The following is a 250,454-nucleotide window of genomic DNA, read 5'->3' on the forward strand; positions in this document are numbered from 1 at the left end:
CTAAAGCTCTCTCAAGTGTATGTAGTCCCGCAAGTTGGTTCAAACAATGTGCAGTGCCTCGCAAAAACATTCATAACCTTTAAACCTTTTTCACTTCTATGGATTAAATTTAAATTTTCTGTTATGGATCAGCATGAGAGGAACGAAAGTGACGCAGCATTTCAAACAGTTTTAATTCAATTCAGTTCATGTCTACATATGGCAGGTCTCTTCTGGAGGGGCTTTACAAACAAGTCATTTCAGTTCAACCACACATACAGTCCAGTTGATCTAGTTATCAAACAGTGGATTAAATTAAATTTTCAAACTGGTTTGAAAAAAGTTGTCCGTCTAAGGAAACCCAGCAGATTGCAACGAGCCATTCCAGCGTTCCCTCCTCTTGGACGAGCATATGGCGACAACAGACAATCACTTGCCTTGTGTCACTGACTTCACAGTACTGATCATGCATGTAACAACAGCGGAGCAGAAAACGTCCCTGAAACAGGAAGGAATTACCAGCAGAACCTGGTTCAGCATGAGCAGTGCACCTCGACCGATGGGGGTTTGAGAGGAAGCACACCAAAGGAACTGATATACATTTTAAGTAGAAAGGAATAGCAGGAGAGGGACAATGTTTAGATGTTCACGGCATTCAGTCAATGTCTCCAGGAAGGCAGCACGGCTAAAGAAAAGCGCAGCACACGCTAAATTTAAGACGTATAAAACTGTCTGCATGCATGTGGCTGAGCATCTTTTCTTCATACGTCACAAGTTGGGTGAAATAGGGAGCAGCTTCCCCCTCTCATTAATACATATGTAAATTAGTTTAAATACCTGAACACTCAATAACCCTGGCAATTGTCCCTTCTTCTAGTGGTAGAAGTAGTTTTAATAATCATAATACATTTTATTTAAAAGGCATCTTTCAGGGTAGAGTTTGGATTTATGAGCCAAGCCTGAGCCGAAATTCAGCAAAATTAACTGCGTGATAGTCAATTATCAACTTGTGGTACACTTGTACATTACATATTATGTGCTACTTTGTTTTGTTCTGTCACATTAATTCCCCCCCCCAAAAAAATAAAGAAATAAATTACGGTGTAAAATATGGCGGTGACAGAATGATGGTATATGATCCAAGCTTAGATTTTACGTAAGCCTGGAGGGAAAAAAACTGGAATGGAAGTTCTCCTTCCAACAGGACAAAGACTTCAAAGGGTGGCTGTTCTGCCAAACATATGGAAAATTGTTCACGTGTTATGTGTGACACTGATACTTAACAGACTTCTACAAGTATTGACGGAGGCAGCTGTGTCCTAAGACATACCACAATTTACACACCATTAGTTTTAACATATCATTTGACTTTAAAAGGCAAATAATCACACTGGAATTTATTTAAGGGCATCATAACAAAGTGGGCTTGGTATTATTAAATGTATGGTTTCCTAAATGTCCGAATCCGCATGAAAACCTGAAGTTGCTCATGGTTGTAACATCATGAAATGTAAAAGAGTTAATATACTTGCAAAGCACTGTGTGTGCGCTCCTGTTTGGCCACTCTGTCCCACCGATTGCTTTCCTCTCCTCTGTGTTTGTGGACCATATGGCCATTGTGACAGAGGGTAAAAAGAAATGACAAGCCATTTGAAGATGCTCTAGTCCCGGACTCATGAATAATGCAGGAGGTGCAGTGAGCTGGTTCTTAGCGTAAGCTTCAAAGTTTATCGGCCGCCCTTCGTCTTCCCCGGGAGTGAGACTACAGCGCCGCGAGGAGATTAGACGGACAGCGAGCAGGGACCTGGTCAAACTCAATTAAATACAACCGGGATAATTCCATCATCTCATTGTTCCGTCTGGTTTTATTGGTAAAATAAACCCCGCATGCCTGCACCTCGGCAGCAGAAAGGGAAGTCTGCTCGTGAATTATTGAGCAGAGGGCTGAGTGTTTGCTTAGTTTATCTGTGTTAAACAATGCAATTTGGCAGAGAGAAGAAGACATGATGGGCGATAATTTTTCTCAATTATGTCGGACAAACAATCGTGGAATCGCTATGGAGGAGAATACCAAAGTAGAAACATCACCTAACATCATTATCAAGCTAATGGACTTAGCTTGATAAATGCAAACACTGACGCTCCTACAACGCTCAGTAGTCGTATTAAATTTGCGTCTGATGGGCTGTGATTGTTTGTTAATCTGAATATTTAATTGAACTAAAAGAATAACCAAGTAACCTCTTCCAAACACAGCTTCTTTAAATATGTACGTTTGCTTTCACACTTACTTTCCTGATTCTTCTTGAGATCTAATTAGCCCCGAGGCCCCTGCTGATGGGAACTGTGGGCCTAGAGGAACGCGTCTCCACTGAGGCACTTGTAGCATGTAACTATTTTCCATGTCTACATGATAAACAAACATTTATTCTCCCTCACATTTCCAGTTCTTACGTCAAGCCAGGCATGGCTAATGATGATAAACCTGCCTAAAAGTACAAAGCGCCACTAATTAGGCCTCTGTCGATTATGGCTCATTAATGCTGGTGTTGCCCTGACATGTTTTTGCCAATCATCGCTGGAGAGGGCTTCGGTGCATCATTTTCTAATTACAATAATTCATCTGTGTGTAGATCGGTCACACAGTCACACATGTAAATGGGAACAGAAGAGGATAGATCCCTAAATGTACTGTGGACATCAAAGCACAAAAACTGGATCTCTCCCAGATCCCTGAGGATTGTTGTTTTTTGTGTGTGTGTTTTTATTTTTATGCTTCCATATCTGTAACTTTGTTGATGGAAATAGCGTAAAATCTGGTAAATGTATGTAGGTTGGGCTAACCTTTAATTTTGGAGCAAAGTTTTGGCATTTCTGTGAATTAGATCCTAAAATTTAAAGCATGTTTTGTGAAATCTTTTTCCAGGGAGACATTTTTACTCTCTTCTGAATTGTAGCATTCAAAGTGGGACTTCTGAGGGTCTTCCATATTTTCATTTGGTTTGATCAAACAGCAAACAGACAAGAAAAGAAAAGCAAAACAGTTTACTTTACAAAACGACACAATAAGATTCTCACCTCGACAAGCAGGTAACAAATCATAATGATTTGTTAATACAGGTTGTATTAAGCGATTGAGTTTTTGTCACACCTTGAGAGAGATCTACCTCGGGCCAAATGCAGATTAAACGTGTTCTCTTACCAAATCGCCATAGCGACGATTCTTACGTGTTCTCTGAGAAAATGCTAAAGAAACCCGGCGGAATAAATCACGCAGGTTGTAATTTCACCGAAAAGAAACAGCTGGAATTATAAAGACGGATGATCCCGTTGTTGTCACTGATATCTTTTTGTGTTTGACCTTTGGAAAACAAACACATTGATTGTTGATCACATTCCATCTCTCTTCCCCTCACCTCTCTGCACAGCCTGCCCAGTTATTGCAGACTTACCCTGACGTCTTCATCATACAGCAACTTTGACTCATCATCCAGCAATTTTCTTGCATTTCTCTTCTTTTACATTTTATTACCATAATCTTGCCAGTGTGACCCCCTCCCCCCGCCTCCCCCGTAACTCCCGCCTTGCTCCCCAGGCTCTATCTGAGCAAGTTGTTGCACTCCCACTCACACCAAACCTCTCAAGAGAATTATTTATATTGCCCAGGTCTGGGACCGGTCTAATTTTAGAGGAACTTTAGAGTACACAAACCTGAGGTCTGACATTTCTCTCGCTGAAGGCGGGCAAGCAAGCCGTGAGCGCTGGCTGCCGAGAGAGACAGAGAATAAAACATGGTGTTGCAACGGCCTTTGATCTTCTTTTCCTCCCTTTGCTCATTTTCAAAGGACCTCTGAGTCGTCATCCAGCTGATGGCGGCGCACGAAACACAAACAGGTACCCGCGATGGACGCGGAGCAGATTATGTTGCTTTAATATTGCTCAACATCCGAGCGCACCCACGTAGGCCGATTTCTATTTTTGCTTTGTTTTGTTTCGTGCTGCTTAATCACAGAAACGAATATTCACCCATACATATAAATATGCATGACCCTTGTTCCCCTTTGGCTTACATATAAGCCCCATACATCAACTGATCTCTCAGTCCATGTGCAACAAGGGAGCATGTTGAATTTTTTATCTCCCTGAAATCATGACTTTTGTGTTTTTATGTGATCTTAACTACTTTCTTACAGCTTATGAAATCAGATGTCATTGTTTATGAAAATCTACATTTGCTTTGAGTCAGCATGCTTATATCTTTGGGGGGGGAGGAGAGAAAAAGCAGATTGCAATTTATTTCTGCTCTTTTCATTCTAGATTTATTCAGGGAAAACTGCTCTCTTTCAAAGTGGAATTAAAAACCACAATTTGCAAAACTTTTATCAGCATAAAGCGCTGCTGTTGAAGAACAGAGAAGCTGAAAGAGAAATCATCTCAAAAGTCTGTGTAGCACATGAAGTGAGAAAGGCAACCACAGCATCTGATTTTTTTTTTTTTATATTATTATGCCAGGAGGTCAAACTCTATTAGTGATGTTCCAGCAGACAATCTGAGGGGAAGCGTGTTCCTCATCTCGCTGAGAGTCTCTGAAAATGGCCACCTCTTTGTCAGGGCAATTTGTTGATGATCTACGGTTATGATAAGAATGGAGCGAAGTGCTTGCAGGCGGCAGGGGCCTCAGCAGCCAAGGCACCGGGGCCAACACAAGCAATCAGCCGAGGTCCCGATCGAACGCCTGATAACTGAATGTTCCTGATTGCTTATAAGTATTGCAGGCGGCGGACAGCTAAAGACACTTTCCTGCTGATTTTGATCGACAGCGACGGGTCATTCAAAATCAACAACTGTTAGCCGCTGCTATCAACACCAGAGTTTACATTAAAAGTTTGAGATCCAATCATCTAGCAGCTCTATACCACTGCAGGTGCATTCAAGTCTTTACTGGAATTGGGGTTTTTTTCATGTTGCATCAACAGATGAAAGAATGCCCAGCTTAAAAAAAGACACAAACAGCATCAGCTACACTCATTAGCAAAGGTGTTTCAGTAGATTTGGAAAAGCTATTCTTTCATTTTAGCACAAAAAATACAATATTAAATTTGTATTTTTATTAAAGCCACATATGACTTGGAATATATGTGTCTGTTGATGATGTGGTCATGTCATTACCGTTAAAATTCCTATCAAAAGATTCAATAAAGACAATTGATCAGTTATTTAGGAGAAGTTTCCTTTTTTAAATTAAAAAAAAATCCAGATATTTCAAATAATCCAGTGTGAAAAACACTTGAGGTTCCCAGGATCAATACAGGAGAAAAACACCCAGAGCATCACAGATCCTCTGGGTGATGCTCAGTTATGTAGGATGCATCCAGTTATGCGTCCTACATAACTATGCATGTAGGATGCATCCTATGCATGTAGGATGCATCCTACATGCATAGGATACATCCCATCATGCATCCTACATGCATAACTGCATGTAGGATGCATCCAGTTATGCATCCTACATAACTGGATGCATGATACGATTTTCCACGTAACTCATCCTTTTATTTACACCTGACCTACCAGGACTGATTCTTTTTCTTTTTTGTTTTTTTGAGAATCTCAGTCGCATCTGACCTAACCACCTAGTAACAGTTAAATATTTTACAGGGTTGGACAAAACAGATATTTTCTGGCCTGCTAACTAAACAACTGGCCGACATGTAGATCATGTTTAATGGGTGCTGTGGGAACTTGATGATCCCAAAAACCCAGTTTTTGATGCAGCTTTCTAAACATACGCTTTGGAGGATTTTTGCTAAATGTTTCAGCTTTCTGATAACATCACTGCTGCTATTTGCGCATATGTGTTTTTCTTTTATTACTGCCTGTAAACAGTCTGTTATTTTCCTTGTGCATACTTAAACCTGCACATTTTGTACATTACATTATCCTTTCACATTCCTTTGACTCTGAGCATGCTATTTTTTTTACTAACTACACTGTCTTTTTGTCTTATTCTTTAAGTTTGACCTTACTGTATAGTCTGTTATTTTTACTCTGTTTTTATATTCTTATATTAGTGTGAATCTACATACTTCATCTTTCCTCACTGATGGACAATGGAAGTTATTTTGTTTTAAAAAGTGAGGTATAAACTTTAAGAAAATACTTCAGTGGCCTTTGTTTTCTATGGCTTAGTTGGGGTCTCAACAGTTGGGGATTTTGTTAAAGCATTCGATTTTTATTTTCTGACTGAATAAAACGTTAAAGGACGGAGTGTCCTAAAATTTTCAGTGATATATTTGCAGTTTTAAGTAATGTATTATGATATTAATACGTCTTCACCAGGGGTGATAATAAATCCAAAAGTTGCTGCATAACCAATCCCTTACCAAGGTGCTTTTGCTCCGTTCCACTAATTTTCAAGGTTGATCAGAGGGATGCCTCTTTCACATCATTTTTTCACTTACCTATAAAGTGCAAGTTAGTTGAGAGTAATCTTGTATTCTTGTTTTATTAGAATTTTATAAGATTTGCTTAGATAAATCAATTTATCCTGTTTGATCAAGTCAAGGTTTGATTTCTGAGACAAAATAAATTGATGACATAAAAAAAATCTGATTATTGCATAAACATAAGCTTGTGTTCTTGCTCTGCTGTCACAGGGTCTTTTATTGAAGTATTATGAGGAAATTAACCAATAATGTCGACATAAAAGTGGATTACATTATCATCATGCACAGATGAAAGAGCCTCTTATAAATGATCATTATTTCAAACAGGCTTTGAAGGGAGTTGTAATTATAGTTGTTGAATACATAAAAATGAGTGAAGAATAAGATTTGATTGAACAATAATGCTCACACACAGTAACTATAGTAACTCTGAAGCCACACTGACAAAATCCTGTCTTTTCCAGGTTCAAAGCTTTGCAAAAATGTGTCAATACCTGTAAGAAGACGACATATTTACCAAGGAAAAAAAAACACCTAACAAGTCCATTGCAATCTCTTGCATCATCACTATGAATTATACCGTCAGTTGTATTCATGGAGCTCTGACTACTTGAAACGGCTCGGGACACAAGCTGTTTTCGCTTTGATTTAAATCTGGAATGAGCAAGCCAGGGGAAAAAAAAAAAAAATCTAATGTTAGGGGGGGTAAAAAAATGACAAAATGGAATTACAAACATCAAGGTTATTCATTTTGTGCATCCGTTAGCGGAGCTGAGGACTGTTCAAAGCTTGGAAAAGAAGATCCCTTCAAAATGTGTCAGACATTTTTTGTTGATAATTAATGGTTCAGTTAGAGGATTTTTTTTAAGGCACAAATGTTCCAAGTTTTTATTTAATTTTTTTAATGAACAGCTAATCTGTGCATTTAGCCCATCTCTGTTTGTCTTTTTCATGTGATCCCACACCGAGTTTGTGATGCTGAGATCAAGGCCACGCCATATGTTGCAGCCCCCTTTGTTCTCCCTGAGCCTAAATTTAGTCTTAAATTACTCTAAACATAGAGCAGCAGTATGGCTGGAGCTTTTAACAACTATTCTCAGTTGTTAGTAAGATAACTGAGAATAGGTTTGGTTGCATCATTTTGGTTGAGATTCAAAATAATGCATGTCATTTGAATTAAGAAATACCCTCAGGTTGAAATTAAAATATTTTTTAAATGAAAAGAATCTCAGTAAGGTAAGAATGTGAGTCACGCAAGCATGTCTAACATTCAGACGTTTTCTGAACCTTCTAATGACTCTTTCAGAAAAGCAACAGATCTAGCAAATTTTTAGACGCTATTAGAGACTTTTCAAGACTTTGACTTAAACATAAGTAAGAGAGGTCAGATAAAGTGGCAGGATAAGCTTTTCTGGGTAGCTCAGCACTTCCCCCTGTCACACCTGTTGTAGCCCATTGCTGATCAGCTGACTGAAAAAACAGGGAGAGCAGGCTTGTACCACTTTGCGTGTGGAAACTAAAGCAGCGTTTAATTAAATCCAGTATATTGTTCATGATTCGTTTAATTTGTTTATTGACTCTTACATTCCTAAATTAGGGGAGTCAATTAACATTTTTTTTTTTTTTTGGTCGCTTGAGATGCAGCGTTTAAACAACAAAACACGTGGATTTTATTTGGCTGCGTCAAAATGAGCATGAAACATTTGCACCAAGCTCCCCAAATGAGCGTCGGTGAGCCTCAGAGGCATCACAACAGCCTCCGCGGAGCATTAAAGCCTCGTCAGCCGCAGCAGCCGCACAGAGAAAGCTTCTTCCCCTCCTGAGCCCTTCTCTGGTTTTTATGAGGTCCCTAATGATGGCAACAGGTTCAGAGTCGTTGGTTATTACTGCCACTGTATGGTGTCTGTAGTTTCTAGCCAGAGATGACCTTTATGTTCAGATAACCTGAAATAAATCCCTTAAGCCTTTTAAGGAACTGAATATCAATTTTATTTTCAGCAAAAAGATAAAAACATCATTTGCACAGTTCTGCCTCTTTGAAATAAATAATACACAGCGGTTGCACATGTGCACACCCAGTTGTAACATAACTCGTTTAAGCTGGGGAAAGGAGAAAAGAAATAAACTAAAATCGCCACAATATGATTATCATACAGTGTGTCCGTTCACCATCGATGTTCAAACCGTACATTGTTTAAAATTCGATTTTAAAATGACAATAAATGCTGGACTTTGCAAACTACAGAAGCTAAATTAATTTACTTACAAACCAGACCTCTGTGAGGTCAACCACTTTAAAAACAAGTACTTGATTTCCCCCAATCCCACCCTAAAGTCTAGGTGTTGTGAATCTCTAGCACAGCACGGACAAATCCATCATCAAGGCTCACTGATCTGACGCTGCCACCTTGTAGAAAAGCAGAACTAAACCCCGACTTCATAGCTGAGAAATGATACTGTTGGTAATAGAAAGGCAGGAGTAGAAACAGACCGAGACACACACTACATCGCGACATCTGCAAAATGTACCTTCAGGAGAAGAAGAGTTTGTGTTTCTCTGTCACCCTGCTGATATATAAAACTGATGGATGTCGTTCTTTTTATGATTCACACAACTTCCTTAGCACATCGACTACTGTACTTGGTTATACTGTATTATAGGTATGAATCTGTGTGTCACGTAGTGTTAAAGATACTAGCCAGAGGTGTATTTTTCTTCAGAAATAACTGTACAACACTGAAGACGCGGTCATGAAGTATGGATTATTACTGTGGAATACAACGTTTCTAATAAGCAGACATTCAACAAAAACCCTCCAATAGTCCTAGTGTGTCTGTATTTGAGCTGATGACATCACATGAGCCAGCAGGAACAAAACATATAGACTGAATAGTGATGTCATCAGTGGGACCTCCAGAAGAAACTCAACAATACAATACAATGACATCAGACAGAGGAAGAGTTCCAGTTGTGACCGATTCAGTCTTGATCAGCTCTGCTGTGGATGCTAAAGATGAGGAGGACATTGATTGATTGGCCTTTGAAAATAAACTGGTTTAATTATATGTACAGTGACTTGCAGAAGTAACCATTCTGCTTGAACTTCTTAACAACTTGTCAATTTACAACCCCACACTTCAATGGATTCTCTTCAGTGGAAACTATCACAACTTAGAAAATAACTTATAAAAGAAGAAGAAAAAAAAAGAGTAGTTGGTATTGAAATTTTTATACAAAATAATATACTGAAATGTAAGATGTTAATTTGTATTCAGTACTTTGGAGAACCACCTTTAGCTACAATTACAGCGTAGAAGTCCTTTTGGAAATGTCTCTGCCAGCGTTGCACATCTTGGGTGCGTTCACACTGCAGCCTGAAGTGACCCAATTCCAATTTTTTTGCCAGGGCCGTTAACACTGCCAGTAAATGCGACCTGTATGTGTTCTGCAGTCTGAACAGGCAAACGACCTGAAAGTGTCCCGCATGAGCAGTAGAGGGCGCAATAGCGTCAGTGTTCTGCCAACCGCCATAAAAAGAAGAAGTGCTCAGTGTTTGCGGAAGTAAACATGGAGGCTAACGGTGGAGCTTAGCTTACATATTTGAAGTTGTTATCCGGCCGGAGCAACATATTAACAACTTCATCCTCATATAGTCCGTCATGGTTGTTGTTTTTCTTCCCACTTGCGTGTATCAGGACACAGAATAGTGAGATTTGTTGAGAATCAGCGACGTTCAGTTCGGATGAATGAGACCTGGACGTTAGGTGGCATTTGAATCTGATACGTATCGGATATGGGTCACATTGGAAATGGAATCCGACCTGTGCTGTTCATAGTGTCATGAAAAGATCGGATTCAGGTCGCATTACGTCAAAAAAAATCAGAATTGGGTCACTTCAGGCTGCAGTGTAAACGCACCCCTTGAGACTTTTCTATGCTACATAACTGGAGCTCAGTCAGAAGGAACATTGTGCATCTTGGTTTGAACGTTGACTGGGTCATTTTGAATCAAAGACACGCTTTGATCTAAACTATTCAACTGTAGCTCTGGTTATCTGTTGAGGGCTACCATTCAGCCGGAAGGCGAACCCAAATCTCAAATCTGTTGCCGATTCCAACAGTTTTCCTCTGTGTTTGTCCTGTATTTACCTCCACCAACCTCCCGTTCCCTACTGCCCATATAAACTAAAACCAGTATTCCAAAACACTCTGTAATTTTAACAAAATTCAAGGGAGTTCAGAGATTTTGAGTACTTGTTTTTTTCTTTAACAAGAGTCTGTATGTTCCAGATGTTTTCCGTCTGACTGGCTCCCATCCATGTTCATCACTTTTCAATTCTGTCATACGTGTTTGGCCGCAGTGTAGTGGGAGTGGCAGGGAATGCCTGTTTACTGGTACATACCAATCAAATGTGTTATACTGAACGGACAAATTCCCCCATACACCTTCACTCCATCTGGCTGCAGAGCAACTGGAAAGACGATGGCGGCAAAGGATGTTTGGCAGGAGCAGGTGTAGTAGAGCTAACAGGTAGGATTTGGCTCATCATAAGTGGATGTGCCTGGCAACCGTAGTTGGTGGTAGTGGTGGGTGATGCAGCAGCTGTGCAGCTACCGGCAGGAAACATTTTCTTCTTTCCGTTCCAACTTAAAGTGAAACAATAAGCAGTTTGTTTTTCCAAGAACTGATCTGCAATTCCTCGAGGGCGAAATTCTGGTCATCTTCAACAACTTCGGTGTTTGTTGGAACATCACTCAGAATTTACGCAGCACTTTTATGTGCGACCGACTTAAGGAGCCAAACTCTGCCTCCAGTCTTGAACCCGTTGAACACTTGTGGGATCACATTAGGTGTGTCGAACATGCCAGAGTGACCAACAGAACCAGACTGGCTGATGGATTCAATGCTGGTTGAAAAATAAGATGCCATCCAACAAAAGTGTATATGCAAGGAGGTCATCAGAAGGATAATTTGGTCCGAGGCTGCTGTGGTCTTCTATGGATCACCTTTACATTACTGAGCCTCTGTTGCGCTAAAGAAACTCATTGCTATATTGTCGATGTGTCTTGTTTCTTTAAACTTGGATCATTAAATTCAATAAACCACACCAAACAGGAGTCAACAGTCAATAATGTTTTGGGGATTGGGGGACAGAATTTGCTGCCCAAATACTCAACTCTGCTGCTTAACCTACAAATCTATTTTCCTCACAAATGTGCCACAATTTAAGGAGAAACAAGCCGGTTTTCTAAATATACGTTTCATATAAATGCAAATATATAGTGAGCCAAACTAAGATGTCCTTACTTGTTGTACTAACTACAACAGCAGGTACAGGTCATTCACCTGCTTTGCCTATTTTACCCAATTTTTCAGGTACAAAAATATCTACTTTGTGATATATTATATATCTGTTACATTTTGTCAGCTGCTTGCAGAAATTCCTAAAAGGAAATGGGAATTGGTTGCAATCGGTTGATCAAAGTTTTACAAAAACTAGAGAGCAGACTTGTGACATCAGCAGAAGTGTGGCCATGTTTACAGACTGTGTGTTTCTAGGATTTACAACTGGGATTTGCCATAAAATGATACCACCCAGCCCAACCCTCCCGGGATAACGCGTGGAGACAACGGATGGATGAATTTATGACAAAATACCAAAACAAAGAGAAGACCTGATAAAAAAAAATATTGCAGGTGGCAATATCTAAAGTGAGTTTGGTCAGATTTTACAGAAAAGTCTGGCTAGTAACTTTAAGAATTATGACTGAGTCCATGACTAATGTGGCTCTGGGTGTAAAGGTTTATAAAATACAGCCCATTTTCAACCGTCTTCTGCAAAAAGACGGTAATAAGAAACATAAATTGTTCTCATATTTCATCTGAGCAGTCCAGAGACTGCTGATTAGCTGCCAGGGGGCCAGCCTTTCATGAGAAACTTTTTGTTTTTTAGCACAGAGATAGCAAAGGAATGCATCAAAGCCGGAGTGTTGGGACTGTGCCCATCACTGGAATGAAAGGACAGGTTTCTCCCCGTAAAAAAAAAAAAAAAAAAAAAAAAGCTTCCACATGTAATGCATTTTGCAGTCAGCGGTTGGACTCAGGCCCAAAATGAGAAACCTTTAATGTCTTTTGCACACAAGGCTTCCTCCTCAGTCAAGCCACTTTTGAAGTCAGTGTCAAAACTCACCATGGCACGCTTTTGAAAGCCCATACTAGGAGGTAAACAAACCAAAAAAACCTTTGAAGTCAAAGTGTTTCTCCTTCAATCACTTATGTTGTCTTTGAATCTTTTCCTCGGCTGCACCAAGGCGGACAAAACCACTTGCTCTGACAATATATTACTCGCACGTTTCAAAGTTCCAGGACTGCTAAGAGAGACATTTGGGGGCTACGAGAACACGCCGTCACTGTTGCCGTACAGGTCGGCCAGCTTTTTAAAGCGCGGCCCCCAGTTGCTGAGGTAGTCGTAGTTCTGGTCCGAGTCTGTACTTAGTGACTCGAGCGAGCTCAGCGACTCGGCTACAGACCCGCTGCCCTCGAAGGCGTACGTCTGCAGGGAGTCGTACGGGGGAGCCGTGGGGTCCACGTCGGCGTCCTTCAGCCGCTCCCAGATGAACTCTCGAAACACCACGTTGTCGGGCAGCGACTTGTAGGACGGGCGAGAAGCAGAGGTGTACTGGTAAAAGGTGGGCGTGTCCGGCGTGACGTCTCGCCGCGCGGCGGGGTCTCTGATGATGTTGAGGTTGCGCAGGGTGACCATGTCGAAGGCCTCCGTGTCTTCCTCTCCCCCTCCTTCGTCGTCGTAGCGGACGATGTTCTCCCTGATGTCCCTCTCCTCCTCCAGGATCAAGGGCTGCTTCCTTCTCCGGCGCATTGTCACAATCAACAGAACCATCACTGCAAAGGGGAGAGGAGGAGAGATCCTGGAGTGAGAAATTGTGGGATGATGTGTATTATCTGTGTGCTGATAATCACTTCACACTGACTTAAGACAACCGGGGAGGAGCAGTGTGCCATTTTTTTCCCCTTTGATACGTCAACTGAGAGAAAAATTGTACAGTCCTTCCAATTTTTTTAAATGAGATTCATAGGAAGCGTATGAGGAAAAGTAGAAGTATGTCTCCAATAAATATATTGTTCACAGTTATCACTGGGACTTCAAGTTCCATGTGTTTTCAAGTATAATGTTAGGTAAGATCGCCACGTCTCCTTACGAGATCAAAAACAGCAATTTTGTTTATCCGTGAAAAAAAAAAATGTTTTCAAAACAGTAATTAGATTTGGTTTAGGACACTAAAATACTAAAATATCATATTTGTTCTAACATGGCATACAGTGTCCACCACGTTTTTAGTATCCCAGGTGGAAAAATCCCCAAAATAAATTCACATTTATTTCAAAACACAAATCTTATTTCATCCTTCAGTTTGAACACATGTATTCAGTAGGAACATATAAATGTGTAATTGAATATAGCTTTATTTTTCTAAGTTGGTTTTCAACATGGGGAAGCCAAGCAAGGCAGATTTATTAAAATGGCTACAAAAGCTAAGCTGGCCTGAAAATACGAACAATACAATAAGGAGGAATTTCAAGTAAAAACCATTAGACACATTTCAAATGCCAATCTCTGGAAGCCATGTTGGGGAAAAAAAACATATTTTACTTTGACATGATGAAGAAGGAATATGAGATAAAAAAAACATCTCCCCTTAACCTCGTTTAAAAATCAAATGGGTTCCAAGGAAACGAAACCACAAAATCAACCTTCTTTCATGACCGTGTGAAACGAGAGAAGAGTCAGAGCGGTGCAACTGACAAAGAGAGTCAGGACAAAGTATTAATAATCTCAGTATTGAACAATATATGCGCTGTCAAAAGTAAAAGACGAAGCTGGAAGTACTAAACTGAAATTAAATTATCAAAATGATTGGACTAGACGACAGGAGATTAATGGCGGAAAACGAGGCTGAGAGTCATAAATAAACAGTTCAAATATTAAGCTGAGAAGGCAAAGCTAAACCTTTGATGTAATTCATTTTTGTGTTTTCCGCCGCCCACGTTACGCTTCCAGACTCGTTCACAGCTCCGCCATGCTGAATGCACGATACCTCTGAGATCATATAGCAGAAGCTCTCCTTCAACCCCTGCTCCCTCTTCCCATACATTATTGCTGAAAATAACTCCACGCCCAAGCAAACTGGCAAACGTCTAATGATCCTCGATCCATCAATGTCAGGCCGGTGCCAGTGAAATATTGTTCCACTGGTCCATATTTCTTTTCCTGCCCGGCATCGAGCTGCTGCTGCTGGCGGCAGAGAAAGAGGCCCAGGAACCAAATTCAAAGACCACTTCACACCTTCTAATAAAGGAGCAAACAGAGGGGATGGGAAGGAGGGAGGGAGGTGTCACACCGAAGGACTGGGGAGATGAATGGGCAGCGTTCTGTTAGCTGTTTGGCAACCGCATGCATCCACGGTACCTTAGTGGTCTGGAAAAGTCCAACATTTGATTTCCATTTGTCCAAATAAGGATAACTGTGCAAAAATAATCATCTTAGAATAGAATTTGATCTAGAAAAATGTTATACTTCCTTTATCCTTTGTGTCTTTCCTTGTTGACTAACTTCCTTCTGCCTTGAATCCCTCCTTGCTTCCTTCATCTATCCCTTGTGTTGTCCTTCATTCCTTTTCCTTTCAGCTTTATGCTCCTCTTCGTCTTTCTTGCTTTGTGACTTAACATACTTGATTCATTCAACAAAACTTAAAAGCATGTCTGCTGTATAAATATTTCTGAACACATGGTGAACTGTTGTATTTTATATTGTAAAATGAACATGAAGGACTGAGAAGTAAAAAAAAAAAACCTGAGTGTGGAATTTTTACATGACAAAAAGTGTAGGAATCCTGTGTAAAATGCAGAATATTGCAGCTCACCGGGACTTTGAGTGGTCCCTTTCTTTTCCAATTACCCTCCTTAGATCCAGGACACATTTTAGTGCTTCCAAACATTTCCAAGGGAGATTGTTTCTTCTGTTTTTAGAGCCCCGAGTCATTCTAAATTCCATTCAATTCAGCAAGGCTCCGCTAAAATGAATTACAAAGTGGCACATCCAAATAGAATATTCCAAGTGCTTTCCAGCAAAGCTCTTTAGGGTTTAATGCCTAGAAGGCAGACACAATGCTTCATGGACTGGAAACAGGCCAACATCCAGTTACTGCCTTCTAGGTGGAGCTGGTTGATGGCCGGGAATACAGATGGTTTGTTCCGAGGCTCTTTTGAGAGACGCGGTTTGCAGCCTGGACGGTTTAGCAAACGCAGCCACGGTACGACAGGTACCCACTCTTCACTTTGGAGAACAGATGTAAACTAAGTGAACAACAGAGGGAAAAAAAAAAAAAAAAAAAAAGGAGATCAATTCCGCGCTACAAAGGCTTTTGCTGTAATTGAATTGTTTAAATGATCTACCCCACGCAATCGATAGTGAACAAGGTGAATTTTCTCTGCTGCCCTTTTCTTACCAGCAGGCATCGCTTTCTCATTAGAGTATTTCTATATGTGTGATTCAGGTGAACACGTAACAGGTTATTTACTCACTGCCTCACCCACACAGTCCGTGTCTCTGCGCTGCTGTTTAATAAAGACGAATTAATCAACGACTTTGACACAGACATGTAAGAAGAACGTAGACACGAAGCTTGCATTGCTCAATTAATTCCTCACGGCTTTCCTGTTGCTGAAATGCTGCATGTCGTCTTTGCAAAACAATTACTGTACATACAGTATGACATGCACTTCTAACCAAGTGAGTGATATTATTAGGAGGTATTGCTACAGAAGTAACATTTCTGACTACTCCACCCACTTCACTGATTGGGGAACAGGGTTGTTTTAACTAAACCAGATAGAGATTTACACTTTATGTTAAAGTGAAGCTTATTGTTTGAACAGCGCATACATGAACTTATTGTTAATTTATGACACATAAACATAGCCTATTGCAAGTTTTGGTTTCATAAGTTTGATTTTTAGGAAAGAGTTCCTTCAGCTATAATTGAATTTACTTCTAAACACTTTTTAAAAAACTTCATGTTGCCTAGTTACGTCATTTTTGAATATTAAATCACATTATATAATAGGTAATGCAGTACTTAAGCACCCTTTTATTCAATTTAAACCCAAAATTATTTATTTATTTATTTTAAGGAAATCATTTATAATGTGTAAAATGTTAACCCAAAAACACAAACTATGTTCCAAGAACGCTGAAGCATTCGTTTAGCCAAATCATCTGCTGAAAAGTTGAGTTTTATGAAATGTTCCTATTATTTAGTATTTTGGCATGTTTTTATGTTCACCTTTTACAGGACTTGACAAATCTTTTATTTACCTTGTATTACATTTTACAAAGCTCGTTTCTCTCCAGAAAGAGCCTCAGTTCCCCTTATGCTGACTTTGCTATATTGAAATACTTTGCCATATTTCCAAATATTCAACTGTATATGTTTTCTGCTAGGTTTTCATTCATTCTTGTTCACGTCAGTCAGACTTTGTTTGCCTCACTGTCTTGCTTGTGCTTTCTGCAGGGAGCCTTAACTGGTGCATTTGTTTCCTCTTTGCCCATTGATTGTTTCTCAAATAAAGCCAGTGGTTCTATGATATACTTGCTTCTGAACTTTTTGAACTTCTGAACTTTTTTGGGTCTTCCTTCATTATAGAATAGGAAATAGTTATTTGTTGCCCCCGGAAGGGCCTGTGCAGAAATGCTTAGATTTACGTATACAGATGGAATGACTAACTCGCCCCTTCCAGCATGGTAATAAGCTACAAGAGAAATAACAGCAATGCTCAAACATTTATACTACAGGAACTAGAGGGAAAGTCTGATTGATCTAATCAAATGTGAAGGTTTCGATCCCCCTACTGCCTTACACCCACCCACACATTGAGCTTTGTTTACTGTGAATTCAACCTGGGTAAAACAATCTTTCCGAAAGAGCGAATGCATTTGCAACAAGAGCAACACACACTGAAAAGAGCGAATGGAAAATCTGTGTCTGGTCACATAAAGAGGTGTCTTTCTCCTTCAGGGATGCGACTGCCTGCTGCTGCGAATGTACAAAGTGATGAATGACGACAGACAGCAGCCATCACAACAGTTATGCAGGACTTCCTCTGTTCTCCAGCAATGCTTCTCGAAGCTTTCTGCATACCTGTGGATGCAAAGTGTCACACACACGCCTGTGGTCCTTTTGCAGTTCTTTGGCCACTAAACGGCTTTTGCACACTTTGTGCTATTTCGACCATTAAACTTTAGCAGCTAATTCAGCAGATGTGTGTGCTGCCTTCCAGTTTGAACAACTTTTATACTTGTTGAAATATGCATGATACCTTGGACGAAGGAAAACTGCTTAACCTACTTCTAGTTGGAAAAACAAATTTTCAACAGGTCATAATATTAGGCTAATATAAGTGATTCCTCATTTGGAATAACTTTTGCCATTTTCTAAAATCACACTTTTAAGTTTCATGAAGCTTTTGGACAGATCCTCTATTTTCCCAGCCTAAAGCTGATGATCAAACCCCTTTTATAGGCTTATTTCCTAGGCTACACATTTTTTAAACATGGTCTGAGATGACAAGATGTGTGTTCTTTACTTAGAGTTGAGCACATTTAAAACAACCAGTGTTGCATGACGCATGATGCATAATGAAGCTGTAACTCTCCCTCATGTCTGAATGATAGCCCGGCAACATTATGATTGAACACAAAAATGTACATTACATACACTGTCAGATCTACTCATGCTTTGGTGACCATCTGATCAGTTCACTAATTAATCATTTTTACTAAGACTGCTTCCTTGTTTTGACAGTTTTTCTTCTTGCAACATCTGTGTTGTTTTCAGTTATTTCATTTTTCATGCTAGCTCAGGAAAACTATTTGCCCTAATTAGTGATATAAGGCAGTGAACTATTAACAGTAATTAATTGTATAGTGACATTCCTTCTTGAAACAATCCCCATATGGAGTAGAAAATCCAAGATGGCAGAAAATGTTTTGGTACCTTAAGATTTTTTCACACTTCCAAAAATTTATTAAAAATAAATGTCTTATTTTCTTCATTTTAGGTGAAAGATAATGCCAGGGCCATAAAATATTTCATTTTTTGTTTTTTGTCATTACCAGGGGTCCCTCCAAATTGGTCCACATCTGTGGGTTTGTCAGACTGCACAGTACAGGCTTCAGACTCGGTATTTGTTTTCTCCTCCATAAACTTTTGTGTTTGTATTTTCCTCTATGGATCCTTTTAGGAAGCTCTGAGCCATTTCCTCCCAGTTCTCCCATGTGAGGCATTTTCAGCTTTTTCCATGTGTAACAAGAGTTAAATCGGCTGGTAATGGGCTTGTTCAAGCAAAGAAAAGGCCGACTTCCAACAAAGCAGCTTGAACATAAAATATCTCTGACTGCTTTGGAGATGTCGAAACAGAGACAAACACACACGACTTCCACAGGGGACAGCCAGAGCAGCCAGAGACACACAAACAGATACAGAGATTAATGAAATAGATCTGATAAGCAAGTCAGACGTCCAGATAGAAATAAATGCCTGGAGATTTGGAGTGCTACGTAATATCCTAATTGGCTCTCAGGAGGGCTGAGCCATACCTGACCTGCACTGGGGGAAAAACGGCCCAGGATCTTAACGAGATAATGATCGTCTCAGTAGTTTAGACATATCTTCCAAAGTGGCTGGATCAGAAAAAAATGGGTTTGAAATGACATTTTTCAAAAGTGCAGTTGTATTCAGGCATTTTCGGAGCTATTAATGCAAGAAGCACAAGCCCGGTAATTAAATCTAAAAATATCAAGCCATGATTGATGACCACTCAGCTCATGAGCATGTAGAGTTAATGTAAATGCAAACACAGCTCTTAGTGGTTTTTAGCTTGGCAGGTGAAAACTGCCTGTTTTCTATCATCTGTCCTGGCTGAAGCTCTCAAAGTAAGCGATGCATTCTGGGAAAAGCAGCTCGCTACATGTAACATATGTTGTAGGTATTATTATGATGACATATCACTGGAAACAATATTACTGGTGGTCACCTGATGAGAAACGGAGAGTGGAAAAGGCAACGGGGAAGAAAGAAAAGGCGACGCAAGAGTGACAAGACCTGAGCGTGACAGCGGTGGGATGCAGTCAAGCTCGATTGTCATCCCCAACAACACAATCACACGCAATCACGGCCTCAATAGCAACCTACAGATTGAAAAGGTTCCTGAGGAAGACCATCAACGGAGATAAGAATAAAGGATCCGTCAGAGCGGTCATGCGTGGGCTGGTTAATGCCAGCCAAGGACAAAGTTCCACTACAGAGGGAGAGCTGGGACCAATATTCACAAGGAGGAAGATGAGGAAACATGCTCATCTAATTGTGCTAAATAGATAGATGATGACAGAGCATCACGCACAATTAAATTCACATGCAAAGGAGACTTAGACTGGAACACTTAGGCATTAACACTAGGCCAAGAAATGGCTATACCAGTGTTTTAAAAAGTTAATAACATGCAAAACCCTCCCATAATTAAACTCCTCTGTAAATAAGTCAAGAGATGGTGTCATGTGCCAAGCTAAGCATTGTGCCGCATGCTACAGCTAGGCTAAATCTAGCCTAAAGATGCAAGTTCAGCAGAATTCCAAATCAAGTTTAGGACATTACAGAAAAAAACATGGTCCAATGCTTTACAAATCTATCAATAACCATTCAATTTTTAATGTGATATACCAACACAAAGCTATGGATTCTTGTAAAGATTTCAGAAAGTTTTCAGAACGTCCTCCAAATAAAAATCTGAAAGGTTTGGTTTGCACATAGACCCCCTCACACCTACCACACACCCCCTGCAGCCCACTCAAGTAAATATCCAATAAAGGCTGCAAGTCTTTTGAGTGTGTGAGGTTGTCACAATTAGAATATCCCATCAGGTAAGGCCTTGTTCCAAAGTCTTGGTTTTGGGTTGTTCTGACATGTTGCCTCATTTAAAATGTCAATTCAGCACAGTAGGCACTCTCTGTTGAACTGATGGTGAGAAAAACTACCAGGGGATTAGAAAAAAGAAAGAAAAGTTTGACCTTATCACAGATTTTATCTCGGTTACTGTATGCACTGTTTGGATCCTCCTTCTTGTCTATGAATGAAGATCAGCTAAAAGCTAGACTGTGTCTGTGGGTATATAGTAGTAATAATGCTGCCTGGAGGTGACAGCTCAGAGCTGCGTCATCTGTGCAAGCGTGGTAATGAATGCTAATTTACCAGTGTCTTTACTGGCATCCTTACATATGGTGTTACACAAAAACGGAAGCAGAGCATCCTTCAAACGCACTAGCACTTATTTCAATAATCCCTCGGATTCATTTGAAGCTTAAGAAATGAATCTGAGAATTTCTTTAGAAAATATCATTCCAACGCAGACGAGAAAATTAATGGGATATTGTTGCATTAATGATTTATGATCCGTTATGGCACAACACTTCACAACCTAACAATGGACAATGTTATTACAACAGTGAAACAGGGATGCTTTTACCATCATCATTTCAGTGATAACTTATACCTAAACTACTATTCTGGGTTCATAGACAACTCTATGACAAGATAGAAGTTCACAGTCTCATTGGAAAAAGGGACAATTGCTGAAAACTTTGAGAAAATATATTTTTTACTGAACAAGCTTGACAAAATCTGGCTTGTAAAAGCTTTGATCTGCACACCTTCCCAGACACAGTCTACTTGTTGACAGTTGACGATGGGGGTGAAGTTAACGTAAAGTTATTTAAATCAACAGCCTTTTTTAACACCCCAGGCTGCTGATCAGGTTTTGGGACAACCTTTGAAACTTTGAGGGCTGTTTTCTCAGTGATCATGTTTGCTGCATGCCAGCATTCAGATCGCCAGATTTACTTAATGTAATTCCAGGTGTTTGCCATTAATGGAAATCTTATCATCCACACATTCAGAATCTGTAAAGAACTAAAAACATCCTCAGGGACACTGGATTTGTTGTAGCCAGTCACATATTTGGTTTATTTGACACCAAAAGCCAAAGGTTGAGCTTTCACCTCCAATGTTTTTTTTAACTAAAATTCAAAACCTCCTCTTCCAGTAACATTCACTGTACATAATTGATCTTATTGGATTTTCTTGGTGTTCAAGTTGCAAACATCAGAGCGGCTACTCAGAGCTGCCTCACCAAGGTCACTATATTTTCCGGTTATGGAAATTTAACGGAACATTTCTCCCTCCAGGTTTGACCTGTGCGAGAATGTCAGACGTCGATGCTCTTCAACCGCCTTCAGATAGATCAGGACTGGCTGCAAACTCCATGGCTTCTCTTTGGTTCCAAGTACTGGACCGAATGGCTGCTCTACCTTCACTTACATCTGAACTACTCTCTGAACTGCAGGGGTTGTTATTTTAAATAAATTCCCAGTGCAACTCAACAGCCAAACGGAGCGGAGTTTGCAAAGTGGAAGTTCAGGCAGATTATGAGGGAGCGCAGCAGTGCCAATGTAGGGTGTATAAGCTGTCAATGCACTGCCCACTCCCTAGATTTGCTAAGGGACTGAATTTTAATGGGAGCACCGGGGTGAGAAAAGAGGAACAGTTTGTATTTTCCTTTTGCTAAAAGGAAATCAGGTTTTGTAGTTATATTTTCCAAATCCTTTTCTGTCAAATTTCTCCGCAAGCGAGAATATTTTAAAAGAATGAAAGAGGACCAAACTATAGAGTGTCGAGCGCTACTTTCACTCAGATACCAACGTTTCACAGTCGTGTTTGTAGAATAAACAGAACTGAACAAAATACAAACCAAATAGGAAAATGTTGCATCCGTCTTCCTTGCTAACATACTCAATGAGACCACAAAACAAATACGACATATGGAACAGAATATGATCTACAAGCTCGAGGTAGGAAAATGAAAAATGCACGAGGACAAGGCAGATGGTAAAGTCTGGAAGCCCTGAGTGTGCATCGTTTAATTTTTGCTTCAGAAAAATAACGAAGCATTTCAGCTACCTTTAAACTGCAACTAATTTCAGTTAATCACACAAAAGACCTTAAGAATAATAGACACCTTTCTCAGTTCAAATATGTGTGGCATACTAGACACATGTATGAATAAACCCCAACCCAGCAGATGGCAGTAATGCAATTAAGGTTTGTTTGCCAGATGAGAAGAAGATGCATCGAGCGATGATGAATTTTAATGAGCAGTAAGAATAGATGAGACAGCATGTCATCACAACAAGGCACAACAAGGGAGCTGATTATACTATCTGCTCCCAATAACAATCTGACTGAGAAGCGGATGCCCAGTTCCACCGGGTGTTTTCTAATTGCTGCTGCTGCCGCTAGTCTGAAGGAGCAGACCAGGGAAGGTGTGGGGTGGAGGGGCTTTGTGGAAATAGGTGGATTTCAGCTATTTGTAGGGGTAAGGAGACCACAACGCAACCCAGATATGAGGTCATTTCAACCATTGGTCATTTTGTTTCTTCTCTGAAATGAAATGACAAATACTGAATGATTTCTTTCAGCTAAAAAATTTTTGTGTTTCGTTCTACATCTCCCTCACAATTGGCACATGCCATTACAGCATTTCATAACTGCCTTGGCAACCATCAACCTAAAGGGATTTTATGGATTCAACTATGAGAAAATGTGATTAAATATCCAACACAGCAGGAGGTCGCTAAGACCTGCTTTAGTTCTGTCAGGCATATAACTATTAGAATATATTTCATAAGTCAGCTGTGCATCGTAACCAAAATAAATGGAAGCAGGAGATGAAACAAAGTTTTCAGAAAATAATATATTATGCAACTATATGTGATAAAAGGCCAGTTTTCTAACTAACTTCATATGTATTGAAAACACAATGGAAGATTTTAGGCAGGAAAAAACCTTCTGTTGTTTCAGCAAATCAGATTTGAACTCATGGGTGCATTTAACTAAAATAGGAAATATTAGTTATTTGTATATATGGCCATGTTGGGTGGGATACATTTTAGTTTCTTAATAAATAAAATCATAATTTGAAAACTTTTTGAATGTACTTGTCAGATACAAAAAGATGTAGCAGAAAAGAAGAGGAGAAAACACTTTTTGAATAACATTTGGTTTCTACTTTAAAAAGAAAAATGGCAAAATTCACCAGGTCTAGAAATGACAAATTTTTACTTTTTTCCACCACCTGTGAATAAACTTTTGTACATCACTGCACATCATTTGAATATTGTTTTAATAATGTTTCAATATTCCTAGAAATGTTTTAATAGCGCTTTTAATACTTGAGCTGAAGACCCACATAACAGAAACAAAGAAATTCGAGCTAAGAGCCAGTATCTGTAACCTTCCTCTGATATTAAAAGCTGCCCACTCCGACCTTTACGCTGAATAGACCAGCCAAGAGAAAAACAAACAGCTGGAACAAGGCTTTATGTTTCTGACACTGAGGTCATCCGGTTCTTACCCAGAAGTGTAATGATGCAGCCCAGAATAGCCAGAAGGGCGCCGGTGCTGAGGCCAGTTGCCGTGTAGGCCACGGCTCCACAAGACAGGGCCACGCCGTCCGAGTCACAGTCACACACGCGCACCGAAAGCGTGTTGGTGCTGCTGAGGGCGGGCTTTCCGTTGTCTGTAACCAGCACGGGCAGTCGATACACGGCCTGCTCCCGTCTCCTGAAGCCGCCTCGTTTCGTCACTATGGAGGCAGTGTTGTCTGCAAGAGAGAGAAAAAAACACAAGCTTAATGGTGCATCCATCCAATGTAGATATTAACAGCAGGTAGCGTAACACCTTCTTTGCTTTGTTCATGAATTTTGAAATGACTTCACCAGTAGGGCTAACAGATGGCATCATTAACACAGTTTATTATATGACACACAGTGGGGCCTTTCTGGGGTCTTGACCACCTGTTGGCTAATAACAGCTTTGGTTTCATAGTAAAATTTTATGTCAAATCTCAGTATGAAAGCCAGCGTCAGGAAAACAAAGGGCCATTATATGGCAGCTAAAGAGAAGGGAAAGCATTTCATGACGGCTGTATCAATAGAATGAAATCCACTCTCAAACTGAGCCGCCATGATTGAAATGTAGATTTCACCATAAAAGAAGCTTCCTTTGTCTTTGTTTGCTTTCAGATGTCTGAGAAAAAAGTGAAATTTATTACAAAGAGCCCTATTGTAAAGAAAACATGATCACCTAGGAATAAAAAGAACAGCTGGTTTACATAAGAGACGTTTAAAAAAATCCCTTAAAATATGAGGTGGATATTTTCCCTTGAGTAAAAATAAAATGCACAAATCAGTCAAAAAGATTAAATTAGATGGATGGTATGGTAAACATTTCCTCCAAGCTGCAGCAGGTAGTGTTTATAAAAATGTGTTCTTTACATACTTGTTAAAATCATCATTATGGACGTGACGGTAGAAGGTGAGACAGATAATGTGTGAATATCCGAGCTCCTCTGCCTCCTCGCTGTGGCCCTACTGCCATCTGCAGAAACACACTGCTCCCAGTCAGAAACCACCAATCAAACCAATGCTGCCTATGTGATTATGTGGAAAGACTTCAGATGCATTCCCACTTTAAGCCACAGGAGCATCAGTAAGATCAGAGTTCAGGAAACATGTTAGGGTTTGGAGTTAAAGATGTAGTGTGTTCCTTTACCTAGCAGCTCAACTCGCACCTTTAAAATGGTCTTAGTTCACCCTTTGCATCAAAAACAGGTTAAATGCTTCTGTGAAGGCTTTCCACCATCAGGTTGAGGTGGCAACTACAACCTGTCCTCACAGTCAGGAGAATGAAATTGTCCGTTTCTGTTTTGCACTCCACAGTATGTGAAGTTCATTCCACTGTAACTTAGAAAAAGACCACGACCCGTTTAAAACAACAAAACACTATTATCATCCCTCCACTAAACTTTCCACTTTGCAATACAGATAGAAAAGTAGTGGTGTCGTGGCGATTGCCAAACCCAGATTCATCCCTTTGACCAGTCAGAAATGCCTGATTACTCACTCATCTCCGCTGCTCCACTCCAACTTTACATAAGTGTAAAGTTGATAAAGAAAAGCTTCTCGACAGCCGCCGGATGATGCTGCCACCACCACCGTGTTTCACAGAGGGGGTGGCATGTTGAGAGGGAAGTCTAGTGTCAGTTATCTTCTTACATGCAGGCCCAAAAGTTTATTTCTTAGTATCTTTTTTAACGGCTTTGTTGCTTTATCTACATGGCATGGTGCAAACTAAAAACAGGACATTTTAGCTTCCTGTTAACAGTCTAGTTCCTCTTGTTAAAAGGCTAGATGTTTTGAGTTCCCTCTGTTCATTTAGCTCCACATTCACCTACATTCTGGGTCAGTTGGAAAACTCTGAAAGATTTTAATATCCTAAAAAAAAATACTTCAAATTTAAACGCATAAAACCAATATTTCCTGAAACTATATATGCTATGCATCTACTATGCAAGTATAAAAATCCACATACAAAAATAGTCAGTCAAGGCTCTGCTGGACTGATTGCTACTCCCTCAAAAATGGATTTGCCTCCGTACCGGTACGAAACAGGTCATCCAATGCAGACTAGATAATCCCTCGTCTGCTACCTGAATTACCTTGAACATACACTTCAGTGTCTAACGTGTTCACACTCATGTGGATTACTCTGGCGCACAGCATGACGGCTGCTGCGCCTTGAGAAAAGGTATGGAGACAGCCTCAACTCATCTCCCACACAGGTGAGCGCACCACTCAACACAGGGCATCGCCTCAGAGAGTCTATCAGCCCTGAACATGCTTCTTTTTCTTTTCAAAGCAGCAGGGATTTGTGAAAGCACATAATCATAGAGTCAAGTACAACTCTCTCGAGTCTATACGTCTAACATAGAAATTACAATGAAGTTTTCCACCCACTTTTATGTGTGGGAGGGTAGCAGATTATAACGGTGTAAAGGCAGCTGCATCTTGTGTCTAAAGGTCAAAGGTACATCGTTTTGGTGGAAGAAGAATGGCGTCGCAGACTACGCGGTGTTGCAACCATATGGTTTTGTTGATTTTGCTTCATGTCTTAAGCAGACATGTGGCGTAGGTGGTGTATGCTGTGCAGAGTCCCAGTGAGGGATGGGAAGAGTCAATTGCATTGGCTGGTTGAATTAAAAAGATGCAAGTAACAACGCAAACCCCTCTTGACATACTTTCATGTGGAAAATACTCAGAATGCACTACATGGCAGTCATCGCGCTTTTCTGAAATGTTAGGACAGACCTATGTTCAATTAATCTTTGCAATAATGATACATATTCATAATAAAATAGTAATGAAAAATATTAAGAGATGCTTTGAAATGTTGTGTAGCTGAGACATTTAGCTTGAAGTGCTTTTGTTTCTGGTAAAGCGACTCAGTGTCACTTTTTCCTCTATTGTTCCTTATATCTTCCTTTATATTGTGTTTCAGAATTACAAATGGCACTGAAATGGGATGAATACGCACAAAACTTGTAAACAACTGTATGAAACAGAGATAAAATCGCTTGTCTTAGAAAAAATTATATTTTCAAAACAGATCATCTGATTGGCTCATTCAAAATTCAGTTCCTTTCAAAGAGCCGTATGTGCCATCACTAATAAAAAAAAATGTAGTTATGTAGTTAGTTGACAGTAGAACAGCTAATAAAGTGACAGAAGTTAGAGCTAAGCAAAAATAGGAAAAAATATATCAAAAGATTTAGCAATTCACTAAAAGTCACCAAAGCTGTTTAAACTAGAAATGACTAAATAAAGCCCTTAATAGCCAAACATTGTTCTGTTGCCTAATCCAAATAAAGAATTTCTACCGACTCCAATGATTTTTCTTTTTTATTCTTTTGGTGCTTTTAGCATTGAACACTCACAGGTTCTCTGTATGTGTGTGTCCGGCACTCTTCTATAAATTCACAATAAAGAGTAACCCACTATCTTTGAACAGCATCAAAGAGTGACACAGAAAGGCAGTTGCACCTTTGTTATCTCGCAGGGTGAAATTCAGGTTGCCAGCGACGGTTGCATCCAGGGCGAAATTAAAGCGATGTCCGTCCAGAGGTTCGTCCTTGTCCACCGCACTGATGGTCTGAATCACCTGAGGAAGAGAGGAACAAGAAGAAAAAAAAACACAGACGTTTCAGATCAGTTAGCTGGGTGATCTTTATCCTGTCTCACAGTCCAATTTGCTGTGAACTGAAGCTGTAAACTGCTTAATGGGTTCATGGAGTCAGAGGATGCTCAAACCCTTCCTCAGTACATCACTTCGGAGCGCATTACGGCATAATGTAATGTAAAAGTATTTGACCAAAGAATTTCCTCTCATGTTAGACAGATATAACCTGGGTAAATATGAAAAGCAGTTTCCAAATGAGGGTTTGGCCCCCTCTGAAAACACAACCCCGCCCCTTACACATTTAAAAAAAACTCCAGCAAAGTGGGCGGAGCAAAAGGGGCGTGGCCAAGTGCAGGGATGGCTGTTGTCAGAACGACAGAGGCTAACTTATAAACTCTGTCGCCACTTTCTACACCCCATTGCAACTTTTAAAATTTTTTTTTTTTTTTATCTTAAAACCAACTGGTGACAAATCTGTCAACTTTCTTTTCTGTCGTGTTGGAGATTTTTACAACGCTCTGCAGCGCTGCTGCAACCCGGCTCTGTCCTGAGCGAGTGCTGCCATGAGCTCATTCCACTTCCAAACCACTGCAGACAGTCTGACACAGTCACCAGCCTGCAGAAAACCCGTCGCCAGTGCATCACACATTTGTAAAGCTGAGTAACGCTGCTGATCAATATTTGCTGTGGCCACACTCACTACTCCAACTCCTGTCTCGCCACCGGGTGGGACTGTATGTCCGAGCTCAGAGAATAAACTTTAAAATGCTTCAGTTAGTGTACAAAACAGTGGATGGCTTCGTACCAAAATACATAAGAAATCTGATGTCATATCAGTCTTTCTGACCACTCAGATGTTCTGGTTCTAGTCTATTCTGAATCTCCAGAACCACAGCCAAACATGGAGAAGCAGCAGGCAATAATTATGCTCATCTAATCTGGGAAAAACTTCTAGAAAACTGCATAAAGTCTGAAACACTGAGTTTCTTTACACATAGGCTAAAAACACACCGGTTTAGAGTTGCCTTTGATTGATAATAACTGGAACATCTATATTTGCTTGACAATTTTGATTATGGCATTTGAGAAAAATGCAATGTTTATTGCTTGTTTGATAATTGGTTACTGTTTTGTATTTATGGTGTAAAACACTTAACTGTCTGTTGCTGAAACGCGGTAACAAATAAACTTCACTTGACTTCAACGTGTGACATGAAGCCAAGTGAAGTTTATTTTAAACAATAAGGGAATTCAGCTACTTAGAAACTATTCGACCTAAGGAGGATAGAAATGTGACAGTTTTAAGCACACTATTGGAGAATTAAGCAAATTTACATGGAAATATCAGAATTTGCAAAGAAAAAAAAAAGATACTATCCTAAATAACATATTTAGTCAAATCCCTGATGATAGCTGTTCCTATCAACAGTAGCACAAACAGTCATCAGGTTTATGGAGAGTTACTAGTTCAAATTAGGAAAAAAGTTTGTTTTATTCCTTTAATAAATCATTATGCAAAAACTGCTTTTTATATTTCCTCAGATTATCTTTGATAATAAAATATAATTATCTAAAACATTTACATGTGGGAAAAAATAAAAAAATAAATCCTTAAAATGGTAAATATTTTTTGTTCAAAGTACTGTACATCTGGTCTTCTTCACTATGACAAATTTAAACACATCAAGTGACAAATCCTGTTTGAAGGGCCGAGCGACCGAGTGAGTGGATTAGAGAAAACCAACCTAATTCCTATTGATGGAGAAGGTTTGTTTTATAACTATTGGCATGGGCTCTGTGTCATTTGTTCCCTGTAGTACAGTAAGTGCTTATTTGGCAAGAGTTTAGCAACCTCTTAGGGGTAAAAATATTTTCTTTTAGGAAGTGATTTCTCCAAAGCAAATTATTTCAAAGAGATTATTTTCTCTGTCGCAACCGTTGGCCTTTAGCACATTTCAAGTTTTTACAATAATAAAACATTGTACCATAGATGATTTAAAAGGATGACATACAAGCATCTCTATCCTATGTGAAAGGAAAAACTGGCTGTCGAGATTAAAATGTTTTCATCAATAGGCTATAAAACAGTTTATTGCTGCTGTAAAAGTTGAGTATTTTATCAAGGCGCTTCGCGAGGAGTCACTTATCTTTGGAGGCAGCTGAGAGTGACAAGAAGCTGCAATGTCTGCCTGGTAAACATGGGACACTTCAAAGCAATGTTGAAGATGGTGCATGGTGTGACATGTAAATGAGATGCTGTAGAAACTTTGGAATGCTTGGGGGATTTTCTCTCCTTGAACTGAGTGCCAGAAGACCCACCAAACGGGGCCAAGTTCGATTAACTACTTCACATCTCAAAACACGGTTCAGTGCGAAGACGATCATCAGCTTTTCCGGCAATCTAATATGATATGGTATGGCTTCATTTCACTCCAGAATACAAATGTATTCATTTTCCTGTTTGACTTGGCAAACTGTGAAGCACTTTGTTCCAAGTCAGTCTGAATCTTTGGCAATTACCTATGCATTGTAATTTTGTCCAGAGCTACTTCTATTCTGTGCCCCTGAGAAAAGACCATTAAACATCAATATGTGTCGTTAATTTTTCACTGCTGTTTTCCTACATAATGGAGAGAAAAAGCCAGAATACTTTATATTGGACTTCACTCAGAATTTGGTTCTCATTCCTGTTTGGACCAAATGTTTCTTATTAAAAAAATGACAGATTAGGACACTTGATTAAAACGAAATCATTTTAAACAACGTCTTCCTTGGAGTCACAAAACGATCCTATCCAACACAGTAGACAACAAAAAACATGTAGATAAGCACATTTACAATTGTAAATACGAAATAAAATTAAAAATCCATTTAATCCAGTCATATTTACATGCATTCCAATTTAATAATCACACAAATCTGTATCCCTCTGATGTAAAGTGTACTGAATGCTGAAGATGGGAACACGGCAAGGACCAAACAACTGACGTGTCTTTACCCATTTTGACTTCTTGCCTTTCATAACAGCTGATTGACTTTTTAAATATCTTTAATCAAAACTGATTCCCAAGGTTGTTTTTTTTTTTTGGCAAATCCATTTAGTCGATCTTAGAACAAAGCCTCGTCGGTGTTTGCAATTAGCAAGAGAAAGAAACTCCAACTCTCTCAGGGGAAGTTGACAACACACACAATCCTCTTATTCTAATATCCCGAGCAGCATCGGATCTGTTGGCCTTGAGCACCGCATGAAAAATAAATACAATGTCAGCTCAGTCCGTTGCGTGTCGTGACACTAATGCTGTCCAAAATAAATGTGTACGCTGTGCAGCCAGGCATGTTTACTTCATTATTTGGAATGAAAATGACTCACGATAAGAACTGCTTTCGCTCGAGGCGTTGCAAGACAAGAATTCATATCTGTGAGTGAAACAAGTAGACGCTGTTTGTTTTGGCCCTTTTTGTTCCGCTTCTGAACCTCGGACTAAGAGAAAGCCTTTCCTGCCTTTATTATGCAACAGAGCTGACAACTATAAAGATTGGAGGAAGTATTGCTAAATAATCCAATTTATCCACACCCAGCAGCATGTGCCATAATTATTATTTTATTCATACAAACAGACTCTCTAGAAATCGAGTTATCGCTTAAAAAATTGAGCAGCCAGCTGAAGGAAGACGGGGAGAAAACGAGCTGAAGGAGTAGATCCTCTACATGAGAGGAACATCACACACCAACATGCCATATGGACGATTAATGATAGCCACTGGGACGGTCATCAAAGTTGGAGATACTGTGGCAATGTTCACATAAATTTACATCAAGCCTCCTGAGTCTTTTGTAGCAGATCTAGCAACTCAACCCGGTGACAGCTAACACCCGTGGATGTGATCCAAGAGATTTTTAGAAGCAATTCACACATGATTATCACATCTTCCAGCCCCAAACAGCTTTTTTGTCTAACACGAGGACAAAAATAAGGAGCGGGAGACTAGAAGGGCGAGGAAGAGAAAAATGAAAGTCAATGATCCATCAGGGCAGAGACGTGGATTATCAGTTGTCAGCTGTGATTAAATGCTGCTGGTTACAAGCTGTCAGGTATTAAGTATTCGTGTAGGTGGCAAACAAAATCATGCCAATTATTAAAACTGGCTGCGAGGGAGAGGGAAAAAAAAGTTAAAACACACAGCCTTGCAAAAGTATTTGTACCCCTGAAACCTTTCCAGATTTTGGTAGAAGCACAAACTTGAAATGTTTCTTATTAGGACCTGATATGACAGATCAATGGAAAGTAGAACACAGATTTGAACAGTAAAGCTGCACAGTTTTCCGTTTTGTTTTTATGCAAATACAAATCTGAAAAGTGTGGCCAACATTTGTATTTAGTTCCCCTGGCTCAAAATTTTCTTTCAACGTCTGGCTGACAATTTAGGGTTATTCACCCGTTGAAAGGTGAACCTTCAACCAACTGATGTCTGTTGCAGCTTCTAACCTGTTCCATTCATCCATCCATCTGTTCATCCATCCATCATCAGTTTAATTTTGGTTAGAGTTGCAGAGGCAGCATAGAAGTCCATACTTACTTTTACTAGCTGAAGAGACCATGTTTCATTGGGGGAGGGGCTTGTGTGTTCAAGTTGATGAGCTTGAAAAATTGCTCATGTACTCTTTTCTTGCAACTTCAGAATGTAACGATTTTCCACTGTTCACTTCTGTGCCCTCCTTCACATTGCCCTGAATGTTGCTGTTTAATTATGTTTTATAAACTGCATCTGGAATATTGATAAAAATAACATTTTATTACTATGTAAGTAGCAAAAATGTCAAAATAAATACAATTTTGCATCCCTCTAGTTACTCAACCTGCAAATGAAAACAGAATTCATACTGAAAATAAATTACAGATGATTTCTGTTTTATTAGGTACATCTGGAAGCAGTAGCTTGCAGAGGATTTTAATTAGGGGCAATAAAGAGGAACGAACACAACTGCACACCACACTTCAGATTGAAAACATGTTATTTTTCTTCCACAACAATCATGCACCACGTTGTGTTGGTTTAGCACATAAAAATGCACTGAAGTTTCTGGTTGTCGCAGCGGAAAATGGGAAAAAGCAACAGGGGTGTGAATACTTTTGCGAGGCTCCGTCTTTGGCCGCTCAACCGAAAGCTAATAGGAAAGTACGGCCGTCTGTTTTTTACAGTTCAGTTCTGCAGAGCTGGGGGAATTTACACAGAGCGGAGATGAGAAAAAGGTTATCATCTGCGGCTCAGGAACGTTTGGAATATTTGTATAAACAGACAGAAGTGATGTTTGTGTCGGCGTCAGATCAGCGACAGGCAGAGGCAGCGATCCAGCACCCAAACATGCAGCGTATGCGAGCTCGGCCGCGTATCACCAAAGCTGCCATTGATCCCGGAAACATAATAACTCTCATGCCTCTCACTCTGTTATGGAAATTTCAGATCTGATAGAAAGCTGTTCTTGTGGTTCTTAATGCCGACAATGAATCCTATACACCATGTGAACCCTTTGATGTCCTTTGAATATCGCAGGTGGATTCTGAGCTTATCTCAGGGAAGGTTTCCATTTCTCAACGCTGAGGGGAAAGGGACTGTAAATCATCCCTAAATCAAACACTTTGTAATGTATAATGCCTTTCATTAGCGCGGCTCTTGATGGAAGGCGTTCCTGCAAAACCTTTGGTGGGGAATCCTCTAATGGGTTGAGTGGGAGATAGGAAGAGAGAGGCACGGCTTTAGACATAAATTCTCTCCTAGAGACATTAACGGCGGCAGCCGACTGGTGCCTGTCGCAAGGCTCGACCGAAGAGGCCGATGAATCACGGAATTAAAGGTTTCTTGAGTTTATGCCTGGCTGCGTGTCAGATCAAAAAAGATACAGAGGGGAAAGTTATGCAGCTATTTCTCACTTTGGAGCAGGATTCAGAGAATTTGTTTAGAACAGATACCCACTCACCACTTTATTTAGCACACCTTGTTAGGACTGGGTTGGACGTCCTTTTGGCTTCAAAACTGGCTCATTTCTTAGACGCCTGCATTTCATTAGGCTTCAAACCTTCCTAAGAGACTTCTTTCCACACTGACTTACAAGCATCGTAGAGTTGCTGCCAATTTTTTTGGTTGCACATTCATAATGCTAATCTTCCCATACACTGCACTCAAATAATCATTCCTCAATTCTTACTAAGGGGTCCAAATAGGGCAGAGGAAATATTTTCCGCTACCATTCACACAAGGCAAGATGGATCGATGTATTCATATCGATTACATCCAATTCTGAGCCAACCATTTTAATGTGAAAGCTGAAATGGAGACCCATTGGATGAGGCAATGTTTCTCCAACCATTGCCAACTTTGGCGAGTATGTTTAAAATGTAGCCCCGGTGTCTGACCCTAGCTACTTATTGCTTATTGTCTATTTCTCTAACCATTCTCCAGAGACTTCAGAAATCACTGTGTGTTAAACAGTTGCATTGAAGCAGGCACAAAGCTTTTAAAGATCGAAAAACATGTAGAAACTGTAAAAATGTTTTCTTTTTTTTTTTACCTTTAGGGTGTAATTGTTGAGTTTAGTGAGCCTTGACGAGGACCCAAATGTATGAACCCAAGAATAAGAACTTTAATAATGAAATAATAGTAAAACTTTCAGAACTCTGGAAACCACAAAGGAACCCGGGAGGCAGCAGAAGATGAGGGAGAATCCAGCAAAGAGCAATGAAAATCCATGAGCTTAAATACAGGGCAGTGTGATTGCAGACAAGAGGTGGGTGGTTGATTATTCACAAGGTGCAACTGGGTGAGAAGGCAAAAGGTAAACTGAGAGAAGATGGATAATCACACACTGGAGTCCTGTTTCAGAAAGCAGGCTTAACAAACTCTGAATAGTAAGAAGATATTCTGAATAAACCTGTTTGACTCTGTGATACTCTGAATTTTCCATTTCAAAACAATATAATCAATCGGTAACTCAATTCTGAGTCCTGTTAGTTCTGCGTGAATATATAAGAAGTTCTGAATTAACTGTATTTAATGTGAAATAGGATGGAATCTAATCTAGAATAATAGCAAACTATAAGTAAAACAGCAGTCACAAAACATCCGCATAGGCTGTACAGTAAAAGACTAAAACCCAAAGTGAATGAAAAGAAATGACATCTATTTTAGGACACACTGACATACATAGAGTAATTCAATTAGAGGCACAGCATAGCCAGGCGACAACAACAACAGGACTAATGTAATGTAAACGCTTTTTGAGCAGATGAAAAAGTATGCAATATAATACAAAACTTAACAAAAGAATCTTCTTTCTAAAGGAGCAGTGAATGTGTCTGCCACATGCAGCTAATTATGCTTTGAAACTCAAAGACGAATAGATAATAACTGAATTCTCAATCGTTATCGTGATACTGACTACATTATAACATTGCTATACCTGCAATTCTGTGGGGCTCTTTTATTAGTCATGTTGGTTTGTGACTAAGGAACACCACAAAAGATCAGGTAGTGATCAGAAACCGAACCTGAAATGCAGTTAAACGCTGCTAATCTTTACTAAACGGGCAGTAACTGTTTATACGACTAGCGTTCTTTTTGTATTTACACATTCACTCTTCTATTTAGTTATATTTGTGTGGCTCTAAAGTTAAAGTTTCGGCGTGGACTTTTTAAAACTTCCCTCTCCGGGGCAGTTTTTCGATTCCTCGTGCATCCTGCCACCCAGTGATGAAGCCGAACCTTCATAGGTAAAATCCTCACTGTTCTCTCAGCGTTTACTCGCAGTAATTCCACAAAGAGCATCCTGCCAAGTAAAACGTCTCCCTTTTTCTTTTTCTTTTATTTTCTCACCAGCATGCAGTTCAAACAGTCCGACTTTAACTCCCCCACCCCTAACCACCCACCCACCTACCCAGTTTACTTACAAACGCCCCTAAGTGTGTAAAGTGAACCACAAAGACCAAAATCCTCTGCAACTCTGACACAAAGCGCCTTTAGCGTGGCTGGAGTGGCAAATTGCAATCTCAGTGATAACAAGCGCTTATCGCACATTTTATTTTTCCATTCTCCACACGTGGCAAATAAACACTACATTTTTGATTCCCCCCCCCCCCCCCCCTCTTAAGTCTGCAGTGCTGTTATGAGCGTCAGACTGTCTGCCAAAGTGTAATTATCCGATTCTGAGCGGGGTGTGACTGGCTCTGCCGGCTAAGAGCCTCTCCCTTTAAGCTACCTTAAAACCCCCGTTCGCAGATGAGTCACACAATAAGATCAAGCCAGCCACTTCAAAGTTGAACTAAGAGTATAAATAAGCATCACAAGAAATAGGTGGCACTCGTTGCCATGGTGACGTGACAGCTGTCACCAGGGGTTGTGTTGACGAAGGAGGAGGTGGGCATGCCGTTTTCGCACCACCTCGCTCACTCCCTCAACGCGCCGCTTCCCACGACATCAACGCCCCAAACATCACCCACACACACACGCGCGACGCCTGTACCGCCTCGGACCCACCGGTTAGCAGCGCCCACTCACTTTCTGCACCCTAATGCAGGGACACACTCTCAGAGGGAAAACATAAATTGCACTTGGGATCAATATATGGAGTCCTGCAAATGACATCTGTCAATAGCTTCAATTATTTTCCCCTCCGTGAGCTCCTCTCACTTCACACCAACTCAAGTCATTTGCTCAGACTCAGCTTGTTACAAGCGCGCGTCTGTTGACTTGATCCCGACAAGCCAAAGCTGTCGGGGAAAAGTCATCTTCTGGTGAGATCTGATATTAAATTTCGCTTCTTCTTTTTATAGAACAGAAGCCACGCTTCTGGTCGCTAATGTTTTCCTTGCTCCTTGTGCCATGGTATATCTGTTTTCATCCTCCAGCGTGACGCGACACCTCTAATAAACTGATAATCTGAATTGGTGACCAGAGGTGTGAAGACGTTTTTCTGTACCGGCAGACAAGGCTTTGCTGTTATTAAGGAATGAGCAGGAAAGGTAGATTTAATCAGAGGAAGGAGGTGGAAAAAGGTGTTTCCAGTGTGAAATGAAGGGCCTGATGAGGACTTATCTGGGACCCAACTGCACTACATACAACATCCTTACAAATTTCTTCATGTGTCATTACTGTAAGAGAAAGTTGTCAGACTTTTTGAAACCAACTGATTCAATGGTTCCATGGTTGATGTTATCAAAGAAAACTCCAATAACTCTGGGAAACTCTTTAAAAGGAATTGAAACTATAGAATTGAAACTATAGAAACGTGGATTCAAAGTTTCGCTACACTTTCATACCAGTAACCAGCCTGTGCCCTGAGACGAGTACTCAAAGGCCAAAATGATCAATACCCCTGAGGTCAAATTAATTTTATCGAACCAGAAAGTTTATGATTTGATAATGAGATAAAAAAAAAAAAAAAGATAAAGATACATGCAAGATCAAGATTCAAGTTGGGAGTCTGGCTGAGCCACTCCAACAACATTAAAAATGCTTCGAGGCAGAAATAAAAACATGTTAATATGATTAAAAGATTCATTTAAATATAATGTACCAAGAGTATAACATGGCATGTAAACTATATTCCTGCATGTGAATTGGAATCTTGTACATGCATGCAATTTTTACTTTCCTAAGTAGTATATTCCCTTCAGTTAATACGGACATAAAAAACATCTCTTAAATTTAAAATGACAAATATAATCTGAGTTTGACTCTCAGTTGGCTAACTTTATAAATATGTGAACAAAAGGATCAGACACACAGGCCAAAACAGGAAGTAGATGAACAGAGGACTCTGACCACTCCATCAGAAACAGCTAAAAAAAAAATGTGACAATAATTTTGAAAAATGTGAAAAGAAACTTTGTTTGGTTTTTATCTGCAGAAATTGGGCAGTTTGGTACAATATTTAATACAATCAAGACACAAATCCTCTAATAAACTCCTCAAAGAGTTGAGCTGTTAAAAGGAAAACTGAACAAGTCCAGCTTAACCCCGTGCACAACGGTAATTAAAATGTCAAATAGTAACTTGGTGCAATCTTGCTAAGGGACAACACACTAAACACGCATATGGAACTCACATCTTCACATCATTTTTGACTAACCTCCCTGTGGGAAGCTGCAAGCAGGCTGGGGACAGCAGAATCCCAGATCCACTCATGTGTGTAATGATTACAATGAAGTGATTGTACAATGTGAATCCAGCCCTCCTCCCCGCCGTCCCCACCGCAATCCACAGAGCCTCGGCCCCTTCCACCCCCATCATGATATCAATTTATATTATGGCAGAAGACAGACGCACCAATGAACTGTAACAAGTGGCATCTCTGGAGAGAGCCAGTGCCACGAGACTGCCTTAATTAGGCCTGAAAAATGGCAGGTTGCTCCACCGCAGAACTGCCTGTTAATCTGAGCCACAGAGCCGCAGAGTCAACTCTGGCCCTAACTGGCAAATGTTATTATTTCATCTCTGCTGTGGCTCTAAATAACCCAATGGGCGCGACAACCCGTGGGCAGCTTGCGATATTTATTTATTTGTTTTTATTCATTTTATTTTATTTTTTTTCTTAAAGCTTTTGCAGGTTTAGCAAGCCCATTTAGTGCGTCCGACGTGTTCACACCGACATCCACGCATACAGTACACAACAGGAGCATTTCCATTAATTAGGAATCACGGAGCTGGTGGAGCGCGTATCAGACAGGTAATGAGTCCACCCAGTCTGTTTGGTAACAGGCAGCAGACGCCTCGTTGTAATTCAAACTGTGTTTTCACATTCAAATGTCAGCCCTTCTGCTTCCCTTTGCTCTGTATGTGTTTTTTGGGTGTAAATTTCATCACGAAATTTCCATCCCTCCCTGCCTTCATTATGCAGTCGGAAGGTGGGATCCCACCGGTGCGCCGCCAGAAGGTTGTGTCTGAATGGGATTGAGAAGAAACTGTTAAAAGTGAGAGATGAAAACAAAAAACAAGCACTTCTTGTCTGCGGCTGTGATTCGTCTTAACAAAAAGGATGAAACGGGTTAAGAGGCTTGCTGTACGGCTGTAATTGTTGCCGTCTAAAACAGCAGCGCTCTCCACACTCGCAGGCAACTCGGTAAGGACGTGTGGGGAAAAAAAACAAAAAACTAAACATTAATTTCACCGCATTTATTCAGTCAGTATTACAGATCGTACAATACATTGTCTTCTGACCCTGTGCTCTACTCTACAAGCAACTTCAGATCATAAAACTGCCCCAGGGACTTGCATAGCAGACACCAGGCAAGACGGATACATCAGCTCATCCACTGCCCTCCCTACCATAAGAAGCCATTGCTCTGGAACAGAACAAATCTGGATTCATCAGACCACATGACCTTTTTCCACTGCTCCAAAGTTCAATCTTTACGCTCCATAGCCATTTTGAAGCCACCTTTTCTTCTTCTACCCCACTGATAAATGGTTTTCTTCAGGCTACACAGCTGTTAAGTCCCAACACAGCGAGCTCTCTATGAAATGATTTTGTTAGGAGAGGCTCCTATTTGCACAGTTAAACATTATTGCCTGTTTTACAGTGGCTTTTCCTCGAAGTGATTTCGCCGTGTTTATTAAATAATCTGGAAATAACTTTCGGGGCGTGCACCAGACCATTCAGACCCGACTTCAGTGGTTTCAACATTGTCCTAAGTTATTTAATGGTGCGATGTAGATCAGTATTCTGACCTTGTTAGAACTGGTTTGAAAATGTTGCGCTCCTCTGCGTGGCTGTTAAAGTAAAGTCATGAAGTTGTTTTCAAACATGAGAGCAGTCATTAAATAAAAAAGGAGTTATATTGTGTATTCTACCTGTCTAGGGATTGGCTATGCCTGCTTATACTAATATATTAATTGACAAAAAGAAAATCTCACCAATTCTCCAGTCAGTTCTACACTTTTCATCTCTTTCGTTCTTTTTTTTTTTTTAACTTTAACGGGTATATGTTTGCTAAAGTATATTTCAGCTCCAAACTACAGCAGTTGTTTGTGCGGAATCATTTTGAGCATATCTTGGCACAATTTGAATGCATCACATCAATTCACAAGGTGGACAAACTCATAGGCTGAAGCTTCTCGCTTCACAGAGGAGCCGGTGGCTGCACCAAGGGGAGGTGGCAGCTCAGCTATCATAGGGGTTAGGTAAGCAATCTGTCGGCTCGAGCTGAGTAATTACAGATCTGCTACACCTTTTTCCTCCTGATGATGCTGTCATCTGCAATGGCAGTCCCTGTGTCCTGGAGGCTGATACCGTTGTTGACATATTACTTTGGTTAAGTTTCTCTGCTGTCATTTTTGAGGTGAACGTAAAAGAATTGCACCGAGTTGAGATTCTGAGTCAGAATCTCAAAAGTTGAGAGTCTGATGGAATGCATTTGTTATATAAATCTCAGTTCAGTTAGGTTATAAAATATCACAGCTTGCAAATAAACTAAAACATCTTGAACTTTTCCATAGTTTGTAATGTTTCAAATGCTACAGCTACCTATGTAGAATTGCTTTATTTACACTGACAAGATTAACTAGGTGATATTTTTTAAGAGAAATTGTTTATATGGATTCATTTAAAGGTATCTGAATAAAGGGAACTAAATATATTTGCCCACCAAGTATTTCAGAATAAAATAAAATAAAAAAACAAACAAAAAAACAATAATTTTCTTTCCGCTTCACAATTATCTGTTTGTATTTCGCACAAAATCCCAACAATATGCAATAAGGTCAGGTTAGTTGTAACCTGACAAAATGTCCTCCAATGCCAGCTTTCATTTTTTCTGTTTTAAGTTTCACACTGAGATTTTTATTATAACAAATAATATAAACACAAAATGCCTGAACACTTGGAGCCTGCCAGGCTGTGTGACCTCTTTAAAGTAAAACAATACTGTGGTCAGAAATTATGCCCACAGAACAACAACAAAGAAAGACATATCCAGATCTTTCATTTTTCCAAACAAACTCCTTTACTTTTTTTTTTTTGCACAGCCACCATGAGCCCAATGATAAAAGAACTACAACACATGAATGCAAATAACACATTTAAAATGGCCTAATAGCCATTTCTAATAAAAATGCATCATTCTGATCAATTGTAAGTATTCAGGCATACACGCTTTCTTTAGCCTTTGCCTCTGATTGTATTTTCCAAATGCCAAGAGCTGAAAAATGACCGCCACAAACACACAAGTCATTCAGCAACAATGGGGCCAAATGTGAAGGGGGGGGGAATGCAATGCATGGACACAGCTTACTTCCCCCGTTTTCTTTTTTAGATGAAAAAATTGCATTGGATTTCATAGCACAATACTAAGATAAACTTTCTGCTCTTGTTCACGACAGGCTTATTATCAAACTATTATAAAACACCACTCCAGCCTTCCATAAAATGACATTCAAGTGTGCAAAAAAACACCACAGGCTAACTCTAGAACAGTGGCAAGAAAGTGAATGAGAGAAAGTTCACTAATGAACAGCAACTCCTACAATTCCTATTAAATCTTGAGGTTGTGTCTCCTACTAATGATGCTGTCCACCTGGCGTAACCCTGAGCTGCAAAACAGATACAGTTTGAGCACAAAGCAGTTGTTTTAGAGGGAGGGGAGAGTTTTAATGGCTGTGAGGCTCAGCAGGCTGTCTTTGTATGTCAAACTTCAAGGGAGTTTACAGAGAGAGAGAGGGAAAGAAAAGAAGAAAGGATGCCAGACCGACAACAGAGATGTCTCTGGGTCTTACCTGCCCTGGCATTGAGTTTTCACACAGGAGCGTTTCGTAGTCTATTGCAAAGACCGGGGCGTTATCATTTACGTCCAACACCGTGATCAGAGTGATGCCTTTCCCAATCTGGTTTGGATCCACTGGGGAAAAAATACAAAGGAAAAGGAAAAGAGTCCAGGTTCACATATTTCTGCAAAATTCGTTTTTAATTCTGCTTTTCCTGGACCTTGACATTCTTGGCTGTATTACTGAGTATTTTTTGTTATTTTCTGATGCTTCATGCTTAATCGCAGTAAGCATTCACTAAATGAAATAGTATTTTCTTTTTTGTTTGGTTTGGTTTCTTGTCATACTGATCACCATGACAGCCAGGTAAGGTTGAGCCAGCAGTGTAGCAGAAGTATGACACACTGCCATACAGTGGCAATATTTTTAATGCATATTTGAGAGTATGAACTTCCTAATTATGCTTTGGCATGAAATAATGCAAGGATCTATTGATTTTGCATGAATTTCCATGATTGTGAAGTTAGAAAAAACTGAAGGAACTGATTGGCTAGCACACTGACATGTGTTTATGTTTGTTAGCTAAGATTAGCTTTTAAAAGAAACGTTAGCGTATAGTCTGCTGCTATCACTGTAGCTAGAATTAGTTGGTGTCAACTAACATGCAGGTTTTAGCCAAAATACTAACGTTAGAATATTTGCTAACTTTAGTAATTTCAGTTAAATATAGCATATAAACTGCTATTTTACATAGTATTATTTAATTTTCAATAAGATGCAAGTTATAAGCAAGCAAGTGAACATATAAGCTGCTAAAAGCATATTAGATAATTTTTACGTCTTCATGACAAAACATGTTCCCGTCGACTCATTTCTATAAGCTGACTCAAGAAACAAAAACAAATTCAAGTTTTTGAAAGGGTCTTAACCCTTGTGTCTAGAAATGGGGTCCAACCGACCCCACACATGTAAAACGTGAATCATTTTCCACAGTCCTCTACGTTTGCCCCACTGTCCTCTACGATTTGCCTCAGTCCTCTACATTTGCCTCAGTCCTCTACATTTGCCCCACTGTCCTCTACGTTTGCCCCACTGTCCTCTACGTTTGCCTCAGTCCCTCAGACCGCTACGTTTGCCACTCCTACATTTGCCAGTCCTCTACGTTTGCCAGTCCTCTACGTTTGCCACAGTCCTTCTACGTTTGCCACAGTCCTTCTACGTTTGCCACAGTCCTCTACGTTTGCCACAGTCCTCTACCCTCTACGTTTGCCACAGTCCTCTACGTTTGCCACAGTCCTCTACCCTCTACGTTTGCCTCAGTCCTCTACGTTTGCCACAGTCCTCTACGTTTGCCACAGTCCTCTACCCTCTACGTTTGCCTCAGTCCTCTACGTTTGCCACAGTCCTCTACGTTTGCCACAGTCCTCTACCCTCTACGTTTGCCTCAGTCCTCTACCCTCTACGTTTGCCACAGTCCTCTACCCTCTACGTTTGCCTCAGTCCTCTACGTGCAACAGTCCTCGCACGTGCAATGGTTAACTCTACATGTAAGTGAGATTTAGTTACCTAGGAATTACCTTTAACTCAAAAAACCCTCCAATGTGGGTGATTTCAAATCATCCTGCAAAGAAGAGTCGACTTCTTCCAAAGTCTGCCTTTTTTTGTACTTCTACAAATCTTGGGAATACATAAAAAAAAATAAAAATACACAAATTTTCATGGTACCGCACTGCAAGCTTCAAGCTACTTCAAAGAGGCGGCGATGTTAACCCGTCTGCTGTCGATCGGCGTGAGGATTAGCCTCAGTAAAGGCTTGTTGTCGGGGAAAGCCGTGTGCGTGAACCATCCTCCACAGTGGGCTTCACGGCTCTGTCTGCTTGACACACACTGATGGCCAAATGGCTGCGTCTGAGTGCGAGACGATGATTTAGTGTGGCGTCGCCATGATGCCGGCCAGAGATGATGGGCTGACATTCGGGGCGACTTATTTGATGGTGATAAAAAGGGCGCGCAGAGCCTCGGGCCACAGACTTGTTGTCATTGGCGTGGACTGGACGGAGCGCAGGGCGGATGAAATGTGAGTGACTCCGGCTCGAGTGCCCAGCAAGCCTCCACTGAAGCATACTTGCTCTCTTTTTTAGCTACACAGAACGCATTTGCTATTAATAATGTCAGAAGGCAGCGGAGGGCAGGGAATATCAGCGGCAATCCTCCAAATCAAAGATGTTTTTGAGCTGAAAACGGCGCGTGAGTATCACTGTGTGTCAGAAGTCAGTACCTCACGCATGAGGGACTGTTGTGACATTTCATATGGCTATTATTATATCCTGCCTTCTCTCTTGTGCTATATCAGGCGACACTTCTGAAATCAACCAAGAAGTACATCTGTGTGCCATGAGACGTAAATAAAAAAAAAACAGCTTTGAAGTGGGGAAGCATAAAAGGTTTGGGAAATATAAAAAAAAATAAAAAATAAATAAACCGAACAGTCTTTATACAACAGTCACTTTTAAGATATAAAAACAGAAGAAGTGCAATGCTGACAGGCTGCTAGTCTTTAACTTATACCGGTGTGACGCAGCTGTCTGAAGTGCTCAGTGGGTTGCGTGCTGATTATAGTTGGCCACTGTGTTAGCGTAATGTCAGTAAAATGATGGGACTGCAAAGCAAAGAGGAGGGGGGAAAAAAGGTGTTCACGTCCTTGTAGCATTGACAGATGACCAAAAAAAGAAAAAAAGGCATGCGGCACTTCTTCACATTGCATTAACATTGTTCACCCGTGGGTGAGACGGTCTGCCCTTAGTCAGCATCTCGTCCCCACGGCTCAGGGAGACATGGAGGTCAGAGTGACCGTCCTGCGTGTAAATTAACATTCCCTGACAGCCGTGCGTCAACCCCGTGACTATGTGCTGTAATTTCCCCTGTACTGCAGACTAATGGGCATTAGGAAGTCTGAGAGGAGCGACAATTTTTTACTGACAGGCTAAATGACACTTCTCTAAACCCTGGGGGGCATTTTTGTAGAAAGAGAAAATGGACAGAATCTTAAGTAAGTACATGGTGTAATAAATGGACGGCCACGTTTGAAGAGACTCTCTTCAAAAGAGGTAGGAAAATATATATATATAACAAAAAGACAGGGCAAGACACTGCTGCCATTTTTCTGTTAGCATTAAAGATACCCTAAAGCTGATATTTTGATATTTTAAAAAAATATAGTTGTGTGAGAAAAAATAGAAAACTCTACAACAACCTACGTGTTTTTCTAACTCATTTATGAACATTGATTATAAATTATCAAGAAAAAAAAAAGTCTGGATAATACCTTCTGATATGCTGTTTAAAATGCAAAAAAAGGGTATTTTTTTCTGAAGCAGAATGAATTTGGATAGCTCCATATATATCCACTTAAAAAGGCTAGAACCACAGGCAGGTGTCTCTCATATGTATGTGGTGCACATAATGAGAGCGTGGCTACTCGGCATTTTGTTTGGCCTGTTCAAATCCCACACATTCAGCTTGCTGTGATCTTGGCGGTTGAACTGGGGTGAGAATGAAACAGCTGTTTGAGGGGTTTAGAAAAAAAAAAAAAGCTTTTTGCAGCTTGTCAGTCTGGTAAAGAGTTCTCTAAAGATTTTTGCCTAACCTAAAAGCAGACTGTGTGGCACTAAATGAAGTCTTCAAAAACCCTAGATCACATGACCTGCTTGGCTCACCTGTTGCCATGAAGGTGAATCTCTCTACCATGAGAAAGACACTGCACAATTTTAGCTTTGATATGAGGCGTGTGTTAAGGAAACTTTGCTCTCGCTCTTAAAGGTCAGACTGAAGTCTGCCAGAGAGAACAATGATGTTCTCTGTCTAACTACACAAACCAACAGAAGAAGCTATTGCTGTGACTGTGTGTACTCTGTTCTTCATATCATTGATTTTACTACCAGCTCAAAGCTTCTATGTTTAGCTGTGTTTCTCCCTGTACTGCGGCTGCTTAAGGAGATACTGCTTCAACTGACTTTATTGTTTCATTACATGGAAAGTATACAGACTACAGTGATTCTCTGTTGGTTTGTGTGTGTGTGTGTGCGCGTGTGTGTGTATCTGCTCTGTCTTCTCAAATCCCATGTCACCCACAATGAGACACATTGTCCTTGGATAGAAAACTTTTTTTTCACCATTGAAACAATAAACTGACTGCCTATGTATTGTTTTAAAACTACAATCAAAAATGTCTTTGTAGCAGTCATTGTATTAAATGGTTTTGCAATGTATTAAAAAGTCTTACATTTATTTTTTTTATTTTAAAAAAGAAATATATGCAGGTCAATTTTTCATACTGTTTTAAAATACATTGAGCTATTTCTAAAACGCGCGCATTCATTCATTCATTCGTTTTGTGATTTTTATTTAATCCTATACCTCAACTATAGTAATAACTAATCTTTACTATAAATAAAAGTTGAATGAAATTCTGCATTTGTAACTCAGTGGAACTGAATTTTCTGATTAACCTTTTTATTTCCTGTCCCTTTCTGGAAGGGCCCTCCCACAGATTCAGCCATATCTGCAAGCACAATTACTTGAAAACTACTATTACTTAACAACAGTCACTTAATGATTTGACTAACGGTGGAGAATTTGAACAAATATAGTGGATTTCTCACTATCTCGTTGCTGTTGGTGGGTGGACTTACAGCTCTCGATGGCTAAAATGGTGAGATTGTGGACGGAGTTGGCTTCTCGGTCCAGAGACTTGGCTGTGCTGATGATCCCGCTCGAAGCGTCAACGTTGAAAAAACGCTCCAAGTCTGTGTTCCTGTCAATGGAGTACCTGGGCACAGAAACTCCTTTATATTACACGTGATATATTGCTAAAAAATGTGATTAACTCGTATTGATTTGACATTAAAGTATAGTAGTTTCTTTTACCTGAAGGAAAACATTGTTCTGTCCTTTTTCATCAGTTTGTGCGAAATTAAAATAATAAGCTCCATACTTACCTCCTTGTATTGATTTTAAACTTCATGAAATTTTTTTTTCTTCCCAATTGCTCTCTAAATGTCAAAGATAATGTCACCTTTTTCTGGAACTTATAGGACGACACAAAGGCCTATTAAATTTTGATAAAAGTGAAGACGGTCCCTCAACACACAACACTTACAGAGTCCTTTCAACACTAAAAGAAAATTACAGCTTCAATTAGCATACATCCAAGGGATATTATTGGAGTGTAATTCGACTCTTGTGGCGGCATTAGTTCCACAGTAATTTTAATTTCAACAGATGTAGAGAAATATATTGCTGATTCTGATAACAGTCACGGGGGCAAAAAAAGGCAATTTACAGCTACAATGGAGCAGTAATTAGATTTTCTGATTAAGATTACTAACAATCCTAACAGACCAAGCATGAATACCATACAATATTCATTCAATTAGAGCAGAAGGGGGGGGGGGGGGGTGCGTTGGGGGCATCTCGAGAGTGGCACTGCAAAGATTGACAATGTGAGTGCTTGTTTGGAGTCGTAAATGCCACTGCGCAAGTGTCGGGCCTTGACCCTCCTGCAGGAATGCCCTTCTCTTGTTCAAGATGGCATTTTATATTTGCAAATGCAGCACTCCTCGGCCCGCCCACCATCTGCTGCTGTCTTTGTGACAGCCACATTGGGGACTTTCAAGGCTCTGTGGAGTCTGTGTTTGTAGATAATGTTGAGAAGCAATTTGTTTGCATATTTGGGGTACTGTTTACTTTTTTTTTTTTTCCCCCTCTACGCAAAACTGTAAACTAATTGCATAACTTAAAGTTGAAAGGAAGAGAAGTGTCTGGAGGTTTTTCGTTTCCAATCAGATTTCTGGCCTGTTGTTGCGTGGCGCAGCGGAGAAGCGCGGCGCTTGTACCTGATGCCGCTGTTGGAGTTGTCTGGATCGTGGGCAGAGACTCGACCGATCGAGGTGCCCACTCTGGCGTCCTCGGAAACATTCAGTTTGGAAAGCGGCGTCGAAAAGACGGGCGGCTCGTTCACATCTGCCACGGAGACCTTCACTGACGTTATGTCGCTAAATGGGCCGAGGCTCAAGAAATTGGAGTCGATGTTCCTGTTTGTGGCCTCGATTCTTAGAGCGAAGCCGCTTCTCGTCTCAAAATCTAGAGGCTGCGGGGAAAAAAAGGGATACAAAAAATATATAACAGAAATTGGGTCACATCAAGTTTTCTACACAGTTTTGTAAAAATTCTGTCTTTCCACATTTTTGGCAAGTTTTGCTTAAGCAAACATATGAGACATGTTAAGCTTATGGGAAAAAAATGTTAAGGTGTTAAATATTAAATCCGCAGCATTCTCTAACTGGATGAAAGACGTAATAAAAAAAATAGAGAATGACTCCTGGAAGGATGGATAACAGACAGACTGACAAACAGATGGATGGATCTACTTTTTAAGGATTAAATTCTGGATGTTTATATATTTTTTCATATTGTTTTCTTTTCGAATACTCATCGAGACCTGGAAATTTCCCACAGTAAGATTAGAAATTATCTTGACTCTGGATTAACACTGCAGTAGCTACTTTTTATAAAAATGTGTTTTTGTCCCGACAGTAAAATATGAGGCAGGTAAGGGTGTGAGCTGCACGTACATAAGAATGATTGACAGTGCTAAGACGTTCCTTCTTACTCTAATTGGGAGAGACGTATGTCTGCAGATGGCAGTAGGACCACCAGAAGGAGCCGGAGAGGCTTTTTTTTTTCTTTCTACGTTTTTGTTTGTCTCATAATCTACTAGCATGACATAGTGACATGCTTAGCAAATATGTAAAAATATTTTTTCTAATCAAAGTTACCTACAGCAGCTTTAATTTGGTTATTTGTCCAACAAGAGAAGTACCTCGAAATGTTTTTTTTTAACACTGTCCTTTGCTGTACAAACATGAAATATCACCATTTTCTGTCAAGGATAAATGAACAGCTTGTGTGCAGATACGTTTATATTCATTTACCCAATCTGGTGATATTGATCACAATTAAGGTTGTGCTCTCCAGCACTCCTAAAATTTAACACACTGTCAGACAAAGTGATTTGATGATAAATTGTAGCGACTTTGTCCCCACAAATGAACCAACGGTGATTATAAAGAAAGGCACACAGGGTGGATGAAAGCGTACAAAGATAAATGCTTTTGAAACATTTTGTCTGGCTTATTAAACTCTCTGTGCAAAATGTAATATACAGAGCACGCGGATTTGACAGTTTCATTGTCAGAGACTCACTTCTTCTGCCTGGTGTTTGTCTGAGTTTTGGTGTGAAACAAACAAAGGATCAAATTGGCCAGTCTGACAAGAACTGCTTGTGGGCAACAATGGTTCTAGCACTCTGACCAAGGAGAGGCAGCGATGAGCTGTCACATTCACGAGGCCTGAAGAGACCATTTCAAGACTGAAACCTGGAAATCTGACCCATGAAGTCATGATGTACTGTACTATTTATATATTACTGAACAGATACAGAAAAAAACAACATTTTGTTATAAACAAAAAAATCCAGTGAGGTGAAGCATATGGTGTTAAATATTGGTGTTAAAATACTCTGTGCTCCATGACTGGAAACCTAACAGTAATAGGCTGAGGATGATTGTCGTCCATCGTTATTTATCAAAATAAAAACAAAGCGAATGTAGAAAAATGTACTGGATAACAGAGTAATCCATTTAGAGACCTAAAATGTAAAATGATAATAATTATCACCTTTTAGGATCCTAAAATGTTTAGTCATTGTTTTTTATTACAATTTATTGAGCTCAAATGCAACCCTTTTCAATTAATAATGCATTATTTATTTGATCGCATTTATTTCAATATAGAGGCCATATATGTCTGAGTGCAGCTTCTTGTCAGACAGGCAGAAAGACTCTGGACTATTTCATTTAACAACCCAGACCATCATTCTATCACCACCATGTTTAACTACTGTACTTTTTTTTCTAAATTGCTGTTTATTTTAATTAATGGGGCACACACGCACACACACACACAAACTTTCAAAAATGTCCCGTAATGTCCCTCTAGTCAACAAAATATTTTCCAAAAATTATGGGCATTTGTCGTAATTTTTCTTTCACTTTTTAAAATTTGACTATTTTTAATAAAAATGTTGGTTGTTTATTTTAAACACATACAATTCATGCTTATAAAATTGCTTTACAACTTTTGTGTAACTCCCATCTCACAAAAAAGTGGTATTTTTACTTAATATTATACTCTGGGAATCACATACTGACAAGTAAAATCAACAAAAAAAAATTTTTTTGTCACAAAAACATATGGTATGTAAAGATTTGTCTAAAACAAAAAAAAAGAACCTTCTAAAAGCTATATATCTGCTACGGCCATGACGAGTAAAACTGACAGCTTTTCCTTTTGTGAAAATATGTCTATTTTCCAAACTCTACCTTTTGCAGGATAATAACCCCCTCTTGTGTGTCCTCGTCTGTTGTTATATTGAACATGCCGGGCCCGTCACCGTCCATGATCCTGTAGTCCATTTCCGCGTTGGAGCCGATATCAGCATCTGCCGCTTTGATTCTGGCCACCACAGATTGCACTGGTAGCGACTCCAGCACTGTGTACTGATAGCTTTCTGCAAAGGGAAGGACAGGAGTGGCTGTTTGTAATGGATGTGCTTATTTTTTTTGCAGCCAGCACGCTTGCGTTAGACTAACAAGCAGGGGCAGTGACACATAAATCTCGGTTTTCACTCCAATTTGTGGTAAAGTCAGCAAGGAAGAAAAAAAAGGGAAATTACGCTATTGAAATAGCAAGACTAACTTTAGCTCTCAGTGTTCAAGAAGTTTCACATTTAAAAGAATGAATGTGGCAAAATGTGAAATTTCTCGTCATAGAGGCCGTCCCGGCTTTGATAAATTTTAGAAAATTGTTTATGGTCTGTTTATTGCTTAGAGAATAACCCGCCTTCATACTTATGATACTTACACAATGCTATTTTCTCCCTTCTACTTCCAAACAAACATTTCACACCCGTGTACTTCAGTCACTGTTCTTTGTTTATTTTTTATTGCATTTCAGCTTTGTAAGGAACCATGGATGTTATTTTAGAAACTTTCAATTACCCTCTGTTGACAATTATTTTTGTTACTAATTATCGTTTGGGCCAGTTGATTCTCATCAATAAATTAGTTTTGAACAATAATAATAAGAATAATCTGACAAATGTCAATTAAAAAAATAAAAATGCAAACAGAAAGAAAGCAAAACAATTGATCCAAAAGTAAGGCAATTATAGACTACATATATATATGATAGATTATTTTTTAGATTGTTGAAAAAAAACAACAGGAATAAATACAAATGAGCTTGAATCTCCAATTTGAGAAGGTAAATAGTTGCGCTGCAGTAGCAGATCCAAAAATCCACTGTAGCTCCTAAAACTGAATCACTGGATCAGTTTGACAGTTTTCAGGCAGAGAGGAGGGCAAAACAAAAAATATAGCTGGAATTGAATCTCCACATTGTTCTAATGCAGCACAGCTTGGAACCACAGGAAATTAGAAAGAAGCCAAACCTTCATAACTTTTTCAAGACCTTAAGATCTGAATGACTCGATTTGTTTACATGTTTACCGTTTTTCAAACACAGAAGAGGAGAGAAACAAAAATACAATTTACCTGAAGTGAATGCATTTGTTTATAATAAAGAGGCTAAGAAAGCCTTGAACGAAATGGTAGAATTTTGTAGAAAAGACAGCAAAGAAGGCAAAAAAATAAAAAAATATCCCATTTGAACTGCGAGACTAATTTCACTTCATAGTGTTCCACAAGTTTTACTTTTAGGAGAGTGGATGAAGCCAGTGAAACATTTCTTCACTTTGAGGCTGTCCAGGCCAGAAGAAAAGAACAACAGGAGTCGCGTTTAAATCCCTTTGTTGCATTTCACTGGATGAAATGTCCACTCGAGGATTCTATTACTCCAGAAACTCTCCATTGTGTTCTCCACGCTATTGTTTGACCCCGTGAATTTAAAGTACTCCTACAAGAATAAAGAAGGGAATCATATTCATAATCATAATCTCCCCAATCACCAAGCCAGAGCTCATTACCAGACCTTTCTGTGTTCCTCAGTGTCTCCCTCAGCCACAGTCTAAATGCTAATCTGCCTGACATTGTTTGCCACCATGTAATCTTTATAATGGCTTTTTAATTTGCCATGGAATAGCAGCTCTTTAAAAGCCCCCCAAAAATACTTTTCTCCCATCCTATTGCCCTTGCACCCACCTCCTACTCTTCCCCGTCCCGAGCCTTTTCCCCACATATCATCAGCTAAGCAGTGCTCCTGGATTCAATCTGCTCTGAAGCCCTGTAATGGCATATCGATTTTGACCCATGACCCTGTGAGCACAACAGCAGGAGCAAAACCCCCCAGAATTCTTCTAAAGTCTCTTTCTTCTCAGTGTGACAGCGCTGGGTTAAAACGACACTGATGACTTGTCGCGCAAACTTGAATCTCTCCTTCACCCCGGGGACCGGCAAATTGACTCGGCTTCACGGCAGTCCAGTGGTGACTGCGCTCCAGCCGGACCAGCGGTCGGGCTATCAGCAGTAAACCGATTGCCGGTGCTTCGGGATTATCATGAGAAGCACTGCATGCCTTTGAATCGTAAAGCTTTTCCTGGAAGCCATTAGCAGCCTGTGCAAAGGGCTGACAAAATGAAAGAAAAAGGAAAAAAAAAAAAAAAAAGAAACCTGATTGATCTTGGTGTCCAATGCAAAAGGAATGACTGTCTTTGATGAAGAATGAAGCTGGGAGGTGCAGCGTTTATAGACAGTTTTCTTATTTTTTTAGGAAAAGTCCCAAGTTCTTGCTGAAAATATAAACGCAAGGTTGTGATTTTCAGGTTTTCAGCTATTCATAACTGTTTAATTTTCTTAGTTTTTGCAATCTTAAACTCTTAAATAAAATCCAGAGGAACCATTTTCCATCCACAGAGTGATACAAGTCAGTCTTTTTCTATACAGTTTCATGGCAGTCCAGTGGTGGCTGCGCTCCAGTTGGCGCAGAGAATGGCTTAAAGGTTTGTTAGAGAGCATCAGTTGTTGAGCGATTCATTGTGGGGTTAAATTCTTAAACAACGTCCCAATCCTTGGAGATCTTACAGAGCAGAATTCAGTTCATCATCTGAAAGCAGTTCCAAGTATAGTTCAACTCCAACTACACCAAGAGGGAGCCTTCTGCCAAAACCGAGACATACCCATGAGTTAGAATGACCTAGTCAAAGTCCAGACATACAGCTAATTGAAAATCTGTTGATTGATATCTATATACATGCATTTACATTCAATTTAACTATGAAAGATCTTTGTCGCAATCACCTGGCAAAAATGTTAGTCTACATGTGCAAAGCTTGAAGAGAAGTTTGAAAAAAAAAATGTTTGCCCTAATTCCTGTTAAATTAAGTTCTACAAAATTAAAATTAAAAAAGACAGATCATATCTCTCCTACTTTAGCTTATTTTCATTGACTCCTTGTTAAATCCAAAATAGAGTTTAAGATTCTTCTTTTCACATATAATCAGCTCCATCATTATTTTTATTAATAAGAAGTTATACGTCAGCGATTTGATTATTCCACATGTTCCTAACAGAGCACTTTGCTCTCAGACTGAAGGTTTACTGTAACATGGCAAAGGGTGAGAAGAGATATTAATATTGAAAAATTAACTTCTTCATTTTCTGTGAAACTCCGTTCAACCAAAACAGCTTTTCTTTATTAAAAAGTAATATAGAAAAAGTAATTTTTAAAGCGGTTTCTTTCATCCGTGTGAGAAAAAAAAATCCCAGCATTTTTACTATGTTGATCGAGTAGCCCTGATTCGCTTCTCTTAGTTCAAGTGGTCTTGCAGTGATAGTACATCTTAAGAGCTGCATTCAAACTAGAGAACAAAACCGGTGGGAAAAAAAAAAAAAAGAAGAAAAAGATGTGGAGGTTTTCTTCTGATTGCTAAGTAGCTGCTGAACATGTAAAAACTCAATCAGCACTGTGGAGGCAGTCAGAACGAGGTCTCTTACTGTGAGCGAACCGAGGTGGGTTGTCGTTGACATCGGTGAGAGTGACCGTGACAGAGGTGGTGCCGGAGAGGCCGCCCATTTGGCCCACCATGTCTTTGGCCTGAATGACCAGCACATACTGGTCTTTCGTCTCCCGGTCCATGTTGGGCAAAGCTGTCCTTATGACACCTGCAAAGTAAGAGAGAGGAAGAGAGAGAGAGAAGACGGTGATGATAAGAGTGGCAAACTTTTGTTTTCCTCAAATCTCATCTCGGTATTCTTCCATGATTAGTGAGGGATCCGTCCTTTCTGGGACATTTAAAGTGAGTTCTAATCAATTTGAACACCATCAAAATATCCCATTCATTAAAATAAGAAACTCGTACAAAGATTACATAGAGCGGTATTATTACAAGTTTGTTCAATTTGAAAAATAGAATATTATTTACGATCAATATCATTTTTCTTTTCTTTCAGAAACGCTGCTCAGCTCATTCTTTCCTGTGTCAGTTGTCCAACAGTCATTTACACCTTCCACAATGAAGATTAGCCACAAAAAGTAATCACTAAGTGCTCTGAGTGCTGCATCCTAGCATATTAATGGGAAGTTGAGAGGAAGAAAAGTGTGATGTAAAAACAACTAAAAGGGTTCAACCCTCCATTACAGATGAGAGGAGTGTAAGCCTGTATATTATTTTTTTTACATATGGGTTTATTAGTTTGAAAAGCTTTGTCTGATATTGACCTGAATGACCAGGCTAGTATTGGAATTGGTTTGAGGACCTGAAATATTTAGGCAAGACAACAAAACAAAAACACAATAACACACAACACACTACGTGTTACTGTTATTGCATTGATGATGAAAAATGGATGATTTAAAGTGCATTTAATCACTTAACTGTTATCAAATGTAAAATGTACTGACATTTTCCCACCTGTTAATCCTTTTGGCAACTGCACCACTCAAGTCCTTGGAACGTCTAGCTGATCTGAAGATATCATTTCACACTGCTAAAGACGGTTTACATCAATCCTTCAGTAGGCAATTCTGAGGATTCTCCAAGTCAAAGTGAAAGTCTGCGTCGGCTGTTGCCTCTGTTGCTGTGATTGGTGTGAGTGCTCTCCGCTTGAAAAGTGCTGTCAATCCAAACGGTTTAGTGGTTTGATGTATGATGAGGCAAATGTTCAGACACTGTCACAAAAGTGAGCACATGCAAGGGGACAATTTGGCCGCCAGGGGAGGAATCATCTGTCTGTTCCCGCTGTCATGATTGATCTCTATCGAAGAAAGATAAGAGATGTGACAACGCTGGCATCAAATAACTGCCATTTGTCTGGTTTCACCTGAACCCCTCCAAATGCCAGCTACCGCAGCAAAGAGGTGAACATTTCAAATGACTAAAGAGGAAAATATTAGTTGTTTTTTTATTTATGGCACTTTTCTAATCTAGAGTTTATCCCTTAAATACAAAGATAATTCCAGGAAATTAACGCAGCCCATTTAAATCAAAGAAAAGCGTTGTAATCCCTCAAAAGCAATCAGGGGTGCTTTCAAAGTTAATGATTTGCCACACAACGTGTTTCATTCATTAAATGGCACTTATTAAAGATTCCCACAGAGTATGGAAGATTACTCATTAAGAACCACATAAAGCCGCGGCGCACAGTTCTTGAATAAATGAATCATATTTTCATACTTTATCAAATTCGCAGTCTGATATAGGAGATGAAAATAGGGCCTCGTTCTCAGAGCTGGAACCTAATGAATTTCTAAGTCTAATCCTTGAAATTACATAAAACATTGCATGGGATCCAATTTAATAAAAGAGTATGTGAATGCTAAAGCAGATATCCTCAGGTCCCCATATATTACAAGTTACATGTATTTTTCACTCAAAGCTTCATGTTTAAAGTGTGCATACTGACACTTTTAACCCAATGTGGCTCTTATAAAGTCTTCCACAAGAAGATTCAAATTCCTCCTGCCGCAGAAGCTGCATTTTAATGTACACTGGCACTCTAATTACAACTCAATCAGTGTTGGACTCGAGTTACATCCAATGAAAAAATGAGAAACCTTTATTTTACACTGGGACTAGGCACAATTGTGGAGTTTTAAAGTGTAAAACAATCCAAACAGTAGTTTACATCAACCACAGAAAGTGACCACCTGAGTGATTTCATGTTTGTTTTAAATAATGCCACCTGTCACAGTTCCTTCCTAAAAGCTGCTGAGGTAAGCATATCTTTGTCTGTGCAGAGAGAGAGTCTGCATGGTATACAATGAAATTAATCAATATCATCAAATTTTTTATATTTCTGTCATTTATTAATTACAAAATGCACTTTATCAAAGGAGCATTTCAAGGGGGAACAAAAGCTATTCAATCTAAACCTAATAATTGGTCATGCAGTAACTGATAGTGACTCTTGAATCTTTGTAAGGAAATTTTGGTCCAGGGTTTTTTGCCATGAACAGCAGGTTTAACCCACCCAGGAAGTCTTAAGAGACGAGGTCATTTAGACCCCACAAGATTTTTATTCTGTGTGTGGTTTGGCATGAACTTTTACAATATTTTTCCTATTTTTTTTTTATTATTTAATCAAGAACACTGAACTTATCTGGCGTAAATGAGGCCTGTAGTGCTTTAGAAGTTGTTTTGGGTTCTTTTGAGATCCCTGGTTCAGTCACCGATGAATTCTTAAGAGCAATTTGGGTAGACTGACCTCTCCTGGGAAGGTTCATTACTGTTCCATGTTTTCTCCATTTGTGGATAATGGCTTTGCTGTGGTTTTCTGGAGTCCAAAAGGCCTAGAACTGTCTTTGTAAATCTTTCCAGACAGATGGATTTCAATGAGTTTCTTTGTCGTCTGTTCAGTTTCCTTTTGCCACAGAGAGTCTCTTTTCCTTTTTTTACTTTCTTTGCAAAATGATCTTGAGTGCTATAAAAAGCCCTTCTAAATGAAATGTCTTATTGTCATAAGTTAGGATGTTTTTAAACTAAAGCAATGCAGCTTTCTCTGCTCTCGTTGGTTAACTTTGTACTGTTTTCTCTCTGAAATACTTCAAAAAATAAATGTTCAGACTGAGTCACAAGTGTACTTTTTTTTTATATATATAAAATGAGACGGCAATATTTATTTCTAGCATTATAGTTATTCGAATCTGAAATCAGTCAGCAGACTGTGACCCATGCAGGGACAGCATAATAACGTAATCTTTCTCTGATGGATGGCACTGGATAAAAAAGCCAAAACGGACAGCTTCCACGCAGCGAGACAACACTGATCTGATGAGTACAGACACATCCGATCAGTCAGCAGCACAACGACTCGGATCACAACTTTCCTGAAACAGATATACCACAACACGCCTCCGTCTTCTTCCACACACTGGTGGGTTTCCTACTGCAAAGTGGGATTTCCCTTGATACCAGTATTTTCGGCTTACGCCTCCTGAGCTGCTGTGCGTAACAGTGGACTGATATGTACACTCTTCATTTTGAAATGTATGTTTTCACAAACACTGATCTGACTTTAAAGCATCATGTTAAGGAATATTCATGTATCTTTCTTCTTCTTCTTCCTTGTCATTCTTTCCCACTTGACCCAAACTCTAATCTCTGCTCAATCATGTTTTCCCTCCAGGCAGCCAGCCCTGCTGTACATAGTAGTACGTCTAAAAAAAAAATGTAAAATTGGATGTAAGTGGAATATTTTTTGCCAGTGATCTCATAAGATAAAACTTTTTATTATATGGAATAGCCACATATAATGATGTATTTTTAGCCTTTGCTTCTTTTAATTTTGATGATAATGATTTACAGATCATGAGAACTCAAAATTAAAATACTGTTGAAAAGGTAATTACTGGAATCGAATGGCGTCCCACTATAATCAGCTCAAACGTTTCCTGAGCCTTTAAACAGGCTCTCACTCCGGGTCAGTCGGCTACACGTTCATAGGGATAAGCCATATGAGGTAACTGCTGAGGAAGCTGTTTGTTCACATATTCAAGCACATCCTAACCAGAATGCCTGGACATCAGTTTATGATCAGAATATGACCCAGCAAGTCAACCTATGAGTGGCAAATATGAAGAAAAGACAAAAAGAGAAACTTTGGAGCGGTATTAGTCACCGTCTATATTTAAATGCAACTGAGCTGCTACGGCATGACTTTATCCTGCACCATCTCTCCATTGTGACTGAACTGAATAATTCTGCAAAGAAGACTTAGAAAAAAATTCCATCACAACAAGGTGGAAAAACACATTAATAGTTTTCACAACAGCTTTTTTGGCAGTTGTTCCGACCAAGGGTGGCAACATGTAATTAGATTTAGGGTCTTGTTAGTTTGTTTCAATTACTTTGTTCCATAGAACCGGGTTGTTTTTGAAAAGCTTTTTTTCCCTTAATACATAAAATCACAGCATGAAACAGACTTTTATTGTATTTACCCAGGCTATCTTTATCTGACATACAACAAAAATGTATTTTATGATCTGATTAAGCGTGGCACAAAAAATAAAGACAAAAGAAATATGTCTACATGTGACATAGAAATGTTTAAGAATGCTCAGATCCCTGAAATGCAGCCTGCTGACAAAGGATCAAAAAGTGGAAAAATTTCTGAAACAAGGGAGGAAAATGACGCAATCAGGGAATAGTTGGAATCTGCTAGCAATCATTAGATATGAAAGCAACTAATATTAATGCAATTGACAGAAGAAGCAGCTGTGCTACATCAAGCCATCTTTAATTGATGAGCCTTTAAAGCAAAGACTTTGAATGAAGTATTTTTTTACTTTCTTCAACACGTGCTACCTTGGCATTTGATCTCTGTATCTTTCATTCTTTACTAAAAGGATGCAAAAGTATTTTCTGTTAGCTGTGTCTTTTTCTCTGTGGTATATGAGATTTATTTAGCAGCGTTGGCTCTTCAATAATACTCATAAGTTTGCTTGCCGTTTTCAGAGCAATTACTGCTAATTTCTTTGTTGTTTTTTCAGATGAAAGTGACTGGAAACTATGAAAAGAAAAAAAAAGCGGTTGCCAGTTTTCCTTGAAAGTTTATGGCTTCAAATACAATATTTTAGAAATAAGTAAACATAAAAAATATGCAACAAATATGAGAATCAACCTTTTCACTGGCTTCAAAGCATCTCATTTTACAATGCACTTTTCTAATACAGCAGGGTGGCTAAGACATTCTGAATCAACAATCACTCAGTTAACAGACTGTTTCCTTGACAATATATTTTCAATAAAAATAAATGGATGTGTTGATGTTTGTTGCAACACGGAAAAGGAAAAAAAGTAAGAACTATGTACACGGAATATCTGTGTAGGATTTGTTTCTCACTCACAAAAACTCTCCCTGTCGGAAAACAAATTCTGCCCCATGATTATTGAACATGTCAAATCACAAATGTAAGGAACACGATTACTCAAACCTGAGGGTTGAGTGCAAAATACGGTTCAGTTGCTTCAAATGATAACTCAAGATTAGAGTCAACAACCAGACCACTGAGGTGACCGTGGGAGTTGTGAGCTTATATTATATCTGGTAAGTGCTTTCGTTTTTCATTGAGTCAATGTTTTATGTCTCATGTGTCAGTATAAAAACCATGTATTGATTTCTGCAGATAGCATTAACTCATTACCGTCTCCTTCTCTTTCCAGATGATGATCCTCAGTGTTTTACCATAATAATCAGGTTAATCTGGGAATAATACTTTATTGTTGGGTCATATGAGGAAATCAGTGCACAGGATGGGTGTGAATACCACAGTCCTGACAGCAAAAGAGTCAGGGCACAACCCATTCACACACCCACCTTGATCATCACACAAACACACATAAACATAACTATAACCAAATTACTCTAGTGCAGATTTCATATGAAATAATGAGAAAAATCAGTCAATCAACAGAATGTAAGTCCAAACAACGTGCTGCTGCGAGAAAACTAACTAGAGTGTCAGAGTTCAAATTGTGTTATTAATGTCTTTGAATACTATTGAGTGCCGAAGCCAAACCCTCACAGGTAAAACACAGATTGGTAATACGGGAAAAAAATGAAACTAACAATGTCTATATGATTTCCTAATATAATATGTTCTGGTCACAGCTGTTTGGAGATATGGGAGCCACAGTATCTTAAAGAAGCAATGCTGCTTTTCTTGTAGATTATATTTCTCCCCACACTCAATTTTTACTGATCACCATAGAAATATTACATTCGGGGGTATTCAAAAAAAATGTACATTAAAAAAAATATATTAAAAATAAAATAAAATCCAGTTGTGCCACCACAGAAGCTGGTTGGTGTGAAAGAAGAAGATGTGGAACATAGGATTAGATAGAAACAGATGACTTGCTGTGGCGAAGAAGCTCTGGTTGTGCCACTGTTGGAGGCAATAGCATCTGTTGTAATAAACAGTCTTTTACATCTCTGTGGAGGGATTGGAGCTCACTCTTCTAACTAGAAAGTAGCCATATTTGTTTCAAAAACAAAAAAAATCCAAAAGCGTGTAAGTGTTTTTTTGTGGATTTTATTCCTTTTAGGGGGAGTTCTACCCACATTTCTCCCACTATGTTGTGGTATGAGAAAAGTCTCACACATTTAATTTTTGCGCAGAGGGAAGACGATCCAGAAAATGAAGCCTCCTTCTGACCATTTGGTCATGGTGAAAAAATAAAAAAGAATTCCAGTTGGTTTTTAATTTATTTTCTCTGCTATTCCTTAATAATGTCATTACAGACCAATCACCTGACAGTGGTATTGGCTTTCAAAGTAAATGGCTCAGTTTGTTAAATTATAGTGAGCTGCTCACTTCTTTTTCTGTAAAGCCACAGCTTGTGAGCTCACACTGGGATGACGCAGGTCAATAAAACAATAATCCTCTTCTTTTTATAAATCATGGCGTTTAATGAACAGTGCAACATTCGGCTGTGAGGTAAATAAATGCCTTTCTCCTCTAAACATGTTTTTTCTTTTTTTATTCTAAGCAAATGCTTTCATATTCAACCATTTGCTGTATTTATCTGTTGCATTTGTACATGCATACTTAAAATCTGTATGCAGAGTGAGCCAATTAAAGAGCACGACTCACATCATCGACCGATCCCCCTGGTGACTAAATTCCATCAGATAGCAGACTTCAATCCCACAAAGCTCCGTAAATATCAGCAAGATGCAAACAAAAGTTGTTTTTGTTTTTTTAGTTGTTGTTTTTTTCTGGTTCTGTGCTCCATAAACATCAGGCATGCATGTTTAGACTTGGATAAAACGCCGGCGTCTTTAAACATTCGGGATAACTAAATACGTAGCGGAAGCTGGGTAATGTTTTGATTATCATAAAAGCTGAGGAAATAAAAATATGTTCAGTCTGCAGAGCTGGAAATGGGAGAAATAAATGTTCCCACCAAAGCATAAAAGTAATATTGTCCCTTTAACATTTGTATATTTTTGTCACATTGCAACTACAGTGCATATCATTTGAATTTCATTTGATCCACCAACACAAGGTAGAGCTGAAACATAAAGTGGAAGGTGTGCTAAAATAAAACTGACTAAATCAAGTCCAATCTATCAAACAAAATGCAAAGCTTTAAGCATCTCTGAAAATGGAAAGAGTACGGCAGAACTGTAAATCTACCGCAACATGAGGTCCATCTGATCCAACAGCCCAGTGAGGGAGAGAATAAATCAAAGAAACAGCCAGAAGACCCAGGGTAACTCTGGAGGAGCTGGAGAGTAAAACTTTTATAACTAATTTATATCAGTAATGATTTCTAGGTTAATGTCAAGTTGTGATAACAAAGACACTTTGAATAATGTCAACAACAGTATAGTAATATTTATGAAGGCTCATTTATGTTCATGACGGGTGTTATGTCATGTTTATGACAGTGTTATGACAATCTTATTCACCCCCCCTTCAAATAAAGTGTTACCCAGAAGGAAGCTACTGTTGGGGGGAAAAATAGCAGAGATGTTGTTTGCCACAAGTTATGTAAAGAAGTCAGTAGGGAAAGAGAAGAAGGTCGTCTTCTCAGATCATTCCAGCTATAACACTGGAATGACAAAAAAATGACATCACCATTAACACACTACCCCCCATCTAACATGGTGATGGTGCCATGATGCTTTAGTTCAACCAGGACAGCCAATCAACTCAAAGTTTATTGGATGACAGATGGAGCTCAATATGGAAAAATCTGGGAGGAAAATCATTTAAAAACTATATACAGGGGAAAATATTCAATTTACAGAAGGAAAACTAAATACAGCACCCAGGATTATACTGGAGTGACTTAGATTGATACATACTGTATTTATGTGTTGCAGTGGTCCAGTCAAAGCTCAGACTTCAGTCAAATTGAAAATCTGTGGCAAAATTTGAAAACTGATGTGAACAGACACTCTCCATACAATCTGTCTGAGCTTGAGCTATTTTTTATTTTTTGAAAAGTGAGTAAAAAATTATGTCTCTACATCTGAGAAGAATTCAAAGTTATGCACTACGTTGCGTTGTTCCATCACATAAATAGTTAATGCACTTACGTTTCTGTCTGTAACCTGACAAAATGTACAAAGGTTCAAGGGCTGTAAATACATTTTGTGAGGTGCTCCACAGTTTTAATTTCGACTTAATAAACCTGAAAAACAGACCTGATGTTTAATGGTGCCAGACAATCCGTAATGCCAAAAAAAAAAAAATCTAAAGCAAAACACAATAAAAGAGTAATATGTTTCTCCTGCTGGCTTTCCAGAAGAACACGCGCTTCACACCAAGCAACAGTGCTAATCCACACAGGGATGCTACAAGCTTCTTGTTTGTCTGCTGGGTGCCAGCCGCCCTCCTCCACCCCACCCCACCTTGCTCTCTGTCTCTGTTACCCCGTGCGGCGCTGGTGTCATTCCCGGGGAGCGGTGATGATTAAAACCCTTCTGTCGTTATCGCAGCACGGCCTCCTCATTGCACCGTGACTCCTTGCCTCCGGTGCGAGCCAGACGCATTGTAGCCTCACATTCATCTAGCTGTCTCCAAACCACTGGCGGCAGACGGGTGGGCCGCGCTCCCTCCTAAAGCCTGGATACTTGACATTTGTCTTGTGACGGGAGGAAAATAAAAGCACTGGCTTTAGAGGAGCCCTCTGGCTCAGCGTGCAGCTATGAGATCTCCTGATGAAGGTGATGTACACTTAAACATGAAGGGTGCAGTATGTGATTTGCAGAGCCCTCAGGCGGTCCACTTACAAGGAATAGTTTCTTTCAACAGACACAAAAAACAGTCAGACAAACAGGGAATAAAACCTGCAGCTCTGGTACTTTATTACTGAGTGACATTCAAGCCTCCTGCTTTAATCACGAGTTACTATAGCCACCCAGGGATCCACAAGACTGAAAGAGCCATGTGATACCAGGGCTGAAAAGGCCGGGGTGGCGGACTCATGCATCACAAAGGCCAGTGTGTGAAAGAAAGAAAGCTCCAGTCAGTGTAACGCCAGAATGAGGGAAAATATAACTGTCGGTGTGCGATGCCTGCAATTACAATTAAAAGCAGTTTGATGATGTATGAAGATGCTGATGTCAAACTAAGTGGATGGAATTATAATTCATGGACAAATAGTACAAGGATGGATAGATGGACGGATGGACAGATGGGGATAAAAGGGTCAAATGTCACAAACCCAAAATAGACCCGTTTGTAAGAAATGTAGGTGTAATGTTTAAGTTGCATAAAACATTTTTAGATATTTCATTTTTCTTCCTACAAGACAAAACAATTACTTGGAGTGGGAGAAAAGTACAGCTTCACCAATAAAATTAAGGCAATACTAGATGTCAAATGTTCAAATAAATACACAAACAGCTTACCATAAATAGACACTTATTTAATAACCGTTTGAGTTTCCATATGCCAAAAACTCACTGGCTTCTGCTTAATGATGTCAGTGCAGAAACCTTAATATCCTTTTATTACTAGCTATTATTGCATTAGTTTGGTGGTTTGTGCTTCCTACTACTTTGCATATACACTTAAGCAACAATAGTATGTTGAGTGATTTTGTGCAAATGCATGAACCCTCAGTCTACTGGCATCAACAGTACATCCTGCTTCCAAAAGCTGCCTCTTCTTAAATATTGAAATATTCAAAGGAAGCAGACACAGGAAACAAAACCATAACAACAAAATAAGCAGCAACAAGGAACACCAAACTATTTACATCCATTATCAGTGACTGCTTTTTAAATCTATTTGGGACAATTGGGGCAGAAGTTGACTTCTGAGGATGGTTTCACATCCCCTGGCTTGTTTTCCGTGTACCAGAGTGGGGTCCAGACCCCACCGTTGGGAAACGATGCTCTATATTACCTGCCTGAACTGCAGGAGACAGCCAGATTTATATCTGGCCTTCAGCTATAATGTTCTTGATTTAGTTCAGTAGCCACAGCAACCAGGCAGTGTAAAGCAACATGTACTATAAAAAAAAAAAAATTTGCAAAAATTAAAAAAGGGTACATAGTGAGATTCATGTTTTAGGAAAGGGGAAATAAAGAAACACGTTAATATCCATAACTAAAGAAATCTCATCGTCTTCTGACCTCGGTGTCAAAGATTCACAGCTGTATGCGACATAAGAATTGGACATGGCTTTTTCCTTTGTGTGACCTGCTTCGGTTTTAATTAGATTCTTGGTCCGAGGGCAGACACGGCTCAGTCCGCCACGGCTCCTCTTCCACCTGAGTGCCTGTCATATTCAGATGTCATACTCGCGTCGCCTTGTCACATCTTTAAATACTCCCCTCAGGATGTAATTAATCCTCTCATTCAGGCACCTGGCATTTCCCATAACCTGAACTCTGCTCTTGTTATTGCAGCTTACTGGAGGTTTATGCGTGTGTGCATGCTTAGCAGTGCTAATGTGCGCGGATAATTGTCTCCAAAGGACTTTACCATATTGCTGAGGTGCGTGGCGTTGGAGGCAGCTGTTCAAAAACCTCCTTGAGGTCTGTCATCAATTAGAGCATAGTCCTTGGCAGTATTACCATTTCAGCTTCACCTTCAGACTGAACTACAGGTAATCAGCCAATATATATTACCAAATACAGTCCTAAGTAAGCACCTTAAAACTGTATTTTCCATTATGCGCCGCTTGGAAGTTGTTGAAGCCATTCAGGATTAGGCTCTTTTCCCAAGGGCACCTTGTGGATTCAATTTGGGATTAGGAACTTGGGTAACTTGTAAGAGACAGGATGCTACCCACTGAACACAGGGTCACATGAATTCCTCCTAAAGCCATCAGCCCTCAGCCAGTTAATCGCCAGCACAGAATTGCAGCGTAAAGCTTAGAATGTATTCCGGCTCCGGTACTTTGTCAAAGTCAGCAGGGGCCACGGTCTAGGCTTGTACTGCAAATGAGACTAATTAGAAACTTACAAAGATGGAGGCACAGCACTGATTGCAACACACTCAATCCTGGGCTGCTGACTAACAGCTAGTGTCTCATCCCCGGGGTGTGTTCTGAAAGATATATGAATCAACGGGATGTTACAGACTTTAGAGCAAGCGCACACAAAAAAAACAGGCCATTTAGCAGCCGGTATGAGCAGAGGTATTGAATACCTCTGGAAAAAAGACACAGTTTACAGTAAACTGCAAATAACAGCAATAATAGCTCTAAAGGCTCTTTAGAAAAGCTGAATACTGACTCACCCACTCAGGAGACTTTCCAACTACAGTTTTTTTTTTTAGTTTTACAAATAAAGGTGACATTTAATTTCATATTTATGATTTGAAGAGTACCTTGAAAACCTAATTTCTTTAAAAACAAAAAACAAAAAAAAAACTTCTTTAAACTAATGTTAGAAATGGTTCATTTGTTGTTTTTAATGCCACAGTTTGCAGTTCTGTTGTAGTGAACTGTAATCAGCTCATGGTATTTTGCCCCTAACACTAAGAATAATTACACTATCAATTTCTTGGCTGACTGCCTTTAATACCCACAGCTGATGTGAGCCTCATACTCCGCTGCAACAAGTGCTAATAGGCAGAAAAAGCCTGGAAGCTTAAATGGATGTGAGTCTGTAGAGTGAGAACAAAAACCCGATAAAACAAGTAAATAAACTTTGTGGGATTTTTTTGACTATTATACATTATTTGAATGTTAAAGGCACAAGTATGATGCCTGCAGGAGGCACAAAGGGATAAAGTTACTTTAAAGCAGAGTTTCTATGGAAAGTGAAAAGTCTAACTGAGCACGGAAAAAACATTTGAATATAAAGACTATATTACTTCTCGCATAATTTAAATGTTTCCCATCCATTCATCCTTCCCTCCATCCATTAAAGCTGAAGTATGTAACTTTTACAAATTTGTTTAAACTGTCACCATGTTGTAATGCGAGACTGATAATCTGTGAAAAGATCGATCGTCCCAGTTCCTCCAAGTTTTCAAAAATGCATGACTCTCAATCAAAGACGACAAATCAGCACCAGGAGGAAGGTCGTAGTGCTGCCACTCAACCTCTGGTACACGCTGCTAAATGTGCTAATGGCGCCATACTAACTAGACTGAGCATTCATGGAAGGCTCCATTGTCATAAACCAGCTGTAGCCTAGCAGAGAGAAACGGGGAGATTGTGAGGAGCGTGTACATGTGTTGATTGACAGCGCTAAGAGCCTCCTCCTGCCTCTGATTGGTTGATTCTTATGTGCAGTGTATTTCAGTAGATGACAGCAGAAGGAGAAGTCAGAGGAGCTTGATTGTTTTCACAGGTTATCGATCTCATATTATAGCATCACAATCCAATGATGGCTTTAATGTAAAAAAATAAATAAAAATTCTATTTGTAAAAGTTACATAATTGAATCCCGGCCTTGACTCTTCCTACATGGTGTTGTGTCTGAGTACTCCCATCTTTTCCCACAGTCCCAAAACACAACTGTTGTGTTAATCGATCTTTAAAAAATATTTCTGAACTGTGACTATGTGTGTGTATGTTTATTTGTCCTATTATTAAGACTGATGGCCTGTCCAGGGTGTGTCCCGCCTTTTTGCTCGACACGCGGAGACAGACACCAGCCTCCCGCCATGCTGCAAGAACAAGCTGCTGTCAACAGCAGATGGAATAGTTGTGTCTGGCAAAGAGAAGCTAAAACTGCAGGAACGGATGACAACCATCAGAGAAAAAGTGGAGGGGTTGTTAATCTGTTACACGTAGTACCTGAATCAGTTTCAGATTTTAAATGCTTTCCTTTCCTTTTCTCTATTAACTGTTGAAAGTGTTAAAGTCACCATTTAAATGTAATTTGTCAGAAGTGATACACAGAGCTCTGTGGCATGACGAATCATCCATTTGGCTTCTTTTACTTCCTTCTCGCACTGCATGCAATACTTAACCAAACCTATTCATAAGGCAGAGGACTGCCATCAGCGTAATTCTGAAAATTTAAACCATGAATAATGTCTGCATATACAACACTGCAGTACAATGCAGTTATGTGCTTGCTTTGTGTGCTCTATAAAATTACCAGTAAAATACATTGAAATTGTTGTTTCTATGTAGGCTTAACGGGTATGAGGAATTCATGACACTCTTTAGATGCACAACTTTGTATTTTTTCAAAAAAAAAAATTAGTGACTCAGAAGCCTAAATATTGTTCATCACGCCCATAATAATGTTTTACTTGGTGTCCCTTTAAGAAGGAAGGGCCGTAAACAACTATTTGGCACGGCGTCAGCTCGGTTCAGCCACACAGAAAGGTGAACATGTTCTTGTGCCTTTGCATTTCATACCGCGCGTGCTCCGATGAAAATGTACTTAATACACACTGAACCCTGGTGAGCATTGCACTTGACTGTGAAAGAACACAGACCACTCAAAGCAAGTAATTATATCCCATTAAAGCTTTCCAAATATCAACCTTGGGGATTCAAAGAATCCACTTAGCTTAATGAAACTCCTCAGCTGAGGCTGTGAAAAGTACGAGCTCTGGTCATTGAGCCGAGAGTCTAGAAAACATGATATGAGAATAATAGGAGGTTTATGGGGCAGACACGCCGTTTGAACATCATTTATGTAAATGTCTGCTCTCACTCTAATTGATATTGATCTAATGAAATCTCATTCAAGAGTCATCAATGGGCGCAAGTGTTCTCACCAACTTTGTTAGAGAGCATCGAACAGCTAGAGGCAAGTGATCGAATTTTTATCAGACCTCCTCCAGTTCAGGACATTTTTGCTGGATCACATTTCTTTTAATGGATTTAATCACTTAAGGCAGTTATCCCCAATTTTTTCTTTTAATAGCATTGTGGGCTTTTAATAGCCCACAATGCTATTAAAAGCATTGTGGGCTTTTAATAGCCCACAATGTCACAGACAGAGAGTTGGGGTTCAAACTACTGCGGGTTAAACGACAAACAATACTAATTAGCTGCCGAACAACACGGTACAAGCAGATGACAGGAGCAGCTTTAAAAACATAGTTATTACCCATTATATTCATTTACTGAAAATGTCTTTCACTTTGAGTTAATTGTAATAAAAACCTCTTAGCAATCTTGGCACCACAGCTCTTCCCCAGTGACTGTTGGAGGTAGATACCAGCTGCCCTGCAAGGATAGGAGAGGTGAAGAGGTGGGGTTCCACTTCAAAATATCCATCCATCCATCCATTTTCTCACACCCTTGTCCCTTAGTGGGGTCAGGAGGTGCTGGTGCCCATCTCCAGCTAACGTTCCGGGCGAGAGGCGGGGTCACCCTGGACAGGTCGCCAGTCTGCCGCAGGGCAACACAGAGACACGCAGGACACACAACCATGCACACACACACACTCACAACTAGGGGCAATTTAGACAGACCAGTTAACCTAACAGTCATGTTTTTGGACTGTGGGAGGAAACTGGAGTACCCGGAGAAAACCCACGCATGCACAGGGACAACATGCAAACTCCATGCAGAAAGACCAGGGCCGGGAATCGAACCCAGAGCCTTCTTGCTGCAAGGCAACAGCTCTACCAACTGCGCCACTGTGCAGCCCACTCCCAAAAAAAAAAAGTGAAAAATAAATATTTTCTTTATTTATTTAAAAAGAAAATCTGTAATTGCTGGATAGAGCATAAAACACCAGCTTTCAGTCTGCTAGAACATCCTGCTCAGATCTGGTCAGGCTAGTTTGCGTTCAGGTTGGACTGCATCGAAGAGAACCTTTAAAGATGGTGTGCTGGTACCGCAGCGAATCTTCAACAAGAACCTATTCAGTCATTTACTTCTTGGCTCACTTTGTTCCAGTTGATTGCAGGGGAGGGATGATAATTGTCCTCCAGCAGTAAGCCAGCAGCAGGAGGCGGTGTCGGCTCGTCATTGTTGATGGGTTTACATCGCCTCGGTGTAAACCCGGAGAGCAACAGCTGTGACACCGCTGACGAAGACGGAAGTATGCCATCGAAACGTCAGGTAGGTAATTTGAGCATCTAATAATAAAAGAAACTCTAGGCCTTTAATGCCTAGATTAAATTCGCTTTTTTGGAAGATGACAATTGTGTTCTGCAACTTTGTTAGCAAGAATATGAAGCTATTTAAAAGCCGTAAGTGAGGTAATCCTACACAATCACAACCCTCGAGAAAGTGCATTGAAAATATATTTTAGCAAAGCCACATGGGAACTTTCAAGTTTTCAGAGTTGAATCCGTTTTCTGATCCATCTCTCAATGACATGTGAATTTTTTTAATTGAAAAATAAATTGACTATAAACACTGTAGACTCCATGATTCCCCTTTAACACATACAGTGTTCTGTAGAAATAATCCTCCACTGTCTTTAAGTTGTTTTTTTATTTTACCCATGTAAAAAGAAAGAGTTAAGCCGACTTCCCTGAAGAGAAACACGTCACTGCATATTAACTCTTTAATTAGCCCACAGACGTATGAACTTCTCAGCTTCTTGGATGTTGACTTATATTCAGAGATTTATGAAAAGTTTTCAGAGGAACTGCAGAGATGTAAAGAGTACCAACAAAAACAATATTTATTTAGGGTATCAAAACTTTGATTGTTCAAACCAGAATATGTGGATTTCTTGGCTTCATTAGATGAAGTTCTCTTGAAAGAGGGGGAACAAAACAACATTCCCTGTGATTGTATGCAGGCTTTTTGCAGCTCATGTTAAACTTTGATGTTTGTTCCATCATGCTCTTTCTTCGACTCCAAAAGTCGTTACGCCACAAAGCCATTTTCTTTATCGTGATGCACATTATTTTTATTTCAGAATTGCTCCGTTTCTTCCCAGTGTTATGGCTTAATGAATGTTTACGGTGAAAATGATTGGTTATGGAAGAGTTCGTTTTGTGAAGCATCCCTCTGATTTCTGTGTCTGAGAGATAAAAGTGTCCCTGCATTGCAGTGCTTTTTCCAAGTCCATGATTTGGAACTACATTTATAAAGATGCAAAAACACGTGAGGACGTGTTGCTTCGAGGCAGAGGATGAAGCCTAATATTATGGAATGGCCTCTATTTTTCTGTTTCCTTGCAAGACTGCTTTGCATGAGTTTTGCAAAGCCTCGGCAGGGCAGTGGCTAATGAGCCGAATATGAAGATGTAGCAAGGACTGCAGCTGCACTTTCGCAGAGTAATACGCCCTACAAGTCAACAAACCACCTCACAAATTATGTTGCACGCTTTTCTAAACCCATTTTACAGACTTTTCTTGTTTTGAAACAGATATGTTTTCTATCCCATTTTACACTTCTTGCTAGTTATGTTTTGAATTCATTTATTTAGGCTTTAGAATTCAACGCATCATCTTAAATTGAATAAAGTAGGCATGGATTAAAATGACATTTTCAACACCAATATTTGTAAAACTGCTGTTGTTTTTTAGCTTGTTGCATACAGTATAAGCACCCATGTCTCAAACTTTTGTCAGATTGCAATTATAAATTATGTCTTTGATTGGAATTTTGGGAGACAGACCAGGAACGCATAATTGTGAAGAAGGCAGACATTTCTTGCTGGGAATTTTTGAGGTTTGTCAGTTTTGCACAGGTGGAGACTGGGCCATTCTAACAAGTAAATATACTTAAAGATACAAATACTTGAGAAAACAACTAATTTAAAGTATCTCCATTATAGCATGTAGCTCTGGCTGGTAAAAATTGCGTTCACAGCAGGTTTTGATGCTCAGTTCAGATTTTTTGCTGAATCCGTTTTTTCTGCGTGTTTTTGTTGTTTGTGTGCGTGTGTGTGTCTGTCTGTGTGTAGTTGTTCTTCATACTGCTAATTAAATGCGGCTGCAATCAGACTTCTGTGTGAACATTTTACCACCCCAAAACTACCCACATGCATAGAATAAGAACATAGACGTCACACAGCAGTGCACTGTTCACAGAAGTAATAATAGACACAGCCGTCTATGAAGTGATTATAAAGATGTCGAGCAATGGGAGGTGACAGTATCGTCACAAAAACAGAAGGAAACGAAGAAAGAAGAAAGCTGAGTGTTAGCATTGCTGGCTTCATTCATCGTTTACGTCTGAATGTAATGCAACTGGCTTCTTCAGTCCAGAATTAAAATTAATCTCTCATGCTAATAGTGTGAGAGTCTGATAAAATGTGATATGACCCTTCAGACTGCAGACGCTTTGAAAACTATCTGATACATACTGTATCTAACTTAGTACCACATACGCACATTTCTTTCAGGTGAGACAATCTGAATTTGGCTGTTCTGATGCACGATTCCATCACCATTATGCTTTACTGCGTTTTACACATCTCCAACACACATACTGTCTGGCATTAACAAAAAAAGGTTCAATTTTGTCTTCATCCGGCCTGACCATCTACTTTCAAGTGTTTGCTGTGTCGTGTAAATGGATTGTGGCAAACTGCAAACATGCTTCTTCAGGCCTTCCTTTCTACTACGGCTTTCTTCTTGCCACTCTGGCACAGAGAACCGAATTTTAGAGTGCACAACTAATGGTTTTCTTGCCCATAGATCCTCAAACCTGAGTCCTCCAGAGTTTAAATGGGCCTCTTGGCTGCTGCTCTGATTAATGCTTTCATTGCCTCGCCTGTTACTTTGGATGGAAGCCTGTGTCTTGGTAGGTCTGGAATTTCAACACGCTCTTAAAATTTTCAGATTATCAATTTCATACTTCTGTGTGCGAGGTTTGTAAAGTCGGCTTTAAATTTTTCTACAACTTTCTCCCTGCCTGCTCTTTTCTTTTGTCTTTATGATGCTGTTTGTTCTTTAATGTTCTCCAACGTCTGAGGCTGCGTTCATTCAGAGATTAAATTACAATCAAATAGGTTCAATTAATGCAAGTATTTGGCCTCTGAAAGTAACTGAGTGAACTTTATTTTATAGCAGACTTTATATAACATTGGTTATCACAATACATATTGGCTGTATCCATTTCATATTGATCAGTTCGGTGGATTTCCAGTAAAAACCTAGAAATGTGTTGCAGTAAAAAGGTTGGGCAGGTCTTCTATATTTCCTTTTTAAATATGTTGATTATTAAGCTTTGATAGAAATGTTTTTGCTTCAGCTAACAATGAAAAAAAAATCACATCACTTTTTAAGAAAAACAAGATATTGATCAATGAGGGGGTTTTTTAATAAATAATGATGGGAGCATAACAATTTTCTCAAGGTCTGCAGTATTTAAATTATTTAAATAGCATCTTAATTTTGCAGTCAAAATACAGCATCAGACAAAAGCCTGATTTTACATTAAATAGCTCATTTAAAGCTGTGCAAGTGTATAATTTCTCCCCCCTCACAGCTGTTATCACAGGTATGACAATGTGTTATTTAAACTGGCTACATTTACAGATGTTCAGGATCTAACTGCAGGGTAAAGTGTTCGCTTCCACAGCATTCAAGTTATTATTTGTAATGTATTGTAATGTCTGAAAATAAATTAAAAAAACAAACAAAAGCAATTGGTTTATGGGGGACACCGATTTTATGAAAAGTATCGACACAAAACGGGGGAAAGCAAACACTGACTGGTGAAGCTCATACTTTCTGTTTTGTTCTGGTAGTAATCAATTTTATATAAAGACAATAATCACAAAAACAATTCCAGGATACATAACACAAATCAGCATTCAGCTAAAGATGGCAGATCATTAAGTGGACACAATGCTGTCCCTTAACCTATATGTGAATGCGAAGCAGAAATCTTTGAAGTTGGGCTTTAAAGTATTTACCATGTGGACCACAAGCAGTAATGGCTTTTGCAGGAAAATAATAATCAAATGACAAATGACTTCAAAGTGCCCATAAAAACAAATATATTTTAATAATTTTATGTTGTCAGACAGGCTCTACTTGGTGTGATTCTGCAGACGTGGCAGTAATCAGAAATGAGTCACTGTTATTTAAATTGAACTCAGCTTTATAAAAAATGTGGCTAATGTGATGTAATGTATGATTTAACAAAGACAGTATTTGCATCTTCACATCTTGCTGGGTTGGTTTGGTCAGGCTTCTCCCTTTATGCACCGAATTAAGATGTAAAAACTGCTTTTTATTTTCATTTCATTTTATAATGTACATTTATTTGTAATAAAAAAAGACGTACAGTGGACCACAACTGTTTACAAATAGCTAAAACATTTGAGACCCCTCAAAAAACACTTATGACTGTGGTATTTAATAGATCAAACAGCAACTAAAACCTTTATTCACAAACATATGCGCAGTGGAAACTGTTCTAGCACAAACACAGAAGCTAATATCTACAGTGTTCAGTGGTAATTAGATATTCTGGGTGCTCAAGTAGAACAAAAGGGCATCTTATGCGGCACCCAGCTGCTTTAATAGTGTGAGATTTAAAAACAGACAGATCCTATATTATGTATATTTACCTGTTTTGAATCAGCAGCCATATGCTGTCTGATGCAGATGTTTAATAATGCTCAACGCTCTACAGGTTGGTTTCTCTAACAATCAGTATAGCAAGTGTAGCACTTTCCACTGACCTTCCGATTTGTTGAAATGTACTTCATTTGGCCTTAGTGAAAAGTGGATAAATGACCGTGAAGGAATCCAACGGTAGATTTGTGTTCTTTATTATTACACAACATAATACAGCACTTTCTTCGCCGAGCCGACTTCACAAACACAGAGATATCCGCACTGTCTGACATTTACAGCGATTGTGTGTGCTGACTGTAAGAGGGTGGGATGAAATTACACCTACCCGTCTTGGGCTCCACCGAGAAGTACGGCTGCCCGTGGATGATGCTGTAGACCACCCGGGCACTGTTCCCGTAAGTCGGGTCATCTGCATCTGTGGCTGCCACTTGCACCACCATGGTTCCTGTGGGCAGACGGCCACTCATTAGTTTCCAAGACAACATTCAAGGGCCAAGTCATGCTGGGCTAAATGTGGAAATAGTCATATCAGCTCAGTGTGTGACAAATGCGACTTGAAAAGCAAGGGAGGAGAGGGATGAAAATGTAACTTCTGAGCCACTAAATAATCTCATTAGTCATTGTCTTCACACTGTCTTCTTTCATTGAGACTGGTGATTACTCTGAATTTGTGTATTGCTTCATGCAAGTTGCTTGACTGAGTTTCAAACACTTTTTTTTTTCCACCCCAACAAGAATGAACAAATAAAACACTGTTACTGCCACAAATTCAGAGAAACCGAAACAGAATTAAACCGTTACTTCGAGCCTTTAGAGTCCACTTGAGACTTTTAGCCATTTGCTTTGCACAGATCACTAAGCAGCCCTCTATTTTGTTATTTTATTAAATCTCAGTCAACAACAACAAAGTCAATTTTTAAAAAAAAGTGCAGCTCTCTAGGGCTTTAGAAAAGTCAAATATGCCCCCTGGCAATGTTAGCAGGATGTATTTTCTTTCGTATCTTATTCCACTCTGGCTAAATAAGAATCTATTAACAGTTCCAGAAACAAATGAGAAATAAATAAACCTGTATTTACACTATAATACAAGACTTGCACAGGCAGCGACACATCCAACAGAGGTAGGATGGAAAAATTGTTCCTGGAGAGTATATTGTTCTGCAGAGGGAAAAGTGTAGCTGTGAAGTTCAAATTATATCTTAAAGCAAGTGAAAGATTGCAGCCATAGGGTGCAAACATCTGAGGTGTTTTCCTTTTGCTTGTTTAGGGTGTTCTTTCAAAATGTCATCAAATTTCTACAGAGCACAGAAGGAAGCGTTTTGTGCTTTTGGTATTTAAATGAATAAGTTGTGCCGCTGTTTGTAAAAAGGAAATGTGTTTTTGAACACTATAATTTAACTCAACTTTGTGTTTGGTTCTGGTGTAAAAAAAAAACAAACAAAAACAAAGCACAAAATTGAACTGAAAGTGTAGTTCATGATCAGAAAAGAAAAGTTGTCATTCAGAGATCTGGATGAAACATACTGGAAGAGACAAAACAAATTATAACAAACAAAAAAAAAAAAACAAGACAAGGCAGCGTAAATGGTATAATCAGTAAATGCTGCAATATTAAGGAGTTATTCCATTCCACTGCTGCTAAATATGAGATTGCTGCAGTCAATAACTCAGTGTAATATACGTGGCTTTCTTAGATAATGTTTTTTTCCAGTTTCCATTTTCAACTTAATTTACGTGTATGATCAAATTGAAGTGTAAGTAATTGAAATAAGAGCCACGTTCTGAACTGAAGAAGTTATTTGGATTCGAGGTGAAAAGCCAGAGAAGCTCTGATGGTTAGACGACGTTTCTATTCAAATGTGTCACAGTTATTATATAATTAATAAAAAATATTGATTACAAGTTCATTGAATATGCATGGAGCAAATTATTTCAAGGCAGCAGAAATATTAACTACAACCAAAAGCACAGGTGTGCTATTCACACTTTTTTTTTTAAATTAGAGTAACCTAAAGCTGACACATTAGAAAGATTAGCCGGCTTCATAATCACACACTTTAAAATTAATGTATTGTGATTTATGCATTATTCTTAGCATATTGATGCATTATTAACAGTTTCTATTCAGACAGTTGGCCGGTTATCAAGTCTATATAACCACAGAACGTGAAGCCATTTCAATTATCCAGTTCAACAAGTGAAACTCAAATAAATTATTTCCCTTAAAGTGATATGACGGATTTGTTTTTATTATTTTTGCAGATTGACGTGCAGCTAATAAAATATTTTTTTTTAAAAATGCAGTTTCTTCCAAACATCTGAATATGGTGCTAGAACACCACAGAAATATCAAACTATACCATTTAACATACACTATGCTTTTTTCCACTGGTACTCATGCTCCTTTTGTCCTTTGAACAAACGTTCCATTGTTATGCCTGGATGCATCACTCTGAATAATGTGTGGGTCATAACATAACGCAACGTTTTGACATTAATATCCTTTTTATTGGTCTTATTGATGAGCAATTATATCACAATCTTTTTTTATTAAGTTTAGATTTCACTTATTAAGACTGAACAGTAAAAAACGGTTGGAAAAAAAGAAAGCCACATTGTAGTCCTGCGAAGAAACATGGAGGAAAGGAAAGAATCATAACCTGCAGACAATCCTGGGAAAGGTAACATTAATGTCGATTGAGATTACTACCTCTAGGCCAAAGCTGACACTGTGCTCTGCTATAAAAGTCCAGATTCGTGGCCTGGTCCTGTAACGGTATCCTGCCGTTTCTTGTAAATCTCCAAACTTCCGCCAAGCTTCCAACACTGAAATCTGTCCTTAAACCCAACTCTTCACACACCCACTGACAACTGATAAATTGTGTCTGCATGCAGCACAGCATTGTCCTCTCCCACACTTCCTTTAGTACAAAATAGAGAACATAAGCCCTCTTTTTTTTTTTCTTTTCTTTTTTGCTCCTCGTTACACCTGACTCATGTGAATTATACTGACAGCTATTGGCTCAGAAAGCGAAGCATAGAAACATTTTCCAGGCAAAAGCATAATCAGCAAAAATCAGTGCCATTCAATTTCAGTAAGACATTCATTATGGTATAAATGAGCCTTTCTGTTCCAACTGGGCTCGTCTAATGTGCATGAAGAAAGCAATTTTAGGTCAAAGAATTGATATCCATCTGATAATGTGGAGGAAAAGCTATTTAATAAACTCTTACATTATCACAAACAACCGTGATGGCTCAGGGTATTTTTTTGCTGCGTTAGACTAGACGTCAGTGCGGGTCCTAAAGCTGACGCCTACAGGCAGTGTCTAGCTTGGCAGCAGTGAAATCATCAACACCAGGCGTTGCTAAAATAACCTTGAAAAAAAACAACAAAAAAAAAGACATTCTAACACAGCAAGGCTTTTTCCAGCCTAGCATGGGAATATAGTCCTCTGGAAAATTAATTACCCCTTATAGATTCTGATTTTAGCACACCTTAATGTTTCAGATCATCGATATCAGATAGTTACCGCTCCCTTATCAAATCATGACATCATCGTGAATATCGACTTATTTTGGATCATAAGTCAAAAAGAACCTGAATAGAACTACAAAGGGAAACGTCGAGCCCTCGAGCCTAGTCAAAGTTCTAACTGAAATCCATTTGACGTACTGTGGGATGTTTGGAACAGGATTTAGGATTCACAAGGAATACAGTAAAAAACAAAAGAAAAAAGAGAATGGCAACATTCCTCCACAGTGGATGTAAAGGACTCAACAAACCGGGTTGGAACAACCCTTTATTAAATTTGGGGGCGGTTACTTATTCACATGGGGATAATTTGGTTTATTTTCCTTGTAAATCCAAGTCATTTGGTGATTGTTGTACTGTATAATGAATTGAAGTGTTTTAGTGTGACAAAACAGCAAGAACAGCAGAAATACTTTTTTTTAAGAGCACAGTAACAGCCTGGTATGTTCGATATGCCACATCATCTGACACAATGGAGATACGCGACAGAAAGTGCTGTTTTTACATGCAATTTTTTTACTCAAGAGAAAAGTTTCCAATAAACGTCTCACTTCTTACATGAGGTGTGTTTTACAGGCTTTTACAGAATGAAGTGATCATGAAAATTAGAGTTCTCCATTTTGGTCATAAAGCAGAATTAACAAGCTTTGGCCCTAGATGTGAACAATATAAAGGCAAAAAAAAAAAACCTTGGGGAAGTTATCACCAGGCCAGCTGGGGAAGGACACCTAGATTATATCATCACCTCTTAGTTTTGACAGGTTATATTACTGGTAGTTTAACACACCAAGGTCAAATTGTATGACTGTATGGAAGAGAACTAAGGGAATGTCAGAATTTTTTTATTACGGGTTTATCACTTCATGTAAGGAGACCTGAGGATTTAAATTAGAATCCCATAAAGAACAGCTTTAACTTTGAACTTTTTAGCTGTTTTGGTGTCCTCTGTAACAGAAATAAATATTATGATGCCAGTGGAGTAAAATGGAGAAAAAAACCTGAAAAATCACAGACGAGCATCCAGATATCTGAACTGATTCTTTCTGCTTCACCAGGCTGTCAGCCTGTCAATGCCCCCTTTAATGTTTGTCCATCTTCATTGATGTGATGGCACCGAGCTTCGCATTTTTCATCCATTCTCCACAGTTGTATAGAAAAAAACCCCACTTTCTAATCATTTCCTTTTCTCTGGTGGAAAACTGTCATGTGTCAGTAACTAAAATAAATGCGGCGTGCCTATCATGAAGCAGAGGCAGGAATTCTTCAGGCCCTTAGATAAACAGAAAGTACGACACTTGCAGTTTGAGACTGCATTCTTCACAGCAACAAAGACAGAGTCCAGCCTAGTAACAGCTCTCTCGGGCCAACACCACAGAAACAGCAACACCACCATCCCTCCAAAACCTCTCTGTGAGCTTAAGGGGCCCCAAGGCCCACCGACACATCAAAGGTTCCGGGCCAGGGGCCTTTGGGCCCAAAACCAGGCCAACATTTACCCCACCAGAGGAGTATTACATGTTAGGAAAAGTACTTTCTCACATAAGGTTGGTTTGATATTTTTTATATTTTTAAATCAACATGATGTAAAACATCTGTTAAGTTATCAATCAGCATTTCAATCAGCATCAAGATCATGAACGTCCTCAAACGTCTGGTTGTGGCAGTATTAATAAAACTACGTATTACATTTTAAGTTTACTTATTCTTAGCATCTCTTTGTGTTGCTGTAATTAGGTTCTATACAAATGGTTGATTTGACTGAAAAATAATATCTAAGCTCACAGATGTAATCTTAAAGCTCAATTTAGGTGACCCCAAAGAGTCCAGAGGGTCACATAAATAGCTACGGCGGGCCGAATTTGGCCCACGGGCCTTCAGTTGACACTTCTATACAGTTAATATATTTTAAGCTGGCTTTGTACTTGTGTAGCAGCTTATCAAGTTCAGAGGACCACAAAGCGCTTCACACTACAGTCAGTCTCTCATTCACACACAAACGCACACCCCCCCACACACACACCCACACACACACACACACAATGATAGTGACAAGCTACTAGATAGTAGCCACAGCTGCCCTGAGGTAGTCCGACAGGACCAAGGTTGCCCTGCACCAAGATGACAGCTGTACATTAACGCCACACTTTTTATTGAACAATTCAATTTGCAGACTGAAGCCTTTGCAGAAATAAATTTTGCAGAGCTCTTTCACTGGATTGAATTAAGCCTTAAATGTCCACCCGAAATGCTCATTAATAATGAATAGCGACAAAAACTTTGCATATTTACAACAAAGGATCCTAATCAACATTCTCTTCCAATTCCAACTTTAAATAATGAAGAAGACTCCATCCTTCATCGGCGCTTTTATGAATTAGACAGGAAGTATGACAGCTGGATAAAGTTGGAGCAGTAAATTCAAGAGCTGTGGCCTTGGGTTGACATTACATTCCCCATGCTTGTAATGAGCCCTCTAACTGCTCTTTTGGCCCTTTGCGGTGCAGCAGGAGAGGGCCTGGCCTCGTGACTGTCACACCTCCGACTGTCCTCCAGCTCTCTTGTCTTTTATTTGACACCTCTCCAGTGATTAAGACAAAAGCCTTCAGAGATCCTTGGGCCGAAAGGTCTCAGTGTTTCTGGATGGGTTCTGTCTCTAATTACTTTAATTAAATTCATGATTTTCTCTAAATTGAACTCATTCATCAGTGGGGCAAAGCTGTGACCATTAATGATTTAAAGGCATCTATAAAGGAATTATTGAGGACAGGAGGTGCTTGGCCCTTCCCTCTTCTTTATCGCATTGGTGATTGCTCTGGGCAGATATTTACAAAGAGAGGTGATGCATTATTCTCCTGTTGGCTGCACAACTTGCACTGAGGACTTTCACAGGAGGTGGCAGAGTAAATAAAGTGACTCAGGTGACCCCGTTTTTCAGCACTCGAGGGTGTAAACGCGCCCTCCTCTGTAGTTCGCGCACCGACTTCCCGTCTTATCTCGGGTTGGACACGAGACTTGGAGCCCTTGTACTCTAATCCTCTGGTTCTTTAAGCCTGAGCTCTGTACCTCCCGTTGACAGTCAGCTGTGTAATCCTTTAGAGATCTCTGCGCCTGTGCTGTAAGCAAAGCGCTGCTTCCTTTGGAAGGCTTCCTGGTGTCACTGTACGCCTGGTTAAATACTCATTTTGACTTTGAAGGTTCTAAAAATGCCTCGGCTCCTTTGTTATCACGGACTTATACCTGGATGCTGCTGTCTGTGTGAGGCGCCGAGGCAAAGATAGCTTTAACTCCGTTCGTGCACTTCACGTGAAAGAGGTCGTGGTAAAGCGATTCAGTCACAGCTATCAACACATGAAACGGCTCCATTCAGCTTAGCCATTATTAGTAAAGAGTATTATTGCTAATTTTCTACATGATGTGCGCTGTTAATCGCAATGGGAAAAAAAAGAATGCAATAAGATATCAATAATTCATCAGAAGTCACGAGTTCATCCTTATTCTTTAATGTAAATAGCTTATTTACCAATATGAGCATGTCAAAGACAAAAATACCATAATGAGCAACAACAGTGTTGCGATGATTCAAGTCTCATTATTTTTGGATGTGAGGTAAAACAAACAGATCTTCTCAAAACTAAGACATTAATTATAGTAGCAGAAATTCTCAACGCATAAACTGAAATCTCTTGCAATTTTAGCTGTTCACAAGCCACAGCTTCTTACTGGCTGCACTTAGCAGTCTGGAAACATACCAGTGGCAGCAGTATTCCTCAAAAACAGAAATAAACAAACTCAAAATTGAAATCTTCCATCTCCATCCAAGTTAAATTTGATGCCTGTCCAAGTGTTGCTTTTATTTTAGATTGTGGGTTCATTACTTCACGTTTACTTTCCAAAGTGTTTCCTGCTCATGTTAAGAGGATCCATCCATCCATCCATCCATCCATCCATCCATCCATCCATCCGTGAATTTGTTTACACTTGACTTAAATTTTACACTCACCAACTGCTGGATGCAACCCCCAGCTTTAGACAGGTAAAAAAAAAATTTTTCCTCTTCGTCTTCTTCTTTTGAGCAACATTTTTTAAAGAGCGAGATGTCAGTGTGTAAGCAAACTGAAAAAGTTGGCCTCTCACCTTTTACTTTTTACCAAAATCTCAAGCTGTCATTTCTTCCTCTCAAGGCTTCGCTCAGTGGACAGAGCTCACTCACCCACATTCCTCCCAGTAACCACTTAACCACAAGCACTTACACCTCTGATGGAGTTTCACCAATGTCATCCAACTAAAATGTGCCTCTTACTATTTTCTTGGAAAAAATATTAAACGCAAGAACATTTATTTATTTTTGCAGCTTATAGGCCGTGAATTATTATGATATGGTTTCAGAGAATTTGGAGTAAAAACAATAAAGAGTGCAATGAAATACAAAAAAAAAAAAAAGAAAACATGTTTGCACTCTATGCTTCTTTATCTCTTTGCACAGGTTAAGTTGATTTTTTTTTTAAATTCTTTATTTTTGAGGTATTGAGAAGATTACAAAAGCACAGTTTCAGTCTGTGATCCGATACATTTCTTCTCCTTACATTTCCATTTACGAAAGCAAAACAAAACAAACGAAAAACAACAAAAAGCAAACAAAGTAAAACAAAAAGGGGAACAAGGGGGTATTGTTTTGGAGAGACATACCTTTATGTATATAACTAAGTATATTATATTGAAAATAGACACTTCCTGAAGGATGACGCCTTTCTTTTTAAATTCTCATCAATTTAGTGAATATTGTGTTTTGGTTGACATATGACATCCATTTGGACCACAAGATGATAAATTTATTTATTTGAAAACGAATTAGAAATGTTAATCTTTCCATCTGATAGATTTCATTAACACACACTATCCATTCTTCTACAGGTCAAGTTGATTTTATGTACAGCATCCACACTGTCCACCTTTCTGTCAAGGTTAAGACGTGCAACTTTTTGTGTTTATCGTACGTCTGAGAAAACTGGATGATTTCCAACTTCCAATCAGAATATAACTGATAAAACTCATCCTTAAAAAAAAAAAAACATTCTTCCAAAGACTTGATTCTTGTCAACAAATGCTTTGTGTGAAAAGTGGGTCATCCAAGATGAAAAGGTCCAGGCAGCTCCCTGTGCCCCAGTCTGCCCCTGGTGTCAACTCACTGCTGTCTGTGGCTGGAGAAATAAATAACTGTACACTGTTTACTAAAGTAAAGATATTTTCTTCTGCCTAAAATCAATTTATTTCGTGTTGAATAACAAGTTTTGGCCATGAAATTTATAGTGTTCACATTTTTAGTGCACAAAGATTTCAAATACACTTTTATACTTTCCAACTAAGAACTACACTACATTAATTTAGATTTTTATTTAAAATAAAAATTCCTGATTCCCGTTTCTGAAGACCACAGGTATCAGGAATCTGACTTTAATTGCTGATTTTTAATTTTAATTAAATACTTATTTAAAAAAACTGCAAATAAAGAGTTTTTATTTTTTCCACTGCTCTAATCCCTACATTTTTGGTTATATCTCACAGGTCCCAGCATCCCTCGGATCACCTCAGGAATCCCCCAGGAGAATCTGGCGCAGGTTGGGCACGTTGGGATGCTTTTGCCTACCTTGTTGTCATGGTGAAGAGGGAAGTGAATGGATGGATAGAAATGTGTTCATTAGAATTTGACATTTTCAGCAGGCAGGTACTCGAAAGCTTCAGCTAATATGAACACCAATTTGTGGAGGAAAAAAAATATTTAAAAAATGCCCATGGGTGTCGGGATGGATTTAGACCTTAAGTTAGTTTTCAAACACGTGTCACTCATCAACATTTCAAAGCCCAGAGGTGTGTGCTGGCATATTTAAAGCAATAAATATGTAAATTACTACTCATCGGGCTTCACATCACTATACAGCCGAGTGACTCGGATTTAAAAAACAACACAAAGAACCAAAAATGTGTTTGCTTCCGTGTCTTAATGTTTAAAGCCTTGTAAATATATTCCAATCATTACTTTGCAAAAGCTCTTTACTGCATTGATTTGTGTGGTTAGCTACTTAGATTAGAAGCGATGAAACAAAGTCAGTTTAGCGAGTGATTCTCTACCCCTTTGGACACGCTTCCCTTAAAAATGAACTTAAAAATCCAAATTAGCTTTGCCAAACTGGTTACAACATGTTCCGATTAAAAAGAAAACACAAGGTGACTATGTTGTGTTCTTCAACCACCTGCTCAGCTAAAAGGCCTTGGGATGTTTTTGTTACTCATTTACATGTCTTCAACAAGATAGCAGGGACTAATTCAGAACTGCGGAAGAAATTTTGACCATGAATTAATTCGATAGGAGCTCTTTCGGGGTTTGTTTCAGTGCAATACTAAATGCAGCTGTGATGAGCCTAGTGTGATGTCCTGGGACAGTCTATGGACTTGGATGGCATTCGTAAATTTAAGCCATTTTATGCTTAGTGATGTCGTCCTGTGATGGTGATCTGTTAAAGGTGTACATCACTCTGAGTCTGTAAACAACTCAATGTGCCTGGAGGAGGCTCACATAATGCCAAGAGACTTTTCCCTTTGTATAAATAATGTTTTAACCATTTGTTTTGGTCTGTTTAACAAACCTCCAAGTACACAAGGCAGGTTTTGTTATGCATGCGGGTACTGTGATAAACATAAGCTGTTAGGAGATACAAAAATAAGGAAGATACACTTAATATTCCAAGATTTTTGTGATTTTGATTATAAAATACAAACTTCTGACAAGAAAACAAAAACAACAATGAAACCCTTTACATGTGCGTGATCACATTTGTGTGCATGTCTTGCAGTCAGACAGTTCATGTCTGGGAGGTTTTTGGCCAGCCATCTCCAAAAACACCTACATTCTTATGCACTAAGCTTTAATATAGCATACTGCCTGGGGTTGTGCAACTCTGCAAAGATGTTACCATCCTGCTGCACTTCATTGTACAATAATACAACCGTCTACCATACAGTCAGTCAAGCCAGCATAGGCACTTTACCTGCCTTTCCTAAAAAATGAACAGAATTCTGGGTGAAGCTTTCACTGGGAAAAATAGGCTGCTATCCATTCGTTTTAGGAAAGATATAATGGCAACCCCAGATATTAAGAAGTCTATCGAGCTAGCATAATAATAAGATTAAGTTGTAGTTTCTCAAAGAATTCCCCAGTCGATTTTGGAACAGAATAAATCCAGCTACATGGCGAAATGCCGTATGTGACACATCAAAAATCATTTCAAATGTGAAACGTAGTCTTATTGTACAACATACATTTTTTACTGCTTGTGTTTTCAAAATTCAATTTACTTTCAGAACAACCCGTCACAACTCTGAAAAATTACACAGTTCACACCAACTGACAAAAGAAAAACAGAGCAAAAATGTTTGAAGCATGTTTGGCAATGTGCAATAACAAACCTCCAAGTAGCTACCTTATGTTGACAGCCATCTGATTATTCTCTCATGCTAATAGCTGACATGGCTTAAAAATTTTTTAGCCATTTCAGAAAAAAAAAACACAATGAAGTAGGTTAATATGTTGAAGTGAGAAGATTTTCCGTGTCTGCTACATTGCTTTAAGTGGTGTTGCAACACTATTTTCATAAGATATCGTGTTGTCTTATCTTAAAAACTGAGCCAGATGTAGCCCTTCACAGACATGGTTCAAATCAAGAATGAATTTTTCTGGAGATCTTGAATAGTTCATTATGTGGCCTTTTCAATACCGTTTGTCACACAAGTTTCACTCTTATCAAATCCCAACAAATCTTGAGCAGAAGAATGCCTCGCTTCCTATTTGCTATCATATTCGCAGGTATAGTATCTGACCATGAGAAGCGCAAATTAGTAAAAGTTTAACCTTGACCTTGATTTACACATAGCTCATGAACAAGCAGCATTTCATGTAAGTCAAATTTGATGAGCACAATCTTCAGCCTTGCAAAGCGTTGGACTCATATTAACACAGGACACGTCCCAACCCACCTGATGACCTAGAGGCAGAACTAGGAAGACGGATTCAGCGAGGTGGAAAATTATCAAACGGAGACGTTAGAGCGAGGGCGAGTCAAAGAGAAAGTGATCCGGGAGTTGAAAGAGAAACTCATCCGATCATGTTTGCAATAAAAAAACGGGAGGCTTACCTAAAGGTGACATCTCTGGCACCCCTGCCAGGTACGGCCCGTCCAGGAACTTCGGCTCATTGTCGTTGATGTCCTGCACCTTGACCACAAACTCGGACCTTGGCTCGACAGGTAAGTTGGTTATCCGGTCAATGGCTTGAGCCTGGAGGGTGTAGTAAGCCTGGGCCTCCCGATCGAGGCGCTTCGTGGCATGGATGTCTCCGGTGTTCTCGTCGATGGTGAAGATGGAGGTGGCCCCCTCGCCAGACAACACATACTTCACCTTGCCGTCTCCTTTATCCACATCAGAGTGCAGCTGTTAAAAGATAAGAGCGAGGAGCTGTTATATAAGGTACTTAATGATCTATTGGAGCAAAATTTCTTTAATATTTTAGTCAAAATGCTTGGCTTAATAAAGGATGACTTCAGGGCTTCCGTCCCACAGGATTCTCACTAAAGCAATGATTAAATTATGATTACACCAGCGAGGGTGATACCTCGCATAACCTATTCAGAGATAACGAGCCAAGTTCATTGATTTAACTGCATTAGAGTTTAAAGTACGTCGTGTTTCGGCACATTTCATGATTTTCCCATATAGCACATTTGTGTATCAAATGCAATTATGAAGTCAAGCCTAATGAAGTATTTAATATTCAAACAGTGTAATTTGTTTCCCTTTCAAGTCATTTGTAAATGTGTACAGACAACAAAATACCAGGTGTTTGTAGAACGCATTAAAATCAGATCAGGAGATCAATAATTAATTTTATTTTAAAAAAATACATTTGTTCTCAGCAACTAAATGCCGACACTCAATGCAATATTATTATAATCTATGCAATGGTCATTACTAAAGAAAAAAATCTCCATAAAGTCAAACAAAATCACATTTAAAACAGACATCAAAAGCTACTGCAATTAATTAAACAGAAGTAATGCACACTGGTTTGCATTTTCTTTTACTTAAAAAAAATATACATAAAATATTAATATAGAGATAAAGTTTTCCTCTGCAAACATCTGCATAAATAATCTCTGAAAAGCCTTTGGGTTTATGCAACCTGGCCCAAGGTTAATATTTTTTAAGGAAATTCTGAACTCAAAGTTAATGAAGCCCGGTATCAGTGCACCACACAGACATTCAGCACATCCTTGGACAATAGTTTCTCCAAAAAATCCTAATAAGCCAAGATGAAGATAGAGATTTGGAGTGATTTGCCATACTTTGAAAACGTCTGCCTACCGTCATGTTCAAAGTACCTTGTAGGGATTTGATGCGATAGATCAACGCAAACAATCAGAATTGGAATCAGCATTACTGGCCAGGACTGCATTCGCAAACAAGGAATTTAGCCTTGATTTTCAAGTGTTAACAGCATACAGACAAAAAGTATCAATGTATAAACTTGAGGAAATAAAAGTAGGGAAAAGGTACAACTCGTGCATGTATTTGAATCCATTTTTACTACTATGAAATAAGTGGAAAGTTACAAATGACGTTTTCAGTTGCAAATCTGTAAATGTGCTCATAGCCTGATGGAGGATTTCTTTCCTGATATCTTTACAGGCTTTACTATCTTGTTTATTTCAACACTCCATAAAGTGACATATTTTATGCTGGACATGTTGCGTCCAGATGTTTCTCTATTTCCTTCAGTATTTTTTATTATTATTATTTTTGCCTGGCCTTTGGATATCCTCTTGTTCCAGGTTGTGTTGTACAGCAAAGGCTGAGGCAGCTACTCCAGGTTGAACTGGATCACCCTGAAGCTCTTCACGTTCTCAGAAACGCCACTAACCTTCACGGATTTTCTTCTGCTGTGTTTCCTTTTTGAACTGCTCCCATGAAATTTTTTCAACGTTTCATGATTGTGGAACTTCCTGATACCGTTTCTGACTTTTCAGAGACCACGTTTCAAGGTCTTTGGCAGTGCAGCCTTGTGTATTCTATTCTGTGATAATGTTGTTTTTTTCCACAACCACTCTGGAAAACTGCCAACTGCCCACCAAACATAATCCCCTGAAAATAAGCGCAAGTATGATTTGTTTGTCTTTAAGTTTGTTTTAGGAATCTATTTTTTATTTGTTCTGTTTAATATGTATAAAAAAATACATGGAATAATTTGTTGTTGTCTACCGCCCAGGTGATCAACATATGCCACAATGCAAGGTTCACTTTGCCTCAGGTAAGGTCAGTGTTCATGATTCTACAATAAGAAAGAGAGAGCGAAAAATTGCATCCACTGGAGAGTCACAAGACAAAGATTACTGCTGACAAAAGAACACAAAGGCTTATCTCACATTTTCCAGAAAAAAAAAAACTGAGGATAGCCAAGATGTTTGGGAAAATGTTCTGTGCAGCTGACGAGACAAAACTTTTTTGGAAGATGTGCATCCTGTTACCTTTGGCATAAAATGACCACAGCACGTCAGAAAGAGACCATCAGCTTTCATACCAACAATCAAACATGGTGGTAGCAGAGTGGCTGTTGCTTAATTAATACAACCATTAATTCTGCAATATCCAGGCGTCATATAAGGCCAGGTTAGTTGGGACCATTATTAACTACCGTGTTTTCCGGACTATAGAGCGCACATCACTATAAGCCACACCCACAAAGTTTTTTTTTAAACTGGAAATGTACATACACAAGCCGCACCGCCGCTCTCGGTTTTCCACTTCGTCCTGAGTACAGCTGCTATTAAGGACGCAGATTAAGGACGATCTGTACTGCCAGATCGATAGCCTTCAACTTAAAAGCTGAACATCTTCATGTTGTTTCCTTGATGAGGGGGTATGAGTTTCAAAACATTTCTCCATGGTGTCTGCTGCTAGCATGTGCTTGTTCTAAATGAAAATCAGCACTTTCTTCTTTGATTTCTATTTTTGACTTCCAATGATTCACTTCCTGCTAAAGAGCCCCCTGGTGGTTGAAGAAAAACCTACAGAAAAGTCGCATGGTTCAAAACGTGGGGGGGAAAAGTAGTGTCTTATAGTCTGAAAAATACGGTATTTCTAAATCAAATTCTTATCTGCATTCTGCATTTTGTATTAACTGTGGCTATGTTTCTCTAGTCTCAAAATCAGTTTGATAATTTGAGACTTTGAAGTGTGACAAAAGCAAAAACAGAAAAGGAGGATTTTTTTTTCACAGCTCTGTGTATCAAATTTAACAACTGTATTGGAATTCATACATAACATTACATGTGATAAAAATTTTCATTTTGCTGCACCATGTTTATTCTGAATGCTGTGAAATTAATAAAGAAAAAAAAATAGTTCTTCCGACAGATGAAATCCTGGAGCATGTCAGGTCTGTAAAGTTGCCATGGACTCCAGTTTTCAAATCATGACTATGACAAAATAATCCCTGAAAAACTGAAAGAAATTGAAGTCATGATGACACAAACAAGCCTTGAATAATCATAATTGAAGACAGAATGTTTGATGGACCTTTATATATATATATATATATATATATATATATATATATATATATATATATACACACACATGAAGTGAAGGCAGCGTTTGGTGTTCGAAGATGGGCAGGCAGATTCTCTTTAGCTGTCAGCTCACTGCAGAGTGTCAATGTCTCTTTCTATCACCACAAACTGAAAAATGACCATTCAGACAATCCAGAGCACACATTTTGGGGGCATGTTTTTTCCTTATTCTTGACATTTTGTTTTAAAGTTTTATCAAATAAAGTTTCCACTTAGACCGACACAAAATGTTTAGGAAGCCCAAGTCCCAAGGCCATCGCTCTCCTGCCAAATTGCTACACAAACAGGCTGCAAATAAAAGTCTCCAGGAATCAGTAAATGGCAATGTAGAACAATGTCACAGAAACCAGGCAATAACTATGTATTGTTATACAAAACCTGATTCATGTTACTACTGAGAGCATAACAACATAATTAAAATTTACCAAATGACCTGTGTTTCACAAGTCTCCCATTTATAATGTTGTTCATTCAAGTAAAACTGACTGCAACAAAAGCTGCAGATTTTCAGTTCAGCCCACACTGAACATATTAATGTCCCAGTTGAGGCTCTATTGTTACGATTCACAAACACTTCTCTTCAGCTGTACCTTGAGATTCAGTGACTGAAAAGAACAGAATAGGTAATAATCCCCTGCCCTTGCAAATAAATTGCCTTATTTTATCCAAAGTTCTTACCTTGGCTCAGATACATTCATGCAGCTCTAAAATCCAGCAAAACTTTATCTTATGATCAATCTCAAGAAAATGGACGCCCTTAGGAAATGTCGAAAAGGAGCGAGACATATAGGAAGAAAGGTCATCTAATTCAACATCTAAGCATGGCAAAGGAGACAGTACTATTTCTATGAAGATACTTAAAAAGTTGTGTGGTATAGGTGGGTTGAAAAATAAAAAGTGGGTGAAACTTTATAGAACTATGCTGAATTGTTTACATTTTCTTTAATTAGAACTGTTTTTTGCCACTTGGCTTTTATAAATCTAAGCAAACAAATGTAATGGGCAAGACTACTTTCTCTGGTCACTTTTACTCTCCGTCTAAATTATCTTTATGTTTCCATTGCATCTGGAGATTTAAAAACATTCTTCCAAAAATGTGTCAAGAGCAAGGAACCTCTAAGCTTTTTCGTTGTTTGCAGAAATGGGGGGAAAAAATACTCTGTTCTTGCCATATAGGTCATAAGTAAACAAAGAGAGAAAAAAAAAAGGTAATGATTGACTTGCAGGCCTAAACCAAAGTGTGCAGAGCTGAATGAGTGAACATTATAAAAATGAAAGCCCTCAGCAAACAAGGTCATGCAGTGAATGAGAAAGATTCTCTGATAACAAAATTATCACAAATACAAAGAATGAATTATGTGATCCGAATTGGTTTGACTAAATGTCAATTCCAGATTCGACGCAGACCATCATAACATATTGATTGAAGGAACAACAGCTTATGATATAGTGACTAAATCTTCCTTTTCGTCACAGAGCTCCAGAGCCTCCGATAAACACTGGAAAGCTGTGGCTCTGAGTCAGCCCGCCACCTCGTCGAACTCTTGAACAAAGTTCGATCCGAGTGCAAGAACTCTTCACTTTTTCAATCTCTAACTTGGTCAGGATCTTTTAATGAACGAAGACAGGACAAAGCCTGTCCGCCTTCCTCTTCAGTTGCCTTGTGGTTTGGCGAGGCTTACTTTTTCCTCGCTGTAATTGAGCCGGAGCCAAGGAGGACAAAAAAAGCTATTGTTTTACTCCATTCAGCAAAAAACAAAAAAAAAACAAAAAGTTCTTAAAAGCATCTATTGGAGGTGTTCAATACCGCTCCTCTTCTAGAATCATAAAACGTCTGCTGCGGTTTTCAATTAGTCACTCGCTTCGGCCGTTGTTTTCCGCGTAGAGCAACGTCGGAAAACGCCTGCTGGACAACGTTTTTATTTATGTTGCCACGTACTCGCGCAATGATATTGGTGAAAGTCTTCTTTCAATTTATCTGTAAATGTCAACATCTCATTATGGGATAAATAACAGCGTTATTTCAGGTTGCAAGTCGGTGCTCCAGGGGAGGAGAATGATTAGGTCAATATTATTTTGGTGGCACTGACAGACTACATGCTGTACAGAGGATACAACACCAAAGGTCTTTTATTAATGGAATCCATCAGCTCCCAGATAGATGCTGCACTGAGGGGCCACGATGATTGCATTGGCTGTGTCCTCAAGCTTTAGCACGCACACACACACATATATACGTGGCCTCCCTTATACGGAGCCCGCCATGTTTATTCACCATCTCCTGCTGTCGGGAGCAAAGCCGAGGTAAATTGTCAGTCTTGGAGAGAGTCAACATTTAATCTGGAGGAAGCCATCCGTGGCAGTTTGTTTCCAGTGAATGCCACAGACAAGAAGGACAAAGCGGGCCGGGTCAGCGGGTCAAGCACACCATGTGGTCTTTTCAGTGAACTGTTTGGCTTGCTGTGTCTCCAACTTTCCCCTCGGTGGTAAAAGCCTCACAAAAAGAAGGGCGACTGGCTTCACCTCGCCGCTACTAAACGCTGCATGAAATATGTACAGGCGGGTGAGGCGGAGGGGGTTCTTATTAAGAATAAGACCCGAATAAATGATTTTATCTCTCCGCCTCATTTCAAAATGCCAGCTTCTCACTTTAAGGTGCTATTTGGAGACTCGATTCTTATTACTTTCACAAAAGCTGCTTCACTTGCAAAAAATAAAATAAAATAAAATCAAAATAGTAGCTTAGTGATTCTTCCCTCTTTGCTTCCCTGAGGGCGAGCCGTAAACCAGCACGGAGCATGGCGCTGCTCGGCGGCGTAGCTCAAAGGCACCCCGGGGAATTGCGAGGAAGGGTGGGATCTAAACACAGAGTCTCCTGAAATCAGTCCTGACACTTATCATCACTTTGTGTGCTGGCAGTTCTCCGGGGACCAGCCTGTTAACTTCTGGATTTGCTGGTGTACCGCTCGGCGACGGAGGAGGCAGGTCAGAAAGCATGAAAGAGCCAGTAACAGCCCAATGATTCAGAGCTTTTAAACAAGACTTTCTGCTTGATGAGATCAAACATTTGAATTGTTGATTTCCACCATCAGGTAACATGGAGAAAACGGATGCATGAATATTCAAAACTGTTTTTTTTCTTTTTTTTCTCCATGAATGTCCAAAAGGAAAACACGTTTTGATTCTGTCAGAAGTTCAAATAAATAAAGATACACAAGCTGCAGGACCGATGTTTCAAGGATCCTGAACACATCTTTTTTTTAAGAGAATAAAATGCCCTGCACTCAGCGAAGCCTCCACACCTCAAAATGGACACAAAAGCACGAGCATTACTCACTCCGAGTAGAGAAACAGCTTTTCTCCCCCACTACCTAACAACCATCAATGAAGGACTACTCTCAGATTTTTCACAAAGGAGTTCAAACAGAAACGTGCATCAGGAATTCGACAAACATGGCAGGGCAATAATGAGGGGCCCTCCTCACAAATTGGCGCCAGTGTTTAGCGAACACAAACATCAGATCTGACCTTTCACACACATTTATCATTTCCAGTGCTCTGAAAAGTTTATGTCACTTCCATGAAACAACTTGACAATATCTGAAACAGCATTTTCCCTGTTTCTCAGTTCATAAATGAGCTAAATACTAGTTATTAGTTCACTTTCACTAATGAAACCCAGGCCTGGTTAGTGCCTGACGAGGTAAATGGTGCCCATTTGACAACATAAAGTAGCTCAAACACAACACATTATGCTTCTTCTTAAAGAATGGAGAAAACAGAGCTGTTGTTAGCCTTCCCAGACTTGGCCACTTACTCTGTGAAGAAAGAAAAACATGATAATAATGACATGTAATTGCAATTAAAATGGGGTTAAGATAAAAACGTCTTATTGACATTTTTCAGCTTTACAAAAAGGAGGGCAACACTAATATGGTTTTAGGCCAAATGTTGCAAAATTATCTTGCATGACAATGTCACAATTTGCATGGTAACAAAAGACAGCACCAAGTTCGACAGCTAATCAAACTTGTGGAAGAAGCATGCAGAGAGTTAAATCTTAAAAAAAGATACCACTAAAGACAAATTTACTGTTAGATCATCCTGAGTGTAAGTCACAGACTAAATAATAATGTGTTAAAAAGCCATTTATTGAGTGCTTAACATTACTCCGTCCAACTGTACAGCAAGTACGACTAAAACGTATGCAAAAATCAAATGGAACCAAGCATTAGACAGAACAAAAGGGTCACTCCACCACAAAAAAGAGCCACATTTTGCAGAAGGAGCAGCTGTCAGTGACATCGGCTCCAGACATGCTTGGTTTTTCATCTATTCACTCGGCCATGTTCTGGTGAGCAGCCATGGAGCTGTGCTTTGAGAGCGAGGCTCAGTGGCTCTTTCATTTCCAACTGGGAGGTTGGGAATTAGTAATCATTATAGGGAGACTGTGGGTTTTCACTAAGCAGAACACAGTTGCATGGGATTTGTACACATAGGCTTGTCGCACATTTCCCCTAAAAAAAATAAATGTGTTTCACTTGCATACTTATGTTTGTGCTGTTTTTTTTTTTTTTTTGTATTTTAATTTTTATTTAACATGTTTTGATTCTGCCAGCTCATATATCCTGTAGTTTCAATAAGACAGGAGAAAATATTTTAACTGTCAGGTCGAATCAGTCACATCTGTGTATGCACCAGTTTTTACGACAGCAGACTTATGTGGATGCTGTAATTTCCTGACAGGTATGCCAGGAGAAATTGTGCTTTCTTTTATTTGTTTGTCTCTTGTCATTATCAGAGACAACTGAAGCATCTGTGGACTGAATTTCTGAGTAATTTTTTTTTTGCACGGGGTAAAAGGTGAAGTTGGATATGGAGTAAAGAAGGAAATTGTGTGTTACATTCAGTTTTAGGGAATATTTTAGTTATTCTGCCCTTTAAAGATCTTAGAATCAGGGGAATGAAAAATGACTGGACCATTTCACGAACGTGTTCTGATCTAAGCCGTCTCTCCTGAGCAGCTCTGAAATCTGCAGTTCTAACGTGAGAAAATATAAACAATGAAAGAAACGTGGAAACTTTTGCAAGTGCCACTTGATCAAGTTACTGCAGCCAACGCTGCAATAGCAGAACTTTTATTGGTTTTCTGTTGTGGGACATTTAAACGTAAAACAGCATTCAACAAAATCAAGTATTAGCAAGCAAAAGATTTAAGATAAGTTTGAGAGCGAGTCCCAAACAGCGTAGATCAACATTCAGTTTATTCTCAAGTAAAAAAAAAAAAAAAAAAACATTTTATACAGATAACATTTTTGCAAGAGAGGGACATCCAGTGAGGTCACCCTGACTTCAGGTCAGGAAACATTTGGGGAAAAAAAAACAGAACAGCTGGAGATGTTCAGCTTCTTCAAGTAAGATGTCTGGAGCACTGCACTCTGCTTCCAAACTCATTCATGTCTGTGCTGTGCAGAGGTAAAATAGCTCTGCAATGCAGTGGGATGAAACCCATGCAAGGTCGACCGCTGCCACACAGGTGAGGTTGAAATGTTTTAAATTTGGGCTTAGCTCTCGGTAATTACTCTTCGTGATTTGAATGACTTGTGCATTTGTTTGTTTTTATCAATATTGAAGATATTCTAAATGAAATATGCTTAAACTACTTGTTTGTTTCTTTATTTCTGCATTATTCCCTTCCTACAATTCATATTCTTTTAAAGGAGATGCCAATCACTCTAGTGAATATGCTGTTCTGAAAAAGATCTAATGACCTAGTTACATACGGGTTCACACCCTTTAGTAGTATAAGTTAAGGCCATTTCGGTTGAATAACCACATTCATTTTTAAACGCTCAACAATTCGACAATATTTTTCCCAACATAGGTCACACAAATGTACCAAATCTATAAGATGGTTAGCTAATCCTGCAGATAAGCTGTAAAATCTTGTTTCTGGACTTTGCGTCGATCATTCCACACCTTCAGCTTTCTTCTAGAGAGGTTATTGTATTGTTAATTTGGATGGATGTTCAGTATCACTGGGATTCAAAAAGATAAAAGCTCTATTTTTATTATTTTTCAGACATCCAAAGATTTTGAGAAATGTAGAAAAATAAAAACTTGATTCTTGATTCTTCCTGGTCGTGGAACACTGGACCAGCTCTACACCCTCAGCGGGGTCCTGGAGGGTGCATGGGAGTTCGCCCAACCAGTCTACATGTGTTTTGTGGACTTGGAGAAGGCGTTCGACCGTGTCCCTCGGGGGGCCCTGTGGGGGGTACTCCGGGAGTATGGGGTACCGGGCCCTTTGATACGGGCTGTCAGGTCCCTGTATGACCGGTGTCAGAGTCTGGTCCGCATTGCCGGCAGTAAGTCGGGCTCGTTTCCGGTGAGAGTTGGACTCCGCCAAGGCTGCCCTTTGTCACCGATTCTGTTCATTACTTTTATGGACAGAATTTCTAGGCGCAGCCGAGGTGTTGAGGGGATCCGTTTTGGTGGCCTTAGGATCGCATCTCTGCTTTTTGCGGATGATGTGGTCCTGTTGGCTTCATCGGAACGTGATCTGCAGCTCTCACTGGAGCGGTTCGCAGCCGAGTGTGAAGCGGCCGGGATGAGGCTCAGTGCCTCCAAATCCGAGGCCATGGTCTTGAGCCGGAAAAGGGTAGAGTGCCTTCTCCGGGTCAGGGGGGTCGTCCTGCCTCAAGTGGAGGAGTTTAAGTATCTGGGGATCTTGTTCACGAATGAGGGAAGAAGGGAGCGGGAGATCGACAGGCGGATTGGGGCAGCGTCTACTGTGAAGCGGGCGCTGTACCGGTCCGTCGTGGTGAAGAGAGAGCTGAGCCAAAAAGCGAAGCTCTCGATTTACCGGTCGATCTACGTTCCCACCCTCATCTATGGTCATGAGCTTTGGGTCATGACCGAAAGAACGAGATCACGGGTACAAGCGGCCGAAATGGGTTTCCTCCGCAGGGTGGCTGGGCTCTCCCTTAGAGATAGGGTGAGAAGCTCGGTCATCCGGGAGGGACTCAGAGTAGAGCCGCTGCTCCTCCACGTCGAGAGGAGCCAGTTGAGGTGGCTCGGGCATCTGGTAAGGATGCCTCCTGGACGCCTCCCTGGTGAGGTGTTCCGGGCACGTCCCACCGGGAGGAGGCCTCGGGGAAGACCCAGGACACGCTGGAGGGATTACGTCTCTCGGCTGGCCTGGGAACGCCTTGGGATTCCCCCGGAGGAGCTGGAAGAAGTGGCTGGGGAGAGGGAAGTCTGGGCCTCCCTTCTGAAGCTGCTGCCCCCGCGACCCGACCCCGGATAAGCGGAAGAAAATGGATGGATGGATGGATGATTCTTGCCAATGAAAAGCAGTCCCCAATCATGATGCTGCCATTGACTGGTTTTGACACTTTTAGAAATGTGGGCCGAAAATGTTATTTAACCATCATCACACAAGCTATATAAGGAATGTGGGATTGTTTTGGACCAAATTTATGAAGAATACAGGGGATTGCTGAATATCTGAACTCAACTGACTGTTGCTTTTGATTTCTTTGAACCATCTTTCATCATTTTCTGTCTTTTTTCCCCTCAGTCTGAGTTCATCAATTGCTTTCTTCTTGCCAGTCTAACATCAAACCCCGATTTGTGGATTGCTGAGACATGCTAATAGCTGTCCCATTAAAAGAGCTGTAAATCTCTGCAGCTTCTTCACTATGTCCTTTTTTATGTCGTTTTTTTGCCTCGCCCCATCTTCCAAACAACTCTGTTCAACTTTCCTCTCCCTGCTGAAGGAAAGCAACCCCAACACAGATCAGAATAGGACAAAAAATATACTTAAAATTATTTTTTCAGGGAAAATGTGAAGTTTTAAGGTGCATTACTTTTGTAAGGGACAGTAATTGTAGCTCCTTTCCAAAATATGCAAAATAAGAGCTGTAAATTGTTGATTTGATAAGATCTTTAAGAAGACTCCACAAAGAGCAGCAAATATTTGCTTTGTTTTCTATCTGAACGTGTCGAGACATGAAAGAAGTTCCCACAAGCAATTCTGAGAGGTTTCTTTAATGATTACGACAGCTGTTCTGCCAGATGCGAAAGAGGAAAAAATGCACCTGAAAATGTCAGTTGACGTAGATCAGTAGATGTGTCTGTACACTGGCAGGAACAGCAGTTGAAATATAAACTAAAATAATTGAAGTGTCACTATATTGTCCTCAGAGGAGCCACATACACTCTTTACGATTAGGAGAAACCGTGTCTTCTGCTGCAAATTATTGATGAAAACTCTCCGATAGGGTGAGGGTTACAACTAGTTTCAGCGCAAACAGATACAGACATGTGTCACGACTTGACAGCAGACACAAAGCAAAGTGCAGACGGTTATTTTTAGAGGATAAATATGAAAATGCTGAAGGCGCCGTTTTCAGCAGGGATGAGACCGCTGCGTCTCCGAGGCGGCAGCTGTTCACACCAGAGAGTCGGCTTTTGGTGAAAGTCGAGAAAAATGATTTTCGGCATTGTGACTGCCATTCATTCGTTTTTGTTTCCAACAGACAGCGACAGCTCATATCTGCACCTGCTGACTGAGTCATAACACCGGGGGACATAATGGCTCTGTTGCCGTATGTGGAAATTGAATCGGGATTTTCTCCCGCCTTAAAGGGTATGAGTCAAGATCCCCCATGCGAAGAAAATCGCATGGAAATTCAATACCTCATTGAGGCATATTTGGTTCTTTGTGTGAATGAGGGGAAAAAAAAAAATACTAATGTAGGTGCTAAATGTATACATTTATGCGTTCGCCACACTTTTACGAAGCACGTTACACATGACCGGTGCAAAAGAACCTTCAACCAGGATCTGGCAGGAAATAATATTCAAGACACACAAAGAAACAAGCAGTTAAAGTCCGAAAGAGGTTTTCATTACACTGTCTGGACCCGTTTTTTTTTACAGAGTCCAACTGCACTTCATGGGAAGTTTTTATTTGTAATATTTGCAAGGAGTAATTAAAAAAAAAAAAAAAAAAGGTGATATGTAAGCCAAAACAGGATCTGGATGAAAATTCAGGTTCTGTGTAATAACTTTTTATTAAAGATGGGCTTGTTACTGTTGGGTACCAGGCTGGTGGGTCTGCTGGTTTCTTTCCAGATCATCCTCCAGAGGGCGCTGGAAGACGGCAGGATCCTGGAGGGCGTGCCAACAGGTCCTAACCAGACGCACCTGTGGGGTATTGTCATCTTCTGGTGGAGTATATGAGCAACTGGCTACCTGCACACCTTCGCCAGAGTGTTTTGCCCGAACCGGTACACTGAGCCACCTAGAGACCTCATTTGAGCCCTCTTGTTGATCTCGAGCAGATTGTAATCCTGATACTCACCTGTGTGATTCTTCCTTCCAGGACGCTTGACTAAACCTCCGGAAGATCCTGAGTCTTCTCCCCCTTCCTTCGGAGGAATCCTCTCGAGGCTCCCTGGTAGTCAGCACTCCTGCTCCTCCAGTCCACTGGGAACTCCTGTCCGCCCGCCGAAAAAAAGCCGCCTCTCAGCCCAGCTTCATCCACGAACTACTCACCGCCTGGTTTTTTCCTCCCCCTGCTCGGGTCTAATCCCAACCTCCACAAGTAAGAGTTTCCGTTCCCGTTCTTTGAGTTAATCCCCTGCATCTCGCCTCGAACTCACCTCTCTCTCTCCTTCAGTGAGCGGTAGCTCCTGGACCTCCCTCCCGTGAAGAAGACCCACTCAGATTGTCAGTGGAACCGCGTTTGTTTGCTTTACAATAAACCCTTTGATCTTTACACCAGTCTCTCCCAGTGAGTGTTTCTGCATGTGGGCTAAGAATATTAAAACGAACATGACAGAACACTCTGGCCAAACGGATGTCCCAGCAGAAACGATCCGGAGAGCTCTACATGACCAACAAACGCTAATTCAGAACCACGAGGCTGCACTTCAGGAGCTGGGTAATCGGCAGACAGAGACCAATAACCGCTTGGCTGAGCTAACCAGTTTTCTCCGCAGTCACTTTCCCCAGACCTCCACTCCAGAATCCGCACCGGGACCCTCGCAGTCTCCAGACCCAGCCTCCGGGGCCCAAGTCCAGTCCACGTCTTCCGACTGGCAGCTGCCAAATCCATCCAGGTTTGACGGAGACCCACGAAAGTGCAGAGGATTTCTGATGCAATGTAATATTCAATTCAATCACTCACCTCATAGATTCGCCTTAGATTCTGCCAAGATATCTTTTGTTATTGCACATCTAACTGACCGCGCTCTAGACTGGGCTGAAGCCAAGTGTGCTTCTTCCCCTGAGTACGGCTGCTCGTTTGCGGAGTTCTTAACCGAGTTCAAACAGGCTTTCAATCAAGTGACCGATAAATCTCAGAGTTCTCGAGCGCTATTAAAGATGAAACAAGGGCAGAGATCTGCAGTTGATTTTTCTATTGATTTCCGCATCCAAGCCGCTGCCTCGGGTTGGAACACCCCAGCGCTAAAGAGTGCTTATTTGGATGCTCTAAATGATCCCCTGAAAGATGAACTGGCTACTTTAGACGAGCCCGGTTCCCTCGAGGATTTAATTAAACTGTCCATAAGAATTGACAACCGTATTCGTGCTCGGGCTAAAGAAAGAAGCAGTCGAAGCGCAGTACCCAGATCGCTTCCCGTTCCCCGCTACTCGGTGCCAGCAGAGAGAGAGCAAGGTCCTTCTGATCCAGAACCCATGCAGATTGGCCAAGCTAGATTGACTCCTGAGGAGAGACAGCGGAGAATGCGGGCCAAGCTCTGTCTATATTGCGGAGAAGCAGGGCACTTTGTGGCCGACTGCCCCGTACTGTTAAAAGCCAGGGTCCGCCAGTAACTACGAGGGAACTGGTGGACCATCAAAGTAAATCGGACTCGCCTCGTTTATTGTTGCCCGCAACCATTCAGTTTCAAGACCGCAATATCACACTGTCGGCGCTGTTAGATTCCGGCTGTGAACGGAATTTACTGGATATTAATCTTGTTCAGCAAATGGCAATAGAAACTGTTCCCCTACGCACCTCTCTTCGTGTTTCCGCCCTCGACGGGAAGGTTCTGCCTCAGATAACCCACCAGACAAGACCCCTCCAGTTAACAGTTTCTGGCAATCATTCAGAATCCATTTCTTTTTACGTTTTTCCCGCGGCCAGCTCACCTTTAGTTTTAGGGTTCGAATGGTTACAACAACATAATCCTAATATAAACTGGTCCGACAGACACATCGATTCCTGGTCAGTTCTGTGCCATTCAACTTGTCTCCGCTCAGCCGTTCCTCCAGGTCCTTCCCCTGCTAACGGCGATGAGGCGGATCCTCCTGATATTTCCGGAGTTCCAGCCGATTATCACGATCTGGCGCAGGTCTTCAGTAAATCCAAAGCCGCGTCCCTACCTCCTCACAGACCATACGACTGCGCTATTGATCTCCTTCCTGGGGCTCCGCTGCCCAATAGTCGACTTTATAGTATCTCTAGACCTGAGCGGGAAACTATGGAGAAGTACATAAAGGAATCCATAGCAGCGGGCATAATCCGACCTTCATCTTCGCCTCTGGGCGCTGGTTTTTTCTTTGTCAGTAAAAAAGATGGCTCCCTGAGACCCTGTATAGACTACAGGGGATTAAACCAGATAACCATTAAAAATAAGTATCCCTTACCTTTACTCTCCTCTGTTTTTGAACCCCTCCATGGGGCCACCGTCTTCACCAAGTTGGACCTAAGGAATGCCTATCATTTGCTCCGAATTAGAAAGGGTGATGAATGGAAGACAGCATTCAAAACCCCCTTAGGCCATTTTGAGTATTTGGTTATGCCTTTTGGCTTGAGTAACGCCCCAGCCTTTTTTCAGGCTCTTGTGAATGACGTCCTGAGAGATTACCTAAATGTCTTTGTGTTTGTCTACTTAGATGACATTCTGATCTACTCCAAGAACCTGCCGGAGCACAAGAATCATGTCCGCCAGGTCCTCCAACGCCTTTTGGAGAACAAACTGTTTGTTAAAGCGGAGAAGTGTGAGTTCCACCAACAATCAGTCACCTTTCTGGGCTATGTCCTCGAGGGTGGACAGGTGAGGCCATCTAACGAGAAGATCAGAGCAGTCCTGGAATGGCCCACCCCTGAGAACCGTAAGGAATTACAGAGGTTTCTCGGCTTTGCCAATTTCTACCGGCGGTTTATTCGTAACTACAGCCAAACCGCTCACCCGTTAACTGCCCTGACCTCCACTAAGACTCTGTTTAGCTGGTCCCCAGAAGCAGAGGCAGCCTTCACGCAGTTAAAGACCTTGTTCGCTACCGCCCCCATCCTCATACAACCAGATCCCACCAAGCAGTTTATCCTGGAGGTTGACGCCTCTGAGTTGGGGGTGGGAGCGGTTTTATCACAGTTCACAGTGACCGATCACAAGACCCATCCTTGTGCTTTTTTCTCCCGTAGACTTTCACCTGCTGAGAAAAATTATGATGTTGGGGATAGGGAGTTACTAGCCATTAAACTGGCATTGGAAGAATGGAGACACTGGTTGGAGGGCGCTGAACATCCCATCTTGGTCTGGACTGATCATAAGAATTTATCCTACCTCAAGTCTGCTAAGAGACTTAATCCCCGTCAGTCCCGATGGTCGCTGTTCTTCTCTCGCTTTAATCTGTGTATTTCCTATCGTCCAGGTTCCAGAAATATCAAGCCCGACGCACTCTCCAGGTTATACTCTCCAGCCGATTCAGAGAAACGGCCAGCCCCCATCCTGCCGTCTACCTGCTCGGTGGCCATGGTTACCTGGGAGATCGAGGATTTAGTGAAGCAAGCTCAGCAAACGGAGCCTGACCCAGGCACTGGCCCAGACAACAGGATGTACGTTCCCTCCTCTATGCGAGCACGCGTGATCACCTGGATACACACCTCTAAGTTTTCTGGCCATCCAGGTATCAGCAGGACTATAGCCCTGATCAACCGACGTTTCTGGTGGCCGTCCATTCAGAAAGATGTCAGAGAATACGTACTAGCCTGCCCAACCTGCGCGAGAAATAAAGCCTCCCATCAGCCCCCATCAGGTCTCCTGCAACCATTACCCACACCCACACGCCCCTGGTCCCATATTGCCATCGACTTTGTGACAGGCTTACCGGCTTCTAAAGGTATGACTGCTATACTGACCATAATCGACCGTTTTTCTAAAGCCTGCCACTTGATTCCTCTGAGAAGACTTCCTTCAGCCTTTGAGACAGCACAGTTACTCGTGAAACACGTTTTCAGACTACATGGGATTCCTCAGGAGATCCTCTCGGATCGAGGACCACAGTTTTCCTCACAGGTCTGGAGGCATTTTTGCTCGGCCCTTGGGGCCAAGAGTTCCCTGACCTCAGGGTATCATCCTCAGTCTAACGGCCAGGTTGAGCGTATGAATCAGGAGTTGGAGGCCACTCTTAGGTGTCTCACGTCATCCAGCCCGACTAATTGGGGCCCCTGCTTACCTTGGGTTGAATACGCGCACAACTCTCACCTCTCTTCTGCTACAGGTCTATCCCCATTTGAAGCGTCGTTGGGCTACCAGCCTCCACTGTTCCCAGCTGATGAGAGGGAGATTGCCGTTTCCTCCGTGCGACACCATATCCGCCGTTGTAAGGCCATCTGGGACAGAACGGTCTCCGCCCTCGACCGGACGGCTGAACAGAATCGTCGCTGGGCCGACCGCAAGAGGCGACCTGCCCCCTCTTTTGTTCCAGGCCAAAGGGTGTGGCTATCGACTAAAGACATCTCACTAAAGTCGGTTCCTAGAAAGCTGTCTCCCCGTTACATTGGTCCTTACGAGATTGAGAAGCTGGTCGGTCCTTCTGCCGTCCGTCTGCGTCTCCCGCCCCTTTTCCGTGTCCACCCCACCTTTCATGTTTCCCAAGTCAAACCGGTCCACTCCAGTTCCTTGTGCCCCCCCGCTGATCCTCCCCCTCCTCGTGTTATTGGGGGCCACCCCGCCTACACGGTCCGCCGGATTGTGGATTCCCGCCGGCGTGGGCGGGGTTGGCAGTACCTGGTGGACTGGGAGGGGTATGGCCCTGAGGACCGCATGTGGGTGCCTGGTTCTTTTATTTTGGATCCTTCCCTCATTGAGGACTTCCGCTCCTCCCTGCCTTCTACGTCTTCTGGACCGCCGGGTGGCGGTCGTTGAGGGGGGGGTACTGTTGGGTACCAGGCTGGTGGGTCTGCTGGTTTCTTTCCAGATCATCCTCCAGAGGGCGCTGGAAGACGGCAGGATCCTGGAGGGCGTGCCAACAGGTCCTAACCAGACGCACCTGTGGGGTATTGTCATCTTCTGGTGGAGTATATGAGCAACTGGCTACCTGCACACCTTCGCCAGAGTGTTTTGCCCGAACCGGTACACTGAGCCACCTAGAGACCTCATTTGAGCCCTCTTGTTGATCTCGAGCAGATTGTAATCCTGATACTCACCTGTGTGATTCTTCCTTCCAGGACGCTTGACTAAACCTCCGGAAGATCCTGAGTCTTCTCCCCCTTCCTTCGGAGGAATCCTCTCGAGGCTCCCTGGTAGTCAGCACTCCTGCTCCTCCAGTCCACTGGGAACTCCTGTCCGCCCGCCGAAAAAAAGCCGCCTCTCAGCCCAGCTTCATCCACGAACTACTCACCGCCTGGTTTTTTCCTCCCCCTGCTCGGGTCTAATCCCAACCTCCACAAGTAAGAGTTTCCGTTCCCGTTCTTTGAGTTAATCCCCTGCATCTCGCCTCGAACTCACCTCTCTCTCTCCTTCAGTGAGCGGTAGCTCCTGGACCTCCCTCCCGTGAAGAAGACCCACTCAGATTGTCAGTGGAACCGCGTTTGTTTGCTTTACAATAAACCCTTTGATCTTTACACCAGTCTCTCCCAGTGAGTGTTTCTGCATGTGGGCTAAGAATATTAAAACGAACATGACAGTTACTGGCATTAACATAAATCATGATTCTGAAATGTTCAAAACCTTCTAAATTATTATTTTTGCTTGTTGTTTTAACTGACCATAATACAAAATGTGTAATTTAAAAATGATAAGACTTTACCAGGAAAAAATATATATATAATTGTAGCACAAGTTTAATATATGTTGAGTGTGAAATCAATTTCAGGTGGCTCTACAGATCATCTTTGATAAGTAATTCAGTGGTGTTGACAATTCTGGAGTAATTTTAAGTCGATTTTCTTAGTAGTTACAAGTGACTGCAGCTGGTTGCTTCTATGTGCGAAAATAAGAAAAGTACCAATTAGTTTAATGCCCAGAGCGTTGCATAGCAAAAAGATTAACACGGAAAAATCTAGCAAATATTTGTAGTCTGGAAGATCATAAAATATATCTCTGCACAACACACAGATACATTTTTAAAAGAAAAGGCAGAACAAAGCAGACACATTTTAAAAATGATGATGAAGTCACATAACCAAAGATTCAAACCATTAAACCAACAACGAAACTTGTATACACTACAGTAGGAGGAGGTTCTGAAAATCCAAATATTTTTCAACATCGTTTCTCACTTGAATAAAACTCCATGCTTTTCCACGTTTTTCATTAAGCGTCTCTTCACTATGCAGTTTCTTATATTGTCATCAACTCAGGATTTGTGCAAACCTTTTTTCTTACCTTGTCATTTCGGGAACTTGTGCACCTAATTTATTTACTTATTTTTTGTTTAAAAGATTCAACGGTAAAACATCTGGTGACCAAAATCAGATGCTTTTCTCATCAACCTCGTCTCTGTGCTTTTCCTTCAGCCTCTATTGGTCAGCAGCACCTTCCCATAATGATCCTTCCACAAGTCCTGCTGTGTTTAAAATTCCCTCTGACCACATCATAACACCGCTCCTCATGTTCCACAAATGACCCAAATAAGCCATCACCACAACCTCACAGTGATAGTTTTGAGCATATTGAAATCGTTTGGGGAAACTAAATCTGGATGAGGCAGAATTGGGGATACTACTGTGCCCTAACACATCCCATTAGTCCTGACCAAGACCCTGCAAAGCTAATTCAGTTTCAGATCTTTTATGCAGCAGCAGACTTTTCTTGGCCGTCACCGACATACTTAACTCTGCTGCTGAACCTAGAGATGCATTTTCCTTATAAGTGTGGAGCGATTTAAAGGGGAATAAACAGGCTTTCTAAGATACATAAGATTTACTGCTGTGAAGCATTGCTACAACTAATAAATAATGACAAATGTAATGGTTTTGTGTATAAAACAATGCTTTTACTTAGACCACTGATTATCCACCTCATTCCTACAGCCTGGTGGTTCAGTCAGCGGGTCAATAAAACTCTTGATCAAACCAACATTTCTGTCATTATTTGCTGTGAAACAACCTTTACAGTAAACTAAGAGTAGATCAAAGAATATGAACTTAAATCATCATTTGTTAAAGTGGGTACATTTCTACCTAGTGTGTATATAAACCCCTTAACCTTCACCGCTGCAAAATACAATGGAAAAACGACACTCTGACGTTCCGCTGCAGGGTAAGGGGTTTTAAATGTTCTCAGCAAAATGGCTGCTCCTTTTGGACCTGAACAAACCAAAGATACAAAGTTAAGATATTGGTGAGCTACAGTCTTCAAGTCAAGCCTTCCCTTCTCAGCTCCTCCAGACTAGCAGCAGCAGCAGTTAGCAAACACCTGGTGGAACATCTGCTGAGCTTTTCATATGCACTACATCTCACTCCAACACTATTAAGAACAGAAATGAACGGCATAATTGAGAAATGTGATGACCTGTAGAAAGAAGCGTACCTGGGTCAAGTCAAACTTCTGTCATGTTTCATATATACACCATTTTTATAACAACTGATGGTAACCATTACTTGATTGTGCTATAAAATGCCACTATTTGCCTTGAAAATAGATATCACCACTTTATCGTTTCTTTTTTCTTTGAGTGTTTTTCACTTTGTCTGCTTTAAACTGTTTTAATCAAAATGATGGGGAAAAAATGGTTGACAAGAATAGGCATCGTTTTTAAAGCGTTGAAGAGAAAAAAAATCAAAGCTCTCTCTCATCACAAAAAACATCCTTGGATGTTATCGTCTTGTTTTTGTGTGCAAGTGAAGAAAAGCCACATCTGACAATCAAAAGGAATTTTATTTCCATATAAGGTGGTAACAGGAGGAAGGAAAACATTAATATATGACCAAGCTTTTCCACAAATAAGAAAAAAATCATTCAAAAAAGTATAAAGGCAAAAAACACTCCTGTGTCTAAATGACAGAGACGATACAGATGAGGTCGAAGCTTGTGCTGTTGTACCAATGTGTTGTGTTACTGAGACATGTTGAATCAGTCATCGTATAATCCAATTTCCCTAAGATCAACATCCGTTTTCATCGTACTGATGATTATATTTATCTGAAATCATATGATCAAATTAGACAATTTTGCATAATCAAAAAAAAAAAAAAAAATCTAAAAAACTAAACACTGAATTTTATGGTCTTAGGAAGCTGTCAAATACAGCATCCCATCCAATCTCTTCATTTAAAAGGAATCTTATCTGAACTGACTGACGGAACATGTACACAATCTGTAATTAAATCCCAGACTTTTAAAGAGCTGTCAGAGTAAAGTGTCTCCAGTAAAATTCAGACAAATTAGTTTAGGTAATATTGCTACAGGCATCCGAGTCAAACAATGACAGAACCACATACATCAAACAGGCATAAAGACCCAAATTCTACAGGTAAGGTCATCTGCAGGATATACAGTACAGTAGGAGAGGTTAAAGTGGGCTATAAATATAGCCTGGCCTGCTGTTCTCAACCTCCCCCCAGCTTTCAGACTCTAGAGCTGCTCATCCTCTTCACTGACATGTTCTAATTAAAAAAAAAAAAACTCTGCCTGTACATTATGTCATGCATGTTTTAGTTTCTACATAAAACAAGAGAGAGACTTTGTCTATTTTAACATAACATTTAAAGTGCTTAAGATGTAATCGATGTGCAATCACATTAGGATTTTGGTATTTCCTTTCAATCACAAAAACTTTGATGTGACAGTGTAGAGTAAGGGAAACTCAGATATCTGTGGGAAATTAGAGTGCAGAAATATTAACTTTCATAGCTAAATTGTGGCACAGGAGAAATTGTGGGAAAATAACGTAGGAATGAAAATCTAGAACTTTGCTCAAAGGCTACAAAAATCATTCAGAGGGCCACAAACGGCCGCAGGGTCACACCTCAGACATCCCTGCTAAGAAATCTTCTCTTTTTTTGGTCGTTGTGAATCGACCTACAGAGCATATGATTAAAAAAGTAAAATAAAATCTATTTTGCGTGAACAAGTTTGAATAAACCTGTATCCCTCCAAGTTAAAATGAATCAATACCAATAGATTTGTACAACTTTTCTCATGTCAGGAACCTGTGTAAACTTCACTGCACTGTAGACTTTTACACACACAAATGTTTTATCAAATCTGCATGTCAAAGTTTCCACAGACAACAACGGCAAAATGATTTCTGCGCAGCTCCACCTTTCAGCAGAATGTCAGACGGCTATAAGGTGAAAGTATCCAGCATGTGTGGTCACGGCTTCCATTTGGGATGAGGGGAGAAAATAAACTATCCAGCTTCATGAAGTTTGTTTTAAACAGATGAAATGGTCTTCAACATTCCAACTCTACCAACAAGGATACTATTTCCATCTGACATGCATTTCTTTCAACTGAAAAGGACTAAAAAGCCTGAAAATAAAGAACTGCATTTAAAAGATCTGCTTTCTGTGGATGCACATCATGGCTGCCGGTGGGAAGAGGCCTTGTGGTTTCTAATGGTCGGCACCTTAACAGCAATAAAATCCATTATAGGTGTTTTGGGGTAGCTGGGATCACTCGTGAGGTCACACGACACTCAGGAGAGTCGTCAGAGTCTTTGTTAATTAAACTATGAAGTGCTGACCGGCTGGGAAAGGATATTTACTCCTTTGGCTTTCTTCAGTGCAGTCATTATTTTACCATCCAATACATTTTCAAATATGAAACAGCTGATGAACACCCCCTTTTCTTTAGAAATATTTTTCTAACACCGTACCCCATCAAGTTTGACCAAATTTGTCCTATTCAAGTATAATTAAGGCAGAATGAGACATGAAAAAGTGGCCGTACACATGGCTTGTGACCCACAATTTTATAAACAATGTATGCGCAAATGAATACCCAAGTGAGTCAAACTGGGTATTGTGCAAATTTCACCCTTTTAGAAGGAGTAGCTAATGTATTAATATGTAATTTTCCTGGGAATGCAAAGCAGGAAGACGTTTGTGCTCATGAACCTTTGGCTTTTTCTTTTTTAACTGGACTGCTTGCACGTGCATGATTTGAATAGCAACATGCTCAATGTCTAAATCCAAACACATTTTAAGTCTATATGGTTGGACAGAAGATATAAAAATTATGACTGGTTTGAAGAATCTTAATATCCTTTACTTTTCATTTACCGTTCTTCAATTTGCACAGTTTGCATTTTACCTTCACGCCCTGGCTTACGCAAGATGAACAATAGGCGCATTTTGTGTTCTTATTTCATTTTATTATCAAACTGGTTGCAGTGCTTAAACAGGGCTGGATACAGAAGCAGCCGTTTCCTGGTTTGATCAAGAAGATGTTTTAGTTTTGCAGCTCTTCAATACATTGAAAATGTATTCTACAGTAAATTGTTGATCAGTTCTCAGTTGATTTCTTTGTAGACAATGTACCAGTAACCAGGTTAGTGACAAACTAGATTTATCTCAGTATTCTTGCAAACGGATTCACTGGCACTATGAGGCTAATTCATTTGCCGTGTTTGTGAGCGCTCCTGCAGTAGTAGATGACCCGATGCACCCGGCTCACAAGACAAGATGATGCACGATGTCGGTATTCATGAGAACAAGACAATGGCATTTTTGGAAAAACTCAATCACATTGTTTATTTTACAATAAAATGTTTCAGACATTTTATACAGCAAATAGTTTGCATGTTTCAAAATCTCAAACTGTGCTTTAAAAACCACCGTTTAGTTTTTTTTTTTTACGATCAGTTGAAGTTTTTATTTGTTCGCTGCTACAATGCAACTACTTCCTTTACGACTTCAGGAAAGTCGGAAGCTGACAGCAAAAAGACGAGGCTTTTCTAGTCCAACTTCACTTTCACAAGTATTAGTGTTTCACTTGTCGAGGAATCTGGTATGGGTGTGAGATCTGTCCAGGTATACGCAGAAAAATGGAATAAAGGCCTGGGAAATAACAGTATAACCCTGATTAATGATTAAAAGATGATTATAAATGTTAAGTGATTATAAGATGATGATACTCATGCCAATGAAGCAATGTGTAATAATATACAGGCCAGTGAAGAAATGTTTGTAATGAATGATCAAAACATGTATTCTGTACCTTTAATCAAGTGAGTATTATAATGATGTATGCTCTGTATTCTTAAATCCATTGATTCTACTACATTATGAAAGGCTAAAGGTTGTACTTTTGAGTTAACCAACAAATAACATGTATTATTAAAGATCATAAGAGTACTTTTCACTGAGCAGAAGGCTAGGGACAGAAGGGTGAGTCATCTAAATGGGGAAGGAAAACAAGGGTGCGGCAGAATTGGAAACAGATGGTCAACGGAAAAAACGGGAACTGCCCCGATGAAGCGAGAGGCAGGGATGAGTCATTGGAAAACTTGAGAAAGAGCCCGGTACTTTCCACAGGCAGCCCTGCCCTTCATGACATCAGGTAATGACATAATGCGATGGGCAGGTTCCATGGAAACACAAGTGCATAAATACCGATGCACGAGTCAGAACGAGCGTTCTTCGTTCGCAGCGCAGAAAGGGAGTCAGCAGAGGAAGCTGCCTAAAGATCTGCGGAGGATCACACCGAGGGACCGAGGGTAACTACTCCATGATTTCACGCTGCCTAAAAGGGACGAGTTCCACACGCCAACACCCCTGGTTCCAGATCCGACCGAATCCTCCGCCTCTACTCAACGCTCTCAACTCCGGTGCAGCTGACTTGGAAAAGAGACGGAGGTCTTTCAAAGACAAAGAGTCTGCACGTTCAATGGAAAGCGTGAGCCTTCTCTCCGCTTCTCTTCAGTAAAGAGGATTTTGCTCCGGCTGGACAAAGACTCTGACCAAGGACCGCAAAAGATTACAGCTGCCGAGATCAAAGACCATCGGGTATGAGGTGATCAGCTTCTCCCAAAGCCTCGCTCAGTGAATTTAGTGAAACAGGTTAGGAATGAGAATAAGGAAAGGAGGTGATTAATCCTAGTTGATTTCATTATATTTTTGCTTCTTTTATAACTTTTGGAAATTAATTTGTTGTTATATGCCCCTGCTAAAGCTTGCTTAATAAAATTATAATTCTAAAGATTCTAATGAGAATTGTGAACAGTGAGTTTAATTGCGTCAGTCTCGATTATTGTTGGTTCTCCTAAATATAGTAAAACAATATACATGATGCTAGAGACAGGGTGGCTTTGTGTTTTCCTCTGGTGAGTGTTAAAATAATGACCTTGGGACTTAACTCTAAGTCACTAAATTTAATCTAGCCGTTAACAAGTGCCGTTATTTTAGGAAAGGAGCTACCGTTAACAGGAGTGGTTGTAGGGGTTATGTCGTTGTGAGGGCTACTCAGCGGATTGCCCCTCAACTGTAAAAGGTCATAACTTCTGGATTGAAGGTAGTCAGAGCTAGACGAGTCCTTTCCGACCCCAGTTTAAACAGATAATTCTCCACAAACTATCGCTAAGGTAAGACCCGAGTTTCTGGGGGTTTTCCGGACCTGTTAGACAGAGAACTGGGCAGTAGTGAGTCCTAAGAGTTGTGAGGAGTGGGCGGGACTTACTATTGGTAGTAACAGACATGGCGTCCCTGGGTGGGCCCCACCCTAATGAGTAGGAGGGCCTTACTTTGACCAAGTCAGTAAAAACAGACGAGAGGGTCTGAATAGCTCACTTGGGAGACCAGCTCTTAGGGAATAGAGTTGGGAGCGACTGATGAGGCTTATCAGTCGCGACCCTTGCAGTGACTGTACAGCGTGCAGGCGAGGGAAAAGCTTCAGCTGAGGATGAACGATCGCATCCAGAAGGGAAGCCAGTAGCCAACCTAGCCTAGACCCATCCCTGCTCTAAGGTACCCTGAGAGGCCTTGGGGATAGGCGACTCGGAGACAAAGACAACCATGGATGCTGCAACTGAAGCAGCAGGGCTCACACCAACGTCGAACATGGAGCTGGATACCAGCCCCGACAGAACCGAGAGGGAAGAACGACTTCGCCTCTCCCAAAGTGGGTTACGGCAACTTCCAGTGAGGCTGATACTGCTGGGCGACGGGTACAACACCTGGACGACACCAAATCAGCAGATGCTCTGCGAGGCCCATCTTGCTGGAAACCCAAATGGATCACGAATCCTGATGGAAGTGACATTGGAGAATCAACAGATCTACTTATGCCCCAAGCTCAAACACAACCACCGGCTGATGATCGCCCGGTGCCCGGTGAAAATCGTCAAGAGGACGGAAGTTCAAGAATGGCTGGAGTGGTTCGCCGGCCTCCTGGAAGAGTGGCCTGACGGCCAACTACGGATGATGGATAGCCCGTCTGAGAGGTACGACGGCATAGTAAAGCTGGTGGCATTGGCTGCCGGTGTGGATGGGATCCTGGTGAACCATTTGGCCCGACAAACGTCCCGCCACCCCGAGTACACGGACGTCCTGCAGAAGATCGGACTATACAAGAAAAAGAGAGAAGAGTACCAAGCACGGGACCGTGTGGACTCGGAGGTGGCTGAACCTCCGTCACGGCAGGATAGCCGAAACCCGTCCCTCAGCCGGGACTCCCCTAGTAGATCTGACAGGGGACGGTGATGGAGAGATCCAGGGTGAACTCCCTGGGCCGTCGGGTAAGGGAGAGCCGAGCGGAACACCGGCTTGGGAGCACGAGATAGAGCAGTGGGATAAAATGATAAAGGAATGGTCCCTCTGGAGTGAACCAAAAAACAAGCCCCTGCCGCAGGCCCACAGCACGGAGAGAAAGGCACTAGCTTCACCGCCGCCACCATCAGGAGACAGCTCGGACGACGAGGAGAGCGACGCGGACAAGGGCAAAAGAGGGACTTATAGCCCCAAGAAAAAGACTCAGAAATCAAACACCCGGAAAAGGTCCCGAGAACTGCCCCCGCTGCCAAAAAAAGCACTCAACATCAGAATGCAGACTGGGCTCAAGGTGTATCAACTCGTCGGAGAACCTTGGGAAATCGAAGGTGATGGGCTGATCGTATTCACAGATGAGAGATACAAGGTCCACAACCGAAAGCTCAGGTCAGAACTTAAACTCCAGGCTGGGGACGATTACCAGAAGGATCTACACCGGCTGAGAACTACGGGCAGCAAAATGACGGATGGGGAAGTGGTCACATTGAATGGCTACAACCTGACCTATGGGGAGATTATCCTGGTCCCTATCGACGCTTACAAGAAGGGAAATAACCTCGAAGATTATCGGAAAAAGATGTGGCACGGCCTGGAGCGAGGCCTCATAACCGCCCACAACCGACGGATGAGAAGGGTCGTAGTGAGCGTGCAAGGACTAAGGTCACCGGATCTGCGGGGAGACACCGCTCAGTCGGTCGCGGAGAGAGGGGTGGTGTCCATAGTCGCAACTAACAGTCACTTCTTCTCTATCCATGAGGTGGTGGTAGTGGTTGACCCCTACCTACACCAACTTCAGACCGAGCAGGGCGTGCGGAAAGCGGCGGAAACGGAGAGGCAGTACCGCGCCGAACGTCAACCTGCGGAAACCAACGACCATCCCCAGGAGATCCCGAGGAGCGACCCCCGGACGATACTCCGGTTGGACCAGCTAAAGTCATCAAGGCGGCGAAAGTAAGACTGAGAGCATATCCAGTCGAACCGGCAGACAGGGCAGCAGAATACATCCGGAAGCTCTCAATTGAACCAGAAGACGAAGGACAACAAAACTATGATGTGGACCGGCCAAAGGAGGGACCGCAGGCGAACGCGGAGGACGGAGTTACAAAACCAGCAAAGATTCAGCCGTTGAATGCCCCTGGGGTACACCCCTTCGACAGTCGCAGTTCAGCGACATCAGCGACCCAGAGGAAGAGAGCGAGCACGAGAGCGCTTTCTCTGACCCAAGACTCCCCCTGGTCAACTACAAGCCACTCCGAACGGGCCAACATCGAGGAACGAAGAATGAAGTGGAGGTGTATGACATCGAGAGAACCTCCGAAAGACTGGCGAGAGACATAACCTGGGGCCCGGTTCAAGCCAAAGATGGGAGACGGGCGTATGTGCCGGAGGTCGACCAGACCGACTATCAGGTACCACCAGAATGGTCCGGCCGCCTGGAGGACCGAGTTACCCTCGGGGTCGAGGCGACCGTGGGAGAGTGGGCCAATATTCTGATGGCGCCCTCCCGCTCCACGCTGGCGGTGTACAATTCCCTGACTTCCAACTTCAGGATGAACTACATTGGGATCATGCACGACGTGATGCTGAGGCGTCTAAAGAAAGCCGCCTTCAAGCACTCCCGAGAGACCCGGCAAAGGCTGGATGAGGTGTCCGCCGACGAGGAAGAGCCACCAGAAACCTCAGTAGGGCCATCGCCACGGAGCCCTGTGGCTCCTGGGACGGAGCCGACTCCGCCGGTTGCCACCGGTGCCGGCCAGGATGCCTATGCTGAGCTCAAGAACCTCAGACTGGTGATCAGAAGAAAAATGGGAACGAAAGCAATGAGGAATATTTGAAGGATGTCTGGCCAACAGTATTGTCTACCACCACCCATGAAGGGGCTAAGAAGCTATGGCTGACTAGTGTGACTGCGGACCCGATGGTCGGATCAGAATCCGCCCAGAGTAACTACGAGCGGTTGGTGCTGGAAGACGCGGATGACGAAGAATCTCAAGTGAAAAGAGCCAGGGGGCGGCTCGACAAAGGGAGTCGGTTGGAACCCCTCTGGCACACCCTCAAGCACACCATCCCCCCGGCAAAGTATGTGAAAGTGCTGCGTGACGTGACGAGAGGCCGGAGGGGAGAAATAGTGTTTGTAAAGATGCCAATTAGAGGCACCACAGTCGCCCAGATGGATGTGGCCGTGAAAGGATTCGACCTGGAGCAGCAGTACTACGAGGAGAAGAGGAAAAAGGAGGCGAGTCAGACGGTGAAACCGACCAACAAAACCACCGCAAAGCCTCCCCCCAACTTCCAAGGAGGACCGTCACCCAGCTACCAGGGCAGGCCACCGCCCAACTTCCAGAACAGAACGTTTCAGCCAAGACCACAAGGACCGCAAGGGAGACCAAGCGGCCAGCCAGCACCCCCGCGCCAGCCGAGGGGAGGCCCCTACCTCTCGGAGGAGGAGTACAGAAAATTAAGCCCTGAGCAGAAAACGGCTCTCCGCGTTGCCCGTGAGAATGGGACCGGAGGGCCGCCACAGTAATGACGTCCAGGTCGCGGGTCACGCTAGAGAATGCCTACTGGGAGGGGGACGAGATCTACGCGAGAGTGGAAGGAGTACCCTACCTAGTGGACACTGGAGCAGAGGTGTCGATGACCCGCAAAGACCTAAAAACAACAGGACACCTAAAAGTTCAATTTGCCAACGGAAAAATAGAGAAAATGCCATATGGAACCTGGAAAGGAGTGGTATGGATCAAAGGTCCATACAACCTCCTCACCGTCAGAGACTTGGACGAAATAAGTAAGAAAAAGTGTAATCATCGTGCTCTCGAACGAAGGTTGACAAGTCTAAAAGCCAGACTGGTGAAAGTCGGCCCGACACAGACAGGACCAGAAGCGCAAGGCTGGTACAAACCAGTGGATATACCAGCAGTGACAGGGCAGAAAATCGAAGAGAGTGACTTCTCCCCGGCCGGGAAAGAGAAGTTGCTTAAGATCATCGCCTCGGCGGAGGTGGCCAGATTCAAGAATGACTGCGGAGATTTGGGCCAGAGGTTCGTGCACCAGATTGAAGGAGGGGTGCACCCCCCTGTGCGGCAATACCCCTGAATCCAGGAGCAGTCGAAGAAATGGACAAAATAGTGAAGGAGCTGAGTTCCCTGGGAATCATCAGAGAGGAACTCAACCCTATCACAAACAGCCCCATTCAGGCGGTGAAGAAACCCGAATCGGCAGGAGGGGTTGGAGGCCAGTAATCAACTTTAAGGCTCTGAATCGGAGAACGGTGGCAAATAGAGCCAGCCTGATCAACCCACAAGGCACCCTTAAGACGCTACGAGTCAAGAAATTCAAGTCCTGCATCGATCTGGCTAATGGATTTTTCTCTCTCCGCCTCGCGAGACAGTCCCAGGGTAAGACAGCATTTACCCACAAAGGCAAGAGCTATGTTTGGCAGAGATTACCCCAAGGCTATAAAAATTCACCGAACGTTTTTCAGTCAGCCGTGATGGAAGTACTGGGAGACGTGGGGGCAACTGTGTACATAGATGATGTTTTTATTGCCGATGACACCGAAGAAGAACACTTGGTGAGGTTACGGACTGTGATCGAGAACCTCACCAAGGCAGGCCTAAAACTGAACCTCAAGAAGTGCCAGTTCGGACAATTCCAAGTGAATTACTTGGGGTTCCAAGTCACGTCGGACTTGGGACTCTCGGATGGGTACAGGGACAAGTTAATGGACATTCGGCCCCCTCAGTCAGAGAATGATCTGCAGAAGATACTGGGACTGTGCAACTATGTTAGGGACCACGTACCCAACTACCAGAAGTATGCCAAACCATTGTATCACTGCCTGAGGAAAAAGGAGGAGGACGAAGACGCAGGGCAGAGGCAATGGGTTTGGACGGCAGCAAACCAACAAGATCTGGAGGAATTAAGAAAAGCAATCCAAGCTGCCGTGAGACTGGAACCGAGGAGTTTGTCAGCACGAATGGTGGCAGAAATCAGCTGTGAAAACGACGACGCTATGATCAAAGTGAGTAACGAGAATGGAGGCCTGGTTACTCTGTGGAGTTACACCCTGACTTCTGTCGAGAAAAAGTACCCACAAGAAGAGAAAGAACTAGCGGTACTGGCACGATACTGGAGTGTGCTAAAAGACCTGGCACAAGGGCAACCGATCAAAGTCATCACACAGAGCCAGGTCCACAAGTACCTACGCAAAGGCACCGTCGAAAGTACTAAAGCAACAAACACCCGATGGGGAAGATGGGAAGACATCTTGCTGGACCCAGAGCTTGAAATCGGGCCAGCACAGCCCCCAAACAAGAGACGACCGCAAGAGGCGCCTGAGACATCGGAGCAGCCAGAGTGGACACTCTACACCGATGGATCAAAGAAAGGGTCGGACCACGTGGCCTACTGGGGGTTCATCCTGAAACAAGACGGTACAGAGAGGTACAGACAGAAAGGGAAAGCCCCCGGCAGCGCCCAAGTCGGAGAAGTCACAGCAGTGTTGGAAGGGAAACTGGAGTTGACCAAAAGGAAAATCAAGAGCGCCAGGTTAGTGACGGACAGTTACTACTGTGCTCAGGCCCTGAGAGAGGACCTAGCCATTTGGGAAGAAAATGGTTTTGAAACAGCTAGGGCAAGCCGGTGGCCCATAGAGACTTATGGAAGAAGATTGCTGAACTAAAGATGCAACTAGAGCTCCAGGTGGAGCACCAGCGAGCCCACACGCATGAGGGAGCTCATTGGCGTGGAAATGATGAAGTGGACTGTTATGTCCAACAGAGAAAAATTGTCTTTGTCGGAGCCGAGAAGTGGGACACTACTCCCAGAGGACGGGAGGTCCCAGAAGAATACGTGGATGAGGTCGTGCGGAGCGTGCATGAAGCCCTTGGACATGCAGGCGTACGGCCTACCCGTAAGGAGCTGGATGAGCATGAGCTTTGGATCCCAGTGAAACAAGTCCAACGCGTGCTACGGGGCTGTGAAGTATGTGGACAATACAACGCAGGCCGCCGAGGGCAGCGGTTGGAAGGATTGACCATCAAGAGCACGATTCCCTGGGGCTCAGTCTGCATGGATGTAGCAGGCCCCTTGGGAATAACGGGAAGAAAAGGTGAGAAGTACCTTTTAGTGCTGGTGGACTCAATGTCGGGATTTGTAACTGTAAAAGCAGCCAGGAAGGCTAATGGCAACAGTGTTGTCGGCATGCTGGAACAAGTGTGCAGCGTCCTGGGAATCCCAAAGGAGCTACGTACGGACAATGGGACTCATTTCCGTAACGCGCAGGTTGACCAATGGTGCCAGAAGTTTGGCGTGATAAGAGTTTATTCACCCCCTTACACCCCTCAAGCCAACGGGGTGGTGGAGCGGACCATTGGATTAGTCAAAGGCTGGATAGCTAAGAATGCTAACGACAGCAGCTGGAGCACCGTGGCTGTGGAAATAGGGCGGGCCCTGAATGACAGAAACAGAGTCGACAGGCCCGCCCCATCCATGGAACTCAACCAACGACCGTTCGCCACGAAGGAAACGGGGCGGGGCTCCAGCGATAAAAAGGAGAAGCTGACGCCCAAAGTGCCATTCAGAGTGGGACAGCGGGTGTGGATCAAAGCAAGAGAACAACCTGTGAACGCAGCAGTAAAACCTAAGTTTGAAACAACAGACACCGTTAAGCAAGTACTGGACCGGAATACGGTACTGCTGGAGAAACGGGGGATCCAAGGAGTTGAGCAGCTCAAGCCAGTTCCTGACTAGAGAGAAATAGAAGCCGGTGAAATGGCCAGTGCATCATGTATCGTTCCACCCTATCTCGGACTGGCCACCGTGAAAGGGGTGGTTGTAATTAGGAGAACAACTTCAGGGATCTGGGCAGGACGAGCCCTGAAGAAATTGGATTGGGCCAAAAATGGAGTCCTGTCAAACGAACCTGAAATGCTGAAGTGGAGTAGCACCAAAGACCGTTGCCCAGTATGTCTAACAGTCCTCCAGCTCCCCCTCACCTGGGAAGGACCAGGCCGCGACAAACCCTGGCGGCAGGAGTCAACGGCGGACGGGCTGCGAAGCCTCCCCGTCTCCCCGGTTTCGGTTATAAGCATTACGTTTTGCGGAAATTGCCGAATAGGATACCTGCCACGAACCCGGGTGATAAATCAATGGGGATGGCGAGAAGAAGAACCAAAAAGATGCCTCTGCCAGTGGGACGGAGAAAAACTGATCTACTGTGCGACCTGCGAGGAACAAATCCGCAGGGACGAGGTGACAGCAGCGGGACAGGCTGATGGCTGGCAGGTGAGAAGATACTACAGCTCCCTAAGATTCTTCCAACCTTGCGTGGGGCCCAACCCACTTATGGGAGCCCCATACCCTCAGTATATTGGCCTCCAGGACCTTCAGCTCCCCCTAACACCCCAGAGGGACCCTCGGTCAGAGAGGACTGGATTTGGAGAAAGGCGGAAGGGCCGCATGACTTTCTTTGGGAGTCTGTCCACGCTGCATGGCCCTATGATCCTGCACGAGCAAGCCTGTCCTTCCCCCCAGTGAATAGCTCGTATTCCCCAGTCATTTTCCGAGTGCTGCGGCCTCAGACAGGCCCCAATTCTGTAGAAGAATTAAGTTGGCTCCCGGATGACACCTTAGCACAAGCGGTGAACGGAGGCTGGACGGGCCCCTGGGAACTGACTACCTGGGCATCTGATTTTGGAAACCATCAATGACTGCACTATCCCGATAGTGGATTTGCCGGACGTGCCAAGAGAGGGTGAGATACGCACGTCGGATCTGTACTATTGCACCACTGAGCTGGATGGGTGGGGCAGCAACGCAGCAAGACCCAAGGAGAAGTCGACCCTGTTCCGTGTAACAGCAGAATCAACTTTCGGACGGAGTCCTGCAGGTCCCAGGAGGCGTGGCCCATAGAGTGAAGACGCCCTCTGATCCTGACACTACCCGTTCGGTTCAACTGTCAGTGCAGATGCTCACAATCCATATAAGGGAGTCTATTCGGTAGAGCAACATCACCGTGGTTTCAGAAGACCAAGTCTACCCACTGTGTCCTGTACTGAGCCAGAGAAGCCAAGAAGAAGATCGGGGGCGCTTGGCGGTCGCTCTCCTCCACTTTTGCACGAAGGAGAAAAATTAAAAACTGATGGATACACCGGCAGAAGGGGTCAGGTCGTCAATCTACAAATCAGCAAAGATAAATATCAAATGGGAAGAGGTATTTTATAAGTAAATTATTTAAGTAGGAACAGAAGTCTGGTCCGGACTCTCGACAAAGGACCCTTTTTGAAACTCCCAATAGTTCCATCTGTTGGACACCCTCGAGGGACTTTACCGAGTCTACCCGCTTTCGGAGGCTTATTTCCTTAACCACCTCGTCTATGTTCGACCCACAAATCTACAAGAGGTGAAGTGTACGGGGAGTGAAGAGGCGACGCCACGGCCGTGGCATGACTCATACTTCTTCCTCCCTGCGGAATTCCCGATTTGGAAAGGAAGGATGTCTCCAGAGGCCATTTATCGCACAGGGAGTACGCCACCTACCAACAACGACTCCCGTGGATCTTTAATACAGTGAACCTACCATTGGGGGAAAGAAGTACAAGTGCGATGGGGACCATTATCTGAACCACTGCAAGGCCTGTACTGCGAGATATCAGTGAATGGCGTGATCATCTGGACTACGTCACCAGGTATGGCCAGAACTGTGGTGAAAATGGAAGCGGACCAGAAGATTCATTTTCAATAATACAGATCCCACTAAATGGAACTAGACCGAGTTTATCCCAACCCGCCACACCTGAAGATTATACTCCACCACCGTGGGGATACCGCACACGACTGACATTACGTGGGCAATCGTTGTGTACGTATGTGACACTGCCAGTCCGCTAGGCTACAAGCATGAGGCTGGCAGGATCAGGCACTAAGAGAAGGCACGATCCAAGGCCCATTTCCTCGGCCAGATAGTTGGAGAGTATTTCTGTGGAGTGGGTGTGGAGGGGGTTGGAACCTCAGTTGCCTACCCCTCTCCAGTATATACCTCGCTACTACAGGACGAGCCACCAGACGGCAGTACAACCGCAGGACGTCGGCGACGCCCTAGAGCCTTAGCAAGATCGGCACCGCACATGTACGACAGATCCCCGACTACCACTGACCTACGCCCTAAAGGACCCAAAATGGAAGACACCCGCTTAAGACGAGTGGGGAAAAGAGCCAGTTCGCTGGATGCCTTCACCGATTCGGATTACACCACAGACGACGAACCAGACACCCCTGAACGACCCTTGCTACGAAAAACGACTACGAGAAAGAACATACCACTTTGTATTAAAGCTTTGCTTACGCTTTGGCGCTACTAGTTACCGCTACTATTCTGATCGCAATCCTATATTTCATAGGAGTTGGGCCATGGCATCTTACGCATACAAAGGTTACCTATGGTCGCTCCAATACTTCACTTTCAATTGTTGGAATACCAGTACCACCTCTATTTTTGTGCCATGGGATAATGAGTCTTCTGTTCATAACCAAAGTCAATTATTCAAGAAAGAGAATGGAAAGAAATATGTGGAAAGCAGAGCTTACAATCTAAATGACTCCATGATTGATGACCTCCTAAACCGCACCTGGGAGATCTACAGCTACAGCCTCCTCAAAGATGGAGTGATTTGCTGGGTAAGGATCGTGCATCAGAAAGAGCGACAGACGGCCGATGCAACTGGATCCATCCAGACAACGGCGTGCCAGAATGGCATTGCAACAAAGCTTGCCGACCCCTGGCGTTGGCACTTCCCAAGGATACTGGGACACTGAGGTGATTTATTCGGCCCCACATAGGTCTCAGGCTGTAGGACTTGGCTCCCACGAAAAGAGTTCTGGGGAGATTATCACCTGAATTGTGATGAAGATGAAATCGACACCGAGACCCTGTATCAGAACCGAACTGCCAGTAACAGCACTCGGATACAACCGACAGGGCAACCACAACAGTTCGTCTGGCAAAACTTCACAGCCTTCCTAATTAGACAAGGACCCAGACAGTTCATGTATCAGAGCGACCAGCAAGAATGTTATAAGAATAAATTTGGTATCCTAAACGCATGCCTGTGGAACAAATATGTTAGTTGCACTGGGCAAAATCACATAGTTTTGGCTCTGAAAGCAGATTGGTCATTCTCGTGGACCCGAGCCAGAACCGTGCAACAGAAATAGAACCTTGGTTGAATGACTCATTTCCTGGACTGGTATAGCCACAGATCAAGTATTCTTCATAGGAGATTTCCGGAGGGGGCAGTTCGCTCCCTGCCGGGCTAAAAGGACCGCACTTTGCTGACATGCGCACGCAACCGCTTCCAACTCCAGATGACCTCCTGAATGCCCCTAAGGACCAGTTTGCACAATTGATGAGTGTGTAGCCCAACGCATTTTTGATAGCCTTAACGACACAGAATGGGTGAAGACGATGTCCTCCCCGCGATGTGACCTTTGGCAAACTAGCAACACCTTCCACGCTGCATGGAAATACCACTGCCCGAGTCCTGACACCTTCAAACAGCGAAACTCGTCCTCCGTGCCTGGTACGAGGATACCATCGTGCCTGGGATTGGGAGTGGTGGGGACTCCAACAGGAAGAACTGCAGGCTTGGGTTCTGCCTTGCCTCAATGCGTCCCACAATTATTGGATTAAATACCATATATTGCCACTGTCTACTCCAAAGATCGGATGATTTGGCAGGTATTTTTTGGAGGCCTGACAACTACGTTCTACCAGGCCCTGGCGCATGACTTGTAATAAGAACAAGACCCAATGTACATTGGACTAGCAAGAAAACCGTGTCAGACACTCCCAGGTTGGGAAGATTACTGCAAGGAACATTATGCGGAGGAGTATGACACCCATGCATCTGAAGTGGTTTGGCGAAAGATTGCAGGGACATGGCGAAGAGCGATTGTGAGGGCAAAAACCTGCACTGATGCAATTTTGGGATACAGCTACAAAAGCGCAGAAGATTGTAGATCTACCTGTCCCTGCCATCCCCGACACCCTCCTAGCCATTGCAGAAGGCCATGCATTCCGGAAAAGTCTATGCGACGGAGAAATGGACCATGGTTTTGACTGGGTAGGCCCTAACCTTCTCTATTCTAATCTCACCTGTAACAGTTCCAAGGAGTGTGGCAGAAATGTGGAACGGGTGGCCAACAACATGCGTGTTACTGGTACGAGACTTTGGGCTCTACCCTGACTTCTACTGTTATGGATGTAGTTGAGGAGGTTGGAAATGTGGTTGGAGGAGGCCTCAGTATTATCGAGCATTGGTTGCTAAATGCTTTGAGCATGTTATGGCATATTTGCTGGGCTTCCTGGGCGGAGCCATTGCCTAATCCTGGAGTGGTTGTCGTGAAGGAGTGGCTAAAAATGCTTTGCAAACGCGAGAGGAAGGACTACCGGCCCTCCCCCAGAGGAGGAGCCTGTTTCAGCATAAGAGGAGGCTGCCGGGAGCCAGCGAGCCATTCGCCGATCTTCACCACTGCAATCAAGACTGGACCTAAACCAAGAGACAAGAAGGGACGACATGGAATTCAATTCTTCAACCAACTTCTCTTCCCTCTACACTTTCGCACCCATCCAGTGAGTACCACTGAGCACTCGGATTTATCCTGGCCTGGGTTGTCTACTGCCACACTGGGTCCTGGTCCACCGGACAGCTCCTGAGGGTGCTTGTCTCGGTTCAAGGGCTCATCAAGATCATCCTACGCCCATCTTTTGGGGCGATGGGATCTCGCACCTTCCCTCTTCGCCTGCTACCTAATGGGTAGGACCCGCATCAACTGCGACGAGGCGCGGTGGCATGCTTTGGCTTTCCATTGACACCGCGGCCTTTCTATGGAATTACTCCTCGGGGGAACCATGCTACCCGAGCGGCACCACTCAAGATCCTGGCCGCTATCGTCGAGGCATTCTGGCCGTATCCATCCTCATTTACCTAGCCTACCAAGCCCTATCCATCAAAGGCAAGGGTAACGCCGCTGGCTTCGTAAGTGGGCCGCCCTAACCCTCTGGGCAACGGATGGGGAGTTTTTGTGCTTTTGTATTGGTTAGGGAAGTCGTCCCACTGCCATTGCGTATGGCTCATGACCACGGAGCCATATTCCACGATCCAACCCGATGGCTACTCCTGGGTCCCGGAATATGAGATCCTCCCCTATCATTAATTCCCTTGGCTCGCGGCTCAACGAGGCACATCAGTGTAGTACCAGCCTTGATCCTGCTCCTGCTTATGCGCACTTAGCTTCTTTTTATCCATTTATGTTTGTTGATCGATCGATACCTACTAATCATGAAAATTACCTGAGTTGCTGTTTCTCCTAGGCTCCAACTTGCTGTGTGGGATGCGGAGCATCCGTAGAATCCTTGGATTCATGTGGGTAGCATCGTCTACCCGATGGTGTAACGCTTGCGTGCACCTTGATACGTTACGGCGATCCTCTGCCTCAACGAGCAACGGGACCTGCCGTACGTCTCGGCCTCTGCATCTCGATCCCTGGAACAAGTACACAAAGTCGTGTGGACCTCTGCGTTGAACCAAGACGACGATACTCTCCGCACATCGTACTTGGGGAACGACCGGATACTACCATAGTCCAAAAGCTATGGGAGATCAGATCACTCGTCAGTGCCTACCCACGCTGCACCTTTTGGATGGCCGAGTGTTGGCGGTGGGTAACCCCGTCCATCTGTTTGTCCGGCGTCTCCTGACACGTACATCGACGTCGGGTGCCAAACAGCATTGCAACTCACGTACAGAGTACCCAAACTGAGCCTCTCAGTTCATCTCAGCAAGCATGCCAGACCGATGATATACCTGTCCATCCCCCAAGGCCAAGTAGCAACGTCAGCTCCTCTGTCGCTGCATCTGCCAGGCACAGTCTCCTTCGTTTGCTGTGACTTCGAGAACCTGCTGAAGGAATCGAGGAAAGTTGCAGTTTTCCAGCGGCTCCGCCACAGGATTTGGCGGCCGAAGTGCTTTCTCCAACCTCACCACTCAGTTGGAGCGTCAGGACCCTTTGGGCCGTCTGGGTCTACTGTGGACATGGGACTAGACCCCGACATCTGGTCTTCTCCACCTTCCCACCTGACGGAATACGAGATCGTGGACACATGGACGCCTTCGTCTTCTCCTGTGACCTGCTACGAAGAGACATTTAACTCTCCATGGTGGTGATGAACTGGACTTTTGGTAGTTGGAACTTATGTTTTCTGCGAAGCCCCGTCCGATCTCACGGAGGGGGTGTCGAGGAATCTGGTATGGGTGTGAGATCTGTCCAGGTATACGCAGAAAAATGGAATAAAGGCCTGGGAAATAACAGTATACCCTGATTAATGATTAAAGATGATTATAATGTTAAGTGATTATAAGTGATGATACTCATGCCAATGAAGCAATGTGTAATATATACAGGCCAGTGAAGAAATGTTTGTAATGAATGATCAAAATGTATTCTGTACCTTTAATCAAGTGAATATTATAATGATGTATGCTCTGTATTCTTAATCATTGATTCTACTACATTATGAAGGCTAAAGGTTGTACTTTTGAGTTAACCAACAAATACATGTATTATTAAAGATCATAAGAGTACTTTTCACTAGCAGAAGGCTAGGGACAGAAGGGTGAGTCATCTAAATGGGGAAGGAAACAAGGGTGCGGCAGAATTGGAAGATGGTCACGGAAAACGGGAACTGCCCCGATGAAGCGAGAGGCAGGGATGAGTCATTGGAAAACTTGAGAAAGAGCCCGGTACTTTCCAGGCAGCCCTGCCTTCATGACATCAGGTAATGCATAATGCGATGGGCAGGTTCCATGGAAACACAGTGCATAATACCGATGCACGAGTCAGAACGAGCGTTCTTCGTCGCAGCGCAGAAGGGAGTCAGCAGGGAGCTGCCTAAAGATCTGCGGAGGATCACACCGAGGGACCGAGGGTAACTACTCCATGATTTCACGCTGCCTAAAGGGACGAGTTCCACACGCCAACACCCCTGGTTCCAGATCCGACCGAATCCTCCGCCTCTACTCAACGCTCTCAACTCCGGTGCAGCTGACTTGGAAAAGGACGGAGGTCTTTCAAAGACAAAGAGTCTGCACGTTCAATGGAAGCGTGAGCCTTCTCTCCGTTCTCTTCAGTAAAGAGGATTTTGCTCCGGCTGGACAAGACTCTGACCAAGGACCGCAAAGATTAAGCTGCCGAGATCAAAGACATCGGGTATGAGGTGATCAGCTTCTCCCAAAGCTCGCTCAGTGAATTTAGTGAACAGGTTAGGAATGAGAATAAGGAAAGGAGGTGATTATCCTAGTTGATTTCATTATATTTTTGCTTCTTTTTAACTCTTGGAAATTAATTTGTTGTTATATGCCCCTGCTAAAGTTGCTTAATAAATTATAATTTAAGATTCTAATGAGAATTGTGAACAGTGAGTTTAATTGTGTCAGTCTCGATTATTGTTGGTTCTCCTAATATAGTAAAACAATATAATGATGCTAGAGACGGGTGGCTTTGTGTTTTCCTCTGGTGAGTGTTAAATAATGACCTTGGGATTAACTCTAAGTCACTAAATTTAATTAGCCGTTAACAAGTGCCGTTATTTTAGGAAAGGAGCTACCGTTACAGGAGTGGTTGTAGGGTTATGTCGTTGTGAGGGCTATCAGCGGATTGCCCCTCAACTGTAAAGGTCATAACTTCTGGATTGAAGGTAGTCAGAGCTAGACGAGTCCTTTCCGACCCCAGTTTAAACAGATAATTCTCCACAAACTATCGCTAAGGTAAGACCCGAGTTTCTGGGGGTTTTCCGGACCTGTTAGACAGAGAACTGGGCAGTAGTGAGTCCTAAGAGTTGTGAGGAGTGGGCGGGACTTACTATTGGTAGTAACAGACACACTGTAGCAAGATGCACTTTCATTTTTTCATATCCATATAAAGAAAAAAGCTGTGTGTGAAAAACAGGGAACTTTTCAGCTTAACGCTTCTAACCTGATGCTTTATTTTGTTCTTTGTTGCTTCATACAAAAAGCATAAGGCAAACAAGACTCAGATGTTTTATTTACCACGATGTGTTGAAAAATCATAATCCCTGCCCATTAGTACACACATAGTTCTTCTTTTCATGACTACTTCACATTGTGATGAGACGGTTGTACCTTCAGCATGATAAAAGCATAAACAGCAGTTTGCAGCACAGCAGGACAGCGTCACACCAGGGCCTTACTGCATATTATTAGATACTAAAGGTCTCAAACAGCAACTTTCCTACTTATTAATGTTTTTCTTACATTTACTCATCATGTATGTGTCCCACTTCCATATAATGAAGCCAGACCGACTATGCTGGGGTAGTTATTACATTTCCTCTCTCCAAAGCCTTCCATCTGGGTGCTTTTCTTCTCGGTATCTGCTGTATGTGCATATTTAATGGAACAGATTCAAAGCAAATCCAGTAGGTTTTACATAAATAGCTGTGAAAGAACTAAAAATGTGTGTTCGTATGCCTGAACAAATAACCTGCCTGTAAGTGAAATGTCAGGAAAAGTGTATTCAGAAGAAGGGGGGGGAAAAAAAAAACTGGCTTTAAACTGATTACATGTGGTAGCATCAAAAATGATTTAATCTCTTCTGGTTCTTTTAGCTATGCTCCCCCTCCAGGTATGGATTAGAGTCCAAAAATTTCACTCCACGTCAGAGCTTTATATTTAGTTTTTTTAAGGATAGTAATCCTTAAAAGGATAGTAAAGGATAGTAAAAAAAAAATGTACACCTTTAAATAAGAAATAATCCATTTCATAGTGAAGTTTCATATTTCACTTTCACCCTTTACTGATGCAATGCACATCTGCTATCAAACTTATTATGTCTGGGCTGAAAATTGGGAAAAAAAAAAAAAGTTTGCTGCTGATGTCAAATAAATAAAAGTGATTGAAATATAAATTCTCAGAATCTCTCATTCTTTGCAGATGTCATAAACAAAAACATTAACAATGCTCGAGCTTTATTTGCCACTGTTGACAGGCTCACAAATCCTCCAATGACGTTACCACCTGAACTTCAATCTATTGCCGCCTGCAACAAGTTTTCTAGTTTCTTTTCAGAGAAAATTCAAAAGATCAGAGGATTAATCTGCTCATCCACTCCAAAGACAGTACCAATGCTTCGCCCAAAACAAATGCAGGAAAAATGACCCAATTTCTACTACTAAATTATAAAACCCTAGAAGAATTATAAGTCAATTAAGCTCCAGTTCCTGCTGTCTGGATTCCCCACACATTTCTTTAAGAAAGTCCTGCCTGTTGTTGCTAATGATCTGATCCAAATAGTCAACTCATCGCTCTCTTCAGGTTTTTCCCCAGGCTTTGAAAACAGCAGTTATCAAACCACTTATAAAAAAAACAACCTAGACAAATCCCTACTGCAGAATTACAGGCCGATCTCCAACCTCCCATTCATCAGCAAAATTATTGAAAAAGCTGTTTTTAAGCAATTAAATAACTTCCTAACAATAACAAACTGCTTTGACTCCTTCCAGTCTGGTTTTCGTGCTCACCACAGCACGGAGTCGGCCCTTGTAAAAGTGTTCAATGACATCCATATAAATACAGACTGTGGGAGAACCACAGTGCTGGTTCTGTTGGACCTCAGTGCAGCTTTCGACACTGTTGACCACGACATTTTACTGAATCGACTGGAGAGTTGGGTCGGACTCTCCGGTCCAGTGCTCAACTGGTTTGAATCTTACATAAAGAACAGGGATTTCTTTGTATCAATTGGAAACTTCTCATCAGAGAGGTCAAAGGTCACATGTGGGGTACCCCAAGGTTCAATCCTAGGACCCCTTCTTTTCAATATTTATATGCTCCACTGGCAAAGATTATAACAGGACATAGGATTAGCTACCACAATTATGCGGATGATACACATCTCTACAGCACGATGTCACCAGGTGACTCTGAACCCATCCAATCACTGAATAGATGCTTAGAACAGATAAATGTGTGGATGAGCCAAAACTTCCTCCAGCTGAACAGAAACAAAACTGAAGTTATTATCTTTGGACCTAAAGATGAACGAACTAGAATCAATGCACAGCTTCAGTTATTACAACTAAAAACCAGCGATCAGGCCCGAAACCTGGGAGTAGTGATGGACTCTGACCTGAACCTTCAGAGCCACATTAAGACAGTCACAAAGTCGGCCTTCTATCACCTGAAGAACATCTCTAGGATTAGAGGACTTATGTCTCAGCACGATCTAGAGAAACTCATCCATGCATTTATCTTTAGCCGCATTGATTACTGCAACAGCGTCTTCACAGGTCTGACTAATAAATCAATCAACAGCTGCAGCTGATCCAGAATGCTGCTGCTCGGGTTCTCACTAAAACCAGGAAGATAGAGCACATAACACCAGTTTTAAAGTCCCTACACTGGCTCCCTGTAGCTCAGAGAATAGACTTTAAAATACTGATGTTAGTTATAAATCTCTGACGGTTTAGCACCACAATACCTTAAAGATCTGTTATTACTGTACCAACCATCTAGACCCCTCAGATCTTCTGGTTCTGGTCTGCTCTGCATCCCCAGAACCAGAACCAGACGAGGAGAAGCAGCATTCAGTTTCTACGCACCACAGATTTGGAACAAACTTCCAGAAAACTGTAAAACAGCTGAAACACTGGGTGCCTTTAAATCTCAACTTAAAACCCACCTGTTTAGAGTTGCTTATGGCTAAATTAGGGTTAGAGTGATAGGTATTTTCCTAGAACCTACATAAAAGAACCACAGACAACGTATATGAATTTATGACTAAACTTCTGCAAGCAAAAGGAGAAGACTCTGTCAACTGCTTCTCAGAGCTGTTCACAGAGCGTTCTGCTTCTCTTTGGATACAGCTTGTCTTTTATTCTCAAACTTCAAAGAGGGAGGATAGGCAAGATAGACAGCAGAGGAAAAACAGCAAAGGTCGTAAAACATTTTACCTAAACAAAGCAAAGGTCGTAAACCAATTTAACATCTGGCCCCTGATCTGAGCCCGGTTCAAATCTCGGTCAAACTGTTTCACATGAAGATAACAGGCAGCTGTGACTTCCAGGTCAGTTCACACATACAGTTTAAACAAGAGAACACTTTAACCTGAAACAAAATGATAATACCAAAAAATCTCTAACAAGAGTGCGGGTTTTGATGTCTTCCATGTTTTTATGTCTTTAATGTTTTTAATTTTTTTTTTTTTCTTCTTTCTTTTATGTATGGGGAAGAAAGTGAAAAATGAGGGTGGAAAACGATGAAAATTAAAGTGGAATGGAAATGGAATGGAACCAGTTAAAGTCCGCGGGAGGGCAGACTCCTCTAACTATAAGTTAGTTAAATTCTGTGTGGGACGGCGGCGTCCTCTGGTAAGTTAAACCCTGAGAATCCTAGCACTGTCAGGTACAATAAAAGCAGTTAAGTCCGCGGAGGGCAGACTCCCCTAACTCTAAGTTAGTTAAATTCTGTGTGGGACGGCGGTCCCCTGCTAAAGGACGGCGGAGTCCTCTATGAAATAGTTAAATTCCGCAAGGACGGCGGAGTCCTCTATTGTTAGTTAAATTCCGCAAAGGAAGTTAAACCTGAGAATCCTAGGCACTGTCAGGTACAAAAAGCAGTTAAAGTCCGCGGGAGGGCAGACCCCTAACTCTAAGTTAGTTAAATTCTGTGACGGCGGCGTCCCCTGCTAAAGGACGGCGGAGTCCTCTATGAAATAGTTAAATTCCGCAAAGGACGGCGGAGTCCTCTATAGTTAGTTAAATTCCGCAAAGGCAGGTACAATAAAGCAGTTAAGGTCCGCGGAGGGCAGACTCCCTAACTCTAAGTTTGTTAAATTCTGTGGACGGCGGCGGCTAAAGGACGGCGGAGTCCTCTATGACATAGTTAAATTCCGCAAAGGACGGCGGAGTCCTCTATAGTTAGTTAAATTCCGCAAAGGACGGCGGAGTCCTCTATAGTTAGTTAAATTCCGCAAAGGACAACGGGAGTTTGTTTTTTTTTATTTTTATTTATTTTTTAAATTTCTCTCTTTCTCACTGTTTATTTCTGTTTTTATTTTAATTATGTAAAGCACTTTGAAATGCCTTGCTGCTGAAATGTGCTATACAAATAAAATTTGATTGATTGATTGATTGATTTGTATAACAGTCAAAAAATGAATACATAAAAACAACTGTTTACATTCTCAGTGCAGATTTAAGCAGCTTTCAAGTAAAAAAAATAAAAAACACTATATCCATCATTTCGGAAAGAAAAAAAATTTTAATTTGTCCACAGTGCAAACTTCAACAACTTCGAAAGACAAACATTTAATGAATAAAGCAGAATGTCTACTCTGATTAAAAAAAAAAGTAAACCTGCCCATGGAGTACAGCCTGTGTTTTCAGGGAGGAAAGGCACTTGCTGTCATCTTGGATTGTTAAGGTTTATGTTGTGCTCCAGCGGTGCCACTGGTTGACGTCGGTGGTATTCTCTGACTTTGTTGGAACATGCGCTCAATTTGGACACTACTTTGTTTTTTTTGTCCAACTTTAAAAGCTAAATACCTCAGCTATTAGCCATTAGCACGTTGTGGCTCCTAATGCATGTTGTCTGCATCAACTTAAATCTGCATGGCTCCATTTTAGCCACATGATTGGTCCAGATCGGAGCTATTCAACTTTTCTGTACATCAAAGATCCATCAACCTATTCTCTATTGAGGAAAACTTATTTCATGATATATTGCTATCATTTTATTACCCAGCTCTAATATATTTTTAATTGTTTGGGTAGGGTTATTCTAATAAGTTGGAAATGATCCTACAGATGCATCCAGTGCTTCAGTAGAAATAATTGGAGGTGTGAAGCTCAACAATATCAGTTATATTCCTTTCTCCATTCATTGCCATAGCACAAAATCACAAAAGATACACGTTTTAACGCTCAACACTGTCCACTGAAACTGTTTTACAGTCCTTTTGGTGCATATGAATTTGATTAAAAACCAGTGAACCCGTAAAGAGCACTGATGACTCCCAGCACTCTGAGGTGACCGCTGATGACAATAACATCAATAATCTGTTCTCAGCGGCCAGCCGCTCCCGATCCTTCGGGGAAGATGACCGACAAGGACGGCGAACAATCCAAATAATACAGATCTGCATCAGGACAGATAACCACCGACTTCATTCACCATAAATCATGCAATTTCAGGAACAGTTGACTTGTATTTTTGTAAAAAAAACAAACAAAAAAAACAATGTAGTTGTCTCTATAGGTTCTGAGCCAATATGGAAAAAAACCATCAATACAAGGCAAGAATTTTACGCTAAAGATTGCTTAGGAAAAATTTGTAAGGGTAATGAGTAAACTGAAGATACATAATGGGCCATAAAAAGTTGATCCATGCAACTAAATAAAACAATTTTACCAGCTCGTCTTCCAGAAGTGCTCTATGTAGTGTGGTGAAACAACCTCTCATAAGTAATAGGCTAGGCAAGGGAGGGCTTTAACATTTGGAAAAGCAGGGACATGAAGTGAAAGGGCAGTCCTCCACAGTGGTGGGAATAAATACTGCCATCACCACAGGGAAATGCTCCATTTGTTTAATGTGCCATTTCGGAAGTGGAACCCCTGTAATCCTACAGACATGGTAACCTCATGGTGTATAACTCCCCTCTGGAATTTGATCAGAGCTAAAACTGTTTACCAATATTTGGAGCCTGACATTTATTGAAAATGGCCTTTAGTAAAAGTCATAGCGGGACCGTGAAGAGGTTTTCAGATGAGCCTGTGAAGTTTCTGCTTCGTCTGAGTCAGTAAGATGTATCAGTCACATCAGGCGAGACACAGGCAGCCTCTGAGGACACAGCCTCCAAACGCTTGTGTGCACATTTTCAAAGACATGCAAATAAGCAAAAATGCTGTTAATACAGTTTTAACTCTTAATGTTGTCCAATGCATAAAAAAAATTAGACAATTTATTTTTTTTATTAGAAAAGTTATCCAAAATTTATTGCCGATTATATGGGGCTCTACTGCAGCACTACCTGACTGCACAGTGGCGCAGTTGGCAGAGCTGTTGCCTTGCAGCAAGAAGGTTCTAGGTTTGATTCCAAGCCCCGGTCTTTCTGCATGGAGTTTGCATGTTCTCCCTGTGCATGCGTGGGTTTTCTCCGGGTACTCCGGTTTCCTCCCACAGTCCAAAAACATGACTGTTAGGTTAATTGGCCTCTCCAAATTGTTCCTAGGTGTGAGTGTGTGTGTGCCCTATGTGTCTCTGTGTTGCCCTGCGACAGACTGGCAACCTGTCCAGGGTGACCCTGCCTCTCGCCCGGAATTCTAGCTGGAGATGGGCACAAGCACCTCCCGACCCCACTGAGGGACAAGGGTGTAAAGAAAATGGATGGATGGATGGATGCAGCACTACCATGTTGGAGTTAAAGGAGTGAAATGCTTATATATGAAATGTTTATAAAACATACAATAACAGCTTAAATCAGAAATATAATCGAGAACATGCCAATTTCTTTCAACACAAGAAGTTGCGCTTAGCGTGACTCCATCTTGGATGAGCGTCAGATTTTTTCAGAGTCTGTAGATAACTGTACTATTTAAAGTTACACTGTAGTCATTCTGGCTCCTGCTCTTTGCATCTTTATTAATCTGTTAGTTTTGTCTGAATAACCTGCTATTCTACATTTTCTCAGAATTTTAATGCAGTTTGCAAGGTTTTCTTAATTATTCTATAACTTGTATGACTCAAATATATACTACGTAGAGAAGAAATGTAACTCTGAGATGACTTGATTTTATGGGAGAGAAGCTCATGTGATCACTCTGTAGATTTATTTCAAAATTGAAGAATTGTTTATCTGACTCTGTTGCACAAGTTTGATTTGATAAATTGTATTGAAAGGTGAACTGAAACTGTATGATAAGCCCTGGATTGTATGATATCAGTTTTGTTTGTTGCATTTCAATAGAAGTCATTGAAAAACATTTTCAGTAACATGTTAGTCTCACATCGAACTTGAAATGTTCTGCCATCTTTTCTTTAAGTTTCGGTTTATTCCAAACTCAAACGTATTTTCAGTTTCGCTTGTGGGATTAACCCTAGATGTCATTTGGACACAGTAGCATAACATCTGTGCAGTTTGTTTGTATTCATGTTATTTTGCATTGAAATGTTTTTGCCCATTTCTGTTTGCCTGTCATTAAGGGGAGCACAGAGACCAGAGTGGATGAGGCACCTAAAACTGCTTCATGATCATCTGCATTCGCCATCCAGATGCAGAGAGCATAATTATCGAGGGAGAGTTGGCGCTCACTTATCTAGGCAGTTTAGCCAAAGCGTGCATTTGCTCCTGCTCCTTGGTCTGACATATGCCATGCATCTCCAGTATGGCTCCAAACTTAGAAAAACTTGCAAAGTCTTTGAAAGACTTTTTGTGGGATTCGATACAATATGCCCAAAACCCAGCTCCAGGTACAAATGACTCAAAAAAAATAAAAAACACGTCTTGACTGGCAACTAACTTGAATACCGTTTCTATGCTTCTGAACATCAAGTTTATCGTATCTGTTCAATGTTATACTTTTGTCAGTGAAAGAGTGCAATTGTTCCAGATGTTGCCCTGGTAAAAGTCTTTTTATTCATATAGCACATTTTCAGCAATAAGGCAATACAAAGTGCTTACCCAAAGTGCCCTGTGACAATTTTCTACATTTTCTACTAAAATGAGAACACTGTTTCTGATGTGGAAAATGTTCTACTGTTGACTGATGACTTTTTACAGATTAAGCTGCTATATTTTAAAAGTTAAGATCAGAAATTGTGGTATGCAATACAAAATTATCAAGTATTTAACTCACATTCTAATTAGCAAGTAAGTATTTAGAATGTCATCTTTTTTAAGTAATAAACTATTATGTTTAAGCTTTAATATAATTTAGCTGACCAAATTTACAAAAATGTTTGGTAAATGTTGCTTCATTTTTTTAAAGTAATATCACAGAAACAGTGACTGGACCAGAACGTGTCGCCGACACGGCCAAATATGCAGTACCGTAATTCCGCCACACGTAGCACTATCTGAAAAAAATCCAACAGTTTCTGAAAGGGGAGTCGTTGCACTTTCCAGCCAATATCGGGTTATTACGGTAATTTCACAGCTGCAGCTGCAGAGTGTAATTAATCCAGGGGGGTTTGGGGGCACACGTTTAATAGACTGTAAATTGCGAAAATAACTTGGATATTGAAAGTTCCAGTTGTTATGGATACATGGGTAAATACATCATCTCACAGGACATTTAAAGAACTACTTACAATTAAAATAAGGAAGAAATATATAGGCAGACATTTGAAACTTAGGCGTAACGGGATTAAAAAAAATGATTTCTTCTCACTGAGATTGTGATAAACACCCATAAAAACAATGTGTCTTCAGCGAAGACCTCTGAAGACATCCACAAAGAAGAAATGTCTTCTAGTTTGCCTAAATGTGATATTATGGAAAACAGAGTCCCGTCTACTGCACACATGACACTTGGAAACTCTGCTGTCAAGAACAAGTTAGCTTTGATTCCATCTGCCACTTGTGGAAAGCCAGTGTGCCTCTGCTGCTACATGCTGTTGCCTTAAGTGGCCCAGACAGTACAAAAGTGAGTGTGACATCTCTACTGCATGAGCCACCATCTGCTGAAAGGACCCCGAGGCCAACACATGAAGAGTCAGCACAAGTTTGGGTAAAGCACGGACGTCAGACCTCCTCATGGTCTGGAATGCTGTATCAAACAAGAACTACACGACATGGTGACATTTTCAATTTTTTAACTCATTTCTTTGCCAAAAAGTTCTGGTAAAATGGTTACTTTGAGGAAGTTTTTAATTATTCCTAACAACTGTAAAATATATATATTTTGCTGCAGTTTGGCAACAAAATCTTATTAAAAATCAAAACAAATATGTGTTATTTGAAACATACGTTTAATTTAGGCGTGCACTCACTGCAGTTTTCTGGTCGATCGCAAATGACCGATCTTTAAAAAGCTTGAACTTCCGATCCTGATTTTGGCCGATACCATTTTTATTTTTATTTTTTTGTTTGTCTGAAATGTCACTAAATATATAAGTCGCTGAATTGGTAATAGTGGGATGATGTGAGCTTCTGTCACAGGAGAGCAGAAGAGGACAGTGGTTGATTTTTAGACCTTAGCTTAGGTGGATAACATCAGCTTCACATGCAAGTATCAACCAATTATCGATCTACCAAGATTAAGGAAATCACTAGTTTAATTATAAAGACACATTTTTAAAGATGAAACCAGCATTAAAAAATGTTTTATGTTACTACAGGATTTTAAGACATTTCAGCTGATTGTCAGTTATTATTCCTCTGACTGCTTTGTCTTCAGTCAACCATTGTTATTTTAATAAACGTGATCAGTAAGCCATTCAAAAAATTAACAAACCTAAAATTAAGTGATTTGTCAGCAACATACAGGTAGGAAGTCACATCAGGATAACAAACGTCATCTGAACTGTGAGTATTTTCTATTTGTTTAACTCAGAGTGTGAGATTGATCAATTTGGTTTAATGTGAGCATTAACACTATTTATATATCCTATAAGTTTATTTAAGAAAAAGGCCAGAAACGGTAATGCAGGCCTAAAGTGCACACCTTTATGCCCAGGGGCCATAATAATAATAGTTACCGCTTCCAGTGTTTATAATCTTGAAAATTTGTGATACATATGACAAAAAAAATAGTTTGGGAAAATATTTGTTTTGTCAGATACCCATCCCATCCTTAAAGTTACATCCAAGTCGTCTAATTGTTCATCTGCCTCTCTGTTCACCTTTCCAGCCATCATCTGTCCATCCATTCTTTCTTCTATTTGCCCAATATCTGGCCTTCCACCCATCCTGCCAACTATAAATCAAAACAATCCCCTCATCCTTCTGTCTGCCTTTCTATTGAACCATCCATTCATCTGTCCACCATAATCCAACCATCTGTACGTCCATCTGTCCATCCATCTATACATCTATCCATCCATTAAATTGTCCGTTATTATGACCATACATTTATTCTTCTACCCATTTCTCATCCGTTTGCCCATTATATGACTGTCCATTCATTAATCCAACCGTCCATTCAATGTACTATTGATTCATTCATCCATATTAAGAATATCCATTCTTCTATCAATCCATTATCCATCCATCTAGTTTATTTAACCTTTGCTCCATCGTTCCATTCTCATCTTCACATTTTTTTTTTTCACCATTTGTAGGTTTTGTATTAAAACCCAACTAATGTATAAGTCTATTTAAAATAAAGCTAAAGAAGACAGTTGACTATGGAAATTTGACCTTGGCAAAATATAACATTTTGACTTTGAAATTACATAGAAATCTTGTACTTCACATACTTAGGGGTCAATGTTGCGAGACACAGATTTCACTTAGACAAGAAATACTGGGGTTATTGATGTACTGGTTACCAAGAAAAAAACAAAAACACAACCTCAGGATTGACAAACATTATGAAAATCAAATCTGTTCTGTTGCTTAGATTATAGAAATGACTCAATTGCAGAGATGGACAGATGTAAAATGGAGATATTTCTAAAAAAAAAAAAAAGGCAAACTTACAACAGCGCGTGATGAACACAGAGACATGGAGTGTTGGGGACTTAATAACAGGAGAACCCAGCAAAGGATAATGAAAACCAGTTAGCTTAAATCCAGAGTGCGACTGTAGACAAGAGGCAGGCAGTTGATTAGTAACAGGGTGCAGCTGGGAGGGAAGGCAACAGGTAGACTGAGGGAAGATGGATAATTAACTCCAGGGTGTAAACTGAGTCCCTGAGACAACAAAATAAGAGAGGAAAAAAAAAACAATGCAGAGAAAAGGAAACAAAATCCAAGAAGCATAAAGAACAGAAAGAGAGAATACATAAACTGAACTCATATAAAAGGAATATATATGGCAAGACCTTTCTAGCAACAATATATACAGGACTGGAATATGGCAAGACCTAATCATATGTAATAAATATCAAGGAGTCATTAAAGACACAAACCAAATCCAAACACCCAAGAATTATAACAGAACTGAAATAAGCACAATTGTACCATTCATTTGCGTTAGATCTTGAAATGTTCACACCTTGTTACACCTTTTATTGGAGTGTCAAAGCACAGTATTTGTGCCCAGGATTATTATAATGTATGTCATGCTGGTCAAAAACATATTTTAAAACAAGACAAGTCAAACCTAATCCACCGGGTAATGAAAGAAATGTTGCTAAGCAGTCAAAGCCACGTGGGCGTATTTACAGTGTTAGTCTTTTAATGTGTTAAATTTATAAATGACCACTAATTCACCTTGTTCCAATCATCTTCATGGAGCTGCACACTTGCAGCTCACGTTTGCTCACACTAAACATGCACACTGTAAATTCAGCTGAGATTTGTTTACCCATTCCTGTCCTTTTCATCTCTACTGATGTGTTCCTCCATTTATACATAATTAATGCTAAGAGCTCTTGGTACAACATTTAATTTCAACTGACCCTGACTTCTTTTCTTATTTACCCAGTGATTTCTCAGAATGCACTAAGAGCACACCTGCAGTACTTGCGGAATTGCTGGACAGAGTTCTGCAGAAAGCAATCAGGAGTTCAGAGACCGAACTCTGAACTCTGCAATGTGTGGCCTTTAGGTAACTTAATTTAATTTTCGGTAAATGAAATACACCATTAAAGGTGGCGATTTGCATGAAAGTCCCGAAAAATTAATATCCGTTGTAATTATATGAATGGATTTTCAGCTTGATCCAATTTCTGATTACATTTGCAAACGTTTAACCTGGCATGGTAATTTGGGCTGCTAAGATAAAGAAATTCATTTACATTTAATAAAATTTAAGTAAGAATTTGAAGAGCAGGGCCAATGAAATTCAAAAAGATTTTTGTTACTATCTAAACTTACGTGGAGTAGCTGTCTAACGTGATGAAAATGATGGTTTTACATCGCAGGATATAATATAAACATAGATCTGATCATCTTAGATTAATGAACTCCAATTAACCCAGCTTACAAATGACTATAATGAAACAATGCTGCTTGAATTCAATATCAGAGTCTGCACTGCGACACTAAATAAGTGCTGGCATTGTCGCCTGTCTCCTAAATAACTGTTTGGCTCTTGCACCGCTTCACGCAGAGCTTTCTTCTTTGCACAGGTAACATCATTAGGACTGTGAAAATCAGGTAAACCTCTCCACAGTTTCTCGCAGCTGAGCAGAATTTAGTGTTGCAGACAGCTTACAGTGTATCAGCCAGCAGTCAATATAGTTAATGTCACTTTTGTTTTCCAATATAAGGGCTCCTAGTTTTGTTGCTGAAGGCTTTTGTGTTCATGATTGGATTTTAGAGCATTTTCCCAGCACATAGTGTCAGTGATGGAAAAATAAGGCATGTTTTTCTATACTATATAACTCTTTTTGCTCTGCAAAATACAACATGTCTGTCCCTCAATAGACATGGGTTGGATTCAGGTAACAGATTTTTGTTTTTTGTTTTTTTAAAGTTTTGAACATAATTTTCCACTCTTCCGTTCCTCCAATTTAAAGTTCTAAACTAAGACACAAGAAAACATACCGGAGTAACCGAAGCTTTCTCTGACTTTCTGCTCCCCCGCAGGTTGTGCACTGAAAGTGTCTAACTATTTCCTTGTTTATATGAATTTTTGGGGCTTTTTAAAAACAATTCCTCCTTACGGAACAGACACTCTGTGTGGAAACTAAAGTAGCACTTCACATCATTTACTGTGGTTAGAGTGTTTTTATAAAAACAGCTAGCAAGTCACAGTCAACATGGATTTTTTAGAAGGTACTACAGGCTAACTACCAGAGTAGACAGCCTGACTAACAAGCTATTATCAGCTTGCCAAGTTAGTATTACTCTAAACTATTTGATCATATAAAAATGTAACATTCAATTTTATCCCATTTTTTTAAAATCTGTGTATAAAACGCAAAATATCAATGAATAAATATTTCTTGACATTATGTTCACTGTAATAAATCAGGGAACAGGTGCACCTCAATAAATTAGAATATAATTAAAAAGATAATTTCCATCCTATAAACATTACATAAAATGATTTATTTAAGTGTTTATTTCTGTCTATAGTTAAGATTACAATTTACAGCTGGTACAAGCTGTAAATCGTAATTGTAAATTACAAGGACTGCAGCACAAGTCAGTGCTTCACAAGCCAACAGTCATAGATGAATCCATGGTATAGGCTACAAATGTTGCATAGCTTTTTTTAAGACACTCCTGAACCAGTAGGATGACAAGAAGTGTCTTACCTGAGCCAAAGAAAAGATAAAAAACTGGACCGTTGTTAAAATTACTATTTTCAAAAAGGAATAAAATTTGCATTCCATTTTAAAATCAAGGTCTCACAGCCTGGAGAAAGAGAGGACATCTTATTGTAATACATGTCCTTCATACATCATGTTATAATGTTTCCTCATCAAAAACATACCCAAAGTGTAGCTGTGACTTTTTCATAAATGTTTGAGAAATCCCTGAATCTCTTACAGCAGCCATTCAGAGGTCCAAATCACTTGCTCATACAAAGCGCTGCATATTTCCACAAAACTCCTCTTTGGAAAAACAGCTACAAGGCTGTGTGTGGATGTAAATCCACCTTGATATTTTATGGTGAATAGTCAGATTTTGGGGCTTGGCCACGTCCACATGCTTTGATGCAGCAAAAAGCTTTTGATAACTTTTGATCTCCAATGCCTACTCTGCTGAGGAATTCTGAAGTTTGCATATTAAAAATCTCAAAATTAGCTTTTTTTTTTTAGATATTAAGTGTTTAAAAGAGACAAAATGGCAACTTGGATCCAAAACGGTTGACTTCCTGTGGGGTTTAGACCAAGGGAGTTCTTCATAGATACTGAGAAGTTACACATGTTTCAAATTTTATGATTTGGAACATCATAAAATTTTGTTCCAAAATTTTTAGTTCTTGGATATGTTTCAACCCCCAAATTTGCGCTTTTGATTGGAAAGGAATGACAAAAAACCATTGATTACAATAGGCCTTCGCGGCGCTTTCGTTGCTTAAAACCATGAAAAACTTAGATTGCGCAGAAAGCCGGTGACCAGTGACTCATCCCAGTGCTGTAGTAACACTTTAAAAAAATGAAATGTTCAAGGACTGAAGCCATGTTACGTGAGCTTTTTCCCCTCATCCCTGCTTTCTCTATGTGGCAGCTCTCTCTATAAACAACAAGCGTGCCCACCTCTAGCATTGAAGTACACTGTGAACTCTGTGACTCAAACCTTTCTTTCTTTCTTTGAGGAGAGAATAAAAAACCCAAACTGTAACTGAAGCCCAGTGTTGAGGAGGAAAGAAAAACATGAGAATAATGCCATTTCTTTCGCACAACTGACTGCACTGCTGCTTCAATCCAAAGGGACTATAAACAACTCAAACAAGCACTACTACTTCAAACAATAAATACCTTATTAAACCCCAACATGAGAAAACCTTTGGGAGGGAAGACTTTTGATGTGTACACAATCCCTCCAGTAGTGAATATATTTAGTCTCGCACCAGGAAAAAAAAAAAAAAAGAGCAAATCACTCTCCTGACTCCATTCTTCATTCTGAGGGATATCGGGAGCCAAATTCAATAACAACCTTAGATCACAGCCCAATCCATCTCTGAATCACCCCGTAGTCTTTGCATAGCTTCATCCCCTCGGCATAATTTAGAACTGTCAGGATATGAACTCATCTCCGCTATAGCAAATGAATGGGCTGGGCTCCAAGAACAGAGTATCGTCACGGCAAATACCTCAAACTTCTGTTCAACCACAAGATTCAGCAAAATCTCAGATGTATATGTTCAAATGATATCCTTGGGTAGAATATATTCTAAAATTGAATACAATTTAGTGTGAAAAGGCTCTAAAATGACAAGAAACTAACATTTAAAAGTAAAGACAGGATGTCTGGAGCTACAGAACACGTATCTCTACTGCTGCAGAAAAAAAACAAATATTGACCTGCATTAGTGACTGGAAGAAGCTGAAAGTCAGTTGTTCTAAATATATTTTTATCTGAGAGTTTTAAGACTACACTAAGGCATTGTAGCAAAACTCATTTCATCCATCATATCCAAAAATTGCACAAGTCTGTCTACATTTGTTCTTTTTTTTTTTACTAAATGTAAAAAAAAAAGCTTACATTGATACATTGAAGATCAAACCTATTTTTCAAGAGTTGTGGTTTTCATCTTGTGGAGGATGTTACTGACTGTCTGCAGCACAGAGTCTTTCCTCTGTGTTGGCTACAAGGTGACAGTTACGTCTAATTTCTATTATATCCCAGCTTTTTGTTTGATTGTGTTATCTTGAGATGTGTTTGTCTCAAGATGGGTGAAACAACTCATTGAACTTTATTGAACGTCAGCCAATAAAAGAAAACTCACATTTAGCTGTATGCTACTTCACTCGCTAGAATTTGCTTGACGGAAAGTGGGATTTATTTTTGTTGTATAAATTGAAGAATAACATAAAGTGAAAGAAAAAGGAAAGTAGATAGCAAGAAAGACTCAAATAAATAGTATGTTTACATCAAACAAATCAGGACTTTCCCTTGTTCTCTATACCATCAGAAAAATACAGAAACAAGCACTTTTTATCTAAATGTTACCCGCAGAAGAACATCCACTTATCTCTGCTGTCCCTGAAATTGAATGAATGCTTCGGGCTAAGAAAATGAAAATCCAACTGGATTGATTCAGCCACCAGCACTTTCAATATAGTAACAGTATTTATGGTTTGATGAGCCAAGAACTCCTGAAGTCTGATCCTAAATGTATTACATTTCTAAAATGAATTACATGAAGTCAGTGAAGAGGAAGGAGGGTTAGTTTGGTTCACTGATGCATCTGGGATCTAAATCAAACACTTAAGTTTTAAGAGTCGTCCCTGTGACTCAAACAAAGCTGACACAAGAACAGTTCACTTCCTCCATTAGGATTATTTACCTTCATTCGGTTATTAAGCAGAGGCTTTGTATTAATTACACATTTCCATCTGCATGCCTTTAGTACTTCTCAACAAGTTTAGTGTGAATAACTATGGCCAGGGTTATTCACGCTTTGTACAAATCAGAAGTGGAGTGATCTTCTAAATCAGGGGTCCCCAAACTTTTTCCTGTGAGGGCCACATAACTTTTCCCTTCTCTGGTGGGGGGCCGGAGTCAGTTTGTAACAGAAGAAGTGTTACACGTTTATCACCTGCGCTGCTGGAAATTGTTGAAGGGGGTGAGGGGTGTTGTTGAAGGTAGAAACTGTTTAGGGGGGGGGGGGGCGCGTTTATCGATTGATTTTTACCCAGAAAGCACATGGGCAAAAACCGTTGGTGAAACGGTCACTGGGACTGACTAGTATATATTCCATTGAGGGAAAATAACCTTTACATAAAGGCTCGTTTTGAAGTATAAGCTGCTACTTACAGACATTGCTTTGAAGAATTCAACCTGGAATGTTCATAACAAACAACAACCATCTTGATTAAATAACATAAAAGTCAAGCAGTTCCCCAAAAGTCCAACAGATGGCAGCAATGCGCCATGCAAAACAAAACACCCCCAGTTTACAGGACACACTTCCTGCTAAAGAGCCCCCTGGTGGTTGAAGAAAAATCCACATATAAACCGGAAAATACAATATATGAAAAAAAGTCTGAATGCTCTCTGGTATTGTTCAGGGGGCCGGACCAAATGTGGAGGCGGGCCGGATCCGGCCCGTGGGCCGTAGTTTGGGGACCACTGTTCTAAATGTTTACGCCACAATGTTTTTCTTTTTAGCAAAATGTCTGACAGGGAAAATATATGTTGAAGACAGAAACCCCAAATTTTTCAAAGCAGACAAATTTTAAATGCATTTTTCTGACACAAAAGAAACCCTTGTAGACATGCCTCTTCAAAATGAAATGGATGTGACACAGAAATGACAAAACGTGACACAGAAACGACTGTCAGGCACTGCAGATACAAAAAAATGGTGAAAGACGGCAGCTGAATGTCTCACTTCTCCACTCAGTCACTGTTTTACCCATGATTTTTGACCCCCACATATGTACTCAAAAGTCCTGTTGCAAATGTCCTGCTAAGACATGTATAATAATAATAAATAATAATAATAAATCAAGCAAATTATGCAAAACTCCAACTGAACAGGATCACCAAGATATAATTCATTTCAGCTATGCTTTAAACAAACAAACAAACACAAAAAGGTTCCAACAAATCATGGTCATGCTACTGCAGTAACAGCTCCTTGACTTTTTAAATAGCTTAGTCCTTATAGAAGTTTTTGTTTTTAATTTATAATGAATAATTCATTTTTTAGCTTTTGCAAACACAATTAATGTATAGTATATTCTAGAGTTTTAATTCAGTCTTATTTCTGAGCTGGCTTTACACAATCACCTAGTTGATGAGGTGTTACTTAAATTAGGAAGATCTGTGTGAGTAATAATGACCAATGCACCACTAGCCAGAATGTCACTATGTGTCAATCCATATAAACATTAACTCACAGAGAAAAAGGGACAGCAGTGGATGGGAAAATAAGTAGTGACACGAGGACAGAAGTCTGGCTGTTGGAGGTACAGTAAATGGTAATAATATACATTTATTTGTTGTGTCTGACAGTTGAAAGCATCAACCTGAAATGGCGTCTATACAGGTTGACACATTAAGCTAAACCTCATGTAAGCCACACCGTTTTTGAAGGAGAAAAGCCAGTGGCTTCCAGAAATAGGAAGAGACGCAGTAAAGACTGAAGCAGTGAGTCACTCGACTGACAAAGACATCAGCAGGGAAACGTATTTCTGCGGAAGAGCCGAGTGTAACGGAAAACTTTAGAGTTATTTATATTGTAAAAATTGTTTCCATATATTCAGCACTGAGTTTTTATGAATTTCTTGGGTTTCTTTGTACAAACTACCAATGAATTCCCTGCAAGACTGTTCATTCAGAAAAACTATCAGATGTTCAAAAATAATTACAAAAATGACTGATCAAATCAAAATAGAATAAATAAAATCTTAAAATTGTTTGAAATTAAATGAGTATACATTTCAGATATTTTTTTCCATAATTGGAAAAACTATAACCTAGGCTTTTTGTGTTCAATTATTGTTCAAGAAAACTGTTTGTTCTCTTCTAACTGGGATCTAAAAGAGTTTTTAAAAAATCCCTGCGCTTGGAACATAACCTGAATCAAAACGTGGAAAGTTGGTTTCCACTTTAGAGAAAATCATATTTTCTTAAAGCAACTTCTGTAAATGTTCTGTTTTATTGCAATATTGTTTAGCCACCTCATTTAGCTAACAGGGTTGAGGGTTGTTAATGACTTGATTCGGATTTGTAGTTTTACATCCATCCTCAATGACAAGGAGCACTTATGTTAGACTTTTAAATTTCTGGTTTGGTTTCATTAGGTAGACACGCCCTCACCTGATTACTGATTGACATATAGAATAATTAAATCACTTCAATATATCATATCTGAGGCCAACCGATCTTAAAAAGGAACACTTTCTACAACAATCTGAAGACATTTTAGAACAGATGAAAAAAGCACAGTCAATCATCTCTTTCCATTTGTAAAGGGTTAGAAGGTATCTCTAAAGTTTTGGGGGTCAACTGAACCATATAGTGAGAACTATTATCCACAAATGGAGAAACCATGAAAAGTAGTGAACCATCCCAAAAGTGAACTGCCTGCCCAAATCGCTCCAAAAGGACATGAGCGACTCAGCCAGTAGGTCACAAAAAAAATCCAGAACAAGAGTTAGGGTAACATAATGCCTCGCTGTGAAGGTCAATGTTTATAATTTAATAATAAGAAAGATACTGGCGGAAAATTGCGTCCATGGGAGAGATCTAAGGTGATGAAAAGGGACACAAACCCCCAGCTCAAATTTCTATGATGAAGTGGGACTTCTTGGAAGTGCTGTGTCCTGTTAGATCTGACGTAAACTCACAATGAGATTTCTGAAAAAATGTCCATTTAGCTAACCGTACAAAACTGTGGTGGTAGTAAGATCATCGTTGGCTGCTGTGCTCCATCAGGACCTGGATTAACTGTCATTGCTAATGGAAAAATGGATTTTGCCTTAATCTTGAGGGAGAAGGTCTAGCCATCAGTTCGTGACTTTAAGCTCAAGTTTATTTGTGGTTTGTGACAGGATGATAACCCAAAGAACACCAGCAACTCTGGAAAACGAATTAAATGTGTAGCTTAGTCAAAGGCTGAACATAAATCTGGTTGAGATATTTAACATTCATAACCTTAAAATGTTAAAAATATTACACAGATAAAACAAATTTTGAACAATTCTGAAAAGACTCTGCCAGTTATCTCACAAGCTTGATGGTAGTTTTTACTGCCAAGTGCCCAACCAGTTCCCAGACTAATTGCAAATGAACTTTTTATTATTTTTTTGGTTTAGGTTGGTTTGATTAGTTCGCTTTTCTTTACATTTGTTCCCTTGAATAATCATTTGAAAACCGCATTTTGTATTAACTGCGATCATCCTAGTCGGTAATTAACTTTTGCTTGATGATCTGAAACATTTGAAAGTAGCAAACACAGATTGCCTTTCCTGCCAGCGCAGTCAGTGTGCCGACAATTGTCGCAGTTTCAAGTCTTTCCTCAACTCCAATGACCAAACATTAACGACGAGACTCGTGCCAACGCTGCTAACCACTACTAAACCAGCAAGAGCTCTAATCAAAATGAAAACACAATTAGGGGCTAATGAGCTTTATTCCTGCCAGGTGTTTGTGGATTAGGTGTTATTATACTGATAATGTATCCACCACATGTTACCATGAGGCATTGGAAGCTTTCAGCTCCGCTCTTTAAAAAGACTAACACACAAAAGAAAGCATAATATGTGCCAAAATAAACAGCAGTTTGACAACATTAAAATAGTCTTCTAGTGCTTCATGCTTTATACCGCATCATTATTATTTGGCAAGAACAGAAGCCGGAATTCATTCATTCAATTAATGGTTTGGGGCAATTAAATAAGTAAGACTAATGAACTGAACACAGTGATTCAAACATAAAACAGATAGAAATCGTAATTAATGGGCTTTCTTTCACAGACGCCGGGTTGATCTTTTCCTTCTCTATCTGAGGATGTTTAAAAGAGGAAAAACAAGGTTCACATTATATTTGTGTTCTCCCTGCTGCCAGCTGCAGTTTTTCTTCTTTTTTTCTAAACAATGAGTCGCTGACAGTATCTTGGGCTGCAACCAACACGGTCTGCAAATGATAAAATACAGCACAAAGAGCAAAGGTACAGCGGCACCATTGTGAATCAAAAGCATTAGCCTGCCGACTTGCTCTTACAATACCCTAATTACCTTGTGTTATATGCACGCATTCATCTCCACCAAGCAATGAGCCGTTGCGCGTTGCATTGCTATTCAAGTCACAAAACATTAGCCGAACGAGAAAAGTCTGAAGAAAGGGATGTTTGACCATGTTATTAAGAAAAACCCACACACTGCGCTGCGTTATGAGGCGCTCAAAGCTGCAGGCAGGTTTTGTAAACTACGCCCCGTGTGATCTATGTGCGGCATAATGAACAACACTGATATGGAAATAAGCGCACTGCACTCATTTACTTTTTTACACAGCTTTAAAAGGTTCGTGAGCATTTGTCTTACTTCCCAGATGGAAAGCTGAAGCAAGAAAGACTACACTGAGAGCCTTTCTAGTACATGTAGGTCATTTCCCCTCCCAGTGGAAATAGAGTCTGTTTTAGGATTATAAGGAGGGGGGTATGATTCATTACAACTGAATTTAATTACAGAGAGAGGTGGCCAATGCATCCCTGGTTTTAGGATATTAGGGTCCCTTCATCCACTGGATGGTAAATGTCTAGAAGAGGGAGGGCGGGGTGGGGATGAGTCAAGCATGTTTAAATGTGCAGCTGGAGAAGAATAGAGGCAGAGGGTTTCAGCTTCAACATGCATACCTGTGCACAAACATAAATAAAAGCTGGGCTGCTCAGTGTAATCAGGTTAATGTGACATAATGCATTTATGCACTCCATTGATTTTTTTTCCCCAAATGAAAAAGAAAGATGTTGTAAAAGGAAATCTCCAGTTTTGAAGTCAAATAAATATTTTACTGAACCCTGTTCGTTTTTTTTTTTTTTTTTACTCCCATTAGCCACTTTTTTAAGTACAACTAGCTGGTACCAGGTAAGTCATGCTTTATTTATTTATTTATTCATTTATTTTGCAGGACTGCCTTGATACTGAATGGCATTGATTCATTGAGGACAGCAAAATCATTTGGAGATTTTATGGAATATTTACTTGAAAGCATCACACACCTTCTGCAAATCTGTCAGCTGTATATTCAGGATGAAAATCTCCCATATTGCCGAAGCCAAAAAGAGTCTCTTTGGATTAAGAGACAACTGGCAACTGTGGAAACCAGACGGAAATGAGGAGATTGTGGACATTGAAGGGGGGGGGGGGAAGCCTTTTAGGTTACCAGTATCAATGTACAGTGTTGTGAAAACATTTACCATCCAACAGATTTCTGCATTTGCCTTTGTCACACAAGTTATCAAATAGAGTTTAAGATTAATACTAAACATATGGCAAATGTTTCATGTCATTTGAAATTCACATTCTTGGATGTGGACGTGTGGACAACAACAGCACATCCATAACTGGAATCAACAAAAATGTGAGAGTCTCTCTGAATATGCTCATAACTACCTGTTTTAATAGTTTTGCTTTGCCTATGCTTTACTCAGATCATGTTTGTGAGTCTATTAAAATGTGACAATCAGTTGATCTGATTCCATGAAAAGACCTTTAAAATGAAAACAAAACAAAGTTGATGGAGATGAGATTTTTCTGAATATGAACCAAACGTTAAGCAGGTCCAACATGAGACTTCGAGGATTATGTCACTCTTAGGCATCTGCAGTTATGTTTGATATTTTCACAGATTTAAAATTGGACTTTCACATCCTTATTCCAGATAACCTGTCTTAAAAAAATAAAATAAAAATAAAAACTGGAAGCTGCTCTCTGTTTTCCATAAGGACCCAGCAGAGGGCGGCGTCTAAATAAATCTACTGCATATATTAAGGACGCTGCACTCCGTTTCCAAAGCCGAACCATGGTTTCGTTCACACCGAGCTTAAATGCAGCGGCTCTATTTCCCTCCTGTAGTGCCAGATCGAGAACCCTCAACTTAAAAGCTGCATGATATGAGTTTGAAAACGTTTCTCTGTCGTGCCTGCTGCTAGCATGTGGTTGAAAATTAGCACGTTCTTCTTTTGATTTACAATTTTGACTTCTAATGATTCACTTCCTGCTAGAGAGCCCCCTGGTGGTTGAAGAAAAATACACAGCAAAGCCACATCGGGCTACAATCCGCATGGTTCAAAGCTTAGAAAAACAGTAGCAGCTTATAGTCCGAAAAATACGGTACTGTAGGTGAAATTGAATCATTTCCACGGCACACCTGACGATCACTCACGGCACACTAGTTGAAAAACACTGGATTAAATGACCCAGTTGCAAAGGGTTAATAGCTTGAGTCATGCAGAACTGATCTGACCGTTTCCATGGCAACGATGAGAAGCAAGACATTCCCCTAGAACTACAGCTCATGACCTCTTCTATGACATAGATCTATGTCATAGATCAAAGAATGTTGGAGGTTATGAATGCTTGCATCTCAAAACATCAGGTTACAAACAAACAACTCTTTGACTTGACCACTGTTATACCAAGATTTTAAAAATGGAACAGGCATTAGTCACAATGTTTTTTCCCATCAGTTTCGGCGTTGGATATATGGTAACAACGGGAGTAAAGAAGGTTTTTAACAAACTGCTTCCCAATATCAAATTTGAAAGAAGCACCTCTCAGGACGACACAGAGTACGATATTTTTGATTCGTACCTTTTCAATCCTTCCCCGGCTGGGGAAGAAGTTTTCCCTGAGAAAAACATTTGCTCACAGGACATTTGCACTGACAGCGAATACGATGTAATTGATGCCTATCTCTTCAAGCCTTCCCCAGCTGAGAAGGAAAGTTCACTGGCTGGGGAAGACAATACAGTTGAAGAGATGGCTGCATCAGAGAACGATTTATCAAATGATTCCCCTGCCGAGGAACAAACATCCTCAAGTGGGGAAAAGGCGACATCTGAAGACGGGAGCCAGGAAGAAAGATCTGACCAAAGGAATGATGTCTCTGATCTAAGAGAACAAACTTCCCCGGCTGGGGAAGTTTGCTGTAAACGTTCTCCCCCAATGTTCTCTTGGGCAGGAGTTGAGTTTGATGAAGACTCAACTCCTGCTCAGGTGAAAAAGGCATCAGAAGACTTTACCCCTGAAGAAACATCTGTCCTAGAGAACAAGATCTCTGATCTCGGAGAACAAACTTCCCCGGCTGGGGAAGTTTGCCATAGACGCTCTCCCCCAATGTTCTCTTGGGCAGGAGTTGAGTGTGATGAAGACTCAACTCCTGCTCAGACAAAAAAGACATCAGAAGACTGGACCCCAGAAAATAAATCTGTCCAAGAGAACAAAGTCTCTGATCTTGGAGAACAAACTTCCCCGGCTGGGGAAGTTTGCCGTAAACATTCTCCCCCAATGTTCTCTTGGGCAGTAGTCAAGTATGACGAAGGACAAGAAGACTCAACTCCTGCCCAGACAAAAAAGACATCAGAAGACTGGACCCCAGAAAATAAATCTGTCCAAGAGAACAAGGTCTCTGATCTGGGAGAACAAACTTCCCCGGCTGGGGAAGTTTGCCGTAAACGTTCTCCCCCAATGTTCTCTTGGGCAGTAGTAAAGTATGACGAAGGACATGACGACTCAACTCCTGCCCCGACAAACAAGGCATCAGAACAGTTTACCCATGATGAGACATCCGTCCTAGAGAACAAGGTTTCTTCCCCAGCTGGGGAAGTTTGTTCTCCCCCTATGTTCTCTTGGGCAGGAGTTGAGTATGACGGACAATATGAAGACTCAACTCCTGCTCAGACAAAAGCAGATTTAGAGGACTGGACCCAGACCCAAACAGATTGCTCTGATCTAAAAAAACAAACTTCCCCGGCTGGGAAAGTTTGTGGTAAACGTTCTCGGCAAATGCTCACGTGGGCAGGAGTTGAGTATGACGAAGACGACGAAGACTTTTTTGCCCCTGCTGTGACAAAAGAGACAATGGACGACTGCAGCCATGACGACCACAGCTATGATGTCCAGGAACACACTTTGCCGGATAAAGAAATTGACTGTGAAAATAATACAGCTGAATTTAAAGGCTCAATTATTATCCTACCAAAAGCGCAATTGGAAGATTGGACATACGAGGCAAGATGCTTGCTAACAGTTCCTGAACATAAAAAGAAGACTAAACCCAAACCACAAGCTAGAAAATCTTCTTTTTGGCCATTTTAACAGACAGTTAAAATGGCCATATATATATATATATATATATATATATATATATATATATATATTTTTTTTTTTTTTTTTTTTTTTTTTTTTTCTCCTAATATTTAGAATGGCAGAAGTAATTACCACTGGTAAAAGTATTTACCAGTGGTAAATATACATTTTCTGTTTCAATTCACTTCAAAAATACTTTGTTAATCCCAAAGGGAAATTACATGCTGTCACTCATCAAGATTCTTCAAAGAGCCATTGAAGAGCCATCCCAAGACAGTCTCGTCAAAGAGGATGGTCAGGACTGTCCCTAATTTTCTAGATCCTACGAAGAATCCTTCTTTGCATTAACATCTCCAGCAGTTGCACAGTCGTTTCCAGAACAGAACCAGCCTTCTCTATCTATTTTTAGGTCCCTGGCTCTGATGCTGCTGCCCCAACAGATGACAGCAGAAAAGATGGCGCTCTAAACAACAGATCTGCAGCATCTTGCTGCAAACCTTGAAGGATCTTAGCTTCTGTCTGCTCTGTCCCTTCTTATAGACGCTTCACTGTTGCGTCTCCAGTCCAGTCTGTTGTGTTGGGTTTGAATCCCGGCCGGCCTGGGTTCTTTAAGCATGGGGTTTGCATGGTCTCCATGAGCATGAGTGGGTTCTCTCCGGGTGCTCCGGCTTCCTCCCACAGTGCAAAACGATTTTGTGCACATTAGATAATAAATGATGGAAGAAAATGTTATAATTTTATAATATAACAATTATTATAAAATAATAATAATTAATATAATAATTTGTATATTAATATTCATTATTATTATTATTGCTATTATTATTACAAATTCCATCCATCCATTTTCTTCCGACCCCGGATAAGCGGAAGAAAATGGATGGATGGAATTTGCAATAATAGCAATAAAAATAATAATATTAATATATTAGCATATTAATCAATACACAATGAATTATACACTGTATAATATGATACTTAGTGATATAGTAATTATTATATTACTATATTACATCATAGTAATATAATAATTACTAATTATATTAGTAATAATTTACTAATATAATTAGTATATTATATTAATACAAATATAATATACTATATATATATATAGTCACAATATAATATATATATTGTGATAATATAGTAAATAATACTATAGTACAGTATTATACTATAGCATAATACTATAATACTGTAGTATTATAATATTTTATAGTATTATAAAATTATGATCATTTTATAATACTAAAATGATTATAATTAATCACACTAATTATTAACAATAATAATTAATTAATAAACGTTTGCTGGAGATGGGCACCAGCACCCCTCCTGGTGTTAGAAAATGGATGGATTGATTATTTATGTTGGTAATTATAATTATTACTATTGATAACAATAGTAGTAATAATATAATAACATACATTTATTATAATTTAATATTATTGCAGTTATTTTTTAATAATAATAATTTTCCTACACAGAAATCAGAATATTCAGTATGTTAAAGTTTTCATGGCTTGATGTTTATTTTGCGATTATTAATAAGTGATCGCTGTGGTAGTTTAGCTACCGCTGCTATTAGATAATCACACACCTGCTCAGCTGATGATCAGTCAGAGTTGGTGTTTAAGTCGCCTTTTTTATTTTCTGACGGAACTGAAACACAGAATTTCTCACCATATCTACATGTTAAGGTTGTCAAAGCATAACTAGCATAACTGAACTGTTTTCCTTTCCCTTGATATTTTTCTGAATTAACTTTTTTCCTGACCTGTTCATCTAGTTGTCAGAGTAGCAAAGCACTGCATCCCTTTTTCTTTTATCAGGCGTACATTTATTGACAACCTTTAGCCAAGTACTTCATTAAAGCTTTGTATTTTACATATTTTATAATATGTTTGGTAAAACACTGAGTTATTTTGTCCTCTAGTTTTAAATAAGCAGTTTAATAAATGAACTAAAGGTTTATAATAGTTGTCGCGCTACAAGTGCAATTATCTCTGTTATAGATCCAGATACGCACCTCACATCAGGACAAATAGATCAGTTCTTCTTCTTCTACAGAAATGAATAATTAATCCCAGGTCTTTAGTCAAAACTCCTAGAGATACTTATTTTCCTGGGTAATTTAAAACTTTTTAAATCTAACTCAGTTTTGTCCGTCCCTGACAGGGTAGAAGAAAAGTACAGGTGGAGGCTCAATCTTACCCTCTTAATACAAACTGAATTCTGTACTTATTAGGGAACAAATTCATTTTCTCATTTTAACAAATAGATCATCCGCTCCAAACATTTTTATTTCTTAGGAAACATTAAAAGCATTTCTGAGGGGCCAAATTATATCATATACTAACAGAATAAAGAATAAGTATAACTTTGAGCTTAATACTTTAGAAAGACAAATTTCTGACCTGGAGAAAACAAACCAAATTGCCCCAACTAAGGACATGAACAGAGAACTGGTGAATCTGAAACTAAAACACAACACTATGAATACATATCAAGCAGAGAGAGCAATAATCAGGTCCAAACAACAATTTTATGAACCTGGAGAAAAGGCAGAAAGTATTGGCATGGCAACTTAAAACTGAGGAAACCAAACAAACAATTAACGCTACTGAAAACCCCCAAAAAGTTACAACGTTTAATCCCGGAGGAATCAATGAGGCCTTTAAAAAGTACTATTCAGATCTTTATACATCACAATCTCAGGGGGATTTATATGAAATCAAGTCCTTTTTACCCTGCATTGGTTTGCCTTGCTTATCAGAGGAGGGCAGGATAACTTAGACAAAACCTTTCTTAGGGGGGAATTACTCCATGTTATCAAGTCACTCCCAGGAAATAAATCCCCTGGTGAGGATAGTTTTCCATCCGAGTTTTACAAAGAATCCCTAGACCTTCTAGCACCACTTTTGATGGATGTTCTCGAGCAAGGTAGAAGAGAAGGGGGTTTTCCAGACTCCTTTGCTCAAGCTGCTATAACAGTCATCTATAACAAGGGGAACGATCCTCTAAAATGTTCTTCTTATAGACCAATCTCACTCCTCAATACCGATTATAAATTAGTTACAAAAATGATAGCAAAAGAATTGGAAAGGTATCTACCCTTACTGATCAACCCCGATCAAACTGGGTTTATTCTAAATACATTTTCCTCTAATAATTTGAGACGATTGTTTAACATGATACATATTGCTGACAAACAAAGATACCAAGTATAGCTGCATCATTTGATGCCGAAAAGGCTTTTGATATGGTTGTTAGGCAACATTTCTTAAGGCCCCAATTTCTTAAGGAAATGTGGGCTTGGTGTTGTCTTTGTCAATTTGATACAATCTCTTTATAGATCTCCTCTAGCTAGAGTTGTCACCAATGGGATCACCTCTGATTCATTCTGGCTGTATAGAGGCAACAGACGGGGAGATCCAGTTAGTCCTGCCCTCTTTGTGCTCGCCATCAAACCCCTGGCTGAGGCCATTAGAATACATTCTAATACTAGTGGTTTTGAGATTGGTACACAACATTTCGCTTTTTGCGGACGACATGATTTTATTTTTAACATTTTAACCTCACCAACATAAAACGTATTATGAGATAATATATTAGCATGCTAAGGTTAGTCAGAGAATTTCGGAAATATACTGTGAAGTCACAACAGGTTTCAGCTTAAATTCAACCTGTTAGTTGTTAACGTTTTAGAGAAAACAGCTAATTAACACATTGAAACTTCAGTTTTTAACATTGAACTGAAAACTTGGAACATTGTTGTCATTTTCATTCAATGTTTGCATGCAATCATGCTAACCTCAATCCCAGCAAACAACAATGCTTGTTCAACAATATGGCAGCTATTAATTTGAGCAATTTCTTTTATAAAATTGTAATCACAAACATTGCTTTCCATGTCACCACCTGGGATACACGTATTCCTGGTTGGTTCTCTAATGGAGCATCTGTCATTGATTCAAGAAATAATAGTGCACTGAAGAAGGAAAACTAATACATTTGTTTAACCCATAATTTCTTCCTCTCTTAACCTGAAAAGAGGAAACTTACTTTGCCAGTCATACGTTCCTGAAATTAAAATACATCTTGAAGTGGAAGGCAATCAAATTAGGAGGCAGCCTGGAAGTCTTGGTCAAAATCAAATCTCTGGGAGTTTTGATAGACTTTAAACCCAGGGTCCCACCAGCAACAGCAGGTTATACAAAACAAATCAATTTCAAACCATACTTGGCATAATGAGCATCTACCTAAGGGAAGCTGGAATGACACGGGCATCATAAAGATGGGAAATTCAATATCTTAGCTTTTATATTCAAGGAGTAATATGTGACTGCCTTTGTTTCCAGTTCACTGCCGTATCAGGCACATTGACAATCTACAAATTTACCGAGATGGAAATGACATCAGTTAGAACTGATATTATTGTAAAATGTCTAGCCGTGAAAAATGTGCATCTTAAAATCTCATTGCATCTTGAGCAGAAGTAGCTTCAGTGCCCATCTAAAGATTATTTCTCTCCCTCTCAGATTATATCATGTCCATTTAGGGTCTTCCATCTGCACAAATATATCCAAGCATTTCACAAAAACAGTAAACAGACTCCCAAACCATCTCTTTTTAAACTTATCATACCCATCTATGGGGATCGGGAAAGGCAAAAGTTTATCAAACTTGCATGAACTGCCTATTGAAACGTGCTAACTTTATTCAAAGCAGAGAGAAATGCTTGATAATTCCATCAGACCAAATGCAATAGTCTCCAGGCCACTTGTTATCCACTTTGTTGAGGAAGAATACGGAGATTTGAAAACTTAACTTTTGTGTGTATTCATAATACATCTATACTCTCTGCACAGGCGGAGGACCTCTCCTGAATTATTCAAGATCTGACCTGTTGGGGATGCTGAGAAGTCGATATATCAGCACTTCAGGAAACTTCAGTAAAGGCATATTCAGATAAAAGTATGCTCTTAAAAGAACATCTACACACTCCATAAAAGATCAAATACAGCAGCTTCTACGCAAAACTATTTCTACTGCCCACAATATCACTTAATCCTATGCAGGTAAAACCATAAGAGTATTTATTGTATACGCCACACAAAGACGATCGATGATGCATTTCTACTTCAAATTTGTTGCTAGCAGATGAGACTGCTGCAGAAATAACAATTACAAGTGTACAGCATGTTTTATCCGACTAAAATAATGTAAGTGATCAGCATTAATTTGCAAAATGTTTCCCAAAGATGGGATTTACAGCAAACTGGTTCAAGCGCGAAAGCAAACTTAGTTTTAGTCCCTTTAAGGCAAAAGAAGCGAACAAGTTTTAGCATTAGCATTTCAATAGCATTGGAATAACACAATAATAACCTTGAGTCTCTTGTTATCATGAACACTTATTAGTGAAAGGTGGCGGCACCAGTGGAATTATCAAATGAATGTGTGTTATTTTGCTCTTATTCATCGTTACTTATGCGTCTTAATTAATAAAAGACCAAACAGGAAGCTTGATTAATGTGTTTTTATATAGAAAAAGCGCAAACATCCATAGCCAACATGACTAGCTCTGCATACGAGATAACATCAGTTTGGAAGAAAGAAAAACAAAATGACAATTTTTGCCAGTTTGAGAATTACCATATTTCAACGACTAAGAAAACCATGGAAGAATTTCTCCACAACAAATTTTATGTGATTCTTCTTGTATATTTTCATTGTGGTTAATCCTCTTTGATTTGTCAAAGGAAGGCAGTGACGTCCAGGAGAATCCTCCGGTTGCCCAGAAACAGGCCTGAACGCAACCAACTAAAATAGTTCATTAGAGAGACTTAAAGGTGCTGGTTGGAGGATTCTGTTACTCGAGAGCTGTGTCCTATTGTTTCCACTCTCTATCCTGGATTTAGTTTTCCAATCAACTGATGGATATCAGAATTGATCGATCCTACCGTCTCAAAGAAGACAGAACAATATTTAATCTTCTTTGCAATCAGAAAGGGCTAGCTTGGTTTCGGTTATTGTCCAGATTTTGCCATCTTGATATTGACTGGCGGATTTGAAGAAGAGCAGCTTCATTTTCCCTGCCAGTCCAATCTATGCACCGAATTTGAATGCCGGTTTTAAGGAGCCAGAATTAGGAGTCATTGTTGAGTCGAGTCTGCAGCCTGTTTTGGTTTTAACTAGACCTCCGTCTGAAGTGCAGTGTCTTGATTGTGCCTTGATCGCCCTGTGGACTTCAAATTTCACATCTAAAAGTCACCAGTGCAGTGTTGACTCCAGCCCCCCCCCCCATAGCACATATGAGAGAGACTGAGTGTAAACAATGTTCCTCTCCCTTGCCCTGCTGATAACCACCCTCTTGTCGGCTTTTTTGCTGCTGTTTTTTATCCTCTTTGAATCCCAGGCTCAGATAAAGGCTTCTCCCACCATCCCCACCGGCCTCGAGGATGCCTTACAAGCTCCCCGCAATGTGAGCTCCTGTCCCTGGGTGACGGTGTATGATGTCCCCCCCTCCCTCTGTCAGTTTGAATTAGCCTCTTTCCTCTCTGGCTCACAAAGCTGCTCTCACTCCCCAGCTGCTGCTCTGGTGTGTTTGCAGCACCGGCGAGTGTGAGGAGATGCCATTGAGCCTGACCTTTGCAGCAGCACCCTGTGCTCTATGAGTCTAACCCATTTGACAGTAAACGCCAAGTAGAATGCTAATGAAGCAGCCTGCATCATATTGTGCTCAGTTCAATGTAATTATCTGTGGGATTACCCTGTCCCCCCCTGAATATTGAATAAACTGCTATCTTTCAGTCCCCTAAATTCTCCCCATGCGGTCAAAAAAGGCTCATCGTGAACAATCGTTGTAGCTAATGTGCTAATGCTGCGCAATAAAAGGAAGCATGATAAAAGACCCATCCAGAGATTTTAGTGCAAATTATGGCTAATCTTTATGTGCCCTTCTCACTGGAATAAAACTGCCCCACAGTCACCGAGATCTCCAAGACTGTCCTAACGTCACTGGACAGAGACGCATAAAGAAAGCTTGATTTTAGAGGTGAAGTCAAATAAGGCTCTATCGCTTTGTGACAAAATGTTCCATTTTGCTTTCTTTGGTCATCCTTTCTGAAAGGTTTTCTTTCCGTCTATGAAATTTCCAAAAATTATGAGGAATATCTGGACCTCAACCTTCAGCTAAGCCTGATCGCTTAAGAGAGAACATCCCATTTTCATCCGCTTTTAGCAACATGTAGTGTGTGCTGCCATTTATAATGCAATAATTTCAACCTTGAGCAATCTTCTGAGCAAATTTATTTTTGTGTGCTGAAAATATTTATAGTCTTTTTCATTAAAATGTATCACGACGAGGCTCGTTTGTCAGCTTTTCGGTATTAAAACAGGTTTTTTTTTTATTAGTTTGATGTAATATTCTGACCTTAAATTATGTGTTTTCATGAGCTGTAAGTGAAAAATCATCAACTTGTGTAATTAATCTATATAAATTGTTATATTTATGATTCAGTCAGTGAAATAAATAACTTTAATGATATTCTAAATTATCAAATATGAATGTAAATAACCACCAGGGGGCTTTTTTTTCCAGCTCATCCATCTTCATTGGTAAACACGATCCCAGGGCTTCTCTTTAATAGTTTACATAATTACAAAATAGCTGAAGAACTCAACATTTCCATTGATCTTCCAGCTACCTGCCTATATGGCGCAATTTGGAGGTGTGTGTACTTCTCACAAGCTTGGAGCTACATTCCGTAGGTAGCATAGTGCACCATGATCTATATATGTACGTACGTTTGTCAGGCTGTGAGATGAGATCATTTTAATTACAGCCATATCAACAGCAAGATGCCACACAGAGTAGTATTTGACCAAAAGGATAAGAATACATGACTTGGAGCACTGCCAGCTTAATGCGTGTGATGAAGTTGTGTTTGGCGTTCAGAAAGTTGTGTGCAGACCACACATCATGGATACCTTGGCTACTGCCAGGCTCCTCCCCTCAGCATGGATATGATGAGACACCATTTGGGAGCTACTGAGCTCTATAACATGTAATATGGATTGTGCTGCTTTCTTGATTCACCATCAAGGTGAATTTATTTCCTATCTGACTTTCAAAGTCATGGAATAGTTGTCATGTAGAGTGCATTTTTATTATAATGAAAAATACCTTTTATGACAGTTATAGTAAAAAGTCACATCCTTAACGAATGGTCTCATTCACAAAAACAGTTAATTCATTACATGTGCATATGAAGTTACTCAAAAATTGGTAGAATGCTTGCAAACATGAAAACATGACTTAATGCAACATAGAGACATACCCTCCAAAATACATATAACAATTTATTTAGTTTTTTTGCTGCGTTGCATAAACACTGCCTCTGAACCTTACTCAGCAGATGCTTTACAAATATTTAGCAGCGTGAACACCCTGCAGAATCTGTTAATAGCATCATGTTTACCAAAAGTGCAAGTGTTTGTTAAGTGGCTGACTCGCTGCGGCGTTGTCGCTTGTTTAAATACAAGCATCACCAATCTCCGTTTAGCTTTTCGGAGGCTCTTTAATGTATGTTTCCGCCGGCTTGATGTGACTGCAGCTGATTCCAGGCCAGCACGCTTACCCGAGGCCGAGTGCCAAGGCGTAATGAGAGATTTGGTTGTGGAATTCAGAATCTGACAGAATGCATTAAAGCCAAGCAGACTGCAGATGCAAAGAGAGAGGCCGGGGCCAAAAGCGATGACTTCCCATTTTCCAACCAACTGTATCCCATTTTCCCTTTGCTTCCAGCCACACAAGTCGTGCAGCAGACTGTGCCTTTGTTTGGACACGGATTTCCATTGTTTGCCATGTTAGATGTGAGGAAACAAGTGATGAAAGAAATTACTGCTCATACCACTCTGGTGGTCTGGTTTTGCCAGTAAGAGTGCTGGAAATTCAGAGCCGCAGCTGCATCCATTTCATTGTCTCCCCACGTCTTTTATTGCAGAGGCTGCATGAAGAATTCATTTCTATTAAGGTCATTTTCCTGACATGGCAGGACCTCCCTTGTCGCTCGAGGTCAGGGTGTCCCGCCCAGATATTTTACAGCAGCACTGTGACCTTGCAATACCAAACAAACCCACACTGTGTGACAACTATGATCTGAGGGAACTAATAATGTGACAGCCTCTCAAGTTCTTGGGCAGCCTGGGCCTCCCATCGGGAGAAAAGGAATCAGATTTTCAGTATTTTTCGAAAGGGTGAGACCGAGTCTGGGTTGGGGATTAGATGTGACGATGTAGATCCGTGTAACTTTTCACACGTTCAGTGTTGTGTTTCGTCACACTACTTGCATCCAGGATCAAAATTCAATTAATGAAAAGGTGCTGAAAATGGATTGGGTTTCTTTTTTTTTTTTGCACGTATACTTCAAATACAATAATTCAAACAAAACATACATAATCATTTTAATGTTTGTGTAATTAATAACAAACACAAGTCTGTTTTAAAATGTCTTGGTGTTTTAAAGGGTTGCTTTAACAACCTTACGGTTTTTGGTGACACCCTTTATAGCAACGACTATCACGAAACATTGTCCAAGAATTGTTTGGGTTAAATTAACCTCAGTAAGTTAACCTAAAAATACTTACAATTGACTTTTAATTTAACTTATAACACGATACATAGTTAAGGTTTTTTATCATCGATATTTATCTGATGAATTATTTATTTGAAGGACTGTGCCACTTGTTTGGCAAACCCTAAAAAAGCAAACTAACTGAAAAATCATTCCGCACATGTAAAAGAAAAACAAAAACAAGGAGAATCTCTCAGAACAAAGCTTGAAAATAAATGTGTGTGTTTTCCATGCGGATAAGAAGCTCTCAACTACATGTCTATGAATAAGTAATCAGTCTGTTTGCATGCTTCAGGATTTACTAACAAGAAAAGCAATCAGACCCAAGACAGTGCAAAAGAAAAAAAAAAGGCACTTCAGCTTCTTCAGCGAAACCTCTGTTTTATTTTGAAACTGGTTCTACTCTAGGCAAAGACAAAGCATCCGAAGATGATAAAGGTCCACGCTGCCCCTCCCTACAGTCAGACTTAACAGGTATCTGGAGACACACAGATCACAGATGACAATATTTCACGACGGACACTTGGACATAAAAATGACCCTTAGCTGAACTCCAGCCGAGCCGCAAATATGCTCGGTCTGATTTAGATGCTTTCCCCTCGCAGCATCCTCCTGGCAGAAAAGCAGAGAAGAAGAACAATAGGACAGTAAAATGTATCCTAATTCCAGCTGGAGATCCTAATTCAGTTCAGAGACGGTGAGGAAATGGGCTTGCGAGAGCAGACCCGGCAAATACGCGGCGGATAAGAATGATTATCCCGCAGATGAGCGGAAAGATGAAAACTAATTTAATAATAAGACCAGAAAATTCTGCAAGATAACGGGGATCTAGAGACCAATCCGAGGACCATCTGGCTTGTACTGCACATGCATGTGCCACTTTCTGCAGCAGGAGGGCCCCCATTTATACTGGTGGTGCTAAAAGCTCAGGAGAAACAGTCTGCACAGTTGCACGACGAGAGAACTTGCACATTAATATTCTATTTCAAAGTGACGAGTTCTTTCTCTTAACACTCTTCATCCAACAGTTTTAAGATGCTTTTAGCCGTTTTATATTTGGGTTATGAGCTCAACACCAACAGTTACAAATAGAAACTCTGTTGTGGCCAACACTGATGGTGATCCTCACCGCTTATAATTTGTTATTCTCGGCACAAAAAAAAAAGAGATTAAAAAATGTGCTTCAGTTTCTGTCCTACAGGTAGTTTGGAATTCAACCAAAAATCAATCCTTTGCAAAATCTTCGGAATTTATGGATCAAAGCATATCTTTAATACTCTTACCTATATAAAGGTGAATCATAGTGAATGCTGATAGTTGCTTTGAAAAATGGAGGGAGTTTATAATATTGATGCATTCAGCAACAGAAAATATTTGTAGGGTTTGACCTGCATGTTGCGAATCAGAGAAAATTGGTTGAGTATAATCTTTGGTAAGTTGCTTGGTGCATCTCTAGCGTACAAGCAAATCAACCATCTTGTGCTTTTATAAAGGCATAAAAAAGCCTTATTTTTATTTCCACCCATCCATTCATTGTCGTTGGAATATCTGAGATTGGGTCGTAACAAGTAAGGGAAAAAATCCCAAATATCCCTTTCCACCTCATTCAGAGAGTTATCAAACCTTTCCCAAGATGAAAGCATACACAGTCACTCCAGTTAGTTTCTGGTCTCTACTGCTATTCAGCAGAATAATGTTTGATTTTAATTTGCAGACTGCATTTACTCTACGTCAGGGTATTGGAAATGCAGAAGCTGGTAACAGAGGTTAGAGAGGCTCTTTGATCTGATTTCTACAAATTTTCCCAGTAGACCTATTTGTTCTGTGAAGGTAGGCGGTGCAAGACAGAGCAACATTCTCACGAGCGTCAAAAACTAACACTTTCCTGCGGAACGTTGCAGAGTTTGGAAGCAAATCCATGTTTATCACTTCACCTGCAGTGGTATTAGTGTTTTGTCAGTACGGCGCACACCTGGGTGGAGACAGGAGGCTTAAATCCCCAAGAAGTTCAAGTTCTTTTTGCAAAAGCATTTTGCAAGATACAATATATTTGCCGCAGGATTTTCAGATAGAACAGAATTAGAAAGGTATTGAAATACTTTTACACTAAGCTGTACACCCTGTGACCACATGCAGCATAAGACTGCAGCATTTTATCGGCGTTATTAATCGCCTATGTTCAAGTAACAGAATGTGGAAAACCAGCATCAAACCTTAAACACTAATCAGTGACTGTAAGAATGATGTAATAATGTTGCATTTCTGTGATATTTACATTATTTACATTTTTGTCCTCCGCATTAAGCACAAAATAATGTCTTAAGCTTTAAAGCAATAGCTCGTGTGAGTTTTGATGCTATTTTTCTAGCCAGTAAGAACTGGCTATGCTACATGCTACATGCTACCTCGTTCTTAAGAACAATGCCAGATTTGGTGTTAGCAGTTACTTTTTAATTTTGTGTCTAAAGAAATAATAAACAATCCCAAAACTTTGGAAGCTGTAGCTCATGGGAGTTATAAGATTTCCTTTTCTAACTTTGTGTTGCAGACAACTGTACTACTTTGGCTAATTTGTATGTGAAAGGAACAAGTGAAGAGATATGGCTTCTGCCGAGTTACATTTTTGCTATATCTCCGCTAAACATATTTTTAAAAATCCCTAAAACTTTAAAAGAATGATGTGTTTTTAAGTCATGCTCAGAAAGAAACAGGTGGTGCAATCCTGATATAATAAACAACTTCTTGAGATTTCAGCTGATAGTTTTCCAAGTTGTTGTAAACAATTCTGACGTAGCTAGCATCACGACTTTTGCTTGTGTGATAATAAACAGGTACAGGATTTGGTTTCAGCTGTGCTCTGATCTTTATTTTTATTTTATTAATTTCTATTAGGCCATATGTCAACAAAAATAACCGGAAGTTTAATTTAAGTTCAACTTATTATTACTATTGGCACTGTGGCTGACAAAAATGTCTTTCCTGAAGAGTGTAGATACTTTCCAGCCCATATGCTAATAATTATGCTTAATAAATCATTTTGCAACCTTAAATATTTCCAACTTTTTTCTCGTGATATTAATGCTACAAATAACTCCTGTGTTTTAAACCAGCTGTTGATGAAAGGTAATAAACTCCAGCTTCACGCCATACCTTCTTCAGTAAAGTAGCACTGACCTTGCAGCTACGTTGTTACTAAACCTGAAGAAAATACCGAGCATACGGACAGAAAACTACAAGAAAAACTAAACGATTAGACTCGTTTGCACTTCTACGCAGTAACATTTATGAGCTTTTTTCTCCAGTTAGATGTTAAAGCTGAATCTTTGATTTCACTCAGTTTCCTTAATATATATTTACATATAAATATGTATGATGCTCCAAACATGTATTTCATTTTCTAAAAAGAAATACCTGTAGGCTACTTTCACTGTTGGTCTTTGAACAAAAAAAGTGAGAGTCGTGATTGCACTGCCAACTCTTATAAAAGAAGGATTAGTCCCCATATTTTTGCCTTGTCTTAAATGTTTTTATGAGGGTTTTGTACTTATTTGCCTGCCAAAACTGGCATATCTTTGATCTATCAGCTTGGGCCTTGGCAGAGCAGCGAAAAGGCATATTTGTGTAATGTATACTTTTCCTGGGGACTTATTACAATGCAAATTACCTTGTCACATTGATGCTGATCTCAAAACTAAAAGCATAGGTTTTTAAACCAGGCTTTCTGAAATAAAATGCAGAGTTCCTTCCTTCCCACGCAGTCTGTGAGGAGTCTTTTCATTTGTTTTGCATTTTATATAGGACAGTGGGAATATGCACAACTCTGTAAAAACTCTGCTGCGTCCCAGTTTCTGCAGGTCTGTGTGTTAACAGGTTATTGATATACACATTACCATACAGGTGCACCAAACCTGCAGACGTAAGGAAATATTTTTTAAGCAGAGAAGGATTCAGACACCGCTGATATGCATTTCCCACTAGAAAGTATTCAGACCTCTTCATTGTATTTTCTTCACAATGATTGATCTCCTACAGAAGCGTCTATCCTCCCCCCCCCAAAAAAAAAAAATCTTATTACCTTTCAAAGGTGTTCACAACCGTGGCTTAACAGTTTAATAACCGTTGGCAACCACCTCGGCGTCGAGGCTTCTTGGGTGTGTATCTACAAGCTCGGCTCATCTGTTTTGGGGTATTTTCTCCCTGCAGATCGTCTCGTCAAGGTTGAATGGGCACCGTCATTAGATGCCAGTTTTTAGTATTTCCAGAGATGTTCATTTGGATTCAGGTCTGGGCTCGGGTTTAGCTATGCAAGGACAGCCACAGCCTGCTCCTGAAGAGCACTCCTAGTCCTCTGTTGTCTTGGCTGTGTCAAGCAGATTGGAAGATGAATCATCAAGTCTTTTTGCAGCAGGTATTCTTGAAGAATTTCACCATTTGGCTGCAGCCATTTTAAACCTGCCATAGGGACTAGAAACTTATTTCTCATTCCTGTCAGCATAACGACGGTGTTTTTCTCCATACCCAGCAATGAAAGTCCAGTCAAAAAGGTTCTAAACTAAAGTTATTTTTAATTTCTCTTAGTCTAAAATTTGCCAAGTTCTATTTTGGACAAATTTAAGCAGGTTCCTATGTACCTCTTCTTATTAAGGAGTGGCTAATCCATCATAAAGGTCTTGTAGGTGGAGTGTGTCAGAACTGGTTGACCTTCTGGACGGCACTTCTAGCTCCGCAATTGAACAAAACTTCACTAATGTGACCGATGCATTCTTGCTGACTTTTTTGGTCTGTTTCCCCAGTTCTGATGAGGATCCTGATGGTTTCAAACTCCTTCCATTTCAGCTCTGATGCTAAAACCCTTATTTGTTTCCATACGTGTCTCTCTCCTCCCAGCAATGTCTTCCTGCAATCAGAATTATTTGCCTTTTTGCCCAGATATCCCCTGCTCATGTTTGAATCCTGGTTTTTCTCTGCTTGCGTGTGAATGAATCAAGTTGATCAATAAACCAAACTGTTGAGTTCCGGATGTGAGCAGAAGCAACTGAATTTACTCCGTGTTCTCTGCAAGCAGCGACAGAAGGATGATGAGTATAACTTGAATGCAATGGTTTTCAGTGTCATTGCAAAGGGCGTGATGAACATTTTGATGCCTGTTATGTTTATATGTTACAGTTTTTTTTTTAGAAACTTACCTAAATCTCTGAAAACAAGTTTTTTGAGAAGGTCTTTTTTTTAGAAAACTGGATCTATTTACAACATGCAGTAAAACTGAATGCATTTTGGCATCACTGTGCTCATGTCTTTCCCTCGCAGCTCTCGACTGTTGAGCGTCGATAACCCGTGTTACGGATCACTCACCTTGCCGACGTAAAGAGGCTCGTTTCCTGTGTACTCCTCCAAAACGAAGAACTGGTTCCATACCCAGCTGCGTTTGTTCCTGTGCAGGGCCTCCCAGGAGTCCGGATCAGAGCGCAGGGACTTCTCCCCGTCCCCAGAGCTGGGACTCAGCCCCCAACAGCAGCAGCTTCTCCCCCGCAAGACAAACAGGAGCACCAGGAGAGCCAGGGCTCTGCTTATGCCTGAGCAACACCAACCCATCGTCTGGGCTCCCCTCCAAAATGCACTGAAGCAAGAACAGGAGCAAAAATTAAAAAGAACTGAAATGTCAAAACCCTTGGGCTTTTATCCGAACAGTCCGGACTCTGCGTTTCACAAGAAAGCAGCAGCAATTGGACCATGAAAAGAGCACACGGGTTGAAAATGACTCAAATTCTGCATTTTTTTGCTGCACAACTTCCTGTTTCTCCTTTATCGGAGAGGGGAAGTGGGATTATCACTGTCGCTTTGGACCCAGAGAGCTGGACGAGGGGTTCGCCGGGGACTTGACTGGGGGGCTTGGACAGTGACTCTTTGTAATTGGCACCTATCAGAACAGAAAAGAAGGGAAAGACAAAGACAGAGGAGAGAAGAGAGAGGAGTGTCAGCAGAATTGCCTCCATGACCGCAGTCACTTCTGATAGCGCGTAATGGGCCTGCCGATGCAATGATAATGGCATTTTTCCAGCAATCCTAAGGAAATAGGTGAAAGAATGAATAGAGCGGACAGGCAGTAAATGCAATGCACACACACTCACCTACAGATGCTGCAAAGAGAATCAGGTGAGGTCAAAGTGTTAATAGGGGTAAGATGGAGGGAGAAATGACAGGGCTTTTCAATGGATTCAAGCAAAGAGATTTCACACCGAGCGAGACAACGACAGCATAACAATCAAACGCCATTCAGCAGCCTAACAATTATCCAGGCCTCCTCTCACCAAGGTCATTATTTTGTCATATTTTCTCTTTCTATAAGATGATGGCGACGGTGAATGGGACTCGCCACTCGACTCTAACAAGCCACACGATCTGAGCGGCGCGCGCTCTCATCACCGTGATTAAAAATAAATCTGAGCTGTCAGCGGCATGCATGGAGGCCCGGCGATCCTGACCTCCACTCCGAGTGGAGAAAGAAAAAACCCACGTTGCTCCGGCTGGAGAGCAAGAGAGGGTGTGGAGGGGCAAGACGGGGCTCGGCAGGCGTGGGGGTGGGGTTACGGGTCTGTCTCGCTGCCATCGACGTGCTACGACAGACTCCCAAACCCCTGATGACGCCGGAACATGACGGCCTGTCAGAGCCGGGGACAGCGGCGGGCTTTGACAGATAATGTTCTTCATGTCACAAAGCATCCTGGGAACTTCATGTGACGGCTGCTCTTATCAGTCCGTTTGAGGTGCAACGGTATCTTCAGCAGTACATCCAGAGCCTCGCGAAACATATTCATCTTGTCACATTTTACGTCCTTTAGCCACAAACTGCTGTGTATTTTAATGGGATATTGAGTGATAAACCAACACAAAGTAGTGCATCATTTTGGAATAGATGGAAAAGGTTTTTCACAGCCGGAGAATCAAATTAAATGGAGGGCATCTAGGAACATCAATTTTAATACGTAGATGCATGTTGTGGCCTGAACCGTCTCGTTTTAGCTCCGGCTGTAGGTTTAGGTTTGTCGTCTCTGGTGGTTCACATGTTTGATGTGTTCCAGACATCAGCAGGCCCAGACCCTTCTCAGAACATCTTTGTGGAGGGCATCATTTCACAGATCAATGAGTAATGAGCACAATGTTAGGGAAACATTCAAAATGGAGACCTGCTAACAGCCATCTGTCCCGGCAATCACAACGTTCAATGCTTTGGTTGGGGGTTTTTTTGCATATTTTTTGAGGTCTAGCTGCAGCGACACCTAGCATAGCAGCAAGGTAAGCGTGCAACAGGTGAATCTAATGGGCAGTGCTATTGCTCATCAACATAAACTTCTTATATGTACAATTAAAGACCGTAAAAGCTGATGTTATTAACAGAATACATTTTTTAAAATGAAACTGCATGATTGTCAACGAATTTTTAAAAATTCATTAAATTTATAAATACATTTGTTAAAAGGCTGAAGGACCTTGTCTGCCTCTCTGCTTGACGCTCTCCTTTTATGGGTGTTACACTAAGCAAAGCTGAACACAACAACCTTTTCAGACTTTCATAACTAAAACATGCATCTGTTTTCCATCCACTTCACAAATATGCACTTGTCTCATGTTAAACAACATAGTTGAAGCTCCTAGCTGATAAAATGTGCAAAAGGTCAATGGGTGTGAATATCTCTGCATGGAGCCGTGCTCCGAAGGCCTATGTGCGAACGTGAACTTCAGGAAGGTGTTTTTGACCACGCGTGCGTATGTTTGTTTCCTCTCTGACCTCTCTTTGTCTCTCCTCTATGTAGAGTATTGGCACAGCCCTGGGTGAGAAAGGTAATTGCTTTGGCATACAGTGACCTCTTTCTTCCCACACAGATCCCTTCCACTTCTCATTTTACTTCCTCACCGTTCCCCTCAAGCAAGAACGAAAGCAAGAGAAAAAAAAAAAAAAAAAAAGCGCACACCACACACATCCTGTGGAAGTGATTTGTTGTACTTCACCACAGGAAAGTCATTAGGCAACGCTAATAATTAATACAGAAATAAATCACAGCTGCAAAAACACCTCTGCGCAGAGACAGCTGAATGTTTGCTAGAGAAATCCTCACCGGTGGCAGATTTACTTGATATTTGTGTGTATCTTTTCAGCCCACATGCTATGGAGGGGAAAAAAAATGAAATACATGAACTCATCCCAATCGACTGAAAAAGTCGAAAAATATGGACACATTAACACACTCTTTATTGCGAGTTAGTGGCAGAGGTGAAAAGTGGAGCAGATGTGGCTGCAGGGCAACACGACTCGCGAAGGCCGGCCGCAGCGCTGGTGCTGTTGGACGGGGTCGAATCGAGCCAACTTAATGCATGTCATTTTGCTAAAGCACCAACGTGAGAGAGAGGAGATGGGAGCCTCATACAGATGGGAGATAATGCAGCCGCGGTGCACAAGAAGTGGGCTCACTAAAGCAGATATTGGCTTTTTGTCTAATGAGTTTCTTCTGATTTACCATCGAGTTGATTTTAATTTATTAGGCGTGTCACGCACCGAGGAAATCAATGTTTTATTTTTCTTCTTGATGCGGTTTATCGTTTTGGAGAAACAAAGCATGAAATCTAGATGAAATATTCGACTGGCAAAAAAAACAAAAAACATGACCGACAAGATCTTCATGTAGGCTTAAAAACTTCTCAGCATTAGTATAAAAAGATACAATCTTGATTAAAAAAGTAAAGTATAAGACTCATATCTAATTGTGTTATCACAGTAGATGAGTTTCTATCTTGTTTTGTGCAAGAATGATGGGGGTTGATAGGAAAAGGCTCAATTTCTTCAGAAAAAAACTTTTTAAAAAAGTGACTGTGGAGCAAAAAATCTTTGCTGCTGGCAAACTGCAGTGTCTTATGTCACTTTTTAAAGAGAAAATAACTTAAATATGCTTTTAAAGAGACATAATGCTTCCTCTTTTATGAGGTTGTTTTACCCTGCATGCAATGTTTTAGTGCCAACAAGTCCAAATTTAAAGACTGCAATAAACGAGCCTCTAACATTTAATTGAAATAAACTATCAAGACAAAATATAACCAACTGTGGCTATTTTTTCTGAATACCACAGCATCATGTTGCCACCTCTATGTTTCATGACAAAAGTACTGCAGATCCATCTCAGTCACATTGAACTATTATTTTTTATTTTATCGCCACAATAGATTTTTCTTTTATCTTGCCTTGTGAATAAATAAGTGTGTTGACAGATGGAGGCTAATTCAGGAAGGAACATTCAAGAGTTTTGTTTCACTTTTCAAAGAAAGAACACCTTATAAATCTACTTTTAGAGAGACATTTTGTTTTCTGTTGAATAAGGACAATCTCTCTGAGGAGTTCTTCCCAGTATTATGCTTTCAAACCATCTAAATGTTCCTACATGACAAGTTTGCCGGGAGGGTGAAAAATCAGACATTTTCACGACGTATCATCAACTCTGGCTAACTTCCTTTACCTTACTGGAAAAAACGACAGTCACACAGCGTGGTGCCATCACTTCCAAGTTTCACAGTGGAGTTGGCAGCACAAGCAGTGAAAATATCTCAAGGTATTATCATATTGTACAAAGGGAGCTTCCTGGTTTTCAAGTGTCATATCCAGTTTTCCTACTACAGTGCATCCGCTGGTTGAGCAAAACGTCTTGAACATTTATATGCAACTGATTTATTCAACTTTTACGAAGGGACAGCATTTTCAGTCTTTCTTTTAAAGAGAGAATTTGTTCTCTTTTTTTTAAATATGAAAGTCATGTAAACATCTTGCAATGTTCTGCTTCCAAACTCTCAAGGTTGCAAAGAAAAAATGTTATTCATTATTCAGACAAGAGCACAATGTCTCACTAACTCTGGCTACCAGCCTCGTCACTTTCTAAACAACTCCAGAGCATAATGCTGCCAACACCTGGGGGACTGTGGCACAAGTGCAACACATTAATCTGAGGAAGATGCTGAATTTCCATCCTTTCAGACATCACCAGAGAGTACCAACAATCTGACACTGGGTGAGTCTGGATCAGCATTGGGCCGCCTCCAGAGACTCATCGCTGACCGGTGTCAAAGTGATGTCATTAAATTAAGCGAAAATGTGAGCCAGAGCTGTAAATGTAAAGCGTCTTCCAGTCTTCCTTTGGCTCTGTTTCTCTTGCTCTAATCCCATTTTCCAGCCTCACAACAGGATTACCAGCACCGCAGCTCTCACTTTAGCAATCGCACGCCCTCTCCGATCCGTCCGCTCATCCATCACTCGGAAGGTGAAGCGGGAAATGCCATAAGAAGTTGTGCAAAGTTTAAGCTAAATGTGTTTTAGGACAGCTTCTAAATCAAGATTCTTCTCTCTTGCTTGTTTTCTTTTGTTTTTTGTTTTTATTCAGGTTAACGAGCGCAACACACCAGCGATGCTTTTCTCTTCGTTCCTGAAATAAAACAAGTAGTCGCCGCATAACTGTAATAACCGTAATAAGAAGATTCATTGATTTTTACTGTCTGCAGGAGTTTCCGTGTTATCCTTCAGGTTATTTACAACGCACACACACCGAGAGAGAGAGAGAGAGAGAGAGAGAGAGAGAGAGAGAGAGAGAGAGAGAGAGAGAGAGAGCGCAGACTCATGCTGAGCCAGAAGCTTGAACCTGAGCCCTCTGGCTGAAAGGATCCTCTCGCTGATTCCTACCATTCCTTCATTGATTTGCTTGAATACAACTTTCTCAAGTAGATATGCAGCTGATTGAACTTCACAGCAGAATATAAATATGTTTACATACAGAGAGTTATGATGCTGGGAGGTTAAGTTGTAGAAAAAGTAAATGTTAGCTTGCTCTTATGGGAAAAAAAAAAAAGTATTAAAAAGTATAGAGAAAAGTATGCTAGTTGCCCCCGGTGGTTTTGTGTGAAGAAACATCTCTATTCCTAGATTTATCTTTCTAACCATAAAGGGCTTAAGAGCCGTTTTTCCACATTTGGACGTAAATAAAACTTGGAAATGGGGTCACTTCCATGGCTTGAGTTGCATTTCAGCTCTCAGCATCATGGTTTCTGATACGCTGACAAACCAGCAAATGTGGGCTCACACATGCATTCAAATGAGGTGATACATTTGATGCAGCCATTGGGGGTCTGTCACGTTATGTGGAGCATGCAAATAAAGCATTTGCTGCACAAACACTGTATATTTAAAGTTGGATATTAAACAGGCAGGGAAGTTAGTTAAAAAAAAGACATTTCTTCAATTAAGTTTCCAAAGGGGTCTGGATGGTGTGGGCCAGGGCACTGACTCTGTTAGAGATATGGAAACAAAAAGGTTACAAAAGAGTCTTAAATCCATTGTGCTGCTCTCATATATCAGGAGCTGTGGCCGAGAATAATGGTTTAGAAATATTCTCAAAATTACTTAAGTATAAATGAATCTAAAAGTAGTCTCATAATGTAATTTAGCAGATCGTTTATTAAATTGATACTCCAATTAAGCTTGATTTTTCATTCATAGAAATGAATTGTATACTAAGAGTTTCTGAGTCAACAGTATTATTGGTTCAGCCATCCCCACACGCCCCCACCGCCCCCTCTGCCAGCTCCAGTGTCCAATCTTCTGCCACCAAAACCAATTATGAATTGAAATTTAAATGCATTATCCACAAGCTGTAATTTGACATCAGAAACAACAGTGTGAACAAGCACAGTATGTCTGCGAGGAGCCAGATGTTCCAATATTTTAAGAAATTTCTATTCCTAATTTCTATTCCTTGGACACCAAAATATGTTTTTTCTTTTTGTTGTTTTGTTTTGTTTTTTTAAGATAGTCATGTATTACTGTATTTTTTCCTCTTTTCTTTGAGAAATTCCATTTTTAACTTTAGTCCTCACCATGCATAAATATTTACACATTTTCTGAGTTTCTAAACCTTTTACGACACAAACCGTTGCTCCTCATGAATCCAGTTTAGGAAAAAAAAAACAATTTGTTTGGAAGAAGGATTTATTATCTGAGCCTGAGAATGTCACAAATTTGCAACAGTGTTAATTAAAGTCTTTAAAAAGTCATGGAAAAAGTCAATCCCACCCCTCACCTCCACCTCCAACCATGCAAACAATCAGATTTACAAGAAAAATCATCTTCACCTGCAGTGGAAAACAAAACAAAAAAAAAAAAAAAAAAAGCATGACATTTTGAATAGTCTCTATTATTAAATAGAAATAAAATTGCAGCGCTAGTGCACTCAAGCAATAAATGAATGCACTCATTGCCACGCAAATACCACACACTCTATTTTGTTTAGAAAGCTGAACTTGAGTAAAAATCATGGAAAATCCACTTCACTCCAAAACACACAACTTGGTCACACTGAGTGGCATTTGCATCAACGCAGCCGAAGTTATTCAAAGATGAATTTTCTGTGACCTCGCCGCTTTTGACCCTCCTGTTAAACATCAATCACTGCGCATTAGCTGTCAGCGCAGCTGCACGGTGCAGGAAAAGTTCGCAGCGCGTCTGGATCCGATCAGCCAGCCACGGTTTTCCCGACGAAATGAAACCAGAACCAAGACACGCGCGAATCATTTCCGCAGACCGATTAGAAGTTTGATGGGGGGAGAGGAGGGTGGGGGGGGGGGGGGGGGGGGGGGGCGGACAGACCAGCAGCGAACATTAAGAACACCAGGAGGTGGTAAATAAGCGCATGATGGGGAGCCAGGCAGCGGGGAAGCGCCGACAGTAAACATCCCCGTGAGCGCCCGCCGCAGGAAACCCGTGTCCGTGGAATACTAATGACAGGATAAACGATGGGATGAAATATACACAGATAATCCAAGCAAATGCATGAATTAAGTGAGCAACAGAGTGGAAATGATCCCCCCCCCAAAAAAAATAAAAATAAAATAAATGCACATTCTATATAAAAAAAATTATAAAAATTAAAAAAAAATTAAAATATGAACATTTACTTACCAAAGGAACTTCACATGGATGATTTCCGCCGGTAAAAGTTCCACCTTCCGTCTCTCATTGCAGCCCGTAAAGGAAGCCAGATTCTGTGAGGATTGGGAGTTTGGAAGTTATCATGGAGGAATTAGTCCCGGAGAGGCTGGAGATGTTGCTCTCGGATCGCGCGTAAACGCTCAGCCACAGCAGGGAGATGGCGCTTCTGACTCTTCCCCGTCTCTGTTTCTCACCTTCTCCTCTTCCCTCCCTCCCTCCTTCCATACTTCCGTCTCTCGCTCTCTATCTCTCTCCTGCGCACTGTCGCCTCGGTGGTGTGCAGGGAACCCCAGCTGCAGGGTTCGGGGTTTAGTCTCTACATCCCTCTTGTAACTGTACAGGCGACAAGGGACGCGCAGCAGCGGCGGCAGCAGCGGAGTGGAGACGGGAAATTACGCTCTCATCCGAGCCAAATCCTCTCCTTACTGGAGAAGATGGAGTTTTTTTTTTTCCTCTCTCTCGCTCTTTTTTTTTTTTTTTTTTTTTGTAAACCAAAAATAAGTTGGCGAGGTGATAAAGCCAGAAGACACACGCGGTGCGTCTGGCAAGAAGCAACGGAGAACCAAAAAATTATAGCTGCCAAGTTTTTGGCAGCAGATGGCGTGTATGCTGCTGAATGAATGCCTTGGTGGTGGTAAGAGGAAGATGAAGAAGAGAAAATAAGTCAATGCAAATTCCTTGACATCTTTTAACCAATGAGAGGAATCCTACATTCACCTCCTGCTGCGTTGAGAGTTGATCCTGCCAGTAGCATGTAAAAACAGCACATTTCTCAAGTACACTTCTTGGAAAAAATCACTAAACTTTTCCTACTTTTCTACTTACAACCACAAACTTCAATATTTTATGTAACGGATCATTTTACAGAATCCCACATCATGATGCTGCTACCATCTCACCATAGGGATGCTGTGTATATGTTGGGTGACATAACCTTTAATAACACATACAGTGTCTTAAAAAGTGTTAATACCATTTGAACATTTTTTCTCATTTTGTCTTCACTGAAGAAGGAATTATTCCCCAGCATGATGCTGCCCCTACCGTGGGGATGGTGAGTTCAGAGATGTGTGCACAGCATCAATGTCTTTTTACTTTTATACAGGTAAAAATGTATTAAAACAGCGCTGCCCATTTCTAGTTTTAGATTATGTCACACTACAACCACAAACCTCAGCAAATTTATTGGGATTTTAATTGGAAATGTGGAGCAAAAATATGCAATTTTATCTAGAAAAACTTCCCCTACTGATTCATTCATTCATTCATTACAAGGCTAGACACTTTTTGCTCATACTTTGCAAAATATCTGATTCTGTAATTAGATTATGTAGAGAGCATCTGTGAACATTAATTTTCATAAATTTTCATGGCTAAATACACATTCTGTATTTAGTCATTATGATGCTGTGATGAAACCATTTCTATTCTGGATCTGGACGTCCATCCATCCATCCATCCATCCATCCATCCATCCATCCATCCATCCATCCATTTTCTTTACACCTTTGTCCCTCAGTGGGGTCGGGAGGTGCTGGTGCCTATCTCCAGCTAACGTACCGGGCGAGAGGCGGGGTCACCCTGGACAGGTCACCAGTCTGTTACAGGGCAACACAGAGACACACAGGACACACAACCATGCACACACACACTCACACGGACGATTTAGACAGACCAATTAATCTGACAGTCATGTTTTTGGACTGTGGGAGGAAACTGGAGTACCCGGAGAAAACCCACCATGCACAGAGAGAACATGCAAACTCCATGCAGAAAGACCGGGGCCGGGAATCGAACCCAGAACCTTCTTGCTGCAAGACAACAGCTCTACCAACTGTGCCACTGCTGTCATTTTCAGTCCCTGACCACCAACAGGTTTACGTCAATGATTTCCGTGCATTTAGCCGACTCCATGTTCCCATCAGCTCTGAACTTTGTTTCTGTCATTCCTGAAGAAAAGCCTGGTGGAACATGCCACCTTCATGTTCCACCAGGTGTGACGTGACAGCCCAAATAAAATACCAACGGAAGCTGATCATGTGCTTTTCAAATAAAAATAGTGAAAAATCTGGTGTGCATTTGTCTTCTGTCCTTTTTGAATCTGATACCCCTAAATAAAACACAGGTACTTTTCAGATTTGTATATATATATATATATATATATATATATATATATATATATATATATATATATATATATATATATATATATATATATATATATATATATATATGTATATACTGCTCAAAAAAATAAAGGGAACACTTAAACAACACAATATAACTCCAAGTAAATCAAACTTTTGTGAAATCAAACTGTCCACTTAGGAAGCAACACTGATTGACCCAACGAGGGTCCACGTTGTCAATCAGTGTTGCGTCCTATGGACAGTTTGATTTCACAAAAGTTTGATTTACTTGGAGTTATATTGTGTTGTTTAAGTGTTCCCTTTATTTTTTTGAGCAGTGTATATATATATATGAAAATATAAAAGATGAATATGTTTGAAATGCATGGAACATTTATGTTCTAAAGTCTGTTTATCGCATCTTGACTCCCTCTAACGTCCCAAACGCTCTCCAGGAGATACACATTTGTGCGCCGAGAGTTTTATTATTTGCCCAATTAGCTGCAAAGTGAGCTCATCAGGTGACAAAAGAATGCAGAATAAGGTTGGCTTCTACGAACTACAGCCCACTGTGAACAAACCAATATTAGTCATAGGCCTAATTAGTGGCAATATGCAGAAAACTCTGCATGCATCATCACACTATTCAAGTAAAAAATCTTCGCAGCCTCTTCCAGCTTGCTCTTTGGAGTTTGCCTCAGAGCGCATGGTTTACATATTTTTATCCAAGTTTAAACACCTGTTTCCTCATTAGGTTTCATATTAGAGTCATTAGTCATGGATGGATTCTCTTCTTTGTGTTTTTCCTCAGTGTTATTTGCATTTTTGGAAACAGGCGCGTTACAATAGTGCAGCTCCTTCTCGTTTGGGAAGGGAGCGCTGACCCAAACTAATAGAAAGAGCAGCCTCTGTCTGTCATCCCTGGAAGAACAGCTGGCAAAGTTTGAGTTGGACAACCAGCAGCTGAGGATAAACACCTGCTTCCCGGATTGCGGTAAACAAGTGACAAAAGCAAAGAAGGTGACATTTTAGGGTGGATCATATTGAGACTGTCACAAGTCTTTAAAAACAAAAAAAAACAGAAAGAGTGGCAAAGAGTGAAAGGAGGGGAGAGGGTAGAGCACGACAATAGAGATAGAGGCGAAAGGGAGGAGACGGGGGAGGTTTAGCACAGTGCAGGAGGAGGAGGAGGAGGAGCAGGAGGAGGAGGAGGAGGAGGAGGAGGAGGAGGAGGAGGAGGAGGAGGAGGAGGAGGAGGAGGAGGAGGAGGAGGAGGAGGAGGGGTCCGCAGCAGTTCAGCGGTGAGAGTTATTTAATTGCAGAGTGACATTGGGAGCTTGGCTCATCAGCTCTTCCCCATCAATCACAGGCGGTCAGGAGAAGCCCGAGGTGATGTGGCCCTGCGTCCCCGCTGCACACCCCCTCCGTTTCCCACTACGGCATTTAACGGCCATGCCGCCATGACACCCCACCCATCCAGCTCCACCCCCAGCCAGGATGCAGTGACCTCTAATCACCTGCACTACTGTTATCTTCTCCCCAATGACACACACACACACACACACACACACACACACATGCGTGCGTTTATGCCTCGATGGGTCTTTTTGTTCAAAGACTAACGAGAAACAGCGAAGGGACACCGTAACGGCTGATGAAAGAACAATAAAATATGACCTCCAAGGACGACAGGGTTGGATTTCTTTTTTTTTTTCTGTTTCTTATAAATCCCAAAAGTAAAACATAAAAGATGTACTGAAAAAAAATAAACAGTTTTGTTTTGTTGAAATGAAAACATAAGGCAAGTTGTTCTGCCAGCACAAAGGTTTTTTTTTTTTTTTTCTTGTTTTTGAAGTTGTCACCTCAGCAGAAAAGAGAGACTTGGAAATACGTTGTGTGGAGTGGCAGGCTGCATTTTACTGTCAGCATCGATGATTTTACAACTTTCACGAAGAAACTAATGTTTAGAGTTAACCTCCTTGTATTGGTGGCTTAACTCAACCCAACGAAGAGCCAAGAGCAACATGCATTTGTGGGCAACGCAAAAAGATTGTGTGTCTGTCTTAATCAGTAACTTCTGATTTATTTATTTATTTTTTCAAGTGGGTTCAGCTGAGAGTTTTTGAAAAGTGAAAATCTTAACTTCAGTGAACTGATCTAGACTGAGTTCTGGACTCAGTAATAATCTTCTTGGATCTGATAAGGGAGAATGAAAGATGTGGAATATTTTTGGAGTACGGTAACTCGTCTCTTCTCTGTTTCAACAAGAGCTTTTAAAACCCAGGTGATTCGTGGTTCTAACTGGACCAATCATTTGGTTTTTATTTCATGTGGACATTTATTTGTTTGGTAAAGTATTTATTAATGATGTATTTATAGCAATACTCATTTATGCATTTAATTTTGAATGAAATGGCTACCCATAATTTATCACCTTGTTTAGCGTTTTTAATTCCCCGGCTCTGATCTTTTAACCCCAACAGTTGATGGCAGATCAGATTTTACTCTCAACAACAAATTAATAAAAGATCTGCAGTGTCTCCTTGCAAACACTCAAGAAGCTACACATTAACTACAGCAGTTTTAGCTTGAGGGCAGTAATGGGCGCACAATTAAATATTACACACAATTAAAACTGGAGAATGTATAAAAAGACAAATAACCCTTTTGTCCCACTGTCAGACTAAGCTTTTAATGTTTTATGCCCGTTACAACAATCAACATTTCTTTTGTTTGTGAAGGAGAGAAAAGAGTCAAACATTTTTTCTTTTTTTAAAAAAACAATGTGTGTATCAACCTCTCAAACAACAACTGAAGACCTGAAGACCTTGTGAGGATGATGTGTAAAGCTGTTGAGAGAACATCATTGTTCGCAGTGAAGCGATGTCTGTACCAATGAGCTGAGAGACCGAAGAGAAAGGAAGAAACTGTTATCCTCAAAGCAAAATAAAAGCAAAACCACTGTTTGCAGACCTTATTTTCTGGAGATATACCCTGTGGAAATACCAGCAGTTTTCTCCTAATCATTTAAACATTTTTGGGATGAATTGCATATGTGGATAGTTGGAATTTGTATTTTATGGGGCTTTTTTTGCTGTTGTTTTTTAGCTAAATAATCATTATCCATTGTGTATTTTTTACCCATTGTCAGTGATTAAAACTGCAATTTTTAAATGAACCAGCTAATAATAACAGTAGTTCTCATTTTATTTTTAAAAACAATTCCGTGTTGCTCCTAATTTCTGACACAAAAATCTAAAAATTGAGTGAAACCTATGTACTGTAAGGTGGGAACAAAAGTTAAAACTGCTTTAAAGTCTACATTGGGATGTCATACTCCAGTCTTTCAGGGCTACTGCTACGAACCGTATAATAATTATTAAGAGTTTTTCACTCTTTAAACTTTCACTCAAAATGTTATTTTCTGTGGAGAACAATCAGGGGAAACTAGTCCAGAGTGACTGAGCTCGGTGCAATCCTGAAGCTAATCCAGAATCTGTGCACTGATTGGATAAACTCTTAAAAGAGCAAAAAAACTGCATGCCCAAAAGGCTTTGGTCGAAATCCAAGGGAAACACGGCGGCTGGAAAAGAATGTTGTTACAGTCCGAAATACAGAACAGACAGGGACAAACTGAGTCATTTTGGACATGCCTTTTTTTTAAGCAGGACAAGAATTTAGCAAGGATAGGAATAAATTTGCACCTAATCAAGCGATGGAACAAAAATAGACAGCAGAAAAATGAGGACATGCGTGTTTGAAAACTGCAGTCCCTCCTGTTTTACTACTGTACATCTAACTCTTAAACCCTAGTTATGTTTTAGCATTTTCTTTTCTCCTAACCATCCCAACAGATAGTGAATTCACTCATTTATGTTGCAAATACTGAAGATTGTATACATAATTGTATGTTTGCCAGCCGGATCACTGCTTTAAATTCATTTTCACCAACTTCTCCACTCACAAACAGCTCGATATCCCAGCAAGCTGGACGTAGCTAATCCTGTGTTTATGGTTCTGTAAATTCTTCTTTTTGCAGTCTGAACTTGCCTCTAAGCCATTGCTGATTTGCACCTTGGGCTACACCTGGATACATCTCACTCCTCTAACCATACATAATGTATGGGTTTATATGGCTTGATGTTTATAACTGCAAAGTAAGTGGAAAAATTGATCCGCGGTGTTGATTGCTGGTCGGTCCCAAACAGTTGACATTCTGATTCCAGTAACTGCCATTTACTGTCATTGGAAACAGATGATTGTGCCCATTGACTGTCCAATTTCAGCTCTAAACAAGGTATCGATTTTCCCGGTGGACAAAACGTGCTGATGTGCTCACAGCTAAAGAGCTGTCATAACATGTGCTGACTTTTTGGGAGCATCACTGCATAAACACAAAAGGCGAGCGCCAGGAGAACAGCAGAATAATGGTGAAATGGTCAGAAATCATCCTGCTGTTCAACGGTAAAATATCTTCTTTTTTTTCTAACAAAGAAAAAGGTCTTATTTATGTTGCAATTGATTTTATTCTGCTTTTTAAACTAAGAAAAAAAAAAAAAACTGTGTCTCCGTGTTTTCAAAAATGAGACAGACAGAGGATTGTTGTTCATAATGGTAATTTTAACAGATTTGTTGTTTATTTTTTGAGTATTTATACTCAATTAAATTCAGTCTGTCGTGTTTTAAATCTGGTTGGCAACCTGTGAGTGGGAGGCATAGCAACCAATTACATCTTATTGGTCAAATCACTATGACACCGGCTTTGACATGTATTTTGTAGGTCAATCAACATCATCACCGCTACTAAGTAACATATAGTCATCTGCTGGTGGTGTTAAAGCAAAGTGGAAACAACTGAAAAAGTCAGAAAGAAAAGGCTGTGCAAAAACCACAGAATGTAGTCAGGAGATGCCAAGGCAGGTAATGAACACTGGTTGCCAACATTCTGCAATGTTGACCCCTACAGACCTACAAACTCAATGTGTTTAGTTCAAGGACATTATGGACAGAGTCATGGAGAAGGTTTTACAAGTGAGCAGCTGGATGCAAACCTTATCTTACCAAATCCAATGCAGAGCAAAGAATTGGGTGCTGCTAGTGGAGTTGATGTAGATCAAAACACAGAAATGACAGAAGATAAGAGAATTTAATGATCAATTCAGTGTTGCTGTAAATCATATTATTCACGGTTCTTCAAAGAGTTGCTGAAGATGCTGATGGACAGAAAGGTGCTCCTGTAGCCATCTGTATTGCAACGGTTCTGAAGAAGCCTCTGACTGAAGACCCTTTGTTGTTGCATGACAGATTCATGAAGAGCTTGGTCAGGTTTGTCCACAATTTTCTTGATTTTATCAAGAATCCTTCTTCGCACCATCGTATCCAGTGCGAAGAAGGAGTCGTCCCCAGAACAGAACCAGCTTTCTGTATCAGGCTGCTGAGCTTTTCAAACCCAGGTTCTGATGCTGCTACTCAAACAGATGATGGCAGAAGAGGTGGCACGCTCCATAGCAGACTCATTGACAACTTTGAAGAACCTTAGCTTTCTCAAGAAGTACTGTCTGCTCTGTTCCTTCTTCTAGACGATTTCACTGATAAGTCTCCAGTTTAGTCTGTCTGAATGAACATAGAGGTATTTCTACTCCTTAACTTCTCCCTTGATGGAGAAATAGTGTGAAACCCTGTTCCTCCTAAAGTCTACGATCGATGCCTTTGTTTTGTTCACGTTCAAGGTGAGATGATTATTCCCTCACCATTTTGTCTTCACACTGCTGCCTGTCTTGTCCAGATGAGAGTGGCTTTGTTGACACAGGTGTCTGATGGCGTCTTCAGCTCCACAGCGACATGCACACTGCAGGGTGTCCTGATGTGTGCATGTCTGCTTACTCAGGTGAGCCAATGGGCGTCTCTACAGGAACTTCAAAATGAAGGGACATGCAGATCAGGCATGAGGAATACGAGACACAGAACCAGAGTGATACAAACAAACGTATCCGGCAATGACCAATGAAACGGGGATGCTTAAATACTGAGAAGGTCATGTTAGAAGGCAGATGCTGAAAATCAGGCCTTCCTGTCCAGCATCAGTGTCTGACCTTACAGAGGTGCCTCCTGAAGAAGAATGAAAAAAATTGAGCAAACTAACTCCCTATCTTTCTGGAAGCCTTTCTTGAAGAGTCCATGTTGTTTGAGACACATATATAAAATCCTCCTTTCTCAATCACAGAAGACAACCTTTGCACACAAGCAAAAGTGTTTAATCAGTTGCTTTAACAGAACAAATTAAAATATTATTGCAGATTTATTTTATTTTTTCGTTTTGAGCTGAGACGCATCAAGGTCTCGAGTCCCGGCTGGTTTGAGGTTTGGACAGCAGACAACACCAGCTTGCATTTCAACACATTTTGACTTTTTGAAGAGACAGACAGAAGAGGATCAGATGCAGCAGAAAGGCCTTGATGTTCAAGAGAGAAGGCCAGCATTCTGACACCTCTTCCCAATCCCCCGCACTTTCTGGACCATGACTGAAAAAAAAAAAAAAAACTCATTTGCATATGCTGGATCAAAACATTCCTATTCCTTGTCCCTTTAAGAAGCAAAAGATTTAAACAAATCATCCAACAAGTATTGAGCAATAACACTTTCATCAGACGCAAATCGAGGGGGTTGAAAGATCAACTGAACTAATGGATGACCTAATCATGGGGGATTGGCTGTATTGATTCAGATGGTCATATCCTTATTGTCCGTCAGGTCTGCAGAAGCTGGAGGTGGATACGTTCCCTCACTGGATAAAAGCGCCGTATTCAAGAAACCCTTATTCAGATTACACCAATTTAGCCCGCACCTCTGCTTTTCCCTTGGGGGTTAAATAGATTACAGGCGAGGGTGGGCGATATTGCTGAGTTGCAGCTTAGAAGTTGTCTTGCAGAAGGTTAGACTCGGAATAATTTACTGTAACAGATTTTTATTCACCCTGCTCCGAATGTAGACGTTTTATTTTTCTCATATTTTCTCGCGAGCAGATTCAGCATTACCACCGGTTGTATCCACCATATATAAATTGTCTTAATCCTCCTTGATATACAACGTGTTGCAAATGTTGTCGCGCTTGCAGATGCAATTTTGCACGCGAGCAAAATTATGACTTGGTGGTTTGTGACACTTGGCTGCCAACGCCGCAGAGGCAGTCATTCTTCAAGGACAATCTTCTGCGTCTGTGTGAATAATCAATGTTACTGAAAGTTTATCATGAGCACGTGGCGTATTTCATACGGCGACATCGCTTCTGCAGAGCGGCTCCGGAAATAAAGCCGCCGTCTTCCTCAAGAGAGTCAGAGGGCAGAGAGCCCAGAAAGATACGGAGAAATGTTGGGGTAAATACTTGAGATGGTGAGGAGGTTTGAATAACAGGCAGGTACAAAGGTCATTCTCGGTAATTTCCCTCCAGACACGTCACAGCAGGTTGTGAAAGAGAGGCGTCTAGCTGCAGACAGACATGTTCATTCACCTCGGTTTGTGCCGAGCGAAGCGGCGTCCTGAGCCGAATCCTAATGACTCAGCCGCGCTCGCTGCATTCAGTGCTCTGTGCGACAGAGAGCAGGGAAGCAGTGGCAGCTCCGGCTGTGCTCTCAATCCACACAAATATGCAACCATGAAACCTCTACATAAGGGAAACAGCTTGTCAACATTTATCCTGTAATTTCTTGTCTAATTTGCTCGGCATTAAAGTTACGAGGCCAGGATTTTTTTCTTCTTGAGCACCGAATCAAAACGTAGAAGACTTTCAGGAGTCATTGTGTTTTTTTTTTACAAGTACACAGATTATGACTAAAGTGTTGCTTATCTAAAATCCAAAATGCTGTACGGATTGCCAGTTCTTAAAAAGTTCAAAGTTAGAGTGTTTATGTTATCATAAGCAACCTCTGTGGTGATGCAGCTTTGGGCTGAGGCTGCTGACCTCTTTCCTCACTGTGCTTCTGGTAGAGGAGTTTTCCTTCCTGCTGTCGCTCCATGCAAAGCTAACGACTCAGTGGCATCAGCTTGATGCAATCGGCTGATTTGAACAAGACAACTGAACTTGACTGCATCTTTTGGGAACTAAAGTCAAATTGGAACATCTGTGATTGATTTGAATCTGTATGATTGCAGCGAATTTCTTTGAGTTTTTGAAGTTTTAATCTCTGACCATCTACTCACAGTTCATTAGGGGAACCGTAATGTATCCGTCATGTACCAGAATCCTACTGTTAGTAAGTTAACAGCAGGGTGTTGTACTGAAGAGGTAACATGTGTGCTGCAGAATGCATAACACTTTTAAATTTCCACTTATTTTCCTGTTAATATTCAATTCAGCATTCAGAGCAGCCATCTTCTTCACAAATGACCTACTGTGGCTTATCCTCTTTCTACTGTATTTATATTGTATTTAGCATAATACATAGCATCAAAAATACTAATTGATTTCCATTAGATATGTATGCCAGACTCATAAATAAGAATTAAATGATTTAATGTCACTCTGTGCAGTAAATGTATGTAGTGCACATTTTCAAATGAATTGCTGAAACAAAATACCTTTAAGATATTGCACTTTTTTGAGATGAGGGTGTAAATTATAACCTCATTACACAATCATTTGAGAGAAATTATAACTGTTGCTGTAGCGACCTGAACACTCCAGTAGATTGTTTTGATTGAGTATAAAAACTTTTTTTCTCTCCATTTTATTGTAGGCCATCCATACTAAAAGGCAAAGATGCGAAATTTCCTGCTGAGGAAGTTCCCATTGATGCTTCAATAACTTTTTTTTTTTTTTTTCTCAACCTGGATTCCTTTTATGTGCCGAAATTGATTGAAATTCAAGGTGACTGCAGCTGCCACAATCAGAAGGACCGAGAACGCTGCAGACTTTCTGGATTTGCACCTGAAGCCTCCAAGGTGTTTATGATACATTTGCTGTGAATCGTTTCTGAAATACTACAATGAAATAAACCTCTATTGCCTTCTGAACGTCATTCAGTTACACCATTTGACTCTTAATTAACTGATTTTAAAGGTGTATTTTAGATTGCAAAGTGTATCCTTGTTGTGTTTGCTAGCTGTAACCCTGGATTTTCAAAAGGATTTCTTTGAAAGGTGCCAAATGCTGCACGCTTTCAACAGCCAGCATATCATCACCTGCACACTTTTCATTTTTATTATATACGTAAGAAGACCAAGAGAAAGGAAGAGCCAACAGCTAACACAAGCGAAACAGAAATGGGGACAGGGTGAGACAGAAAGGGAAAGAGGGGCAGGAAGGGATGTAAACTATAAAAAAAAAGGCAAAGGGACTGGCTTTGTCATGACAGTCTCCTCTCCCACGGTGGGGAAGATGTGTGTTCATCTGCTCCAGCAGTCAGGCTGAAAAAGCCGGTGCTGTTGCATTCACTCCAGCAGAGCAGTAGGACTCATGGCTGCCTGGCTGGCAAAAAAAGAAAAAAAAAAAAACCCGCTTGTTATCGCCCCCTTTGTCCCTTCATCTTCTTTCTCCTCTTCTTTCCCCCACGCCACAAGCATCTGCATTCTGCTTGCTTCTACAAGCCCCCGCGCTTCCCGGCCACCATGTAACGAGGAAACAAGCAGCGCTGTTTTATTCCTCTTGAAAGACTCAGGTGAAGACAAACAAGCCCAGGTGGTTGTTTGTGCTGGAGCGAAAACGTCCTGATCCTGAAAATCAAATGCCTTCCCGTCAAGCCAAAGCCGGTGACCCTGCGGCGTCAGAGCCGTCCAGCTGCTTCAGGAAGTGAACCTCAAATCCCCCAAAACAGAGATAATCTAAAGGACTCGATCAACCGAAAAGACTCACATGGGAAGAGAGCTGTGGAGACGGCAGAGTTTACTGAATCCACAAAGATTGGCCTTTTGTCGCCTTTTTAGAATAATGTCAGATATACCTGGTTTTACCATACGAGACACTTTGGCCTTTAACTTTTTATTGCACAGCTGAAATTGGTTCATTTCCTAGCTGTTAAGAATGATCCACAAATTTAGCATCAAAATACATTAAAGGCTGCACCAACATTTTCAGACCTCTCAAATCTTCTGGTTCTGGCTCTGCTCTGCATCCCCAGAACCAGAACCAACCATGGAGAAGCAGCGCTCAGCTTCTATGCACCACAAATCTGGAACAAACTCCCAGAAAACTGCAAAACTGCTGAAACACTGACTTCCTTTAAACCCAGGGTAGAAACCCACCTGTTTGCTTTTGGCTGAAGCTAACCAGAACATGGGTCACTGTAGTTGACGTGTATTGACAAACTTGATGATGGTGTCTGACAAAATTTAATATTTCCTACTGGTTTTTATGACGTTCTTATGTTTTCAATATGAAGCACTTTGAACTGCCCTTTTTGATTTGATTTTCATCACAAATAAAGTCAAAGTCAAACATGTGAAGGACGGTCCACTTGGCCCATATTTAAACTTTTTGGCCTACATACAAATGGTGAATACGGTGGAAAACTAACAGGCTACACATACCTTCTCCTCAGCAAAACATGATGGTGGCAGAATCATAATGTGGGAATAAAACTTGCTAGAGATGCACAGAGCTGTAAATGCATAGGAAATTTGTAAGAAATACTTAAGGGATGTATTGAACTTAAAATTGGGCTGGAGTTTCACCTCCCAACAGGATCACAATCATAAACAACCATGAACACGATGGAAGGATCTGAAACAAAGTAAAGTTGTCAGCCATGCAGCCTTTGTAGGTGGACTTCTGTCTAAATCACATTGTGTTTCAGTGCGCTGCAATAGCCAGAACATGCAAGTCAATCTCCACTAATGAGAAGAGATGCACATCCAAGTCTGTGTGACTTTACAAGACTTAAAATAATAAATAAATAGCTGGAAAAGGGAGACAAATGGTGATCAAATCTATTATCTCGCAAACTGATGCAATCACAGGGAGTAAAGACAGCTAGAATGAGATAAGCCGCTTATCTCCGCTACATAAAAACACTAAATCTGTCACAACACATTATGAACTTACTGCCATCTGTTTGTTTTTCGTCGCACTTGGATGATTTTCTTCGCCTCTCTAAACCTCAAGCCCAGGCTGGATTTTCCAAACTTTTTGGCCCAGTGCAGCAACAAAGTATCAGAAGTTGATTGAGTCGATGCTCCGAAGCCTTGTGAGCCCTTTTCAAGTGAGGCTCCCGTGGGTTTTTCCCCTCCGCGGTTCAGGATTGTGCCGGGAGCCACGCAGGCTCCAGCTGACAGGGTCCCCCTCAGGTCCCGGCGGCTGCCAAGGATGAAGAGAAGGCTCCGAGCAGACACGCAGTGACAGGAGCTGATGTGTCAGTCACTGCTTTCATTTCCTGCGCTTCACCATTGATTCGTCAGCGGGGTGACATTAGTGACACGCTCTTTTAATCTGCTGCAAAGACCTTGGCCTTGCGGAGCACATCTCTTGAGGACGAGAACAAACCCTCAGCGACGGGGGCCCAAATGGAAACCATCACTTTTTCTTTTTCCAGACGCTTGCAGCACCGTGACTGGATCTGCTGGATCTGGGGCTCGTTTTGCTTTTACAAGACAATCCAGGAGGAACGCAATAATAAAAAAAAGTTGGACAAAAGCAAATCGCTGGAAGCAACAGGCTACACAGGGATGATTATTATCAAAGATTGTATTGATCAAACAAAAAAGGACAAAAAAAGAAGTTATAAACAATTATTCTAGAGGGAGGCTATGGCCTATCATTTTCTGATGGATAGTTGAAGTCTGACAGTGACTTCAATTTAGGCTTTCAGGCGCTCCCCTCTTGCGAGCAGGTAGCTTCCTCCCGTGTGTTGTCAAAGCGGGTCTGACATATTGTTTCAGAAGCAGAAACGGGGAGGGTGTTGCCAGCGGAGACACGAGCCCGCATTTTGTGAGCAAAATTAAAGGTCATTTGGAGAAAGTGAAAATTAATGTGAGCTATCAATTTCAGCCTTTTAAAAAATGTGACATATTCCGGCTTGACACGTCTTAATTAGGCCATCAATAGTGTGGCAACGGTGGCTAATGGTGCAGAAGACACGGCCAGGATAAGTTGCTTTTCAGACATTTAGCAAACATTCTTGCTGCCCTAAAAGAAATTAAACTAAAGGAGAAACATGAGTTACGGTTTAAATATAGTTTGATTCCCATAGTAAAGTAGAGCCTCCTACTCGTTTTTACACCTTTAGTAAGCATGTGAAAAACTATAAAATCGCAGCACCAAACTTGAAGCAGAGTATTTATTCAGTGGTAAAAATGATGAGATGATGGGGAGAAAAACAAAAACTCTCTCTAAAACCATTCTTTATATTCATATTTTATTTTAGGTTACTTAAAGTGTCAAAGACCTAAAATGTGTTTATTGTGATAACAGTATAGCTGCTTGTACTTGGAATATCTGCAATGATTTACAACATAAATATAACGCAAATGAACCATAATAGCTACCAAGCCCAGATAGACAAAGATCGGTAGTTCAGGACGTCTTTTATATGTGTTTGGATTCATCTTTAATTCAAATACACATAGCTCAAAAGCAAACGACAAAAAACAGATTGTTGTTTGGTATAAACCAAAGCTGAAAACTGAATCAACAAGCCCTGTTCTTATGATGCATAAACCATTTACGCCACTGATTTAGGAATAACATCCAACACTCCATTATTTTTTAATGTTGCACTCAACAAACAGGCTTATAGTAACGTGTATCTCTGCATTTTGCAGTCAAATACTAAAACTCTATTTACATAATGCTTCCAAACACATATTCTGTTGCATATCTGGAAAAACAAGACTTTACACAACAGCAGAATAAAAAAAAATAAAAAAATCTCTGGAAAAATGATGCAATGCTCATGCCAGCCCTGTAGGAGGTGGTAAATATGATCTGGCGCATTAAATCACAGTGGTTCGCTCTCGTTGTGTTGCTGCATGCAAGGGGAAAAAAAACTGCAAAGTCTGTAAGCGCAAGACAACGTGACTGATATCACTGGTTTGGGTTTACATGGACATCATTCACATTTGCAAAGGTGCTTTAGACACTATTTAAAGCAATAAGACATTGAAGACAATTCAAATTTAAATCTGGGAACTTTAGATCCAAAATCATTGGCATGGAAACAAAGAGAAACAATAATAATAGAGGAAACGGCTCTTTGCAGAGAGAAATGGACAAAGAGCCGATTGTGAGCACTGTACGGGTATTTTGTTGCAAAGCAGCTGTGGGAGGGGAACAGCACAATTAACTTGCAGTGTTATCTCACTTTATACTTTTAATCTTAAATATGACTGGGTTATCTACAAGGATCCAGTCCAAAGTGTGTGATTTAATTACATATTTCTTCGTAGGAAGCCTGACAGTCTTCCACCAGGAGATTCTAATTCTCTGAAAGGAGGAACTTTCTTTATTAGCGTCACACTCTTTAAACTCTTCCTGCTCCCTCCGTCCCACCCACCACCCATCCTATACCACTCAGAATAAATAAGATAAGGGAGAGCAGTGAACGCATCCATCATTCAAAGTGGGAAAGGGTAATTTAGCTGGGCCCTTCTGACAGCTTTACAACTTTGCACGCTATTCTGTTTTAATTGGCAATCATGAATTAAGTGAATGAGAGCCATGTTGGCTGCCAATGTCTGTTCTTATTGCAGCTTTTAATTGGGTTGACTTGATGAGTTCCTGAGATATAACCACACAATATATTCTCTTGATTGGCAACCCGTTTGTCGCCATATAATTAGGGCCGCTGACAAATCAGGCGTACGAGGGTTTCCTCCTCAGCCACGCCGGGTTCGTTCATCTGACACGTCTTCGTGGGATCGATGGAGCATGTACGGCTGTGTGTAACGCGTCGCCAACAGATAGTTGGTGCTGAATGCAGAGGTGAGACCAAAAGTCTGCGATCTTTAAGTGATCCGTCATGCACACGACCTTGCAGAAGCAATCGTGCACTTTTTCACATTTTTGTCACAATTATGCCCACAAACTTCAACGTATTTAATGTGGATTTTATGTGACACACCTACACAGAGTAATGTGTATACTGAATATTGAATATTGTCTTACTGGCTGTAGCCGGGGAGGAGTGAGCAAAGTCTGGGGTGTCGGTTTGAGTCAATGGCGGAGCGTTGGAGTGCAGACAGCTTGGTTGGAGGATTTAAGGAAGTAGGGAGCCTTGCAGTCGCCTGGATGAGGTAATCTGGGTGGATTATTGCACGAGGTGGCTTGATAGACAGTCACAGAGGGAAAAAGATCCAACATGTAACCTCCAAGGTTCCCTTGGAGGGAAGGACAGAGAACAAGGTAAGTGAGAAGATCACACAAACACACCCAGATCCTCGATTGTAAGTTTGCGCAACAAAATGTTTCCTGGGACTAAGCAAAAAGAAATGAAGAGGAGTCGGTGATCTGCTGTGTCATGAGGGGGCGCATAACTTCTGCTCTTTCATCTCTGTTGTATCTTGAAAACAATTTTATGTCCAAGGATAGACTCAAATTTCACTACTGTATGAACTTAAAAGCCATTGTTTTCTTTTCACTTCAGTTATGGGTTACTTTCCGTTGATCACATAGAATCCCATTAAAACAAAGCAATATTATTTACATATACAGCACCAAGGCTATCTAAACACATTAAAGTCTGTGGTTGCAAAGTGACGAAATGCAATGCAATTTCAAAGTGTAGAAATGTTGTTTTTTTTTTTGAAGTGTTGTATCCCTGGCTCTGATGCAGCAGCAGATGATCTGTGTTTGAATGTGAGGTGGTGGAAGACCAAACTGCAGGGGCACAAAAGCATTTTCTTAAGATGTGAGATATTTTCCATTCATTTAACATCCTTCTTTTGTTTTGCAGCCGGTTCTTAATGATTAAGACAATCCCTACGGGTGTTCAGGCTCACCTCATACTTTTTAGATATAAGGTCAAATGTTCAAAGCTTTTTCCTTTCCTACTTACTTGCATTTGAAAAGCAGAGAAAAAAAAGAAATTAAACATTAATAGGCTGATGAATAAATATTTTGTGTCTCCAGGACTCAGCACTTTCTCCTCTACCCTATAGCTGGCTTAATTAACTCTTCCAGACGCCTTTAGTAAATTAACACGTCTCTTTCGGTGTCCTTTGACATTGTTTTCCTTTTTTTTTTCCACTTCTCATTTGCTTCTTCATTTCTTCTTCTTCAAATCGAGCAAAGCAGCTATTTAATTCAGCATTGTGCCACATGAAGGGACACATAATAATTCAACCTCAGAGTCACTATTTTAACTTACACAGCAGTTTGTTTTTTTTCTTTCTCGCTTCTACTTCAGATGCAATTTAGATCATTAGCTGGAGGCGAAGGCACACTTGGGATGTTTTTGTATTCGCCAAATTGCACGTGAGTCACTTCTGGGTGTAAGATTCTAATTTCTGATTCAGAAGAGTGCAGGTCTGTTTGGACAGTTGCACATCTCGGTAATCAAAAACGACGTGAGTTCGTCTCAGAGGGAATTGCTGCTCTTAAATCCCATTTCTTTGTGTATTTTCTCAGCTGTCTAGTAAAAAAAAACTCTGATTTCTTCTTACAAAAAGCTTCCGTGATCTATTATTGAATATTTTTTTCCTTTATTAATCCAGACAGAGGTTAGGCAAGAGTCCCAACCTGGAAGTGCTTTTATCTTTCTGGTCTTGAACCGTCAAAATGGAGGTCAAACTTTTGTACTTTTAAAAAACGATTCAAGATCTAATACAGTTGACCTTCCACCAAATGAAAAAACTGTTCTTCGTAGATCAACAAATACTGGGGAAAACGCTGGGAATATAGGACTCTGAATTTAACGACAAAGTTTGTTTTTGAAGATGAGAAAAAAAAAGTTTAGGACTTTGTAGCCCAAGCATATGGCAATGTGTTGGGCCTTGCATGACCAGAGGCAAAAATGACTACCAGCAATTAAAGCATAGCGGAGTCCTGTAGTGGAAGTTATTCAATATATCATGAGGGTTTATAGTGCAAGTCAGAAATACACACACACTCACCATGAGCATGGGCGTCATTAATTTGGCATTTTAATGATGCATGATGGTGTGATTATAGACAGAATATCTAATGTGTTACATAAATAACTGAGTTTATTCAGACATGTTGAAATACATACATGCACTAATGCTGATATTTACTTTATGACCTGTAGTAAGTTGAGCTACTAGTTTTTTCTCCTCTGTTAGACATATCTAACATTAGCCAAATGGATTCAGTTAACACCCAAGAGCTGCAGGGGACTATTATTTAGACCAAGCAGACTAAAGGGAAAGGTGTCTGTGTGTTGGTCTGGAGCACATTACTGCTTCGTAATCTAGATAACTTGCTGCAATTGATGGAACCATAAATTCTTCTCACTATCAGAATATCCTGTAGGAGATCAGCCTGTGTAATAGAATCCCAGATTGCTTTAATATTTACCCTCCGGTCATCTGCCTTGGTGGGTCTGGTGTCTTGCATATTCCTCTTGGTGATAATTTAGAGATTTTCCAACAGGCCAGCTTTCTGGCCAGTAAAGCATGGCAACACCATGGTCACTGGACCAGCTTTTGGTACCTTTAGCATTGTGTTGGAAAAGGAAATGTTCATCTCCGTAAAGCTTGTCAGCAGAAAAGTAAAAGTTATCTCAAATTTGCTGGTAGACGACTGAGTTGACTGTGGACCAACACCAGCGGATGACATGGCGCCCCAAATGATCACTGTCCTTCCACTCAATCTTCCACTAATGTGCTTGAACATAATGGTGTTCTGTTATGTTTGAATCGTTTTGTTTGAAATGTTTTTTACTTTCTAAAATGCAAAAAATATAGAACTTTTTCATGACATTCTGTGTCTTAGATGTTCCTGCATGAGCCGACTTGAAAAATATAAATGAGTAACGGTGAAACTGAGGTTCCATGGAAATGCAGAATCCTGAAAAGCACAATAGAACGATGGCTGGATAATGCTCCCATTGTGAACAGTGCAGAGCTAAACATTTTCAGACTGTGGAGCAATGAGTGTGGATGAATCTGAAAACTCCGGGGAAAAGAACAACGCTTTTTTTCCACGCTCTCCTACAAATGTCGTACTTGTTGAAATCCATAATTTAGACAGGACTGCAGAGCCTCATCATGCCAGGAACTGCAGCTGGTTTGTGTTTGGCGACTGGTCAGTTCCGTCCAAGAAGGTCGAACGGTATGCCTCACTCCTTGAGAGTCTTTCGTTCTCATTACTTCTCAGGTCCTTCGTCTGACCTCACTCCTGCAGGCTTCTGCACTCTAAGATAATTAAATCTGAATATGAGCTGCGAATGTCCGCTACATGAACCAGCACCCTCTGTTATATGGAGGGAACTTTTTTTACAAAACGCTTCCCAACTCATCTTTCAATGTGTTTAGGGTCATTTGTGCATGTCACATCCACGTATGCTTATACTACAGTATTTGACAACCAATCAGGATTTAGATTCCTCACAAAATGTCTATGTCGAACTTCGTCTTGTTTTGAGCTCCCATCAAAGTGTAGGGATATTACAATATGAGATGAAGAGAATGTGAGAAGTAAAGAATGAGAGAGAGAACACAAAAACACAACAAGGGTACTTTCGATGGGAAAGAAAAAGCAGGTAAAGACAGAGGCACTGAGCAAGGAGTACTTTCCAGTAGAAAATGGCACCCAAACAGACCAACCACAGTTGATAGCCTTAAAAACGTCATTATAAGATTTCATGGAGGAATGAAACGCGTTGATTCTCTAAAGCCTGTGAGCCAGGGGAACTTTCTATGAAAGAAAATGACAGCAACAGGGGCTCCAGTGAGTCCACACCAAACAGAGGCAGGAATACTTTCTATATAATTAGAGGCAAAGACTGTTAAACCAGTAAGTGAGTTTTTCATTCTTATTTGTTCTTACAACAAGGACATTTTGAAGTCTGTTTAAATCGAGTGGAAACTTGCAGTTCAAATAAACAAACATGTCAACTCAAATTGATTCTGGACTGGAGACCCTGATCTGCAGGATCTGATATCAAACGGCTGTCACGGTCATATTTTGACCCTTCTCACTTTTCAATGGGAAAAGTTTGTCTCAAAGTATCCCCCACGTTGCCACCAACTGACATTTTTTTATTTATTTTTTTCATATATACTGAGCAAAGCACAACCGTCCGTCTTCCTATATAGTGAGCCGGAGGACAACATTGCTGTCACTTTTCCCTTAATCCTGCATATCTCCCGCTGTCAGTCTTAAAGAAGCTCCCGTCTAAACATGCACAGTTTCCTCTTTTTGGCTTTGGCCTGGGCTCCCTCCTCAGATCCCACCCTGCCACATCTGCCAGCACATGATAAATGTTACATCCCTCCATCAGAGGATCATTACGTATCAAGTCCTGCTGTGACGGCGGAACGTCATGGCAGATAGTCAATGGCGTGGGGGAAGGGAGTGGCGGAGCGTGGAGGAATTGCACCGTAGAGGAGCCTGCTGGGGAGGATCAATGACTCATCTAACACCAGCATGCCCACTGCTGAACCAGGCAAAACCACTCAAACTCTCCGCCTGGCGATGAGGTTTTCCAGCTGCTCAGAGATGAGTTTGCTCTGCCAGACTCCACTACTTGTAGGGATTTGTTGATGCAATGCAGGCGATAGCTGCGACGGAATGAGGATCTGGCTGCAGCCTAACATTAAGTTTTTAGTCCAAATCAAGTGAATAACGGATGGAAAAAAAGAACGGGTCTGAGATCAAAAGTTATTTAGCTGTACTCTATTTTTAGTATTTGCTACGTTACAAAGAAAAAAAATCCTAACCATATAATTTAAACACTGAATAATTTTCTAATAAGACAGACAAGTCAGCTTTATCTGAATTTGTCGGCTACAGAATGCGAAGTGATCTGGTTTGGAGCAGATCCCTTCTATGATGTCCTAAAACTCAAACAAAAATAACTCAGCATGTGTAATTTGCAGCGTATTTGCTTTTTTTTTTTTTCTCATTCCAAATCACTTAAAACCCTCCTGTTGTCCTCATTTTCTGTGTATAGGGAAAACACATACAAATCTCGGTCATTTTGACCCGAGGACAACAGGAGGGTTTTAATTACAGTTTGCATAGTATTAGATTATGTATACAGGTGTTCACAATTACTTTTCAAGCATAATTGGTAAACTTTTACTTGTGTTTGACCTTTCTGTGTTGATGTTAAATCATTCTTATCACTTAATGTGGTCCGTTACTGGAATCATTCATCAAAGCAGAAATTTTTGCTATTGTTCTTCACTCTGTCAGGCTCATGTGTTCCCAGCACTTTACTCGGCGACATCACAACTAAGGTTACGCAGATTAAAGGGACAAACAGATAAAGGAAGGCTTTAAAGAATAACCTGACATTTTGGGAAATCAGATTAATCAGCTCCAATTCCGAAACTAGTCAGACTTTCTGTGAACATAAGACACAAACGGATGAACACAGAAAGACAAGGCATGTAGCAGATATCATTCTGAACCAACTTATAACATCCGACTCGTCCTTGTGTGATAATTAGTCGAGGTGTGGTATATGATTTTGACATTGTGATCCAATCAAGACCTAATTGTTTTCATTTAGATGATTTAAGTAACTAATCCCATTTTTTAAATCCAGAAGAATCCAGAAAATGAGAAACGTATGCAAGTTTCTTTCTTAAATAACTAAATAACAATAAAAGAGAATGAAGGACAAGTGAAGGTCCAGCTATTGCATTCAATCAAATAGTTTATGACTTTGTCTTGCTTTCAGATAGCAGTACTTTTGTTGAGTCGGTAGTACAGTCTTTAAAATGTTTGATCTTTTTCCTCTGGAAATGTGTGTAACATTTCACTGCGATGTAATTAATGGACATAACTAACATCCCCTCAAGTCCTCTTAAACCCTCATCTTTAAAATCTAAAAAATTAAGCTCTTTTAACATGATTCCATTGTTTCATGAAATGGATTCTTAAAAATCACCAGCTAAAAATCATTACTAGCTTTAATCATACTTCTAACATAAGCATGCTTATTTAGTAAAATCATGCTTATCCTGCTTTTTTGCCCTTAACACGTTAATTTCAGAAAATTAACAAGATGACATTACTTATTTATTGACTGCTTTAGTAGCCAGTATGCAGGGGATACATATTTGACCAGTAGAAACACCTATTCTGATTTAGCACCATGCTAAGTATGCTGATAGATTTCAGGGCCTAAATTTGAGGATGCCAGTCAGTGATGCAGAGATTGTGTCGTTTCGTTCAAGAACTCCTCATACATACAACAGGTCATGTCTTCGCTATTCTATGCAAATAAATTAAACACCTGACAGAAATTAAAACATGGTTCAACTGAGGACCCAACACCCCAGTTGAGTCAGTCTCAACACAAGTGTTTCATGTGTTGAGACTGACTGTTGAACACATCTTGGAGTGTCACAAAGATTTGACAAAAAGCGACTGAAAGTAGTTCCCAGAACTAACTAGGCTGCAGACTTAAAAACAAACACAGGCAGGTGTGATAATTAGTGACTGAAATCAGGTGAGGAAAGAAGAACAAAAACAAACCAAGAAACTTAAAAACATAAATCCCTGGAGACCATGAAATGAGTTAGCATCACTTCTTTTGTTTGTTTGTTTCTACTTCACATTTTTGTCTAAACTGAAAACTGCTTTTTATTATTTTTATCTTCCACTTTAACAGCTCAGACTCAAAGTCCCAAACCACATTTGGGCAGTTTTGCTTTACATAAAACATGGTGGGAAGCACACAGCATCGTCACTGTGAAGCAGTTACTTTAACCGTCTAAAAATAACACAACTGAACTCCTCCAGGAGTCAGGAAAGAGAAGCATCACTAAAAACAACCTTGCATATTTTATAACAAGGAATACCCTACAATGACTATGTGCTGAAGTTAATCTAAACCAGTAATCTTAACTTTTTGAACAACAAATTAACAACTACATTGTTAATAATGGGTGCAGCCATTTGTTTGGCTGCACCCATGATCCAAAGCACTCCAGTTCACCTTTGAACGGCTCAAAAGAAGAAAATGAAGTGGCCTAGTCAAAGTCTAGGCTTAAATCTGTCTTGAGATGCTGTAAACTGGTCGTCCATGCTCCGAAGGCTGAACTGAAAATGTTTGATGGCAAGTCGAGGGCAGCATGAGCTGCAGTTCATTTGGGGGCAATTACTTGATTATTTGTTCACAATGTTGTAAAAAAATAACCTCATTGTTCAAGTTATTCTTGTCTGATATGTTTCATTTCTAATATTCTAATATAAGTTTGACAAAAACTAACAAAAATATCTGTGAGGTGTCAAGTACCTGTCACAACACTGCATATTTTATACATTTTCTTTGTGTTCGATTGGTGCTTGTGAATGTTTACCCCAACAAATGCTCAGTATTTCAAGCAAACTTTGTGCATTCAGTTATAGTAAATAGTAAATACATGCAGAAAGGCCTGTGCTGATTGAAAAAAAAAAAGACCCATTTTTTATGCGGTAATAGTCTAAAGGCTATTGAAACAGTAATGCAGCTCACCTCAAGGAGAGCAAACAGCCAGAAAAACAATAGAGATTCATCAGGCAGCAGCTTCTAAAGCTTCGGATCCTGACAGAGTTAAATGAATTGGTCTATCAGTGAGACACCTGAGAGAGAAAGTCTTTGGGAGTCTGTCAAGATAAACTCCGAAGGATCTAGAGGAGGGTGCGTTGCAGCAAGGTCATCGTCACATTGCATCAAACGAGGGGCGCCGGGAGGGAAGCTTTTGTTCTGTTGTATGAAGTCCCATTCGCCAGAGGTAACAATTAAGACTCATCTGTCAGCACAACACCAATGTGTTCATTTGTGATTCCACGCCGAAGCTCCCTCTCCGGCTTGTTGAGGTCTTATAGGTGTCAGTAAAGTCGAGCATGCTCTAATGAACAGCGTTTTCTGTCATAAGTAGCTCTCATAATTCTCCGCTGCACTTCCCAGCGATCGTCTGGTGGAGAAAGGATGAAAGTTGTGCTGGTGCGTCACATAACTTTGGCACCAACCAATCTGCTGGTGTCCCTGCTGTTCCCGGGTCGCCCTCTCGGCTCCAGTGAGCCTAATCAGATGTGACAGCTCCGGCCCGATAAAGTGGAGGTCTTTAACAAGTGCTCTTTTTGTTGAGTTGGTGCGGCGGGCAAACTGAAGATTGCATCTCCTGTCTTAAGGCAATTTCTTTCTTGGGGTTTCATTGTGGCTTGATGGTTTTTCTTTTTATCATAGCTCAAGGTCAGAGTTAGTTGTCAAGGGTTATCATATAATTAACTTTGCAACGCTTACAGCTGTTGTATGTGGAGTAAATTAGGATGCAAATGTGACAACGTAAGAGCAATGTATCCTTGAATCAGAGCCGCATATTTCAAGCGGTAATGAAGCTGCACTTGAATGAGTGGGGAGCTGTTTGTGATTTCTGCTTGTGGGAATAAGAGACTGCGAGTCAATTCCAGCAGGTCTGTCGGAGACTGTGGCAGCGAGATAAAGACATGGCAACATTGTATGAGTCTTGATCCTGACGCGGCGCCCTCTCCCCTCGTCCTCTGCTTGGGGATCGCTCTCTAATACATTTACAATGTGGAGAACCGGGCCCCACCCCTCCTTCATTGTCCTCTCACGCCCACCGCGCAAAACGCAGAGAGAGTGAGAGTGAGAGAGAGAGAGAGAGAGAGAGAGAGAGAGAGAGAGAGAGAGAGAGAGAGGATCCAGAACATTTTTTCTCCATTTCAAGATTACACTTTGGCTGATTCCTTGTCCCTTCCTCTGGTCTCCCCTCTTATAAACTCTTTCATTTCATAAACATCTGTTGGCACAGGGGAATCCCTAATCTCTCAAGGGCTTTCTTTCAGATTTCATTATTGAGACAGAATGCAGATTTGAGTAGCTGCAGATGTAGGCCTGGTTTTATATCCGCTCCCCTCCGAGCCCCCCACCCCACAACCCCCAGTCCTTATTTTATTTTGATGGATTTATGGGAAAAGTAATCTAATACCAGTCATACACTAAATTACAAGTGTTTCAGATGAACTTGTTATGGCTTCTGGGATGAGTTTACTTGACTCTTGTGTTTTAAGGCAGCTTGTCAGTCGTGGCTTTTCTTTTTTCTTTCTGGTTGGAATACTTATAGCACTAAAGTGGTGAAGTAAAACGAGACTTAAAAGGGGCATTAAGCAATTTTTATGATGAGTTCATGAAAAAAAAACATGTTATGGCACTTAAAATGAAGCTGATTTGCTCACCATATATTAGTATTAGAGACTTGAAGCAACAGATTATTTCACTGCTTTTCCAGTCTTCAAGATAAATTTTGTTTTTTTGTGTTTTTATATGTTGACCAGATATTCTTTCTCCATTTTCCAACATATGTTTGATAAACACAATGATATGAACAATTTTGAATCCCCAATTTAATGTTTAGATCTTCATTAAAGATGTTAAAATATCAGTGTTCAGTCCATCCATCCATTTTCTTCCGCTTATCCGGGGTCGGGTCGCGGGGGCAGCAGCTTCAGAAGGGAGGCCCAGACTTCCCTCTCCCCAGCCACTTCTTCCAGCTCCTCCGGAGGAATCCCAAGGCGTTCTCAGGCCAGCCGAGAGACATAGTCCCTCCAGCATGTCCTGGGTCTTCCTCGAGGCCTCCTCCCGGTCGGACGTGCCCAGAACACCTCACCAGGGAGGCGTCCAGGAGGCATCCTTACCAGATGCCCGAGCCTCAACTGGCTCCTCTCGACGTGAAGGAGCAGCGGCTCTACTCTGAGTCCCTCCCGGATGACCGAGCTTCTCACCCTATCTCTAAGGGAGAGCCCAGCCACCCTGCGGAGGAAACCCATTTCGGCCGCTTGTACCCGTGATCTCGTTCTTTCGGTCATGACCCAAAGCTCATGACCATAGATGAGGGTGGGAACGTAGATCGACCGGTAAATCGAGAGCTTCGCTTTTTGACTCAGCTCTCTCTTCACCACGACGGACCGGTACAGCGCCCGCTTCACAGTAGACGCTGCCCCAATCCGCCTGTCAACCTCCCGCTCCCTTCTTCCCTCATTCGTGAACAAGATCCCCAGATACTTAAACTCCTCCACTTGAGGCAGGACGACCCCCCTGACCCGGAGAAGGCACTCTACCCTTTTCCGGCTCAAGTGTTCAGTCTCCTTTTTTAAATTAACTAATGGAAAGAAAGTGATTGAAACAAACCTAAACAGCAAAATTTTAAATTAATCGACTCATTAAAAAATAACAAAAACATATTATTTGCTAAAGATAAAGGTGGAAAAGGTTTTATCTGTTCATGGTCCCATGTCCACATAGAAACTGCATTGTAGGGGACCCTGAACGTTTTATTTATTTTTTTACTTTTCAGGAGTGAGAATGTCACTTTCGCATATTCAAGTGGATAACCACAAAAGCAGAAAGCTCAACAGAACAAGGACACTTCTGGAAAAACTTCAATGAACCTTCTCATCACAGATGTATTGTTAATAGGTTAGGATTTTGCGATCCAAACAGAAGACAGGAGAATAAAAAACAAAAATTTGAACCTCAGCTGAAGTCTAGTAGGTTAATTTATCAGGTTTGAATCCAGCTCTTAAAATAAATGTATCCTTTTAATTTTGCATGGAACAGAACAAAATCATTCACTTCTTTTTATTTTTTATTAAGTAATAGACAAGGTACATTCTGTTTTCCTGAAGTAGTTCTAGTTGTTCGCTGTCCTTGTGAAGCGCCTCAGGCACATGAATATTCAGGCAAATTTATACTCTCGTTAAATCTCATCTAATGGAGTTCACATGACACAGTTTCCTTTTATACCTGCTGTATATAGTAAGAGGAGAAAAACTTTATTGCCATCACTGGCCAGCTCATAAAACTCTGCATGAAAACTTGTCACAAGAGCAAAAGCGGCTCAGGCTCCTGCAGCCTCCCTCCGGGGACCGAACAAAGCAATGGCCTCCATCCCGTATCAACTCCATCGCCTGGACTGGGAACGTAATTGGGAAGCACAATAAAGAGAGCAGAGAATGAAGTCTAAATGGAGATGGGCACTTATAATGGAGTCTCATGACATTTTGAGTAAAGTGACTTGATGAATTAGTACATTAAAGGGTCATTTTAGCTTGCTCTTCCGCTTTTGGAGAATCCAATTAAGTGGATTCACACATAGTCATTTTGATTATAAAAAAAAAAATTGCCATTGTGTATAGGGACTACAGTTTGGTTTTGATGCATTTTGACATCACAGCTATTAGTCATCAACTTGCTAAAAACGATTTTTTTTTTTCCTGTGTTCTTCGAGGAAGTATGAATAAAAAGACGGAGTTGATGTTTTATGCTTGGTTAAATGTTTCCATTAAAAAACACACACACACACACACACATGGCTGATGGCTGACAGCAGAGACTCTTGTCCGTTCTCAGGTGTAGAACTGCTCAGGTAAGACAAATGTTTTATTTCCAAGATGCATGAACGCCGATGCCCATTTTATCAACTTTAACTGTTGCACGTGTGAGCAGAAATTATGTTTTATTTGCTTTGACAGTCATAAAAATTTCCACATCAAAGTGTTGCACTTATCCAAAGTCGCATCCCATGAGTTCTGACATTGGATGGATGGATGGATGGATGGATGGATGGATGGATGGATGGATGGATGGATGGATGGATGGATGGATGGATGGATGGATGGAGTGTTTTTATGTGCATAGTTTCTTTCCTTCATAATATTCAAAGAAAACATTGGTTGGTCCAACTCATTCTAAGAATGAAATTATAAAATCATCTGATTTGTCAAATTATTCATCAGAATTTGTCAAGTTTCTGCAGAAAAGCAAGACATTTGACTCATTCACTTTCACTGTCACATTGCTCTCAATGCAGCATTTTTACTAAAAATGTATAAAATCTGATGAGAAATACAAAAGTTTTGTGTATATGCAGTGTTATTACAATAGGAAAAAAATGAGGTTGAATTAGTGCAAATATACACAGTATGGATCTGGGCTCTCTGGGACTGTCAAGCGTCCATCAGAGAGGCAGCCTGGGGGGAGAAACTGCCTCTGCGGCATCTGGCTTTTGCAAATAGAAACCTGAAGGTAAAAGTTTAAACAGTTTGTGTCCAGGATGTGCAGAGATGCTAGCTTCCCTGTTCCTCTCCCTAGACTTGTACAACATCCAGATGGAGGGACAGTCAGCCCTGTAAATTCTCTCTGCAGACCTAATTATTCACTGCAGTTTGGCCCTGTCGTGTTTTTGCGATTCAGCCAAACCACACAGTGGTGGACGAGGACAGGACAGGCTGAATAATAGCAGTGTAGAAGATGACCAGCGGCTCCTCGGCCAAGAGGTGCAGTCTCTGCTGGACTTTCTTCTAAGAAATGTGCAAGTTTGAGAACAGTGTCAAGTTTTGAGAAAAGGTGCTTCCTAGGAACCCGAGCGAGGAGAGGCACCGTGACAGTCGTCCTCTGGACGTCCACTGTCTTCAACGGATTAATCTCCAGGTGGTTCCGACCGGACCAGAAGACCAGCATGCAGACTCACTGTCGATGAGAGCGGCTGTCATTTTTAAACTATAAATACTTTTAATACACCATCTTCATTTTTCACCCGTCTCCAAAATCTACAAAACACTGCAAAACATCCTGCACATAAAACAAAGGAAATGCTTTTCTTTGTTTTATGTGTCCTTTTAAGACTAGAAATCCTGTAATTTCCACAGAGTAGGTTCAAAGTAAGTTGCAAAGTAGGTTCTGAGGTTATGTTTCCTTACCGTCATCCTCTGCCCCTAAACTGGTCCAAGTACCTCAGCAACAACAGAAGATGTACTTATTATTTCAGAAGAATCTTAACTGATCTGATGTAAAACACACTCATGTCAGTTTTCTCTGTCAAATGGCTCCAATGGTTTCAAAAGATGACATAAACCCTTGCTTCAGTCCTTATTGAAAAAATAAAACAAACAAAACAGCTGCTTCTTACAATGGAAATACACTGAATGTGGATTTAAAAACTAGGTCTTTAAAAAATCTCTACATTAAAAAGCAGTTTTAATAACTTCTATCAAATTTGTTCCTAAACCAATACTAAAACCATTTTATGATTATATGTTCCAAAACCTGGGACTGCATGTTCTTTTTAAATTCTGTAGCACATTTGCAAAAGCATTTCATTTATTAAGGATTGATATAAATTGATAGTTTGGTAGAGAGTGGTAAAGAAAAAACAAAAAGAAAAGAGTGAATGATCATTGTTTGTGTGGACAAAAACTCCTTGTTGATTCCAGAAAAAAGGAGAATCGAAAGAATGGTTGCAGAAAAACAGTAACAGTACTTTATATAAGCAGTCCTTACATCCAAGATGTGTTGAATACATTCTGAATACACAACATTTTAAGTCTTGACTGTAACATCAGAAGATGCCAGCAGGGAAACTCTGTCAACAACAGCAAACTGAGTATTCAGTTTACTCAGGTTTACCAAAAACAGGAATCAAAGATTGAACAAAATGAATTTTTCAAGTAAGTTTCCATTTCAGCTGCAACATTTGGATGATCTGAATGTGACCTAAACAGTAAAACAGGCTCCATCTGCCTTGCAGCTACAGTTCAGGTTTGTGATGGTTTCATGGCGATGGGGATGTTTTCTTGACATATGTTGAGCATTTTAGTACAAATAGTGAAACTGACCTGATTATTGTTGACTATTGAAAATACTCATATACCCAAATGTATTCATACTCTTTTTGCAAAAGTGTTATGGCTTTAGTTATGTTAAAACCAAATCATAGCATTAAAGTGGTTCTTTAAAGATGAACATATATTTCAAACAAGTTGTCTTTTTCACATAAAACATCTTTTGTCCAAAGGTCATGTAAAATGTGTGGCTTGAAACTAGTTTTATGTGAAATCAGGGTAAAATGGCTCTTTGGATTGTAAAGGTTGCTGTTCTTAGAAGCGTAACTTTCTGGGAAATAGCTGGAGATGTTGCTTCAGCACTTAAATATAAAGTTCTTTCCTCAACATGACGCCACTATGCTGTACTTCATGGTTGTCCTCCACATGTAGTGAATTTCATTAACCTGCAAATAATTTTAATTTTGTTTCCATCAAATTTCTCAAACATTAAAGTGTCTTTGTCCCATTGTGCCTCCGGAAACTGTAATCTGACTTTTTATGTTGCTTTTGGAGTAATTGCTTCTGCCTCTCTCAATGACCTTCCAGGCCATTTTGGTAAACAACGTCTGTGTGGATGACGGTTCCCTTGCCAAGGATCAGCCGTCATCTTCACAAGCTCTTTTGTCGTTGTTCAAGGGACGGTTCACACATCTCACAGCAAAACTCGTTGATATTTGTTCATAAAGCCAAGATTGATGCTTTTCCAAATTGTAGAAAGACATTCTCCATTTAAAGAGTGTTTTATAAAATCTCCAAAAAGATATTCTGTCATTATTTTGGCAACTTTATAATAATCATTTATCTTGAGAAATTAAGAGTAAAAATCCCAGCTTTATATTGGGATTGGGATTTATGAAAGGTTTGAAAAAGCCAATACTACAGTGGCATCCTACTCCCTGCTTTATTAGCATATTTTAATAAGACAACCATGCACTCTCCACTCGCTACCCCCCAAAAAACTAAATTACAATAAATGACTTGTACTTTAAGACCAGTGACCCAAAGTGACAGTTTTTAAACACGTTATGAGTTCAAAGAACAAACACGGCGCTGTTTATTTGGTGTGGTTTGATCTCAACGCCGTGTTAGTCGGACTTTTCCTTGAATACACACATAAATACAGCGGCCGACTTGTAATTAGCCGCTGTGCAGTCATCCCGAGCAGCACCAGGAGACGATCCACACGAGCTCGGCCGCCGAGAGAGAAGCGTGTTTACTGTATTCCTCTGAGCGGCTGACCGTGGCGGCGCTCATTATACAGAGTCATGCTGCTGATGGCATCATTGTAACCAGGGAGCGGACAGAGAGGGGGGGTGTCTACTTCTCACACTGTGCTAATTTGGCTAAACCGAAAGAAGATTGCATTGATTTATACGGTGGGAATCTTATAGCCAGTTGTGAGGACGCCGAGCTACGAAGAAAGGAACGCAGCTGGGTGGCCTATCAAACCCCTAGAATGTAGAAGAAGAAGTAATTGGCTGGAGTTTAAATTGGCCCCCATGCAGAGTGCAGACTATGTCACCAGTTTCCCCCAACATTGCAGGTTGTTGGAGTAAAGAAGAGGAAAAACACTTTGGTGTGGTAATGAAACATGAAATTACAATAAAAAGGGAGGCATTAATCTCCTCGGGGCGGGTTTGGGTGGAGGACTCGGGACAGGGGTGAGGCAGCCAAGCAGTTTAACCCCTCTCCAATTAGCTGTGAAAAGTCCTTTGATTCCAGTGCAGCACCACAGACCAACATGTCCCTCAACCCTCATTATTTTGCAGCCTAATTTTTCGACGTGGCTCGCAGTATCTCCCCAGATGTAGCACTCGTGTTAATTACTGGTGCCGAGCCGCAGCGGAGCAGTCAGGAAAGCAGAGACGAATGGTGGGGGTGGGGGAAATGTTGGAAAGGGGGAAAAGCAACTGGACTTTGGAGAATTCACGGGAAAATCACCAAGGACCCATGAAAATGAATGAATATTATAAAAAGGCAATGGAAATTACATGTGCATTGGGAGAGTGGGCTTATAGGTCTTCCTAGAGGGAGGGAAACGGAATCAAAATTGAGGGAAATTGGGTAGGAAAATGCTTAATTCATCCATCCATACTTTCCGAAATAATTTTCTTACCTTTGTAACTTTTCACATTTGTCTCTTTGCAACTATAAACTATAATCTATTTTATTGGGATTTTATGTGATAGACTAGGTGTACACAACAGGTGTCTACCAATACAAATATGACAAGAGTGGCCTGAATTTTCAGTCAGCCCCCTTCACTCTGATACCTCTAAATTAAATCCAAGGGAACAAATGACCTTCAAAAGTCAAGTCAACTGATATTTTGATTTGTGTGCTTCTAAAATCTGGGTCTTAAGGCAGGGTGGCAAGAAGAACATGCTCTAATTAGATCAGACTACAATTCACTATGAACATACTGAGCACATGGTGGTGGAGGCATCATGCTATGGGGATAGCGAGGAAGGACACTGAAGCCAAATCAAAGTTGGTGACGGAGCTAAATACACGGTTTTCCTATTTTTCAGTCCTTAAAGCTAATTCCATAACATGCAACTGCTTCATTTGGATTTTTGGCATTTAAATTGAACCGTAACGTTTTGTGGGGAGCTGCATATTAAAGTTTATTCAAGACATGCTCTGTAAGCCGATTCCCTGACAAAGTTTGGAGTTCCATACACAAAACAAGACAAACAAACCAAAAAAACAAAATATCTCTTTATATTTCAGCTCTGGAGGATACTGAGGATGGTGACCAAGGCGCTCTTTTCTGTGAAAAACATGACAGTTTCATTATTTAAATCAGAGAAGAGTAAGCAAAGTAAAAGGCCAGGGTGAGGGGTCACTGACTGAATCTCAGCAAAAAGCTCATAAAATAAAAAACAGCAAGAAAAGCATTCTTTTCCACTCTTCCTATCTTACAATCTCACTTCATAAAAGTGTCAAGCATGGGTGTTATAGCCTCTACAGATTAGCCATAAAGCAATGCAATTACAGAGAACTCGATTAGAGCATCCTTCCTGTGAAACTCCTTATTGTGGGCTTATTATCAAAGTATAGGATGCCACTTCATTACCGTTTATAAAAAGATAAAATAGGTGGATTATAGTCATTTTAAACCCTTTGATAGATTATTCTTTTTTACATTGTTGGTGCTCCGCATGTAAAGGGTAAGTGATGCATACGTGCTTACAATGATAAAAAAGAAGTAAAACAAAGGATACAAAGGAAACGGTCTTTAAAAAACCCGACCTGGAATATTGCTGGTTGTCACAGCCGCTGCGTGTTTGTTCTGGTTTCCTGCCAGCTTCGTCTTCGCTGCCTTTTATGCATTTAAACTGATATTTATGACATGAAACGGATCCCTAATTTTCTCAAGTGCATTAGTGTTGATTTTACTTTTCATCGATGGAGCCTAATGAAACACGGCAGCTCAATGTGAATCCCTGCAGTCATGTGAAACACCAGCACGTATTTAAAACCACTGCAGCTGTTTAAACATGGCACTTACGTTTCACTGTGAACATTGTGTCTTATTTTGAAAATCGCAATCTTGACTTATTTGCCAAACATAACTCAATGGAACTGTGGCTAAAACGTTCAAGGCTGGTTTCACTGACCGCATATTTTGGGGGGATTTTAGCCAGATGTGAATGTCTTCGTTGCAACAGTTGATTTTCTTTTGCAAGCCTGATCTTTGTTTGAATGTAAAGAAAAGAGGAAACTCGACGTCATGCAGGACAGAAACAGTAAAAGTCACTCATTTCTGCATCTTCTTCAGTGTTTCTATCAGCCTCTTAAAAGCTCCCATGAAAATCACATTGAATATTTACTCTCTTGCAAATAACACAGAGGAGCAGCACACACAATCTGCTCTTGCATTCAACAATTCAGACTATTGTAAAGTGTTGTGATGAAATGTCTTGTGAACAAAGAAAACTTTGACGACGTGTTTTAATGTTTTATCAGACATAATTTGAACCACCTCAGACAGCTTTGCCTCCTGTGTTCATGTCCACAGCTAATTTGCAAAGGAAATGCCCCCTGCAGAAAACAATCAGGAAATATAAAATGTCCATTTGCATTTAATAAAGTGATTTTCTAACACTGAAAACTGATAGAAAAGTAATTCTGTTTATTTATGTACTTTTTTTTCCTGCCTTGATGGGTCATTGTGTAAAAACAACTGTCTGCTGCACTATAAAAATGTATATTTCACAACCATTTGTGATGTGTGGTACAGAAGTATGTACGACTTAATTTAACAGGAACCGATATCACCCTAAAAACTGTGGCAACTGCAAAGGCTTGGAAGGTTTAAATGGCTTGGTTCATCTTGGCTAAGCTAAAATTGGCTTAGTTAAATCAAAAACATCGACATAACTGTCTTTGCAACTAGCCCATCAGCAAAACAGTAATTATTAATTGTTCCTGATAATGGAGGACAGCAATGTTTTTAGCTGAATGTTTGATGATTTGTCATTTTACAAATACTGTGGAAATCCATCCATCCATCCATTTTCTCGCACCCTTGTCCCTTTGTGGGGTCGGTAGGTGCTGGTGCCCATCTCCAGCTAGTGTGCCGGGCGAGAGGTAGGGGCACCCTGGACAGGTCACCAGTCTGTCGCAGGGCAACACAGAGACACACAGGACACACAACCATGCACACACACACTCACACCTAGGAACGATTTGGAGAGGCCAGTTAACCTGACAGTCATGTTTTTTATGGACTGTGGGAGGAAACCGGAGTACCCGGAGAAAACCCACGCATGCACAGGGAGAACATGCAAACTCCATGCAGAAAGACCAGGGCCGGGAATCAAACCCAGAACCTTCTTGCTGCAAGGCAACAGCTCTACCAACTGTTGGAGCTTCATGTGACAAAGCTTTTATTTACAGATTTTTAACAAAAAGACATTTGCAAAAATTATGCACACCCAATAATCTGGCAATTGAAAACTGTCACAGCTGCTCCTGTGAGCCTTTGAGACACATAATTACTCTCATCTCCAGATTTTGATTTTAAAGTGCGGATTAGAGAAAATCTGGGTAAAATTCAAATTTCTGCATCCAGTTCTTGTTTTATAATTCACTCAAAGTTCTAAGTTGTGTATTCATTCCACATTGGGAAAAACAAATCAAATGCATCAGACAGCCTTAAATTACACACACCAAAGAGAAGTGTGTGTAACCGTGTATCCCACCGCTGCTGTGCGATAATAATAAGGTCTTCTCTCTTATTTTACCTGTGTAAGTGAAGCCCCTCGGGTTTTATTTAAAGGCAGAGGAGGCAGTAGAGAATGAGAGAATGTAAATGGGTCACAGTTGAAGGAGAGCTATTGGGTTCCATTAAAACTGCTCTTGAAATTATCCATCTATTTATGCCTTGATTTACACAGTATATAGGGCGGTCAGCAGGTCACCGCCTCTACTGTACGATGGGAATGAAACAAACGGCCTTGCATTCCCCGGCCTCTCTACCCTGGAATAAAAGTCCTTTCTGATGATAGGATCACATTTGTAACAGCGAGGAATACTAGCAGTAAGTAGATAATACATCCATCTCACATCCTTCTTATCCCAGCTATAAAAAAAAATCTACATTAATTTAGCCAACAGCCCATTACGGCCAGCCTTCACATGTAAAGGTTCTGAAGGGCTGTGAAGAGGGTAAAGCCTGTAAATGAACGTCAAGTGTGTTAGCATTAGAAGAGGTGAGCCAGCTACTGGGAAAGGTTACCGGTTTTCCAATATCGATGAGAGGCCCCCCCGTCCATTTGTGTTATATTGAGCTTTCACCGTCAGGCCCATTTGCGTCCCGTTCCTCTGCACATTTTATCTGATTTACAAGGCTGCGCGTGTGCCGTGGCATCTATTCATCTGTGTTTAACATCTCGGGGGCCACTGGTTCACCTGCCTCTCCGTGTTCCCGTTGGAGCTCATTAACCGTCGTCCCTTACAGGAGCAGTCCCAGTTAATTACACAAATGGATGTGAACACCCCCAAAATGTGGAATGTCCCGGTTTATCTCCTAAAGCGGCTCACATAAATCTGATTTGACGTCTCCGCAGCAGGACCGCGTTCGCGCGGCTCCTTCAGGGGTTTTCCTCCGTTTTGGCATCTTTCTCAGATATCAGTCAGCTATAGATAATATAAATAACCAGAAAGTGATTAGGAACCGCACTTTTTCCCTCGTGGACTCAGTATTGTTAGTTCTTCAGGCACACATTTGTTGTTTGTGCATACAAATGATCCTTCTTCTAGTGTGAAGAAGAACAGGAACATGTTTGGAGATTTGATCCAAAGTCACATCGTGCATGGACGATGCGTTTTCACCATTTATTCTGGTTCAAATCCCCAATTCAGTCGACTGTAATGAAATGGCAGAGTAGTTTTGAAATGTCGCTCTGCTGCATACAACTTTACACAGAATTGGTATGAAATATTCCACTAGGTGGCGCTGGTTTGTACCCCCCCAAAAAAAATGTATAACTAAAACTGCATAGTTACGGAAGAGCAGAAACTTCAGTAAGTGTGTTGAGTTTTTTAATACAATATGAAATCCAAATCTTATAGGAACATAAATATCTTTCGCTAACTTTTAAACCCAAAAGCCTGCAAAATGACAATTAACGGATAAAATATTTATATTTTTCTTTGACGTTCGAGAGATAAAGCCAAAGTAATGAAATGCACAAGTGAATGAGGTAATTAAAAAATGTTAAAAATATGCTGATTAGAGCCTTTGATTCTTTATAGCATAAGTTGCTTAAAAGTATAAATAGAAGTCACAGGAGATGGAACTGTGCAGCGGCTTCTCTAATCTCGCTAAAAGTTGCATTTGCTTTCGAGGTAAAAAGACACGGAGGAATCTAAAAATATCCGTTTCTTATGTTAATTTCTGATTTTAAAAAGAGAGCACATGTTTGGGCTGCATAAAAAAACAGCCTCAGTTGAGCTTTTTAATAAGGCACAGAGGGTTCAAATTTAGTGATTGTTGCTCTTGTTAGAGTCTTTAAGGGTATTGTAATAACAAAGGAATTGTTATTTTCTTAAATAAAGCCAGTAAACAACTGACCAACTGCTAAGCTTGTGTATGTTTGCAAAATTTACTCGCTCTAGCCTTGTAGGTGAAATGTGTTATTTCCCTTCAGCCTTCAGGTACTTATTACCTCCCTCCAATCAGCAAAAAGAGTGAAAGTAAAAAAATAAATAAAAAAAAGAGAGAAGGAACAAAAAAATCCAAATAATTTCAGTAAATTCTGTGGACTGAACAAGAAGCCAAGGATGAGATTCAAAACATGAAAGCCATGAAAGGGGAAGTAAAGTGTGTGTGGGACGGATTGAGGATGGGAAGGAAAATACAGGTGATTGTTACCAGTTTTCATCACGAAACTTGTAGAAAATTCAACTGGGAAGGATGGTTGTGGCAAATGTTCAAGGTCATTTCTCTGGCTTCAGATGAGAAGGAAGAGATGAAACTCTAATCTCGTAATGCACGACAAATGAAAGGGGATTTATTAGTTGGCCAGCTTTGAAAGGTCACTGAAGATCAACAGGTTAGTTGTTACATTTCAGTTTTTATGCAAATATACGTTCACCAATTAAAACGTAAACTTCATCTGTTCAATTTTGAATGAAGTGACTTTAATATTCAGAAAAAAATTTGACTTCCAAAATTTTTATCAATATATTTGATCAGTTAAATTCAGTTCTACGTGTGCTGCAGTTTTTAAGTTTGGCATTTAATGTTCAATATAAAATCAAGGAATTCATCAACACATCACTGATGCACTACCACATAAAATGCCTCTTACACACATTTCACACACCCATTTTTACAATAATTTCCCCACATACGATTTCAAGATATATTTTAAGCTATTTGAGGCAGAACTGTATTAAAATCACACTCGCCAGTCCCTCAGGGCGGAATATATTCTGTAGCAGTCCCTCAGACCCAAGAAAACACGGAGAGCTTCGACGGGTGCAATAGAATTATATTTACTTCTTTCGAACCAAGTTGTTGCACTGAATACACCGTGCTTCGAATACACCGTGAAAACTAAAAGAAAAGAAAATACATTTTGCTTAAGTGCTTTTGTTTGACAAACATGAATACATAATAATAACGCTAACTTAAACTTATAGAGCTCTAAACATGTACCTCGCTCCGCTGTCCAAGGGCTGCAAAGTTTATGGCGGTAAAGTCCGTGCTGTGCTGTCTTTAGCCTGTTCTGAAGAGTGTGCTACAGTCCAGTCATTAAGATGAAGAATATCCTCTTCTTCCTCTTGTCCCTGGATATTTCAGCCCAAAGTGCTGACTGACAGGAGGCTAGCAACACTTCATCTTATTTTGTTTAAATAAAGGCACTAACTCAACATGAACCAAACTACAGCGCCCCTACTGGGTACCATGGGTAAACAACCTACAAACAGGACATAAAACATGGAACGGGCATTTACACTCCCACCAAATCATGTATGATGAGAGCTTATCAACGATTCATGCATGATTTTAAGCATGACAAATGGACGTTAAAGAAGTGAACAAACAAAAATACAGTTAACGCCACACATTAACCTTCAGCGACATAATGTCTGATGTGAGACTAATGAGCATCAATTAGTGACTTTCTAAAAGAACCACAAGTTTTTGAACAGGTCTTTCAATAATGTGAGGTTTGTGTGTTGTACCCTGCTTCTTTGCTGGATTTCGATCACCAACTTGAAGCTTGACTCTGCGCACCAAGCCATCATCCTCTTGTGGTGCTTCAACAACTCGACCCAGTTGCCACTGACTTCTGGGAAGCATGTCTTCCTTTATGATGACGATGTCATTGACCTCAAGATTGCGACGAGGCAGGTGCCATTTTTGTCTTGTGGATATGTTCAGAAGGTACTCCACTTTCCACCTACTCCAAAACTGTTCCGTTAGATATTGCACTCTGCGCCATCTTTTTCTTGCGTACAAGTCCTCCTTCACAAACTTTCCAGGAGGAGGCAATGCAACCTTTGATTTCATTAATATGAGATGGTTTGGAGTTAGAGGTTCAGGTGATTTAGGGTCATTGATTCCATCAATGCTTAATGGTCGGCTATTGATAATAGACATTGCCTCATAAAACAGTGTTCTTAGAGAAGCGTCATCCAGCCTGCCTTGTGATTGAGCAATGGTGGCATTGAGAACGCTGCGGATGGTTCGAATCTGTCGTTCCCACACACCTCCGGCATGACTGGCAGATGGGGCATTAAATACGAACTCGCACTGTTTATCTGCAAGAAAAGCCTGCAGGGCATTTCTGTCACATTCCTTGAGAGCCTCTTTTAGCTCATTTTTGGCCCCAATGAAATTTGTACCTTGATCGCAGTACAGCTTACAGACAGCTCCTCTTAAGCTGATAAAGCATCGTAGGCCATTAATGAAAGAGTCTGTAGATAGGTTCTCTAGCATTTCAATGTGGACTGAGCGTGAGGAAAGGCAGGTAAAGAGGAGTCCGTACCTCTTTTGCTCTTTGCGACCTTGCTTGGTGATGAATGGTCCGAAACAATCCATTCCACTGTAAATGAAAGGATCTGAGACTTCAACTCGTTCCTTCGGTAGTTCAGACATGCGCTGTTCTTCAGGAGGCCGCCGAAGTTTTCGACATTGAACACATCTGCTTATTAGCTTTGCAACTTCTTTGCTCCCACCAATCACCCAAAACCCATTTGCTCTGATCTCCATGAGCGTCTGGCTTCGGCCTTGATGACAAATCTTTGAATGAAAGTGAGACATGATCAGGTTTGTAATGTGATGGTCCTTTGGGAGAATAATAGGATGTTTCAAACCTTGGCAGAGTGTTGACTTTTTTAGTCTTCCTCCAACCCGGAGAAGTCCCTGATCTACAACGGGATCTAGCTGAAAGAGAGGACTTGAACTTGGAAGACTATCATTTACTTTCAATGCTCTCAGTTCTTGAAAGAAGGATTGCTGCTGGAGGAGTTTTATTATTATGTCAGCTGCTCCCTTGCGTTCATCTGCTGTTATGACACTGCCATATTGGGTTTTGTTTGGTCTCAGTCTTTTTATTCTTGCCACTACTTTAAGAAGCATTGACCAGCTAGAGAGCCTGTTGAAGCGTCTGAGGATAGTGTCTTGTTCGCTTGTTTGAGTTGTAAAGGTTTTGACTGCTTTAACTTCTGGATCACCTACCAACAGTTCAGCTGAGGGGGCAGCTGAGTAGGAAATCTCTTGTTCCCACAGAAACTTTGGGCCAGACAACCAGCAGGTTGTCATAATCTCTGATGCACCAAGGCCCCTAGAGGCATGGTCCGCTGGATTCTGAGCTGTGTCAATGTAGTGCCACTGTTTGGCATCTGTAGTTTCCCTAATCAACTGGACACGATTTGCGACAAAGATGTGAAATCTTCGTGCCTCGTTGTTGATATACGCCAAGACTACTTGGGAGTCAGTCCAAAAGAACTCCTCATCAACGTTAATCTCAAGCTCTGATCTTAGCATAACGCTCATCTTTGCTGAAGTGACTGCAGCTGACAGTTCGAGTCGTGGTATGCTTATAACTTTGGTAGGTGCGACTCTAGCTTTAGCTATAACCAGACTACAGTGCACTTTGCTGTCATCACTTATGAACCTAATGTAGGAACATGCTCCATAGCCTATGTTACTGGCGTCGGAAAAGTGATGCAGTTCCACTTTAGCAATGTCCTTTAGTTCAGGTGGATGGTAACATCTGGGTACTACGACTGATTTCAGTTTTCCCAAACCATTTTTCCAGTCCTCCCACCGTGAGCGCAGATTGTCGGGAATGGGATCATCCCATTCGGTACCTCTACGGCAGAGCTCCTGTAGTATACTTTTGCCACTCAAAGTGAATGGAGCTACAAACCCCAGGGGGTCGTACAAAGATGAGATAACTGACAGTAGGCTCCGGCGAGTAGGAGGCTGGTCCTTTGTGTTTACACTGAAGTTGAAGGTGTCATTTTTGACTGACCACTGGATTCCAAGCACATGGCCTTCAGATGTAGTATCAGGTTTGAGGTCGAGTGACTCTGTTGTATCGGCTCTTTCTGAGGGTGGTAGATGAGAGAGAGTATCACTTTGGTTGGAATTAAACTTGTGCAGACGTAAACCTCCAAGTTTGCACAGGGCTTGTGTTTCGTTTATGAGCTCTTGAGCCTCTTTGACTGATGGGACACTTGTCAACCCATCGTCTACATAAAAACTTCTTTCGACAAAGTCGGAGGCCTTTGGGTAGTCGGATTTGTGCTGTTGTGCTAGGTACTTAAGGCAAAATTAGCACATCCAGGGGAGGATCCAGCACCAAACAAATGCACAGCCATTCTGTACTCTTTGGGCTCTACATCTAGTTGTCCATCCGGCCACCATAGAAATCGTAAGTAGTTACGCATCTCTGGGCAGACAAAGAACTGATGGAACATTCGTTCGATGTCGCAGATGATGGCTACATTCTCCCTTCTGAAACGACAGAGCACTCCCACCAGTGAATTAATCATATCAGGACCTGTGAGAAGAGTATCGTTCAGTGAGACGCCAAGAAACTTAGCAGAACAATCAAAGACGACTCTTAACTTTGTTGGCTTTTTGGGATGGTACACCCCGTGGTGTGGGATGTACCAAGCGATCTCATCATCAGTCACAGGAGGGGCTAGTTCTGCATCACCACTGCTAATAACATCTTTCATAAAGGCGTTGTAATGCTCATGATACTGTTTGTCAGCTTTTAGCCTTTTCTTTAGGTGTTGCAGTCGAACCGTGGCTAGCCTCTTATTGTTGGGAAGGGCTGGTGGCTTGCTGTCCTTGAAGGGAAGGGGCATCTGATAATGTCCATCTTCTCTCTGCTTTATTGTGTCACTGAGTAGTTGTAGGAAACGAACATCGTCCTGGGATACGTACTTATCCTCATAGTTTCTCTCATTGAAGTCTGACTCCAAGACTTTAAGCACATCAGAAGTTGAGGGTGTCGGCATTTGTTTGACATTGACACGATGCACATAACTCTGACTTCCCTCTCTGTCTAAGTGGGGATTACCAGACCCAATGATACTCCAACCAAGTATGGTTCTTTGTGCAAAAGGCTCATTTAATTGTCCTGTGACAATTTCTAAGGGAGCTAGAGCTGATGGACAGTCATAACCGATTAACAAGCCACTTCACAATCTTGAAGTGGCTGTAACTGGTTGGCTAGTCTTTAAGGTGTGGCCACTGAAGTGCAGTTTCTCTAGTGGGAATATGGGACTTGTCAACTGGGATAAAGTCACGAGAGTAGGCTTGTTTTATTTTGACATGAGCATCAGAGTCAAAGCTACGCACCTGTAAGTTGCTAGCAAGTCTACTTGCCACAACTGTGTCAACAGAGGTCATTGTGCTGAGCTTTAATTGCACTGGTTGCTTATCCACATTCAGCTCAGAGGCCAGGTCTCCTAAAATGAAGGAAGAGTCACTTTGGGTGTCAAGCAGGGCATATGTGAGTATTTCTTTCTGTGGCTCTGATGTAGCTGACACAAAAACTGGTACTATGCTGGATGTTGCAGATGTTTTTCTTGTAAGTACATGGGTCATGACTTTATGTACTTCCCTGTTTGCATTTTCAGCTGGAGAAACGGAGTCCTCAGTTTTAGTTTCTTTGGGTTCTTTTATCCCCTCTTTGTGGAGACAGGTAGGGTGACGTCGGCCACACTTACTGCATGAGTGACGTACTTTGCATTCTTTAGTCACATGGCCTTTTCTCAAACATCCGAAACAGAGGTGATTTTCACGAATGAAAACTTTCTTTTCATCAATGGTTTTTGCTGCAAATGTAGGACACTTGGCCACACCATGCAGTTCGTCCTTGCAAAACAAACAAGGTGGCTTAAGTTTAGGAACGACCACTGTGGGGAAGGGAGACTTTGACTGGACAGTTGTAGTAAGTGCTTTAGCTCTCTTAATGTGTCTCTCTTCTGTTTTTTCACTTATTAGGAATGGTGAGGCGACAGGGTGGCAAGCAACTTTCGCTTCCTTTTGTAAGAACTGTGTGAAGTGAGCAAAGCTGGGGTACTCCTGATGTTTGTCTAACTCTTCCACAACAATACGACTCCATCTCTGTATTATCCAGTCTGGCAGTTTTTTGAGAAGCTTGTGATTTTCCTCACAATCATTAAGGATTTCTAGGCCCTTGACTTGGGGAATAGCCTCTGCGCAGCTCTGAAGAAAGTCTGCAAACTCTCTCAGTGCTAAAGGATCGTTGGCAGCTATTTTGGGCCATTTTGTAAGCTTGTTTCTAAATGCTCTTTGCACAATGAATGGGCTGCCATACCTTTCTTGCAGAACATTCCAGATGCTCTGGTATGCCTCTTCAGTGTTACGATAAAAATATCCCTCTACTGCCTTTCGAGCTTCACCTGCAATATAACTCTTTAGATACAATATTTTCTCACATGCAGGTAGGGGTTTGTTGCCAATTAGTGCCATAAAGGATACTTTCCAGTCAACAAACTTCAGAGGGTCACCACTAAAAATAGCCGGCTCAGGTACTGGAAGTCGGTTTAAAGTAAGGGAGTTTGCTAGAGCTTCAGCTAAACTAAGTTCTCCTCGTTCTGCACCGGTGTAGTGATGCTTAAACGACGGAGCCAACGGATTTAAGGAGGGCTGTGGTACACTGACAGAGTCATTTAGAGCGTTCTCAAAGTTGTTGCAGGATGCTAGATCACAGCTTTCAACATCATTTAGAGTGCTTAAAGCTCTTACACGTGCTGCTGCTATTCTTACTTCACTTTCTGCCTTTAAATGCTGCAGTTTAATTTTTTCCTGCTCAAGCCTTGCCTTCGTTTCCACTTCTTCTTGTTTTAACTTTGCCAGTGTTTCATTTTCCTTCAACTTCCATTCATTCTCCATGTGGTTGACTTTAGTTTGCTGTGCAAGTATTTCATGCGTAGCCTTTGCTTGTTCCATTTTAGCTGCAAATTCAGCTTCTGCTTCACGGTTGCTTGAAGAATCCGTCTTTGAGTGTGCAACTGAACCGTCTGGGAACGATGTTTCAGTTTTTGTATCTCCAAACACAGAGCCATAGTCATTTTTGTTTAGTATCAGCCTTACTCTTTCCTTCTCAAGATGATCATTGAAGGGCTGATCAATATTTTCTTGTCGTTTAGCAATAATCTCACAAATGTCTGTTGTAAGCACAGTGCAGGCATCCATTCTTTTTACTACGTTTGGAGTCATGTTTTGGTTGCGGCGAATGGGTTCATAATGTTGTTGTACAGCCGCATGCTTGTCCCTTATGTCATGACTAGCACTGTTTAAATCTCCAGGTGAGCAGAAGGCCTTCAGTTTTGTTCTAATTTCTTTAGCAGACTCCTTCCAAGAATTATATGCTCTGTTAAATGCTCGTTCATGTTTCTTTGCATCCTGTTCATGCATTTCTTTGCCCTTTTCGGTTAGGCGTCTTTCACGATTGCTGGATCTCACCTCTTGCTGTTCTAAGTTGTCAGGTTCTTCAGCAGGGTACAACATTTTGTTCCTTTAATGCGTGTGTTTGCTCTTTGTAGTAATGTCTGGACTTAAAATTGAATAAGTGTTGCTTTAACTTCAAGACTATATGGGAAACAACACTCAAATCAGACATTTAAACCATATAGGTGTAATTTAGCATCCACACATAACAAATGTGACTGTAAATACTGCTGATATACCACAAATTATTCAGAGGATAAGTAACCCATACAATTTAAGAAATAGCATTTACTTAATGCACACGAACTGTAGCTTTAAGACAATAAAACCACGACTGCATTTAAGGCTTTAAATTCTTAATTACTGTGCAGGTAATTTGGTCCTTTTATCAGCAGAGTCCTTATTGAGTAAAATACCTGAACCTTTATGAATAACCGAGACAGAGTCCAATATGAAGAGTCGTGAGGAAGTCGCAATGATTCTTGACAGGAGTTGAGTCTCTCTCGGCTGGCGCAGGCCTTGCTCGACTGACACGTGGGTTGTACTCGCCAGATATAGGACCGTCTTACACTCAGCGACGAGTTTTCACTGTAGCAGTCCCTCAGACCCAAGAAAACACGGAGAGCTTCGACGGGTGCAATAGAATTATATTTACTTCTTTCGAACCAAGTTGTTGCACTGAATACACCGTGCTTCGAATACACCGTGAAAACTAAAAGAAAAGAAAATACATTTTGCTTAAGTGCTTTTGTTTGACAAACATGAATACATAATAATAACGCTAACTTAAACTTATAGAGCTCTAAACATGTACCTCGCTCCGCTGTCCAAGGGCTGCAAAGTTTATGGCGGTAAAGTCCGTGCTGTGCTGTCTTTAGCCTGTTCTGAAGAGTGTGCTACAGTCCAGTCATTAAGATGAAGAATATCCTCTTCTTCCTCTTGTCCCTGGGATATTTCAGCCCAAAGTGCTGACTGACAGGAAGCTAGCAACACTTCATCTTATTTTACGGTTTAAATAAAGGCACTAACTCAACATGAACCAAACTACAGCGCCCCTACTGGGTACCATGGGTAACAACCTACAAACAGGACATAAAACATGGAACGGGCATTTACATATTCAATTACTTCTCAAATTTTCAGTCATTTGTCTGATTTCATCAGTTTTCTCACTCTTAGACTTGTAAAGCCTTCCTACCTTTCATTCATTTAATATCACTGCTAATGTAATCTTCTTTCCTGCCTCCTGACTGTGATTGGGTGCTCAAAGTGCTGCAACGCAGAAAACTGAAATGACTCATTATGGGTCTTTCAACAAGATAATGACTGTACCATTTTGTCAACAGAAGCGATAATAATTAAGGACGTGTGACCCTGGGCAATCCAGAGATACTAAAAGACGCCTCTCTGTGTTTGGTCCAACCTTGGAAAATGTTAAAGAAAACAAAATGCTTTCCTATTTGCAAAAAGGTATTTACAGTACATTTGCAAATGATTGCAGTTCAAGTGTTTTATTTATTTTTCAGTGGAAGGTTAAAGTTCTCTTATAACGAAATACATTCTACACATCATCTACAGTAGTGTAAGTTTCAATAGTATAAGTCTCAATAAGCCATCGGTTTCAAGAACACTTCCAATAAGAAACACTTTTATAAATAAAACTTCCTTGAAGAGTCCATCCTCTCCTGATGGACGACTTTCAGTTTCTGGTTTTCTCTGTTTTCCATTTAAATGTACGGGAAAAAAAATAATCATCATATATTCCAACAGCTGTGATGCAAACATTCAAGCTTGTGCTGAGTTTTCTGGACTCTGAAGGCGACACGTTAAACTCTGGTAAAAACCTGCAGAGACCCAAAGTTTGAGCTTCTTTAAATACACAAGCAAAAAAAAAAAAGAAGAAGAAATCTGGTTTCTCACCTAATAATCATCCAAAACTCAGTCTAGCTTGATGCTTTACTCTTCAAGGAGACCCTCTTATTTATTCCTTCATATTCACCTAGGAGTGTAAATTGATGCCTTGCATTGGCTGCGTTCAAGTTCGAGCCAATATAAATGCTCAATTTGTGTCTCGAGTCGCTTCCTGCCAGGTGGATGTGGCTGGTGTATTCAAACAGGAAGGGACAGAACTGCCTGCTTTTGAAATCAATGTTCCTCTTGTGGAAGAACAGAGACATGTAGCAGATTTACTCAGGCTTTTAGCCTGAGACTAAACTAGTTATGACTGAAATTTCTAAATTATGGTCTTTTTTTTTTGTCTTTTTTTTTTATCAGAGCAAAGCATGAATAACACTGAAAGACATGGAAGCACAACTGTTGCATCTGGCCTGCTGCACGTTTAGTTTTTATTTTCCCGGTGAGAATAACAAGTGTACAACAGAGTATTTAACGACCCTGATTAACTTTACATCGTGTTTATTAAGAAATGCCATGGAATGTACCAGGGTTATTGTGAGATGCATTTTCGTTCTTGAGTTGTTTTTTTGATGCGTTTGTCAAATTTCATCTCAGTAAAGTGTTGTTGTGTCCTGGTGACACTGATTCCTACTGAAAAAATAGATTTTTGATCACCTTCTACTGTACAATTGCAACTGGAATACCACTTTGATTTTTTTTCCAAAAACATGGAGTCAAATTTCCTTCACAATGTCATGCAACATTTTTCTTTTTTTTATATTTTATTCTTGCATAACAGGTTAAGTTGTAATGTTTGATCTGTTGCAATGATTTAGTTTTTTTTTTATAATTATTATTTGATGTCACTTTTTACGTTATTACGCCATTTTATGTAATGCCACCAAACAATGTCCTTTCTTTTTTTTTCTTTTGGCTCTTCCCACTCCAGTTAACCGCTTCTTTAATGCTACTATTGTAATTTGATTAAACCCGGAGATTAATCAGATTTAATCTCACGTTAAAATACAGTTAATGTGAGATTTTATTGTTTTCTGTTAGGCAGAAATATTTTCTCACGCACAGAACTTCACCAATTTGCCAATTTTTCTATGACGGGAAAGGAAAAATGTACATTTTGATAAAAAATAAAAATAAAAGTTTTCTTTTAAACATTTGATCAGACTAATTATTTAAGTCAGCCAAAAATCCAAGGGATTAACGGGATGGAAATTAAATTCCCATTTTGTGTGAGTTAAATTTTGTCAAAGAAAGACGTCAGCTGGTAAACTGGGGTTAAAAATTTCAGATAATTACTGAATACTTGCTAACTCAAGTTATTCATCTGATAAAGAAACAATTTGTCCCTCTAATTTTCAGCATGCATGTTTTTGCCCCTGCCATCATTTCCAGCCTCCCTGTTCCTGACTGCAGAGAAAATGCAGCATTACCAGATGTGCTAAGGCACGGCAGGTTTCCATTTGAACGCCTTCTGGAAAACAAAGCTGTTTACAGAGATCCGAAGGCTGGGGACAAAAGCCCCGCTGCGATAGTTTGCTTTAAGGTGAGAGAAGAAATGTATTCCCTATTTTTTATCATTTGGCTCAAAGTTGGGCTTTAATGACTTCTCACTCACTGATGTGAGCTGCCTGAACCATAACGAAATAACACATTTAAATGTTGTTGAAACACATGGAGTGGAGGCTTATTGACATTCATGAGAATGTGAGAGTGTATTTATCAAAAGGAGACAAACAAAAGCCATTTTTGGGATCTGACTCAAAAAGCACATCACGAATAAGTGACTGGGATATTAGCTTTATGCTCTCAATACAGCATTATGGTAATGTGCAGATTCCAAACTGAGAGCTTCAGATGTTACAAACCAACCAAACATATATGGTTTAAAAATAAAAACACCCAGCGATGCATGGGGATAACCTCAGCCCTCCTCTAATCTGCTATGTAAATAAAATAATTATATTGACTGAATTAAAGTGCAATCTGTCGAGTTCAAGTGTATTTTTTACTGCAACTACTCCTGCTGCCTTTTAGTAACTTTTAATGTTGTTAAATATATATGGAGTTAGTTGTATTAAAAAATATATATTGTTTTTTTTTTACTTAGAAAAATGTCTGTTTTGTACACTGGATAACTTGTCATGTAAATACTAAATGCCTTAACATCAAAAGAAAATGGAAGCAGCCATGTCTGGAAAATTATTTTTGTACTACTAACCAAAATAATAGCTTAAAAATAAATAAATAAAATGCCAGGGGCGGGGTTGTCTTTATTGTCAAGAAGGAATCGATGGTTTATATTAAAGTGACTTCCACCGATTTTTCAGCTAAATGTCAGCTAGATTGTCTTATTCCTGGACATCATGGGTTTCTATCAGACTGAAAAGCTCCCAAATCTCCTCCTGATCTCGGCTTTATGAGTTTTATGACACTATATGAAGGAAATTTGGCTGGTCGCAGAACAAGCTGCCTGTTCGCAGCCAAACTTTTCTTTTTAGATTTTACAACCAGCATGTTTTGGAGGATTACCAGAAACTGTCTAATCATAAAGAAGTTGAATTTCCAATCACGGTCTCCTGTGTTCTCCATTTATTTTAAAAACTAGCTTAGCGTCCGACAAAGGACATCCTGTGCAAACTGGAGGACCAATAGTAAAAAGGAAACGATTTTTCATTTCAGGTGCACCAGGTTACGTCATGTATGGTTTTCAAGTAGCACATTACTGGAAAACTGTTTTTACATTTCTCCAGCCACACCCAGGTCTGATGATCATCTGAATTTTAGAATCAATTAATAGCTTAAATAGTACTTTGACAACATGAAGTAGGCAAAAAAAAAAAAAAAAACAAATCCATTCCCAATCTAAAAAAAAACAAGAAAAGATGATAAACAAAAAGTCACTGATGTCAATCAGACTTGAAAGAGTAAGAATCTGTGGAGGGAGATAAAGATTAGGGTGATGACAATGAGCCCTTCCAACCACAAAACCAGGAGCTCATCACCAAAGACCAACCGTCACAACACCAGTAGGAACATGGGAAGAAGCTGATCAACAAATACAAGAAGAGTTTCATTCCTAAAATGGCAATAAAGTTTTTTCCGAAAGGCTGTTTTGTTTAAAAAAAAAAAAAAGTTTTGATGCTACTGAATTTAATGAACATTAAACTTGACCAAATAAATAGTGGAGAGAAAAAGGGGAAGACATGCAGCAAATCGAGACAGAGGATCAAAACTGGGAATGTGGCCTCAGCACACGGTGGAGCCACCCAACGCACCAACACACTACCTTTTATCAAAATACAGATATAATTTTTAATTTTTAATCTAAATATACTAATATACGTTTCCACTTTCTTCCTTTGAATGCATTGTTTTCTACTAGAAACACCAGATTTTTCCCACAGTTGGATTCACATGAATTCCAATTTCAACCTTGACAAACTTGGAAAATCTTTCAGTTACTTTGAGGGTTAAATCCCCTCATTAAGGAATTATGAGTGGAGGAAGTGAAATATTGAATCATTCTCTATTCTGCAAAAACGTAACATTCACAACTTTACACATTACAGCTTAGTTTTAAAATAAAACTAGTTATTCTAAACTAAACGTTTAGGAATGCTTCCTAAATGAGCTACATTGTTGTTCAAAATGAATCATCTCCATATCCTTCAGATTTAATTTGAGTCTCAAAATGAATTACAAAGAAAAGAGAAAATTTATGTTCTAAAGGATAGTCTTTTAGAAAAACACTGCTAACAAAAAGATATAAAATTAAATGGTTTTAATATTTATCTGCCATGATACATCCACTTTATGAACTTTACTTCATTTTAAGAACTTCAATTAAATATTTTAGTGTCCAGTTGATGTATGCCAAATCCCATAACCTTCATCTGAGGTTATGCATGCATGAATTCACTTTATTAAAAAAAACAAAAACGTTTTTTTCAGCAGATCCTTCTCTCTGCCATGTTTGATGCAAGTTTTACATTATACGAATTTACCAAAAGAAAAACCAGGGTAAATATCTTTGTTTTTGTTTTGATTTGAAGTTTCTCCCAAACGTCTTGCTCCTCTAACACGATTAACAAACTTCTCACAAAAAATAAAGATCTGGAAAACTAACGAGTGTGGGTCAGAACCACAAGCTTTTGGAAGGTTCCATCACAAGATCTGATTCTGTTAGTTTCAAAGATGCAACTCACTCAAATTACAGCAACAAAACAACAATTAAAAAGTAAACCTTCCCTGAAGCAAAAAAAAACAGCTAATCATTTATTTCGACAATCACTTTTTCTTTAACCTTTATATGTTTAAGTGTGAAACATTGTGATTACAACTTTTATAACAAACAATCGACAGATGACTGAAGTTGTAATCCGCGGCCATTAATTATCGCCAACAGCTTGGTTGTGTGATTAAATTTGATTAGTCAAAGGGGCTCATGATGTATTCCCTTCTTGTGCCAGATGTCTTAATAATTACAGTTACTCTGGTTCCAAACTTGTGCCGAGGCAATTAACAGCGATGCAGGTGTTTCCTGCTGCTTGGGCTGCTGCCCAGATGTTGCCTCTCTTCAGGATTTGGTCAGATTAGTGCCATATGTGAGAGAAATGGTGGGTTGTGGAGTTAGCGGTTTATATTCATATGGGTTCCCAGGTTTGTTTATTAAAATGTGTTTTTATCTTTCGAGGAAGTGCATTTCAAAGAGGATTTAGAAGAAATTCAATTAATTCTCCCTCACTTCCTTTACAGATCTGCAGAAACGGGCGTGTATTTTACCATACATATATATAAAATGCTTTAAAAAGTCATGTCAACTTGTGGGATTTATTGAATAATTTTAATTAAATTGAATTCAAAAATGCCTTACTAACAGCAAAGGAATGTTAAATGTTGTTGTAGCTCAACATTTAACAAAAACTTGTGGACGATGACGGGCAGAAAGACTTTTTAGAAGCAGTGAAGTCGACACATTTTCTTCATAATACATGACTCATTTACTTCTGCCACACCTTTTCAAATCTCTGACCGTTTGGTCAGAAAGCCGGGCAGAGAGATGGAGTCAGGATTATCATCTCTGCCTGTTATGATCAACAGAGGAGATGTTTGAACTTCTCTTCCTGCTCTTTGGCCCTGCTCTGCATCCACAAAGCCTCTTAGTTCACGTATTATATGAGCTTTTGAAATGTAAAGCAGCTTCTCCTGGTTGTAAAAAAGAATTTTTAAAAAAGCAGCTTGTCACCGTAGTTACATATGGTAACTACTACTGTCGAAAAGTTGAAAAAAAGGGTAAATCCTTCCAGCTGCACAGCTTCCAAAAGCAGAAGGAGTAATTGTCCCAAAAAGAAGCAATGCCTCAACTAAAATAAAACAAACGATGCATTAACTTTATTGCAATATATTTTGTAAACCAAAGTGGCTGTATAAGTTTACATTTATTGTTGATTATCTGCAGCTCAAATGCATTCCCCCCAATTAATACTTGCTGAATGTTCTTTATCAAAGAGACCGCACACTTTCTGCATCACCAAGCTTTCCAGCTGGATATTCACACGCTCTGGTGGAATGGCAGAATTAGTTTGAATTCGCTGGTCTCCTGGCATAGACCTGGGTTTTAATCACAAAGCCTGAATATTAAATGGGGTTGCTGTACAGCCCATTGCAGAAAGCTTAGTGCTGCTTTAGGTCATCCACTCCAAAACCACACGTTTGATCATTGATCTTCAGCCAGCCAGCCAGCTGGGGGATTTAAAGTTTTCAAAAACAATCTTGGTTGGTAATTCACAATATCTAATGTAACAGTGTCACTGGCAGCAAAACAGTCTCACATGTTTAAGTTTTAACCATCTGATAAAAACCGTCAAACGCAAGTGAAAGACAGTTGTTTGGGATGTTCAAGAACCATCCAGAAATCCAGATGTGCAATTTCTAATGTCTCTGTTGGCAGTGAAAGCCGTTTCACATCTGCTTGGACTGAGAGGAAGTTGGTCAATACAGAAGTCCTCTCTCTGGAACCAACACCTCCCAGAACAATTGAAATTTGCAGATGCTCTTAAGCTAAACTAAAAATCATGAAGAGAAACATTATAGTCAAACTGTGTCTCAGGTTGTTTTTGCCACCATGAGATGGATTAGATTAGGAGAAGTCAAGGTGATGCATTCAAACCTAAAACAACTGAACTAACTGCCAAGCATGGTGATGGAAGCATCATGCAGTGGGACTTTACACGCTTTAATGACGCCGTCACTGATACTGGATGCCTGAAACTTAGACACTCCTGGTTGTTTCCACAGCGAATGTAGTTTGGAAAGAACTCAGTTGTACTGTTTGTCCTGTGTCAGGAAAAACAATTTGCATTAAAGAAAAAACCATGACAAACATTTCAGCCAAAATTAAATCAGAGGCTTAATTACTACAAAATACTCATGTTTGAGGTCCTACAATTCTTCTTCCAGGCTAGAATTAGAATCATTTTGCAACTTACAACTGTGAATGATTACATCAGTAAAATATATCACTCATGTCTATGATCGACACGTGACAGGACAGTGTAGGACACGTTGCTGTGTGGGGATTTAGTTTCCTTGAACATTTGCGAGTCGCTGCAGCCTTTTGCAGCCCGGGATTTATATTTACCGACGATACACATCGCTGAGGAACAAACGGGCGATGGAAACGCTCTGAAATGTTTATCTTCATTTGCTGATCTTAATCTGTGCAAATTTGCGGCAGAGTAAACAAAGGGGGAAACTTGCTGCAAACACGGCTTGATGTTCCGCTGCAGTCGTCGTCGGTGGGCGAGGGGAGGGGGGTGTTTGGAAAGAAAAGCAAAGAAAAAGACAGCGACTAATCAAAACAAATGCAATGCATTAGTTTACAAGTGGACAGGCCTTGGCCTGGACGCAAGATGTCACAGCCCAACGACTTCCTCATTTAAATTATGACCAGGCAGAACAACACCAGTTAGGACCACGACCGAGTAGCAAAACAAGTCAAAGACATTTGCCCAACTAGCAAATGTTTCCTGTTATTTTATTATTATTATTTTTTCAAAAATGTTTCCCATGCAGCCATTTACAACGACTTTCTTAAACTCTCATGAATATCTGAGGAAACAGAAGCCCCATGTTAAAAGAAGCATAACAATCGTATGCCGTTCCGAGGCTAAGTGATTTAGTGACTTTGAGCCCTTTCACACTTTATTCTCTTTAAAAAAAAATGAAGCTGATTAATAGTGGTGGTGGGAGGCACATGCCGCAGCACATCTCTCTCCCTGCACAGCCTATTCTTTGATGTTGTTGTTTTTGTATGTTGCACCTCCCAATCATTTGAATATCACACGCAGAGGGGGCTCCTACTCGGCCACTCGCTGCGCCTTTGTTGCCGTGATTAAAGCAGGTGTCGCGCAGGGTTGTGTTTGTTAATGACAGTTCGCATTTAAATAGCTGTCACTCGTCTGTCAAGGGGAGGGAAGGAGAGGGAAATGTTTGTTCCTGGGCCTCCAATGTACTCAGAAATGCATCTCTTTTACATAAGCTTAACCTAGCTTTGCAAATGAGGAGGCAAAAGTTTTGCAGGAGTTTACCTGCAAAAAAAAAAAAAAAGAAAAGACTCTCCACCGATGCTAGCGAGTGATGAAAGTCCAAACTTGCAGAAGGAAGGCAAAGTGCAAGCTAACCCAGTTGAAAGTGTTGACTTGTAAGTACTTGTTTGCACGATTAGGATGTGTGTGTATGTTTTATTAATGTACATTTCTATTGCGCAACATGGACAAATAAAAAAAAAATAACATGGTGCAGCCAGACAGAGTAAAAGGTTGCTATGCAGGAATTAAAAGCTTTAAAAATAGAAATTAGCAAAAGCAAAGCTATTGGGTATAGATGCGCCTGGCACAAGATGTTAGGACTTCTGTTTGCTATTATCTTAAAAAAAAAAAATATATATATATATATATATATATATATGCGTGTGTGTGTGTGTGTTTAGTGTCAACACATACAGCTATGTTTATAATAATAGCTGTCCAACATCATTATCCCCTGTTGAGGTACAAAAAATTTATTTCTGCACTGAATAATATTTAGGTATTAGAAAAACCAGCAGACTCAACAGACACAACATCAATTTGGTAATTCGGTTATTAAAAGTTCAAATTAATATGCAGTTTAATCAACTCGGCTCTATGAGAAAAAGCAGCTGTTCTTTTTTGAGGTTGGAGGTAGTAAATATTTTGCTGGCTGCAGAGAATTTCTCACTAAACGTCTGAGCTCAACGGCTCATTCCAGACATTGTTCAGAAGAACAGCACAGTTCGCTGAAACAAGGGCACACAGTGAAAATCTGCTCTGCGAAGATGAAATGTTATGAAGATGAAATTATTCCAAACCCAGTGATGAAGAAAATTAATAAGCGCCATTCAAATGGATGCAAGAACATAAAATACGGCAAAGAGCAATGTTTAGCACTGGGTTATGAAACTGGGTTATGTTTTCAAATGTATTGTTACAATTAAAACACCGTCACCTGAAACAAAGCTATCAACAAGGGTTATTATGCAGTCTCAGGTAGACTCTGCCATTTTATAAAGCAAACCACATAACTATGTGACCTGTAATTGTTATAAAAATGCTGTATATGCACAGTCATATCTGACATCTAAAATTGGCCTGTGTCCCTTTAAAAACCTCTTATCCTTTCCTATATTCCCCCTTCTTCAAGTCATTACAACAATGCTTCTCTACATTGTCCATTGATGCTATTCTCATGACCATTTTAGATTATTTATAAGTTTTTGCTTAACAAACCAGAAAGTGCGAAGTATCTTGGACCAGATTAATGGTATGAAGGAATCAGGCCCATTCTTTAGTTGATCAGAAACATCAAACATCCTGTTTCTGAGGCGAGGACTACAGAGGGTTCGTGGAATCTTCTAGCGTCTCAGGCTGGAACACTTGTTCAAAGATTTTCCGCACATTTGATTCGACTTCATGCACCACAGATATGAAGCAGGTTTTAGAAATGACGTCTGTACAACTGGATATTAGTTTAGACACGCAGAAGAAGGCTAAATAAATCTGAAGAAATGTTCTCATGTTTGAGGGTCAGTCTGCCTCAAGCAGAAGCATTTTGGTGTCTTGATGTTTTACTCAAGGGTTGATGGGTCAGGTGATGGACAGACCTTTCTGCAGTAATATGGACATTACTTCAGTCAGTCTGAAAGACAGCAGAGCCATGCAGCAAAGCTCTCAATTTTGTCAGTCCATTTTGTGAAAGCTTGTGAATGGTGAGCGTCATGAACGTGATCCTGAATTCATGCAGCTGGGAGAAACAGTCAGTAGAGTGGCTGGGCTGATCCTCACAGATAAAGAGCTGCATGGAGCTTAGACTGGACCCGTTGCGCTGACAGAAGTCATTCCAGGTGGTTTTGGCGTCTGATCAGGATGCCCCACTGTGGAAATACCAGAATTCAACTGTATATCGATGGAAACACCTAAGGCTCGTTCTTAATGAGGTTTTGGAAGGGAGACATAGAAAAGTTTCTGTGGTAATCTCTGACAATGCAATCACAAATACAGAATAAACTTCTGGTTGACAATCAACTGATCAAAAAACCAACAAACAAATCAGAATCTTACGTCGTTTTTCCTGACAGCATTTGTAGAAATAAAATCTCGCTACCATGTTTGAAATTACAATCCTGCTCACACTGTGCCGTTCTGGTTCCGCTGCAGGTTTCTTCCTGTTAAAGGGGAATCATCCCGTTTGTCGTCGCTACATGCATGCTCAACGTGGGGGATCGTCACAAAGTCAACACCACAATGCCAGCAACAGTCCACTCAACACGTGATCGTCCAGGAGCGACTTGCAGCACTTTGCTGGGTTTCCTCACAAACACTGACGTATATAAATAAACTGAATTGTTTGACATTAAGAATAAAACCGGATGGAATTAATTTACCTTTTTTTTGCAAAGTGCCTGTAGATGACATTTCTGGTGAATTGTTGATATAAAGATACACTGAATTGAATTTAAAGAGGATTTATTGGCACCGTTACTCGTTTGTGCCATATTGGCAGCTACATGAATGTCATTTAATCCATAAACACCATTATGCAGTCGCTCATAAGAGCAAGTAGGAAGTAGTTGCATCGACTCATTTGAATACAAGGGAGCTTATGGATCTCTCTTACATAAAGGTGCAGCCCCCATGGTTTTATTTATCACCATGCAGACAGTTCTTGTATTTGTGGCTGCCACCAATCCCAGAAGTCAAGATTTAATGTGCTGCAGAGTGTGTCATATTTCCTAAAGTTTGCCTGCATTTTAATACCGCATCTGAAAAACAGAGTGAGGAGGCCCTTAGAGACTGCAGCGCGGCGCCGTGTAGCATCTTTTCAGAGAAAAGTGACAACAAGGAGGCAACATGACATTATTCTCCACACTAAAACAGGTGACATTTGTTAGTTTTAGGTACATATATATGTGTTTTTCACAGAATGGAAGAATAATGTTAAATAAAGTTATTAAATCTGATCACTTGGTTGGATCCGAATGTGAAGAACAATTGTTCCGTCCTTGAAGCGAATTACGTCTTGCATAAAGGGTTTCTGCTCCGTTTTATTGTTTAGCTGACCTTGATGGGTCAAATACAGTCACTTGTTCAGTCATGACTAACTTTCATCATAAAGTTAGTAAAACGAAGTGTAAGGGGGAGAAAATTGCCTTCTGGAAGTAATTAGCCATAATCATGCTGTTCTCTTGCATTTGGTGGCATTAGCTTACCTTCACTCTTAATCAGGCTTTGTTTATAGGCACCCAGGGGCGTTGGAAATTTAAATGCAAGCGCTAAAACCGTTCCATAGATGTCCGTACAACAGATTATGGAGCAAAACAGGTGTTCTGAACAGACATTAGTGCTTTTTGATGACATTAGCATTGCTGCTAGCAAAGAAGTTGAATAGTTGTGTTTTGTTTAGTTTCTTTCCCCAGCCTGACAATGCCATTTGTCATGTGTGCTTAAAGTTGCTTTCTGAAAGTAGAAAACAGATATCCGAGGCTTGAATCTGCCCATCTATCGGTTTACAAATATGTACCCCGGTCAGAATCTAATTCTGTTTATTAGCGCCGAGGAACCAGGTTGCTCATTACGCTCACCTATTGATCGCCTCAGCCTGACAGAAGGGAGATTAGCAGTCAACTTTCAACACCTCAATCAATAATCATCTCCCTAATTGGGTATTAGCAACAAGAAAGTGGACTCGCTTGTCACACAAACGAGGAAAAACGGACGGAAATTCAGAATCTTCCAGCACGAGTCTGCTATGCTATTCATCCAAAGCATGCCCTTGTGACTTCAAGTTTAAATTAGAGTGCCACCCTAGAACTGTGATGCTTGAGCTGTCGTTGATTTGTCATAATCCTAAACTTTATTGAATTGTGCTGCAAATCTCTAGAGACGGTGCGTGTTTGCATTCATTTGCCAGCTTTCTGCAACACGCTGCTTAAACATTAAGTAGCAATTATTAAATCCGAGACAAAAAATAAACTGATGTCAAAACTGATTTAGGATATTAAAATATCCTTCATAATGTGAAAGAGCGACACACTAAAGTGTTTGGAATACAATTCAGAAAAAGCACTGCACATCACAAAGCAGTAACAACAACCACACTGTGAAACATGGTAGTGGCAGAATTATGTTGTGGGTTTGATTTTCTTCAGCTGGAACTGTTCTGTTATAAATGATAAAGTTTTGAATTTTTCAGTAATCTGTTTCAACACAAAAACCTCCAGGTTTCTGCTGGAAAGCTTAAGATGAGGAGGAGTCCAAGTCGGCATCCAAATCAACAAATGGACTGGAGGGAAAGCGGAGCGACAGAAAAACGGCTCTGAAGACGACTGTGGACTCGATATATCGTCACATAAATGAATTTGGAGAACTTCTGCAAGGAGCAGTGGTCAAATTTTGAGTCAAGATGTGGCATGCTGATACACTCGAAAAAGATCACTGATGCAATTAGATGAAAATGTGATTGATGAAATATTAGTTTAAAGAGGTGAAGCTTTTTTAGTTTTAATTACATTTCCCTCAGTTTTTTTTTTCTTAGTTGAATTTCACAGGATAAATGCCCACATCAAAGATAAAAAATAAACAAATTACCAAAAACCTACCACATCAGCATGGATATTTATATTTTTAGGAAGCACTACAAATCCTCGATCACAATTTTTACGTGAAATGTGTGTTTCTTGCATTATTAATTCACGACCCGCCTGTCCGTACATCCTTCTCCATTTTTTTTTTTTTATTTCTGCAAGGACTTTACTTCGGGTGAGCACAGACATAACTGTAAGCATAGGAGTCTTTGCATGTTTCATAAAACAGACACACTTTGTGACAGCTGCTCCCTCAGTTTCATCTTTATGATGTTCTCTCTCACCTGTCACCCCTTTTATTTTCCCCTGACAGTAAATTAAGCTCTCAAAGTCACCTTCTACAGCATTCTGCTCCCATTTCATCATCACCTCTAATAATGCATCTCCACGAATCTAGACACTTTCAATGTGCTTTTTCTTATTTAAAATTCCTGTGGAATCTGTGAAGAAAAAAAAAAAACAGCCATGTTTTTCGCCTACTTTCCTTCTCAGCTGTCAATCACTACCGCCTGATTTTGCAGTTGTGGCCGAGAATCCAATACAATAGCAATGTTCTTACATTATACTAAATAGTACAAATACTTTTCAGACTGCATCCACCTTTCCAAGGATAAACTTCAGCTATGACCGCCTCACAACCTTCAGTTTGCAGATATTGTGTGGAAAAAATATTCAATACTTCATACCAAACATACAAGGTTATACGTTCCAACTTTTTGAAATCTTATAGAAGTCTAAGTGCCTGTCTATTGGCGAAACAGTGTGGTACAAATAAAACTTTCTTAGTTCCTGAACACCAACACTGACCTTAACTAGGTGAGGTCTGCAGTTATATAAATGTTCTGGGTCAGTCACTAATCCACTCTTGGATTTACTTGGGTCACCATTGTTCAACGTTTCCATCTAAATAACGGCCCTTATTGTGGTTTGCTGGTGTTTCATCATCTATTTAGGTTAAATTAAATTATGGAACACCAGACAAAAATGAAAGAAATCTACATTTTGCCATATGTGACCTTTTTAATATGACAGTATGAACAGCACAATATTTTTTTTTCCTAATCAGATCCAGATTATGTTTTATATGTGTGGGTCTAAATTATGTACTTATTTGACTTTTTTCTGTGTGAACAGTCTCATCTGATTTCATCCCACTTTTACACCCTTGTGTCTGACAGACTATATAATTTAGGGCCATAATAGAGAAGGAGTGAATCCGATAAACAATGGTCTAAATCAAATTGACAGATGTCGTCACTGCTGTTGTGTTAATTGAACTTTCCACCAGTTAAAAGTTTCAAGAAATGCCTCGCTTGATTCATGCTACATGTACATAAGCAGCTTATCAATTAACATGTTTCTTGTGAATAAAAATCAGTATCCATCAAAATAAAATTTTTGCCACAACAGCGTTTACATTAATGTAGCCACTGTTAGGCTGCTTGTAATAATTCACCATCTATTTCGCTTTCCTGGAAACAGCATGTTGCTTTTTTATTAAATTAAATTATTTAAACATTTTCACATCAACCCAGATCTTTGATCTTAAAATTTCTTGGACTGTGACAAAAAAAGAGCAACAGAGGAAGACGACTGTGAGGGGTGAAATACTTTCTCATACCACGGCAGAGTCTTTGCCTTCCCATGCCTCGTTTACGGCACTGTAAATTTAACTGGTGCCTTCACACACACACATTCTTCTGCTCGTCATTTCAGCTTGGGATTCCAGTTAAACAACAAGGTTTGGTACCAGCATAAAATGATTGCCCTCGTTACTGTTATGCTTGTTCTCCACTGCCTGCGTATTAAACGGCAGGTTGCAGTAAAAGGGGTCCGGAGACGTGGGAATGCCCTCAGGTCTTCTAACCTGGAATTACCACAAGGGGACCTTTACTTGTGCGTTGTAAAGGTTTTAAGGTATCCTAAAGGAGCCGTTTGTCCTGAATGGAGGCTCATCGGGGTTACGATCAAATATCAAGTTTGCATTTTGTACCTTAAGTTCAAAGTTTAGGGGAGACAATTGTATTAGTTGCTGGAGCTTTCTGGGCCATTTGCAATGGTTTTCTCTTTTTTTTTTTTTTTGTGCTTTGTATTTACGCGACACAATTAGCAAAAATAATTTTGCAAAAACGGAAACCAAAAAATGTGTTTTTTGCATAATCAAATGTTCTCTTTCGCAAGGAAAAGTCTAAACCTCTGCATACGTCCATCACCTTGAAGACATTTGAGCAGAGATTAAGAACTAAGAACTAATATCCAACTGCTTAAAAGTTTGGACTTCTAGCAAATTCATTTTGAAAATGACATTTAAAAACATGTTTAAAAAAAAAAGAGCCTGAGACAGCTTGGCTGTACTCTGGTTAGTTATAGTTTAGAGATCCCTTGGGTAAGACGCTGCATGCCCGCATGTTGTGTGTCATTTGGTGTGTGAATGCGACATGTAGCGTAAACGTCCTTGACTGGTCAGCATGAGTAGAAAAGTACCTTATAAGTTCAGTCCATTTTTCCAATATGGTGCGCCTAAGATGATAAAACGGTTATTTTTATGCCATGTTTTTTGTAAGGGCTTCAAAGTGAAGGGTGATGAATACATGCGTACGGACGCCACATGTTTTAGAGATCATTTATGTGGTTGTTTTGTATGATGCCATGTCCCTTCTTACCAATCGATGGCTAAAGGAAAATCTCTGAATGGGACTTGGTGGGTTGGACAAATAGAAAACGGCTATACTGTCAGAATATCTAATATATAATGTAAAATGAGACATGTCTCAAGCATGAAAACAATTTAGAGAAAGGAAAACACAAAAGAGAAATAAAAAGGACAAACAGCAGTAATTTTACTCACAGATAAAGGCCTTGTATTTTTTATTTTTTTAGTCTGTAAACTGCAGAAAAGTTACATTTCCAACTTTTGAAGTCTGCAATTAGTAGTCCACAGTGTCTTATCCTGCATCTTTTTTTGTATATATCCTCCAACATGAACTCTGAATAATTTCCTGTTCTTCTTACGGCCAAAGCCCGGGTCCTGACCACACACAGCAGGGGTTAGTTATAAGGACTAGCAGTCCATGCCTTGAGTGGCCACTGACAGTAGGGGATGCACAGCAACCCTTTCCTTCTACCGGTTTATCCTGATCCCTGAGGACCGTTGGTGAACACTGCTCACCAACCCTGGGGCCAATTAGCCTGCAACATCAGCCTGGTGAGTGGCCTACCGCAAAAAGGCGGGGGCTTAATTCAAAAAGTCCACTGTGCAAGAGTTCAGCTACCCTAATCACTGAAAGAGCTCAGGTCCTGGGGGAGGCATTCAGGCTTTCAGGAAATACAAAGAAGTTGTATTTCTTGTATTGAGGAAAAAGTAAAATGATTTACCACGGTCACTTTATACAGCCGGGCTGCACAGTGGCACAGTTGGTAGAGCTGTTGCCTTGCAGCAAGAAGGTTCTGGGTTCGATTCCCGGCCCCGGTCTTTCTGCATGGAGTTTGCATGTTCTCCCTGTGCATGCGTGGGTTTTCTCTGGGTACTCCAGTTTCCTCCCACAATCCAAAAACATGACTGTCAGGGAGAATTTGGAGAGGCCAAATTAACTTAGGTGTGAGTGTGTGTGTGCATGGTTGTGTGTCCTGTGTGTCTCTGTGTTGCCCAGCGACAGACTGGCGACCTGTCCAGGGTGACCCCGCCTCTCGCCCGGAACATTAGCTGGAGATAGAGACCGGCAACCCTCCCGACCCCACTGAGGGACAAGGGTGCAAGAAAATGGATGGATGGATGGATGGATGGATGGATGGACTTTATACAGCCATGAAAAGTTAGTTTGTGAAAATCGACTATCACAAAAGGAGTATTTAAAGTAGTTATTTATCAGTGACCATCACAAGCAAATTCACGGACACGGTTTTGCCTTTTCAAAAGACAAACGGCTTTTTGGTATTTCAGCAAACTAACAGTTTTTAAGTTGTATAAGCCGTGCATTTAAAAGTCATTTAGCTTTTTTGTCACTTTACAACTGCAAAATTTATTTTATTGGGATTTCACTTTTATCAACACACCAAGTAATAGAAAAATAATTTATGTTCAAGGTTTCATAAATCTCTAAATTGTAAGTACTGATGGGCCACTCGATTCTATGCATGTATTAAAAATCTTCGAAACTTCAAAAGCAAGACTTAATTGTACACGTAATAGAAAGGAACGAGATACATAAAAATATATACTCTCAAAATACAAATATTGGCACTTTGAGTGATCAGATTATATTGCATCTGATCACAAATGGGGTCAATTATTAATTTGTAGTATCAAGTATATTTTAGTTCAATATTGAAACAAGAAAGTAAATAAAATAAAATTCAGCAACATAAGAGTGTTATCAGGTGAATAAAGATTTAACTTCATTCAAATGTCTTTTTCTACCGAACCCTCTTTCTCTTTGAAAGGTGACAATTCAGAGTATTAAATATGTCCAAAAGTTGAGGAAACTTTGAAGGAAAAGAGAAAAAAATAAGATCTATGCGACGTGCATTTCGTTCCTGCTGGCCTCTGAATATTTTGGTGGTTTGTTCATATGGATTTTTGTACAAATTATAAAACGGTATGAGAGTAATCTTGCTGGATAAGCCGCGTTTTGGCCTCCATGTAGGTGTGCGAAGGCAAAACAAACATAGCCGAGTGAAACTCAAAGATTAGACTGTAAACAAAAACAAATTACAATGACTCAGAATAATGCAAAGGACTTTGCAGGCAGATCAAAGCCGTTGCAGTTGGTCAGAGCTCAACTTCTTTGATGGTTCTGTGTGCGCATCTCTCAGCCCATTCGTTCCCCCTTCAGACGACTTTCTTCTTTCCACTGAGTCAGCACTTAGCGCCAACAGAAATCAATCATCAGGCGCAAGGGAGTTTAGAATAAACATGCGCCTGGTACATTGTCATACCACACTATAATGTTTACATTTTCAGAGATCGGGACCTAAAGGAAAACTAGCAGCAGACACACTCATTACGTCACCAACAAAAGATCAGAAACAAGGATGCAAGAACTTAAACTCTTACCGGGTTATAAATCAGCAGAATAACATTCATTTTATAGAACATCAGTTGACATACATTTAGAAATGAGCAGTCAGGAAGCATTGCATTTGGAACTGTAACGTTCTAAAATTCTTCATAAATTGTTTCTGCTGAGGTGATTTCCTTTTCTTTTTTATCCCACTTCACAAAATGGATTGATGCTGAGCTTTTATCCAACATGTAGGGCATGTTCAGTCCAGTTTCAAGGTTTACCAGCAATGGTGACAGAATACAGGTAAGAAGTGAACATGCATTAAGTTAAAGTACCTCAATCATTTCTAATAGTGCTTTTTGCCATAACCTGCAGTCAGATGGGTAAAATTATTTGAAAGTTTTTGACCAGGGTAAGATGTTTTTTTTTTTTTCCCCATCAGCAGCGAGAAGAAAATTGGTAAAAGTTCATGGGAAGATGAATAACAGTCTGTTACCGGCTGCAAAGAACTTAAAAGTGTGGGCGAAGTGGTTGACCAGCTGGAAAACAAGCCCTAAACATACAGCCAGAGTCATGTACAGAAAAAGTCCAGATGTAAACCCGAAGTGAATCTGTAACACGATGTGTCCACAGACACGTCGCCATCCAAGGTGATCAAAATGGAAGAATTCTGCACAAAAGAAGAGCCTGCACACTTTCTCTTTGTCGTCCCAAATACTTTGTGTTGATCTTTTAAATACAAGCCTGATAAACGTTGAAGTTTCTATATGCATACCTTTTCAATGCACTATATTAGCATCACCCCAGTCCAAAAATGTGGCTCATAGAAGCTTATAGACTTATACACTGGAGACTGTTAATTAGCATCAGTATCTAGGAAACACAAACAATATCTGAAGCAAAAGTTAGAGCACATAAAGTCAAGAAAGCCATTTAGTGGGGCGTTGACCTCTGCCATGGATATTCTCTCCACAGCCATTATTTTTTTACTCTGCAGGACACAACATGTTTTTGCTTTCCTGAGGTATTTTTCCAAACTATTAATACATTCATTCTTTTTAAAGTTGTTTTGCCCCTGAGTCGCCAACGTACAACAGCAAAAAAATAAAATAAAATAAAAAGAATACAAGAGCAAAGAAATGTTCAGCACAACATTGGAACAAGGATTTTGAAAATGCAAGTTAGGATTGTTACTGGCAGTTGTTCAAGCTTGTACACAAGAGATATCCTGTGAAAGCAAAATGTGTTGTTTAAAGGAGAGAAATGCACAAATTCTCTCTTAACAGCAAAAGTCCATGTAAAGTCATCATTTGCCTTAGACATATTAATAATATATCTATAATCTCACCAAGGAGATTTTACAAACTTCTCTGAGGGGATTTTTTTTTGTTTGTTTGCATGACATTCATACTGTCTGTGTTTAATTATTAAAGGTTGTATTTTGACATCATACAACTGAGACAGAAGTGTAAACATAATAACTTCAGATGAAACCCAAGCTCCTGCCGCCATAAAGCTTAGTTTGGAGACATTCCCTGTAAAAATATATAATGTACCAAAATCTCTACTTTTTCTCTGTCTCCCAGTGTTACAGTGTTAACTCTCACTTCTCATCTTCCATGGTTTAACTTGAAACATGCAAGTACAAAGCATAGAGTCCTTGGGAAAAAAAATAGTTTACCGATCAAGAGTTTTATAGAAGAAGTTGAACAGGGTTCAGAGCCTTTACCAACGCTCCATCTGACACCTTTGAGATGTTTTGGAACACTGCCTTCTCGCCAGCTAATCGTCTAATACTAGTGTATTTGAATTGGGATAAATCTGTAAAGCCAGGCTCTAAACTCTAGTGCAGCCTCAACTGAATCCCCATAAATGAGATTCAGAGACTGTGCCCTCGGTTAAGGAACAAACAAGAACGTCTTTGTTGTTCGAGTTACTTTTTCAAATTACAGTTTTGCCACTGGATCATTTGCAAACACGCTACAAAAATCAAACAGTTCAGATGAAGTGAATATAAAATGGAAAAGTAATTGGAAATCATCCTGGTGCGACAAAGTGTGTATGAAGTCCAGTGATACGTTTCCTTAAACTTAAGCAAAAATCAGGATCCTATGGGCAGCACAGTGGTGATTCTTTTGCATTACAAAAAATGGACCAGTAAACCAAAATAGCATTCATTTTAGATTTTTGAAACATTCAATGTAAAACTTGAAGTAAAACGAAGACATTTGCATCGTCTGCTTCAGATAAGACGTTCATACCAGTGAACTTTTGTCACACTTATTATAAATAATTCAGATCATCAAAACTATGCAAAAATAAATTCAGTAAATACAAATGCGGATATTTAGATGGTGACTTAACTTAAGAGAAACAAAGCAAACCAAAACAAGCCCACCTGGTGTTGCTAAGCAACTGCTTATGCACATAAACGGTATCCAGAGGAGAGTCCCAAGGTGAAAACCACTGATGTCCAAAACACACAAAAATATACCTAAGATAGCTCATTTCATTTAGTCCAAAAACATTTTTATGATCCTCAAGACTTTCAGGAAAATATTCTACAGACCCATCAAAAGTGTTTTTAGAAGACACATATTATTCTTCATCGGGCATTAAGCTAGCAGCATTTTAAAATGTAAAAAAAAGCAAATGGGTAGGATTTTGATTGGGTGGTCCAAGTGTTTGCCAAGTTAACATTAAGACCACTTGGCATAAATGATGGAACTCCAGTCAAAGCTTGGCGCTCAGGACCATCAAACCGTCAGTTCCCAAAACAACACACACTAAAAACTTGTAAAAGCGCATGCAGAGTCGGTGAGACCTCACTGGACTGGGCACAAAGTGAAAAGCTTGCACGGTCCAATTGATACCATCTCTTAAGACTGCAAGAGGGTTAAGCTCGTTTTCAGATCTGAAATATTTAAGCGTTAAAGATCAATATTAAAGAAAATCTCTGCCTTCGCAGCACTATAGTCCACGTTCTCTGCATGAGACCTTATGAGTTTTTTACATAACTGCTCAAAACGCCACATCTGCGCCACAGAATCAGATGGTTTAGTCACAATAATGACTGGTTGATTGATTTGAACCCTTTTCCCGTTTCTTTTCTTTCTGCAGTTTGTTTTTGCTCGTCATTATACAGAAGTTTCGGGCAGCTTCTCAGATACGCTCAGACGCCACTTAAGAGGATCCATCTGCTGTATCGTTGCTGCTGCCATCCACGAGGTCGTCACGTTGATTGTGGGCTTTCTGTCCGTTTCAGGTCATAAACCTTTTGCAGACACAAGCAGCCCCTAATAAGACACAACCAGCAGCTTCCCTCTGCCCTCATAAAGCAAGAAGAGCTTCTTTAAAGAATGTCACTCTACAACAGACGCCTGCATGTCCCAGAGGATCCAGAGCTGGTACGGTCTGCCAGTCTATCACACAGGAGCACACCGCCTTTGTGACAAACTGGCAGACTAACATCTTTCATTTCTGTTGCTCCTCTGTGCTCTTCTTCTTCCCTGACAATCCGCACAATAACCTCAGCGGTGTGTGAGCATGACTACCCTGCGTTCCCTTCCCGTCGCTTGCTGTTGAGTCGGTGTTGTGCTCCGCTGGATATCAGCACTCGACATTTGTTAAGAAAAACACTTGAAGTATACAACAGAGAATTGTTGTAGCGCCACATAAGGTCAGAATTCAGATTTAATTACTTTCCATTGTGCGTCAAGTACAGCTACAGCGCCAAATAATAAACGCCCTCCGATAATCCCAAGATCCTTTGCTTGCAGAACGAGCGGCATGCTTTGTCAAAGATTGACTGAGTAAGTCAGTTTTAACATGTGAGCAGTCTGACCATCCCCAAGTCCTGCAGAGGCTGTATCTATTACAGTATCCATGAGAGGTGGGTGAGAAGCAGAGAGCATGTGTTGCTGCTTCACTGCTCACCACAAACCCCCCTCCACCCCCAACCCCCTCCAAACTGAGACCGGCAAATTGTTAAATTGACACGCATGTCAGTCTTCTTCTCCATTTAAAGGCCCGTCAGGTACCTCCTTGTGAACAAAACGCCTGCTTTCCAGAGTGAAACTGCAAAATAATTCCACGGTCAGATGTCTTTACGTCTATTACACACGCCTTAAGAATCCAAGAAGGAACAAGCAGTCAAACAAGCTTTATATCCTCCCCGTTTTATACTCGTAAGAGCACTGTCTGGTGTAGGGAAGTGAATCATAGTGCCCCGGTGGCATGGAAGTGCCCAGATATGCAAATGCAGGAGTCGGCCCAATAGATTATTTAAATGCATGGGTGCCTCGCCTTTAGGGTCGCCCTGCTCCCGAGCCGTGATCAGCCTCCGTGTGTAATAAACCTCTTGTGCCGTGTTTCCCCTGCTGGAACCGCTGGTTGGGCGGTGCATCAGCGACTCCAGAGAGGGGGGGCGGGGGGGGGGAAGGGGCGATGACTGTTTCAGACAGTCGGGTGACACAAGGTGACACATTCTAATCGGTGCACCACCCACACGAGAAATAAAAATAGCCCGTTTGTCATCAGAACTCTGCAAAGTTTGCCAAAAATGCAAAAAAAAAATCATCATCTTTCCTGGTTGCTGGGGTATTCCAGGCATACATGGCACACTGGCTTTGGCGTTTCATCTAATCAAGATGCGGCTTTGTGAAGCTATAAAGCATCACAAATGTGTAAAACAACTCCATATCTGCTCAGTGTTTAACGATGTAATTAATAAACAAAGCTCTGCTCCAGGCTTCGCATGTTTATCACAGGAAAACACCATTTATCACAGGAAAGACAACAGTTGTCACTGCATCACCGAAGTGTTACCAACCTCACTAATTAAATCACTGTACTATTCATGAGCGTCATTTCTAGTTCTATGAAAAGGTAAGAGCTGTTTATTAAGCAATAAAAATAAAAAATTACAGTAGATTTCAATAATAAAACAAGACGTAAAAACGACACTACCTGCCGTATTTTGAATTTGGGGCCGGTATGAAACAACAATCTTGACCTTCAAAGTTAAAAAGCAAAAGTCAGAATTTCTTGCAATGCTTCATTTCTAATCCATTACACATGATGGGGCAATATGTGTCACATGTTGGGGATGCAAATTTAGGAAAATGAGAACAATGCATTGATTTCAAACAAAAGCATCACAACACCAGTCAGGAAACAGTAATCAAAGGCCAGTTAGTGAATACCGTTGAAAATTACAATTACCGTGTGACTATTAAATTTTACCTGTCATTCAGAGAACCTGCAAAAAAAAAAGGGAGCAGCAGCGACTCTCTTGTTTGAGAAAACCCTTAAAGTGCCTGATGATCCCGTTTTATGGATCACACATCGACTCTGTGCCGACCTTTTCTCACCTCTGGTGGTTTGGCAACCTTAACATCAGGTCAAAATTAAACAAAAAGCCCAATAATCAAAGTAGTAAGTAAAGACAAGTAATAAGATTCTGGGGGTTGAACAGTCAACACTTACAGATGTGTTCAATAGACAATCAGGACGACTAATGCCGTTCTTTGTGGCAGCTCCCAGATCTTATTGTTGGAGTTTCAGTTTCTGCCTTGTGGCCTTCGACTCAGATTTCCTTGAATGAAAAGGAAAAGGTAGAAGCACTTCTTCGTCCCGACCGCCATTTCCCTTGTTAACTCGGGTATAGGTAGGAAGAGTCCTGATTGGCAGAAACTGATGAGTCTTGTATGGCCTACTGCTGATGTTTTAGCTCACTGTATTATTCATCCCTTAAGAGCTTTAAATGTTTGACTCATTTTCTTCCGTACTTTTTTTCTGTATCAGTGAAACGTTGATTGGTTACAACTAGAGTTAGTTAGAAAAAGGTCCTTCTGTGGCTCTACGCGGTTTCTGCTGCATTTTATTTGATTTACGGTGCGACAGAAGTGCAATAACTTTATAAAATTATTCTCGTTTCACCTCTGTTGGTGGTTCTAACCTGACTGAAGCTTTCCGTTTTAGTCAAACGCTGCTGCTTTAGTGGACCTGAAACCAGTGATTGCATTTACAAAAAAAGTTGTTTGGTTCTCCGAAAAAGTGAAAATTATATGTTGACATATCAACTCAGTAAAGCTACCATTTGACCACCTACGTGATAAACTTCTCCTGAGAGACTTCAGCCCATTTCAAGGCTGGAAGAAAAGCTTGTTGGATAGAGTGGAAACTTCTGATTGACTTCTGCAGGCTGCCTCTGGCTCTCAGTGCCAGGCCAATTAGCTCCATTGAAAGACATCCACTTTGCTTGAAAAGTAGAAAAGGAAAAACAAACTGTAAATAACACGTTTCTCCGAAACACACGTTCACGCTGTTCTTTCCATCTAGTGCTGGGCCATGTAATGTTAGTGAATATTACTAACCAGAGTGAAATATCTGGTTTTCAGTCTTATAATAACTGAGATGCAAGTGGAAAAATTATGTCTAAAGTCTTAAATGGAAGCAATGCATGTTTACCAAGTGAATTGGCTAGCTGGAGCAGAAATATGGCCTTGTTAATGTCTACATGTACCTTAAACTGTCAATTTCACCATAAACTTCAGTGTATTTTAATCGAGATTATAATTACAAACATAAAGTGATCTTGAAGTCAAAAGATTTGTTTTCCTCCTTTTTTTTAGAAGTAAAATCTAAAATTGTGTTTGTCACCCACCCCAAGAAAAGACAACAAAAAAAATGTATTTTCTTTACAAATTCCCCAACTCAATTTTTTGTGCAACTGTGTAAAATCTCAGTACAGATGCAGCTGAATAAGTTCTTAAAAAGTGTTGAGATGTGAAATAAATCCACCATACCGAGTTCACCGACCTGCTTCGTGTTTTGCTCTTCCCTTGTGTCCGCTTAATTCTGCTGCAGTTTCAATCAACAATTTTTGCTCACTTTTGTTCAGTGTAGGTAGTAGCAGTCTGACTTTTGCTTCACACGGATTTATGTAAAGGAAATAAATTGCTTTGACAGGAATTAATTCACACAGAAATATTTGAGGTCCACCAAAATGATTAAATGTGCCCAAGTGCCTGAGCTTGGTAAATCTTTTGTAGTCATTCCTAAAGCCATTATTTAATAAAAAGAAAGAGTCCTCTTTTATTTTTGATATATCTCCACTAATCTATTATAACTGCTACGTTCCAAAACCTTTGCACAAGCTCCTGGGATATAGATTCTTTATCTTAAATATCCTGAGTGACTCTCTGAAGTTAGTTGTAAAATATGGAGGACTTATTCTTTTTAGAATCTAAGAACATTAGTTTGTGGGAAATATCTCTTATTTTACCCCTCAGATGTCATACTGCTCTCCCTCAAAAATCTTCTTTCCCATTAAAAAAGTATTTCTTACAAATGCGCTCTGCTGTTTTCCAAAAATGTGTTTCTAAAAATCGGATTTAATGTGTTTTTTTCCACAATCTGCTGCAGTTTGAATCCTGCGCCCGACTCTCCTCTGTTCATGAGTGAAACATTCACTCTCTATTCTCTCTACTTATGTATTTACCTGGTGTGAACAACATCATGAGAATTTTATTTTTCCGGAAAAAAAAAAGTAGGAGCAAGTATTTTCAATCTGAGATCCAGGATTCCCTTTTGTTTCCACTGATGTATTTTTCAAAACGCTATTAAAAAATAATCTTGCTTAATGACCAACATTTAAACTCCTGTGGGATTTAGGGCCACAGTTCAGGCATTACTTGACTTTTGAGATGCTAATCGGTAGCTCCCAGTTGTAAAAACGATGCACCGTTGTCAAGGTTGCGCATTATAGCAACTGTCCAGGAGGAAAAATCCTTGCAGCTGCACAGCATCTACAGGAACTAGAGGAAATGGTTGTCCAAACATGCAAAAAATAATAATAACTCAAGTCTAAAAACAGAACAAATCACAGCTAACATGACAGATCTGCCACCAAAAGGGACCATGAGGTGCATTTTTTCTGCTCACAGACTTCATCTGCATTGTCCTGGAATTAAGTAACAGTTTAACCTGCTGTAAAGATGCTAGCAGGAGAAAAGGCTCGTAGTCTATTACCAAAGACAAAAATAAAATCCTAAAACCTCAAAAATGATGCCGCTCCATTTTTGTTTCCATTTTGCAAAGGAGGAAGTTGCGATTAGGGGCTTCTTCAGACATCTTGCATACGTTCCTCCAGTAGTTCTTGGTGCAGCGCCACCACAGGCAGGGATTGGGGCCTAAACATCTTTAGGAGCATAAAAAAAAGAACAGGTCTTGCTAAATAAGGAAAATTGCCTCAAATTAAATATGTGCCATGATTGTACATACTTGCTTATGTAGCGTTGCAGCCACTTCCTTCTAAAAAAAAGACTGAGGACCATTTGTGAGCAGAGAAAACGCCTCAGAGAACGGGGGGAAAGTCCCCTACTGTGACCGACAACCAAGTCACTGGGACTTGCAGCTGGAGGACGTTCATTTACTCGGGTTGTTTGCATATGTACACTTACTGCTTTGCTAGCAGTACAGGCAGGAAACTCCCTGGATCGTAACGGGCAAAGACAGGTGACAAGTGTTTGGTGAGCAAGGAGCGTGCTTAGGCAGAAAGTACAGCATTGGCGGATGTAATTAAATCTCTAGTTCCAAAAAGCAAAGATTAAGTGTGTGTTTAATGGATCAATAATGATGGACAGATAAGACAAAGACGATTAATCAAAGTGCTTAGAAAACAGAACACTTAGGCAAGCAATTAATATGTCACGGAAACCTCACAGGGATAAAGATAATTCAGTTAAAATAAATGCAAGAACAGCTTCAAGGGATAATACTTGAGATTATCGTCATTGATTTGTCTACATCTGTGCGGGAGAGTATCGTTAATATCCATATTGATTCTCCGCTTTGTTTTCAGACGCTTTTGATAGACGCCACTCAAACGCCGCATCTCATAAAACTCCCAGTTTTAGATTTCATTACGCCGTCCAGACGGTTCGTTCATTTCCTCAAGGAGCGTCGGGAACATCGATTTGCTCCCAGACAGGAAGCACGAGTTCAGTCCTCGCTTTGATGAAATGCATCTCAAATTTTATATTGGAGTAATAGTGCATCAAAAACAACTGGGACTCTGAGCACCCCCCTCTACCCAAGTCAATATGGCTGCTGGCCAGGACGAGCTAATTTCTTTGGCCTCAGATGCTTTGCATAACACGAGTTGAACATACTCGCAGAATAAGCACAGACAGAGGCAGGAATGGAAGAGGGCCACATTGTGTATTATAATCACTGCCAACAGACAGCTGGGCTTGACTGGACATTATTCCTGTCGTGCATTCAAAGCTATTTTAGAGCCCTATACCATAATGATGATTGAAGTAAAATAGTAGTTACAACTGTAAGTGTTTGGTTCCTCCGTTTGATCACGTTTGTAGTGGTTTTCTGGGATCATGTAGCTGGTTTTGTTTTTGGCTTTATGAACCCGGATCCTCAGAGGGAAATCTGAGACTTTTCCTGCTTGAGATGCTTCCTTCTTGTCACCTCACTCACTGACATTAACAGGATGAAATTGGGAGGAAAAAAATAAAATAGTAGCTATGTTGTTTTGAACCATTGATTGAACTGGAAACAGCTGAAGGTGTTACAGGATTACACTTGATCTCATGCATTTACAGGGAATGCAGAGATGATATCCATCCATCCATCCATTTTCTTCACACCCTTGTCCCTCAGTGGGGTCGGGAGGGTTGCTGGTGCCCATCTCCAGCTAACGTTGCAGAGACGATAGCCATAGATAAACATCTATGGCTACGGTAACACCAAATGTACTTTAATATCCACAGTCAAACAATCTTTCTACAATCGGAGAAGCTAATATTTGGAGTCTTACTTTTGCTTTTGGAGGAATACAACCAATCAGTTCCAAGGAAAATAAATTGCACGCTTGGATTGGTCGGTTTGCAAATGGCAGATTCCTTGTTTTATTTAGAATAGTTTACTCAAAACCGAGTCAAACAAGAGGCATGCCAAGGACAACACACATCCTCGATTTGTCTGTGTGCAGCAGCTCTTGAAGCTCCAACTAGAACTGCACTCAGTCTCCATTCTTTGTGAATCTCCCCCAAACACACACACACAAAAATAAATAAACAAAGAGTAGAAGTCCCACAGTCCTCCCAAGACGATGGCAGCTTTCCTGTTGCTTGTCGACTCTTTTCAGCCATAGTTTTTCCTTTCATTAAACTTTCCATTTACATGCTTGGGTACAGACAGAGGCAGTTTCTGACGTGGGCAACCGCTCATGGTAACATCTTGTGGTGGGCAGCAAGAGCCCAACGTTGTACTGACTGAACCCGATTGGTCTTAACACACCACACACAAGGCAGGTGTGTAACACCGGTGAAAAATCAGGGCCAAAACAAAACAAAAAAAGTATTAAAACAATTGCTAGAAACTCATAAGCCATAAAAAGAAATGTAAAAATGACTTTGCATTATGCCATAATGAATCTATGTAATGTTTTTGTTGTAGCATTCATACTTATTCACTGAAATTAAGTAAGTCTCAGATTATATTTTAATTTACTGAGACGCAGCTGAAGGGTCAGACACTGTCGCCGTTATAGTTACGCGCATTAAGAGCTCAAAACAAAGTTTGCAAGCAACAGAGAGGTGAGAAAACTGAAAGGGTTTAATTGAATAAACCAAAAATAAAAGGTGTTGCTTGAACAGAACAATCAAACGAGAGAGAGAGATTCAAACAACGTCTAAACTTCAGATGGAGGTAAACAAAAGATAAGCGTCTGAGCAAGAACAAAGGAAATCAAGAGGGCATTTTTAAAGAAGGCGACATTTGACACATTGTAGGTGTAGCAATTAGCAAGCCAAGACCAGGTGTGAAAAGGATAATGCAAAACAAATGAGGGTTGTGTAAAGACAAGAACAACCAAAAATTAAAGTATTGAATAAACCAACAAACAAGAATCTGGCTCTCAGTTTCTATGCCAATATAGTTTGAAATATTTAAAGTGTATTTGATGGAATTTTTTTTTTTTTTTTTAAGAGTAAAACTCAACATCTAAACTTGCAGCTGTCAGCAGTTAGCTTTATCTGAAACAATAAAAGACATTTAGACAAGATGAAAGCTCGTTTGTGGACTTGTCTTGAACATCTCCATGTTTCTTTTTTGCATCCAGTAGCTCTGGATATATTCAGTTTAATAGCTGAGCTTCAGTCCGACGTACATTTATAACTAAATTATCTCCCACTTCCTATATAATAGGAAACAAATTCATCTAGAAGACACCGGTTGCCCAGTAATTCAGTAACTTCCTTTTCAATGAAAAGTGGTTTCTATTTCTAGATAAATATAATTTTTAGAACTTGAAGGAAGAAAACAGTGTGATGTCTTATGAGCACCAATATCACCATCAGTTTTATGATTCATTTTAATGAGTAATATCTTCCTGTTCGATTTTAGTGTTTATTAAACATATTTTTTTTCACCTAAAAGTTTGAGACTTTTGTCAAACTTTGTCAAAGATGCATCAAAAATAACTTTTACTTGATGAGGGATTCTGATCAGTCTGTGGTTGCTAAGAAAAAGTTACGAAAGCTTTTTCTTGGACTTTTTTTTTGTGTTCCTTCTCCATTGTTTCCAGTGTTTTCTAACGTTCTGAGCAAATTGTTCTGTTGCTCAAAAAGAAAAAACCAGCTCCACTCAATAACGATCAACAGCTACAAGCTAAAGAGTTAAATAACGTTCAAAATCTTTCAACACCCACAGTAATCTGAAAATGATTATTTTGTCAACCTTAAAAGGTAACATTTTAGTGTCCTTTTAAGACAAAGTAAATATGAAAAGCAGTTTGTAATGAGCCATTTGCCAAGATAATAAAGTTATCCAAACAAACTTGGCTCTAAGTGTCAAAGTAATTCCCATCTAATCCTGAGCTCTTGGTGACAACAACTAGAATCAAGCTTTTGCAATATTTGGCAATTTTCCAACATCAGGGGTTTAGGCGAGCTTTTCTTTGCAGAAATGTTTCATTTCCACCACATTTGATTGCATTTCTTCACATGGACAGCCTGTCCAAGGTCATGCCACAGCTTCTGAATCAAATTTAAGCCCAAATGTTGAGCAGGCCAGTCAAAAATACTTTATTTTTGAGCTACTGCTCCACTCTTAAACCACAGCTCCGATGTAAATTTTCACAAAAACCTTTAGGATTTTCAGTAAATCTGAAATGGGCCTTTGTGTTCTTTTGGATTAGCAGTGGTTTTCAGTTTGGTACTCCTCTGTGGATGCCATTTTTGCAGTTTCTGCTGTTGAATCACGAACATCAGCACAAACCGAGGAACATCAGGCCCGTAGTACTTAATAAGTTTTGTGTACTACTGGAGGAATCCTTGATGCGTTTCTGAAGTGAGTTTGGCAAGGCCGGCTGAAGGTTCAAAATGGTTCCATGTTTTCTCCCTTTGTGGATGAAGTCTCTGTCTGTGGTTCTCTAAAGTCCCAAATCTTGAGAAATGGTTTTTAAAACCTTTATAGACTAAGAAGTATTAATAACTTTGTGGTAGTGATGACATCTGAAGAAAGCAAAAAGGGGGAATTTTCAGGAAGCAAAGCATACAATGTCCGACTCCCAAAAATCTAAAGCCCCTTATCTGGAGGTTTGGATGGAGCCAGTTAATTCACACAAGTGATTTGATTGGCAGCAGACAGCGTTCACTGGACGAGTGACGGCGCCACTTTAAAACTCCTCAAACGACATCTCAGCCACCTCCGTCAATTAGCAATGACACTGTAATAGATGGCAAGATGCAAATTGATAATTTCATAACAATGGTACGATTTAGTTGAGTAACAAACCTGTCAGAGTTTCAGTGGAGCAGCAGCAGCAGCAGCAGATGTCACTAGTGAGCAATGAATGAAGCATCAAGCAATGAACCTTCAGGCAAAGCAAAGGGCTAGGAAGCCTTACAGCTTCACCAGGCTTCACTTGGCCATCACTAGCACGATGCACGTTGCTGTAGTGAGGGCCATCGCCTACACAAGTAAACGAAACATCAGCAAAAATGGAGAAAATAACTTAAAACGGGAACTCACAGTGGTAGCGCAGGAAGCGGACAGACAGGGCAACGGAAGGATCCTTTGACGAACAATGAAAATCCAGCAGCCTCGACGCTGTGATTGCTGAAAGGATGCAGCTGGTTAATTATAAATAGGGTGCAGCTGGGAGAGAAGACAAACAGGTAAACTCAGAGGAGATGAATAATAAAGCAGAAGGAGCTGGAAAAAAAGACTGAAAGGATCCACAACGGGAGAGCAACTTTTCGATGGATCCCTTTTTCAACACACCTGAATCAAACGACTTAATTCCCTCATTGGCATGTCATTCAGCTCTGCAGAAGCAAGGTAACGAGTCATTCACTCATTTCAGGTGTGCTGGAAGCAGGGGTGCATTTTAAAGGCGTTTTCAAGGACTGATCTAGAACCAATAGAGGAAAAAAAACAACTGACGATGGATACAAATACACAAGAATAAACCAAGAAACTAATCATGAAGGCCTAAACGTATATGGCAACATCTTGACTTAATTACACCGAGATCTTTTGCACGTACATGAGATGAAAGGAAAAGATGAAAGTACAAACACCCCAGAATCATGACGACTTTGTGTTGTGAGGCTGGTTGTGTTTAGGTGGTTTCCTGATTCCACATGTTTGGCAGATTGAGTCTCAGATGGAGCAGGTTGTAGCACAAATTGTGAATTAAACGTGAAGGCAATAACTAAAAGCATCTCAACTGAGTATCTCAATTATTTTTCCACCTGCTCTGGGCTTTAAAAACAGAATAGAAGCAAGAAAAAAAATCTTCAAGGTTTCCAAAGCCAAATAAAAAAAAATACACTCCTTCTGACTGGAAAACAAAGTCAACTCTATTCTGAATAAAAACAAAAGTTACAGTTCCTGAGCTCCCTGGCTGGCCAGAGAACAGTGCTGGTTAAAGGAACCCCAAACTTCCCATCTAAACAGGTTTTCTAGCAGATGACCCCTGGAGGTCAGAGAGGTTTGAGGAATTGATCTCAGCTTTCCAAAATATGTGTTTAATTATGGCTACTGCACGACTTAACAACAAGGCAACTCCTTCTGACTCGGTACCAGTTGAATTTGAAGACTATTGTTGTTTTAAAAGAAAAAAACAAAACTTTATTTTGTTTGTTGGTTATTCCAACAAATCATAAAAACACATTATGACAGATATGTCTAACCTGATATATGAATAATTGGGGAGGATTCTAATAATCTCTTTTTATGCGTTCACTGTAGAGGACA

At 40.5% G+C, this 250,454-nt stretch overlaps 1 protein-coding gene and 2 long non-coding RNA genes across 3 annotated transcripts; all 3 read right to left on the reverse strand.

Annotated features, from left to right (window-relative positions):
* Positions 1-8,390: 8,390 nt before the first annotated feature.
* Positions 8,391-174,856, reverse strand: LOC103456805 (cadherin-7). The gene is made up of 12 exons (XM_008396562.3): positions 172,745-174,856; positions 165,112-165,676; positions 85,060-85,354; positions 73,664-73,783; positions 53,451-53,618; positions 49,821-50,008; positions 47,274-47,527; positions 46,071-46,207; positions 41,392-41,513; positions 27,492-27,609; positions 23,966-24,214; positions 8,391-13,327 (listed from the first exon to the last, which is right to left on the reverse strand). The coding sequence occupies exons 2-12, from the start codon at positions 165,349-165,351 to the stop codon at positions 12,819-12,821; spliced, it is 2,400 nt and encodes a 799-aa protein (XP_008394784.2). The 5' UTR covers positions 165,352-165,676; positions 172,745-174,856; the 3' UTR covers positions 8,391-12,818.
* A 35,759-nt stretch (positions 174,857-210,615) lies between these two features.
* Positions 210,616-210,932, reverse strand: LOC145549505 (uncharacterized). Its single transcript, XR_014085485.1, has 2 exons — positions 210,804-210,932; positions 210,616-210,701 (listed from the first exon to the last, which is right to left on the reverse strand). It is a non-coding gene; the product is annotated as an uncharacterized LOC145549505 (long non-coding RNA).
* Positions 210,933-217,717: 6,785 nt separating this feature from the next.
* On the reverse strand, positions 217,718-218,205 carry LOC145549465 (uncharacterized). Its single transcript, XR_014085456.1, has 2 exons — positions 217,906-218,205; positions 217,718-217,803 (listed from the first exon to the last, which is right to left on the reverse strand). It is a non-coding gene; the product is annotated as an uncharacterized LOC145549465 (long non-coding RNA).
* Positions 218,206-250,454: the final 32,249 nt, after the last annotated feature.

This window comes from Poecilia reticulata, chromosome 20, assembly GCF_904066995.2.
Source record: "Poecilia reticulata chromosome 20, P_reticulata-male-v2, whole genome shotgun sequence".
Lineage (NCBI taxonomy): Eukaryota > Metazoa > Chordata > Actinopteri > Cyprinodontiformes > Poeciliidae > Poecilia > Poecilia reticulata.

Excerpts from the sequence above, each read along its gene's own strand:
- LOC103456805 (XM_008396562.3), bottom strand. The coding sequence starts at position 165,351 with ATGGGTTGGTGTTGCTCAGGCATAAGCAGAGCCCTGGCTCTCCTGGTG. Across the intron at positions 73,784-85,059 it reads GCCAGAGATGTCACCTTTAG|GAACCATGGTGGTGCAAGTG; the intron begins GTAAGCCTCCCG and ends GTCTGCCCACAG. Across the intron at positions 27,610-41,391 it reads AAAACTCAATGCCAGGGCAG|GTGATTCAGACCATCAGTGC; the intron begins GTAAGACCCAGA and ends TCTCTTCCTCAG.